This window comes from Cupressus sempervirens, chromosome 3 (assembly GCF_028749045.1).
Source record: "Cupressus sempervirens isolate cs-2001-9-10 chromosome 3, ASM2874904v1, whole genome shotgun sequence".
Lineage (NCBI taxonomy): Eukaryota > Viridiplantae > Streptophyta > Pinopsida > Cupressales > Cupressaceae > Cupressus > Cupressus sempervirens.
Genome location: NC_143120.1, coordinates 1,067,647,833 through 1,067,936,190, shown reverse-complemented (window position 1 = coordinate 1,067,936,190; position 288,358 = coordinate 1,067,647,833). Strand labels below are relative to the sequence as shown.

Sequence of the window (288,358 nt, the reverse complement as noted above, 5' to 3'; positions counted from 1 at the left end):
AGGGATATTGAATACGAATGGAGATGGGTGATTGTAGTTGATTAATTCTTATACAAGTTATTTGAATTAGATCTCCTGCCAATAGTCAATTTCTTGCCCAATGGATAAGGCATTGGTCCTATAAATCAGAAGTAAACAAGGATGAATTTTGTTGCTGCATATCAAATCATCTTACAAAATCAAAATTATTTTCAATCCTGTTCAAGAATTATAAATGCTGGTCTCAACTCATTTATATCTAATTCTTGAGTCTTAGGTAGCTGCTATTTCCAAGAATATTTGTAAATTTTAGGAGAATTATGACCAGATCTTCTAATAAGGGATGTGTATAAGTTTAAGAGCATTGAAGAATTGAAGTGAGTTGTGTATGTATGTGAGGGTAACAGAGGAGAATTAGAATGAAACTAAGATAATTTCATTTTTGAATTCTACTACACCGTGCACTTGTACAGATCCTTTCTTGTTCCTCTTTGTGCCCACCACTTAGCCCACATTATTGAGTGTCCTATACAAGAAAGTCTTATAGCAAGCAATTTACCCAAGATTCTTGGAGTTGTTCCACTATAAGATATGATGAAATCATGAACTAATTGCCTATTATTTAAGAAAATGAGAAACACTATAAGACACTTTGTAGTGCAGCAATAATAGCCAAATCACCAAAGTAGGCATGCTTTTTGGATCATATTCTCTCTCAGACACAGATGTAACATGCATTTTGGTTGCAGGTGATTTCTAGGAGCTTGGGGTTCACTATCAATTCCAACACCTTCAACTAAAATTTTTGAACAAGTCAAAAGTTGTTCCACTATAATGATTACTAGTAAACTTTATCATTGTTCAAGTCAAAAGTTTATCATTAGCGAAAATTGTAGATAATTTTGTTCATGGTCTCAAGGAAAACAAAGACTACTTGACAATAGTAAGAAACAACACAGATGACTTAGAAATAGTCTATCACAATGAAAGACATATTTTGCCCACCATAACACTAGCAATGCTCTTCTGTCTTGTTTTTGGTAACAGAGACACCCCCCAAACATCTTCAAACATGAAATGATCCATTGTCTATTAGACTGGTGTCTAATCTAGGCTAAACCTCCATCAGCAATTACCATCCAACACTACACTTGCACCAAGTTTTCCCACTCTCCTGCATTTGGTTAATATAGTACAAATAAATTATCACAACCTCATTGTCTCCCACCAATAACGATGACTACAGGTGATAGGAGAGAATCTACATTGGAAACTTCAGAATAAGTACAGTTGACTATGCCTAACCAGTCACTGGTTTGAATGCACCAGTCTATTATTCCTTACTCAACCCGCAATGAAAATTAAAAGAATGCCTGGACAAGATAACAGAAATAATAAAATTTTCTCACATTAAATATTAGTCAAAATGCATTTGATACATCATAGGAACTCACTGTTCCATGGGACAGAGACTGAATTGCAGAGAACAGGATTATTTTATTGATTATAATTTTTTCACAATGCCTTGTCTCACCACCCCAACTCTACTTCTCCCCCAAACACTCAAAAAATCCCTTCTAAATAACCAAACAACAATAAACAACCACTACTGTCTAACTATCTGACTGTTACCAGTTAGTTATAAACTGAAATTTGTTGTCTAGTTGACACAAAGTGTCAACTTCAACAACTTACAATCATATATGCCTTTAATATATTTCACTAACCTTTTCAAAGGTTTTATAACTTCACTAACCCTTCCAAAGACACCTAAAACCCTTACGAGTTGTACTAGGCCTAAAGACACCTAAAACCCTTACAAGCTTTTCTTTGCATTTTTTCTACATTTGATAATTTTCTTATAGGTGGACATGTCTATCACAAAAATCCAACATGTCTGTCCTTAGACTTCATGGCAAAAACCCTACAAACAACACAAAAAAAATAAGGACATGAACCATCCAAACATCTCTAATAGCTTGTGGATATCCCAAAGATGCATAAGTGCATGACTTGTGAAAACCAAAAAGATAAGACTAACTTGTATAACAAGTGAATAACCAAAATGATTTTATGTCCGTGTTATGTTTGACAATGACAATGATATTTGGATTCAAGTATGAGGAAATTCGTATCAATCAATTCATTAAATATCATTTGAATACAAAGAAGATTTTAAGAGATTCAAGAGCATAATTATAAGCCAAATTTGTGGAAGACCTAAATCAAACCTAAGTGAACAGACATGTGAAGGCTTATTTTGAATATGATGAGCAGATCTAAGGCAGAATTTTTATGAAGGTATATTCCAAGTTTAGAGCATTTATTGAAAAACAATATTTCAAATCTTGGTGGATTATTCATAAGCACAAGGCAGATTTGTTGAAGACCTCGAAGGAGATCTAAGGCAAATCTACCTACATTATAAACACTTTGCATTTCAAAGGTCAGTTCCTTCTATATTGCAAGATTTGAGGTTGGTGTCTCTTGCTAATTGAGTCTACACATTTTTTTGAAGTTATATACATAAATACATGTGTGTGTGTGTGTGTGTACATACACACACAATTCACCTACAAGGATTTCCATGCTAAATAGTATATGCATCTTGTCTTCTTTTGTTAGACATCAACTATGTGAATGCTTTGTACATTGCTTTTAGTTGACTAAATATATATAATAAAATATGTAGGTTTCTATGCCAAACTAACTCCAATGTGGACAAATATCTAATTATTGGAATTTAAACTAAGCAAGAACTATATGTTCAAGGAACCAAAAGATGACTGCAATGAGACTATTACAAGTGAAAAAACTTCAGTCTCATTAAAGAGAATTGGGATGTGTGTTTGAAGACTTAACAAATTTGAGCTTCATTTGGTTTCAAGAATACTATAATATTCTATACTTGACAAGGCCAACCATGTGAAGGTGGAAGCTCATCTGGCCTCACCCCCCCTCCCCCTAACATCAATCTAAAGTACCCATTATCATCTAATTACATACTTCATTCATTAGTTCATCCATTTATGAACTATAACATTCAATCAGTACAATCACATAACATTCATTAATATGATATAAAAATCATTAATACACAATACTAATCAAAACTTCATTAACACATAACAATATTCATTAACATAAAATAAAAATATGTATTAATACACATCATTCATACATAATTACTTAAAACAAAGTTCTTTCATTATCCAACAAGGTTTATTAAAGAAGATTTTTAAAACATCATTTCTTTTTTTTGTTTTTCTGAGCTCTCTTAAGAAAAGCGCTCATAGGGACATCCATATCTACTTCATTCTCCTCCTCTTCTGGCACGTGTAATGTCAAATTATGATGGCTCCTTCTCTTTGGAGGAGCAGGAGGTTGCTGCACTAAAGGGGGCTCTGTTGCAAGAACAAGTGAATGCGATAAATTGGCATACTCTTTTTCTTTTTCTAACTGTTACAAGTTTGTAATTAAGTACAAGTACAACATAAAATGCATTTTTCTTACTTGAAAATGCCACATCATGTACATTAACATTTTGATTTGCCACTGCGTCAACATGCTGAACACTTGGAACATGGTCTAGTCCTTCAGCATGATGTTCAACATTCTCTGAAATATTCAAAAAAAGGATACACGTCAAATTCCAATTGAAGATGTTAAATTGTATTCATAATTGCATAATTAATTTTCAATAGCAAATTAATACCTCCACCACTATAATGCACATCATGGCCTTCATCAGGAGTAGATTCTATGGTAGGATATGAAGGCTGCAGTAAAATGTTATGCACATTGTTATGTAGTCAATTTACGTTTAAAACTAATACCAAAAAAGAATCTTCTCAACTATTTAATTTCATTTACTTTTCATCTGACCAATTTACCTGTGAGATATCATTTGGTGCACTAGATTCTTGGGCAAGGCTTATAGATTCTTCACGTAGGCGTGCAACCACAACTTTATAGCCTTCCTTCAAGGCAAATTTTCTATCTTCATCTATGACCTCCACATTGAAATCTATGCCCTGTGGTTTTTGCTTGATAACGTCAATTTTCCATGTATGGTTTCATTAAACAAAACTGTTTGCAACATTATATTAAAAAAAAAAAACAAAATTCATTGCTCTACTTACAAGTCGAGACTGCAGATTCATATAGCCACCAGAGCCAAGTTTGTGTTGGCCAACCTTTTCTATTCTCGCTTTTGTAGCCACAGATGTGTCCTGCAATCTATGAACAATTTCAAACATCTTAGATTATATATTTACAAATATCAATAATTAGTGCATGATTAAAATGTACTTAATACTATAATGACATACCTCTTTTTGCCCTGTGCTGCTTCATTATCTCTATCTTCACATAGCCTTTTCTCCTTTGCATCTTCTATTATTTCATTCCACTCCATTGGTGGAATCATAGGAGGATGGTCGTACTTTGGGTTATCCTTAAGACCCCTTCTATATTGATCCCTCACAGTCTTTATATGCTTTGCTGCTCTTTTCAAAAGTAGGCCAGTGTCAAAAATGTTTTTCCCAAATTTCTCCTTAATGGATGCAATCAGCTGATTTTTTAATTCCCCAGCTTGTAAATTCCACCTTTTTAAAAACAAATAGATTGTTAGATCAATAACTTTAATATATTACAATAAATAGAAGAAAATAAAAATTATGTAACAATGAAATGAAACTACGTACCTTTTACGTATGGTGGGTCCAAACAGTCTCAATGTCATATGAAAAAGATGTTCAAAGAAAGCATTATTACCTACAAAAACATTAATGATTTATCAGTCCAAAATGAGTAATGTAAAAGTAAACTAAATTTACACTTTAATAAATATCAATTTTAAAGCACCTGGAAGCTTTTGTTCTCTTAATGGAAACATAGTTTTCTTATTCAGCAACAATGTCCCTTCATACAAACCAGTACTAATCACACGAACTGCTCCAAGAAATGGATCAGCTTCAGTAGTACTGCTCTCTATTGCTCTATCAACTGAGACATCATAACAATTAAATGATAATTTTAGTAGTGCTCTCTGTTGGTCTACCTCCCTGCCTATGTCCATGTCTCTCTATGTGTGGCTATATATATATATATACATATATATATATATATATGTATGTATGTATGTATGTATGTATGTATGTATGTATGTATGTATGTATGCGTGGTGTGTGTATGCAAGCTTCTGTAGACATCATTTAAGCACTAATGTGCTACTTCATTGTTCATCAACTTGTAGAAAGACATTACAAAATATAACACATTACACAATATAGCAAAAAAAGGTTTTACCAGTTCTACTAGGCATAGACGATAATGTTTGCATGGTCCTTGTTGCTGACAATGCAACAGACAATAGTGGACCGCCAACCGAAGGAGGAGTCCACACTTCATCATGAGCTGAAGAATAGAATATTGTTAGCAAAGACATTTGCAATGGATAAAGATCAAATGGGATACTAGCAAGAAACATCGACAAAAAAAAAGGTAAGTGTTATAATGTTGATCAAAACAAACAAAGTGTAACTTACACAAAGGTACTGTGAAACAACCCTGACCATGTTCAGCATGTGATGTCATAACTGGCACATATGTCTATACAAGAACACATAAAATCAGAGATCATGATCCATAAGATACTATAAAATATTAATATCTATTGAACTTCTATTACTGCTTTAGTCGAATTACTGCTTACTTTCAAAGATTGGATTCTACGGTCAAATTCTATTCTCAGTGCCTCTTTCTCCTCACTTCTGTCACCCTTGATGATAATTTGAACAAGCTCATCAGTGTATCTTTGTGTAATTTTTTGGGTGATGAATACAGGGTCAGTACTAAGGCCAATGTCATGTAGATATGACACCTGTATTTCAGATTGCATTTGATCAGCGATTGTTGTAGCTTTTTCCTATCAGTTGTGACATCAAATATTCGTATACTTTCATCAAAATAACTCCAAAGCCATAAAGAAAAGAACATAATAATAGAAAATTTGTTTCTCTATTAACATTAAAATTTACAATAATTAATGTTTACCTCTACTGAAGGTGTCTGACATGGTGCATCCATATCGCCCTGTGAAAAAAATTAGTAAGTCTTAGAAATCAGCAGCGAAATTAAAGTAATAGACTTACCAAAAAAAATATTTATAATAAAGTAGATTGTATATGTAAATCATTTGTCTTAAGTTAAAAATTTAGTGTAACTAATTTTTATATCTAAAACAATATTTGGCATGTTCTACTTAATGTTTATATGTGCACATATGGTTTGGAAAGAAATATTTGGTCATACAAGACCCCATCATAGTTGACATTGATCATACTTGAAGATTTCATTGATCATTATGATCATCATCCATGTCATCATCATCATCATCACCATCATCATCACCATCATCGTACTCGTCACTTTGATCGTCGTCGTCACCACCACCATCTTCATCACCATCATCATCCTCTTGATCACTATCATCATCATGACCATCATTTCCATGATCATCACCATCTTTGTCACCATGATCATGATCGTCATCAGCATCATCATCATCATTATCACCATTATCGTTAGCATGAGTAAAATCATCACCATCTTCTTCTTCTTCATCGCTGTGTAACTGTTGTTCCTGATAATCATTTACTTCCTCATGTGCTTCTTCAATATCTTCTTCTTCGATCATATTATACTTTACTGGCCTTCCTCTTGGGTCATGTCTAACAACAAATGACCAACCTAGTTTGTCTAGAACACCAAAGTAAAACACTTGCTCGCATTGACTTGGAAGAACATAGGGCTCATCTCCGACTAGCTCAAATGACCTTGTATTAATCATAGTAAATCCACTATCGTGTTCAGTAACAATCCTATCGGGATCATTTTGATTCAGTCGTAACCTAAACCATTTGACGAAAAATAGAACTATTTTGAATGAATTAAAGTCACACTCAAGTATATCATCCAAAATGCCATAGTATCAATTTTCAGATTATTGAGGATGTATGTCAGTTCTAGATGAAATATTGGTGACCGCGAAGACAACACTTATCCTAAAATCACATGTTTTCTTCGTTTCATCTAACTTTTTTGTGCGGAATTTATAGCCATGGTAGTACATAGCTTTGGGTTGTTTGACTTGCAATTATTCAAACATGTCAAGAATCTTCTCATTGATCTGTGAGTTGATATTAAACTTATGTCTCATGATTAGTAATCTTATGCATACCTTTGTATCTCTCAAGCCATATATTAGATCAAGTACCATTGGCGTAACATTGGGATCTCCATTACGATGAGCTTCTTTAACCAATGATGCAACACCATCCCATGTTAATGAGCGACCATTTTCTTGTAGGTGGCATCTTCGTCACAATTTTTCCATGATAGTTTTGTTGGTCTGAATTTTTGCATAATCGAATTCCTTTGTCCAAGGTATAGAAGAATTCAGATTGGGATCCACCTATGGTGAATGGGGTTTCTAGCCAGGTCATATTTTGTAGGTCTTTGAAGCAAATTTTTGTCGAAACCTTAGGTTTTGTTTTCTTTTAAATTTTTCGGCGTGAAACTAAAAATATGCAAAGATTCCCATCCTTTTCAAACTTTTTGCGCCTTGAGTCACATCTTTTCTTTTATGTTTCTGACTGCTTGATCCCTAAAAGATCTACGACAATCGCTATCTCGCTATGAAAAGATACAAGTATTTTACCCTTAGTGACATAGTGACCACCACTAAGTTGAAAAGCGGTACTGTCAAGTGGAAATACGGTGACCGAAGATTGTATTGTTTCAAAGATATTTCATCACGTTTACAACAGAGATGTCAAAACTTGAAAAGGAATTACAACATATAGGTACAAAAGGCGTCAACCAAAATCTTAGCTTTTCCAATTAGTCGCTTTGTCGCTATCAAAGAAATTGGGTACTTCGCCGTTAGCGACATGACGCCTTCACAAAAATAATGGCCGGTAGTCACTTTTAAATTTTTCAATGATCGTAAGTTTTTTTAGGCTACGTGGTGCACGTGTTGTTTTATTATGTGTCAGATGCATTAACGAGGGTAGTTATGACTTCACTCGCCTTTATCTTTTCGACCTTGAATTTTGATGAGTCACCAGAAATTGCTATGTTGCTATCAAAGAATTGGTGTCTCTCGCCATTAGTGACATAGCACCCAAACGAAAAGTAGTACTGCAGAAAATTTTCAGAGTAAGTGGGTCCCAGAAAGTACTCCATCAGATATCAATTATAAAGCTTTGGAACACACTGGCATCTAATGGGCTACACGTATACACCAGGAAAAGCAAAGACACCGAGATTTTCTATGTCGCTATCGGGAACTTGTTCTTCTCGCCGTTAGTGACATAGCGCCCGACCGAGAAATAAAAAAATATGGGCCCCAAGCAGCAGGTAATATAGCCAAGATTTCATCATGTCATCAATGATTGGGCCCATACCTTATTCACAAAATATATGAAAGACTGATCGTCAGATCTATCTCAAATCCATGATTTTTGCTATCTCGCTATGGCAATTTGCATGAAGGTTATGAATAGCAACATGGTGACAAGGGGCCCACCATATTTCTTTTGAGCAATGCATCAAATGTCATCTGCATGATCAAATCAGGATCAATGACGGGTGCTATCCCACTATGGCAAGGTGCTCACTCTTTATGTATAGCAAGATCGTGCCTAAGTGACATGTGTCCTCAGAGTTCTGTGGATCCAGTTCAGAGGCACCAACAATGAAGGAAAGGTACACATGGAAAATTTTCATTGAGTTGACTGCCAGCTTGTCAAGAGGAACATAAGTCATCTTTGCATGCATTCCTGGATCGTAGGATTTTTCATAAATCCACGGTGTAAATTTGAATATAGAAGGTGATGCCACCTTGTGCATTTATGAGAGATGAAAGCTTCGCATGTGAAGAAAAATAGAGTATAACATAGAAGATTTTCTTAATTCCACCGTACTTGAACAAAGATTCAAAGTATTTATAAGCAGAAATAGTTGTTGAGAAGACCGTGCTGGATTCGGTAAGATTGTGAAGCAGTTTGTTCGCAGAAAGATTGTAGTAACACTGAGAAGAACTAGAGTGAAATTCAAAGTAAGTAATTGCATTATAATCCTCCTACTATTTCAATTCCTTCAAGAGTTAATTAAAATGGCTCCAAAATAGAAAGCGTTTTCTAGTCAAGAGAACTATTTGGATAGGAATGTCCACGATTATTTTCTTGAACTACTCCCTTCTTCCACTGTTGAAATTGCAGAAGTTAAGAGGTTAACTTCATTAAACCCTAGGCTGAAAATAGCAGATGGGTTGTATGACAAAGGAAACTGGGTTAGGGATGCAACAACTTCACAGACTAGTCTTGTTTTTTTCAAAAAATGGTTTTCAGAGAGGAACCCTTTTGCCCCACATGCCAACATCTGGAATTTTGGTCTAGGGAAAATGGTGGTTCCCAGTGTTTTCATGGATTATGATCTTTTGGAAGCTGTAGCTAAGAATTACGACCAAGCCCTTAGGGTAGTGAGGAGAACTGATGGTGAAATCTTGATTACAATCAGTGCAAAGGAGATTAGGGAAGTTTTCAGTTTAGGGCCTGTCACTGATTATCATGTGCCCATTGATTTGAAAGGGTTAGAAAATGAGTATATGTCTAAGAGAGATGCAGTTAGGCAAGGAGTGTTGAGCGCACACATAGGTAGAATTGGAACACTACCAGCAATAACAGCATCCTCCAAGGAGCCTTTCAAAAGGGCATACTTCAATTCTAGGGCTATAGAAATATATAGGTCCTTTTGTAAAGTTTTTGGGAGAGATGAAGAAGAGTTCATGCCTGTGGATTTTATGTATATGATTACTCAGATTTCCTCTTTTGGTGTGGATATAATTTTTGATTTTGCTTCTTACTTAGCTGAGGAGATTCACATTGGACTGATTGGAATTGCTAAGGGTAAGGTGGAAAAAACTTTTGGCCATTATTCTTTGTTAATGCACATGTTCTTATTCAAGGGAGTAACATATTTTAGTAAAGAAATGGAATTAGGCAGAGAAGAGAGTGGGGAAGCATTACCAGTTCAATTGTGGAGTGTAGATATGACTTGGGATGCAGAGAATGCCAGTTTTGTTAGGTTTGATACATATTTCGCTTCAAAGCTGAGATGCCTCCTATTAAGGGACAATCCCAGAATCCCCAAAGCATTGATGAATCTCATTAGGCCTATGGACAACCCAAGTGGTTTGAAAGTTTCACATAATCGGGGAGATGTCATTCCATATTCTGTTTCTGCTGTATTTAGAATATATGGTTTTAAAGGAAGCCCTCACGTACTACCCTACCAAGTGCCTTTGAAGGTAGGAGTTACTGAGATATTGTGGCAGTTGGGAGGACTGGAGGAAGCCCTTCTATTGAAAAGACAAAAGGGGTCAATTTTTCCTACTTGCATACTGGCTCATCATTTTGTAATCACAAAAGGAGGTTGGCTTTCTCTGCACAAGATTTTGAATCCTTATAAGATGGCCACTTCCCATCCTTGTTTTTGTGATTCTGAAGGATTTTATCATTTGGCTCTGAGGCAGAGAATTAAGCTTGGTAAAATTAAGCATGAATTTTATTTTCCTGAAGACTTAATAAGGAATGAGTACTCCTTGTAGGAGCAAGAGACTAGGAAAGAAAAGTGGAAAGTCTTTTCTAAAATTTTGGATTTCATTCATTGTTTTGATCCAGATTATAGTCCTTTGGATAATGCAATTACAAATGTAGATAACATGAGAAAACTTATGAATAATTTTCCTGAAATAATAGAGGCAATGAATGAAAAGAAGCAATTCCTTATTAGGTTCTACTCGGATAAGGCTAGGGAAGTAATGGGAAGATTGGGTTTTAATCCCAATATAAGGGCAAGTCGATTAACTGTCGAAAAAAGGTCGAGATATACTATTGTTCAAAATAAAAAGAATATAGTGGACAAAGGCAAACAAATAATTGAGTCCACTAGTAGGGTTTTGGAAGAGAGGCCTACCGAGCCCTCCCCTAAGAGGAGGAAAATAATAAGAGAGGAAGATTCTCATGTTGAGGAGTATTCACCTTCACAGACCCCTTTGAGAACCAGGGAGGAGTAGCTCACTATTGAGAAAATTGAACAAATTGGATCACAAGGGGGAGTTTTTGTCACTCAAGCAGAGATCGATGAAGGGAACCCCCATGAACCTCCTGTGCCAAGCCTCGAGCTGACTGTAGCTGATTTTAAGGGAAGGGAATTGGACCCTATTTTGGAACAAGCTAGCCAGCAATTTTTGTCAGATGACAGTTTTGTAAGGTCTAGGGCTTTCCATCAATTTTCTTGGAGGGCAAACATCGACAATTTTGAGGAAAGATGTAAGAACATGAAAACAGAGCATCTAGAAATGGATGAAGCCTCCATCCAAAACCAAATAAAGGAGCAAATGATGCAAGAATTCTAGAACATTACCCCTAAGGAGGGAAGGCAAATGGTAAAAACTTCTAACATACTATTGTTGCCTAATTGGGATATTGTAGATGCATTGATTTTCAATTCTATTTCTAATAGACTGGAGTTACAAGACCCAAATAAAAAGGAATTTGCAAGGACTGCTTTTAGTGATGATCAAGCTGCTCTTGTTATGTGGTCATTAAGAAGAGGATCTAGGATTGTATCAGCACAGCCTGATGGTTCAGGACTGATAGGGAATATTATTGTGAGGAGAGTTACTGATACCTCATACGTATAGGCAGCCCACATGAATGTGGATTATTCTCAATTTTCCTTGGCTACTGCTAAAAGGGAGGAAAAGGAAATGTTTGAATTACAAAGTAAAAATGAGGCAATTGTGGATGCCTACAATAAAGAGGTAAAAAGGCAAGTTGAGCTTGAGAACAAGCTACTGGGAAAATCCACCAGGTCTAAAATAAAATACCCTCGCCCCCCTGTTGAACCTTTCAAATCTACCCCCTTCATTGAAATACCAGACACACCCCAAGGGCCACAATATTACACTGCTGAGGATTTTGAAGAAGAAAAGAGTAAACTGTGGGCCTTACATGTAGAGCTAGAATCTAAATATGAAGATAAACTAAGAACAACTCTTACATATCTAGGAGACAAGGTTGAATGGCCACTAATCCATGATCAATTGGCCAGGGTGATTAACATCTGGGAGGAGTTAAAAGCAGATGATGAGGCTCTAAAGCCTATTGTGAACAAATGGGTGAAAAGGGAGAAAGCAATAACCTTATTGTGTCTATCTATTATAAATAATTCTCATGATTAGATTGATAAAACCTTTGACATTGTTTCTGATCTTGCTAATTTTGATAGAAAAAGGATACATTTACAAAAGATAATAATAGGTTGCTTAGACAAATATAAGAGCCAAAAATTCAATTTATTTCCTTATGCCCTAGATAAGAAAAATAGTTTGAAAAGAAAAGAGGAATGGGCAAAGGAACTTGATGATTTATTCTGTTTAAGAATGAATCAAGTCATAAATGAAATAGGGCATGCACGGTGGGCCACCACAATAGAAGAAATGGTGAAAGCCAAAATATTCTTTGATTCTTTAAAACAGGAATTTGTTGATATTGATAATGAGGCTGATTATATAATAAAGAAACAGAAGGACATTTTGCAATTCAATTGGCCAGATGACACATTATTTGATAGGTGGATTGCAGAAATGCCTTCTAGTGAACAGTTTGATGTAGATGAAACTGACAGTGATGAGGTGCAAGGTAAGGAAGTCCAAATCATTGATACCATCACTACTCAAACCCAATCAGAAGAAGAAGACAAGAAAAACTCGTCACTTTCAGTTGTAGAACCAAGACCACAAGATGCCAATACAATTAAATAAAAGGAAAAGGTAGAATTTTTCCTTACCATGCAGAATGAAGGTGGTGGAAGCTTGTAGGTGGAGGTTAATGTGCCCTCGTCAGAACAAGCTTCATCGTTGGCTAATTTAGTAGTTACATATGAAGCTAAATTAGATCAATAGCCAACTCAGCAACATCAAAACATGTAACAGAAGCTGACCCACCGAAAGGAATGATTTGATTTCGATATCTTTTCTTACCCATAGTTTTGTCATTTTGTGATAGGTGTATGTAGATATTCCTTGTAAAAGACACCTGTCAGTTTCTCTTAGCCTGAAGCTTGTTGCATTTCACACTATATAAGTGAAATTCCAGGGCAAGAGAAAAGGTCCGAATTCTATTTTCTAAGTGATACACTTAGTCTGTTTTTGGTCCACCATTTTTGAGCAAAAATTTGTGATGTATTTTCTCTGTCAGATCTTGAGAATACATGAATATAGAATGATCTATGTTTCTTTCTGAAGGTCATTCTGAGTCTATTGTAAATTGTATACAATTTTCAAGGAAAATTAATACAAATTATGAACTATCCCCATATTAGTTCTTTCTGAACTTTGTCTCCTTTTGATTACTTGGTTATCTTGATGTTGTATAAGTAAAGGCTTGTGCAATTGAATGCAATTCAATTAGGTTATATATCTATTTATCATGGCTGTTAATTCAATGGATTAAGTAAAATCTTTGATGAATTTGATAAGGTTGCTACAGTAGTGGAAAGGATTTTGAATGACGATTTATGATAAGAATTGCTGATAAAATTTATTGTAAGGCAACAAATTAGATCTAGAGATTTGTAGTAGACTCTGAACCCCAATGGATTAGGCACTGATCAAATTTAATCCAGCTAAAAGAGAAATGTGTCACACATGATTGTCAAAATGTAGAATTATAATCAACTTTACTTTTATTTCCTATAGATCTTCAAAGTTGGCCTCTACTTGTTTGCATGGAATGTTTTAGCTTTAGTTAGCCATTATTGCTGAGAACATCTGCAAACCTATAGAAGATTTTTGGCCATATCTGTTATATGGGATGTGTTTAATTAAAGTATCAAGAATTGTAAATGTATTGGAGAATTTGAGATGAGAATCAGAATGAAACTAAGATAATTCTCATATAGTTTTCCCAGTCTTGTATCATCCCTGGGTATACCCACCTTGGTTTTGCAAAGCCAAAAGAGTAGAAAACCACCCTTGGTTTTATAGAAGTTTGGCCCAAATGGTGTGCACATACAATTGATAATAAGAATTGGCTAGTCTTTAGACTGTGTGAGTATTGTTATCTTGGTATTAAGCATTTTGTTTCTTAGTAGTTTTAAAACACCAACAAGTTTGTTATTCATCCAAATGGAAACCCTTGTAGGAAGACCTAATTGCAATGCAACAATTAAATGTAATGTTGAAATATAGGAGAGAGATTCTTTTGGTTGAACTAGAAGATAAATCATCTTCTAACAAAATGATAGAGACTTTTGGTGAAAGATCCAAAGTACATCAATTCAATTATAGTCTAGTAAATTTAGGTGCCATCTTCATCATAAGTTTTTGAAGATAGTCCAGTATTTGTAGGTGTCATCTTCATCAAAAAATTTCCATGATAGTCTATTAGTTTGAGGAGTCATCTCCATCACAAGTTTTCCATGGCATACTTGTAGTTAGAGGTGCATTGAAGACCTTTTATCACTACATGAGCTAGTAGTAGATGGTGATTATTCATTATCGTCATCATCATCTAACATAGAATCACATGAATATCATGTTTTATAGCCCACATGGCCTAGGTATTGAGGGTACAACTCCAAGAACTAAACACACCAGATTTTAAATTATTATCCTTATGTGTTGATGTTTAAGTTGAATGTTCTAGAGTTGAAGAGAGAAACACACTCAATTTTTTTTTCTTTTTGTTCTTTTTTTGAATATGAAACTGTTGTCTAAATGATACAATATAATTATGTATTATTAAAACAAAAATACAAGAAAAATATGATACCAACACAACTATATTTATAAAACAAAAAATTTGTCATTATTATTTCTTCTAAGCTTTTACAACTACAGCTTTTGCATATACATTTCCTTTCTTTTCTTTCATTACTATAACAAAAAGTATAATAATTGTTACAATAGACCAACATTCCAAATGATAAATCTGCATCTACACACTTTCAATAAAATGAAACAACAAGTACATTACATTCTTTTTGCAACTAGACTCTTTTTAACACTTATCATCAAAACATCACTGAGAAAAACACTTGAGCGGAGACTCTCCCATTTATATTACACAACAATGGCTGAACTTTGGCATAAAAAATAATAATGATAGTAATAGTATTCACTTCCATCTTCAATAATATCATAAAAACCTACAACAAAAATACACATGTGCCTATGGAAATATGCTCGAAGAGAAATCCCTCTCCTCGACCACCGGAGATGCAGGTGTGATTGGAGGTCGTGAATGGAACAGCTTTTGAAGTCGAGCACATCAGGAAGAATGAAAGAAAGACAATATCGAGAATTTTGAACTACTATTCTGCCCCCCCTATATTGATGCAAATGCAGGGCCCCCTTTCATAATATTCCCAGGGCTAGCAGGTGTCATTAATCAAGTGGGTGGAGAAAACCTAAAATGAAACTGGGCTCAGAGATAACCATGTGAAAATGCACAGATAACCATGTGAAAATGCTCCAAAAATGTCAAATGAAATTGAGCACGAAAAACATAATTGGGCAAATTTTTTTTGAACTTTGCAAATGTATAAGCCCTGTGTTGGTTGAAATTTCGACCAACACGGGTCTTATATGTAAAAAAATGAAATTTTTGCCTTTACATTTCGACCAGCCTAAATTTATTTAGTTGATGGTCAAAATTTTTGGTCGAAAAATGATGTTAAATGTAGTAGTGTGTTCTATCTAGATCCCCTAAGGTTAAGCTTCATTCAGGAGATAGCCTTAAATTTTTTATCAATTTCTCTTTGTATCATCAATCTCAAAACCAATCTCATTTCTTGATCTAGACATCATACTTATGATTTCTTTGAATCAAATGTGTTGCTCACACATTCATTCAAAGAGGGGCAAATGTAATACCCCAAAATTGGCACATTGTCATGTTAACCAATTCTGGTCTATTCAATCATTTCTAAGTCTTATTTTACTAGGCAATTCTGATTCTGATAATCACTATTTGACCTAAGTGTCAAATGTCGAAAACCCTAATTTGCATTAATCACACTCTTTATTTAATTCTTAAGTATCGATTTAAATTAGCTACATTAAACCTATTGATTAAATTTAATTTAATTATAAGTGTTCATACTTTAATTAAATTAAATTACTTCTTTAGCTAATGTAAAAAGGAATTAAACGTATTTAATTTAATAATGTGCTCATTTTAAGTATTATAATTATTCAATTAATTAAATTTTGTGAATTTATGAGGTCATATCATATTTTATTAAATTAAATATTCTCTCCAAATCCTTTCTTCAATTTAGAAATGGAAATTCTAAGTAAACTATCTCTTGAAATGGAATTGACTTAGTTAACTTGTTCTCACACTCAGGTGAAACTTAGTTAACTCTCTCTCACACTTAGAAGAGAATTAGTTAACTCTTCATCACCTTCAGATCTGAAACAAACTTCATCTACACAAGGAATTTTCTATTCTAACTAAATGTGGTGCCTGGCCCTAGTTTACATTTTGTTATTATTGTCAAACTCTTTTAGGCCAATTTATGCATGATTATTAGTAGCATTATCTTTTAGATTATTAGATATTTTTTCATACTCAATTGATTTTATGATGAGACTACTTGGTACTAGTTACTTTATGTATGCATGATTACACCTTGATGATGATTATTATAGTGATTTCAGTTATTTGATGATGTTAGTTAGATGGATTATTATACGTGTTTTCTTATGGATACTTACCCCATATTGCATGTGTATGGTGTGTGTGTGTGTGTGTTTTCTTTATGTATGACATTTTTGATGTGGTTAAGGAAGGGAGTCGTAGTCACCTGCTAGTCATGACATTTTTGATGTGGTTAAGGAAGGGAGTCGTAGTCACCTGCTAGTCAAGATCTACACAATGCACCACTTCCTGCCATTGCCTGTTTAGTTTAGAATATATGTGTTTGTACATGTATGGATTTTATGCAGATTGTAGGTACCAGGTATTGACTTCCCTAAATTGCGAGGATGAGTTGATGTAGGAGCATCTAAGGTCTTTTCTATTTACCCCAGTAGTCTGATGCAGGAGCATCTTGGCCATTGCATTATCCCACTAATGTTGTTACAGACATTGTCAAGTGCTAGTAAATTTTTAGTCATTGTCAAGTTGAAGTTAACCCACTTTATGTTAATAGTTGGAGTTGTGTGTTAATCCCACTTATTTTGCCAGTTTCAACTGAGTGATCCTTCAAGTGTTGAGTTGGTCGATTACAGTGTTTGCCGAGTTGCAGTGTTTGCTGAGTTGCAATGTGTGCCGAGTGTTCCTTCATGTGTTGAGTGTTCCTTCATGTGCCAAGTGTTCCTTCATGTGTTGAGTGTTCCTGTTGGTGTCAAGTTTTCCTATATGTGTCAAGCGCCAATATTAGTTTTTTGCATTTATTTCCAATTTGGATAGACTTTTCATGTATTTAATTTTTTGATGGGTATTTAATATTTGTTGAGAGCCCACTTGTGGCTTTTCTTGTTCTAGAATCGTCTATAAGTCATTTTGGAAAGTATTTAAGGGGATCTTGAGTAGAGTCTTAATCATAATTCAGGATAAGAGAAGTTTGGGTAGAGGAGTCTTAGGTGGAGCAGCTTGGAGGTAGAAGTTCTTATTTGAGTCTGGAGATCTATTCTTCTTTGAAAGATGTATTCTTTTTTGTAACATGGTCATAACCTAGAAGGTCGTATAGCTGAGCATGTTGGATGTAAAATTCTTCCTTTGAATATATGAAATATTTTCTCTCTGGAACTGAATCTCGCTCCTCTTGCTCATTTTCCACTGTGTGTTTATTTCCTAGATTCTGGATCACCTCATTTTGTGGTACATCTAAAATAGCAATGTGTCAGATGGTATTAGAGCTCAGTTGTTCCTGAGCACACAAGTAGATCACCGAAGTGTGAGGTAGTTTGTACTGTAGAACCAGAATCAGTATGCAAAGAACATTAACAAATAAAGTAAACATTCACAAACCAAAAACTAAATTCACATATATGCTTAGACAAAGGAAGAAAACAAGAAGTGCAAACCTCACAAGAAAAAGCACTCCATGCTTTCTTGATTCTGTAGATGTGTCCTTTTTCTGTGGATGTATGCTCAAGATGCTCAAAAGCTGCTTCAATGGAGATGGGTAATGGAAAATTGGTAGCTTTGTAAGCTCTCAATTTGGCATTATAAGGGTATGGTTGATGGCTTTGGTTCTCAAAATAGCATGGTAACTTTAGCTCAAAGATTGTTGATGAAATGGCTTGGGATGGGATTCAATTTATAGGCTAAGGGGTAGAGGGATGGAGGGCTTAGATGCAAGGATGGATGAAGGCTTAAGGAGGGCTAAGATGCACTCAAAGGGGAGCACATGGATTGTGCTTGTTTAGCACCAATGGGAAGGTGACACTTGTCACAAGGAGGATGAGTGTGAGAGGGTAGGGTTAAGGGTTGGTTAAGGGCATGATGAGTGGGGTTGAGTATGTAAGAGGGATGTAAGAGGAATGAGTGTGGAAGAGGGAAGAGTGTGGAAGATGGGTGTAAGAGTCATGAGTGGGCTTGTAAGAGTCTTTATGTTTTGTAAGAGCACTCATGACTTAGTGGTTGGGTTTTTTTGAGGGGAGACTTTGGTTTGGATTAGGAAAATCTTAAACTTGTTTAAGGAATGTGACAACATTAGGGGGTGGATTAGGCTTGGGTTTAGGATTAGATTAGGGATGTTAGAGATGTGCAAGTGGATGGCATTAATGAGGGTGGATGAGTTAGTGGCTAAGCTTGGTTAGTATGGGTGGATGGGGTGGATTAGGCTAAATGGGGGATTAGAGATAGGTTAGGGGTTTTTGAATTTGAGGATTTCATTTATCAAATAGATTTATTTAATAAATGGGGATTTTTGGAATTAGATAGAAGAATAGGATTTAATTGATAAATAATAGATTATTTGATTTATCAATTAGGACTATAGATGATTAATTAAATTAATCAACTAGGGGATGACAAAGGATTAATTAAATAGAAATTTAATTAATAATGCCTTTTTAGATAACTAAATAGGATTACTAAAATAGTGTAATCAAATTTAGGTGTCTACATGTACTAGGATCTTGGTTGGGCAAAATTTATCAGAGAAGGGTTTTTATTTTGGAAGTCCTAGCTAGTTGACGACTTGGTGTAGGGTTATAGATCTGCAGATTTGGCCTACACTTGCAGAGGACTTTTCATTTGATTTTTGTTTGTATGCATAAAGATGGTTCATGGAAGGAAAGATGCAAATCCAAAAATATTTGACTTGTTGAGGAAACTTGCAGCTGGAGTAGAAGCTATTGAGTTAGCACAAAATTGTGGAAGACATCTTGATGAGTATGATTCTTTTTGGATAATTTATATGAAAGGATTGATGATCTGGAAGAGTCTAATTGGAGTTGGCATCTAAGGATTAAAAAGAAGGTTTTTTGGCCGGTTAAAGATATTATGAAGAGAAGAAGATAGATCGTGGAAATACATGATGATTTTGCTGAAATGGAGGAAGTATCTTTTGGTTTTCATGAGTAGGTGGATAGATTTGACATGGAAATTGCAGAGCATCTTGTTGTGCACAATTATATTGTTGAAGAGGAGAGTTTCACTTATGTTGGTAAGGAATTGGATGTTGTTATACCAAATGATGTTAATGTTAGAATGAATGTGATTGAGGATTTATCTATTGCTATCATTACTGCTCTAGAGTTATGTGTTCATTCTGTTATGAATGATGTTGATTTGGATGTTTCTTGTGGTAAGAAGATGGATTTACTTACTGGTAATATGGTTAAGAGTTTCAGAGGTATTATTGATGTAGATTTACATGATGCTATTGTTGCTGGTATGGATCTGAACTTCTATGTTGTTGCTGAGATGTTGAAGGATACAAATGTTCTTACTAATGTGGGTTTTCATGATGTTGATTTATATGTTGCTGGAAAAATGAATGACATAGGGTTATCATTGCATGTTCCTAATATGGATTCATTTCTTGCTGATTTGGTGGAGGATTCCTATATTATGGATTTATATGCTTTTGCTATGATGGATTTGAGTTTATATATTGTTGATGATCGGGTTTGTGATTTGGATATTATTGTTGATCTGGTTTTCATGTATGAGGATGATGTTATGGATGATAAGTTACAGATGGAGCATTGTGATTTTTAGTTGAGTGAGTATGTTGATTGGTTGGATGAGATTCAGATTTTTGAATGGATGAAGCATAGATGGTTGATTTTCAAATTTGATATCTTTTCTTTGATGGAGTGGAAACCTTTTGTGAAGATGAAGTTGAGTATAGAATTTTCTTTTGGAAGTAAAATGTGGGACACATTTTTCTACTTAACTAGGGAGTTTGATGTAGGAGCATATAAGGTCTTTTCTATTTACCTCAGTAGTTTGATGCAGGAGCATCCTAGCCATCACGTTATCCTGCTAATGTTGTTACAGACATTGTCAAGTGCTAGTAAATTTTTAGTCATTGTCGAGTTGAAGTTATCCCACGTCATGTTAATAGTTGGAGTTGCATGTTATCCCATTTATTCTGCTAGTTTCAAACAAGTGATCCTTCAAGTACCGAGTTGGTTGGTTATAGTGTTCGTTGAGTTGTAGTGTGTGCTAAGTGTTTCTTCATGTGCAGAGTGTTCCTTCATGTGTCGAGTGTTCCTTCATGTGTCGAGTGTTCCTGTTGGTGCCGAGTTTTCCTGTATGTGCTGAGTGCTAGTATTAGTTTTCTGCATTTTTTCCAATTTGGGCCGACCTCATGTGTATTTAATTTTGTGATGGGTATTTAATATTTGTTGAGAGCCGACTTGTACCTTTTCTTATTCTAGAATCTTTTGTAAGCTGTTTTGGAAAGTATTTAAGGGGATCTTGGGTAGAGTCTTAATCATAATTTGGGATAAGGGAAGTTTGGGTAGAGGAGTCTTATGTGGAGAAGCTTGGAGGTAGAAGTTCGTATTTGAGTCTAGAGATTTGTTCTTCTTCAAAAGATGTATTCTTCTTTGTAATAGTCATAACCCTGAAGGTTATACAGTCTGGTGTGTTGGATGTAAACTTCGTGCTTTGAATATATGAAATATTATCTCTCTGGATCTAAATCTCACTCTTCTTTTTCATTTTTTGCTATGTATTTGTTTGCTTGATTCTAGATCACCTCATTTTGGGGTACATTCAAATTAGCATTGTATCATGAGTGTACCCTATCACAATATCTCCATGGTAAGAGAGGTGAGATAAATTCTTAAGTCCAAATCCTAACCTTTAAACCAATTGTCTTAGAAAATTAGGACAAGTATCTGAGATGATTACCCTTCTAAATGTGTTGTATGACATAAATTCATGATTATAACCCTTGAGTTGATCTTGTATGTGGTATTTTATGATGAGTTTTCATATTTTGTCTTGTAGGTTTTTGGTGATTTTTTTGTTAATTAAGTCAAATTAAAAGATTAATTAATGATTTAATTTAATGGAAAATTATTATGATAATTGTAATATTTAATTATATTTAATTAATTAAGAAATTAATTATTTTTTTTTAAAAAAGAGAAATTTTGATATAATTTTAGAGCATTGTAATATTTATTTTATTTAATAATAATATATTTAGGAGATAATTAATAAATAAATGTTAAATACTATTATTACTTAAGTTAATAAATATTTTATCAAAAAATGCTTTGAAAATAAATTAAAGAGTGAAAGAGAAATTAAATTATTAAAGATATTTTAAGTTGCATAAAGCATGCATGAATATTTGAAAAGGTTAATAAGGAGTTAAAAAGATTGTGATCAATGAGTTCCCTCATGTGATCACACAATCAGTGCCCCAATTTTAGGGAAGAACTCCATATCAGAGACGAAGAGTTCTTTTCACAAGGACCTAGAATTTTGGAGAAGGGAATTTTCAGAGAGAAGGTTTTGAGAGAAGAGATTTCTCTCACAATCTTTGGGTGATTACAAATTAGCATAAGAACTAGGTAGAGCCTTCTGTTTTATTCACCCAAAGATTTTTGTTTCTTCGAATTCTTATCTTCATCGTAATGGTTAAATTGTTTTCTAAAATTTGTTTGTGATGAATCTTTCAATATTTCCTTAGAATTTACTATATTCATATCGATTTCTTCTACATATGTGAGGATTGAAATTTAGTAGAACCCTCATTCTAAAGATTTAAAAGTTGTTAATTAAATCGGGAAGGTTTTTGAAAAGAAATAGAAATTTTAAATTGAAAATTTTATTAGTTTTTCATAATCCCTCTATCAGTGTATTGATATAATTCTTTATATATAAAAATATACATATTTATAAAATGTGATAGGGGGAGGACTGTTATAAAACAAGTTTATTTAAAAAATAAAAATAAAAATATTTAGTGGGGAGGCGGGGCCACCAAACCCCACCTCCCACCTTCCTTATCCCCATGGCCTTCAATACTGCCTGCTTACATAGACTGTGCTACTAGCCGCAATAGTAGTATTTACTATTGATGCGTGTGACAACAGACAGCCTGTAGCTGCACGGCAACAGCTATCCAAGTGGTCACATGACAACCTTTAAGAGAGACCGATGGGCCTAAAATGCCAATATCAATGCGAATTTCCTTTTTAAAATTTGTTTTAAAATTTAATTATTATTTTATTAATAATTTTTGTTAATAAGATTTTTATTAATTATTTATTTAATTAATTAATGAATTTTTAATATAGTTTTTTAAATTAGTTATTAATAATTTTATTAATAGTATTGTTAGTTATTAATTGATTAATAATTAATAATATATTAATATAGTTTATTTTATAATTATTAGTTGAATTTAATTAAATGAAGTTTAATGAAGTTTAATTATGAATTATCATAACTAAGGGGTTATTCTGAATTATCTTTCGATGCTTTCTAGTCACTTGTATAAGACTGAGGTGAAAAACTATGATTCTTTGATTTGTACCTTTATGAGCTTAGGGTAGATTATCTATATCTAATGTCGAGAAGTGGCTTGCAATGGAGGTCGGGGCCCAAAGTGGTTGCTAGGCTAACCCATTTTAGGTTGTTTAATAAGTGAAAACACTACACTAAATGAGAGTATAATGAACCTAATAAGAGTCGTTGTCTTTCCTTGCCCATGTCTTGAGTGCTAGCACAGACTAGGATGGAAGTAGAGAGGATGCTTGGCTATGACCATGCATCATTAGTATGCCTTGTTAGTACAAAAGGATACTGGTGCTGCATAGAGTCACTAGGGGGTCAAGTTAGACTACCAGGGTAACTCTAGCATTGATTTGTGCAATGACACTTGCCCATTTTCATCGTAGATTTCCTAAGTGTATTTTTTTTGCTTCTAGGTTTAGATGTTGATATATCTTGGAACCTTTGAGTTAAATTACTTTTAGGGTTTCCTTGACATAGATGTTAGTTTTAATTTTGGGATTGATATCCTGCTTGGGACTTGAGATTGTCTCCTCAGCACTATGGGAGTGGACCTTTTTTGGTTACTATGAGGTCAGGTGGTAGTGCTTTTTACTTTTACCACAAAGATCCATCTGTTGATGTCGTAGCTAGAGTTTCTTTTCTACATTTCCTTTCATTCTATCTTTGTGTATTATGGTGGAAGGTTATATCTTTATGATGGATGATTTCACTTATTGTATTATACTTTTTTTCATGAATTTGAAAGGGATGATGTAATCTATTTTTATATATGTATATTCTTTCAGCCTTACATACCTTGTAACATGTACAGTGGATGATTGTGCATTCTGAATTTTATTGCCGAGTGGCATTCAGAACAAATGTATATTATTTAAATGGACTTGGACTTGTAGTTATTCTTTTATGTGGATGTGTTAATTATTGGACTCAGTATTATTTAAATTTAAACGTGACTCAATGTCTTGGGATCCTTAGGGAATGTAATTTGTTATGTTTTCTTATGTATGATTGTATGTTATTGCCTTTGCTACTTTATGATTGTTGTGCATGTTATTCTTTTAAAAAGAATTTTTGGCAAACTTAGTAGAACTTTAGAGAACTTTAGGATTAATTCTTTTGGATCCCTTGGTGGGGCATTACATTGAATCTCATCTTCAATTTTGACTATTCATTCTAATTAATCTCAACCATTGATTGATCCTGGGATTCTATTTAAAGAGCCCTCAATTCCTCATTAAGGAGGTTGAATTGAATTTGTATTGAATTTATGCTAGAATATCAACTCATCTTTCTCATACATCCATAGCTTTAATTTCTAGTATATTAATATCATCTAGATCCTAAAATGCATTCATTTAGCATAGTATGCTCTTTTATTTCTTAGCTTAATATGCATTTCATATAGTATAATTTGCATTCTCATTTAGTCATAAATCATTCATACTAGAGGTCTAGTTGTCAGCTTCTCGTTCTGAGAGAAATGGCATAATCCTTCTAGTTAGGAGGCAACAGGTTGATTTGGCGAATCACTTCAGGTCAATGACTCAATGTTCATTCCAGGACGGTTTTGCATGTAAGGATCATGTTGAAGTGTGGATGATTATAGGCCATAATTAAGGCATACACATGCTACTCATTCTAACTCTTCTAAAGTGATGCCCTATGAAAGGCCAACCCTATTAAAGGTTACAATACACACCAACACAATACACCCTCATAGCACGGGATGCTCTATTTTTTCTCATATGATGTATGATTTTCTATTGATGCTCTATTTTCTTTTACAAGTGTAAGACCAAAAAAAGGCATAGTAAGCATATCAGAGACAACCACAAATATCAAAAAATATACAAACCTAATCCAATCCTAACATTAAAATAGTTGAAATAAGAATTCAAATACACATGAAAAACAACACAAAAACTCCCTTCAAATGTAGTTCCAATGCTCTACTTTCTTCTCCATTGAAAATGATATAATTTAGCTCTATGATTTTAACAAAAAGCACTAAATTTTTTAAGAAAAGTGATGATAATGAGAGTACTAGGAGTGTGGTTGATTTGCATTGAAAATTGAAACTAATTTATTGATTTGAGAGCCAAAAAATAGAAATGTTAGGTGCACAAAATGGAAAAATGTTATAATTTAGGAGAGAAAGTGGAAAAGTGTCATATTATGACACATTATGACAAAATGTAAGAAATTATTTTAGAATGCACAAATTAAGGGTAACCTAAAATAGAAAGATGGGGGCAACTAGGAAAAATGTGAAGGAAAATTTGTAAGAGGGTGAAGGGAAGATTTCAGAGGTGAAGCTAAAAAGTACGAGGGTGGAAACACAATTAGGAGTAAAGTGTAAGAACTAAATTTTGAATTTTGATTTCATTATTCCCTCCAAATTAAAAAGAATAAATTTTGGAATTAAGAGAGCTTGTAAAAGGTGAAAATTAGTATGATTAGAGTATTATGACCTAGGGGTATAGTATGGGTTATCTACTCATGGAAGAGAAATTACATAGTGATTGATGGAATTGATGATTATGATGCAGAGATGGCATGATTTTGATGGTTTTGAATGAAATCACAAGGCATCAATGAACTTTTCCAATTCACTTGAATATTAAAGATAAATGATTAATGATGATGTTCCAAAATAACATCACTTAGCTTTGATAATGTTACTGATTTGATTAGTTTGACGATTATGAGGCATTGATGAACTTTGACAATGCACTCAAGTTGATTTTGACAATAACGGGCATGTTTGATTGGAACAACATTGATGGACTTTGAAAATGTGATTAAATTGGTAAAATAATGAAGATTGATCAGACATAAATGAGCTTCGATAATGTCCTAGATTTATTTGATGATGTTGATGACACATAAAATTGATAAAGATGAGATTGACAAGGATTTGACAAGATTTGATCGATTTAAAAATGATTGAATTAGGCATCAATGAACTTTAACAATTTCAAGGATTAATTTTGATAAAGGTTTGATAGAATTGAAATGGCTTTGAAATGATTTAAAACTAATTAGGGCTGATTTTAAAAGGTTTGACATGATTTTGAATTGGTGTGATAAGTTCATTGAATTGGATTTGAAACATTTTGATAGGTTTTGATGACAATTTTGAACATGATCAAAGAGAGAAATGTTAATAATCAATTTGAACAATTTTCAATATCTAATCATTGACGAAAGACATAGTGTTGACATATAGTAAAGACCATATGTGTAACATAAAGAGTAACAGGAGTGCAAGAGAATGTTTCAATTGTAATACAAAAAATGTTAATACATAGAGTCACAAGCTCCAACCATTTTTTAGCCTCTACAATATGATGTAACATTTTCTACAATGGAAAATGACCATAATCATTCTAATGTCAAGCATGATCACAATAACAAAAGAGATACAATCAAAGGTTAAAAAATGAAATAAAATAATTATTCCAAAATGAAGATGCATAACCCATGTTAATTCCTTGTAACTTTAACAAGATAAGTGTTCTGATTTTTAGATTAGTCTAATCTAGATGCATAAGTTCCCTTAAGTATTGCTCACTAGAACATATTGTCCCCTCTAGACATATCAACATCTTCCTTGTGGCTTTTATAAGCCTTCTTATTTACTAGTGTGGTTAGTTAGTTACTAACCATTAGTAACTATTGGAATGGGCACCAATCTTGAGGAAACAATCATGTTTTGAAGTAGGTCGACCTAGAGAGGGACATGTCCATTCAATGAACATGCCCCTTGTGTTAGGTATAAGGGAGGGCTAGATTGTAGATTAGAAGACACACCAAAATCCATAAGTCTGCTCTTCTAGCAATCTGCCCAAATAGGATCATCTATAGGAGTGTAAACATTTGCAAAAGATCCATGACCTTAACATGGTATCAGAGACTAGTTGCAAATGTGAGAAGGAAAAAAAATTTGAGATATCCATAAAAGAATATTATAAATTGACGTAAGAAATGGAGTTCCAATCAAGTTCCAAAGTTAACGCAGGGAGAAGGAGAAAAATAGGCAAGATGGTATTGACATCTTTTGGGAAATCCCTATTTTTCCATATTCGATTGCTTGCAAATAATTTCAAATCATAGTTGGCATAATTGATTGTAAGAAAAGAAGATAAAAGAATATATACACAATATTGAGTGCCCATAAGATTGGAGATTTGCAACATCTCGACAAATTTTATCGGGCAGATAACGGGGGAGTAATCAATAATGATTATTGGAGGCTCGAGTCTACTTAAGTTAGCATTGATGTAAGAATACTATCATAATAGTGATATCTCTTTATCATATCACAATCCATTAAACACGGTGAAGAAAATAAGGAGAATGCTTGTAGATGGAAACATTTTCTTTATGGATGTAAAAATTCTATTCTAATATAAGATTTAAATTAAGTTCTAAGAGTGACTCAGGAAGACTCAGGTTGAGATATGAATAATAATAAGAAATATTTTGTTCATGAGTCCATCGATGACGATTCTCTAAAACATAGTATGATTCTTACTAATGTGAAATGTTGGGAAATTAAGTGAATGTACTTCTACCCACCATATCAAATTTGACTTCCTAATTGCTCACAGATCAATAGAATTAGATTCTTTTGTTGAACAAGTGCTTGTTCTTCTCCTTAAATAGGTATAGACCCACTAAAAATGCCCCAAGAAAGCATGGTTTTATTATGCAAAATGTTTGCAGATGTGCACATAGAATGGAGCAGTGAGAAGGGTTAGAAACCTTCATATAAATGCAAGTAGTTGGTAACTTTGGAATAGTGAGCACTTCATTATTCAATTGCATGGTTCTTCATTCCAAAGAGATGAGTTGGTATTAGTTGAAAGTTATGAGACCTGGATATATTCCCTTTATGTAAGAATATAATATGCATGCCTCTTAATGAAATTAACGTAGCTAAGATAGGAACTATATGATCCGGCTAAATAATGTTTTCCCAACAAAGATGACAATGATCATGTCTATATATATATATATATATATATATATATATATATATATATATATATATATATATATAAGGATATAAGGTGATCACAAACGCATCTTAGACAAGGCATGTCAGTAAATTAAAATTATTATCGATAAAAGAGTGAATATAATGGAGAAGGGGAAAATTTCCTTAGGTAGCAACTATTTTAAATAGAAGACCAAAATAATGCAGCAATGATACACAAACTATCACGTTGGCTATAAGAAACTTAGACCATGTTAAAGGCTATGATTAATATTCATGGAATGATTTGTAATTATGAAGCATAATTGAGAAGTTTCAAAGAATTTATCAAGGTGGATGTCCGAGTTTCACAAGTCAACTATGGAGGGGGCATTACAATGGTACAATAATGACAATGCAGTTGCAATAATAAGTATGATGAAGATTTGACAATGAGAGAATGTCATAAAGATCCCTCTGAGTGGAGTCTTACTTAGGTTCATGATCAAAGCTTAGTGTTACAACCAAGAAAGAACTATAAAATAAAGATAAGATTTCATGGTTCATATTATATATGATGAAGCTATTTGAAACACTTTGTATTAAACAAACATGCAAGAAAAGACCTTGTTTAAATTATGAGCTATAAATTAAAAAGAGAGAGCAAAATTATTCAATATGCATGTGTACCGATTGAATGCCTATTCGACTTGTAATAACATTTGGCAAAATCTAAAGTATCAATGTGCACAATGGATTTGACTTTTTTCCTACCTATAGATTTCCTTTATATAGATTTCTTAAAAATGATAATATCTCCATTATCAATATTGGTTGAAGACAAGTTTGAGATGATCATCGACAGGTGTAAAAAAAAAAAAGTAGTTTATTAAGGCACTGTATATTCTTCAAAAGTAGCATATGGGTCTTACATGAAATCATCAAAAGATTTTCAATAGTATTCTGAAAAAATATTGAATGCTATATGTCGGGCTAAACTAGCAAAGAGGAGAACCACTTTTGATATGCGAAATGGTGAGACTTGTAGGAATGGTCTCATTTAATTGACACCCATAGAAAAACCAACAAAACATAATCAGCTTAAGAGGATGATTGAAGATAAGTGGTAATGCAAATGATTAATTGACGTACTGGGTTGATTGATGAATTCCATTCTGTGATTAGTAGTTTATGGAATCATTTGTCAGTTCCTGGTAATTGCTTACATATTATTCTAGAAGAGGAGATGGCATCAAGTTAGAAAGTTTTCTTGGCACCTGTCAAGACTCAGAATCAGAGAGAGTTTGATTTTTTTTTACTCGTAGGATATGGAGACATTTGGAGAATTTATAGTGAGTAAGTCGAATGCCACTCTACTGAAAGAAAAGTCCCATTCAGAATAAGTTTGATCCACTATAAAGGGAACCTTGGTATAAGAACAAATGATTCTATCATCTTAGACAAACTTGATTATTTTGTTTGAGAGGGAGTTCATCAATGAAGATAACTCATGGATAGAATCACTAATGAGATGCACATGGATAAAGCTTACATCATGAGACTACGGATCATTAAGATCAACATTTTACTCAAGGCATTTCTGATCTTCCCTCAAGTACAAGAGGAAGTGTTAATGATTGAGGACTTAGAAAAGATGCATTCTATATAACCTTATGACTTTATATTATTAGTATTGTTTCTGTTAGAAAGGAGGGAATAAAGTGACATCATACTGTGACACTAAGATTATGGATATTAGCATGGTATGCCTTCCTGACAAAAGGAGAAACTAAATGATCTATAATTGTGAATCTTGACTCAGAGGAAGTAGACCATGCTTTATAGATTCTCGAGTAATAAAGAATTTGTAGCAGAGAATCATAAGTATCATCTTATAAGAAGGTTATATGTCAGAGAGAGTACCTAGAAGATCAAGTTGACTCCATAGGATCTAGGTTATACAAAATCAGACTGAGTGTACCATGTCAAGATGGTGTATACTCATAAAGTACAAAAGCTTTCATCAAGGTTATGATGGAAAGATAAGTATCTATTGTACTTGAGCTCTTATTTTTCCTTATGTCTATAATATCTTTCATTTGTATTTTTTATAAGAAGAGTATATGCCTTGATTTCTTTTTCTTTGAAGAATGTTCTTGTAGGAAAGAATTTTGGATTTAGAGGGAGTCTGACATCTCATCAAGGCAACCTTGAATAAGGAGCTTAGAAGATTTGATATCCAGTAGGAGTCTAGAAAATCTAAAGTGAGCAACCATATGATGGGCCTACCTTTATAAACATCATGGTGTGGAAGCATTTCTCAACAAACAGTCTTGCAACATCAATTTGCAGTAATAGAAAACAATCCTCCAACATGAATTTGTAGTGATAGAAAATGGTCTTATGGTGTTTTAAATCAGTAGAGGACTATTGGAAAATCTTGAATAGATTCAAGATTGTGTTGTGATAGAGACATTTCGATGTCTATGAATCACATCTTGGATAAAGAGAGAATTTAATTATTCTTTAGACTTTATCCTTAAGTGTTGGAAATTAGAAAGCAGGTATTCTTATCAAACCTCTCTGAGAGTGATCATCTCAAAAAGATCCAGGTATGATTGAATTGTTTTGTATTCGTATGATAATTTATATTATTGTCAGGATATTGACTATTATGGGGCTTCACCATTTGTGTTTGTTATTTAAGAGGTGAAATCTTTGAAATAATCAACACCTGTATAAAGAAATTATAAGAGGTGATGATCTCTAAAATAATGAACACTTGTATAAAGACATTATAAGAGGTGATGATCTCTGAGATAATATTCTTACCAGTAGAGAACTACTAGCAGATTTGGATGAATTTAAGATCATGTTGTGATGGAGGCATTTCTACGTCTATGAATCACAACTTCGATAAAGGAAGAATTTAATTATTCTTCGAATTTTATCTTGTGTACTGACAACTTGGATAAAGGAGGAATTTAATTATTCTCTGGATTTTATCCTATGTAAGGCATTCTAGTAATGGATTGCTAATGAATTGCTAGTAGAATCTAGATCTTGGATGAAATCAAGATCATGTTGTGATAGTGACATTTCTAAAACTCCAGACATCACAACTTGGGTAACGGGAGAATTTAATTTTTCTCTAGTGTTTATCCTGAGTATTGCATTCTATGCAATACTGTTATCACAAGCTCAGGTAATATTTCATATCACAAGCCTTGTCAAACACCTTGTGTTACAAGCCTAAGTGATTTGATAGTTTGTATTATGAATGATGCTTAATGACTTGATCACAAGCTCCAATGATAACTCATATTACAAGATTTGTAATATGATGTGCTTTTAGGTATCATTTGTATAATGATACATCATGCTTTAAATTCAGAAAGGTATAAAGTGTATACCTATGCTTAGTCACCTCTATTGATGTTGCTAGATATGTTTCTATCACTTATCTTATCAAGTTAAGAGGAAGTGTTAATTCCTTGTAACTTTGACAAGACATGTGTTCTGATTTTCAGATAAATCTGATCTGGATGCATGAGTTTCCTTAAGTATTGGTCACTAGAACATGTTGTCCCCTCTAGACAGATCAACATCTTCCTTGTGGCTTTTATAAGCCTTCTTATTTACTTGTGTGGTTAGTTAGTTACTAACCATTAGTAACTGTTGGAATGGGCACCAATCTTAAGGAAACAATCATGTTTTGAAGGAAGCCAACCTAGAGAGGGACATGTCCATTTAATGAACACGCCCCTTGAGTTAGGTATAAGGGAGGGCTAGATTGCAGATTAGAAGACACACCGAAATCCAGAAGTTTGCTCTTCTAGCAATCTGCCCAAATAGGATCATCTATAGGAGTGTAAACATTTGCAAAAGATCCATGACCTTAACAACGCGTGCGTGCACACACACACACACACACACACACAACATAATCCTCATGCTAGGATGTTATATTTTTATTGATATGACCTAATATTTTCTATTGCCCAAGCAAAGGAGCATATGATTTGAATTCCAAGTGTGATGAAGCTTCACACACACACTGTGACTACCCAATTAATGCATGATACATGATATACACAATTGATGTGGGATGTATGATATGATAGACACATGTGTTAGTACACTTGCACCATGTTAGAAATGCACATGCATGTACATTGTCTCCAAATTTAAATACTAAAGTGAATAAGCTTATCCTCTCATAAATGAATAATACCCGCTAAAGAAAATGGCTAGATAAATAAAATATTGTATTGACACAAATTTAAGAGGATGAAAAGGTATTTTCCATGTTGGCAAGCATTGAGTGATGGAAATGACTTGCTTGACGTAAGTTGGGATAACTTTGATGGTTAGTAACCCACTACATCCACAAGCTTTGTATCTCTTGTTGCTTAATTTTATCTTAATAATAGTATGTCAATGTGTTCAATTGTTTACATTTGGGGTCCACAAAAACTCTTAGGTCTTTTTGGTTCGTGGAATTTAAAAAACTTGGATTTCTACAAACCTTGGTTTAGCCAAATCAAGGTTTTGTATATCTTCATTCCAATTTTTGGGATTTTACTGAAAGCGTTTGTTTCACTCGGAAGATGTGTGTGAAGACACATTTTTATGCGTAAGCTTGGAGTTGAAGGCAAATTTCAAAAAGTAGTCAAATCTATTGTTTTTACACTCCTTAAAAAACAAAACTAGGTTTTGATTTTCAATTCCTACTTTTTTTAGGAAGTTGGAAAACCTGGTTTTGAGGCAAAATTGGAAGTCGCGTATCCTAATTCCATTTTGCAAATTTTGAAACAAATGCACAAATTTTCAAATCCGGGTTTTGAAAAAGCCAATTCTTGTCATCTTCTAGGAACCAAATGGACCCTTAACTCCTGTGGTTAGCTTCAAGTCATGATTCCATTTTGTTAGCTTTTTTTTCATAATAGACTAATGAGTTTTTACAAAACTCTCGGCCTCCCTCTCTCCCATCAAAAGCAAAAATAATGATGATCAAAGTGTTAAGATATTTATTCAACAAGGCATTCAACACTATGGTGTCCTAAAAGGGTTGAAACAATAGATTCCATCAAAACTAACTTGTTCAATTGACCTCATCTAGGTTGACACGAAATAACAATACCTTGTTTACTAGTCATATACTTTTAAACAAATCTAAATAAAAGACATGACATCACAATCCAAAAAGCATATAGCACCCAGACCTATTATCCAATTTAAACACTCAATTTTGTTGCCATCTATAAATGTTGTATCTCCTTTCCTCACTTTATATCACACCAGAGTTTAAAACTAAGTACTCTTCTTGCGAGAAGCCAAGGGACCTTCAAATTCTAAAAACTACATCGCTCCACCCCACAATTCTTCAACGGTCTTGTAGGGGCTGGTTGTGCTATTAACATAATTATCCCCACTAAATATCTTAACCTGCTTAAGCGTGGCGCCAATCTTATCATGATCATCCGAAGTCAAAGACCAATCAAATATTTGAAAGTTTGAAAATATTCTGTCTGGATTATAGCTCTTGGGCAGCACAGTCACTCCCTGTTCTATCCCCCATCTTAACATAACCTGCAAATACATGACAGTAACATGAGTTTTCAGCCCAGGTTAATAATCTCATGAAAACATCTAAAGATTCAAATATTATCTTCCCACTATTTTGCTCTAAGAGAAATTACAAAGATCAGATTCAAAGATTCAAATTACCTGGGCTCTAGTCTTCCCATACTTGTGAGAAATCTCGTGGATGACGGGGTCATCCATCACCAGATTTGAGCCCCATGGAGTATTTGGAGCTCCCAAAGGACAATATGCACTCACATGAATGTTATGCTTGCCGCAACACTCTCTCAGCTTCTTTTGCTGCCAGTGTGGATGCATCTCCATCTGCAATTCCATTCCATAGACATCAAAGAATATTTCTACACAACTTTCTAAGAAACGAAGAAATTTCAGATTTGGGAAAAGAGGGTTGTAATAATTCTTATGTATCAATTGACAAGTGCAAAGTGCACAGTTATATTAAGGGTGTTTCAGATAACAGAAAGGAAAGGTATGGTATAGACAATCTAAGAGGGACATTAAAAGTAAGTCGTTACCTGATTAACTGCAGGAGGTATCTTAGCATGGGTCAAAAGGCCTTCAATCTTGTTGGAGGAGAAGTTGCTGACCCCAATAGCTTTGGTGAGCCCCATCTCCAAGCACTGCTCCATGCCCTTCCAAGTAGACTCCATGTCTAAGGGTAAAAAGTCTTCTTCCTTTGGCTTGAACGCAAACATTGGAGCTTCTTTTCTTAGTTTGATGGGCCAGTGGATAAGGTAAAGATCAACGTAATCCAGTTCTAAATCCCTGAAGATAAGAAATAATTTGGAATAAGAAGTTCTGCAATATGAATATAACATAGGATGCTGAAATTCTAATGAGGAAATCATACTTTAGACTATTCTTAATTGCAGCTACGGGGTCGTCATGTTGGGTATTCCATAGCTTGGTGGTGACAAATACATCTTCCCTGTTAACAAGTCCATTTTGAAAAGCCGTATGCAGAGCTTTTCCTAGTGGGCGCTCTGACATGTAAAGGCTTGCTGTGTCAAAGTGTCGATAACCTACCTACAAATTTAAGTGTTGAAAGAACCAACCCAATTGCATTAAGACTCGCAAATTTCATCATAAGTTCATTGTGCTGCAAAACAAGATGTAGGTTTGAATAGAAAAGGTATCATAGCCCTATCAATGGTGAACTAAATCAAGAAAATAGGAATATAAAAGGTTCACCCACAACACAAAACAATATATCGAAGTACTTAAGATTAGTATAATGATACTTATGATTACCCTTTAAAATCATCAACAACACTGGTGAACAATGTTCTGGCAAGTGTTTCAACCTAAAGAATCTTGAGAAAATAGTTCAAAGACAAGTCAATGCTATTGGAAAAGTATATCCAACATACAATAGACAAGGAAATGGCTCTAATGCTTAAATCCAACTGTGAAATACAATTTTGCGTTATATTAACCCAAACTGCAGAGCTTAAAAAACTACACAACAGAAGTTACACATGTACTAATCTATTCTATTGATTGATTTTATAGAGAACAATTTTTAACTTAAATTGTGGGATGTGAAATATACCTGCAAAGCTGTAATGACAGCTGCCATGATCGCCTCCTCATTCTGATCCATGGAAACAGTTCCCAGCCCAATCAGTGGCATTTTGGCTCCCGTATTCAGTTGAACTGTTCTTTTGACAACTTCCATTCTGCAAGCATTCAAGAGGCGCTACCTTTAGGTTTGCATTATGTTCATCAATGACACATTGAAATGCTATATATACAACATTTTGCTACGTAGAATTGAAGGGGGTGAGAGCAGGGCATTTCTGGATGACTTATTCGCAGAGAATCTTTATTTAGTTTGATTCTTTTCCTGTCACTGCTGTCATCGATGTATATTCATTCTCACCAGAGCCATTTAAAATATTTTTTTAATTTTTAAACAAAACAGCTTTTTAACTGTCCACCCTTTTCTAAGTAAATACTATTAAATAGACATTTGATAATATTTATTAAAATTATTATAGCTGAAATGGGAAATCACTTAGGTGAAGCCGGACTCTCAAGTTATTCGTTTGACTTAGAAATAGATTATTTAATTGTTGGAGACGAATTCTTTAATGCTGTATATTGAAGCTTTCACAAGACATACTCTTTGAGTTTGGGAAGACTTTTCCGGTGATTTTGAGTAGAAATTAATGCACTAGTTTTGGGGTGAGGAAAGTGGAGGGGTCGCCATGCCTTCAGTCTGAATATTTTAGGGAAGGTGTCTATTTAGTTATGATATTTTTGAGAAACTAAAGGAAAGTCTTGGAGTCTCTGAGAAGCGTTGGCTGCCGGTTGGGCTAGGGTTTTTCTCCTAGCCTGTTCTTGGTGTTTGATCTTTACTATTTTTCTGTTCTGTTTGGATTGTTAGCTACTGGACATAATTTGTGTCGGTGTTTTTGGAGATCTTCTGCAGTCAATTTTGAATTGGGGGTTTTATTGTTTGCATGGCAGGGCCTGGGATTTTTTCTCCATTGGTGAGAACAGATGGTTCTTCTCCAACTATGCATGCAATGCGATCTAAATCGTTTTATTCAGGGGAGAGCTCCAAGCTGAAAAAAGTTAATGGTTGTCTTCCGCGTAACCATGATCGCCCTGTTCTGGTTATTCCTCCAACGGCTGTAATGGAGGACATTGATTATTGGACCAAGCATGCTTTGATATGCAAATTTCTTGGAATCCGGATTTCCCTATCTGCTCTTGAGGCATGGATCCGCCGCTCTTGGTAGGTGGAAGGCGATATGGAGATTATGTTGGCAGGGAATAGTTATTTTTTTGTTGTATTCTCTTGCATGTCTGATCGTGATCGTGTTTTTGAAGGAGGCCCTTATTTCTACAACAATGTGGGGTTATTTGTCAAACCTTGGCATTCAGGTTTTAATTCTGCTGAGGATCTCCCTTCAACAGTGCCAGTTTGGGTTCGCTTGCCTCATCTTCCCTTGGAATTTTGGCGTGAAGACATCCTTCGACAAATTGCTGCTTTGTTGGGGAAGCCAGCTGCGATCGCACATCAAACCCTCGATAAAAAGGTTATTTCTTTTGCTAGAATTTGTGTTGAAATTAATTTGATTAACCCATTACCAGATTCTTTGGAAATTTGTCTAGGGGATTCTTCTTGGGTGTAGCAGTTAGATTATGAATCCCTCCCTTTCCGTTGCCGGATTTGTCATGAGTATGGTCATTTACTGCGGCAGTGCCCCCGTAACTCGAGTTTCAAAGGAGTGGATCGGTCTACAGCTAGAAATGCTAGTGGTTTGGCAGATACTACAGGGAAAGGACAATCTCAAATGGTTAATACTACCAAGGGGATGAATCCACAAGATGCTACAGGTAAGGGTAAGGCTCCAATGCAGGATAAGGATGGATTTACCCCTGTCCGTCCTTGAGCTAAGGGACGTGGTCAAAAGAGGCCTTTGAAAGAAAGATTATCTGATTCAGGTTTTAACCGTTTTGAGGTGCTAGATAGTATGGTTCTAGAGGAGGGTATTCCTCCTCCTATCTCTTCTGATCCAGCTTGCCCAGATGAGAGATATGTTCCTAATGATGCTTGTGGGGCATCTCAAGTTGTAGTATATCAGAATTGTGAGGTTCCTGTAGCTCCTGTGATAGCGGCTCTGGTGACTCCTGCAGTGTTGGAAGATGATGATGTTTTTTTGGCTGACTTGGTTAAGGATGTGCTACCATCAGGTAAGGGCAAGGGATCTCCTCTCCCCTTGGGGTTGCTGCCTCAACCCTTTAAGCGGGCTTCTTCTTCTCCCCCTCTAAGGAGTGGGCGCAAAACAGACCAAGAGAAGATTAAACTCACAGGAGATATATTGATTGAGTCTGGTTCAGTGAAACCTTTGGATTCTCATTTTCCTAAATCTACCCAATGATGATTATTCTCTCATGGAATGTAAGGGGGTTGAATAGCATCCCTAGACAAAAGGCTATTCATAACTTGGTGGTTGATCATAGTCCTGATGTTTTTTGTATCCAAGAGACTAAGCTCTCTGTGGAGTCTATGGTCCAACATGCCTCTAGTATTTGGTCTCGTGGTCAATGCCAGTGTGTTGGGGCAACAAGCAGTGCGGGTGGTTTAGCTATATTTTGGGATCCTCAAAAAATTTCTCCTCTTGGCTGGATGTCTTCTAGCTCAGCTCTCTCTATGGTAGCTTCTGCTCTAGACTCAGGAGAGGTAATCATGGTTACTAATGTGTATGCACCTGTTGATCTTGTGGGAAAGGAGGAACTTTGGGAACATATTCAATATGTTAGAAATTGTCATCCTTATCATCCTTGGGTGTTAGCAGGGGACTTCAATTCAGTTTTAAGTTTGGAAGAGAAGCATGGTGGTTTGGCTAGATTGGGGCCTTCTTCTACTCTTCTTCGGCAACACATATCTCTTTTGCATCTCTCTGATGTTAAGCCTTCTAATGGCCTCTATACTTGGAATAATCGCAGGACTGGTGTTGCTGCTATCTCAGAATGCCTGGATAGATTTCTTGTTTCTTGCTTCTGGCTTAGTGGCACCCTTACTATCTCTTCAGAAATCCTTGATTGGAGGGGTTCAGATCATTGGCCAATCAAATTTTCCGCTATAGGGGCTTATGTTCCAAAGCATCCTCCTTTTAAGTTCCAGTTGATGTGGCTTCGTGACTCCTCTCTTCATGATTTTGTTTTTTGTTGGTGGAAAGATGGTGCCCCTGCATATGGTATTGCAATGTTCTCATTTTCTAAAAGGCTTCAATATGTTAAAAGGCAGCTCAAGATATGGAATAGGGAATGCTTCGAGAATCTTCACTTCATGAAGAGGCTTGCTCAAGAAAATCTTGATGTCATCACAAGGGAGATTAGAGATCGAGGTTTCTCGGAGGATCTTGGCCAGGCTGAATCCCTTGCTTCTAGAGCTCTAGAAGAATGGGAACTTCGAGAGAAAATTTTTTGGAAACAAAAGGCTCGAGTTGATTGGCTCCAGGAAGGTGATCGAAACACTGCCTTTTTCCATAAAACAGTGCAATCTCGCCGAAATCAGAGCACTATCTCTTCTTTGGTTAATTCTCAAGGTATCCAACTGAATTCCTTGCCAGCTTTGTTCCAAGAGGCTATTTCGTACTTCTCTACCCTCTTCTCTGAGGACTCTCCTCCTGCTGATAATGAAGAAAATATTATTTTGTCCTGTATTCCTTCCCTTATCACTCAGGAAATGAATGATTATCTCATGCGTCCTATCTCTTTGGAAGAGCTGGAGGCGGTGGACTTTGGCATGCCTAAGGGGAAGGCTCCTGGTCCTGATGGTTTTTCAGTTGAATTCTTTCAGGAATTTTGGGACATCATTAATCATGATTTTTGGAGGTGGTTAAAGAATCCTATGCTAGCAAGCAGATGCTTCGAACTTTGAACTCTACATTCTTGACTCTTATTCCTAAGAGAGAGGGTGCTAATCAATTGGAGTTTTTTAGACCAATTGCCTTATGTAATGTGGTCTACAAAGTTATTACTAAGCTGATTGCTGAGAGACTGAAAAGGTGGCTTCCCATTATTATCTCAGAAGAACAAGGTGGTTTTGTTGCTGGAAGACAAATTTTGGATGGGGTGGTTATTGCTACTAAGGCTATTCACTCTATGGCTACTTCAAGGGAGAGAGCCATGTTTCTTAAGCTGGATATGGCTAAGGCCTACGATAGAGTTAAATGGAGCTTCCTAAGGAGTATTCTTCTTTCTTTTGGATTTAGCTCTGACTGGGTGAGTTGGATTATGAGTTGTGTTACTTCTGCCTCTTTTTCTATTCTTATTAATGGTCAACCTTCACAACTATTTGGTGCTTCTAGAGGCCTCCGCCAGGGTGACCCTCTCTCCCCATATCTATTCATCATCATGGCTGAAGGCTTGGGCAGATTCATTAAGCATCAGGTGTCCCAGAATTCTATTCAAGGCTGGTGGTGGGGTAATGGCTTACCTTCTCTTTCCCATCTTCAATTTGTTGATGATTCTGCTCTTACTGGTCTTGCTAGGATCAAGGAAGCTGAAGCCTTTCAACATGCTTTGGACGTTTATTTGGCAGCTTCAGGCCAGAAAGTTAATGAGCACAAATCTTTCATTTACTTTTTTAACACTCCTGATTCTATTCAGCACAGGATTGTTGGTATCCTACGGTTTCAGATAGGTTCACTTCCTCTGACTTATCTTTGCATTCCTATTGCTGTTTCCAGGCAGCCACGTCTCTTCTGGCAAAATTTGATTACCAAGCTTCAGGATAAGGTAAATCATTGGACTCATAGATGGCTTTCTACTGCTGCCCGGGTTACTCTTCTTCAAGCTGTTATCCAAGCTCTTCCTACTTATAGAAGCATGGTTCATGTTGCACCTATTTACTTTCTCAAGGAGTTTGATGCTCTTTCTCGACAATTCCTTTGGAGTGGTAATTTGCGTAGTACTAAATGGAGCTTGGTTAATTGGGCAACTGTTTGTAGGCCTAAAAAGGAGGGTGGTCTTGGTCTTCGTTCTGCTCTATTGAGTAGACAAGCTTTGGCTGCTAAACTTTATTGGCGATGGTGCTCTGGACAACATCAACTTTGGGCTCGTATTATCACTCATAAATATTTTCATGGTGCTGATCCTTGCTCTGTTTCTACACTTCCTCTTGAAGGTCGTGGCTCAATGGTTTGGCATACTTTAAAGACAGGTGCGATGTTGGTGAAGAGGGGTCTGTTATGGATATGTAAAGGAGGTTCTCAGGCTTTGTTTTGGTCTGATGCTTGGGATCGATTCCCTTCCATTTTATCCATATACCCTCATCTTCAGCCTCTTTGTGACTCTTTTCTTGCCGCTGGATGGGATAAAGTCGCTCATTACAAGACTCCTTATCAATTGGGACCTGTTGTTGGTTATAGATGGAAGCATTCCTTTGATTGGCCTCCTGGAGGTACAGACATGGATCATCAGGAGCTTTCTCAAATTTTGACCTCTAGAGAGTGTTCCTCTTTGCTCGGTCCAGATGTATTGGCTTGGGGCGGTACCTTGTCTGGTAAATATCATGTCTCTGCTGTGTATCAGGAGATAACTAGACAATTATTTGGGGATGCTGAGGTCCCTTGGTGGAAGCAAGTCTAGAATAAAGTTTCTTGGTCCAAGTGCAATTTTTTCATGTGGCTAGTGGCTCACAACCGTTGTCTTACCTAGGATAATCTTTGTAAACGTGGATTTCAGGGCCCCTCTTATTGTGTTTTGTGTGGTAATGGAGAGGAGTCTGTCTCCCATCTGTTCTTCCATTGCTCCTATTCTACTCAGATATGGCACCTTTGGTGGAGCGCTTGGGGTTGCTCTTGTTGGCATGCTTCCTCTTTGCCTGAGTTCTGGGCTCGCTTGGGTAGTGCTCCCTCCAAGTCTTCTTCTCTCCATGCTGCTTGGATTGCTGGCCCATCTTTCATGCTTTGGCATATCTGGTTGGAGAGGAATCATCACGTACTCCAAGATGTTCGGCTTGGTGTTTTTCATCTTTGGTGGAAAATATCACATTCTCTCCAGGAAACTATTCTTGTGAAGTGTGAGCTTGATGGGGGTATGGATCCGGTTGATCTTGCTATTTGTAATCGCCTCAATTTTCATCTGCAGGATGGGGTTGCGGCTCATAGGTTTCCTTCTATGTCCAGGCAGCTTCACCATCAGAGGAAGGGTCGGGTTAACCGGGATGGGCACTAGACTCCTCCTCCCTGTGGAGTTTTGAAAATTAACACTGGTGGTTCTTCTTGTGGGAATCCTGGTCTGGCTGGTATTGGCGGAGTGGCTCGTTGTAGTTCTGGGAATGTTAAATTTTTTTTCTCAATTCATAAGGGTGATTATACTAACAATCTCATGGAAGCTCAGGCTATTTTATATGTTGTGGAATAGTGTTGCTTGTGGGGATGGAGTAAGATTATTTGTGAGTCTGATTCCCAGGTGGTGGTGAACATGCTTTCTTCGCAAGAGCTTGAGGATGTTAGTTGGCAGCTGGCCACTGTTGTTATGCAGATTCTTTTCTTCTCTTCCTCTTTTTAGTTCATTAGGTTCAAGTATATTCCGCGAGAATGGAATAGACCTACTAATTGTTTAGCCAAATGGGCTTCTAGTCATGATCCGGGTTGGAATGTTAGGGATAGGGGGCAACTATCCTTTGAGATGGTGCAAGAATTTGATGATCTTGTTGCTTAGGATCGAGCTCCTTGTTGAGCTCTCCTTGTTGTATTCCTTTCTGTCTTAATAAATTTTTACCCCTCTTTTTGCTAAAATTATCAAATATGATTTCTATTTAATATGACAAAATAAAAGATAAGTGTTCAATAAGCCATTCAACATTAAAGTGTCTTTAGGGGATTTGAACTATAATCTCTTATCAAAATTGTAGTGGCTCAATTATTTGACCCCATATCATTTGATATGAAATAGGAGTACCTTTCTCATCATCATTATATATTTTTTTAATAAAAAATCTTGCTATGTATAAAATCTTTCACATCTTTGAAGTCTGTCATCTTAATGATGGATCATAGAGCATCATAGGATAAAATTGACTTAAAAAAATTGGTAAACATTCATTTTGAAAAATATATCAGGATTGTTAGAGATTGTAAAAATCTACTCTCTCTAATTTTATTATGCTTTAGAGGTTACTTTGAACAAATAATTGAAACATTTTAAAATAAAATAGATTTAAGTCACAGAAAAAAAAAGGTCTAATACATAATAACATTATAGGGTATGTGCAAGATCATGGTGTGCCAAAAAGTGGCGATGTGAAAAACAAAGAGTTTGAAGACGCCTAAAAGCGCTTCAAAATCCGCTCTGACTTTTTTTCACCTATCCAGGAACCAAACCTGGAAGGTAAGGCCGAGCCTTATCAGATATCCGATATGATATTGGATATCCGATTTGACATCGGATATCCGATTTTAAATCGAATATCCGACATGTGACCAGATATCTGATAATTAGAGTAATAATATTATACTATTATTATTATTTAATATAATATTATTATTATTTAATATTATTATTATAATTATTATTATACTATAATATAATAATATAATTATTATTATCCAATACTATAATAATAATAATAATATTATACTATAATATAATAATAATAATATTATTATTATATTATAATCGTATAATATTATACTATAATAATAATATTATAATGTATTATATTATAATAATATAATATAATATTTAATATATTATAATATATAGTAATGTAATATAATATATAATAAAAAAGTATAATATATTATAAATTATAATAATATAATATTTTATATTATAATATATAGTAAATTAATATAATATATATAAAATATAATAAAAATATATATATAATGTAACATAATGTAATATATATTATATGTTATATGTTATATGTTATATTATATATATTATACTTATTCGGACATATCGGATATCCGATACAAAATCGGATATCCGATACCTGTGCATTGGATAAATAAAACCACAGACCCGCGGGCCCTCATTTTACGCGAATTTGGGGCCAGTATTACCTTTGTGGATTGGATATCAAATACGAGATCGGATATCAGATATTCAGGTATTTTTTTTCCCCAACTCATTTTTAACCTAAATTTAATAGATTTTAGGATGATTTTGTTTGTTTTAGTTGAATGTAGGATTTTTTTGATGAAAATGGTTAAAATTTAGATTTTTTTTTAATATATATTACGTTTTGCAATTCAATAGGAATGGCTGATCAAAATGATGACACTGAGGCAGGGAATAATATTCCTCGTAACCCACCACCAAACAATCCAGTATCCCCACAAAACCATCCACCAAATGATCCTCTACCTCCTCAAAACCCTCCTCAAATCGAGGATTTGATAAATGAAAATCTCACCGAGTTAAGAGGTTTGCATAGAACATATAATAATGTACCTGCACTGGCTCCTATGTTATCCACGTTAAACACCATAGTGGATAACATTGAAACCCTTACGAACCAACAAAATGTTGCTCTTTGTTGGCATGATGAAATGCACCAGATGTTTGATGATGGTTTGGATTATGATGAGGTCGCGACCCTCAACATAACCAAAGACGATTTGGCTAGCCTTTTTTCTAACCCAAAAATGGGTATACCAGTTGACCCAAAAAAAACTAAACTATCGATTAAATGGTGCACAAATGATGCCATACGTGCAAATTTTTGAGATTGTTGGTGGATGGTCTTTGATATCCCTCCACATGGAAATTTAGACATACCATTTTGTTTCCTTAGAAAATTATATGCAGAATTTGTGTTGAAACTTAAAGTGAACTATTAGAGCATGAAGCCCAACATGGGCTTAGGACTAGGAGCTCCTCAGGATAGACCCTCTTCCCAGTGGAAGAAACTTGGCACTTTTGTCCCCCCCCCCACCCTGATATCTCCCCCCCTCCTCGAGTGCAGCATCCAGATATTATGGCAGAGGCTAGCTCTCAGACCATCAGAGCCATTCATAGGCTGAGTAGCCTAATGATATCTCAGGCTAGGTCAGTCCTGCCTCCTTGTGTTGATGATGTTGGTGCTAGTTCATCATCGGCTAGCTCATCACACGTTTGTGTGCCTCACACTTGCATTACATGCAAGAATATTTGCCTGGGTCCCATAGGTGATCTTCCTGAGTATCATTTTGTATTAGATGAGGATACACCAGATGCACGTGCAGAGGCTACAGACCCTGATGCGAGAGAGGAGGGGAATGCAGAGGCATGGACTCCTTCGGTGTCGGTATGTGTATACATTTTTTTGTTATGACATATGCGATTTAAAGTTAATTTTTATAATAGAGTAATTTTATTTTTTAAGCCATACTGACTTTTACATGTATGTGATCTTCATTCATGTTTAGTTGATGACCGAGGAGGAGCTCAGATAGATAGACGATGCTACACTCTCGGCCATTTCATTTGGCCTTGAGACATCTACGGTACATTATGTTGTGTTCGCATTTTTTTTTTTTGATATTGTAGCATATATGGTTGCTAATCTTTCTTTTATCTTGCAGATACCACCTACCCCGGGGGGACAAAGTGTGGGGGGTGAGCCAGCATGCATTGACAAAGGAAAGGTAATTAGATGTTTTCTAATTGATTAAATATCGATGCATTCTTGTAAAATGTTTGTGGTAATCTCATTTAATTACATTCTTTATTGTATATAGGGTGTGGCTACTGGCGATGAGCCTATACAGATTCGGCATCTAGATCATCAGGGATTTACATTCGCATAGAGAGCCCCATTGTATGTATAAGTATCCTTTATTTTTTATTTTTCTTATTGATGCAGAGGAAAGTATGATTGTTGTTCCATACAATTTCTGTGATTTTTTCCTTACCAATAATGATTCATGTCTTGCATATATTCATTACAACTTAAATAGGCTTATATGCACCTATCCAACCGACCAAGTTGGTTACAAAGGTTTATTTAATCAAACAAATACCAAATTACTACTTTCCCTCCAAAACTAATATGACTTTTTGAATTTGAAATTCAAATTTCAAACTATAGTTTTTATGCATTCCCTAACTTTCTAAACTATTCCATTGACTCAAAATTGGTCATATGGATTTATTAAATGCAACTAAGTATGAAACTATCCTAAGACTACCTCATATGGCTCTTTTGGCCATTTTACATCATGTTCCCCTTAGGTCCTTACTAGGACTTTTATGACTTTTGTCTTTCAAAGTACATTGCTTATTACATAATTCCACTATTGGTTTTAATATATCCCAATTAACAATCAATGATGTCTTTGATCCTCTATCTTCATCTGGTACCAAGGCTCTCTTAGATGATTTAATAGGTGCCCCTGCACCAAACACCCCACCTTCAAAGAAACTCTTGTTCCAAGAGTTAAGGGGTACTATCTTCTTTCCTCCCATCCTTCTAGAGGGATGTTTGCAACTTTGCACTTGCAATGTATTACCCTACACACCTGCATACAAATCATTAGAAACAAAAAGCATTGGATCCTTGTTACCAGTCATGGTAACCTTACTGCCTACTGATTGTGAACAGTCATGTTTTATCCTTGACAAAGGCTGAATAACTTGTTGTCTAAGGTCATGCTGACCCTGTCTCTTATCCTCCATGGATATGTTCACTTCTTTGTTCACTCTTGTCACCAAAGGACACCATACTATTCCTATCATCACTCCTTTTGCTGTCACTGTCTGCTTGTAAGCAGAATTCTGAGTTTTGTCTTGAACAATCTCATCCTTCATAACCAAAAGAGATGGTTTAAGGGGCAGATCTGTCATATCATGTTTACTCTCCCTCTGCTCCTGCAAGTCCACAAACTCTTTCTTTTCAAAACAAATAACTCTTTCCTCATCATGACCAGTGAAAGGATTTAGCTTAAACTTCACACCATCTTTGTGTACTATATAAACATTTGATGAGCCAAAATGAATAGTGTTCCTTGAGGCTTGCCAAGGCCTTCCAAGGATTACATGGCAGCATGTCATTAGAATGACATCACATATAACTTGATCTTTATATTCTCCTATAGAGAAATCCACTATTGCTTGCTCCCTTACAACAATATTTTGTGCATCACTGACCCAAGATGCCCTATATGGTCTATCAATAGGATACTTCTTCAATCCTAGTTTATTTACCATTTCATAAGACACTAAATCATCAAAGGAGCTAGAGTCTATTATCATCTTACAAATCTTACCATGGCTCATGCAATTTGTCTTGAAAATGGATGGTTTGGTCTCCTTTTGCTGCTGCATTTGTGGTCCTCTTCTCACCATCAAAGATTCTCCTTCAAGTTCAAGGTCTGCATAATCATACTTCTTTTCTTCCTCTTCTCCTTGGGTCAAGGTGACTCTCCTCTCCTCCTTTCTGAAATCCACACCTTTCTCAGGGCACTTGTAGGATTGATTGCCTACTCCTCCACATGTGAAGCATTTACCTGTGAAAACACTATTACCTCTTCCACTTCCAAATCTTCCTCCCCTAAAACTTCCTCTTGTCTCAGATGTAATCTATTTTCCTTTATCTTTGCCTTGATTGTTTGAAGTGTCAAACTGACTTCTTACACCTCTTCCTCTCATTGTTCGACCTCCTCTCTGATTTTCTTGCCTCTCATTCTTTCTTTTCAACTTCTCCTCTGCTCAGATTGCCAACTGAAAACATTCTCCAAGTGTCTTTGGTACATTCAATCCTATTTCATCTTGAATATTGTACTTGAGTTCATTAATGTATCTAGCCACCTTCTCATCTTCATCTTCCAATCCTCCCCTAATACTTAGGGTATGGAATTGCTCAGTATAGGACATGACATCCATATCCCTCTGTTTCAAATTGTTCCTTCTTATCTTTATTTCAATTGCTAAATCAGATGGCTAGAATTGATTTCTCACCATGGTCTTCATTCTCTCCCAATCTGAAATCTTATTCAATCCCCTTTTGATGCAGAGTCTATAGCAACTACCTTCCACAAGCCAATAAATGGATATCACAATCCAACTTAGGATTCTAGGACTTCTCACAAGTCCTCTTACCCACTCTGGGTATACTCAACCTCCAAGCCAAACAAGGAAATCCCACTTCAAAAGCCTCACCAACTGTCACCAAAGATGGAGACAATCATGGACATAGTGTTCCAACCCAAAATCATCAATTTTTTTGGTTCCACCAAACTCTCAACACACCTTTGCACATCTAGGCCTACAAACCTTATAGCCTTCCAATTAGCTTCTTTGCACTTTTCTCCCTGTATCCCTTAATAGCATAGGGACTTCTCCATAGGTCCAAACACCCTTCTTGGCACTTGCTAAGAATCCAAAAGCTTTTGGGCTGATCTTGCTCCAGCACCCTCCAAACTGCTTCTTCGTACCTAGGCCTAGTTGATCAAGTTAGGCTAGGGCTTCAAGGAAGAATGGGCAAGGTGGGTTCCCAAGACCCAAAAAACTTAAGGAAATCTCTACATAGTCAATGCGTCCAACTCCATCACTCAAACTAATCAGAAGTGCCTGCAACCATGACTGTCACCAATTACCTTGCAAAAATCAGTCAAGCACATGGGCTCGCTTGACGTAGGGCCGACTTGGAAAAATAGTTACCCTTATCTCCAAGCCTCCAACCTTTGGCATTATGTTTCCTAGTCTCCTAACTTGCATATCCCTCAGTTTTAGAGGGTGCCACCACTGGGAATGCAAGTTAGGGATGCATTTGTGGAAGGGTCTAGGAAACAAGGCTTTTCAGACCACCTTCTACTAAAATGCAGATAACTTTTAAACCCCAACTCCTTTTTGAGTCAAACCAAAACCAAAAGTTTCCTAACTCACCCCTACAACTATTTCATGCACTTAGCAATCATAAAAGTTCTATACAGATCTATACCAGTGTAACAGCCAAGTGATTACTAGTAAATTTCTAGAAAATTGAAGTTTTTATTGTTTTTTCTCCAGACCACCATACACTCTGATCTTCCCCTTTAAACTGAGATCACATATGGCATATATAAAGGTCTACATGACTATTGGAACAACCATATAGGCATTCCCAACCATAAAACAAACAAACAACCACTTTTTGCTAATACTGTTTAGACTCTAAATACCCTATTCTAAGGCCTTTTGGTCCCATGGAGTCACTTGGTTTATAACCACACCAAAATTCTTGTGGGCCTTACATGTGCCTTTATTACAAAACATAAACCAACTTGTAAAATATGGACCAAACCTTTATTCCAACTTCCTAATCTACTTGAATCCTCACTTTTATGGAGTGGCAAGGTGTCCAGCAACATAGATACTTATTCCCCCCTGCCACATAGGTTAGGTGCCCTACACCACCTTTCCTCTCTCTCATTCTGAACACTAGTCCACCAAGTGAGTGTTGTTCCTCTCAGTCTTGCTTTTGCTACTTTTACCTTCTAATCTGTTGTCTTCAATATCAAAGTAGTTCTCAAGGGCCTCTATCCACCCTAACACTTCTTCACTATCCATTTTACCCTGGTATAGTGGCAAATCAATATGGTTCTTCCCACCATTACCTTGTATTTCCTTAATGATTCTCATAAATCTCCTTTCTTCAGGATCATCTGTTGTCTCATGCTCTTGCCTTGCATTACCAACCTTTTCTTCTTCATGGTTCTCTCCATGATTTCTTCCTCTAACCTCTTCTCCTCTAGGTTCTTGCCTTTCATTTTCTAAGGATTCTATCCTTGAAATAAGCTTCAACCTCTCTCTTCTCATCTATCTTTCTTCCCTCACTCTAGATGCTTCAAGTTCTCTCCTCTCTCTTTTCTCTCTTGCCAACTCTTCTCTCAATTCTTCAAGTTCTCTAGCCATTTGATTTTTAGGAGGCATTTTCACAACAAGTTTTCTTCCTTCCCAAGGGCCAACTCACTGATTCTCTTTCTTTCCTCACCAAGAAATCTCTCGACACCACTTATGTACCTTTCAACTCTGGGACACACAAGGAGGAATTAGACATGCCAAGGCTTCAACAAAGGGACCAGCACACTAAGGATTACAAAGACTCCTATGATGACGAAACCTACAACTTATCTACTCCCAAAAGACCTTGTTGATGCTTTGATACCATTTGATGTAGAGGATGGAGGATCTAACCACAAACTTTCAAATTCAAGCACAATATGGACCCAACCCCTATGTTTCAATGGTGTTCCCAAATGCACACAATGCCACCAAAGACTCCAAACTTGGATTTACATTCACCAAGTGTTCCCTCCACCTCTACACACCTTAAAAAACTTCAACCAACATTTTTCTAAGGTTTCCAAACCCACAAATATTTAGTAGATACAAAAGAGACCAGTTTTGCCCTTTACTAGGCTATTCTCTTCTTTGGATCAGCAGACCCTATTTTCTTAATTTTTCTCCCAAACTTTCCAAAACACCAAGAAAATAAAATATCTTTTCAGATACCCTTTTTTTATTTTTATAACATATCCAAAAATCAGATACCACTCCTTTGGAAAGATTGTACAAAACGGGGCAGTTTGTCTCAGAATTAGGCCTAATTAGACCACTTTTACAAAGCAAGTACCCTTCAAACTTGCAATCTGACTTAATAATTTTTCATAGTCTCTATTAATGATCTAAATCAAATAATTTTCAATATTATAGGTCTTAGTCACACTCCTAAACACCCAAACTTCAAAACCCTCCTTAAAATGGCTTAAAAACTAGGGCCTGCTTGTTCAAACCCCAAAACTCAATTCTAGAATTTCTCCTTCAGCATTCACCATGCATTTACATATTTGATATGATATTACCACTCATTCCAATATTAGAAAGCACTTACAAAACAAAGGATTCTTCAAGTTGCTCTTGAAAACCAAGCACTTTCATTCAATTTTCTAAGACAGTCCGTACAAATCTAACCCTCTAGGCCGTACAATCACAATTTATAAGTTTCAAGGGATGGTTAGTAACCACCTCCACTCAGTTTCATTTGTTAACTCTTCATAAAATTTAAATTATGGAGTTTCCCTCCAAAAAACACATAACCATTACTATTCAAATTTCTAACTATTAAACTATGCTTTTAATGGGCTTATTGAACGTTTTGACTTGTCTAATGACAAGATATGATCATGAAAACCTACATGAACCTATCAAATGACTCATCTACCATGTGAAATTCTAAAATCCTATCTCATGCCCAATTACAACTTTTTTCCACATATGAGTCCAACATTATAACTTTGTATGCTTCCATGAGCCATAATTGGTGCAAGGATTGTCCAATTGACTTCAAGAGATGCTCCATGACCTCTATAATGCCTTGGATCTTCAATGTTCCCCTGATGAGCATGGGATGCTCCTGCATCACTTATCTTCATAGATAAATTCAAAACTAATTTTCATGATATTAACAACTACTATTTTGTATCTCATAGGAGACTCCTAGTGCACATGAGGTCCGACAGGATAGTTATGTAGATTTGATGACGCGACCACTCACTCCTGAGGAGGAGCCTACAATAGTAAGTTGTAGTTTGAATTCATGATTAAATATGTTACAAATTTAGCATGCTATGAATTATAATGTTATAGTTTAAATTGTAGATTCATCTGACAAAGGTATTTGAACATATATAACTCACAATCAAAGAGGTACTAGCATTTCCAAGGGGATACGAGAGGACTCCTGACTGGCACAGGAGGTCAACGAGAGAGGTATTTATTATGAAATTTTGATAGTATTAATGTCCATTATGGAAAAGATCATTATTCATTTGAGTAATTCAATGTTAGATACGTAGAATCATATAAATTTAGTAGTCTAACTTTGGGTTTTCCTTTTTTATTTATATAGGAGGCATCCGATCCACCTAGTGCAGCGAAGAGGCTGCATTTTGATCATCCACCAGCACCCTAGGATAGTATAGTTTTCGTAGGATGCATCATGAGACATTTTGAGATGGCATATGCCACATTGTATACAGAAACATTGATATTATACACATTCTAATGGCATGATCAACCACATTTTGTATATGGATCTATGTATTTTGATATATGTTTGAGTACTTTGTGTATGGATACATGATCTTTGATATATATTTGTGTAAAATTTTGTCTATGGATGCATGTATTTTGATATATATTTTTGTCATTTATGTGCACAATGATATACGTATTAATTTAGTATCTAGTATTGTTCAATTTATCGTGGATCATGTGTCATGCCCTAAATTTTACTAGTAAAAACACAACAATTTTTTATTTTTTTTGTAGCTTATGAAGTCGCATAAGAAATTACATATTGTAAAACAAGGTTATCATTGAATAGGAGTTCAAGATTCATGTGGATAGTGTCATCTGGTTGTAACATTTTAGTCACAGGTGGTTTTCAAATAGATTGGATGACAGTCTAGTTCAAGTTAGCGTCACGAATCAAATGAGCAAGTTCAAGATACAACACTCATAAATTAGTGAGGTAATTCATATCCTAACAAGCCTTTGATACTAATATTCTATTAGGGTCTGTCGGTTGTATCATATGGACTAGGTCGTGATTCTAGAATGTAAGGGAAGGGGATCAGAATTACTTATTATCCTCATTACCAAAGTACACACATTCATTAATCATTACAATATATATTAATGTGACAATTACTATATGGTGTGGAAGTGTAGTATATCTTAATCGATTAAACACATGTATCTAGAGAATTTAGATTTAGTACTCATCACATGAGCACCCTTAGTCAAATAAGAAAATGTGCACTTATCTACCACACTATATCGGATCTAACCATTGGAAATTAGAAAAGATATGCCCCAAAGGTAGCTTCGAAGTCTACATGATGGAGAAGGGGCCACTTGCATTGATAGTATCCATCATTCAACACATTAGTTACACAACTTATGGAATAAACAATTTGTTTTATGTGCCAAATGTGTATCATGTGCCTGCATCCATATCTTACTGGTTACAGGTCCTCTCATAGATTGGACTAATACTGAGTCATTTTCTCCCTCTTTACTCTATTTAGTCATCCTTGTGCATTCTATCAACATTGCTTCCTCACCAAACTAGCACTCACTACAGTTTCCTAAACACAAAAATTACTATTTCAATACATAAATTAAACTCACTCTAACAAAAGACAATTACTAACTATCTAGCTCATCAACTACTAACTAATCTAGCTACATTTCCATGCTTTTACATTTACTATTTTAATTACTATAATTACTATACTATTACATTTACAATTTACATTATTACATCTAATTATTCACCATAAGCTCACTTTCTCACTATCAATATTATTATTATCAAAGCATGTTAAGATTCAAAGTAGTTTCATAGTACGAATTAGTAAGCACATGAAATGAGGAAATCTTAGTAAGTCTAAGGGCCAATTCAAAGTACTTAACTCAATAATAATTCACGATCTGTATTTAAACACATCCTACTACACCATCGTATTGAGTGTGTCAATTTAAATTTGTTAGATGAATTGTTTATGCAAGGATTAGGTGCAAGCGTATAAATAAGGTTTGTATATAACATAGCTTGCCATTCTGACATATATGTATTCATCATTTCATGCAACTAACATAGTAAAATGTGGTATACATGAATCATATTATCATTAATTATACATAGGGTACATGAGCTGACGAGCTACCTCTAATGACATGCCTATTGACCCTTATTATATACTAGCTAACTAATGCTTTATTCCTACACTACATTTTCAAATTGGTATTTATATTCTATCAACTTTGATATTCTACTAATATCTTCAATCGATTCCACAACATTCATTATCTAACTAACATTCCCTCAAGCCAAATATAAAATTCACTTGACATTAAATCCAACATCTACACAGGTTTGTCATGCATTCAATTCTATCTAGTAACTCTTATCTATCAATGTGCTTTATTGACTAGATAAAACTAGATTTGAGTTATTATTTTAATCCATCATCCATCCTTATCCTTGATTCTCCAATCCCATCATTCCAACAACTTACTTCATATTAACCCTATTATATGTACATCCAACTATCCTAATTTACAGTCTTTACACTAATTTAATTAAACCCTCCGTACTTAACATCATGTTCAATTATATATGCATTCTCGTAAACTTATTTATTTCATTTAATTTATTTTCCTATATTGAGCTTTTCCATTACCATATGGTTTAATTGTTACATGTTTCTAAATGAGCCCCTTGATATAAACATTACCCTTAAACTAAGCTCAAATACACTAAGTGTCATTATCCTCTATTCAAGACTTGAAATGATTAAATAATTATCTGATAAAAATAAAAACAAATCTAAAGGGTGATTCTCCTATTTATCTTAAATCCTCATCATTCCCTAACTCTTACCAAGGCCACATTTCTTCCTACACGTGATCCCCACAAGGTCCCACATGGGTCATGTGCAAAATTTTGACTAATCCAAGCCTTAGGACATCTTTTTCTCATTCCTCCAATCAACAATCCTAATGTGAACAAGTCATATTAAATGTCAACTTGACATTCTCCTAAGTACAAATCCCTTGGGATTGCTATCCCACTCCCCCTTAATTTCAAGGTGACTACCTATGCTTGGGAACACGTGACCACTGCTGTAAGAAATTTCAAGTTGACTACCTATGGTTGGGAACACATGACCACTACTACAAGGAGGGGACGACTAGTGCATAAGACAAGGATGTGACATAAACCCTTTCTCCTATGCACCCAAGTATATTAATGGGGATGAAACCCCTTTTCAAGGAGGCAAGCTCAAGGATAAAATTTTTCACATGACATGTCAGATTTAACAATACGCCTTGGGGAGTGGAGAAAACTTTTTGCATTATGATGGCTTAGGAAATGTTGGGGGCTACTCTAGAAGGGCGGTCAAGATCAATCTTGGATTTTATTTTATTTTTGAGTTAAATATTTAAATTTGTCATATTCTCTAACATGCACACTAATATGCCTTTATTTATTTAATTACTAATTCATTATTTCAGTGTTGGATGTGACTTAGAGGTCACAAGAGTGTAATGTGTAGCATTCTGTCACTTAGGAAATATATTAGTCTAGGACACTCATTAGTCTCTATATGCTATTATTATTTTTATTTTTATTGGATAGCAGTCTAGAATTTGGGAATATTCTTTAATATTTTATTGCTCTATATTAAGGAAGGGATTTATTTGCCTTTACCAGACATTTTCCAAAGAGGAAAATGCATGCCTACAGCAATGTATCTCATAGATTTTATTATGTCTTCTCTTACAACAAACTTCATTTTGTTATATCATGAAATTAATTTGATGATTTCCTTGCTTAGAATTGCATTAAGCTTGGTAATTAAAATCAATGTTATCCATGCATGTGATATGAACATAAAATTTTCCTTCCAAATTATTGAGTGCACAACAAGATTGTAAGCAATCTACTAAGTTTTAAATTTATACAATCAATGGTATCACATAACATCTATGGATTGTTATTATCAACTAGTCATTTACAATACCACAAGGAGAAAACTTTCTTTCACATTTTCAAATGATAACAATGATGTCAAATGTAACGCCCCGCCAAGGGATCCAAAAGAATTACCCTAAATTTTCACTAAGTTTGCTAAACATTTTTTATTTATTTTAAAGTAAGAATGTATAACATACACATCAAACACATAGTAGCGGAAGCAATAACATGTAATCATCGACCAATATACATTGCAAGTTATATTTCTTAAGGATCCCAAGATGTTGAGTTACTTTTAAATTTAATTAATTCTAAGTCTAACAACTATCACATACATATGAAAGAATAATCAGAAAGTCCCATGTCCATAATATACATTTGTTCCAAATGCCTCTTGGCAAATTAATTCGGAATGCTCAATCATCCACTGTACAAGTCACAGGGTATGAAAGGCTTAAAATAATATACATATGTAAAGATAAAGATACAACATCCTCAAATCCATGATACAAAGTACAGTAAAAATATATGAAACTATTCACCATACATGATACATCCATACATCCATAATGATAAAATATCTATCATAAAATCTAACCATCCATCATAATAATCCAAGAACATAGTGAAGGTAAATGCCAACCAAGAAAACTCCAGCCACGGCGACCACAGACGGATCTCAATGGTAAGAGTAAAAGCACTACCACCCGACCGCGTGGAACCTAAATGGTCCACTCCCACCGCGCTGAGGAGATAGTCTCAAGTCCCAAACAAGGTATTAAAACACAAAACACAAGTACTCTCTAAGTCTGGAAATCCTAAAAGTATACTAACTCAAGGGTTCCAACATAGATAGACATCTAGACCCAGAGGCACCACAAAGACACGTAGGAAACCTAATATGCAAGCGGGAAAGTGTCATCGCATAAGTCACGTAGAAGTTACCCGAGCAATCCCTTAGAATTCTCGGGTCCCTACTGATCCCTGCAGCCACTAGTATCCTCTCGTACTGACGAGCATACTATGGAGTGCAAGGTCGTAACCAAGCGTTCTCTCTACCCCATCCTAGTCTGTACTAGCACTCAAGGCATGGGAGAGAACATACAATTATCTTATTAGGTTCATTTTCCCTTATTTAGTGTAAATGTTTTCACTTATTAAAACAATTTACAATGGGTTACTCCAGGCAGCCTCTTAGGGCCCCGATCCCCATTGCAAGCCACTTCCCGACTCTACACATAGATAACCTACCCTAGGCTCATGAAATCATAAATCAAAGAATCATAATAAAACCACCTCAGTCCTATACAAGCAACTGAAAATACATCATAAAAGATAAGCCACAAAACTACATCAGTTCTTCATGAGCAACAGATAAGCACCAAATAATAATCATATGACCACGATAGTTCTCTATCAGCAACTGAAGGCATCAATGATAAATCACAAAATCCAATGGTTCTCCAATGAGCAACCAGAAAGTATCCCAATAGTAAATTACAATATTGATCGAAGACTCCAAAATGGTCAAGTCAAAACATGACATTGTCAAGAACATAACAAACACTTCAATCCTCTCAAGCGACCGAAAAGCAATCCAAGTATAACTGATCGAGACTCAAAAATGGTTATCAAATATAACTGATCAAGACTCGAAAACGGTTAAGTCAGGTATCTCAAATACATACATCTCAGCTTCACACAAGGAAACTGGAAAGCAATAACAAACAGTAAATACAATCATGTCATAGAGCACTTCATCACATTACCATGGTTAGGTTAAGAAAGATCGAGACCAAATCATCATAACATCACATTCACATAACCCCCGAGCCTCTGGTAACAACCTAAGACTGGTCAACTAAACAACCCCCAAACTCCCAAAGCATAGACAGAACATAGAAAACTTCATAATCTCACAGTTCATAGTAAAGTTCCAACTTTCATTTTAGTGTAAGTTTTTGAATTTAAAGGGGGTACATCTTAATCCCTATAGTTTAACCCATGTCCCATATCTAAATAGAAGTCCAATTATCCAACTTGGTTTAAATCAATTTTCTAAAATGATCTAAAGGCAAGTTATTTATTTAACTTATTGAAATAAATAAATACTTCTAATCTAATATATATATATATATATATATATATATATATATATATATATATATATATATATATATATATATATATATATATATATATATTACAATAGATCTACAATTTTCATTTAAAATAAATTCATCATTAATTTAATTAAACTAATTTTTAATTAAATTAATTATTGATTATCAACCTAAGTACTTATATTAATATCCCAGCAATTATTAGATATCAATAATTAATAAAATTATCAATAATTTTATTAATTAAAATAAACTATATTTAAATGCTTCAATATTTAAATCGATAAATAATAATAAAACTCACATTATTAAATAATAGAAAAGTAATGTTAAAATAAAATAATTATTATTTATAACATTACAAACTAATTATTAATATTGTTACTAACTACTAATTAAATTTTTATAAAACTAAACTAAACTTTTATTAAAATGATTAATTATTAATTAGAAGTTTTATTAAAATTATTAATAATTAACAAAAACTTTATTTAAAATTATTAATAACTAATATTAAAAATATATACCAATTTGCAAAGTACGATTTAAATAAATCGCAGGCTGTATGACTGCGATGCTAATGTAGACGTACTGCGACCATAGTCGCAAGTACGGCTGCAACAGCTGCCGTCGGCTCAAAAGCCGCTAACCTATGGTAAGAGGGGTAGGTTTTAATTAATTTATTTTTTATTATTTTTTTTTATAAACTTTTTTTTTTAAAAAGATTTTATTTGTATAAACAAACTCACTTTCATTTGATAATATATATATATATATATATTTTAATAAAAACTTTTAAATTAAATTAAAATCGCCTCCACTAAAAAAAATAGTTTTGTTTATTAAAAGACAACCCTTCTCATTTAAGTTCAATAATATATGTTTTATTATTACATATATTTTATAATTAATTAATTCTAAATTTTAATTATTTTTTTTTATAAACATTCACAAATATAATCTGATAGAGAAAATAATATTAACCATTCGAATTTTCAACTACAATTTTCATTTCCAAAGATTCAAACTCCTGCCAAATTTAAATTCTTTAAGTCTATTAATTAAACACAAATCCCAATTTGATCCAAATTCCCTTTTTACCTACGAACGAGGTTTTCTAAATGGTTTTCCAATCTAGATTTACAAATGAAATCGAATAGCAAAAAGGTCCAGAATGAAGAATTGACACATTCATACAATGAAATTTGAGAAGACAAGTTCTTACAATCACGAAGTAGACAGAAATATCAAATTGCATAATTCAAGCAATGATCAAAACACAAGACCCTACCTGAATCTGATGCTAACACACAAACACCCAAGAATTGTGAGAAGATTCGCCTCCAAAATTTGCGTCCAAATTCGTCTCTAAAAATGTTGTCTCCAATTCCTCCCCCAAAAATGAACCCCCCAACGTTTGTGATAAGCAAATTTTCTCCTCAAACCGGGGCACTTAATTGTGCGTTCACCCGAGAAGACTCTTTGCACAACTGAGTTAACTCCAATTAACCTTTCTTATCTTTTATTTTATTTTGCATTCATCTTTCATGCACATCCAGTTGATTTATTAAATAACTTTATTTAATATTCTACTTGACTTCTATTTTAGATTAATTTATTACTTTAATCTCATGTGCACTTCATGAAATTAAAATAACATTATTAATTTCTATTATTTAATCTTTTAATTTATTTCTCATATTTAAACTCATGCTTAGATCATGCGATCTAGAATTCTTAATAATTTAATATCTTTCAACTTTTAATTTATTTTAGAACTTTATTGATAACATATTTAATTAATTTAAATAACAATAATATTTAGCATTTATTTAAAAATGAACTCCAAATATATTATTATTAAATTAGATAAATATTATCCTGTTCTAAATTTATCTTTGAACTTTAATCTCCAAATTTAGTTCTTTTTATTTAATTAATTTCTCAATTAATTAAATATAATTAAATATTAAAATATCATAATAATTTTCTATTAAATTAAATCATTAATTAATCCTTTTAATTAAACTTAATTAATAGAAAATACATCAAGGACTCATAAAGCAACATATGAAAACCCATCATAGAAGAACACATACTAAATCAAACAAAAAGGGTTATAATCACGAAATAACATCATTTGATGCATTCAGAGGGTACTTAACTCAGATACTTGTCCTAATTATCAATTAGGACAATTGGCTAAAGGGTTTAGGATTTGGACTTAAGAGTTTATCTCCCCTCTCTTACCATTGAGATAATGCGATAGGGTACGCTCATCCTGGCAATTCAGGGAAGTCGATACCCGGTACCTGCAACCTACATAAAATTCACGCATGTACAGACACAATATTCTAAGCTAAACAGACAATGGCAGGAAGTGGTGCATCATGTAGATACCGACTAGCAGGTGACTACGACTCCCTTCCTTAACCACATCAGAAACACCATACATAAAGAAAACAAACACACACACCATACACATGCAGTATGGGGTAAGTATCCATAAGAAAGCACGTGTGATAATAAACCATATAACTAATCATCATTTGATAATTGAAAACATTGAGTAATCATCATATATGCATGAAATATAGAGTACCAGGTCATCTCATCATATAATAAATTGAGTGTACAACAACATCTAATAATCTGAAAGTAATGCTACTAAACATCAAGTATAAAACTGGCCTAAAAGAGTTTGGCAATGAAGACTGAAATGCGACTTAGGGGCAGGCACTACATCAAAGCAAATCTGTGACTCATACCAATGCTTTCATAACAATATAAACTCCAAATGACACATGCATATACAACCTTATCAATTATTTCCTCTACACGTACATTAGGTAACAATGATACAATCTCCTTCCATCACAATGGGGCAACATAAGGGACTTTTCAAAATTATAAGGAACATGAAAATTGAAAGATATGGACAATGAGTAGCATGAACATTGTCCAACATGATCGTTGAGAACATGAACAAGCTGGTGAATCCTCCTTCACAAATGAAGGCACAATGTCAAGTTTTCTCATCCAACATCAATTTGCAAGATGATCATTCCAAGCCATTTCCATTGCTCCCTTGGACACAAATCTGCATATGCAACACAACAAAATAACAAGGACCATGGGTGCTTTCCACCCAACCATAGGCCTCAAAGAGACCACCCCCATGCTAGGGAACAAGGCTCAAACTAGGATACACATACAATCTTTCAATGCATAAACATTACATTTCAAACTTGAACAATTTCCCCCCAAGCCTATTTCACAATGGCTTCATAGATGGAACCATAACCATAGGGTGAAGGTGTGTTCTAAAATGGAGACTTGCCATACCAAACCATATCTGCAATAAATAATTTTCATGCCCTCTCGGGGCTATCATAATTCAACAAATTTCATGCCCTCTCAGGGCTATCATAAATCAACAATTTAATGCCCTCTTGGGGCCTCCACATTTCCTCCTCCAAACCCGCTACCATCAGCTGTAACTCCTCAAACTTCCTTTCTACACCATACTTTCCTTATCACCCCCAAAAAGATATGAAATCTTATGGCATACAATGGAGCCCATACTCCAAGGTTCTCAATACATTTTTTGAACCCAACTTAAGCCCTTCACCCTGGACTTCTCTTCCCTTCCCACAAGGGTGAGTGTAAGTCCCACACCCATAACAATACTCAAGCACAAAACAAGAAAACAAAACCAAGTAGAAATAAAACAAGAAATTTTCAAGAGCACATCACATTTTCACAACACAATATCAACACCCATAATACAACAAGGAAATAGATGAAATCTAAACCTCATACTCACAATACTCCACACAATAAAACAAGATGCACAATGGTGTCACACTAATCTACATGGAATGAACACCATTCAAGCACTCACATGAATGCTACTCCACAATGCAATGCAATGCATACTCCATTGATAAACTTCACACTTGCATATTTGCTTAACCATGCTAAAAGAAAGAAATGGAAAAGAAGCAAGTTTGAGATACCAACCTTGGTCCAAGCTAGGGTAAGGATAGTTGTAGTAGAGCTCCTTTAATCTCCCTCCAAAACCTAACTGTCTCTAAAATTAGAGAGTGGGCAAACACCCCACTAGTTTGGCCAAGACCCTCTAATAAAGCCTTCCCACTAACTTATTTTAGCAAAAACACTAAGCCACTCCATCCTTACAAACTTGTCTCCTCTAACAGTTCATTAATAGCCCTCACAAGCTCTGAGTTATGACCCTTGAAGGATCGACCTCAAAATGCACTCAGAGCACCTTGGAGACTCCTCGGTACGTGGTGGCCGCAAATGATGGATGGCCTTCATGGCTAGAACAAGGGTGTGACTAGGGTTCACTTGCCCATCCAGAGCTAATAGCACTGACGATTCGATGCCAAGATCAGTGGTTTCAAAGTTACACTGTGGTGCACCTATGTGTAGAACAAGAATTAGTATGCAAAGAACATTAACAAATAAAGTAAACATTCGCAAACCAAAAACTAAATCCACATATATGCTTAGACAAAGAAAGAAAACAAGAAGTGCAAAACTCACAAGAAAAAGCACTCCATGCTTTCTTGATTCTGTAGATGTGTCCTTTTGCTATGGATGTATGCTCAAGATGCTCAAAAGCTGCTTCAATGGAGATGGGTAATGGCAAATTGGTAGCTTTGTGAGCTCTCAATTTGGCATTATAAGGGTATGGTTGATGGCTTTGGTTCTCAAAATAGCATGGTAACTTTAGCTCAAAGATTGTTGATGAAATGGCTTGGGATGGGATTCAATTTATAGGCTAAGGGGTAGAGGGATGGAGGGCTTAGATGCAAGGATGGATGAAGGCTTAAGGAGGGCTAAGATGCACTCCAAGGGGAGCACATGGATTGTGCTTGTTTAGCACCAATGGGAAGGTGACACTTGTCACAAGGAGGATGAGTGTGAGAGGGTAGGGTAAAGGGTTGGTTAAAGTCATGATGAGTGGGGTTGAGTATGTAAGAGGGATGTAAGAGGAATGAGTGTGGAAGAGGGAAGAGTGTGGAAGATGGGTGTAAGAGTCATGAGTGGGCTTGTAAGAGTCTTTTATGTTTTCTAAGAGCACTCATGACTTAGTGGTTGGGTTTTTTGAGGGGAGACTTTGGTTTGGATTAGGAAAGTGTTAAACTTGTTTAAGGAATGTGACAACATTAGGGGGTGGATTAGGCTTGGGTTTAGGATTAGATTAGGGATGTTAGAGATGTGCAAGTGGATGGCATTAATGAGGGTGGGTGAGTTAGTGGCTAAGCTTGGTTAGTATGGGTGGATGGGGTGGATTAGGCTAAATGGAGGTTTAGAGATAGGTTAGGGGTTTTTGAATTTGAGGATTTCATTTATCAAATAGATTTATTTAATAAATGGGGATTTTTGGAATTAGATAGGAGAAAAGGATTTAATTGATAAATAATAGATTATTTGATTTATCAATTAGGACTATAGATGATTAATTAAATTAATCAACTAGGGGGTGACAAAGGATTAATTAAATAGAAATTTAATTAATAATGTCTTTTTAGATAACTAAATAGGATTACTAAAATAGTGTAATCAAATTTAGGTGTCTACATTTTGCCCCTCTTTGACATAGTGTTGAAACAACACTATTTCAAAGAAGGTCGAATGAAGATGACATGAGGAAGATGTTTTAGCAACAAGGTTGCCCCAGTCTCAGATAAGAAGAGGAGAGACTAGACTTAGATGATGCCCCCTCAAGAAGGCGGCGGGGAGAGAAATGAGGCTCGACAACTTCTTGAAAAGTACAAGAAATTGAGACGAGCTGAGACACAGGTTGGCGAAGAGAAGGGGCTGAATTAGCTCAATAGTAAAGCAAGCTTAAAGGGAAATCAGAGGCACAATAGTAAAGAAAGCTTAAGACTTTCCAGGATTGGGGGGGGGGAGATGGAGGAGCGGAGTGCTATAAAAGGAATCCATGGTAGGGAGATGGATGATAGAATGATAAAGTTGATGCAACAGGATTTCAAAGAGTCAGACTGGCAAAAGATGGGTTTTGAAGATCCCTAGGACTAGGATTGTGGATCTCGAAAGATGAGGCTTGGTGGATTGATTTGATTGGTGGATCCCTAAGACTAGGATTGTGGATCCCTAAAGCTAAGCGTGAGGAGTGATTCAAAGAGATATTGATGCATAAGCTGGGGTAGGAGCGACAGATGTAGGATATGGATGGGGGATAATGGAGATGAAGGGAATCCATTGAAGCTTTTTGAGCGGGGGGATACTTCAAAGAGAAGTACCACCATGTAGTTGAGCACTAGATTTGCTATAGGACTGTTGGTTAATTGCCAGGGTTACCAAGAACATCAAGGCCTTTTTACCAACCATCCAGAGGACTGACGAACTGACTCAAAACAAACAAACAAGGATTGCCCCAGTATCACACATGAATCCCAGAGGAAGCAGCGTGGAAATGACACTAGGTAACCCACAAGCAAAAAAAGAAAACAAGAAAAAGACTTGATCAAGACCTTACGCTCTAATTGCTCCATTCGCAGCATACCATGATATGGAAGATCATGGAAACCTTGAGGAGGGAACAAGGAGATTGCTTGGAAAAGATATTTCAAGACCCAAAAGGGAAGATCCCAAATCAAAAGAAAGCGAAAATCCAAAAGAGGACTGTTTGCCAACGAGATGGGTAGGACGAGGTACTAACGGACCAAGATCAGACATGAGGAAAGCTATATCCTGCAAGGATCTATCAAAGAGCACCTAAGCTGATGGATCTGGATGAGTGATGCATCTGGCAAGCTGAACTAAGAAGGATAACACTTTGGTGATAGGAGATCTAGCTAAAGGATGCATCAGAATATCTGACCAAGGTGTGCGATGTGTGCAAGATGTTGACCAAGGATGAACTAACACGAAAGCCAGATAGATACAATGATACTAAGCTAAAGAGGATGTACAAGCTAACATACCAAGATATGTTACAAATGTACAAGTTTGTTCATGTTTTTTTTTTTTTTTTGTGAGATGGAAATGTTTGTGAAGGATGGGATGTCTATAATAGTTGATAGGTGGATAGGTAGATGGTTTGTGAAAAGCTTAAGGAAAATGGGATTTTGTGTGTGCATGTGATAGGATACAGGCTATGATACAAGATTATTTACAAGCTAGAATATGGTACAAGCTTTGGACAAGATTCAGATATATACAAGGTATGGTACAAGATTTACAAGGTATAATACAAGCTTTGGTACAAGATTTACAAGCTGTACAGGAGGTATTGACAAGCTCCATCAGATTTTGGATATTGGATTGGAACACCAAGGGAACAAGCAGGTGTTTTATGGGATGGTGGGTGGATGGATGAGGGATAGGATAGTGATAGATAATGGATTAGTCTTTAGCACACAAGGCGCCTGAATTACCAGGTTTTCACCAAGGTACCTATCCAAGGCACTTGAATTGCCAAGTTTTCACCATTGGACGCTTATTTCTCTTTACTATTTTTTTTTGTATTTTTTAAAAGCTGGGTATACCAAGGATCTTCAAGCATAGAACTTCTTGAGATGAATGATGTTAGTGGGATCATTCAAGAGTTCTCCTTTTGGTGTAGATAATTGATAGGCTCCAGAGCCAAAGGAGGCAATAACCACATAGGGACCAAGCCATGTAGGTTCAAACTTGCCTTTCTTTTCTCGATTTGCTTGGACTTGCATATTTTCTTTGAGGACCATGTCACCTGGATGAAAGTGTCATGGGAGCACCTTCTTGTTGAAATTCCTTTTGAGATGAGTTTGATAGACTGTGAGATGGTCATAGGCTTGTTGTCTCTTCTTGTCTAAGAGATCTAGCTGGGTGAGTCGAGCTACTCTGTATTCTTCATCTGAGATTTGCCCTCGCAAAGATATGCGTAGTGAGGGAAGTTCAACTTCTATAGGTAATACCGCTTTGGCACCATAGACTAGGGAGTATGGAGTTGTGCCTGTGGATGTACGGAAGGAAGTTCGATAGGCCCATAGAGCCGGATTTATTTGAAGGTGCCAATCACGGCCGAAATCATTGACAACTTTCTTTAGGATTTTGAGGAGGGTTTTATTAGTCGCCTCTACCTGGCTGTTACCTTGTGGGAAATATGGGCTAGAAAAGCGGTGATGGATGTGGAGGGAAGTGCATAATTCTTCCATGTTGAGATTTTCAAAGTTACCTCCGTGGTCAGTGAAGATGGTGGATGGGATGCCAAAGCGGCAAACAATGTGGTACAAGATGAACTTGGAGACTTGAACTCTTGTAGCTGAGACTAGGGGGACTGCTTCCACCCACTTAGTGAAATAGTCTGTAGTTGTTATTATCCATTTATGTCCATCAGATGAGAGAGGGGTGATAGTTCCAACTAGATCAAGGCCCCAACAATCAAAAGGCCAAGGTGGTGCAATAGGCTGTAGATCTTGTGCTAGAGCGTGCACAAGATTTGCATGCTGCTGACATGGGAGACACTTTCTGACAAAGTCACAAGAGTCTTCTTCAATGGTAGGCCAATAGTAGCCTTCTCTAAGGATTTGTCATGCTAGGACAATACCACTCATGTGGGCACTGCAAAGTCCAGAATGTACTTCTTTTAATGCCATCACGGCCTCATTTTCATCTAAACATCGAGAGAGAGTATCGTGATAACCCCGACGATATAGGGTATTGGCTATGATAACATAGCGAGATGATTTTTAGATGAGGTTCTAGCGTTGGGTACATGTGAGGTGAGGGGATATGATACCATCGTTAAGGTAAGCATGAATTTCATGGTACCAAGGGGATTGGGGACCAACCAAGATACAAACACAGTTTGAATCCTCATTCACATAGGCAGGTGTGAGGAGCTGCTCAACTAAAAACTCATACTACGTAGCTTCTTGGGGAATTTCCAAGAGCGAGCCGATAGTGGCCATGGCATCTGCTGCCTTGTTCTGCATTCGAGGCACTTGTGTAAACTGAAGCTTTGTAAAATGCTGGGTCAGCTGATCAACTAGCTCTTTGTAGGGTAATAGCTTTTCATCTTTGGTTTGATATTCATTTAAGACTTGTTTGATGATGAGCTGGGAATCACCAAAGACTTATAACTCAGTGATATTCCATTCTGCAGCTATCTTTAATCCTGCTACAAGAGCTTCATATTCTGCTATATTGTTGGTGCTAGGGAATTGTAGCTTGAAGGCTTTTGGAATGTAATCTCCTTGAGGTGTAACTAATAATATTCCTGCCCCTAATCCATGAGAGGTGTATGAGCCATCAAAATAAAGCTTCCATGGGGGTTGTTCTTCAATTAGGCAGATATGCTCATCTGGAAATTCTGTGAGCAAAGGATATGCATCTACTAGAGGTGCATCAACTAGGTGATCTGCTATAGCTTGCCCTTTGATTGCCTTTCTATCCACATACTGGATGTCAAACTCACTTAGTAGCATAACCCATTTGGCCAAACGGCCTGTAAGTGCTGTTCTGGAGAGCATATACTTGAGAGGGTCAATCTGGGAGACTAGTTGGATGGTATGACTTAGCATGTAGTGGCGAAGCTTTTGAGTTGAGAAAAAAACTACCAAACAAGCTTTTTCCACAGGAGTGTAGTTGAGTTCATAACCAACTAGGGTTCTACTAATATAGTAGATGGCTCTCTCTCTGCTATAATCATCATGTTGTACTAGAAGTGCCCCTAGAGCAGTAGGTGTTGCTGATATATACAAGATCAAGGGACGACCAGGAACTGGTGGAACCAAGATAGGGGGATTGGTGAGGTACTGCTTGAGCTGATCGAAGCTGCGCTGACATAAAAGATTCCACTTGAAGTTCTCATTCTTCTTTAGCAAGTGTGAAAATGGTGTACACTTATCTGCAAGTTGGGAGATGAAGCACCAGACAGATTGAAGTTTTCCCTGAAGAGAGTGAAGTTGTCGCAGTGTCTGGGGAGGAGGCATGTTTAAGATAGCCTTGACCTTTTTGGGGTTGATCTCTATACCTCGTTTAGAAACTATGAAGCCTAGAAGCTTGCCAGATGTGACCCCAAAGACACACTTCTTGGAATTTAGCATGAGATGATATTGGGCCAACCTATCAAAGACTTTCTCTAGGTCAGCAAGATGATCCATGAAGGTGTGAGATTTGACTAGGATATCATCCACATAATCCTCCAAAATGCTATGGATAAGATCATGGAAAATGGTTGTCATAGCTCTTTGATAGGTAGCCCCAGCATTCTTTAGGCCAAAAGGCATCATGGTGTAGCAAAAGGTTCCCCAAGGGGTAGTGAATGCTGTCTTATGTTGGTCCTCTTCTGCAATCTTGATCTGATTATACCCAAAAAATCCATCCATAAGGGACAGAATTTCATGTCCAGCTGTAAGATCTACAATCATATCTATGTTGGGCAAGGGAAAATCATTCTTTGGACAAGCTTTGTTAAGATCTCTAAAATCAGTGCAGATTCTGATGTCACCAGAAGGCTTAGTGATAGGGACCATGTTGGAGATCCATTCTGAGTAGTCGATAGGTCGGATAACCTTAGCAGCTAACATTCTTTCTAGTTCAGCTTTGACTAGTAAGGCCACCTTGGGGTGCATTTTTCTAAGCTTTTGTCTTCCGGGCTTGATCTTTGGATTGACTACAAGATGATGAACTACAAGCTTTGGATCAAGTCCTGGCATGTCCTGATATGACCATGCAAATCAGCCAATGTTCTCTCATAAAACCTCAAAGAGGAGGTCAGCTTGGTCTTGTGATAGGGATGCAGCAATGTGAACAATTCTAGGGATCTCTGAAGAACCAATGTTGACTTCTCTAGTATCCTCTATTAGAATAGAAGACACCTCTGGTTGATTATCTTGAGGAGGCAATACTAAATCCTCATGTTTTGCTTGTGTCTCTGGATTTTCTTGCTAAGGGGTTTTCTTCGCTGCCTTAGCTAGTCCCAGATTTACCTTAGTTCCAGTTTTGGGTGTATCGAAACTAGGTTGGGGATTTTCTCCAAAATACCCCTTGGGATCTAGCTTGTAGATGTAGGCAGAATCTGGCTTTGTCTTCTTATGAGGAGTTTCAGCTCCTATGAATCTTAGAAGTCAATATGTATGACACTTGGTTGGTCCCAATCTATGAGTTGTGGATGAGCAAGTGGTAGGTCAATGAGATGGATGGATAGTTCTCGGACAACAAAGTCTCCTAGGAAGATTTGGCCTGGGATATCGTCGTAGGCTCTTTTTTCAACTTCCTCAGGAATGTCTTCGATTTCAACAAGGTCGCGGTGGATGTTCGAAAAAGCATGACCGTTCTCATTGGTGCCCCCAGTTGTGGGTATGCCAAAGCCAAGACTTGACTTTATTTCCCAATCATGTGCTTCGATGGGACATTGCATGCCCCTTTCTTCTCGTCCTAGTCCACCTCCTTGATAGTTCCATTTTTTAGTGACGAGCTTATGTTGTTGGGGATACTTCTGGCCGAAGTGATCAAGGCGTGCTTGATTTCTTGGAGGTGCATCCTTATGTAGCCAATTGTTGATATCTGGAGTGAGCTCCTCATGAAGAGGGGTTTTCGAGGACACAAAGGTGGTTGGGCCAAACTGTTTGTATCGAGGAGGTGGAATCTCCTTAGCTTTGTGATATGTTGGCCGTCCATGGGTATGTGGATCAAGTGGGATTGCTCCGACAGCAAATGCATCTGATAGACTATATTCTCCACAACCTTTGTTGTTGATCTTTACAGTAGATAGGGTGGAGGCAAGGATGGTTTCTGTGTCATTAACAGTGTGGGATGAGTTGGTGATGGCTGTGCCGATGTCTATTCCAGGGCAATGGTTTGTATATGAAGCTTCAACCGCATTGCAGTAAGCAAAGGGTTCTGGATCAGCATGGATGGTTACCTCAGTTCCCTGATGCGGAAATTTGATGCACTGATGGTAGGTGGATGGAACGGCCTTCATAGCATGAATCCATGGGCGACCGAGGAGGATGTTAAATGGTAGGTTTAGATCAACAACATGGCAAATTGTCTCTTGAATGACTGGCCCAACCTTGATTGGTAGCAAAATAGTCCCTTCTGTGGTCCTTTCCAAGTTGTCATAAGCTTTGATGGTGATAACCTCACTGATCATATCTGCCTCAGTATACCCAGCTTGTTTTATGAATTTTAGGGTGCAAATGTTCAAGGCTGATCCATTATCTATCATTACTCTTTTCACGGCAAAATTAGATACCATGATGGCTATGCGAAGCGGAAGGGTGTGATCTGGCTCAACCGCAGGTATGTCAGTGGGTTTGAAAGATAGGGCACATGAGGATGAAAGGTGTCCAACAAGATTACAAAAATCAGTAGCATTGATATCAGAAGGGACACGGGATTCTATGAGAGCACTGTCAAGGATGTCTTTTTACATAGGACTAGTGCAGAGAAGGTCTAAAATGGATATTTGGGCTGGCATGTTCCCAAGGTGTTCCAAGATATTGTATCGGCTTTTTGATGGAGCTGATGGTGTTGATGAAACTGGTGGGCCTGCGATGTTAAATTGCGCTCTTCGAGTGGTGACCGCACACTCATTGTCTGGTCCTTAGATATTGATAACATTGACAAAAGGCTCTTTCTTAGATATACAACCTATAAGGCTACCATAGTCTATATAGGATGAAGTGTGGTCATTGTTCTTCCCATGCTGTTGGTTTGGCTGGCGGTTGTTGGTGTTGTTTTGGATAGGTGCTTTTCCAGGATTTTGGTTGTTGTGTGGAGGAAAAGCATTTTGATAAATCTGTAAGCCTACATTGCGATAGGTTTGGGCACCAACAGTGATTTCCTTCCGATCAATGAGGTCTTGCACATAGTCTTTCAGTTTTATACATCTGAGGATGGTGTGACCGTTTACCCTATGGAACTTGCAATACTCATTGTCCTTGTACCATGCAGCTTTGGATTGGCTTGGATCAATTTGTTGGGTAGGAGGAAATTTGATGAGGTTTTCCTTAGCCAATTTCTCAAAAATAACATCCAATGGCTCACCAAGGGGTGTATAGTTTCTAGGTGCAAGTTGGAATCTGGGCTTTTGCCCTGCAGCTACATTGATGGCATTAGCTTGATAGCTTTGGTTATTTTGTTGCTGGTAATTGATAGCTTGTTGGTTGTTTGTTTGATACGGTGGGTTAGACTGGTTTTGAGAAGGACCAACGATGTTCACATGTCTGGTGTCAGTAACCCCATCTGTTGCAACATGCTTTTTTTTGTTCCAATACCTAGACTTGTCATTAGAATGTGATTGATTTTGGTTGGCCTCTTTGTAAATCTTTACCACACCATCTTTGATGAGTCCTTGCTCAAGAATCATTCCTTTCTCTTTGATATCCTTATAGGTCTGTAAATAGTTCATGGTCATGTGGTGAGCCAAGCTGGGATGTGCATTATCAATAAACATTTTCACCACATGGCATTCTGGCAAGGTGCAAGATATGTGGGTGGTAAGGGTTTTCCATCTTTGCAGGTATTCGGCAAGGCTTTTTCCACCTTTTTGCTTGGTGTGGACAAGATCAACTATTGATAGCTCTGTTTCAACAAGATGGGCATATTGGGCTACAAATGCCTCAGATAATTCAGCAAAGTTTTTAATTGTGCCATAGGGGATTCTATAAAACCATTCAAGAGCTGGTCCAGCCAAGCTTTTGGGAAAAAGGTGCAAGAGGAAGACATCATTGTATGCCACATCCTGGAAATGCATGTAAAATTCTTTGATATGTGTGACAGGGTCTCCTTTTCCTCTAAATTTGTCAAATTTAGGTACCTCAAAGTGTTTGGGAAATGGTGTCGTGGTAATGGCTCTGTCAAATGGGTAAGGACACACATTCTCAAACTTGAATGTCTTTGGATCATTCCCTTCTTGGATGGCTTTTAGAGATGTCTTCATTTGCTCCCACTCTGAATTGATAGGTGATGGTTGGGGTGCCCCCAATGTAGGAGTGCCTTGAGGTAGGTATGTGCTGGATGGGGCCACTGAATATGGATGGCTGTGAGGGATTTGCTGATAGGGATTGTACATTGTTTGGGCAGCTGCATGGTGGATGATAGGTTGTTGAGGGGGAGGTGGCGCATATTGCTGCATGTGCTGCGAGGCTTGCTGTTGATATGGGATTTGAGGTTGGGATTGAGGAACATAAGCCGACTGTGGGATAAATGGATTGCTTTGTGGAGGTAAGGTATAAGATGGTTGTGAGGCTTGGCGAAAGGATCAGAGGGCTTGTGGGGTTTGACCAATATATGTGGGTTGTGCCCCCATTTGGGATGGTATCTACAAATAATTGGTGGTTGGCTAGGGCGGTGGATTACCTCCTAGAAGTGGCATTGAAAAGTAGTTGGTAATTGGAGGTAATGGATTAAGATGTGGTGGAGGTGGTGGGAATTGAAAGCTTGGGAATGGAACTGATGGGGTTTGATAGCTTTGTGGCTGGATTTGGAAGCTTGGTAGAGTGGTGGTGGGAGCCGGGGTCACTTGGGAGCTTGGTAGAAGATTGGCAGTAGCTTGTGGGTTTTGATAGCTTTGTGGAGTGAAGGTAGTAGCTTGTGGATTTGTGGCTAGTGGTATTGAGCTCCCAAGACTTAATGGAAATGATGGGATTGTACTTTGGGCTATGGTGAAAAAGCTGGGGGTGATGAAAGGTTGATTACTTGGCCCCATGGGTGGCATCCCTGTTGTATATTGCTGAGGTTGGCCAAAGATGCTAGCACTGATTTGGGAGATGGGTGGATTTGGAAGGCTGGGTTGGGGAGCAGCAGCAATAGTGAAGGGGGTGAACGGTGAGATGTTTTGGGTAAAGGGGGTTAGTATTTGATAGTTTATCGATAGCCCTCACGAGCTCTGAGTTATGACCCTTAGAAGATCGACCTCAAAACGCACCTAAAGAACCTTGGGGACTCCTCAGTATGGGGTGGCCACGGACGATAGAGGGTCTTTGTGGTTGGAACAAGGATGTCACTATGGTTCACCCACCCACTCGGAGCTAATGGCACTGACTTGTAGCCGTTAGGAGTTAGATTTTGAAAAGTTGTCAAGAAAGGTTGACCCCTTTGACTTGTATCATGAAAGGTTGCTTTGTGCCTTGCTTGATTGTTTGAACACTACTCCATGTGTCACTATGTTTCTTGGAAAAAAAATTGCTTTTGAACATCAAGCTTGCAATATTATCAATTATTGTCAAACTTTTTCAACCAAGTCAAAACATCAAGTGCAAATATTTGTTTGCATTTTTTGCTAAGGGGAGTTTCATAAATTGACTTTGATTTTCTATGTCTCTAGTGCTTGAACATGCTTAAAATGGCTCTTTGGTCTTAGAGCTATTGGTATTTTCTAACTTCATGGTCTATGATATGCATACTAAGAATTTATTTCACTAAATTGTTTCCTTGATCTATTGACTACACTTAAATTTGTTCACTTGTCATCTCTCTTTCTTTATCTAAATTTCTATTTGGGATTTTTTCGTACCTCTTGACTTGAGTCACTAGTGTTGTAACCTGCTTGGACAATTTGTTTGACAAGTCACTCATTCATTTCTACCTCTCTAGTTTTGACATCAAGTTATCTTGTGTCACCTTATTAGCTTCCTCTAGTCTCCTTCATGCTTTATTATCTATCTACCACTATGGTATTCAAACCTTGTGCTACCAAACCTTAACCAAATCTAGATGATCATGATATCCTCCATGCCACTAAAGAGTTTCAAGATCTATATGTTCAATACAAAGAGCTAGAAGAGACAAATAATCTTTGTTACCTTCATCTCTCTAAGCACATGATAGAAATCAATTCTAAACTTGAGAAAAGGTTAGATGAGAATATTGCATTCTTAAATTAATCTCCCTTAAGACCTTTACATACACATGGGTCATCTTCTTCAAGGTCTACATATTCTACGCCAAGACATCAAATATCTTCATCCTCTAGATCTAAAGACCTCTTTAGAGAACAAGCAAGTGATACCTCCTTTGAGCCTATGCCAAACTTTCATTATGGACCTATCTTTGACCAAGATAGTGATGAAGACATGGATGCATTCTATTCACTTAAGAAACAACAAAATTATCATGTAGAAATTTTTTAGAGAATTTTTACTCCATTGAAAGATTCTCATGATAACATCTTGCAAACACTTCTTGATAATGAATCCATCACATTACTAGACAACTCTAGACCTTATGAACCCAAAATCAAAACTCCATGGTGGAGAAATTATCATTATTGCTGTTAGAATCTGAAAAGATTAATAACCCAGAAAACTAGTGCAAAGAGTAAATATCTAAACTATGAATGCAAATGATACAAAATCAAAATAGCGTCATAAAGTTAGTCTCCAAGAGAGTAATGCAAATGCTTGAAGAAAAATAGCATTAAGAGGATGCAAAAACAAGAGATGCAAATATAAGCCAGGTAGCATGCTTATATAGGCTAGGAAGAGGGAGGAGGTGGCAACACCAACCAAGGAGGAGCAACCATCTATCGGACTAAAGATAGCAAAGTATCTTCCCAAGATAGCTAATGGATGCTCACATGTAGGAAGGTGACACCTCTCAACCATTCACCTAATAAGACATGCTTTATTAACCTAAGCGAGATTATTAAAAAGTGTAGGAAAAACCTAGCAAAAAAGAAAAAATAAAAAACTACACTAACACCCCCCATAAGCGAGGCTTAGGTGGATGTAGAAATGGGTCTCGGCAAGTCAAGCCTAATGAGGTACCCATGTACATAAGATTTCTCAAAAGAGAGAGAAAAGAGATCCCCCCACAAAAAAGTTAGGACTTCGAGTGAGAGGAAGAGGCCCCCCCAAAAGATGAAGCATCCCGCACCCCCAGCAAAGCTCGCAAATGAAGGAACTTGCTCTCAGTGAAGGGTTTGGTGAAGATATCAGAAACTTTCTCGGAAGTCAAACAATAGCGAAGTTCAATGACATGACCATGGATGAGCTCCCGGATGTAGTGCATGTGGACCTCTATGTGTTTGGTCTGTTGATGATGAACTGGATTTCATTAGATCTGAATGGCACTCTGGTTGTCATAAAATATGACTGATGGTCGTCTGATCTGGATACCAAACTCAGTGAGAAGATGTTGAATCCAAATGGCCTCAGTGGCAGCATTTATAGCCCCCCAATACTCAGCCTCAGTAGAAGATAGAGCAATAGCAGACTGCTTTTTGCTCGACCAACAAACATGACCTGACCCAAGTGAGAAGCTATACCCTAAAGTAGACTTGCGATCCTCAGAATCACCTGCCCAATCTGAATCTATGTAGCCCACCAAATCAATCTCAATACTTGCTGCGTAGTGAATCCCACAACTATGAGAATCCTGAATGTAGTGAAGGATCCGCTTGGCTGCTTTCCAGTGTAACTTATGGGTCTCCTGCATGAATCGAGAGACCATGCCTACAACATAGGAGATGTCAGGTCTCGTATGAGTTAGATAAATGAGACTCCCAACAAGTTGGTGGTACAAAGTGCCATCAACAAGTGGAGAAGAACATTGAGCCTCAAGTTTGACTCCAGAAAGGAAGGGAGTCAGAGCAGGCTTACAGTCAGCCATATGAAACCTCAAGAGTAAATCTAGAGCATACTTGGATTGTGTGATGGTGATCCCAGAAGGAGACTGAAGGATCTCAATCCCAAGAAAGTAATGCAACAAGCCCAAGTAAGTCATCAAAAAATTGTCCTGAAGGGCCACTTTGACAGCCTTAATGGTGGGTGAAGAACTTCCTGTGATCAGCAAGTCATCAACATACAAAACCAAAAATAGAACTGAATCACCCTATTGCAAAATGTACACATTAGGATTACAATGGCACCGAGTGAACCCAACTGATAGAAGGAAGGAGTCCATCTTGGCATACCAGGCCCAAGGAGCCTATTTGAGGCCATAGAGAGACTTTCGAAGATGACACACAAGTGAAGAATCCTAAAGGAAGCCTTGTGGCTGCTCCATGTAGATCTCCTCATGAAGGTCACCATGAAGAAAAGCACTCTTCACATCCATCTAATGTACTTCCCAATGATTAGCTGCAGCAATGGCAAGAACAATTCGAATGGAATTCATTCGGGCAACTGGCGCAAAAGTCTCAGAGTAGTCAATCCCAAGAACCTAGGAGAATCCTTTGGCGACCAAGCGAGCCTTGTGTTTGTCAACTAACCCATCTGTTGTAAATTTTGTCTGATAGATCCACTTACATCGAACAATTTTTCTTCCTTTAGGAAGAGGGACAAGATCCCAAGTGTGGTTCCTCATCAAGGAACTATACTCTTCCTACATAGCTGTATCCCACTCAGAAATACCAGAAGCCTCATGAAAGGACTGTGGATCTGAGGCAGTAGCAATGAAGACATGTGGAGCATCCTAAAATTGTGAACGAGTTTGCCTGGTGTCTGATGGATCCCCAACCCAATCACCTGCAGACTGCAAGGTCTGTCTAGCCCAAAGTGGGCAAGAAGATGGAGAATCTAGAGGGGAATCATTAACCTTTGAATGATGACTAGGAGAGGAAGGAGGTGAGTTCTTTGAATCACTTTCTACATCAGAAGTAGAGGTAGAAGACTGTTTAGGTGAATCTGACTCATCAGAAGATCTGTCATGTATTCCAAGTGACTCTACTGTCAAGGTAGAAGGAGTTGGAGAAGTGATAGAAAGTGAGCTTGAAGATCCCTCCTCAAACTGAACACTCCTCTCAATGAATAACTCATGTGTAGTAAGGTGGAGCAACCGATAACCTTTCACACTATCAGGATAACCTACAAATATGCAAGGTCTGCTTTGCAGATCCAAGGCCTTACGTTTCTCTGTAGGAATGTGAGCCCATTTAGGGGAGCCAAAAACTTGAAAGTGCTTAACTGATGGTTTTCGACCGCTCCAAGCTTCAAAAGGAGTAACTCCCTTCAAGGCTTAGTGAGGAACATGGTTCTGGATATAACAAGCACAGTTAATGGCTTCTACCCAATACTGTGGTGCAAGAGATCTAGAGTGAATCATACAGTTTTCCATTTCCTTCAAGGATCTATTCTTCCGTTCTGCAACACCATTTTGCTAAGGATTGTATGGAACTGAATGCTGTAAATCAATCCCCTCTGAAGTGCAAAATCTTTCAAACCGATGGTTGACATACTCACCACCATTGTCTGTGCGCAAAACCTTGATGGCTTTCCTAGATTGCTTTTCTACAAAATTTTTGAAGTCTTGAAAATGATCAAATACCTCTAACTTCTGTTTGAGAAAGTACACCCATGTATATCGAGAAAGGTCATCAATGAATGTGAGGACATATCGAGCCCTGCTGAAAGAAGGATGTTGAAATGGACCAGCCAAATCACTGTGAACTAACTCTAATATCTGTGAAGCTCTCCATGCCTTACTTTTGTCAAACTTTTCCTTAGGATGCTTACCAAGAATGCAACCTTGCCAAACACCTCCTGAGAATTGAACCGAAGGCAACCCTGTGACCATGCTTTGCTGGTTGAGCTGATGCAAATAGCAGAAGTTAAGATAGCCAAACTATTCATGCCATAATTTACTCACATCATTAGAGTGACTGAGCAAAACAGATGAAGGAGGATCAGGAACAAAGTGAGAAAACAGATAGAGCTGTGACTGATGATCTGCTCTCCCAACTGCAACTACAGAATCACTATGCAACTCACGTATCTCCACTGAATCAGGAGTGAACTCAACTCGCTTGCCTAAACCTGTGTGATTGATTTGGTATATTGATAGGAGATTAGTTGATAATAAGGGTACACAAAGAACATCATGGAATGTGCCATCCCCCACATCAACAGACCCTCTCCCACACACCTCAATAGGAGTGTCATCACCCATCAAAATAGAAGGCATAGTATATGGCTCCAAGGATGCAAGTTCTTCCTTAGATGAAGCCATGTGGTGCGAAGCACCCGAATCAAGAACCCAAGTGGATGGTGAGGAAGCAACTGCAACAAGAGCTTTGCCCTTTCCTTTCCCTTTGTTGTTTTCTTTTGCCTTGTTAGACTCTTCATTAGAACTTTGTTTGATAGACTCAGGAACACTAATATTATTCTTCTCAAGAATGTATGTCAAGTGATCAATTTGTTTTTTCAAATATTTATGTTCATCATGACCAGGTCTTTTACAATAGGCACATTTAATCTTTTCTTTCTTAGGCTTATCGCCCTTAGAGGATGAGGTATCAATAGTTGCTTTTGAAGCAATTGGTATTTGATCCTTCTTTTCCTCACTATTATTTTGTTTCTCATCCTTACTATTTTTGTTACTACTTTGTCCTTTTTGTTCTTTTGTGCCTTGGTTGGTTGCTAAGGCATGTGACTTAGAGGACTTAAGAGTGCCCATCTGGATTAGCTTGTCCTGTTCTCGAGTGAGATTGATTGGGAAATCATCTAGAGATGGCGTGGTGAATTGAGTACCAAGTGTACCCTTAGTAGCATAGAAGGTAGAGACAAACATAGAATATTCTGAACTTAGCTTAGAGAGAATACTGAGAATCAGTTGTTCATCTTTCTTTTCAATTCCACATTGTTTTAACTGCAGCCTTAGTGATTTCAATTTGGTGAAGAAATCTTGGATTGTGTTGAAATTACCTGGACTCAAACTAATTAATTCATTTTCCAACATATGACCCCTCATTGAATCTTGTGTGCCAAATAATGTTTCTAGCTTTGTCCATACTTCATTTGGTGTATCCAAAGACTCAATGTGAAATAGCAAGTCAGGAGAAACAGACAAACACAATGTTCCATATGCCTCATCACATTTGTTAAACCACTTAAGCTTGTCTTCATCTTTAGCAGGTTCAGTTTCAAGTCTCATAGTTATCCTATTTAATCCAGCTTTCCTTAAGTGAATTATCATCTGTGATTTTCACTCAAATTAATTGTATGGAGTTAGGATGGGCATATTTGTTTGATCCATGATGAAGAAATGCAAAGAAATGCTAAAAAGAAGAGAACCCAACCACGACAATGCCCCACCCCCCACCCCTTTTTACTCAATCAAAGAACACCCCCCCCCCCCCCCCCCTGCCCCCAAAGAAATATGATTTGGCACTTTATTTTAGTGCATTTACAACTACCACTAGAAAGAGATACTTAGTGGTCTTGATTTCAATGCATTACAAACCCTCATGAAGAGCATATGATAAAAGTGAAACTTGGGCACAATAATCAAGGAAACAAATAGCACCACTGTGATCTATTCAAAAAATCATGCACTTTCAAAAAAAGAATCACCTCGATACGAGGTCGTATGAGAAAGTTACGATCCTCCAAAGTTTCCAAAACGAGAACTATGCACAGTCAGGGCTAAGAATCTGCAATTTTTGAAGAATTCATTGATGAAAATCAAAAAACAACTCCACTAGTGGATAGAGCACAAAAAAATAGCCAAGTTCATAATAAGAATCATCAAAATCGGAGTCCATATGAGAAAGAACGAGACATTTGAAAACTGCATTCAAATCTGCGATTGCCAATGGAGAGGGGTATGGCTATAGCTTTGCATGCTCAATTTTGAAAATTATACAGCTTGCATGCAAAATCTAAAAGATACCCAGATGGTTTTTCAGGGCTGCGAACAAAACCCGGAAAGCATTTTTCTTGCTGATGTACAAAAGATGTTGCTGTAGTGTAAATCAGATGCCTTTAATAGTAAAAAATGGCTCCAAAAATCAAAAAATGACCCCAGCAACCAAAATATGACATGCAAATGCTGGATCAGCTTCTTAAGTCCATCAATGGCATGCTGGAACCTGCAAAACTGATTGAAAACTTCAAATATGCAAGTTGGTTGTCAGATTTGAGATTGAAACCCCAGAGAGAAACTGTTTTTGTCAAAACTTTTCTGATTCTCAGGATCATCCAAAGATGCAAGAGAAGAGCATACTTCATTTTTCAAAAAACTACAATAAAGTTCCCCCCCCCCCCGAATCTCTCAAATAGGGAAACTAAAATCTACTCTTGTACATAGAAAAGCTCTGATACCATGTTAGAATCTGAAAAGATTAATAACTCAGAAAACTAGTGCAAAGAGTAAATATCTAAACTATGAATGCAAATGATACAAAATCAAAATAGCATCATAGAGTTAGTCTCCAAGAGAGTAATGCAAATGTTGGAAGCAAAATAGCATTAAGAGGATGCAAAAACAAGAGATGCAAATACAAGCCAGGTAGCATGCTTATATAGGCTTGGAAGAGGGAGGAGGTGGCAACACCAACCAATGAGGAGCAACCATCTATCAGACTAAAGATAGCAAAGTATATTCCCAAGATAGCTAATGGATGCTCACATGTAGGAACGTGACACCTCACAACCATTCACCTAATAAGACATGTTTTATTAACCTAAGCGAGATTATTAAAAAGTGTAGAAAAAACCTAGCAAAATAGGAAAAATAAAAAACTACACTAACAATTGCCACTTCCATGGAAGAAAATTTCATAAAACTAAAGATTCCATAGTGTTGAAACATAAAATCGAAGATCTCATTTATGATGGGATTGTTGATACCTCTAATGACTCATGTGTCACAAGATCATGTTGATGAACCTATGTCAAGTGATGATTTCCTTGACACCTTCACTTCTTATAACACTAATGAACCTCCTAAAGTGTCAAAGCTTTCGAAAATGCCTCCCCTAAACAAAGAACCTAATTCTTTCCATATAGACCATGCATACCCTCAAGGGCTACAACTAAAAGAAAATCAAGCTAACCTTCACTTGTTTGCAAACCTTTTCCATGCTACTAAGACTAAAGATCCTCAACATTCATGCAATACTATGATTACTATGCCCACTTTAGCTAATCCTGCATTATTGCTTTAAGATTCTATCATGCACACCTCACATTTTCCCTTGTCCTTAGAAGGTGCTCCATATCAAGATGACTCTCAAAAGGAAAAATATATAAATAAAGATCAAGATCAAACACCTTTTCATCTCATCCAAAATTTCACCTTGCTATATCCTATGTGTTACCCACCTCCTACATATGATGAGGATACCATTTCCACTACCTCCATTGAGCTTACTAAAACTTATGGGAAAAGTGATCTTTCTATGCTATATAAAGAAAGATGTCAAGATCAAAGTGTCCCCTCATGTTCTACTTCTCCATATCCACTTCAAAACTATGCTCAAGACTCAAACACTCCTATCAAAGGTCTTTCTCCTATAAAAGGTACTCATGAGTCTATTGATGACTTTGGTCATGCTACTCACTCTAAAGATGTTGAAATCCCTAGTCACTATCCCTTTGCATTTCGTAATTCTATCCTTGGTCCTTATCCATCTAATCTAAAGTCTTCAAACCTTCTCCTACACTTTCTACTTCTAGCTCTCCAAAGTCTCTCTTGAAAGACTTTAATATTGAACATAAATCTAAGTTGACATTCAATATTCCAAAGGCTTCCACTCCATTTTCTTCCAAACATCTTTCTCAAAAGCTTACAAATATTCCACTCAATCTTCTTCTAACATTGTCCTACCAGCTCATACATCTAAACCTTGATCCATTTCCTCCATGATTCCTCCATCATTCGGAAACCCTCCAAGGTGTGTGTAAATGTTGATCTTCTCCACTTTGTCACCTACCCTTATGCAATGTTTTCAAAGCTACACTTACCTACTATCCATACTCATACAATCCTTCCAAGGAATGAACTCTTATCCTACTATCATCTCACTTCCTTCACCCTATCAACATCATTGAGCATACTTATCTATGGTCTTGGCTTATCATAACTTATCTTTCCTTTAGGAACACTATCTAACTTGAAAATAGTTGACCTATTTCTAAAAAAAATTTAAAAAATAGAAAAGAAGATAAAAAATGTACCTTGGTGAAAACCATTATCTTATCCATGAGATTCCCTATTTTACTTTCTCATTCACTCATAGCCTTCATATCCAACTTCATATCATGTCATTATGCATGTGCTATCTTGCTTATTGGCTTTAATTGCGTATCCTACATGCTATCTTCTTTCATGGATTTCATGGCTTATCCCAAATGTGCTTCATACAACTTTTCAATATGAAAGTCTTTCAAAACATTATACAATATTATGACTCTTTATGCTTTCAAATGCTATGATTGATTGCAAAATGGAAGAAATCAAGTATTCTAATTGTTCATCCATACTTTCTAGATTTTTCTTATTTGATTAGTTTGATAAAAATAGTTTTAATAATCATAATGTCAGCTTTATGTCAAATAAAGAAAAAACCAAATTTGTAATAAGATATTTGCATGCAATTATCTTTCATATAGTTATAAATGCTCTTAAAATTGTCCTTATAGCCTTGTATCACATGCAAATATGATTTGCAAGAACTTGTTCAATATCTTCCTCTTATAATTCCTTACAAAGAACCTACCAAAATACAAAAACCATATACAAAAAAAGTACACATTTTACATCATAAATTTTATAAATTCTCCCCAATACCACCCCCCTCCAACTCTTCATGATGTACCTACATTCCAATATCATAAAAAAATTAGCAACTTATTGTATTGAACAAGATAATCATCAATTCATTAAATCATTATGAAGAAAATAACATAAGAAGTATATATACCTAGTTGAGTATTCCAATAGGGTCCTCTCTCTGTTTTAGGGTCTCCAATAGGGCTTCATGATCAACATTAGCAATAGTAAAAAGTTCTTTTACTTTTTGTCTTCCTTGATGCTTCAATAACTTTACATTTGTTGCTATAATAAGATGCGAATATATGAAAATTAGTTTGTGCTTCTGATAGTCTTCGAATGCAGGAATTTCATTCCTTCTAAGCATGTATGTCCGCAACCATGTTCCAGCAACAACCACTGAACCAGTAGGATATGTGAATCCATCATCATTTGTGATTGGTTGTGCAAGTTTTTGTTTGCCTCTTACACAACGTGCTAACCAATAATCAGATTTCTCATCATTCCACTATGGTGCAACCAATGCAAAGACATTTCCTGGCTGAAGTAGATATGATAGATGGTTATGCTCAAGTGAACTTTCCATGTCATCATTTTTTATAGAAGGTATGATAGACAATGGAGTAAGATAATGTGGATCCCATGTGTCCACCCACTCACTTGACTCATAGTGATCCCAATCACACTGAAAACAAGTACGACAAAAACAAGCTAGTTGTCGTGTCCAAATGGTCCATGTACTAGAATCAGAGCTCCGAAATGAATGCATTTTTGATGAGTCTCTCACTGTAGCACAATCTGATCTATCACCTATGGACCCTTCCTCAACCAACCAAAAGAACCTATGTACCACTGAATCAAGAGTCCCCCCTTGTGATAATGCTAAACTACACCAATCAACAATGCTATGAGCATCAAGAAGCTCTGTTGTTGAAATCTTTAGTTGCTCCTTAACTAGAGCTCTCTTCACACATGCCTTTGCTTCATCATGTTCCCCTTTTCCATGGCCAGACTCAAAAAAACTCCAAAATGAGGCACCCCTCTCTCTACATGCATCTTACACAATCAATAAAACATGCAAGCATTCTTCAATTGACCTATACAGTTATCTAACCAAATGATATGTCTATCCATAGCAATTGCATGCTCATGTAAGAAATCAAAAAAAATCTCAAAACAATGTTGCACAAACTCGTGAGAGTGAGATCTATCATCACTCATAAAAAAATGATACTCTCTAATAATCTTTCGATTATCTTCCGCACTATCAGGGGCATGTCTATATGTTATGTGAACAAAAATTGCAATCTGAATGGAGTTGTAATACTGAGATTGTGTCTCATTTTGAGGTTGAAATGTGTAGTTCTTAGCAAAATCAACAACTAATATAATAGTGCCAATGGGAAAAGTCTCCTTACACGTTCTAAATTGTTGATCCAACCACTCATACCTATGACTACATCTTGCATACTTGTAAAAAATATTTGCCTTGAAATCTAAAATAAAATTAGCCACACTGATATCTTTTCCAACCAATTCACATCTAGAGCTCTCACTCCCACTCTTCAATGTGTATTTCACTATTTCATATACCCTTTTTTTTAGTATTGTCTTTCCAAGATCTTGTTCACACGCCTCATAGAAACATGTGTCAAACTTGGATAAGCCACCACATTCTGAACACTTCTCATTTAAGCAAGCATTTCTATAAAAGGAAAAACCATCAACTCTATGACATAAGAGTTGATCTAGCAAGTCTCTTGATGATTTTGGAAACCCACTAGCCCCACAATCCTCCAACATTTATTTACTATGCAAAGTAGAATGGATGGAGCGTAATAGTTCATGGTGCATAGAAAAATCAACATGATATTTGCAACAACATGTATTTCAAATTTTGAGTGGCACACAATAAAATGGCTTCAAAGATTCAAAATCCCTTTGTGATATATGAAGACTTGGATGACTCTCTCTAAATTGTTTGAACAACATAGTTTGACTTACCTCTAAATGGTGTTTAGGATGTGTTGTGCGGTCTCTGATGCCAATTCTCAACTTTAAGATGTCCTTAGCATTGGGTGATACTCGTGAAATTGTGTAATTTCTTCCTTCACATCATCGGATAGCTTCTTATCAAAACATGGAAGTCTCCCACCAAATGCCCATGTTTCATTTTGAAGAGGATCATCAATTTTCTCTCGTCAACTAAGTGCTCTTCTCAAAGTAGTATGATTTAGATTCAAATCAATACAAGTTTGTCTCATATATCTACCCTTTCTCAAATGATGACATACAAAAGAGGTTGTAATGACCCTTCGAGCAGCTCTATTATCTTTCTCTCTGCTATTTTTTCCAATGCTATTGAGAGCACTGAAAAGATTCTTCACGATAATTGCATTTCTTTCCAACTTTTTATTTACACGAATCTTCAATTTGGAAAGCATAGGTCTCATCTTTTGCATCTTTAATAAGTGCATGAAAAGCTGACATTGCTCTACCACTGTCGTGTTGCTGAAAAAAATCTGATATAGTCTTGAAGCCCATAACCGAATGGTCCTTTCTGATTTTTTCCCTCCAAACTAGTAATAATCGTTTCATCAATTTCAATTATCCATTTTGGTGTTTTAAAACCTTCATGTCAATTATAATTAGGAGATATGTAAGGTTCTTGTGCATTAGGTTCCTGTGCATTGTCATTTTCGACATGGTCAATTATGCAATTTGGATTATGACTTGGTAGCATTTCTTCTTCAAAATTTTCATTCTCCAAATTTTCAATTTCGGCATTATTGTTTTCAATAGGTACATTTTCATTCCCCAACTGTAAATATTCATTATCTAACTCTATGATTTCACCTTTGATTAATTCATCGTCAACTTGACTGATATTTAGCATACCTTGTCTTTTTCTTTGGTGTTCCATTTTGTCCCTTTCCCTATATGTCGCAGTTTCTTCATTAGATATCTTCCTTTTGCGTTTATCCTTTCGACAACTGCTGCTCCCCATTCAAATAACAAATTCGAACACCTAAGGTTATATTTTTGAATTTTTTTTTATTAGTTGGGCCCCAAAACGCGACTTTTTCCAAAACTCGTGAAAATAGAAGTCAAAAAGTGATTTTTTCGGATCTGCAGGGATAGGGAATTATTGAGAATTGGTGCCAGTAAAATCGGATATCCAATTTCTAATCGAATATCCGATCTAGGATCGGATATCCGATTTGAAATTGGATATCCGATTATGTAAAGTGAATTTTTGGCAGGAAAACTTGCTATAATTTCCCTCTTTTGCCATAATTATATTAATATTATGAAAATCATTGGAGGGAAACCGACTTTAGTTTATTACTAAACTAATAGTATAGTAGTATTAATATATAATAGTATCAATAGTATAATAGTATTAATATAAAGTATCAATAGTATTAATATATAGAAATATTAATATATAGTATTAATATAGCTATAGTATCAATATTATTATTATACCCATAATAGTATTAATCTTATTACTATAGATATAATTGTGTAAATATTTAGTGTTTATTTATATTATTATTATTATTACTATAGATATAATAATATCAATATTTAATGTTTATTTATATTATTATTATTATCATAAAATAGTATAAATAGTATATATATATCCTTTCATTTTGTAACCCATATACATACGAACGATTCGAATATGTCCCTATGGGTCCTAGGACCCCTAGGGACATATGTCGCCGTTCAATGGGTCAAAGGGGGTCATAAGTCACCCTATGACCACCTTTGACCCATATGAATGATTCGAATATGTCCCTATGGGTCCTAGGACCCCTAGTGACATATGTCGTCATTTAATGAGTCAAAGGGGGTCATAAGGCACCCTATCACCCCCTTTGACGCATATGAACGATTTGAATATGTCCTTAGGGGTCCCAGGACCCCTAGGGACATATGTCATCTTTTAATGGGTCAAAGGGGGTCATAGGTCACCTTATGACCCCCTTTGACCCATATGAACGATTCGAATATGTCCCTAGGGGTAATAGGACCCCTAAGGACATATGTCATTATTTAATTGGTCAAAGGGTGTCATAGGTCACCCTATGACCCCCTTTGACCCATATGAACAATTCAAATATGTCCCTAGGGGTCCTAGGACCCCTAGGGACATATTTCATTGTTTAATGGGTCAAAGGGGGTCATAAGTCACCCTATGACCTGATGCAGAGGGATTTAGAACCCTTTAGAAAATCAAATATAGGACTTCAGGCTTCACATGCATGAATGCAAATTTCAGCAAATGCATAGAAATTTAATGAAATGAGGGTCAACACATGAAGATGTTGCCCATTCAAATCTGCATTACAACTGGGTTTTCCTGTAACCTGATATGAGACAACAATACAGAAATAAATAAATGCATGAAATTACAGAGGATCCTCCAATGGCTGACAAAGACCATTGGAGGATCTTTAGAAAAACCCCATGCAAAGATTGCTCTCAAAACAATAGACAGATCCGGCTGATAGGAAATGAACAATAAGAAAATATTAAACTATTAAGATCTGATTTTCAGATTTCTTCCAAATTGTTGATCTAAATACAAATAGAAAAATGTATGTAGAATACTACACAATCACATCCATGCAACACTATAAACTTAAGAAAATTACAGGAAAACTCAAGAACTTCATTCTATTCACTTTCTCCCAAAAAAAATCTCTCTCCAAAATCCTTTCAAAAATCGCTCTTACAATATGCACTCTTTCTCTTTTTGAAAAACCTTCTAATGTAACTCTCAAAAATCCATCATAGCTTTCTTGTGGCGGTTACATTTTGAATGCCTACACATTGTGCTTTAGGAATATTCACCTTTTAATGTAAATCCCAAAAATCCATCATAGCTTTCTTGTGGCGGTTACATTTTGAATGCCTACACATGGTGCTTTAGGAATATTCACCTTCTAATGTAACTCCCAAAAATTCATCATAGCTTTCTTGTGGTGGTTACATTTTGAATGCCTACACATGGTGCTTTAGGAATATTCATCATTTTCTTCCTTTTGATTTTTCCCATAAACATTTTCAAAAATTAGAAACCTTTAACACACCCAAAATAATCTAAAATAAACTCATACTAAGTCCTAAGTGGATAATGTTGGGTAGGCTTATAAGAATGCCACCTAAACATTTCCACCACAAAAAAAAAAAAAAGGACATTTATTTTAAAACATAAAACTCTAAACTCACACACAAACATTTCAAATTTCAAATTTTAAACTCAAAACTTTTTGATATTTGCTTTGTGTCCTGCATTTTAGTCATATTGTAGGTTGTCTTCCTGTTGCAGACGTGCTCCTGCACCATATTTATATTATTATTATTACTACTATAGATATAATAATATCAATATTTAATGTTTATTTATATTATTATTATTATCATAAAATAGTATAAATAGTATATATATCCTTTCATTTTTTAACCCATATACATACGAACGATTCGAATATATCTCTATGGGTCCTAGGACCCCTAGGGACATATGTCGTTGTTCAATGGGTCAAAGGGGGTCATAAGTCACCCTATGACCACCTTTGACCCATATGAATGATTCGAATATATCCCTATGGGTCCTAGGACCCCTAGGGACATATGTCATCATTTAATGAGTCAAAGGGGGTCATAAGGCACCCTATCACCCCCTTTGATGCATATGAACGATTTGAATATGTCCTTAGGGGTCCTAGGACTCCTAGGGACATATGTCATCTTTTAATGGGTCAAAGGGGGTCATACGTCACCCTATGACCCCCTTTGACCCATATAAACGATTTGAATATGTCCCTAGGGGTAATAGGACCCCTAGGGACATATGTCGTCGTTTAATTGGTCAAAGGGTGTCATAGGTCACCCTATGACCCCCTTTGACCCATATGAACAATTCAAATATGTCCTTAGGGGTCCTAGGACCCCTAGGGACATATGTCATTGTTTAATGGGTCAAAGGGGGTCATAAGTCACCCTATGACCCCCTTTGACCAATTTGAAAAATTTGAATATGTTCTTAGGGGTCCTATGACCCCTAGGGACATATGTCATCGTTTAATGGGTCAAAGGGTGTCATAGGTCACCCTATGACCCCTTTTGATCGATATGAATGATTTGAATATGTCCCTAGGGCTACTAGGACCCCTAGGGACATATGTCGTCATTCAATGGGTCAAATGACCCCCTTTGACCCATATAAAAGATTCAAATATGTCCTTATGGATCCTAAGACCCCTAAGAATATATGTCATCGTTCAATGGGTCAAAAGGGGTCATAGGTCGCCCTATGACACCCTTTGACCCATATAAACGATTTGAATATGTCCCTAGGAGTCTTAGGACCCCTAGGGACATATGTCATCATTTAATGGGTCAAAGGGGGTCATAGGTCACACTATGACCCCCTTTGACCCATATGAACGATTTGAATATGTTGCTATGGGTCCTAGGACCCCTAGGGACATATGTCATCGTTTAATAGGTCAACGAAGGTCATAGGGCACCCTATCACCCCCTTTGACCCAAATGAACGATTGCAATATGTCTTTAGGAGTCCTAGGACCCCTAGGGACATATGTCATCGTTTAATGAGTCAAAGGGGGTCATAGGTCACCCTATGACCCCCTTTGACTCATATGAACGATTTGAATATGTCCTTAAGGGTCCTAGGACCCCTAGGGATATATGTCATTGTTTAATCAGTCAAAGGGTGTCATAAGTCACCCTATGACCCCTTTTGACCCATATGAACAATTCAAATATGTCCCTAGGGGTCCTAGGACCCTTAGGGACATATGTTGCCATTCAATGGGTCAAAGGGGGTCATAGGGTGACCTATGACCCCCTTTGACCCATATGGCCCATTTGAATATGTCCCTAGGGGTCTTAGGATGCCTAGGGACATATGTTGTCATTTAATGAGTCAAAGGGGGTCATAGGTCACCTTATGGCTCCCCTTGACCCATATGAATGATTTGAATATGTCTTTAGGGGTCTCATGACCCCTACGAACATATGTTGTCATTTAATGGGTCAAAGGGAGTCATAGGTCACCTTATGACCCCCTTTGACTCATACGAAAGATTCGAATATGTCCCTAGGATTCCTAGGACCCCTAAGGTCATATGTCATCATTTAATGGGTCAAAAGGAGTCATAGGTCACCCTATGACCACCTTTGACCCATATGAACGATTCGAATATGTCCTTAGGGGTACTAGAACCCCTAGGGACATATGTCATCGTTTAATGGGTCAAAAGAGGTCATAAGTAACCTTAAGACCCCATTTGGCCCATTCGAATATGTCCCTAGGGGTCCTAGGACCCCGAGGGACATATCTCATCGTTTAATGGGTCAAAGGGGGTCATAAGTCACCCTATGACCCCCTTTGACCAATTTTGAACAATTCGAATATGTCCTTAGGGTTCTTATAACCCCTAGGGACATATGTCATCATTTAATAGGTCAAAGGGAGTCATAGGTCACCCTATGACCCCCTTTGACCCATATGAACAATTCAAATATGTCCTTAGGGATTCTAAGACCCTTAGAGACATGTCGTCATTTAATGGGTCAAAGAGGGTCACAGGTCACCCTATAACCCCCTTTGACCCATATGAACGATTCGAATATGTCCTTAAGAGTCCCAGGACCCCTAGGGACATGTCGTCATTTGATGAGTCAAAGGGGGTCATAGGTCACCCTATGCCCCCTTTGACCCATATGAACGATTCGAATATGTTCTTAGGGGTTATAGGACCTCCAGAGCCATATGTCATCGTTTAATGTGTCAAAGGGGGTCATAGGTCACCCTATGACCCCCTTTGACCCATATGAATGATTCGAATATGTTCTTAAGCGTCTTAGGACCCCTAAGGATATATGTCATCGTTTAATGTGTCAAAAGGGGTCATACATCACCCTATGATCCCCTTTGACCCATATGAATGATTCTAATATCTCCCTAGGGGTCCTCGGACCCCTTGGGACATATGTTGTCATTCAATTGGTCAAAGGGGGTCATAGGTCACCCTTGACCTTTGACCCATATGAATGATTTGAATATGTCCCTAGGGGTTCTATGACCCCTAGGGAGATATGTCGTCGTTTAATGAGTCAAAGGGGGTCATAGGTCACCCCATGATGTCTTTTGACCCAAATGAACGATTTGAATATGACCCTAGGGGTCCTAGGACCCCTAGGGACATATGTCATCGTTTAATGGGTCAAAGGGTGTCACAGGTCACCCTATGACCCCCTTTGACCCATATGAATGATTCGAATATGTCCTTAGGGGTCCTAGAAGCCCTAGGGACATATGTCATCGTTTAATGGGTCAAAGGGAGTCATAGGGTGCCCTATGACTCCCTTTGACCCATTAAACGATGACATATGTCCCTAGGGGTCCCATTAAATGATGAAATATGTCCCTAGGGGTCCTAAGACCCCTAAGGACATATTTGAATCATTCATATGGGTCAAAGGGGGTCATAAGGTGATCTATGACCCCCTTTGACCCATAGGAACGATTCGAATATGTCCTTAAGGGTCCTAGGACCACTAGGGACATATATGGTCTTTTAATGGGTCAAAGGTGACCTATGACCCCCTTTGACCCATATGAATGATTCGAATATGTCCTTAGGGGTACTAGGACCCCTAGGGACATATGTCGTCGTTTAATGGGTCAAAGGGGGTCATAAGTCACCCTATGACCCCCTTTGACCCATATGGTTCATTCGAATATGACCTTAGGGGTCTTAGGACCCCTATGACCCCCTTTGACCCCCTTTGACCCATATGAACGATTTGAATATGACCCTATGAGTCCTAAGACCTCTAGGGACATATGTCATCGTTTAATGGGTCAAAGGGGGTCATAGGTCACTCTATGACCCCTTTTGACCTATATGAATGATTCGAATATGTCCCTAGGGGTCTTAAGACCCTTACAGACATATGTCATCATTTAATAGGTCAAAGGGGGTCATAAGTCACCCTATGACTTCCTTTGACCAATTTGAACAATTCAAACATGTCCTTAGGGGTTCTATGACCCCTAGGGATATATGTCATCATTTAATAGGTCAAAAGAAGTCATAGATCACCCTATGACCCCCTTTGACCTATATGAATGATTCAAATATGTCTATAGGGGTCCTAGGAGCCTTAGGAACAAATATTATAATTTAATGGGTCAAAGGGCGTGATAGGTCACCCTATGACCCTCTTTGACCCATATGAACGATTCGAATATGTCCCTAGTGGTCCTAGGACCCCTAGGGACATATGTCATCATTCAATGGGTCAAAGAGTGTCATAGGTCACCCTATGACCCCATTTGACCCATATGACTCATTCGAATATGTCCTTAAGGGACATATGTCGTCGTTCAATGGATCAAAAGGGGTCATAAGTCACCCTATGACTCTTTTTGACCCATATGAACGATTCGAATATGTTCTTAGGGGTCCCATGACCCTAAGGGACATATGTCATTGTTTAATGGGTCAAAGGGAGTCATAGGTCACCCTATGACCCCCTTTGACCCAAAGGAATGATTCGAATATGTCCCTAGGAATCCTAGAATCCCTAGAGACATATGTCTTTGTTTAATGGGTCAAAGGGGGTCATAGGTCACTCTATGACCACCTTTAACCCATATGAACGATTCGAAAATGTCCTTATGGGTACTAAAACCTCTAGGGACATATGTCATCGTTTAATGGGTCAAAGGGGGTCATAAATCACCCTAAGACCCCCTTTGACTCATATGACCTATTTAAATATGTCCCTAGGGGTCCTAGGATGCCTAAGAACATATGTCGTGATTTAATGGGTCAAAAGGGGTCATAGGTCACCCTATGACTCCCTTTGACCCATATGAACGATTCGAATATGTCCCTATGGGTCCTAGGACCCCTAGGGACATATGTCATTGTTCAATGGGTCAAAGGGGGTCATAGGTCACCCTATGACCCCCTTTGACCCATATGAACGATTTGAATATGTCCTTACGGGTCCTAGGACCCCTAGGGACATATGTCATCGTTTAATGGGTCAAAGGGGGTCATAGGGCACCCTATCACCCCCTTTGACCCATATGAACAATTTGAATATGTCCTTAGGGGTCCCAGGACCCCTAGGGACATATGTCATCGTTTAATGGGTCAAAGTGGGTCATAGGTCACCCTAGGACCCCCTTTGACCCATTAAACAGACAATTTGAATATGTCCCTAGGGGTTTTAGGACCCCTAGAGACATATTTCATTGTTTAATGGGTCAAAGGGGGTCATAGGGTGACCTATGACCCCCTTTGATCCATATGACCCATTCGAGTATGTTCTTAGGAGTTCGAAGACTCTTAGCGACATATGTCATCATTTAATACGTTAAAGAGGGTCATAGGTCACCCTATGACCCCATTTGACCCATATTACCCATTCGAATATGTCCCTAGGGGTTCTAGGACCCCTAGAGACATATGTCGTCATTTAATGGGTCAAAGAGAGTCATAGGTCACCCTATGACCCCCTTTGACCCATATTATCCATTCGAATATGTTCCTAGGGGTCCTAAGACCCCTAGGGACATATGTCATCATTTAATGGGTCAAAGGGACCTATGACCCCCTTTGACCCATATTACCCATTCGAATATGTCCCTAAGGGTCCTAGGACCCCTAGAGACATATGTCATCATTTAATGGGTCAAAGGGGATCATAGGTCACCCTATAACCCCCTTTGACCCATATGAACGATTTGAATATGTTCGTAGGGGTCTTAGGACCCCTAGGGACATATGTTGTCATTTAATGGGTTAAAAGGGGTCATAGGTCACCCTATGACCCCTTTTAACCCATGAACTATTCGAATGTCCCTATGGGTCCTAGGACCTCTAGGGACATATTTCATCGTTTAATGTGTCAAAGGGGGTCATAAGGCACACTATGACCCCCTTTGACCCATATGAACGATTCAAATATGTCCTTAGGGGTCCTAGGACCCCTAGGGACATATGTTATCGTTTAATGGGTCAAAGGGGGTCATAGGTCACCCTATGACCCTCTTTGACCCATATGGCCCATTTGAATATGTCCCTAGTGGTCCTAGGACCCCTAGGGACATATGTTATCTTTTAATGGGTCAAAGGGGGTCATAGGTCACCTTATGACTCCCTTTGACACATATGAACGATTTGAATATGTCCTTAGGGGTCCCATGACCCTTAAGGACATATGTCGACATTTAATGGGTCAAAGGGGGTCATAGGTCACCCTATGACCCATATGAACGATTCGAATGTTCTTAGGGGTCCTATGACCCCTAGGGACATGTTGTCATTTAATGGGTCAAAGGGTGTCATAGGTCACCCTATGACCCCCTTTGACCCATATGAATGATTCGAATATGTCCCTAAGAGTTATAGGACGCCCAGAGACATATGTCGTCATTTAATGGGTCAAAGGGGGTCATAGGTCACCCTATGACCCTCTTTGACCCATATGAACAATTCAAAATGTCCTTAGGGATTCTAGGACCCCTAGAGACATATGTCATCGTTTAATCGGTCAAAGAAGGTCATAGGTCACCTATGACCCCCTTAACACATATGAATGATTTGAATATGTCCCTAGGGCTCCTAAGACCCCTAAAGACATATTCAAATCGTTCATATGGGTCAAAGGGGGTCATTGGTCACCCTATGACCCCCTTTGACCCATATGACCCATTTGAATATGTTCATAGGGGTCCGAGGACCCCTAGCGACATATGTCATCGTTTAATGGTTCAAAGAGGGTTATAGGTTAGCCTATGACCCCCTTTGACCCTATTACCCATTCGAATATGTCCCTAGGGGTTCTAGGACCCCTAGAGACATATGTCATCATTTAATGGGTCAAAGAAATTCATAGGTCACCCTATGACCCCCTTTGACCCATATTACCCCTTCGAATATGTCCCTAGGGGTCCTTGGACCCCTAGGACATATGTCGTCATTTAATGGGTCAAAGGGACCTATGACCCCCTTTGACCCATATTACCCATTTGAATGTCCTTAGGGGTTCTAGGACCCCTAGAGACATATGTCATTGTTTAATGGGTCAAAGGGTGTCATAGGTCACCCTATGACCCCCTTTGACCCATATGAACAATTCAAATATGTCCCTCAGGGTCCTAGGACCCGTAGGGACATATATCATCATTTAATGGATGAAAAGGGGTCATAGGTCACCCTATGACCCCCTTTGACCCATATTAACCATTGTAATATGTCCCTAGGGCTCCTAGGACCCCTAAGGACATATTTCATCATTTAATGTGTCAAAGGCAGTCAATGGTTGACCTATGACCCCCTTTGACTCATATATATTAATAATATACATATCTATTAATAACATACATATTAATATATATATATATATATATTATGTTATTATATTTATTAAAAATATTACGTTATTATACATATTAATAACATATATATATGTGTGTGTGTATTACTTTATTATATTTAATGAAAATATTATGTTATTATATATATATATATATATATATATATTAATAACATACATATATATATATATAATACATATTATATATTTATATTTAATATATTACGTTATTATATATGTATTAATAACATACATATTAATATAATAATATATAATACGTATTATATATATATGGCACCTTTGGTGGAGTGCTTGGGGTTGCTCTTGTCGGCATGCTTCCTCTTTGCCTGAGTTCTAGGCCTGCTTGGGTAGTGCTCCCTCCAAGTCTTCTTCTCTCCATACTGCTTGGATTGCTGGCCCATCTTTCATGCTTTGGCATATCTGGTTGGAGAGGAATCGTCGCATATTCCAAGATGTTCGGCTTGGTGTTTTGCATCTTTGGTGGAAAATATCACATTCTCTTCAGGAAACTATTCTTGTGAAGTGTGAGCTTGATGGGGGTATGGATCCGGTTGATCTTGCTATTTGTAATCGCCTCAATTTTCATCTGCAGGATGGGGTTGCAGCTCATAGGTTTCCTTCTATGTCCAGGAAACTTCACCATCAGAGGAAAGGTCAGGTTAACCGGGATGGGCACTGGACTCCTCCTCCCTATGGAGTTCTGAAAATTAACACTGATGGTTCTTCCTGTGGGAATCTTGGTCTGGCTGATATTGGCGGAGTGGCTCGTTGTAGTTCTGGGGATGTTAAATTTTTTTTCTCAGTTCATAAGGGTGATTATACTAACAATCTCATGGAAGCTCGGGCTATTTTATATGCTGTGGAATAGTGTTGCTTGTGGGGATGGAGTAAGATTATTTGTGAGTCTGATTCCCAGGTGGTGGTGAACATGCTTTCTTCGCAAGAGCTTGAGGATGTTGGTTGGCAGCTAGCCACTGTTGTTAAGCAGATTCTTTTCTTCTCTTCCTCTTTTCAGTTCATTAGGTTCATGTATATTCCTCTTGAATGGAATAGAACTATTGATTGTTTAGCCAAATGGGCTTCTAGTCATGATCCGGGTTGGAATATTAGGGATAGGGGGCAACTGTCTTTTGAGATGGTGCGAGAATTTGATGATCTTGTTGCTCAGGATCGAGCTCCTTGTTGAGCTCTCCTTGTTGTATTCTATTCTGTATTAATAAATTTTTACCCCTATTTTTGCAAAAAGATTAACATAATATATTATTATATATTGCTAGATTATATCTTATATCTTTACATTATGTTTATATATATATATATATATATATATATATATATATATATATATATATATATATATATATATACGTCTTTACATAGTAATATAAATGAAATAATTTATAAATAATAAGCTATGATGTTTAAATCCAATTTTCCCTCCAAAATGGGTTGAGATTTTAAATTTTCCAATCGCAACATATCGGATATCAGATTTATAATCGGATATCCGATTTACCAAGCCTACCTGGTCAACCCAAAAGACGTGTTTGAAGAGGATTTTAGTGATACTCAGACTTCGGGTAGCCGTCTGACAATGTTATTTTGATCGAAATTGAATAAAACAAAAACGCTTTTTTAATATCACTCTCTAGATTTCATCAATATAATTTCTGTCAAATTTTGAGTTTGATAAGTATTTATTAGTTAATTATCAATGAAGATAATTGTAAAGTGTTAATTGACATACTAATTGAAAAATAGCTATAACTTTCAAACGGTAAAACATTTTTTAAATCTAAAAGTTGCGTCACATTCTATACTTCGGCTAGTATAAGAAAAAAAAATTAAATTTGGTAAAATTTTCTATTAGTTAGGGTGGTCAGACACGGGACTTTTTTTTTTCGAAAAAGTTTTGGTAGAAAATTCATATTTAATTATTTATTTAGAATAAAAATACCAAAAAATATGCGTCACATCCGAGCATGAGTCTACTTTTCATATCTATAATTATATTAAAAAAATATTATGATTTGATTTTGATTAATGTGGTCAAACATACACCTACTTTTTGTTTTCGCCCTGAAATTTTCTTAGTACTGCATTAAAATTCAAACTTTTGACCAATTAACTATTTTTTTCTCCTGATAAGGCCTAGTAGTTTAGAAACTACATTCAATTTCTTACAGATTATTTTCTTACAACTTTTTGATAAAAAGTCCATAACCACTTCAAAATTATGTGTCAAGTTGACATAAACCTAATTTGTTGATTTTTCACTGCCACTTAAGGCCATAGTTTGGTACACCATGATCCTGCACATACCCTATAACCTATTGAGAGCCACCTGCAATATAGCAGTCAATTGGCATGGCTTCCTTTGGGGAGGTCATTAGTTCAAACCTCATAGTGTCAATAAAATATAAAATAAAAACCTTTTACCTTAATTTAAACAAACACTTCTAACATATCTTTAAATTATAACAAGTCTACGAAAATAAATATTACTCAAGCGAAACCACAAACCAAAAAGCATATAGCATCACAACCTATTACCTCATTTTAGACATTAAATTTTTAAACTCTCTTTTGAACCATAATAACTTAATGGGATTGAATATTTTTGACATAAACCATAATCAAGGAAACATATTATGCATATATAAAATATTTCCTGAATCCATAAAATTTGTCATCATCTACATAACATATTACATCCTCACTTTATATCACACCAGCGCTTAAAATTGAGGACCATTTTTTAAGTAACAAATGGTGTATGTGACATTCAAATTCCAAAGATTAAATTTCCTCATCCCATAATTCTTCAACAGTCTTGTAGGGTCTGGTTGTGTTGTTAACAAAAGTATCCCACGAAATAACTTAACTTGCTTAAGCATGCCAATGTTTTCATGACCATCAAGAGTCAAAGACCAATCAAGTATGATGCAAGGGACTCCCCTTAATACCATAAACTCATAACAAAAACAAAAAAACAACAACAAATTCGAGAAACAAAATATGGACTTCTTATTAGCGCCGCAAATGCGAAATTACAGAATTCTCAATTACAATATGCTAATCCAAATGGGTGCTTTCATTACAGAAATCTGTAAGACAGTGCTACCAACTATCACCCAGAGCTGTCCTAGACAATGTTCGGGCCTTGCTTAAATAGGCAGTTTTATGTCGCTCGGAAAGGTTCTAGATGCTTAAACTTAATACCTAGGGCCAACAGACCCTAACAATACACAGAGTCGACCAAATACATCTTTGACAAATTATTTTAGAAATTTTGGTAGCCCAACTTTCGAAGGCCATAACTCACAAACTATTGCTCTGATTGGCTATTATAACCACTTTTCAAAAATGCCAGCTCTTGATCTACATGCTTGAAATGGCACTAGCACCCTTCTGATGAGTTTTTGGACCTCATCCGGACACTCTAAGGCCTCCAACGGTGAGCCTGAAGATTTTTCTACAAAAATGTTTCCACTGAAAACTTGCAATAACTTCTCTGATAATAATGCTTGAGAAATGAGATTTTTATGGTAGGCTTACAACTCTAAAATGAACCTTCTTGTAGAAAATGAGAGTAATCTAAGTTTGTATGACAAACTTACTAAAAGTAGTAAGTTCCCATAAATAGTAACCACCCTATCTACTAGTCCTTATTAAAATAGAAAAGGCTGAAAATAAAAATAAAAAATTGGGTGATGCAAGATTGCCCTTACCCTAGGATGTTCCTGCATCAAAGTATTTGAAAAATTGAAAATATTACGTCTAGATTATAGCTCTTGGGCAGCATAGTCACTCCTTGTTGTGTTTTCCATCTTAACATAACTTGAAATTACATGACAGTAACATGAGTTTCAAGCCTAAGTTTGTTATCTCAAAAAAATAGCTAGATACAAATATGATTGATAACCTGGGCTCTAGTCCTCCCATGCTTTTGGGCAGTCCCATTAAAGTTATGCTTGTTGCAATAATCTCTCAGCTTCTTTTGTTGCCATTGTGGATGCATCTCTACCTACAATAAATTCCATAGGCCTAAAATAAATCTTCACAACTTTCTAAGAAGAAATATAATATGAATGGAAATGGCATCTGATTATGCATTAAACCATGTATTCACAAACATTCAAAGAGGAATGATGATTTGAATTATCTTCTTAAAGGAAAAGTTATTGACCCCAATGGCTTTAGTAAGCCCCATCTCCAAGCACTGTTCAATACCTTGACAAGTAGACTTCATATCTAATGGCCAAAAGTCTTCTTTAGGCTTGGACCCAAACATTAGAGCTTCTTTTCTTAGTTTGATGGACTAGTGGATAAGGTACAAATCAACATGATCCAGTTGTAAATTCCTGAATATAAGAAATATAAGAAATAATTTTAAAGTTCTGCAATTTGGAGATCATATAGAAGGCTAACATTGTAATGAGGAAATCATACTTCATGCTACTCTTGATTATAGTGATAGGGTCATCGTGTGTTCCATAGTTTGGTGTGACAAGTATATCTTCCCTATTAACAAATCCATTTTAAAAAGCCGTATGCAGAGCTTCTTCTAGTGGTTGTACATGCTTGTTGTGTTGAATTGTCGATAACCTACATATAAATATAATTGTTGAAAGAAAAAAACCCAATTGCATTAATGCTCGCAAATTTCATGATTTTTACTCCAAAAGGATAGTTTAAAAGGGTAGGGGAGAAAGTTAATTTTACACCTCTAAAAATTTCAAAAGGATAGAGTAGAAAGGGTGGGGGAGAGTTAATTTTACTCTTCTCAAAAAAAATTAGATTCAAGATTCAGGTGGGTTCAAATTCATTTTGGATTCACCAATACAAATATATATGTTTTTAAAATATGTGTGCACACGCATAGAAGCAAATATACAAGATGATTTCTTGAATTACTTGATGTGCACATCAAATAAGTATTACACTAAATTAGGGTGGATTTCTTGGATGTTTTAATGTTTTAGTAGTCTATTTTAAGGTCTAAGTGTCAAATTGACTAAGGAAAATTAAAAGGTAAAAAAAATATTTTTCATGCTGAAGTCTAATTGGATCTTCTTGTGTTGCAAATTCATCTAATTTCATGAAAAAAAATGTCTGGCAGATTTTGGTCCAAATTTAACCACCTATGATAGACTAAGACTTTACAAAGAATATGATAAGGATTAGACTCTAGTCAAAACCCAACTAAAATTTGCTACCTCCAGTAACAACTTTGTAATATAGCAAAATTCTATTTGATACTTCAAATCACTTTATTGTGAACTATCTGCACACTTTATGGTAAAGTATTTGGACACTTTACAAGAAGATGGACATGTTTTCAGGATAGTGTAGCAAAATCGATGCAATTTTTTCAAAAAGGTCTTGATAAACAGTTTCCAGATCTGTGGTCTCAATTTTGATATTAGGCATCTGCACATAGTAAAACTTGGTTTTTTTTTTGGTTTGATGAGAGCTTGCCTTGGTCACGTCCTAGATTAAGGAATCAAACTTGAAATTAAGATGTAAATTACTAATAAAGGAAATGCTAGAATTTAGTAGGACTGAATATATCAAATGAAAAATATAATTAACTTACTAAATACAATTGAATTTGATATGTAATCAAGTATGCAAATGTAATAGCCTTAATTCAAAGAAACCATAGAAGTCAAAAACCTCATGAAAGGGAATGTATGTGACATGTCTTGATGAAGAATGGAAAAATATAAATGCTTTGGATGACATATATCCTCCTTAGAAGCCAAACTCCACTACCACCTTGAAAGAAGAAACTTGATGTAGGAAGAAAATATTTGATTTTGATGAATATTTTAAGTCCCATGGACACGTGTATGCTTGATCTTGGTTGCTTGTAGAATGATGACGATTGCTTGATAGATGAAAATATAATGCTCAAGCCCCCTTATATACTAGTTTTTAGAATCCAAAACAAAACAGGCCAACCCGAAAACCAAATTAAACAATTTAGAAACCCGAGACACTTATGCCCCTATAATTAAAAATGTTTAGGGATTGGAATAGGTTGACCTATTCTCGAGGAAGTCCAAAAATAGAGGCCCCCAAGGTCTTGGAAAAAGTGCAAAAAGATCTAGAAAATAATGAAGCTACAAGAAGATATAGTCAAAAAGGTGATAAAGTAGAACCTAGAGGGTCATGCCAAAAAATAAGAGATGGCCTAGAAATTTGAGCAAGATTGGGAGAAGAAAGAGAGACCAAAACCACACTAAGGAGGACTAAAAAGTCTCAAATGAAGTACTTATATTTTAAGATGGTACAGAGCATCTACAATATAATATAACATTTTCTACTAGGGAAAATGATTATATCATTTTGATTCATTTCATCTTGATGTCAAGCATTACCACAATAATAAAGGAGAGAAAATTGAAGCTTACGTAATGTAATAAAATTACTATTGGTGTAAATAAGTATTTTCTATTTACACTTTACTTAAGTTTACTTAGGTTAATGCATTAACATATTAGTTGTCATGTAGACACCTAGGAGTTCTTAGATTCATATGAGTTGTCATGTTGACAACATGGTAGTTTGCACTCCAATTGAGTACATGTTGTCTACTACATCTCTTTATGAGATACACCTTTGTATTCTTATCCTCTCATTGTCACACATACATTCATGCACAATGGAGGATAATCCACTCTTGGTGGACATGTGCTTAGTTGTGATGATTAAGTCTTTGTTGACTCCTAGTCATCCTAGTTACCTTTATATACAGGCACTTCTATAATGTATTCATTAAATTATCTACTATCCAATTATCTAATTAATCTAATCATTTGATATCCATTTTCATTTGATCATTATTTGTCTCTCTTGTGCTATCTACTGAGCTTCTTGATCTTGGTGTTGAATTATTGCCTTAGGAAAATTCTTACATGGCATCAAAGCCATAGGAGTTTCATTCTATAGCCATTGGAGAGTTTTTTTTTTTTTTTTTTTTTTTTGCAAGTCAATATTGGAGCTTGTTGGTGCAAATTAGATATTGGTATCAAGTTCAAAAGGTCAAAAAAACCACCAAATCAACTTTTGCTTCATCAAAATTGGACATCTGAGGTGAAATCTAGAGTCATTTGATTTTTGGAGGTGTGACAATGGCGATTCAGGGAAAATAATTATAATTGCAAATGTTTTTAAATATATATATATATATATATATATATATATATATATATATACGCAGGGGATTAAGGCAGCCACCAGGACCTCATCCTTGGCTGGGGCTCATTCTCCTCTTGCAGTCTCTTCCATAGTACCACCAGCAACAAGGCATTCTCGCAGTCCTCCTGGACGTGCAGAGATATCAAGGGTCAAACAGCAAGCTGTAAGTCCAGAGGATTTCTCGTCTGACTTCCACCCGAATTCTACCTTTTTGCAAAATAGTTACTCCTCTCTCGAGGACGAGGATGATATGGAAGAGTTTTCATGAACTTCCTCTCCTGGAATGTTTGAGGTCTTACAAACATCCCCAAAAAATTCTATGTTCGAGATACCCATCATAGACTTGGGAATTTAGATTTTCTTTGCCTGCAAGAAGTTAAGATTTCTGGTTTCTTGCTTTTTGCTGCATGCTGAGTCATTCTGCAGGATAGCGTCATGTTTTCCTCTCAGCATGAAGTTGGCCGAGGTGGTTTAGTTACTCTCCTATCACCTCACCTTCATTCTGCTATTATTTTGCATGGTTTTGACCCCACACACCGTATTATTTGGCTTTTGCTTTCCATCAACAATCATTCTTTTAGAGTCATTAATGTTTATGCCTCCAATGATGCTGTGGAAAGGGCACAAATGTGGGTTTGGCTTGCTGACAACCTATTGCCTGCTACTTGGGTCCTGTGTGGGGACTTCAATATGGTTGAAGTGGCCTCTGACAAAGATGGCATTCTACCTTTCCTGTTGGACAGTTGGGGAAAGACGAGCCTGGTTTTACATGCATCATAAATTGGGCCTCTTTGATCCCAATACTAGCCACCGTCATGATAATGGGGCTTGGCACACTTGGTCCAATTTTTGAGTCGGTCCTAATCGCATATTGAAATGTCTTGATCATGCTATGATCTCGGCGCAATCTTTTTTTTATTTTTCTAAAGATCGTGATCTACCTGTCATTCCCCTGACAGATGTGATGTTGTCAGACCACTATCCCATTTATTTTGGCATTTCTTGGCAAACAACTATCCCCAAAGTGGTTAAGTCTCAATTCTTCCTCAACACGTCTGTGCTATTGCATGCCTCCACTATCTCCCACATACAATGTGTCTGGAATTTGGAACCGTGCCCACATTCCCATCGAGGTTGGATTCAATGGTGGAATGATGCCATTACCAAAACAGCTCATTTTTTGTGCATCTACGGGCATCAGCTGGCAATTTTCAAAAAATGTTCTTATGAAGCCAACACCCTTGCCCTCAAAAAAGCCTTTGAAGCGCTCACCTTTAACCCTTTTGATGTGGATCTGCAACTTCAGCTTGCCAAGCTTCACCATGAAAATAAAATTGCTAATAACTATGTTGCGCAAGGAGCTCAAATCAAAGCCCATCTCCACTGGTTGGAGGTTGGCGACAAAGCCTTGACGGATTTCTTTCAGGCTCTACGAGCCTGTCATACCAATATTGGGATTAAAAAGATAAAACAGGGAACTGAGGTTCTTTCCAATCTGCCAGACATCCTGCAAGCTTTTGTTCTTCACTATGACAAGATTTTTGCTTCGCAGGGCCATTCGGTTGCTCAGGAGGAGGCTCTCAGAAAGTGTATTTCTGTTACTCCAAATCACCTCGTGGTTGAGCAACGCGCTTTCTGTGAGCAACTTCTTTCCCTCCGAGACCTTAAAGAGGCAACTTACTCCATGGCGGATGACAAATCCCCTAGGTGTGATGGATTTCCCTGTGAATTTTACAAACATCTTTGGGAGCAAATTGGTCCTGATCTGCACAAAGTCTATCTTGAAGCATACCATTCTAAAAGCTTAGGAATGATCATAAATAAAGGCAATATTAAGTTCATACCTAAAGCTAGCGATCCTGAGGACATTTGCAACTGGAGGCCCATCACCCTCCTCAATGTGTCTTATAAGATCATTGCTAAGGCATTCTCTCTCAAAATCTGCCATATGCTTCCTCTAATTGTGTGGCCTAAAAAAACTGGCTTCATCAAATCCAGGTATATTCTTGACAACATCATTGCTATCTAGGAAGGTATGGAATGGGCCCGTAAGTCCAAGCAGCAGGCTATCTTTTTAAAGATAGATTTTGCTAAAGCCTATGATCGTATTGAATGGCCTTTCATTTTGGCTATGCTTCAGGCTCTGGGTTTTGGTTCCAATTTCCTTTAGTCCATGGAGATGCTCTTTGGTGATGCTAATTCTTACATCACCATCAATAATTCACAATTTGAAGCTTTTGGACTTTTTCATTCCATCAGACAAGGTTGTTTGTTAGCTCCTGCGCTATATGTCCTTGCTGCCGAAGGCTTTGGTTATTTACTTGCTCATTCTGTGTCTTCTGGGCTAGTCCGTGGCATTTCCTTTCTTGATTCTTCCTCCCAGTTAGTCAATGGTCATTTTGCTGATGATTCTTTTCTCACTCTTCTTGAGGATGAAGAAAACATCAAAAATGCGTTAGATTGTCTTGACACTTTTTGTCAAGCCTCTGGATCTGCCATTCAATGGCATAAAACGCTCTGTTACCGACAGTCTTTTTTGCCAGCTCCACCTTGGCTCAGCCAATTCCAATGGAAATGGGTTACTCATGGAGAAATTTTATACTTTCTTGGCATTCTCTTTTCTTTCCAGGCTTCCCCTGTGGAACTTTGGAATGCTATGCTTACAAAGATTACCAAAAAGCTTGATTATTGGATCACTAAGCCGTTTTCTCTTGCTGGTAACTTCTAGATTTGTTCTAAGATTTTAGCTGCCACCCATGTGTTTTATTCTTCTTGTTGGGCTCCCTCCAAAGCTTCATATCTCAAATTAGAACATTTGATCAGGGATTTTCTTTGGGCCTCTAGTTCTGACCATCATGGTTTTCACAGAGTTGCTTGAGATTTCTGTTGTCTCCCGAGGGAATCTGGGGGTCTCGACCTACTTTCCACTCAGAAGCAGGGCCTTTTCCTCTGTGCTAAATGGATTATCAGAGCTATTTTTGGAGATGAAGCCTAGAAAATTATTGTCAAACATTGCATCTCTTCAGGCTTCCTTGCTAACATACCGGCCTGGAAGGGAATTGATTTTCAAACTCTTCTCACTATGCGAGAACCAGTGGTCATACAGGGCTCCTTCATTATAAAGAGCATCTAGAAAGACTGCGAAGCTATTAAACCTTGGCTTCATTGGGTTAGTAATGAGTTTCGCAATGGGCTTTCCTTAAATCAACAGAACATTTGGTGGTCTCCCCTATTTGCCTTCCGGGGTATTCCTCTTGCCAAGACTCAAGGTGTCAGTGCTTTGCGTTTCTATAAATGAGGCATTCGCACTACTAAGGATATTTTTTCAAGAGTCACCATGAATTTTAGGTCTTGGGAGGATATGCAAGTTCAATACTTACTTCATAAAGTGGGGATTCAGTCTGTTCGACCTTGGTGGTATGATTGGAAGTGGTTTCCTGCCACTCCATTTACTAATTATAAGCCCAATATGGGATATAGATGGCTTTTTCCCCACCTTCTGATGGTAGACACGCTTAATCAATGGTGGCATTTGATTCTTCACTTTCTCAATGGAGAAAACGGTTCGACACCATTTGGAGTGCCATTACAGAACCTAAGATTGCTCACTTTGCTTTTCTTTCCAAGGTCTTCCCCTAGGGCCTCGGCTCAAGCACATTGGGGTTCTTGACCCTAGATGCCCCTTCTGTGGCCAACCTGAGTCCTTTTTGCATATTTTTTGGTTTTGCAAACGTGCCTAGAATTATTGGCACTGGATCCACGATTTTTTCAAGCCTTTTAGGCCCGAACCTTTTTCATTGCACATGATCCTTCTAGGTGATTCCCCCAAATTTCCTCGAAATTTTTCCCAGATTTGGTATACCTTTAGGATGGAAATTTTGTTTTCTCTATGGAAAGATAGGAATGTAGTTTTATTCACTCACAGTTTTTTGGATGTTAACATTGCAATGTAGACTAAGGCATGCATTTGTAACAATGTCATTATGCAGATACAGGTGCAAGCTAATAAAGTTTCACTGGAGGTTTCCCACTTACAAGAATTGTTAAACCACTGGGACAATGCTCCTTGTACCATTGCCAAAGTGCCTCCGGAGGCCTCAGCTGATGCTTCCTCATCCTGCGGTCACCATTCTAAACGCCAGTCCTATGGCCGCCATTCTCACATGTTGTGCTTCCAAGGTCCCCGCCATCGCTCTCCCAACGGTGGTCATGGCGGTTGGAGGCGTCGCTCCGCTTCCCCACCGCGTGGTGGTGCTAGCTGGTCCCCGACTCCCCCCCTGAGCAAGCTTCTGGCTAGTCTCCGGCTCCTCCCCCTGGATGGGCGCACCCTAGCAAGTTTCCCCAGCTGGCCTTGGCAATTTCTCCTCCACGGCAAGACAAGAAGGATGCAGAGACTGCAACTACCCCAGATCCTGCAGATGCTGCTGACAGCTGGACTGTTCCTAGTCTACCTTACAATCCCACTGATGCATGGGGATTTTCGGATAAAGATGATCCTCCTCCCTCTGTCGATACTGCCTTGGCAACATGAGGATTGTTATTTTTTTTTTATGAATAGTTTATAGTTGATGGCTGCGGCCATGTTGTTTGCTCCGGCTTTGGCCGATTGAACTCATGCACAGGGCGATCCTGTATCCCTTGACCCTTTTTTGTGAATTGTAATCTTAGTAAATTTTATTAATTGAAAAGGACTATTCATAATTTAATTTATTGTGTGGGGGGGCGGGGGGGGTGGTCTTGTCTAAAATAATGTTATAAAATTTAATAAAAAATAAAAATAAAAATGTATTGTGTGAGGAGTTGGGTTTTACCCACCCCCCCACCTTACCTCCCTCTGTGTCCATAGTTTCAACTACACTAAAAGCAGAGTGGGCCGTAGGCCCATTGCGGTCAGCGACCCTTTTAAAGAAGCGTATGGCTATTAAAAAGTCGATGGGCTTTAAAAATAAACACTTCCTTTTTTTAATTAAAATTTTATTAAATTTTTTAATTATTATTTAATAATAATTATTAATAATTTTTTTAATATTTATTTTATTTTATTTAATAATATTTATTAAGAAATTTTAATTACTAAATGAATTTTATTAATAGTTTTATTATTATTCATTAATTTAATTAATAATTAATTAGATAATATTAATATGTTTATTATTAATTAATTTAGTTAAATTTAATTTATTTAAGATTAATTAATAATGGAAGGCATTCAATTAGGTTTCAAATTTATTTATTTATTATAATATTGATTTTGATAAAACGTAGATTATTTTATTTGAAAATCAACAATTGTTAATTATAATAATTTAAATATATAATTACCTTTGGAATATTTTAGAAAATTGACTTAAAATCAAATTAGGGTAATTGTACATTTTATTCAGATATAAGAAATGGGTTAAATTGTAAGGGTAATACTATGAATTTTATCTACTTAAAACTTACATCAACTAGAAACTAAAACCTTAATTCTAACTCAACCATGTGTTTTCAAAATCAAACCAAATTGTGAGACTACTTTTTTTCCTGTGTGTTGTCTATGTTTTGGGTTTGGGTGGACTAGAGTCTTGACTAGTCTTAGGATGTTCCCAGAGGCTTGGGAGTTCTGCATTTGTGAGGTTATGATGATTTGATTTCAATCTTTTATACTCAACCATGGTAATGTGTCTAGTATGCTCCACGATGTGTGTTGATCTATTGATTATTATTGCTTTCTAGTGTTCTTGTGTGATGCTAAGGTGAATGTATAACCTACTTGACTTAACCATTTTGAGTCTTCGATCAGTATTTTTGAAAATGCTTTTCAGTTGCTCATAAAGAACTGATGTGTTTTTGTGAATTATCATTTGATACTTTCTAGTCACTTGTATAGGACTAGGGTGATTTTATATGATTCTTTGATTTATACTTTTATGAGCCTAGGGTAGGTTGTCTATATGTAATGTCGGGAAGTGGCTTGCAATGGGGGTCGGGGTTAAAAGCATAACATACTATGAGCAAATCACAAACTCAATCAGCATATATTAGCACCCACTAGCCTACTATGAAAGCCAAACTAATCAAAAGAAAGAAAACATAATTAAAAACTCCCTTTTCTGTTTGTAGCTCCCATGTTCTTCTTTATTCTCCAAATTATTGTAGCTCCAATTTGACAATAGTGCACACAAAATTGAAGCAAAGAGCCTATGATAGGGATAAAGCCATGAGAATACTTGAAGTGTGATTTAATGTGAGAGCAAGAATGCAAAATGCAAAGAAGTAGAGACTCAAAGACTCAAAGATTTGGATTTTCAAAACTTAAGCATTCAAGGATTCAAGGACCCAAAATGAGAGAAAGAGTGTTCATTTTATAATCAACACTCAAAGTGAGGGCATTGGATTTGTCACCCATAGATGTGCGATGTGGCAAGAGATTCCTATGACGCATATGACAGAATATGCCAATTGTGAGATTCTATGACACATGCAAGTCAAACTTGGCTAAATGTGGAAGAGAATCTATGATGCATCATAAGACACCTCAACCCACTTAAATCCAAGAATCTATGACAAAGAAGCCAAATAGAGAGGTAATAATATTTTATTATGACAAATCTCAGCCAAGTGTCAAAGGAGAATCCAAGAGGTGTCATATCCAAGTGTCATGATGATGGAATATTTTATGGAATATTTAAATTTAAAATCCTCTTATTCCACAAAATAAGAATTAGTAGAAAATGGAATTAATGATGGAAGATGGAACTTAGGAAATTAAGAATTTCCATGGTTTGTAGATGATAAACCAATTAATTAATAAAATTAATTAATTGAGGATGATAATTAGGAAGAATAATTAGAAAGAATAGGATTAAATTATGGGTTATTTAATCCTATAGAGAAAATTAGTAGATAATTGGCCAAATTGATTAAATGAATGCGACCATATCCTTTGACAAAAATGTGACAATGATGGATATGGAATAAGATGATGAAAAGGTAGATCAAAGCCATGGTCAAATTGATTGATTGAAGTTGATAACATGACAAGGACACATGACATGAATTGGTTGATATGTAACATTTAATCGACATTGTAAATGCTACAGGATTGAAATTGATTGATAAGGTTTGATCATAATAACATCGACGGACACTGTCAATATTATTAAAATGGTTAATGATGCCATGATCCGACATTGAAAGCCTCAAGAATGTCAAAGATTGAATGACATGAATGAGAGTTTGACCTAGCACTGAGAGCCATGACAGTACTAATGTCAGATTGATAAGATTGATAAGTTGATAGGTTTCCAAGACACTGAAAGCCACAAAAATGCCTAGGAGTGGATAAATGATGATTGATTTGGGATGTTTGATATGGTTCAGGTTGATTAGTACTGATTTCAAATTGATTTCGGGTGATTCTGAGTTGATTTGGGGTGATTTCGAGTTGATATGAAATTGATGTGAAAGGGGATACAAATGACAAAATATGGTCAATCTAGCCAAAAGATCAAAGTTAGTAGAATGAGAAAATGGGACAAATTATTATGAAGAAGTGATGAAATTGTAGATGCGAACCATTTTTTAGCATCTACATTTTGCCCCTTTTTAATACAATGTGATTTAGAGCGTTGTATCAAAGAATAACTGATGACAAAGCTACAACATGCCCCAGTAGGGATGATATATATGGGTGCCCCCTTGAGAAATTTACTAAGATAAGCATATGATAAGTCAATTTATCAACAACAAGAAGACAAAACCATAGCAATTGATGAATCGCAAATCAGAGCTAAGATGTGAAAGTTATGAGGTCTAGAGTGCAAAACAGGGTCAATCAGGAGCCCGGGAGTGATTGCATGGGTTACCACTCAAGAAAAAAACAAAATGATGAAAATGATATTTCATGTTGTCTATAACAAAGATATGAATCCAACTCAACTGACAAATTGCAATTTTGAGTTAAAATGCAAAAGTTATGGGCTCCGGAGTGCAACATAGGGGCTCCGAGAGCAATTCTGGGTATCCTAGGTCCCCAACTACGCCCAAAACTCAACCAAGTGCATCATTTACAAACTTGGTAAGCCCAAGTGCACCATGATAGTACCAAGTTCATCAATGATGCACTTGGGAAGCTCAAGTGGTCTCAAAAAGTGAAAAATGTGCTCGAGAAGGCCCTGGGGGCCAAAATCAACATGATGGGGGGCAACTAGGAGCCCAAGAGTAATTGCAAGGATTAATATTCCATACAGTGAGAAAATAATGAAAATTATAGCTCATTTTTTTCACAAGGAAGATATGAGTCCAACGCAACTGACAGTTCATAAATCAGAGTTGAAACGCAAAAGTTATGGCCTCCGGAGTGCAACTTAGGGGTTTCGGGAGCAGTTCTGGATAACCTAGGTTCCCAAGTGTGCCCAAACTCTACCAAGTGCGTCAATGATGTAGTTGGCATGACCAAGTGCATCAATGATGTAGTTGGGAACCCCAACTATGCCCTAAAAGTGTAGACTGTGCCCTAAAAGGCTCCGGGGCCCAAAATCAGCCCGATTGGACTCGGAATGCCCCAAAACTTTGTGTGCATGCCAAAAATGATTGAATGATGTCATAACATGAGAGAAATCATAAAAAATGGTTGTATTTGGCCAAAGATGATGAGACAAATGTTAGACTAAGGTTGAACTAGGTGGAAAGTCATAGAAATTTGATTGACAGTGTAGGATGATGCAGGAATGCATGAATGGGAGATGAAGATGATTTGGTGAATCAGAAGACATGATTATGGTGATGGAAAATGAGATGAAGAAGAAAGATGAGATGAGGAGATGTTAGTATGATGGAAATACTTTTTCTTCTAGAAAGTGCACTATATGTCAAATGGAGCTTTATTTTGATATGGCAAAGGGAATGCAACGCATCATGGCATAAAGGGCCAAAGCGCAAATGCAAGCCTTTTGCGTAAACAAGCACGATGCAAACATAGAAGGACCTTGTCCTTCCTGGGGCATATGTACATGCCCCAAACTCTCAAAGGTACATTGTAACAGACAAAAATGGAAAAAGATGACCATGAACCATCCCGGCCACCCTCATAGATTAGTTTTATATCATCGAGTGACATAGAAACATGATCAAAGAATAACAAAGCAAAAAAAAATAAATCACTCACTAAACGACATGAGCCAATCGCTATCCTTGTCCATTATTACTTGCTTTTTATTGTGTTAGGTGTTTAGATGGTTTTTGATAGGTTGATAATGTGATAGCATTGTTTGTAGATTTAGTTGATAGGTTCGTAGTGACATGTTGGATTGATTGTGGGTCACATTGGTCAGATAGTGTGATTGTCTTGAAAGTGTAGAGCTTTGAGTTTCAATTTGCAAAGTGCAAGTGTGAACGCAAAAGGGATGGTTATCCACAGTGAATATGTGCAAGGTTTATTGCAAATTTTTGACAAGTTTTGTGATTTTTAGGGTTTTTGAGGATATTTAATGTTTTTGTGTGACTGATTTCTTCAGGTCATTTTACGATTTTTAGGGTTTATTTCAGGACATTTTATGATTTTTAGTGCTTTTTTCAGGATCATATTTGAATGTTTAGGATTTTTTCAGGATCGTATTTGAATGTTTAGGATTTTTTCAGGACATTATGTGATTTTTAGTGATTTTCTCAGGACATTTTATGATTTTTAGGGATTTTTCCAAGATCATATAAGCATAAACAAGTGTTAGCTCCAATCCATTATGCGATAGGTCTAATGGATAAAAAGAACTTAGGGATATGCCCCTAGTTCAAATTCAAACTCATGCACCATGTAGGTAATATGCCCCTAGACAAGACACAAACTATGTACAAAGGCCAATGACAGAGTGTGTGTGTAGACTGGTGATGCTTAGGCAAGGTAACAAAGGACATTAACCAGTTCATGAGCCATGATCAAGGAGCCAAGGATGTCTTGCAATATGAAGGGTATGATCAAGGAATGATGGAGGGGGAAAAGACTAGATGGAATCATGATAGATGGAGGACCGACACTGATTACACATGGTGCCTGTTTGCCAGGTTTTCACCATGGTACTTGCCCAAAGTGCCTATTTGCCAGGTTTTCACTTTTGGACAGAATTTTTCTCTTGACTCAAATTTTTGTGCCAAGACGCCTGTTTGCCAGGTTTTCATCAAGGCATCCATTTTTTTCATGACTTTTTTCACTTTTTTCTTTGCTTTTTTTTCATGACTTTTTACTATTTTTTTGATTTTTTTTCAGGACTTTTTGCAATTTTTTTGATATTTTTTCATGACTTTTAGATGGAATCAAGAATGTCACTGACAAATGTTGAGAAGATATTTGCTGTTGATGCTGGTAGCTGATGAGCTCTGAATCCATGACTGACCATAACTACATAGGATTTGTTCCGAGTCTGTAGCTAAAATCAAACCACTAGAAAGGTCTCGAGATATACCATCATGTACCATATGTAAGACAATGTTTGTCTCTTGCGAATCAAGGCATCTAAGGATAATTGGGTCAATAGAAATGTCATGTGGGATGTCACTGATGATGACATATGTAAAGGCTTGTTGGATAAAGGACTAATTTTGGTTATAGGACAAATTTGGTGGCTAGATTGGGGGATAAACAAAGGGATATAAGGGAGGGTTGGGAGGGTTGAGACCAATGACCTTTCGTATGAATGCTGATTGAGAGAGCTCCAAAAGACTTTGTGGCATGTTGAAAACTGGAACACTAATATTCATGGCATCATATTTTTCGTTTTGTATCAATGGGAGCTGCTTAGCTTTTGATTTTTTATAGTCTAGTGGCGCCTTTTGATTTTCACCAAGAGACCTATGCTTGCTATCTTTTTCTCTTTTTGCTTTGTAACTAGAAAGTGGAGTTGGCTCCCCAAAATATGCCAATGTGTTCTCTTTAGGAGAAACTGCTTCTTTATGATCTTCATTCATAATGCCTTCAAATTCTATTATAAGAGTGTCATCATTGTCGAATCGATCAAAAATTGGTGGTCCACATTGGTCCCAATCCAAAGGTTCAAGATAACTTGAGGAGATGTCATCATCAGTGTTGAATGGGCTTTGGTTGAAGGTAGATATATGGGTAACTGATTCAACTGGGTCATTGGGGTTATGCTCAGAGGCTAGGGGATTGTTGGTTTCAAGTGGGATATACTCAGATGCCTTTTCATTGTTTGAAACATCCATAGTCTTACATGTAGGTACTGTGGTACTAGGAGGACCTATTCATAATGGTTTAAATCCAAGCCCCAAACTAGGAGGTTGTCCTTCTGTAGTGATAGGTTCAATGATTCCTTGTTTCTAAGATCCAAGACCACTATAGCCATCATAGCCTTATTTCTGCATGATGGTAAACCCAAGTCCATACTTGCTAGCAGATATCAAAGTGGGTTCTCATTCTGCTTTTTCTTTCTCAATACATATGGATGTATTCTCATTGATAGAAGTATCATTCTTTGTACTGATGGGAGAAAGTGGTGATTCCTTAATGTGAGAGACTTGAGACATAAAGTACTCTCCACACCCATTGTCTTCAATCTTCATCTTTTCCTTGGATTTACTGAGCAGTATATTGGCATCAATATACTTAGAGGGATTTGTGGGTTGTGCTTCATTGTTTGTTGGGATTTGGAATGTAGTAGCATCTCTTAGATTAGCACAAAACTAGAAAGGATATGGATCACCAAGGATGGTAACCTCTATGTTGTGATAGGAAAACTTCAAACATTGATGATATGTAGAAGGGACTACTTTCATAGCATGAAGCCAAGGGCATCCTAGTATCATGTTTCAAATCATTTTGATGTCTAGGACATGGAACAATGTGTCTTCAGTAGCTGGACCAACTCTGACTGGTAATGTGATGATGCCCCTAGAGAAGCATTCACCATCATCATAAGCTTTTATTGTGATTCTTTGAGAGGGATCCACATCATCTTTAGAATAACCCAAATTTTTGACAACCTTAAGAGTACAAATGTTCAATCTTGCTCCTCCATCTATTAAGACACGTCTGACTTTGCCATTATGGATGAAGACTTCAAGATAAAGGGGATCATTATGGTTAGGTTTGTCCTTGGGAATATGTTGGCATGAAAAAGTGATATGTTGTGACACAGATAGGTTCCCAACCATGGCTTGGAACTGGGCAACATCAATGTTATCTAGGACTACTGACTCTTTAAGGGCTTGATCCAAGATCTTCTGATGTTGGGGAGATGCACACAGTAGGTCCAAAATGGATATTTGTGCAGGGATTTTTCTGAGTTGTTCAACAAGGCTATAATCAGATGAAGTAGGAGTAGTAGGTCTACTTGGAGGTGCAGGTCTAGTAGAAGCAGTAGGTCTAGATGGGGCTCCAAGTAGGGTGATCTTGCTACGGTGTGTAGTGACAGCACAACGATGGTCTTCAGCCTTCAATGTAAATATGCATATATGGAAGTCAGACTCATTAAAGCAATTGATGGTGTAGTCATATCCCGTGCGTGTGTAATTCACATTACCTTGTGATTTTGAGTTTGAACTTGAGGGTTTCTCTTTGTCATGATTACCCAAAGGATCTTTGAAAATAGTATGATCAGAGTTGGATGCTAACAGTGATGGATCAACTGTGATTACACCATCATCAATAAGGTCATGTATTGCATGTTTCAATTGGAAGCATGATGAAGTCTCGTGTCCTTTGGTGCGATGATAATCACAATACTTTTTGTCATCCCACCAATCTGCTTTAGTTAATGGTTCATCTTTGATTGGGGGTAGCTGTAGGAAGTTATTGCTCAGTAACTATTGTAATGAAGTCTCAAGTGGTATTCCCAATGGTGTGAATTTTCTATTCTTGGTTCTAGGATGTCTTTTGTCTTGTGTGGAAGTCTTAGTTTTCTATTGTTGAGGTGGTGTTTGATTAGGAGTTTGTGAATTTGTATGGTTTACACCTTTCAAAGTCAATTGAGGTTGGTTGTGCTAATCGTGCGAGCATCCACAATGCCATCATTAGTCACATTCTTATTTTTGGAGAAAAAATTTTCCTTGTCATTAGACGAGTTGGTGTTTGTGTTTTCTTTGTTTATCTTGAGGATTCCCTTACAGATAAGAGCATCTTCAATACTAGCCCCTTTTTTCATTAGTTTATAAATGGTGCTTGGACTCTTGATTTTGAGTTCATACATTAAGTCTGGGACTAAGTTTTCAATGCACAGGATTACTTGTTGTTCTTCAGGAATGTCTAATGAGCATTGACTAACTAAGCTTCTCCAACGTAGTAAGAATGTGATGAATGATTCTCCTATCTTCTGTTTAGTTGAGCACAAATCAGAAAGTGTCACCTCATTTTTAATTTTAAAGGCAAAGTGGGAGATAAACTTGTCTGCTAGCTTTGACCAAGATTTGAGATTACCAGGAAGTTTGGAGTACCATTCAAGTGCAAGCCCACCTAGAGAACGAGGGAACAATCTCATAAGGTACGTGGGCTCATCACTAAGTTTGGTACATGAAACAAAAAATTCTCAGATGTGATCAATAGGGTTTCCTTTTCCTTGGTATTTTTCAAACCTTGGAGCCTCAAAGTGTCTTGGGAATGGAGGCATATATAGACTTCTATCAAATGGGTTAGGATGTAGGTCCCTTTCTATATATAGAGCCTATTTCTTTTGGACTCCCAATGCCTCAACTTGTTTGGAAAGTTTTTTGAATTGTTGTAATAGTTCTTCATTGGGTTTTGCATGATGGTCTTTCCTTCAAGTCTTTTGTGTCTGTGAGTAGACCGTTTGCTGTGGCGAGAACTATGTCTACTTGATTCTGACATTTTTGTGTCTGATGAATTTGATGAAGTGTCGCTAGGTGGTGGAGGTATGTTGGCACCTAAAAGATAGAAAGGTCCTTGTTGTTGGGGTACTTGTTGTGGTATTTGATGTGGCACTTGTTGTGGGATTGACTGCGATTGTTGTACCATGTGTTGTGGTTGTTGTTGGGATACCTCTGTTGGTTGTATGTGAGACCATGTGCATGCTTGTTGTTGTAGAGGTTTTTGTTGAGGTTTTTGTGGCACATATTGTTGTTGTAACAAATGTTGTTGGTATGCGATTTGTTGCTCAAGGCATCTTTGGTATTCTATTTGTTGCTTGAGTTGCTCTTGTTGTTTAGCAAACATCATTTGTTGTTGTTGGAATTGCTGCTGAAATTATTGTTGATAAATTGTGTATAAGTCAAGTGGATTCACATGGGATTGCGTGTTAGGAATGTTGGATGTTTGCCCCACTTGCAGTTGTTGTCATTGTGGTTGATTTTGTTGTTGATATGTGGGATGTGTGTCAAGTGAATGTAGACTTGGTTGTGCCTTGGAAGTGTTGATTCCTTGTACCATTGTAGGTTGTTGTTGTCGTGGGGGTTGACTAAGTCCTTGATAATTGAACGTCATGTTTGTATTGTTGTTTTGGTACCTTTGCGTTTTAGATGTTCCTACTTGCGACATCATATTGACTTGACTATGAGATACATTTCTATTGGGAATGGGTGTAATGTCAATAAGAATTTTCCTTTGTGTGTCCATAGGGATGGTTGCACTTGATGTTTCACATGTTGTACTTATGAGAGGTTCTATAGTGTTTGATGTCGTAGCACTTGGTAAAGTTAGGAGCAAAGGTGTACTTTGTTGATTTGCCTCCAAAGAAGGTATGTTTGGCATTCCTAGAGCACAAGTCCCTTTAGGTGCATCTTGTTGTTGCATCATGTGACTAAAATCAAGTCTTAATGTCCTTTTGGGGTGTTTAGGGATTGGTGGTATTTCATCAAACAAGGGATTAACATTGATGTGTTCAAATGTACTTTGGAGGATTTCGATAGTTGACTCTTGATGGGACCTTATAGGTGCCATTATTGCATTTGAAAACTCCAAAGGTTGTTTCCCCTTGTCTAAGTCAAAATTTATCATGGGTTGGATGTTTTCAATTGTTGTGCTAGTTTGATTTTTGGACTTAGGACCTTCCAAGTTTGGGTTAAATTTGACAATTTCTTGGGCTGCCAAACGTTTGAAATTCTTGTGAAAACTTTTGTCTTGACATGCCCTAGCCATTTCTTCATCAGTGATGCCATAATTAGTGTTAGACTCATCACTTAGGTGTACAATACCTTGTTGTATGTTTGATGTGTTAGGTTGGCTGAATTCAAAGGAATGTGATTGTTCATCTTCAGGTGAGGTTGGTACACTTCCTCCTCCTGGTGGCATTGGCACGAATATAGGTTCAAAGTTAGGACTCCATTGAACCATCCCATGTGTGGGGGAAGTTTTTGGAGGAAATATCATGGTAGGTGCATTGTTCAAGGTTTCTTGTGCCATAGCTTGATTATAAGGATCTTGCGGATACATGTTAAGGGGTCTGCTAGTAATGGTTGTGATGCCTCGATTTGGTCTTCGTCAAAGGTTTGTTGGATTTTCTTGCTCTTTCTTTGTCTTGGATGAGGTTTTGGTTGTGCTTGTGCCTCAGAAAACAAAGGTTGATAGAGTTCTTCGGGTCTCTGAGCTGATTGTGTCCTAGTAAGTGCTAGCATGATACCTAAGAGTGCAAATGTAATGGAATTTTTGAGTGTTTTGGGTGATTTAGAGTGGTGGGTATGCAAGATGTGAGTGTGTCTTTTTCTTGGATTTTTAAGTGTTTACAAATGTTATGCAATGTGAGGAAATTCTAAATGAATTATGGTTTTGATGTGCAAAGTGAAAATGTCCTAGGGATGTTATGCAAATGCAAATGCAAGGTGATGTTTTGAAGTTTGACTAGAGGGGATGAAAATGACTCTAAGGTATGCAAAATGACAATTAGGGTTATGTTTTGGACTTGGTAATGATACTAAAGGTAGGTGTATGCAAGGTAGAATATGAAAATGATGGTTTTCTAGGATTTGTAATGATGTTTGGGACATGCAAAATGAGGGTAAATACTCAAGAAGGCAAATTGGTTGATGGACAATTTGATAGGGTTTGGAAATGAAAATGATGCTAAGGATTTTGATAAATACAATATGAAGGGGATATACCACTAGGGTAAGTAAAAATGACATTTGGGGATGCTAGGGATATGATTATGCTATGAAAAGGGTATATGGAAAGTTTTGAACTTAGGTAAAATATTTTAGAAAGTATTTTGTCTAGGAGTTTAACCTTGTGATAAAGGACTTTGGATCTTGACCAAAAATTGATAAAAGACAAAAAGATCAAATTGATAAAAGATGAAAAGGTCAAATATATCAAGACATAGATAGATTTTTACCAAAGAAAATGATAAGAAAAGAGAAAAATACTAGTCAAGATCCATTATCCGTCAACACTAGGAGATACTCTAAGACTCATACTTTGTTTAGATTTCTGACTAAATTCAAAAGGTTTTGGGGGGTTCAAAATGATGATTAGAGGACTCAAAATTGTGGTGATTCTGAGTGGATATGTGATATGGAAAATTCCTATGATGCAAAAGGGGATTTTGGGTGCAAGAAACGGTTTTGGGTCAAGTGCAGAATAGGTAGGTGTAGAGGCTTCTAGATGCAGTTTTGGGGTCCTAAAGTGCAATTCAGAGGCCCAAAATGGTCATGCAGGTACCCAAGTGCACCCTAATAGTTCCAAGTGTGCCCTAATAGTACCAACTACATCATTTATGCACTTGGAGCCAGTTTGGGCGCAGTTGGTAGTTTCTGGGCGCAGTTGGTAAGCTAGGAAGAATGTTTGCTAATTCTGAAGGGTATGGTTACCAAATTGACATGCCAGGAAGCTAAGATGCTAGTGTTGATGTTATAATGGGTTGGGAGATTCAAAATTTAGGCTATGAAATATATAATGATGTCTTAATTGAAGGTGATGAAGACTAGGTGATGTAGAATGCAGATCTGGGCAAGCTAGTGCAAGGGGAGCTAACCTGGTACCTAAGGACACTGTTGAAGCCCCAAAATGTTATCTGGAACCCAAAATTGGATCTTAGGACCACCAAGTGCACCCAAAAAGTGTATACTATGTCAATGATGCAGTTGGGGCCCAGTTGGGCGCAGTTGGTAGTTTCTGGGCGCAGTTGGTAAACTGGGTTGAAATTGAGACAATTCTGGGAGCTATTGTTTCAAGATTGATGTCACAAGGAGGTAAATAGTAGAGGACAGTGTTAGGGCCAGTATGAATGCTCAAAATTATGGTTAGGACACTCGAAATGATGGATAAAGTGGTCAAGATGATGAATAGGTATGCAAGGTGGTGAATGCAAAGTGCTGATTTTGAGATGGGAATGCAAAAACTAAGGAAAGTAAACTGAACCTAAATGGATGCAATAAGAAAGGTAATAGATACTAAATGAGAACTAAAAGGTGCAATATGAATTCTATATGATGCATGAATGATGCCTATACTAGGGTGAATGCGAGTGAAGTCTATGCAAGTGTGAGATCTACGTTTTGCCAAGCACATTTAGGAGCACAAGTCAACATGTTTTCCAAGGTTTGAGTGTGTTGAACCAAAGTTTGCAAAGTTTGATAAAGGTTGAAATATTTTGGCCATGTGTGATGTTTTGACAAATTCAAATGATATCCAAGGTGTAAATTTAAAAGTTTGGCTTTTGTCTTGATTATGTTTTACACACACGCAAGACACATTAAGACAAGAATAGCTGTTGTAAAAAGTTAACAAACACACCACAACCTAGGCTTTTAGGACTGTATCCACTGAATTCCTACTTGAAATGAATTTCAACCGCACTTATCTAGAGTGAAAAACTTAGGATCTTGGCATCACAGGCTCCCCCTTACAACGCACTCACTTCTCGAGGCTACCAAGATCTACTTCCCAAGGGGCATGACTTCCCAAGGGACTGTTGCCTCTACTAAGGATCGCGAGAATGTAGGATGTCTTCACGGGCATGGGTGACCCCTTGAGCCAGTGGATAGAAAGGATTTTGGCCACTAAAACATGGTTTTTAGTAAGGGCATTCCATTCAGCAAGTGAATGATAAACTTTTGCAAAAGGTCTCCCAGCCCCGAGAATCGAGGTTTGACGCACCACAAGGGTACTAGAGGAGAGCTATCATGCAGCAATATCACCAATGCAGCTTTCACCGTAATCAAATTTTATATAGCGGCTGGAATGTTGACTTGGCTTTGGCTCGTTACCGCTCTGAGGTCATCCCCTAGCATACCCAATATCGAGTATCTTGGTCCAAGGCAGGCCTCCTATAGAAGTTACATGATTTCTCTTACACCCAAGATCCACGAATGGCGAGGGGAGAGGATACGTCCAATGCAACTCCTAGGGATTTAACACTGTAGACATGCCAGGCAGAAAAGAAAAAGGTTCTTTTTAAGCACCAAACGAAATGTTATCTAATCTAAGAAATCCGCACACATAGTTTTGAAAGACACACAAAGTCTTCAACAACGTCCTGCAAAGAACACATTAGTAGTTTCTTATGATCATGTCTTCACCCAACGATTGCCACATGCTGCAAATAGACCATCAGTAACACAAAATCACTTAATCTATGTGCTAGAGAGTGATAGGAACTTGAAATACAGATTTTGATTGGTGCATGTGCTTACTATGAACCCAGGTGTGCTCTGATAGTGCAGATTGCTCCCCAAAAGGCTAAAATGGCTCTGAACACCCCCAAGTGTGCCCAGATAGTGCCAACTGCATCAATGACATAGTTGGTGCCCAGTTGGGCACAGTTGGTAGTTTTAGGGCGCAGTTGGGAAGTCAGGTGCAGAGTGTGGGGAAATGGTGCCTAAACAAGACCCAAAAATTGAAATTTTCAAAACTACACTCCCAAGTGCACCCAAATAGTGCGGATTGCATCAATGACATAGTTGGGGCCCAGTTGGGTGTAGTTGGTAAGTCAAAAATAGTAGAATGAGATTTTGGTGGTTTTTGGGCTCCTAAAACTGCTCCTAGGGGTCCCAAGTGTGCCTTGACAAAGCAGAGTGCACCCTAGGACAGCAAGCTAACAGAATGCATGAAACAAGAGAATATAAGCATTTTACTGGACCCCCTAATTAATCTAGGTGTGAAAAGGAAGAGTAGATAGTTGTTATACCATTCCAAGTGAGCTCCTTCCTTGCACCTACAAACACAAAACAAGAAAACCCAAGTTAGATATGCATATCCATGTCGGGTTCACCAAATGTAGGACTAGAAAATGGGTTAAAAGCATAACATACTATGAGCAAATCACAAACTCAATCAACATATATTAGCACCCACTAGCCTACCATGAAAGCCAAACTAATCAAAAGAAAGAAAACATAATTAAAAACTCCCTTTTCCGTTTGTAGCTCCCATGTTCTTCTTTCTTCTCCAAATTATTGTAGCTCCAATTTGACTATAGTGCACACAAAATTGAAGCAAAGAGCCTATGATAGGGATAAAGCCATGAGAACACTTGAAGTGTGATTTAATGTGAGAGCAAGAATGCAAAATGAAAAGAAGTAGAGACTCAAAGACTCAAAGATTTGGATTTTCAAAACTTAAGCATTCAAGGATTCAAGTACCCAAAATGAGAGAAAGAGTGTTCATTTTATAATCAACACTCAAAGTGGGGGCATTGGATTTGTCACCCATATATGTGTGATGTGGCAAGAGATTCCTATGATGCATATGACAGAATATACCAATTGTGAGATTCTATGACACATGCAAGTCAAACTTGGAAAATGTGGAAGAGAATCTATGACGCATCATAAGACACCTCAACCCACTTAAAGCCAAGAATCTATGACAAAGAAGCCAAATAGAGACATGCGTAAGAGGTAATAATATTTGATTATGACAAATCTCAGCCAAGTGTCAAAGGAGAATCCACAAGGTGTCATATCCAAGTGTCACGATGATGGAATATTTTATGGAATATTTGAATTTAAAATCCTCTTATTCCACAAAATAAGAATTAGTAGAAAATGGAATTAATGATGGAAAATGGAACTTAGGAAATTAAGAATTTCCATGGTTTGCAGATGATAAACCAATTAATTAATTGAGGATGATAATTAGGAAGAATAATTAGAAAGAATAGGATTAAATTATGGGTTATTTAATCCTATAGAGAAAATTAGTAGATAATTGGCCAAATTGATTAAATGAATGTGACCATATTCTTTGACTAAAATGTGACAATGATGGATATGGAATAAGATGATGAAAAGGTAGATCAAAGCCATGGTCAAATTGATTGATTGAATTTGATAACATGCCAAGGACACATGACATGAATTGGTTGATATGTAACATTTAACCGACATTGTAAATGCTACAGGATTGAAATTGATTGATAAGGTTTGATCATAATAACATCAACGGACACTGTCAATATTATTAAAATGGTTAATGATGCCATGATTCAACATTGAAAGCCTCAACAATGTCAAATATTGAATGACATGAATGATAGTTTGACCTAGCACTGAGAGCCATGACAGTACTAATGTCAGATTGATAAGATTGATAAGTTGATAGGTTTCCAAGGCACTGAAAGCCACAACAATGCCTAGGAGTGGATAAATGATGATTGATTTGGGATGTTTGATATGTTTCGGGTTGATTAGGACTAATTTCGAGTGATTTTGAGTTGATTTGGGGTGATTTTGAGTTGATATGAAATTGATGTGAAAGGGGATACAAATGACAAAATATGGTCAATCTAGCCAAAAGATCAAAGTTAGTAGAATGAGAAAATGGGACAAATTAGTATGAAGAAGTGATGAAATCGTAGATGCAAACCATTTTTGAGTGTCTATAGGATCCGAAAGAGATGATTTAATTCTATTATTATAAATGTATATTCTTTTAGCCTTTTCATACCCTATGACATGTTGAGTGGATGATTGAGCATTCCAAATTTTATTGCCAAGTGGCATTCAGAACAAATGTATATTATTTAAATGGGCTTTGGACTTTTATTTATTCTTTCATGTGGATGTGGTAATTGTTAGACTTAGTTTTAATTAAATTTAAATGTGATTTAATGTCTTGGGATCCTTAAGGAGTGTAATCTATTATGTATGCTTATTGATGATTGTATGTTATTACTTCCGCTACTATATGTTTGATGGTGCCAATCACATCCTTAATAGGTCTCCTCATATTGTCTTAGATGGAATGACTCCTTTTGAGGCATGGTGCAGAAGAAAGCCAGTTGTGAAACAATTTAGAGTTTTTGGTTGTCCAGCATGGGCACACATATCTTCAAGGGTATGCAAGGCACCACCACCAAGGCCTTGTACTTTCATTGGATATGAAGAAAGTGTTAAGGCATATAGACTTATGGGTCTTAAGACTCATGAGATATTCATAGAGAGGAATGTTCACTTTGAGGAAATTTCACCTAGCTTATCTTCTAATTCTCTCCACACTTCATACATTGTGGAAACTAATAGTGACAATAGTGATAGTGATTCAATAGGTTCTGATGTGTGGGATCCTTCTAACAAGCATAGGAAAAGATTACAACATTAGCAAATTCCACATGCATACATTGCTATAGTGATAGGTCCATGTAATACAGCTTAGTTGGGTACACCTTGTCTTCTGATTCCAGCATCAGGGGATGACTACTTGATAGATATTTCAGGTTTTTTTGTGGTGTCCTAAATAGCATATTTGGGAGATATTATTGATAATATACATCTTCTCTTTGATGAAGAAGATTCATTTTTAGTTGTTGCAAGGGGACACTCTAACCCTCTTGTCCATTCTCTACATGATCACTCTTACAAGCTTGATATGATTGTGGATCCTTATGTATAGCGGTTGTAGGAGGTCTCTTTATCATTTGAGGAGATAGTTGGTTCTTTTGACATGTTCTACATCCATCCTTGCTAGATCCAAACTTGTTCTTTTCAGTAGTGTTGGAAGGGGCAACCATTAGTATTGACATAGGGACAATTGATTAGTTTTCAGAGACACCATTCATCTTGAGGATTCTTTCTACAAATTGAGGAAGCATCTCATATGTACCTATGACATTATTTCTTCCTAAGGGGAGGAACATTATTCAGCAGTCATGGATCAGATTCTACATTCATCTTGGAGTAGCTATCACTAATGGGAATTCTACATTGAGGGGGGACTACCTTGTCTCCTTTCTTCTTGTTCTACTTCTTCTCTCTTATGGAGGGGACCTTTTCCTCTTCTGGGATTGTGTCCTTCTCATACTTCTATATTGTATATACATGATGTATGTTGTAATGGGGGGGTCTTAATTACTCCATCCATCCATGCATCTTGTTTTTTCATCTCTCTTTTTGGGGGAGGGTTTTTCCCATGAGATTTTCTCTCTTTCTCCACTTTATGAGAGCTTTAATTATTTTTTACATTTTGTACATGGGTGCCTAACATGGCCTAGTAGCCAAGACCCATCATGCATTTTCATCTAGCTTTTGTGAGCTTAAGTGCATTCCCCTAAGTTGCACTTAAGGAGTGGGGGGTGTTGGTGTAAATAAGTATTTACTATTTACACTTTACTTAATTTTACTTAGGTTAATGCATTAACATATTAGTTGTCATGTAGACAGCTATGAGTTTGTAGATTCATATGAGTTGTCATGTTGACAACACAACAGTTTGCACTCCAATTGAGCACATGTTGTCTACTACATCTCTTTATGAGATACACCTTTGTATTCTTATCCTCTCATTGTCACACGTACATTCATGCACAATGGAGGATAATCCACTCTTGGTGGACATGTGCTTAGTTGTGATGATATTCTCTTTGTTGACTACTAGTCATCCTAGTTGTCTTTATATATAGGCACTTCTATAATGTATTCATCAAATTATCTGATTAATCCAATAATCTAATATCTATTTTTATTTGATCATCATTTGTCTCTCTTGTACTATATGTACACTAGAAAAGGTGCACTTCTCTAAACCATTCTATCTGAGGTTCTCCATAGATTGGAAAACTCAAATGTCGACTTAGAGCTCCCTAGTCATGGAGTGCAAGGGGCATACAAATGAGCATATAAGAGCTCTCAGCTAAGCCTTAGAAATGTAGGCCATGCTATTAAACCACGAAATGGGAGATTCTTTAGACAAGAGCAAGAGTGCTAGTGTCAAAGAACTCTTGGATCATGCAATGCAAAAATGAAACTATATTATGATGAGATGTCCAATGCAAGCTATGCTAAAATGATATGGGAATGTTACAAATCCAACTATTAAGCTATGTGATCTAACTATTTGCAAAGAAACTACACTAACATGCAATATGATCTTAAGACTAATATGAAGTGGATGAAAGAATGAGACAAGAAATGAGAAGTTCTCCAAAAGCTCCAAGAAAACCTGTTAGAAAATCTGCAGCATAACAATATTCAAGAGTGTGTCCTCATATGAGAGGAGAGCCCTCTTTTTAAAGAAAATTGGATGGTTGAAATCAAAATAAAAGAAATGGTTAATCAAGGGTGGAGGATAATCCTTGCCTAATTTTTGACATTAAAATGTCCTTAGTCAAAATAAAAGGCTTCACTCATAGAAAATTATGCATTTTTATAGAAAATGAATTTGTTTTGTCAAATGGGAGGCTTCTCAACACATGGAAAATTACACTTTCATGTGTAGACAAATTATTTTGTCAAAATAGAAGGCTCTACACATGGAAAATTACACCTTCATGTGTAGACAAAATATTTTTTCAAAATATGGGGCTCATTTGTAGACAAAAAATGCATTTCTTTCATTTATGAAATAAGAAATGTGTGGATGGATTTTTGAGAATTATATTTGAAATAAAAGGGAGCAAATTCTTTTAATCAAATATGTTTTTAGAATATGATGGTCAAATTATAGGTTAAAATCAAATAAATTGATTTTACTTTATTTTTGTGATCAAACACTTGATAACATTAGCAATAAATGCTAGAAGGGGGTTTATGGTCTAGGTAACCATTTTTAGGTGATTACATTTGCCCCTCTTTGACTAATGTGTGATCAATGTGGGAACACATGTGGTCAAAGAATAGAAAAAGCTTAAAATTATTCATCCAATATGTGATCGATATGGGAACATATTAAATGAAGAAACCATGATAGCTCTAACTTCAAAGAATGAAGCCATTCTCTGACTAATGTGTGATCAATATGGGAACACATGCAGTCAAAGAATAAAGAGACTATAATAGCGATGGATGTAACAACCATTGAGTGACTAGACTAATAGTGATAGTCTAGAACACTAGTAGATAGATCAAGAGAAAATGGAGATGGTCAAGCATATGCCCCTGAAAGAGAAAATGTTGTCAAGCATAGTAATGATAGATTATGTCTACCCCCTTGAGATCGAAATGGAAATGGTAGAGAGGAAGTGCAGAAACTAGCAAGATATCAGAAAATTGAGATATAGCAAAGTCCATAATGACAAATAGGTGATTAGAACCAAAGGTTGACCATAAGGAAGTGATGGAATGCCCCAAGTTAACAAGAGTTGACCATGAATGATGAAATATGACAATGAGGTCAAATCAATCGAAAAGAATAATGTAGAGGTGAAAGCTGTGAATTGAAGTAGACATGAAGCATGGTAATGGTCAATTCATGGAGGAATGAAGATGCCCCAACAAAGATTCAAGGACCAGACCTCCAACAGTCAGCTAACTGCAGAGAAGAAGGTAGAATGTGAAAATGTGATTTTGACCTGAAAGATAACTCAAATTTTGATTTCGATCCTAACAACATATCCAGGATGGAAAAATTAGCTAGGGTCAAAAATAATAAGAGATACAAAAGGGTAGATAGTTGTGATGATAGGGTTAACCCTTTTGATGATAGAATATCAAAGAGGCGAAGCGAAAGATCAAGAGAGTGAAAAGACATGATCAAGAAGAAAGTAAAAGATGAGATGAAAGTAGTTAGCTGAGATGTTTGAAAAAAGATAAAGAGAGAGCTCTCCCCATATGAAGGAATTCAAGACTATGCAAATGAATATGCAAATTGGTTTACTAGCAAGGAGTACAAAACATTTAGACTCTAATTTCATCATCGAGCTTTTATAAGATAATATAATTAGCACTACATGAGCTATGAAGATATGAATATGACCTTATCTGGATGTCGGGATGAGGTGTAAGCATTAAGGCACAAGAAGGCGAAATGACCAGAACACCTATCCCTTTTAATTTAGCAAAGGAACATAAGAATCAAAGCATAAAGGCTAGGATACCAGAATCCAGAATGTTTCTTGCAGACAAGCACACCAGACATGTGAGAGATCCTTCTTATGCTAAGTAATCAGGAAGTTTTCTGTCTGCAATGACCCTTGCATTTGTAACCTAAGATAGAAAATTGTGAAGGATACTCGTAGTGACCCATACGTTCACTTAACAGGACAAGTATCAATATTTACTATAGCATGAAGAGTTCACTCCAACAAGCAAGGAGAAGAACCAACCTCACTAAAGTGTCCATACAAAATGAGTCGAGGAATACAAGGCCATCCAACATGAGATAGAGGCTCTTATAATAGACACCCCTTTTATATGGATTCGTCAGATCATTGGAACTAAACCATCAAGCAAAAATAAAATAAAAGATCATATCCCATAGTCTTTCCTCCTCTAGTTTTGAACATCATTGAGTGGCAAGAGACATGGGACTGAAGAAAAAAAAGCATCACATAGTCTTTGTGTATTGCAAAATAGTGTGTGATAGTATTTAACAACGTGCAATTTTTTCTTATCTTGTTGAATAAAGAAAAAGTGAGAGTTGGTTTGGACCATTAAAGGATAGTGGAAATCAAAAAATCATGTCGTATCATGAAAAGTTCAGTATCCAATGAACAAATCAAGTGAAAAGTATAATAAAAAAGGATATGTGAGACACCTGTCCATAACTACTCAAGTTAATATTGACAAATCAACGGACAACTTCACCTAATCCCATTATTACTTTGACGCATTGTAACGACAAGACGAGTGAAATGACATGTAGAGGAAACAATGTATGTGGAAGTTTTTTTATAAATGAGCAGCTACATTGAGTGAACCAATTCACAAGTCAGTAGTAGTCTTGAGAAATTGGAGTGAAGTAAAAAAAGTTTGTGAATTATTATAGTCATGGCCAGTGCTCAAGATAAAGTGCAACAAGAACCAGAGATGGTAGATACTGGAAAGGGGGGATGGATTGATGAGGGAAGTGATAGCATGGTGGATGGAATGGGGCAAAGGGGACAGAGAAGATAAAATCACAAGTGGTAAAAACCAAGAGGAGCATCATCTCATCAAATGGTTGGTAGATCCAACCCAGAAGTGGCTAGAGCAAGCCAAGTGGAGCTACCAGTCCAGGGTCCAATGAAGGAAAATGCAGAGGACCCTACCTTGCTTCAATTTTTAGCAGAGAGTGCAATGCAGCTCGTGGAGCAAGAGAAACTAGCAGAGGAAACAAGATCACCAAGCCTAGAGAGACTTAGTGATACTGCGGATGTGCATATCAGTTTCACAGATAGCGAAGTAGAGGAGAAAATGTCGATGGAGAAGCCTTCTCAAGATATGGAGCAAGGACCAGTGCTAAAGCCTATTGCATCACCATGGAGGCGGGAAAAAAACATCTTAGGGGGTATGAGCAACATTGTTGAGGAGAACACAAGTGGTGCTCTAAGGTCTTCCTTTCATCCATTTAAGGAAGCACAACCTAGTGTGGTGTTGCCACCAGTTCATGATGCAGCCAAGGAAATGGAAGTGGAGCTAAAGAAAGCACTGGTGGTAGAGATAGAGTGGGCTGATAATGCAAAAAAAAATGCAGAGTTCTTTCAAAGTTTGATTGAAAGAGCTCCAGAAGATGGAGCACAGGAGCTAGCGAAGCATGCGGAAGCAGCATTGTCAGTAGAACAAGCACAGGTAGAAACTATAGAGACATCTCTGGCAATAGAGCGGGTGGCGGTGGAATGAATTCGCAATGAGATGGTGTTGTTACAAGCTCAGGTGGAAGCATTTAGAGAAACAATGGAAAAGACTAATGCCATAGCATACCAATCACAAGATCAATTAAATGTTGCTAATACAAGGATCACCCACTTCATGAACTAGATGCATGAAGTTTAGCATGAGAGGGAATCATGGAAGATGACTTTGAATACATATAAGACAAAATGAGATATTTCTCAATAGGCAACGATAGTAGCTAGGGTAGCGAAATTGCAAGCAGACATGAATGAAGTGAGGGAGAAATCAAAGAAGGTGGCATGAGAGGCAGCGTGCTACATGGGATTGTACCATCAGGTAGTCCCTCTAGAGCACAGGAGAGGAATATACTTCTCGGATAAGATGTTTATTACTCAGATGAATACTTTGTTGAGATGTGGCCATATCCCGATTCTGATGGATACAATCTGGGAAGGTGTAAGACTGACACCAGGAGCTTCATCATCTAGGATTGCACAAATAGGAGTACCACCAACTAGAAACCAAAATGCCCCACCTCCACAAGGAGGACATTGACGAGCATTGTACTGATGTTGTGAATTTGTGTATCGTGTGGTAGGAAGTATTTGTTCAAGTGGATTGTGGTGATCTCATGTCGTAGGTGGATGTTCTTGTGATTTTATTGAAAAATGTTTTAAATATTTTGTAAGCTTTTTTATGAATATATGGATTTTTTGGAATTTTTGAAGACTATTATAAGGGTAATTTCCATAAAAGTGTGAATAATACAATCCATGGAGTAGGGAAAACCTTTACTTGTATGCGGGGAACTGAATGTCTACAAATTTGCATAACATTTGAAGAGCGGTAGTGTGTAAAGCATAATTTTGTGTGTACTAATAGCCCTTAAACATGATTACAAGGCCAACATTGGGTTGTTTCTCTAAGTGTGCACTGAGATGAACATTCTCAAGGTCTATAAAAAGGCATTTTGGGGGTCCAAAAGGACACCTGGGCCTCAAGAAAGACAAAATAGGCCCTTGAAAATGTATTTTGACCAAAAAAAGATGTTTTGGGGGCCTAAAAGGAATGCCTTGGGCCTTGAAAAAAGAAAAATAAGGTCTTGAAAAAGGTGCTTTGATCCAAAAAGGATGCCTGGGGCCTTGAAAAAGGCAAAAAAGGTCTTGAAAAAGGCACTTTGATCCAAAAAGGATGCCTGGGGCCTTGAGAAAGATGAAATAGGGCCTTGAAAAAGGTGCTTGGACCTAAAAAGGTACCTGATGGGCCTTGAAAAAGGTGCTTGGGCCTAAAAAGGCAATTGATGGGCCTTGAAAAAGGCGCTTGAGCCTAAAAAGGAAAATGATGGGCCTTGAAACAGGCGCTTGGGCCTAAAAAGGCAATGATGGGCCTTTAAAAAGGCTTGGGCCTAAAAAGACAATGATGGGCCTTGAAAAAGGTGCTTGGGCCTAAAAAGGCACTTGAGGGGTCCAAAAAGGATACTTGGGCCTTGAAAAAGGCACTAAAAGGGTAGCCAAGCTCTTACGCTTATGCCTACTTATTCTGTGCCAATAGTTGTATGAAGATGAAAGAATCCGATGGATATCGAGGCTTTCAAGATAGCATTGATATATTTGTTGAAGGTGGTTAGACTAATCATGGCTACTGCAACTTAAATAAGTCTAAAAATCCTTCTTGATTCACATTAATAATGGCTGCATGGAAGGAAGGCGACGGTCAGCTTTGCGGCATCTCTTCCACTATTCAAGTTGTGCTAGATTTTCCTAAGCCCATAATTATGTTTCAAGACATTACCATGCTTCTTCTTAATATCAATTTCTTAATATTAGAAATTGAGAGGAATTTTGGGGTGGTGTTAAATGTTTCAAGCTTTTACGACCATGTTTGGCAATTTTACCCCCTTTTGAATGTATTTGGCTTTTTGTGGATTTTTTTGATATTTTTAGGCATTTTTTGAATTTTTTTTATTTTTTTTGGTAAATTTTGATTTTTTTTGATATTTTAAGGCAATTTTTGATTTTTTTAAAAAAAATTTTGGGTCTACGAGGGTGAAACAGAGGATGTGAGTGAGATTTGGTGGAATACGGGGTAACTAGGACCACGTGAGATAGCTAAAGAGGCAATGAAGGGAGTTTATGATGCCAAGTGGGTTGATTAAGGGCTAAAATAAACATTGGAGATCATTGGCCAAAGTGGATAGCACAGATGTGCATTGATTTTCCTGCAATTCATGTCTATGGTATCTCAATACATAATCATACTCCATGTTTCCTCTAAGCCACAACATTCCTTCTCTCTAGCTACCCCTACTTCCATCCATTTCTAATGTTGAGCAACCACTGATTGGCAGAGTAGAACTTAAAAGCCAAAGTGTTTGTCAATTGGGTATTTGTGAAATTAACTCTAGATTAAATACCAACCTGACAAACTACGATAGTCTAGGCTATAAGCTTCTCAGCCCCAGATAAACAAATACTTTTGCACCAAATACGTTCGAATAATTCAACTATAAATGCTACCCCTTTCTCTTATTCCTATCTTCTATTAATTGCAATGGAAAGCCACAAAAAATCAAAATTTGTCTCAGAGACAAAAAATTAACCACTCAACTACAACCCCGTTTCAGCATTCAAGGCCTTGTGTTGTTTAGGGAAGTCCAAAAGTGCTATCTCTTGCCCCTTTTTGAATCAAATGTGGCGTTCTTACTTCTTTTGTACCATTTTTTTTTAAAAATTATTAATTTATTTTTTATACCTTTTGCAATTTTAAGGATTTTTTCAAGATCATAGATATGTACAAGATAGTTGAGTAGTAAGCCTTTAAGCATAGAACTTCTTTAAGTGTAGAAAATTGATAGGTTCTGCTAGTTCTTCACCTTCAGAAGTAGACAACTGATAAGCGCCAGACCTAAATGCTACTGTAATAATGTATGGGCCTAACCAATTAGGTTTAAACTTTCCTCTCTACTCCCTATGCTATTGATTTTTTGGATTTTCTCTAAGCACGAGGTCACCAACTTGAAACTCACATGGATGAACCTTCTTGTTATACTGAGCAGACATGTGCTTCTGATAAGCTCTCATGTGATCAAAAGCCACCTTATGGCATTCATCAAGAGTCTATAATTCATGTATCCGCATAGCTCTGTGGTCTTCATCAGTTATCAACTCATGTAAAGAGACTCGCAAGGAGGGGATCTCTACTTTTAATGGGAGAACAACCTCAGAGCCATAGACTAAAGAAAAAGGCGTGGCCCCTGTAGGAGTACGGATGGTAGTTCTATAGGCCCAAAGTGTTGGATTTATCTATAGATGCCAATCTCTCCCAAATTTATGAACTGTGCGATGCAAGATTTTCAGCAATGTTTTGTTGGAGGCCTCAGCTTGGCCATTCCCTTGGGGATAGTAAATAGAGGACCGGTGTTGTTTGATTCAAAACTTTTTGCACAACTGCCTTAGGTCCTTATTCTTGAACTACCCTCCATTGTCTATAACAATAGAGGATGGGATACCATATTGGAAAATGATGTGATTTAGTATAAACAGTGCAACATGTCTGCCTGTAGCAGTAGATAATGGTACAACTTCAACCCATTTAGTGAAATACTCTATCGCTGTGATGATGAATTTATGAACACTAGATGAGCTTGGATGAATCATTCCTACCAAGTCAAAGGCCCATTGTTGAAATGGCCAATATGTCACAGAAGGGATTAATTCTCACCCAGGAGCATGTATCAAGTTTCCATGGAGCTAACATTTCTGACAGGACTTCACATAGCGAATAGCATCAGCTTGCATGGTGGGCCAATAATAACTCGTCCTAAGCAATTTTTGGGCAAGTGCAACGCCATTAGAATGTGTCCCACAAATGCCTCCATGGACTTCGAAAAGTTCCTTTTCAGACTCTTCTAGCTCTAAACACCTAAGCAACATTCGATCTAGACCCTTTCTATACAAGTCACCAGAGACCAGAGTGTAATATGAAGCATTATGGAGGAGTTGGCATTTTTGGTTGCATGTGAGGGTTTTAGGGATAAACTGATCACACAGGTAGGAGAAGATAGCCACATAGCGAGAGGAATCATGACCTACGACAATGTAGATCACTTGGGTATCCAAGGAATCATAGGTGGGATGACGTCGTTCTTCCACCAGAAACTCAAATCATGATTCATGTTCTTGCAATTGGAGGATAGATGCTAAGGTGGCCATAGCATTGGTAGCCTTGTTTTCTGCTCTAGGAATCTGTTGGAATGTTACAAAGGTAAAATCATTCCTTAGAGCATCTATCAATTTTTTATAAGGAATCAACTTGTCATCTTTTGTCTGATATTCATTGTTCACTTGGTTCACAACAAGTTGAGAATCACCATAGATGTGTAGTTCAGTTATTTTCCATTCAAGAGCCATTTTGATCGCATTTGTTAAGGCTTCATATTTTGCCATGTTGTTTGTACAAGGGAACAAGAGTTTTTAAGATTTGGGAATCGTATATCCATGAGGGGAAACAAACAAGATACCTGCTCTAGCTTCATTTTGAGTATGACACCCATCAAAAAACATTTTCCATGTTCTCTCAGTGATGTACATGATTGAGGCATCTGGAAACTCAATTTGCATAGGTGTTGTATCTTCAAGTGGAAAGTTAGCCAATTGGTCAGCTATGGCCTGCCCTTCGATTTCCTTACGTTAGACATACTGAATGTCAAATTTAGAAAGAATCATCATCAATTTAGCAAGACGACCAGTGACTACAACTTTACTTAATAGATATTTCAAATGATCTATCTTAGCAATCAAGTGAACTATATGTGCCAACATATAATGTCAGAGTTTTTGGGAAGAAAATACTACAGCAAGGCATTCCTTCTCTATACTTGTATAGTTTATTTCATAAGCCACCAAAGTTTGACTGATATAATATATGGCTCTTTCTTTACCCATCTCATCAATTTGGGCTAGAAGTGCTCCTAGAGAAGAATCTGTAGCTGAAATATACAGAATCAAAGGTTTTCCCGAGATGGGTGGCATCAAAACTAGAGGTTGTGCCAAGTAGCCTTTGAGTTGATCTAAACTCTATTGACAGTCACTGTTCCAAATATGGGGAGATCTTTTATGTATATTTTTAGTGAAAGCTTGAGCCTTATCAGCCAATTGAGAGATAAGTCTTCTTACAAATTGTAGATGTCCTTGCAAACTTCTAAGCTGACGGATATTCTTTGGGGGAGGCATATCCATGATAGCTTGGACCTTTTTAGGATCAACCTCAATGCCTTTTGCTGAAATGATATAACCTAGAAATTTCCCAGAAGTGACACCAAAGGCACATTTTTTTTGGATTCAGCCTAAGTTGAAATTGTTCCATATGGTCCAATATTAGACTAAGGTCTCCAAGATGTGTGTCTCATTTTCTAGATTTAGCTAGTGTGTCATCAACATAATCTTCCATGTTTTTATGCATCATATCATGGAAGATGGTTTTCATTGCTCTTTGATATGTAGCACCAACATTTTTAAGCCCAAAAGTCATGACATTCCAACAAAAGGTACCCCATGCGCATGTAAAAGCTTTCTTTTCTTGGTCTGTGAGAGCTATCTTGATTTGGTTATACCCAAAAAATCCATCCATGAGAGAATACATCTCATAACCCGGAGTCATGTCCACTATCATATCGATATTTGGTAGGGGAAAGTCATCTTTGGGACATGCTTTATTGAGGTCTCTAAAATTAGTACAAACTTGGATGGATTTGTCATGCTTAGAGATAGGTACAATGTTGGAAATCCATTCTGCATAATCAATGGCTCTAATAAAGTTTGCACTTAATAGTTTTTCCAATTCTGCCTTGACTAGTAGAGCCACATGTGGATGCATTTTTCTCAACTTTTGTTTGATAGGCTTCACATCTGGAGAGATTGATAAGTGATGCATGATGAGATCTATATCAAGCCCTAGCATATCAAATTTTGTCCATGCGAAGTTGATCTTCTTGTCTTGGAAGAATTGAGCAAACTGTGTCTTTTCCTTGTTTGACAAGGATTGAGCTACATGAATAATCTTAGGACATTCTTTTGTACCCAAGTTGATAGGTTGCATAGGTTCAATGAGAACCAAAGATCTTTCTTGGAAATAGCTTGGCAGGCTACCAAGTACCTCATCCACAGGTGCCTCGGAGAGGTTTTCACCGTTAGATACATATTTGTTTTTACTTTTTTGGGGATCAGACATTGCCACAATGTGGTTTTCACCATCTGACCGCTGGTGGAAGAAGTGACGGGTTCAATGGCATTCAAGTAACAAGTGATCTCATAATCATTTTGGAAAGACCATATTTTAGGTCTTTGATTTTGGAGAGACCAATCTATGAGATCTAGGCGAATTAGCGAGAGTGAGGTGGAAACGTCGATGTGATTGATATGGAAGGAGTCATCTTTAGTGACTTGTGAAGTCAAGCCTATAGAAAATGTTGCAAAGGATTCCAGCTCAGGAATATACATAGAGGAACTAGCATAACCCATTGAGACATGTTGTGAGTCAAACTCATCCAACCCTATACTAGACCATTCAACTACACTTGGTTTGGTTGCATAGGCATGAATTACATCCACCCCTAGCTCACAAGATGCGTCCGATAAACTTTCCCACTCATACTCATGAGAATCTGTACTCTAATCCCTAGCTATGAGAAGAGCAATATTTTGTCTAATTCTTCCTCTATTCATATCCTCAATAGTAGATTCTGTTGGTTCCTATTGTTGGGAAGTGGAAGCTTCCTCATCATTATTAGTGGTCAATATTTCTTCTCCTCAAAGGAGGGAAGTGAGAGGGACAAAGTCTTCATCTTATGAAGTAGTAGCAATCATGGGAGGGTCATCATCCTCTGATTCACTAGATATGGGTAGTCTTTGACCACATGTTGGTATGTCATTTTCTAGCCCAAAGCCTAAACTAGCAGTATCTCAAGTATCACGACCTTGAGTGTGACTTAAAGGTTCAACTAGAGCATTCTTATGACCAATTAAGGACCCATGTCCTTGATAGCCCATTTTTGTCAGAAATTTATAGCCTTTGCCATATCTTTTAGGAGAAATAGGAGTAGTCATGGTAACTTCTTCGTCTTCCTCTCCTCTATAGATCTAGTCTTTAATGGCTTGTTCTTCCTTTTCTGCCTCTAGAGGTACCAATGGCTGCACAAAAGTGCCAAAAAGTGTCATAGCAGAAGTGAAAGGCTTCTTTGTGATAGTTGGTTTCTCATAAGACCGAGGAGAAATTGGAAGAGCAGCAATAGAGTCCAGAGTGTACTCACCCATACCAAGGCTCATCATTTTCAGTTTTCGTTCACACTTTGTAAAGGACGGTGCTAGTTCATGTGAAGAGTGGTTGTGTGGAACCAGTGTTTTAGCAGCATACAATGTGTTGATGGACATCGAGTCGTCACCGGGAACAACTATCTTGGTACCATTGAATAGGAACTTGATACACTGATGGTAAGTAGAGGGCACCACTTGCATGTCGTGAATCCATGGTTGCCCCAACAACAAGTTATATGCAAGAGGTATATCTAGGACTTGGAAGACAACATATTTTTCCATCGGACCAATTTGGATTGGTAGCACAATTAAACCCTTAGAAGGTTGTTCAACCTCATCATAGGCTTTTATGGTGATTTTGCATCTAGGATCAGTGGCGAATTCTAACATGCCCAATTGTTGTATCACATTGAATGAGATAATATTTAATCCTACACCATTGTTTATCAGGACTCGACGGACATGAGTATGGAAGATTTGAACTTCGACGTGGAGAACAAGGTTATGGGGATGACTACTTGATCATCTTCTTCAGAAAAGGCAAGATAGTGAGGTGAGAAGATGTGGTTCACCATAGCTTGGAATTGTTCCACATCAATGTCTATGGGAACATTGGCAGAGTGTAAAGCTTTCTCAAGGATATCCTTGTGGAGAGGTGACAACTCTAACAAATCAAAAATAAAAATTTGTGCAGGGGTCTTTTGTAGTTGATTGACAAGGTCATACATCAATGCAGAGGTAGTTGATGAACTGGTTGGCTTAGCACTTGGTTGTTTAGAAATATTGGCTCCTCTAAGGACAACTTTTGGATGGCTTCTAGTAACAACATTCAATTTATCACCATGAGATGAAGGAGTAACCCCCTCTAAGTATGATCAAGGGTTCATGTTTAGTAGAATCTTGTGTTTCAACATAACCAACACCTCTTAAGATAAGTTTTGGTCTTTCATCATTAGTACAATAGTCATCATATCTAGGCATCATCATATTGACATTCTCACAAACAGATTCAAGCATGGCGATGAGATTGTCAGTATGAGCATAAGTATAGTTGATTTTAGCATCACAATTCTTCATTCCCACATTCATGTTGGTGTTTGAACTTTCTCTTTGATTATATTTAGGTAAAGGTTCCTTGAGAGCCTTATGATCTGAGTTTTTAATGAGCCCATCCACACCAATCTTCTCATCCTCGATGAGATCTTGAATAATGTCTTTTAGTTTAAAACAATTATCGGTTGTATGGCCTTTGTTTCTATGATAGTTGCAATAATCATCATCTCTCCACAAAGGAGGTTTAATAGCGGGATCATATGCTCTAGAGTTGTCAGGTAATGTGATGATCCCACATGCAAGTAGGGTTTTGAGGATAATCTCATATGAATCTCCAAGAGGAGTCAAGACACACTTGAATTTTTTTACAAGCTTGTCCTTGTTAGAATTTTTTTTGTAGATACCCCTTGTTCCTTTGTTGCAAGTAGAGTGCTAGCCAAGTTGAAAATGGGTTCTTTAGTCTATGGAACGTCCACAACACCATCATTTACTACATACTTGTTCTTATTCCAAGATTTATTCTTATCTTTCCAATTACCATTAGATTTATCCTTGCTAATAGTAATCTCACCCTTCTTAATGGCAACATCTTCTATACAAAAAGCACTTTCAACCATATCATTAAAAGTGAGGTAGATTTGTTTTCTCAAGTCATAATGAAATTCTAGAATGAGACTAGACACAAAGATATCAATCTTCTCATGTTCAGGTAGTTGTCGTGGGTAATTTGAATATATCTTTCTCCACCTTTGTAAATAAGTAACAAAGGATGCTCTCACTTTTTGTTTCATGTTGCACAAGTCTAACATAGTTATAGGATGTGAGATATTATAGGAATAATGTTGGATAAAGCATTTCACTAGCTCATCAAAAGATTTAAGAGGAGGTGTGATCTTGGAGAACCACTCCATGGCTTGACCGTTTAAGCTTCTTGGAAATAATCACATGAGGTATGTATCATCAGTTATAAAGTCCATACTAAGTGCATAGAATTTTCTTATATGGTCATGAGGGTCTCCATTACCATCATACTTATCATTCTTCAGGATGTCGACATCTCTTGGGAATGGTATCATGTATAAATTCTTATCAAATGGAAATGCACATATCGACTCTATAGTTAAAGAGGTCTTAGGTTTCCACTATTCTTTCTTTAATTTGGACATCTGTATTTTCAAGTCTTGTATTCTTTGCATAGCCACTTCAAGGGGAGTGGGCTCCCTCTTTTGAACTAAACTTTTTACATCAAAATTAGGTGGTAGCTTGACCCCTTTGGAAGCAAGATGCATGAAGTATTGATCACCATTTTGTTCTAGTGACTTGAGCATCAATTTTTGAAGGAAATCATCTTGTTGAAACTTTATCAGATCTTCATTGATTATCTCCATGTCTATATCACTCTCATGGTGGGACTTATGAGATTCATGCCCATGTTGAGATGATTTAGAAGGTGATACAAAACCACCATGACGTGACCATGGAGTTATAGGGGGAGAATTACCCCCGTCATCCCTATGATTACTGAAAGGATTTATGTTGTCATTATTTTGAGGCTCACTAGTACTCGGCCCTCCAAAAATGTTGGCATTAAATCTCGTGGCAAAGAGAGAAGCTTGTTCCTCTATATAAGCCTTTTTCTCCCTCTCTCATTGTTGTAACCTTTCATTGTTTGCAAAAAATTTTGAGTCGTCGATTCCTTTCCTCCCTACTCATTGTGAGAGACACACTATTTTTTGACCTAAGAGTAGTGAGAGGAGTATCTAGAGTTCTGTCAAATGGGTTCATAGAGTGGTTATCCCCCTCTATGTCAAAAATAGGTTGAGAGTCAAAGTTTTTTTTGCACAAGCGTCTAGTATGAAAGGGTAACTCTATAAAGCTAAAGGAAGGGTCATTTCCTTGGTTAATCTACAACCTAGTTGTAATCGGCATGTAAAAAGCACAATGCTCAACTAATAGGACAACACGAGATCACTAGAAGTCCACACCAAGAAGAGAAAAATGTTCGTTTAATGTAGGAATTAAGCATAGCAGTGAGAATGGCATCCAAGCAAGTTACGACACTAAGGACTTGAGCCAAAGGAGTAGCAAGATAGTTGCGTAGCCAAGAAGGCAAGTGGAAAAATAAGTGAACAATTTCTCAACTTAAGTGTGTAATCTATGCATCAAGGAAGTACTTTCAGCTTAGATTGGCTTAGAAAACATTGATTATGAACTAGAGTGATAGGAAATACCCTAAGATAGCCTCTCATGGAATTTAGACCAAGTATAGTGAGAAATCAAGATGACAATTTATCAGCAAAATGTTGCAGATGACACTTTTATCAATGGAAGGGTTTACACTTAGTAGCCACACGATAGTTTTAGGTATTGCGAAAAGATATTGTAAATGGTACTTTTTCAACAGATTGTTTTATTTTTTTGTGTCGAGATGCAAAGTAACACCAGTCAGTAATCAACAAGCATTTGATTTGAAAATAGTAGGGGTAATTACATGTCTCAATCAGTTAAACAAGGGACAAAGCAACCTTGCCAACATGCAGTTGTGATATTTGAAAACAATGAAAGATTATGAATGTTATCATTTTCTTTGATGTTCAAGAACGTTTACACAGGTCATTCACAATAAAAAACACATGCCAAGTAGATCTACCTAAAGGTCACAACTCATTACTCAACAACTTAGCCCACACTAAGTGCCCTCAAGGGACACAAATGGTGAGTGTAAAATCTTGGAGAGATTCGGGCAACCCACTAGGATCAACCTTGCACCAAGAAGTTGAGCAGATAAATAGGGTAGCTACTAGCCTAGGGCATTTAGAAAGGAGTTTCATTCATAACACTCCTCTTGTCCCTGATACAGGGCCCCTCCCCTTACAGTGAGTAACCGATCTCGCGACCATAAGAGTACCTTAAGCATTCCTCCCTAGTAATCTCCTCATGGTCAAAATCCCACAAGTGATCACACTAGGTTAGACAAGTGCTACGTCTACCAAGGTTTTGTGTCTTTGATAGCCTTGAGTTTATAGTGGGTTGGAATAGCCAAGTTCGCTTGTCCCCACTTGGATCTTTCCTCTTGGTTTCCTAAGAGCAAGCCCGCTAAAGGATCTTAACTATAACAAATTGGATCCATTTTCAAGGGTCAAAATTTTTGATTTGCCTCAAGGGTGAAGAGCATACTCTCTTATCTTGATTGTTTCTCCCAAACATGCCAAAAAGATTCAATTATCCCCTTGCTTTTGAAAATTCAAAGGTGAGTCAATATTTTTTATTCACCACAATGGTGAAGAGCATACTTTCCTATCACCAAAGAACTTCAATCATAGGTTTAATATTCCTAGGAAATGAAAACAACTAGTAGAGTGTCGCACATGAAAGTGAATTAACCCTCCTCACTTAGGCTAGATTTTGAAAATGAATGCCACAATTTAAGCAAAGAACAAAAGTTTAGGCTTACCTTGTTCGAAGCTAGCAAAGGCTAGGCACATTTTTAAGTGTCTTCATCTTGTTTGTTTATTTTTTCATCTTTGACATGCGTTCTTGCAAGAAATGTTTGGCAATTTTTTTAAAAGTTTTTCTTTGGCATGCATTCCCTTTTTTTGTTGATTTGCTTTGCGCTTAACGAGCAAGCAATAAGAAAATCCCTACAAAAAAATATGGGTTAGGGCATAGTTACCAAATAAGATTCAAAACACAAATTGGTTAGTTTCCTCAAACATTCAAATTATCCCTTTTCACCAAGTGTATGCAAGGAATTGCAAGCTAATCACAAAATGATCTCTTTTTCACTCTTTGTTTTTTACTAGTCAACAAGATTTGATTTATTTCTCATGATTTTGGCTTCAAAAATAAAAGTAAAAAGAAAAGACCCTTACTAAAAATGAGAGATTTTTCTAAAAATGTAAGAATTTCAGTTGTATCTACTCATTTGCTCACGTGGGAGCCACTTTGTCAAAATAGACCATTTTTAGTAAATCGAATATTTGAACATTGATATGACACATAAATTAAAACTTCAAAGAAAAAAACCCCTCTATAATTTTCAGACCTATCCAAAAATATAGATTTTACTGAAAAATTCACTGATTTGCACCCGAAATTGCATTTTGGTGGAAAACAAAAAAATCATTCAAAATCATGAAAATCAATGTAAACAAGTCTGAATTTCGGACTAGAGTCTCCCTAGACTACCACCACCCTCCAAAAAAAAATTCAGACTTGTATGATAAACAGTTTGGAAGATATGAGTAAATCTTTCAAATTTCTATTGTTATCCTCAACCAGTCTGCATAGAGTTAGCCTTAATAACAAAATGAGAATCAAGTGAAAAATAAATTGATTAGATCTAATGAGTTGCTGTAAAAATCATAAATGAGAATGAAACTAACATTTAAATAAGAAAAATGGAGCTAGAAACTTGGTTTCTGCCCCACGGTGGGCGCCAAAAATGTACACTAAAAAGGGTGCACTTCTCTAAACTATTCTATCTGAGGTTCTCCATAGATTGGAAAACTCGAATGCTGACTTAGAGCTCCCTAGTCATGGAGTGCAATGGGCATAAAAATGAGAATATAAGAGCTCTCAGCTGAGCCTTAGAAACGTAGCCCTTGCTAGTAAACCACAAAATGGGAGATTCTTTAGACAAGAGCAAGAGTGCTAGTATCAAAGAACTCTTGGATCATGCAATGCAAAAATAAAACTATATTATGATGAGATGTGCAATGCAAGCTATGCTAAAATGAGATGGGAATGTTACAAATCCAACTATTAAGCTATGTGATCTAACTATTTGCAAAGAAACTACACTAACATGCAATATGATCTTAAGACTAATATGAAGTGGATGAAAGAATGAGACAAGAAATGAGAAGTTCTCCAAAAGCTCCAAGAAAACTTGTTAGAAAACCTGCAGCATAACAATATTCAAGAGTGTGTCCTCATATGAGGAGAGAACCCTCTTTTTAAAGAAAATTGGATGGTTGAGATCAAAAGACAAGAAATGGTTAATCAAGGGTGGAGAATAATCCTTGCCTAATTTTTGACATTAAAATGTCCTTAGTCAAAATAAAAGGCTCCACTCATAGAAAATTATGCATTTTTGTAGAAAATGATTTTGTTTTGTCAAAATGGGAGGCTTCTCAACACATGAAAAATTACACTTTCATGTGTAGACAAAATATTTTGTCAAAATAGAAGGCTCAGTGAGGGTTTCGCAGAGTATATCTTGTGTCACAATTTTGTGGGTATGGTGTCTATTCTCTTGCATGTGGATTTTAATTCCATGTTTATTTTAGATCTATTATGGGTTATGTGGAAACAATTATATTCTTTATTGCCAAGTTTCCTTTCAAGTGGTATTAGAGCTATGATTTTATTATTGTAACCCTAGATTGAATCCATGGAAATGCATGAGAGGATAAAAGAAAGGGCAAGATATATGAATGATTTATTGCAGATCTGAGAGTTTTGGATTTTTTGTTATGATGCGATGTTAAAATATTTGGGCATGTGAAATTGTTGGACAAATGGATTTTTTGGATGTTTTCATTTAAATGAGGGTTTTGGGGGGTAGCTTGCAGAAATGACTTCCTGGGTAAAAATAGACCTCACCATTGGATCTGGGTTGACATTTTCATAAATTTTGATATATAATATGCCTTAGTTTGGCCATGTTCAAAGGAAATGAAAGAGTTTTTTTGGTTTCAGCCCATTATGGCTGTCAAATTTAATCCCATCAAAATTTTTGTCACAGAAAAAATAAAAAAATGAAAAATCGCAGTGAAAATGGTAAAAAGACTGTCTTAGTAAAACGGCCATAACTTTCTCTCAGAATATCGGATTTCAGAGTTCTTATAGGCGTTGAAAAGCTAATTCAGAGCACTACAACATGGTATAGGTTTGGTTTTGTGATTTTGAGATTTTGTTAAGTTTTAAGAGCCCTAAAGTCATATGTTGTTTATTTTGAGCACAAATTAGGGCATAATTTGGGCATACGGAGTCAGATTTTGGACTTCGAGTAGTCAACGGAAAGATCTTGGAGAGCTCTACTCATTGGTTTAGATTTAGTGTAGGTTTGGCATGATTTATTTGTTGATATATTAATCTAAACAGTTTATAGATATATTTTGACTATGGTAACATTGTGAGTTTATGGCATTGGAGATTTAAGATTTGATGTCATTGTATACTCAATTCATATTTCAGTTTGGCCTCATAATTATATGGTTATCAGTGTTTGATTTGGATATGTATGATGACTTATTGGATCTACAAGTTATGCAGTGTTGTAAGCGGTCTATACTTACAGGTTGCATTTATAGCTTGGTTATGGGTTGTTTTTGCCCATTGATCTTTCATTATTGATGCTTATTCAGATTGGTGGCTTGGATTTGGGTTGTCTATGCCCTAAGTCACATGATTTGCTAATTTTTCTTCATGTAGAAGGGATGAGATGTTGTTACCTCATACAGTCATGGTGGAGGATTGTGGTTGACTATTTTACACTGACAGGTTGGACACTTTGAGAGACAGATGCTCGATTCATGGATGTGATCATAGTGTCATAGATTTTGGCATGACATGATTAGATATACAAGTACATCCTTGATATTCATTAGCTTAGATTTTTCTGATTCAGTTATGGTGGTATATCTTCTTGGTTAAGGATCATGGTTATTTCTCTTGGATTAGAGAAGTATTTGTTGGGATGGTTGATGGTTTCAGTAGGAAGTCCGAGGGGTAGTCACCTGATATGAACTTGAGAGGAGATTGTTCTTAGATGAGTCTTGGTTGGAGACTTGGGTATCTTGATGAGCATTCTCATTCCCCACTCTTGGTCTACTCGACGGTTTGTTACTTGAGAGGTATAGCCCATTATTTCTCTCAGTTGCATTATATTTATGCTTATCTTTCATGGATATGGATCTTGAGCTATGGTACATGAGTTAGTTATGGAGGGTTCATTTGAGAGATGGTTAAGCATTGGTTATCTCCATGTGCATATGTTGTTATGCTGATTGATTTTTGGGAGATGGTTTTATATTGGGCATAATCCTTGGTTTAGGAATGGTTTATGAGTTTGATCTTCTTGTGAGAGGCTTACATCCATGATTAGTTATATGGTATAGTTTGGGTTTTGTTGAGGCTTTTTTTGGGGGTTTTATGGAGGAGATCATACTTGCATAGTTTACATCTAGAGGTGTGTGTAGAAGGACATGATACATGTTATCATTTGCATGGTTTCTCTGATCTTAGTTATGTTCCTGGATGTTCGATTTTGCCTACATTGGATTTGAGATTGGTTAGAGATTGTGATCACTGGTTTATGTTCATGTGAGAGATGACATGGTTATTCTTTTATCTCTTTCCTCTGTTGGTTGTGGAGAATTTGGGAGACTATTGGAGACTTGTTATGAGAGTTGTTCTTGCAAGATATCAGTTTATGTATTGTGGATGTCCTTGATACTACATGGATTCACTTCTTTGAGATGTGTTGAGTGGATTGGTTATAGATTTGACATTATCTTTTGCAGTGGGAGCTTCTTGGTATATATGTGGCAGGTATTGCTCTTGAGGCTTGTAATTGTAGGTTGTAGATTGGATATGTCAGTGATATGAGATTCACTTTTTATACCTTCGAGGTATGGATAGTTGGATGGGTTTGGCACTTGTTGTGGGTGCTATTTCAGCTGTGGATATTTTTGACAACTACAGATACATGTGATTACCTTTGGATCAGGTTATTTGTGCCTAAAATTTCAGTTGGTACAGGATTTTATGATCTTCTAATGTGACAGGTTGGGTGGTTTTCTCTTTTGATGGCTTCTATGTATGTCCAGTGGAAGTGGCATAATAGGAGGTGAGATCATTCATGTTTGAGATGCTAGATACTTTGATTTTGTTGTGGGTACCAGGATAGAGCACTTGGTGTAGTTTGATCCATGATGGTGGATGTGCTAGGAGGGATTGTTCCCTTGTTCATTTATGTGGCTATGGATTGACCCTATGCAATGTATACAACAAGTGGGAGATTTTTGAGATAATGGGTGTCGCACACATTGCATAATATTGTTATATTTTATTATTTTATTTTATTATGTAATGTTGTGCCTAGATGGACGTGCAACATGTAAAGATTCTCATAGAATATTCTTGATGAGTTGTATTGTAACATTGTGATAATATTTCATGTAATTATTTAATATTGGGGAAAAGAATTAAATGCCCAATATTAAATGTGGGGTCAGTGGATTAGGTAGCACATGGTTTTAGCACATGGTTTATATAATACCACTTAGTGGTTTTGTGGGACTTGCTACTATATAAGCAGCCACAAGGGTAGTTGTTGTAGAGAGTAAGAGTGAGAAAGGCAAGAGTCGAGCGGGACAAGGCTTGATAGGTTAGCCAAGGGAGCATTTGTGAAGGTTGGAAGCATGGCATAGGATGTGTGGATTCATGCTTGTTCACATAGTTTTCTTAGTTGTGGCTATGGCCATGAAGGCTTCCATAGTTGTATGGCAATGGTATTTTTGTTGAATAATATATGGTGATGGATGCTTTTGGAGGCTAGGTTTTTTCCCTCAATGAGGGTTTCCCACGGTATATCTTGTGTCACAATTTTGTGGGTATGTTGTCTATTCTCTTGCATGTGGATTTTAATTCCGTATTTATTTTATATCTATTATGGGTTATGTGGAAACGGTTATATTCTTTATTGCCAAGTTTCCTTTCATAAATTTCTAAAGATAAGAAATAATTCAGAATAAGAAGTTCTGCAATATGAATATAATATATGATGCAGTGCAAGGTAGGAGAATCCCCAAAGGAGATGTATTAGGCCCCAGCTATACAACCACATAGCAGAAATACAACAGCAAGAAGCAACAATGCAAGATATGATACCAAATTACAATTCTTGATTCATAGATAGATAACTGATTACATGCAATATGCCCAGCTGTAAGGCCTTCTAGGTTAGGGCCAATTCCAAATAAAAAATTACAAAATCAGTTGATCCAACTTACAACCAATCTCAGCTAGTCCAAATACACAACTAGATAAGAACACCAAGAAGAATCCATACTTGTACCCACAGGTCCACCAAGAGATCCTCTAGTTCCTAAGTTGCAACTCTAGCTTTGCAAATTTCCATCTATCCTTCCTTCTATCCCCACTCCATAATCCAATATCCAAGTGTAAATTGTCTCACATTCGGCACTCTATCCACACATTCACAACTCCATCACAATCTTGTTGTAAACTACCTCACATTCGGTGCTCTGTCCACAGACTTAGGAAAACTCACCCTTCAGCTGCTCCCACGAATCATTCCTTCATGAATGAATTACTAGAGACTCCACCAAAACCTTTGATTATACTAATCTAAGAGACAAGTTAGCCCAAAACACAAATTAAATACAAATATATAAATTGAATGGCACAAGTCGACCTGCAACAACAATTAAATGTCTACAAATTGATATTTGAGTAAAATTGTGATATCTCCTAGCTTCGATTGAATTAGAACTCGTTCTTCAAACCATAGGTATAAATCTAGGTCATATACAACCCCTTCAATGCACAAAGGATGATTCCCCCAAAAAAAGTGTGCATCCATCCTAAAAGTCACCCACAACAGACTGTCATGCGAAACTGCTAGAAATTGATACTTTGGGAGAATTGCCATATCTCCCAACCTATAATGAATTAGGACTTTTTCTCTTGACACAAAAAGATAATCTAGGCCCTCTTTAATCCTTGAAGTGTGTAGCTTCTCATTCATTAATAAAAATTAGTTACACACTCTACAATAGCCACCTAGAAACTAAAAAAATGCAATTCCGACAGCAAGGTTCAAACAGTTCAAAATTCAACTTAATCCATCCAATCTCTATGAAATCATGAGGAAAGGTTCCCCAATGTGCCTCCAACACATCCCTAACTATAAAAAGCATATCTCCACCAAAATCCATGCTAGATGCTTATGCATCAGACTCCCTAGGTAAATAGAAAAGTGTGTCCCGCACTTTGATGCTCAAAGAAAGATCAACAACAAAATTCATCTTTACCAAAGGCTTCCACTCCAACAAGGAAAAGAAAACCAATTTGCACATCATCCATATCTACATCATTTTGTTAAACACCAGAATCTCAAACATCTGATCAACATGCTCACACCCAAGAACAAACTAAACATAATTCTTTAACAACAAACCTTCATCCACATCAACAACCAGTGAATCCATATTAGTAGCAACAAACCACACATCAGTAGAAACAAACTCCACATCAATAGCAACATGTAGATCTTCATCAACAAGTTCCAAATGCACAACACCAACAATCTCATTACTCACAACAAGATGTTTAGCAACACACAACTCATCACCAACAACAACTGGATCATCCATGACCAAGTTCTCTACAATTTTCATGTTAGACTCAGCCAACTTATCATGAAAACCAACCTCTGTCCTAGCATCAACAAGGTCAGCAACAACCTCTAGTTGTTTTGCAAGTTATGTATCAAACTTCACAAATTGATCAACAAAACCAAACTCAACCAACTTGACCTTGTCATGTCATCTTCTCTCACGAACAAGTCTCTTAACTGACCAAACAACTCTCTTCTAGATTGGTAGACTCCAACTCCACAAATATCTACATAATTCCTTCTTCAGCCCATCCTTAACTTGATCAGCCAAGCTAGCTTCAAACCGAGTAGACATCTTAGAAAAATTACTCTCCACCACATCACATATATTTGCAACCATCTCAAGGTCCAATCCTCGTGAAGCCATCTCCCAAGATCTTTGTAAACCCTCTACAATAAATCCTTCCTACACTCCTTATGACTAAACTAAATTGTTTGCAAGTCAGATCACAACCTGCCACCTTGCATGAACAATCAAGAACCACATCACAAGTCCAAGACCACGGATCTACAATCCACACTCTCTACGATCATGTATCAACAAGATCAATTTCAATCTTTGTATCCATTGATCCATCTGCAAGCCCTCTATAATTGTAAGTCAAAACCATGATCTACCACCTCACAACCAAGAGATCTAGGACTCCATAAAGAAAATACACCACTAGATCAAGATCAAATTAGATCTACTTTTTGAACCCAAATCTTAGTGCAAACTGCCTTAGCTTTGGCGATCTGTCTACACACTTAGGAACAACCTTTGCTCTAATACCACTTGATGTAGTGCAAGGTAGGAGAATCCCCAAAGGAGATGTCCTAGCCCCCAACCATACAATGACACAACAGAAACACAATAGCAAGAAGCAACAATGCAAGATTTGATACCAAATTACAATTCTTGATTCATAGATAGATAACTGATTACATGCAATATGCCTAGCTATAAGGCCTTTCAGGTTAGGGTCAATTACAAATAAAAAATTACAAAATTAGTTCTACAAGATCCAACATGATCCAACTTACAACCAATCTCAGCTAATCCAGATACACAACTAGATAAGAACACCAAGAAGAATCCATGTACCCACAGGTCCACCAAAAGATCCTCTAGTTCCTAATGTAGAAGTTGATGAAAGCCAACTTCATAGCTCGCCAAGATCACCTACACCAAGATCACCTGCATGTAAATAACCTGTCGAAGGGAAACCAAAGAAGGAAGAGGTGGAGCTTGGAAAAACTAAACGGACTAAGAGAGAAGATATTGCAAACAAAAAAAAATGTATTTCTATACAATATGCATTGAAAATGAGTTGTGAAATACAATGAGAGAGCCTGAATATAAAGGCCTCAAGGAAGCTTGTAGAACAAGTTGGAAAGTGCTAAAAGATAAGGTTGACAACCAAGCATACATCCACAAAATGTGGGTCCTTGAACAAGGTGAGGAGATAAGTATGACTTAGATATGAACAAACTCTCATGTTGTCAACAACTCCTAGACTACAACTATTAAATAAATGCATTAACCTAAGTAAACTTAAGTAAAAGAATAAATAATTAATAAATAATTATTTACTCTAACACCCCCCCTTAAGTGCAGCTTAGGGGAATGCCTTAAGCTCACAAAAATTAAGATGAAATGTAGAATGAGTCCCAACAACGAGGCCATGTTAGGTACCCATGTACAATGCAAAGAAATGCAAGCTCTGGAAATGGGGAAAGAGAGAAAACTACATGGGAAAAACCCTCCTCCAAAAAGAGGTAAGAAAATCTAGTGAATGACTGAAGAAGCCTTCAACTAGAGGAATGTCCCAGAAAACAAGAACAAGAGAAGATCATGAAGAGCATCATTGAAGCATGAAGGAGCCATAAATTCTATCATTAGAAAGAAACTAATGATCTGAAGAACCTCCATGGAAGAAGCCACAAATTGAGCATGTCTATATGGTAGATTATCCATCTCACCAAAATGCATAGATAGCTAGCCACTACAATCACCTAGTATATAGGATCAAATACTGAATACATAGCTCACATTATCAAACCATCAAACCAAGGAAGCATTAGAACAATAGAATGTAGACGGGGTGAGATGACAGGCAACTAAAAAAGTGGGCCAAAATCCTCTGTAGAAAGAACCAAGAATGATGAAAGAGTTGAATAAGTACAAACACCTATAAAGGCATGGTCATCAACTCTGCATGGGCCTAATGTCGTGGAAGGGACACTCACTTGAAAAAGGAAGAGGGCACAAAAATGGCAACAACTATCCCCCCATGGTGCTTTATAAAATAGTGCAAGTACAATTGTCTCAAAACAACGTTCCTAAACTTGAAATGCAAGAGTGGCACTTTATCTTAGTGTGTTTACATAAAGATTCCTACAAATGATAGCTACAATGATCAAAAAAGGAAAAAAGTTGATACAAAAGATAGTATAGCCCAAAACAAAAGATCCCATACAATGAGAACGATCCTCAAATCTGGAACATCCATGATATTCACCATAGACAAAATGCCAAAAATATGATAGAAAGAGCATGGGGTAGAATCTGAAGGAAATGATAGCATTTCTAAAAATATGACAAAACTAGCTTTCCAAAAATATAACGCTTTTAAAAAACGGAGATGGGACGCACAAGAAAATCTTGCTAAAGTAAAAAAATAGAATATTTGACATCAACTACAAAAATGGGCAATAAAATTGCATCAAAACCTAAAAAACCTAACCAATGTCTTTGTCTCAGAACTAGCTTTCTGGTGCTTCTTTTGAATTGGAAAAATACCTCTGTATGCTCAAGTTATGGCCAAAAAACTACAAGTAGGTCAAAAAGGACCCTAGAGAGCTTCTAGTTGTGATGATGAAGTGATGAAATCATGATGATGTTAGCAAATCATGCCATTAAAATTGACAGCCACTAGGTTGTCATAGAAAAAGGGGCCATGTGACATACATAGGAGGTTGATGTGGCAGGCTGACGTGGCAAGTGCCAACATGGCACCCATGCTAGGTGTCACCCATGGAGTGTGCCAAGTGTCTGAAAAAGTGTCCACACGAGTAGTGTGCAGAGAGTTGATGGATTGGAGATCACCGCTAGTGGCAGTGGTTGTAGGGGTAGCTGCCATCGATGTCACCGTGGCGAAGGCAATGAGCAGGCAACATCATGGTGGCCATGGAGTGGCGATCGTAGGCGGGCTGTGCCGCAGTGGCTCCATGGTGCTGCATTGGTGGAGGAGGCCACAGAGCGGTGCAGGGGTGGCATCGCGACGGCACGAGGGCGTTGTTGTGGTGGCGCTCCTTTTTTTTTTTTTTTAAATATCATCCGTACAGTCTATATGGCAGGCTTGGGCAAAAAAATTTGCCTCTTGGAGCTCCTGTCACCAAAATCGGCAAATTTTATATGAATCTTCATTGTAATGGGCCTTCTGAACTCAATGGCAGTGTCCATTTAGGTCCAAAGTGCTCTAAAAAATGTTCTTCCCCTAGATTGAAAAAAAATGCACAAACAAACTAGGGTTTGTGTCTCTAAATTGCGACTTCAAAAATCCTTCAGCCAAGAAGCAGCAAGGAGGCTCTGATACCATGTAGAAGTTGATGAAAGCCAACTTCACAGCTCACCAAGATCACCTGCATGCAAATAACTTGTTGAAGGGAAACCAAAGAAGGAAGAGATGGAGCTTGGGAAAACTAAACGGACTGAGAGAGATGATATTGCAAACAAAGAAAAATGTATTGCTATACAATATGCATTGAAAATGAGTTGTGAAATACAATAAGAGAGCCTGAATATAAAGGCCTCAAGGAAGGTTGTAGAACAAGCTGGAAAGTGCTAGAAGATAAGGTTCACAACTAAGCATACGTCCACAAAAGGTGTGATATCCTCGAGCAAGGTGAGGAGATAAGTATGATTTAGATAGGAACAAACTCCCATATTGTCAACAACTCCTAGACTACAACTATTAAATAAATGCATTAACTTAAGTAAACTTAAGTAAAAGAATAAATAATTATTTACTCTAACACCTAAGTCATAGCGCTAGCTCTTCAAATTTTCATCTATCCTTCCTTCTATCCCCACTCCATAATCAAAGATCCAAGTCTAAACTACCTCAAATTTGACGCTCTATCCACACATTCACGACTCCATCACAATCCTATTGTAAACTGCCTCACATTCGACACTCTGTCCACAAACTTAGGAAAACTCGCCCTTCAACTGCTCCCATGAATCATTCCTTCATGAATGAATTACTAAAGACTCCACCACAACCCCTACTTATACCAATCTAAGCCACAAGTCATCCCAGAACACAAATTAAATACAAATACATAAATTAAATGCCACAAGTCGGCCTCCAACAACAATTAAATTTCCAAAAATCAATATCCAAGTAAAATCATGATATCTCCTAGCTCCGATTGAATTAGAACTCATGCTTTGAACCGTAGGTAGAAATATAGGTTCTCTACAACTCCTTAAATTTGAAAAGGTTGATTCTCCAAGGAAAAGTGTGCATCCATCCTGAAAGTCACCCATAGCAGACTATTGCGCAAAACTGTCAGAAATCAATACTTTAGGAGAATTTCCATATCTCCCAACCTATAATGAATTATGAATTTCTCTCTTGATACAAGGAATTAATCTAGGCCCTCTTCAATCCCTGAAGTTTTCAGCTTCTCATTCATTAAGGAAAACTAGTTACATGCTCTGTAATAGGCACCTAGAAACCAGAAAAATGTAGTTCCAGCAACAAGGTTCAAATAGTTCAAACTTCAACTCAATCCATGCTAGATGCTCCTGCATCAATATAAAAGGCTGAAATTACATGGAAATAATACTTCAAACTAATCTTGATTGCAGTGACAGGGTCAAAATGTTGGGTATTCCATAGTTTGGTGGTGACAAATATATCTTCCCTATTAACAAGTCCATTTTGAAAAGCTGTATGCAGAGCTTTTCCCAGTGGCTACTCTGACCTATAAAGGTTTGCTGTGTCGAAATGGCAGTAACCTACCTATAAATTTAATTGTTGAAAGAAACAACCCAATTATCATAAATTTTATCATATGTTCATTGTGTTGCAAAACAAGATGTAGTTTTGAATAGAAAAGATACCATAACCCTCTCAATGGTATTACCCTTTAAAAACATCAACCACGCTAGTGAGCAAAGCTTTTGGTAAGTGTTTCAACCTAAATAATCTAAGAATTTGAATATAAGTTGAAAAAATAATTCAAGGACAAGTCAATGCTATTGCAAAAGTATATCCAACACAGAATAGACAAGGAAAAGGCTCTTCTGCTTAAATCCAACTAAATAATTATGTCCAACGCTTCTAATTATTATATCAAAGTCAATGTTACTGTAGAAGTTTATATAATTAAGATATATAAGTGAAAAAAGTTTTAATTAAGTCAATAGGCTTATTGTGGGAGGTTTGCTCCCAATTTTTAGTTTTTTGCCCGACCATTTGATAGTTTAAAACCCATTTTTTAATATTTCTAAAAATGAATTATTTTTATGATACTTTCTTTTTAAAATTGTAATTTGTCTCATTTAAAAAACTTTCCTAAATTTCAAATAGAATAAAGTTTAAGTTTATAACATATAATATAATAAAGTTATTTAAATGTAATAAGGAATAAATCATACAATTAAAATTTTGATGTAAATGCAATTTTATTTATTTTTATAATAATTATATATTTTAAAAAATTATGCTCATTTTCAATAAATATAGTTTGATTTTTATTTTATTTAGAATGAATTTGTTACATACTTCACTTATCTATATATGAGATATAAAATATGTAACTAATTTTTTGATTTTATTATTATATTTTGAGTAATTTTAAATATCAATTTTAAATATTAAAAATTAGATTTAACATTAAATATGATAGAGTTATTTAAATGTAATATGGAATAAATCATATAATTAAAATCTTAATGTGAATGTTAATTTATTTGCTTTCATAAGAAAATAATATGCTCCTTTTAATTAGTTTAATTTTGAAATTTGATATAGGCTTCAATCTTAAGTTTACAACTAACATATTATATTAATTCATTAAAGACGAGGAGTTCTGATTGATATTTTTTCCAAAATAATTTTCATAATTTCTTTTATATGTCACAACCTATCAGCTCATCTTTTACAAGTTCATTTTGTTGTTTGGCATGAAAGTAAATATTTATGTGGATATTTCGTTGACTAACATATATTTATTTTATTAAGATGCTTAATTTTGGTAGATAGTATAATCAAGGAATATATCATCTTTATCACTTATGTTCAATTAATTGAACTACAACTCTTTGATATCTATGATCAGCAAATTGAATTATAATTCTTTGATAGGTGTGATCAACTAAGAATTGAAAATACAAAATTATTCACTTACTTTTGCAACTACAGAAAAATACAAAACAAATTAATCATTGTTATTTTTAGATTACTCTGTGTATAAGTATTTGAATCAATGTTTTAGATTACATTCTATAATCCATCATCAGAATATTGAAAACAAATAAAAAATATTAATTAAAAATATCCTACACATTCTAATCCAACAGTAATCATAATATCGATCCAAAAAGAAAATCAAATAATCTAAAAAGCAAATTAATTAGCCTTCAAAAGTACCAGTCTCTCAACCTACTAAAATCAACAGTGTTTGCAAGTCAACCCAAACTGCAGAGCTTAGTTTTTCTTAAATTCTCATAGACATGACTTTTTCTTAAATTCTCTCACTCTTGCAATCCCCAGTCAGGGCAATGTTCATATTGCCCATAATTCTTGGGTGTATCCCACATCTCGCTATAAATCTAGCTCAGTCTTTGTTATGTCCATGTGATGACCAAGTATCCTTCACCTAGGAGTATTAGCCGAGCTCACTCGGTCACTGCATCAACCGAACTGTCTCAGTCCCTACCTGACTGAGTGCTCTGAGCTCACTCGATTTCCTTGTCAACCGAGTTAGGTTGGCTTAGTGTTGATCGAGTATCATGTGCAAACTCAGTCCTAGAGTTGACCGAGCTGCTCGGTCACTATAGGTGTCGAGCTAACTCACACTTCGTGTTGTCACTCAGCTTCTTGTTTTTGCCGAGTTCGGTGGCCCTTGTTGATCGATCATCTCCCGAGTTTGCAGAATGTTGAAAATTTAAAATTTTTACAATAAGAAATCTTCACAACTTTCTAAGAAGAAATTAAATATGAATGGCAATGACACATAATTCTGCACTGAACCATGTATTAGCGAAGATTCAAAGAGGAATGAAGATTTGAATTATCTAAATAACTCATTACCTGATCAACTGTAGGAGGGATCTTAGCATGGATCAATAAGTCTTCAATCTTCTTAGAGGAAAAGTTGTTGACCCCAATGGCTTTAGTAAACCCCATCTCCAAGCACTGTTTCATATCCTGACAAGTATACTTCATATCTAATGGCAAAATGTCTTCTTCTTTAGGCTTGGACCCAGATATTGGAGCTTCTTTTCTTAGTTTGATGGGCCAATGGATAAGGTACAGATCAACATAATCCAATTGTAAATTCTTGAATATAAGAAATAAGAAATGATTCGGAATGAGCAGTTCCACAATTTGGAATAAGCAGTTCTGCAATATGGAGATCATATAGAAGGCTGACATTGTAACAAGGAAATCATACTTCAAGCTACTCTTGATTGCAATGACAGGGTCGACGTGTGTTCCATAGTTTGGTGGTGACAAGTGTATCTTCTCTATTAACAAATCCATTTTGAAAAAGTTGTATACAGAGCTTCTCCAGTGGACGACTTGTACATGCTTGATGTGTCGAATTGTCGATAGCCTACCTATAAATATAATTGTTCAAAGAAACAACCCAATTGCATTAATGCTCACAAATTTCATGATTGGTACTCCAAAAGGATAGAATAGAAAGGGTAGGGGAGACAGTTAATTTACACCTCTGAAAATTCCAAAAGGATAGAGTAGAAAGGGTAGGAGAGAGTTAATTTTACACCACTCAAAATTTGTAAGTAGTCAGTTTAAATTTGTTTTAGATTCTGTTTTTAAAATAGATGTGTGCACACGCACAAAAGCAATTAAGTTCATACACAAGATGATTTCTTGTATTACTTGATGTGCACATTAGATGAGAAATATACTAAATTAGGGTGGATTTCTTGGATGTTTTGACCTTTTTAGTGGTCTATTTTAAGGTCTGAGTGTCGAATTAACTAAAGAAAATTGAAAGGTTAAAAAATATTTTTTATGCCTAAGTCTGACTGGAAAATAATGAAGTTGCAGGAAGATATGGCCAAAAAAGTAAAAAAGTAGAACCTAGAGGGTCATGCCGGAAAACAAGAGATGGCCTAGAAATTTGAGCAAGATTGGGAGAAGAAAGAGAGACCAAAACCACATTAAGGGGACTAAAAGGTCTCAAAATGAAGTACTTATATTTTAAGATGGTACATAGCGTCTACAATATAATGTAACATTTTCTACTAGGGAAAATGACCATATCATTTTGATTCATTTCATCTTGATGTCAAGCATTGTCACAATAACAAAAGAAAGAAAATTGAAGCTTACATAATGTAATAAAATAACTATTCCAAAATAGAGATGCATAACACACACAATGCATGGTCCTCATATTGGGATGCTCTATTTTTTCTCATACTACGTAAGATTTTCTATTACCCAAGAAAATGAACATATGATTTGGATGCCAAGTGTAATCAAGCTTGACACACGCACGCATGATATGAGTGCCCAATCAATGCAAGATACATGAGATATCACAATTAATGGGGGATGCATGAGATGATAGATATGTATAGTACACCATGTACATCTACCTAAGTGAAAAAGCTTATCTTATCATATATGAATAATACCCAATAAAGTAAATACCTAAATAAATAAAGTAATGTATTGACACAAACATAAGAGGATAGAAAGGTGCTTTCCATGTTGGCAAGCATTGAGTGATGGAAAGGACTTGCTTGGTGCAAGTTGGGATAATTTTGATGGTTAGTAACCTCATCCATCTACAAGCTTTATATCTCTTGTTTAATTTTACCTTAATTTAATGATAGTATGTCAATGTAATCAATTGTTTTCATTTGGGAACCACATAGATTCTTAACTTTTATGGTTGGCTTCAAGGCATGATACCATTCCACATAAATACTTAACTTTTATGGTTAGCTTCAAGACATGAGACCATTTTGTCACCTATTTGTTCATGATAGACTAATTCAATTTTTACAAAACACCCTCCCTCCTTCCTTCCCTTCCATCAAAAGAAAAATTAATGATTGTCAAAGTTTTAAAATATTTATTCAACAAGTCATTCAACACTATGGTGTCCTCAAAGGATTTGAACAATAATTTCCATCAAAATTGATTTGTTCATTTGACCTCATCTCATTTGACACAAAATATCAATACATTGTTCATCAATCATATATTTTTTAATAAAAAATCTAAATAAAAATATAGCATCATAATCTAAAAAGCTTACAGCATCCCAACTTATTACATCCTCACTTTATATCACAACAGAGTTTCTGTTCTTGGGAGAAGTTATGTGACCTTCAAATTCTAACGACTAGATCTCTCCATCCCAAAATTCTTCAACAGTCTTGTAGGAGTTGGTTGTGCTATTAACATAAATATCCCCATTAAATATCTTAACCTGCTTAACCATGCCAATCTTATCATGATCATCCAGAGTCAAAGACCAATCAAATATTTGAAAATTTGAAAATATTCTCTCTGGGTTATAGCTCTTGGGCAACACACACACTCCCTATTCTAACCCCCATCTTAACATAACCTGCAATTGCATGGCGGTAACATGAGTTTTCAGCCTAGGTTTATAATTTGAAAAAAAATATCTATAGATTCAAATATTATCTTCCCATACTTCTGCTCAATTCTTCCAATACTTGAAGAAAAAAATTCAAAGATCAGATTCAAAGATTCAAATAACCTGGGCTCTAGTCTTCCCATAATTTTGAGAAATCTCATGGATGATGGGGTCATCCATCACTAGATTTGATCCTCATGAAGTATTTGGAGCTCCCAAAGGAGACCATGCACTCACATGAATGTTATGCTTGCTGCAACACTCTCTCAAACTTCTTTTGGTGCCACATTGGATGCATCTCCACCTGCAATTCCATTCCATAGACATCAAAGAATATCTACACAACTTTCTAATATGAATGTCCTAAATTTCTGCACTCTACTATTTCTCCTCACATTCTTGCTTGCTCAATGATATTTTTTATGACCTCTCTAATTAGTTCAATATCATTAACTACCTTAATTTCTTTCCAATTCCATGATTTCTTTTCTTTTCAAAACCCCTCCTCATGACTTCAACTATTATCACAAATAAGAAAGGGAATATGGGGTTAGTTTCTTGTATACTATTGGTTGCCTAGAAGAGTCCACAAAATGTTCCTTTCACCATCATTGAACAGTTTATAGTTGAAATACAAAAACATATCATTTATAGATTACTAAAATATTTATAGGCATCTTTTGTCTTATTTTTACATGATTCCTATCTTATTTTTAGCATGATTCCTAATATAATTTTCTTTGTGATATTGCTATCAAGATTTATTTAACTGTGTGAATTTGAGTCAAACTCATTGACCCATATTTCTCTTTGCTTAAATATACAATCTCCAAGTCCTTTGGCTTTAGCTGTATAAAAACCAATTTAAAGGAAGCTCCTTTTATGTTTTATGGGAACCTACTATTTTCTCTTTAGATGGATGCTTTCACTCCTGACCTCAGACTTGGTCCCTAGTTCCTTAGCATAGGGAAACTAAGACTGCAATATTGAAGATCATTTTAAGTATTGCCAAATTCTTATGGAAATCCAAGATTGCCAATATCTCATGGAAATCCACCAAAGCCCATCATTTCTGTCACATCTTGGTCACATTCATCAAGATCTTCCTCCAAGGCTTTTTCTCTGTGTCAAATAATAAGAACAAGACACGATTTCAAATAGATGTTGCTTAATTTTCTTCAAGTAAAAGATTTGTGGACAAAATGGCTTATTTTAACTACTTTCAAATAGGAATATATGCAATAAACACATAGAAACAAGATTATGTTCTTCACAAAATAGCTTACCATAAAATACACGAGTTCCATACATACCTTCTTTCCCCTTTTCCTCTCTTTCCTTTGTCATATCGTTTCTTCTTCCTCTTGCTATTGTTTTAGTATCCTATCATCCAAATCTACAAATATTGGGTAACAAAGCTCTTCAAAAAGATTAGTGGAATTAAAGATGATGCAAATTGTATGGATTTCTCTCTCCATATTTGCCAAACTCAAAATTCTAAATAGGTAGATAGAGCTTACAACATCTTAGTTTAGAATTGCTTGCAAACACAAGCATGATATTATGAGTTCAAAATAGTAGTGAAGATTCCGAAAGTAGGTACTTGTAGTGTGGGCATTTGTGGATTATAGTCAGTGGACTGGTCAAATGCTAAGTGTAGTTGAGTGGAGACGGTGAATAATATTTGAGTTCTTTTCCCCACCATGAATTTGATTTGGCTTCCATGGGCTTTGTGGATTGGGGGTTTTGTGGGAAGTCCGAAGATGTCAGCCATTGAAAGTTGTTTCCGCTAGATTTAAGTCAAGAGAGACCTCTTTGAGCTCTTCATTGGATGCAGCTGATGTATTTTCTTGGATGCATCAGGTGATGATCTTTAGGTTTTCTACAAAGGGGAGAAGGCTATCACAGCTGTAGAGGACTGTATACTGGACAACTGAGTGGGATGGTATTAGGCTAAGTTCTCTGGACAACTAAGTGGGATGCATGATCAAAAGGCGCTTGATGGTAAAGTGAGATTAAAAAAACTACTTAATAATAGTTTGAACCCATTCTCTGGCGGTAGCCAATTTCCGGTTGCAAGCAACCCCTATTAGCTAAAATCATCTTCACCTGCAATGCAAAATTGTTGAGATTCTATTAAAAGAAATTAAAGGAGTAGAGGCGTGTTTGCTACGCTTTGATAGAGAGATTATATCAATAAGTTGATTTGATTGGAAACATCCAAAATCATGTCATTAATAAGGCATTGAATGGGAAAACTTTTGTAGGGAGGAGTCCACCTGGAGTCTAGCTGAACTGGCGAACCAAACTACCATTGATCTAAGATCTGACTAAATGGAAATGGCGTGTGATCTATGGCCTTTTCTAAAGCAAGTCTGTACTATACACGACCTGGCAACCATTTACTAATAGTTGTTTACTATTGTACATGACCTGGAAACCATTTACTATTAATAGTTGTTTACCGATGTGAGACAATTGTTTGCCAATGTGAGACCGGTAATAATCTGAAACCATGATCTAAAATTCATTTTCCGACAATTGTTTATTGGCTTGAGATCTATAGATTGTAAAACATAATAATTTTTAATAGTTATATTTTTAATAATGAAATTTATATCATTTTAACAAACATGATATTATTATTATTAAAATACTATATAATATTTTTATTAATTTAAATATTCTATATACTATAATAAATTTATTACATAAAAACTAAATTTATACACTTGGGATCCTATTCTCAACGAATACTCATTTCAATCTTCTTCTTTTTTCGCCATGGCAATGCTTGGTTATCTATTTTTGTTTTGTTTACCCTGCTAATATTCTGGTTTCTAGGTGGCTTTGTCTGAGATTTTGACATGGCATTTGTGTGGTAGATGACGAGTTATAGAAAGTGTTTTTCCAGGACTGATGGATGAGGGATCCATTAAGCAACTAATAAAATGGAGAAGAAAAAAAATTGAAATATAAAAGAGAAGTGAGAGCATGGCATAGACTTGCAGGGAGCCATTAGTTAATCAAAGGAAGTTCATGAAATGTAAGAAATTTGACTTGTAGAGTTGCACATGAATTACAAGCCCCCACGGTTCAAGTGCAGAGAAAAGTCTTTGTTTGAAGATGTCATTTTCTCCAATTTTTGTTGAGAAGTATCTCTTGCTTTAGTTTTCTTTTGCTAATTTGCAACCTCCTCTCGAATTGATCTGGGCTTTCTATGAAGGACATATTTCCATTATTTGTATATTTTTATCATCATCCCACTGCTGAAAGAGACAGAGTGAGGATTTTGAACCAAAGATGGTTACAAGATGCATGCTTTTGAGGCTAACCTTACACAGGGGTTGGGCTTAAAAGAATGGTGGTGGCAGCTTATTACCAAAGCTATAATTCATTTCATTCTTTGGGAAGTAGCTTTCAGATAAGTGCAAAGATAAGTGCAAAGAAAATGAAAATCAGAAGTTTCTGGAGGATTGTTTTAATTTCAGTTATTTTTTTAATGAGAAAATTGATAAAACTCCCAGCTAAATTGGGAGCAACCAATAAGAAAGAAATAATAGTTAAGAAAAATATTTTAAAAATTAAAATAGCTCTAACGCTAAACATTAGAAGTGTAAAAACAAATTGTTAGAAAAAATAATTAGAATTGACCAATTGAAAACATTAGTTTCCAAGAAGGACTAATAAATAACCTTTATTACTAAAAAAAATTACATCAAATCTTATTTACAAAATAGTTTCAATGAATTTACATAATAGTTTCAATGAATTAAATTACTGTATCATAGAATTTACTTCACTCTGCTGCAGCCAAAGCACTCTAGTGCTATTACCAGCTAAGAGAAGGAGCATAAAAGAATTTCTCCACAGACAACTAGAAAACATTTCAAATCAAATGGGTCAAAAAAAGTCGCATGAAATACTTATTGTGCATTTAAGCCTTGCAGATTTGTATCTCCCAATTTGTAATTCATTTTACTCACCCTGTAGCTTTTTCTGGTCTGTATCTCCTTATATGTAATAAATTGTGTTACTTATCTCGTCGTGTTGTTTTTCTACATCCCTTCATTTGTTAAAATTTGAGCACTTGAATCAATTAAAATAAGCAGGATCTGTCCGTGGAGAAACCGGTAGTGTCCAAAATGATGCATTAGATTTGAATAGGACGATCTATCTTCCGGATAATCCAGAAGATTCTGCAGTGTAGGAGAATTCCAGATTTGGAGATTCGTATGAGGGAAGACATGAGTGTTGCTTGGCAGGGGAGGAAGAACAGGGGAAACTTTCCAACTCTGTCATCCCCTCCAATGCCTTCACCACAATCGACATTGCCTGTCTGCTCATAAAATCATCCTGAACACACAACATCCCTACCCTTAACATTTTCTCTGCCTCCTCTCTTACAACATCTACTTCATATTTAAGCCTTGAATCTAACAAATATTGCAGTCTCCCTTCTTCGGCCTTCCTCTGTAATACTGAAAATAACCAGTGCCCACAAATATGTCTGCTTCTTTTTCCACTCATAATTTCAACCAACACCACACCAAAACTAAATACATCTGCTTTTTCTGAAATATGGAAGCTCAACAATTCAGGAGCCATATAACCAGGTGTTCCTCTAAGCATAGTTATCACTTCACTTTGCTCTCTGTTTGTCAGCTTTGCAAGCCCAAAATCTGAGACCTTGGCATTGAAATTTTCATCAAGAAGAATGTTTTGGGGTTTGATGTCGAAATGAATAATTCGATGTTCGCACTCTTCATGTAAGTATGCCAACCCCCATGCAATATGGAGAACTACTTTGGATCTGGTATTCCAATCCATCACAAACCGATCAGTAACATGGGGAAATATCCACTTGTCAAGAGACCCATTTGGAAGATATTCATAGACGAGCATTCGATGGAATTTTTTAGCACAGAAGCCGTTCAATCTTACCAGATTGAGATGACGAATGCTGCCTACCGTTTCTACCTCTGGCTTGAATTGTTTTGTTCCTTATCCTGCTCTATCAAGCCGCTTCACTACAATCTTTGTGCCATCGGTCAAAACCCCCTCATTAACTGTCCTGAATCCCCTACTGTCTAATTTCCTATTGAAATTGTTTGTAGCCTTTTCCAATTCCTCGAATGAGAAACGTAAAGTTACCCTAGCAGGCCACTTCTCATCCCCATCCTCAAGCTCGTCCCTTTTCTCTTCTCTTCTCCATTTTCCATATTTTAAAACTCAAAACCCTAATGAGAGAAACAACACAAACAGAGCAGCACCAACAGCAATACAGATAACTATAACTAAGTGATTGGGATGCTTGGGATTCCTCTGGAATTTGATGTAAGCAGTAGAATTGTAAAATCATAACTGAAAAAGGCAGCTTTGCAGGAACAATTCTTGAGGCAAAAGTTTTTGCATTCATCTCTTGAAACCAAACTTGGAGTAGAATCTTTCTCATAGAGATAAGCAAAATATGAAACATGATCAATCTCCAATAGCTCAAAATCTTGTATTGAGAATGTCTTCGGACACACCATAGGAGTGAGTGGAGCACAACCCAAAGTGGGTCTATAGGCATCAATGGGAGCAAAAGCATTGGCCTCTTTTGGACAGTTGCACTGACCATCTGTACAGATACCATAGTCCCCACATGCTCTAGGGTACTCACACATCTTTAACTTATTTGTAAAGTTTGACAAATAGTCAGTAAAAGATGTTCCAGTTTTGGGCTGGAAAAAATAGACCTACAAATGCCCATCTGAATCAATCTTTACTAATAGGGAATTCTTCGGTGTAGGAAGACTAAACGAACTATTATCTTCAGAATAGAAATTGAGCGACTCATTTTCCAACATTATATAAGTTGTGCTTCCATTTGAGTGATACCTAAAATACACTTGAGCGGGCGCAGGGGTTGTATACAAAGCAATCCCATCCACGTTCAAGGATCCATAGTAAAATCCTTGACTTGTATTAGTGGGAGAAATATTTGAAATAAGCATCTGCCCTACCTTCAACTTCTGGCCTCGCAGGAGCATATCAGTAGGATGGTCAAAAGACTGCGACATGGTTCCATTGGAGTTGTTCAATAGAATCAGATTCCCCATTTCTTCCATCATCATTCCTTGGAATGCCCGAGTTGATGTATCTGTAGACCAAACCAGACTTCCATCTGAGTCCTTCAACACAAGATCTCCACTGGAGGTGACTTGAAGGGTTGCATTGTCATGCAATAAATGTTGTCAATGGCGACGATCTTATCATACCCGGGGCTGGCCATATCCGTAGATAAGACTTCTCCAAAGATTTTCTCCGCCTTTCATGATTGTAGGATCACAAAATCATGCCTTTTATGATTGTTGAAAGATATGCTTCCAAAATCAAATATAAATCTTTTATCTTGGGCGTGATTCAAAATCCGGCAAATTCCAGCTAGTGTGCGACAAATTCTGAATGGTGTGAGACAAAATCCGATTGGAGTGAACTCCAAAAGGAAAGTCTATCCACTAAATATAATTGTTGAAAGAAACAACCAATTGCATTAATGCTCACAAATTTCATGATTGGTACTCCAAAAGGAAAAGGGAAGGAAAGGTGGTTTTATGGTCCACGACACTATGCCATAGTTTTTTGGTTTACATATGGTGACAATGATATGGGACTACCTCGTACTCTTTTTCGAGAGGCGCTTGGCGCTACAAACGAGGCATACATACATACCCTACCCCCCAGTGGGATTTGAAATTGTGACCTCTCTTTCAAGAGTACAAGTTCTCCACCACTAGGCCAACTCAGGATAGAATAGAAAGGGTAGGGGAGACAGTTAATTTACACTTCTGAAAATTCCAAAAGGATAGAGTAGAAAGGGTAGGGGAGAGTTAATTTTACACTTTTCAAAATTTGTAAGTTGTCGGTATAAATTTGTTTTCGATTCATCCATATAAAAATTTGTTTTTAAAATAGATGTGTGCACAAGCACAGAAGCAATTATGTTCATACATAAGATGATTTCTTGGATAACTTGATGTGCACATGAGATGAGTAATATACTAAATTAGGGTGGATTTCTTGGATGTTTTGACCTTTTTAGTGGTCTATTTTAAGGTCTGAGTGTCAAATTGACTAAAGAAAATTGAAAGGTTAAAAAATATTTTTTTTATGCCAAAGTCTGACTGGAAAATAATGAAGTTGCAGGAAGATATGGCCAAAAAGGTAATAAAGTAGAACTTAGAGGGTCATGCCGAAAAACAAGAGATGCCTAGAAATTTGAGTAAGATTGGGAGAAAAAAGAGAGACCAAAACCACACTAAGGGGACTAAAAGGTCTCAAAATGGTACATAGCGTCTACAATATAATGTAACATTTTCTACTAGGGAAAGTGACCATATCATTTTGATTCATTTGATCTTGATGTCAAGCATTGCCACAATAACAAAAGAAAGAAAATTGAAGCTTACATAATGTAATAAAATAACTATTCCAAAATAGAGATGCATAACACACACAATGCATGGTCCTCATATTGGGATGCTCTATTTTTTCTCATTCTACGTAAGATTTTCTATTGCCCAAGCAAAAGAACATACAATTTGGATGCCAAGTGTAATCAAACTTCACACACACACACACACAATATGAGTGCCCAATCAATGCAAGATACATGAGATATCGCAATTAATGGGGGATGCATGAGATGATAGATATGTACAGTACACTTACACCATGTACATCTACCTAAGTGAAAAAGTTTATCCTATCTTATATGAATAATACCCAATAAAGTAAATACCTAAATACATAAAGTAATGTATTGACACAAACATAAGAGGATAAAAAGGTGCCTTCCATGTTGGCAAGCATTGAGTGATGGAAAGGACTTGCTTGATGCAACTTGGGATAATTTTGATGGTTAGTAACCTCGTCCATCTACAAGCTTTATATCCCTTGTTTAATTTTACCTTAATTTAATGACAATATGTCAATGTAATCAATTGTTTTCATTTGGGAACCACATAAATTCTTAACTTTTATGGTTGGTTTCAAGACATGATTCCATTTTGCTACCTATTTGTTCATGATGGACTAACACAATATTTTACAAAACACCCTCCCTCCTTCCTTCCCTTCCATCAAAAGGAAAATTAATTATTGTCAAAGTGTTAAAATATTTATTCAACACTATGGTGTCCTCAAAAGATTTGAACAATAGTTTCCATCAAAATTGATTTGTTCATTTGACCTCATCTCATTTGACACGAAATATCAATACATTGTTCATCAATCGTATATTTTTTAAAAAAAATCTAAATAAAAGATATAGCATCATAATCTAAAATGGTTACAGCATCCCAACTTATTACATTCTCACTTTATATCACAGCAGAGTTTCTGTTCTTGGGAGAAGTTATGTGACCTTCCAATTCTAACAACTAAATCTCTCCATCCCAAAATTCTTCAACAGTCTTGTAGGGGCTGGTTGTGCTATTAACATACATATCCCCTTTAAATATCTTAACCTGCTTAACCATGCCAATCTTATCATGATCATCCAGAGTCAAAGACCAATCAAATATTTGAAAATTTGAAAATATTCTCTCTGGGTTATAGCTCTTGGGCAGCACGCACACTCCCTGTTCTAGCCCCCATCTTAACATAACCTGCAATTGCATGGCGGTAACATGAGTTTTCAGCCTAGGTTAATAATCTGAAGAACAATATCTATAGATTCAAATATTATCTTCCCATACTCACTACTCGAAGAAAAAAATTCAAAGATCAGATTCAAAGATTCAAATAACCTGGGCTCTGGTCTTCCCATACTTTTGAGAAATATCATGGATGATGGGGTCATCCATCACTAGATTTGATCCCCATGAAGTATTTGGAGCTCCCAAAGGAGACCATGCACTCACATGAATGTTATGCTTGCTGCAACACTCTCTCAACTTCTTTTGCTGCCACATTGGATGCATCTCCACCTGCAATTCCATTCCATAGACATCAAAGAATCTCTACACAACTTTCTAATAAGAATGTCCTATAATTGTGCACTCTACCATGTATTGGCAAAGATTCGATGGGAAATGGAGATTTCAATGATCTATCTAACATTTTATGTTTATCCATTAATCTAAGAGGGACATGGAAAGCAAGTCACTACCTGATTAACTGCAGGAGGTATCTTAGCATGGGCCAATAGGTCTTCAATCTTCTTGGAGGAAAAGTTACTAACTCCAATAGCTTTGGTGAGCCCCATCTCCATGCAGTGCACCATGCCCTTCCAAGTAGATTCCATGTCTAAGGGCAAAAGGTCTTCTTCCTTGGGCTCGGACACGGAAATTGGAAGTTCCTTTCTCATATTGATAGGCAAGTGGACAAGATAAAGATCAACGTAATCTAGTTGTAAATTCCTGAAGATTAGATATAATTTGAAATAAGTTGTTCTGCAATATGAACATAATATAAAAGGCTGACATTACGTGGGAAATCATACTTCAAACTTGTCTCGACTGCAGTGACAGGGTCAGAATGTTGGGTACTCCATAGTTTGGTGGTGACAAATATATCTTCCCTCTTAACAAGTCCATTTTGAAAAGCTGTATGCAGAGCTTTTCCCAGTGGCCACTCTGACCCGTAAACGATTGCTGTGTCGAAATGGCGATAACCTACCTACAAATTCAATTGTTGAAAGAAACAACCCAATTGTCACAAATTTCATCATAGATTCATTGTACTGTACCCAATTGTCACAAATTTCATCATAATTTCAATGTGCTGCAAAACAAGATGTAGTTTTGAGTAGAAAGACAGCATAACCCTATCAATGGTATTACCCCTTAAAAACATCATTCACACTAGTGAGCAAAGTTTTTGGTAAGTGTTTCAACCTAAAGAATCTAAGCATCTGAATATAAGTTGAAAAAATAATTCAAGGACAAGTCAATGCTATTGCAAAAGTATATCCAACATAGAATAGACAGGGAAAAGGCTCTAATGCTTAAATCCAACTGTGAAATACAATTTTGTGTTATATTAAAGCCAATTAATCAGCCTCTCAACCTACTAAAATCAACAGGGCTTCCAAGTCAAACCAAACTGCAGAGCTTAAAAAACTACAAAACAGAAGTTATACATGTACTAATCTATTGTATTGAGTGGTTTTTGAAGAGGACAATTATTAACATAAATTGTGGACCGTGAAATATACCTGCAAAGCCGTAATCACGGCTGCCCTAATCGCCTCCTCACTCTGATCAACACCAGCAGTTCCCAGACCAATCAATGGCATTTTGGTTCCCGTATTCAGTTGAACTGTTCTTTTGACAACTTCCATTCTGCACACTGCTCTGTAAGCATTCAAAAGGCGCCACCTTTAGGTTTGAATTGTGTCCATCAACGACAGATTGAAATGTTATATATAGAAATTTTAACCATGTGGAGTTGCTAGGTAGAATTAAAAAGGGGTGAGAGCAGGGGAATTCTGAATGACTTACTCGCAGAGAATTTTTGTTTAGTTTGATTCTTTTCCTGTCAGGGCTGTCATCGATATAGATATTTCCTGGCCGGCCTTCCAAACTATTCATTTGACATCCGAAATAATTTAATAATAAATAAAACAATTGTTGGAGGCGATTTCTTTAATTAAGCCGATAGGTAAGCAAATTTGTGTTGCGCTGAGAAGTTGTCTTATGCGGATAAAAACATCATACCGTCCAAATCTTTCTTTATAAAAAATACTCGTAGACATGAGTTTTTCTTAAATTCTCTCCCTCTTGCAATCCCCGGTCAAGGAAATGTTCATTTTGTCCATAATTCTTGGGTGTTCGCTATAGAAAGGACCGAATCTTTTTCTCCAACAGAGTAAATACATCGATTCTTTTGGCCCATTTTGTTTTCGCAGTGGTATAGAAGATTAAAGCTTATTTTTCGTGAATTGCATGATTCATAAGAGATATGCTTTGATCCTCAGAGGAATGAGGAGCTTATAATTCTGAGTACAATGATCTGGAAACCAGACAAAGATGAGGATCACAGTAGTCAAATTTTGAGAGAATCTAAAGATTTTCCCTACCCTAGGAGGGACAGAGCAGGCCGTCATCCTACAAAAATAAGTTGGTTCACAAGCTATTGAGCCCTAATTGACGCTACTAAAAAAAACAGAGTTTTTCCTTAGGAATATTTTAGTTAGTTTTTTAGTTTAAATGCAAATAAAGAATGTGCTGAAATTGCATATATTTAGGATTTAGTTTTATTTCTTAGCAAAGAAAACTTGCATGTGTATTTACTTGTTTTTTCTGTAAGTGTGAATTCTTTATATTCAATCTTTTGTAATCATTTTTTAGAATGGTGCTGCTACATTTGGTATCAGAACGAATGTAGATCATGGGATGTAAAGAGCGTTTATAACTTTATTATTATTTGGGCTGAGTTTTCTTTTGAAAAGATTAGAGCATGAAAATATGAGATGTTGATTTTAATCATATTGCAGAAGAGGAAATAAGTGTGTTGAAAATGATTTATGGAAAAGTTTTTAAAAAAACAGAAAAAATCATGGGTAGTATTAGAAAATGGGAAGGTTAAAGATTAAGCTTGACTAAAGGATATATTTTCCCTATAGAAGAAGGTAATTTGTTTGTGTAACAATTTCATTTATTCTAATAGGAAAAATAAAAAAAAGGTAAAGAAAGACAATGAAAGTTTGGTTTCTGCAAAAGATGTGTTGAAAGCTGAATTGATAAAGTTGGACAAGTGTAATTCAGAATTGTTAGAGAATTTTAAAATTTTTGGAAAAGAGAGATATTGAAATAAAAGAGGGGTGAAAATATATTCAAGCTGATGAAAAGAGAGATATGAATATTTATGTTGAATTGAGAATCTTGAAACAAAATTGGAATAGATTAACAAGAAAAATGTTGAATTACAGAACAATTTAAAATTATTTGATGAAGTCAAGAAGGAGAATGAAGATTTGGGTAAGAAGGTAAACATTTTGGAAAAAGATATTGAGATCTTGAAATCAAAAACCATTAGTTTGTGATGTTGCATGTGATACAAGTGATCTATGTCAATTTAATGTTAATGATGCAGTCAAAGTTTCTTAATGGAAAGATTGCACAAATTAAAATAAAAACACGTGTAGGTATAGATGGAGTTTGTCATGATGGCGATATATGTTGTTTTAAAAATAATATTGATTTTAAGATTATGTGGAAAATAGGATTTAAAGGAAGCTGATTAGGAAAATATGGGCAAGGTATGAAAGAGCCCATCCAATCTATTTGGAGGCCAAAATTTGAAGGCATTGGATTTGGTGTGAGAGAGAAATTTGATGTTGCTAGTGTTGCAGGTTCAAACAAATCAATTCAAAGTAAGGAATGTACTACATGTTCTCATTGTCATAGAGATGGACATAGAGAAGATAAATGTTAAGATTTTCATCCTTGTAGAATTTACTGACTGAAAAGTCACAGTGAAAGACTTGTTGAAATAGAGATTTTGATAATGAATCTACAAAAAATTGAAAACAGTCTTCAAATATCTACTGTCTTTTTATATTAAAAAATGTTTTGAAAGTTCATATCCTGCTTCTAGTAGGGTTGCAATGATTATCACCTGCCATGTTTCCTTTGGTTGTGAAAGCTATATCTGAAAACCAAATCTCACCATTTGCGGTCATGGACTGAACAATCTTTCAAAAATTGAACAGATTATTCAGCTTTCGATGATCACTGACCAAACAATTTCTATTAAAAAAATGTATCTAAGAATAGTGCCATTGAATCATTAAGTCTCTTATTTGAATTCATTCTGTGTGGAAAGCCGACTATTGTTTGTTTTACGTGAAGGAATATTGTTTGTTTTGCATGAAACAAAGTGGGTTGTATTCAGATGATCTCAAATCTCAAATCTATATTCTGTTCCATATAAAGGGGCACATTCATAAACACTTTTAATTCATAGTTCAATTGAAGGTGAACAAACTAACCCAAATTATGCCAGCAATAAACCCAATTGTAGAAATCAACGCACACAAAGCTCAGAAAATAATGAATACTTCTGCTAAATATTGTCATGGAATATCAAATGACTATCAAATGTTATTTGTATTGCCTTCCGATACATTCTCAGTACCTGAAGCACAAAGATGGGTGTTTATCATTAGCAATAATTAAAATTTCAAGGAAAAGCATAGTGAACAAAATAAATCTAACTACATCAATTGCTAACTCCACTGCAAGACAATGTTATCCACTAATATCACCAGTCTGCAAGAACCAGTAGGAAGCCCACTTTTTTGATGTAAACCTTCACGATTCAGTGGTCACACAAGAAAGAGCTCAAATATTGCAAAAAGTATAGAAAGTGCAAACACGGATTTTCGGAAATCTAGAACTAAATATATCATTGTTGCTAAGCGCTATCTTGTTTTTAACTTTTGTAACTTATGATTGTTTCTGCCGATATTTCTAATTTAATGTGGCAATGAAAAAAGGAGCACAACAGAGGTAGAAGTAGAAAAGTATGGAAGAAATAAGCATGGTTTGTTGTTACACAAAGGTCGAAAAGTGTGTAAGCAATACATGTGATATGTTGTTGCAGGAAGGTGGAAGAGTTAATCGTAAGCAATACACATAATATACTATGGTCAGGACAATCCAAAATGGAAGATTCAAAATTCCTCACACAGCAAGCTTTGGAGCACCAGCGGATACTGAGGATTACTTTTTTCAAAATAGATTCTCCACAGAATAACTCATTTCCATTTCTGTTTCCGTAATTACTTGTATGTTTTATAATTATCTTTTACAATTCCTATATTATTAAGATTTTCGTTATCCCTGTTTTCGTCATTACTATTTAAGATAAAAAGGCAATTCACATCTCCTCTAAGTTGTAGAAGTGCAACCCTAGCCTTCACACCAGTGCTATTCATAAAGAACCAGGGCATGAATCATTTGCAATATTTCAACTCTTAGAAACTATCGAAAAGACTAGCAAAATTAGAGACAAGCAAAATCAGTTATCATTATTCTGGTAAGATGCACAATTTATTGTTATATAATGATATATGAAGATACCACCTTTGAACAAATATTAGACGTTTAAAAAAATTAATTACAACTACACATAGATAGATATAGATAGGCATATATCATAAGTATTTAATTCTAGAAAAGTAAATAAATTTAAACAGTTTTTTTTGGTTTATTTGGTTTGACATTGGCTTGATCCTTGGACATATAGGTACAAGTGCTAGTATTATATATTGAAGCTTTCACAAGCGATATTCTTAAGGTTGGGAAGACTTTTTCGGTGATTTTGAAGTCAGAAATTGTTGCAGTAGCTTTGAGGTGAGCAAAGTTGAACCCTCCAATATTTTAGAGGAGGTTTAACTCCTTACCTAGAGAGGCCTCTTCCATTGCAATCATTTAAAGGAGTTGTGACTATTGTAATGAAGGCTTTTGCCAAAGGGTGAAAAGGAATAGCAAGATTATCAACCACAGTTGAAGGTTTTTTAAAGACAAAAAGGGATTGTTGAAAAAAAGTCATCTTTTTTTTTTTTTCAACAATATGCAAAATAGGCAAATTGGTGAGTCTGCTCTCTAGCTATGAGAGAATGTTACTCACACTAATTTGGGTTACATAAGCATAATGTCGTATGAGGTACATTTTAATTGAAAGAAGGTTCACATCAGTGTTTGGCTATCATTTCATTTTGTTTATCATTTTAGAGTGATCAAGTTCCTATCTTTTTTATAACATTTTTGTAAGGTTGTATGGGTGCTCCTACCTACACCTTTGGTACTCGTACCTACATACCCAAGTACACATATCCCAAGTACTGGGTACTTGGTGGAAAGCACAATAGCTAAAGACCTTGATTAAGATTTCTGATTTTTTTGATTTTTTTTGTGTATCAACTTTTTGTTTATCAAGCTTAATTCAATACCTATTCAGTTTGAAACTTTAATACAATATTGATTTACAATAAACTTTATCACTATTCAACTTGTAAGAAGTTTATCATTTACAATATGTCATTGTCATATGATTTATGATCGTGTTCATGTTTAAAGTCCACCTTCTCTGTTATGCATCTAAATAATTATCATATATTATTATAACAAACATATAACAAATCTGAAACTGAAAAACAATACATTGAATTTCAATCTTTATCACTAATCTTGTTTCGAGAAAAACAATTGTTGTGACTCATAATCTCAGATTTTCTATAAATATAAAAGTATAATTAAAAATAAAATTTGACATACCCAAGTGCCCCCGTCCCACATTATGAAAAATAGTCATACTCGTACCTATAGTACCCCACGTACCACACCCCAGTGCAACCTTGCATTTTTTAGAAACAAAAGTAAAGTATAAAACTATGGAATATGAATTTTATGAAACAGCATCTCATGCTTTTGATTGAAATGAAATGAAAGATTTTAATCATGTCTAGGAGGATGAAGCTACCTATGGAACCTCCTAAATAGCACACACCTCTAAATAGGGTACCAAGAGCTCTAAGCAATTTGTAACTTCTCCTTTAAATCTGCTTTTTAACAATGAATTCTGCTCACTAGGTTTGTTGCTCAATCTAGTTGTATCTCTTCAAATTAAAGTAATCAAATTTCTCTTATAAAATTTCTCTGTAACTGAAACAGATGTTATTGTATGGTAGTCCTTCTGTCTCTACTTACATTTTGCAAAATAGACATATCCAAAAAAACATATAGCACCACAACTTATTATCCCCAGTTTATACATTAAATTTTTAACACTTTCTTGGACTAAAATAACTTTACGAAATTGAATATTATTGACATAAAACATAATGAAGGAAACATATTATGCATATAAAAAACCATTTCCTGGATCCATAAAATTTGTAGCCATCTACATACATATTAGATCCTCACTTTATATCACACCAGAGCTTAAAACAGAGGACCATTTTTACAAGTAACAAATGGTATATGTGACATTCAAATTCCGAAGATCAAATTTCTCCATCCCATAATTCTTCAACAGTCTTGTAGGGGCTGGTTGTGCTATTAACAAAAGTATCCCCACGAAATAATTTAACCTGCTTAAGCTTGCCAATCTTGTCGTGATCATCGGGAGTCAAAGACCAATCAAATATTTGAAAATTTGAAAATATTCTGTCTGGATTATAGCTCTTGGGCAGCAAACTCACTCCCTGTTCTATCCCCCATCTTAACATAACCTGCAAATACATGACAGTAACATGAGTTTGAGGCCTAGGTTTCTTATCTCAAGAAAAATATCCATAGCTTCAAATATGATTGATAACCTGAGCTCTAGTCTTTCCATGCTTTTGGGCAATTTCTTGTATGACAGGACTATCCATCACCTCATTAGAACCCCACGACTTATTTGGCCCTCCTAGAGGACCCCACGCGGTCACATGAATGTTATGCTTGCTACAGTAGTCTCTCAACTTCTTTTGCTGCCATTGTGTATGCATCTCTACCTGCCATCCATTCAATAGACTTAAACTAAATCTTCACAACTTTCTAGGAAGAAATTTAATATGAATGGCAATGGCATATAATTCTGCACCGTAACATGTATTAGCAAAGATTCAAAAAGGTATAAATATTTGAATTATCTAAATAGTTTGTTAGGTTTACCCAGTGTACATTTATACTAAGGGTGTTTTAAATTACGAAAAAGGAAAGTATATACAACCTAAGAGGTGCATGACAAGAACCTCATTACCTGAACAACTGCAGGAGGGATTTTAACATGGCTCAATAAGTCTTCAATCTTCTTAGAGGAGAAGTTACTAACTCCAATGGCTTTGGTAAGCCCCATCTTCAAGCACTGCTCCATACACTGCCAAGTAGACTTCATATCTAAGGGCAAAAAGTCTTCTTCTTTAGGCTTGGACCCAGACATTGGAGCTTCTTTTCTTAGTTTGATGGGCCAGTGGATAAGGTACAGATCAACGTAATCCAGTTGTAAATTCCTGAATATAAAAGAATAATTTGGAATCAGCAGTTCTGCAAAATGAAGTTCATATAGAAGGCTGACATTTTAACAAGGAAGTCATACTTCAAGCTACTCTTGATTGCAGTGACAGGGTCGTCATGTTGGGTGTTCCATAATTTGGTGGTGACAAATATATCTTCCCTGTTAACAAGTCCATTTTCAAAAGCCGTATGCAGAGCTTCTCCCAGCGGACGCTCTGACTTGTACAAGCTTGCTGTATCGAAGTGTCGATAACCTACCTATAAATACAATTATTGAAAGAAACAACGCAATTGCATTAATGCTTACAAATTTCATCATTACTGCTCCAAAATTCAAAAGGATAGAATAGAAAGGGTAGGGGAGACAGTTCATTTTACAGCTCTCAAAATTTCAAAGTTGTCAGTTCAGATGCGGGTTCAAGATTCGGGTGAGTTCAAATTCATTTTGGATTTGTCTGTACAAATACATGTGTGCATAGGCAGCCACAAATTTTCATACATCAAATGATTTCTTAGATTACTTTATATGCACACTAGGGGTGGAATTCTTGGATTTTTGAGGCATTTTATAGTGATTTATTTTAGGACTGGAGGGTCAAATTGACTAGATCAAAAAACTTTGAAAAGTGAAAATAAAGAGTCTTTTATGCTGAAGTCTGGTCAGATCCTGCTGTTACATTTGAAATTCACTTAAATTCAGCCCGAGTCCATCTAACAGATTTTGGGCCAAATTTGATCACCTGCGGCAGACTATCAGAACCCAACCGGACTTTGTTGCCTCCAGAAACAAACTGGGTAACATAGCAAAATTCTATATGGACATTTCAAATCACTTTCAAATTGATACAACAATTTATTTAAGTTTTCTACGTATAAAATTTGATTTCAGGTTGACATTCTCAATTCTGATGTCATACCAATTTTTTCTTGTTGTATTCAAAATGATCTTATAAAAAAGTAAAGACTAACAGTTGTGCACTACATCATGTTTATAAACATGCTAATATGATATCACATAATTAATTATTTTTAAGTATTAAGAAAATCTCTTCAAAAATAAGCATTGACAGTGACCATTTTAATATTCCATTAAATTTTTTATTTTGATCAACTACTATCTGCATTATAGAAGCCTCCTCAATATAAGATCCTCTCTCCCTAGTATAACTCTCTCAACAATGAACTAGAGAAAGAAAATAGAAAAATAAATTCACCTCAAACATAAATTTGATATATCAAAATAACTGAAGTTAGAATGTGATAATTACTCTTTAAAATTATCGATCACACTACCTAACAGTGTTCCGCAAAGGGTCCCCAATCTGCAGAAGCTGAGTGTAAGTGCAAAACAACTTTTACTACTGCAATAAATGTTCAATCACACAGTCAATCCCCCATTACACAAAAATTGAGAATAAACAAGGGAAAGTCTCTAAACTCATCTGTGAAATACAATTTTGCAAAATGTTCCAAATAAATTATGTACAATGCTCCTAATTATTATATCAAAGTCAAGATATAAAAGCCAATTAATCAGCCTTCAAAAGCATCAGTCATGCTACCTACTAATTTCAATAGTGTTTCGAAGCCAACCCTCACTGTAGAACACAGAAAGATAAAAACAGAACCTAGAAATTTAGGAAACTATTCTGTTAATTGGTTTTATAGAGGGTAATTGTGAACGTTGAAACACACCTGAAGAGCTGTAATCACGGCTGCCTTAATAACCTCCTCATTTTGATCCGCAGCAATTGTCCCCAACCCGATCAATGGAATCTCGGCTCCTGTGTTCAGTTGAGCAGTTCTTTTGAAAACTTCCATTATTTCTGGGGATCACTCTGCAGTCTGCAAGCATTGAAAAGGCAGTGCCCTTAGGGTTTGCATTATGTCCACCAACAGCAGGTCAAAATGCGACACAACCATAATCACTCTGAAAAAGTATACAGCGAATTTCGCTATACAGATGCGACATATCAATGACGTAAAGTATTGGAACCCTAAGTAATTTGTCTGCAAAAGACATTTTATTTAGGCTTTTTTTTTTCCGGAGGGTCATCTGCCAGCTGGGCTCATTGACGGATAATTGTTACTCCCAATTTTGACAAGACTTTTGAGGGACGCGGCTATCCCCCATTCAAACTCTACATTGACCAATTTTCAACCAATTGAAAAAATTATAGATTTTTCCTAAACTTTCAGCATTCGATCTTTATGATCTTCATAGTTTGTAGTTGAAAACAATAAAAATTTTGGAAAAAAAATCATTACATTTTTTGGAAAGAAAATTAAAAATGATTTTGTTTTGTCTTTAGTACATTTTGGATGGAGATTAGCCTGTCCCACTTTTAAAGGGGTTCATTTTAGGCATGTGCTCTGAAAAGAAACTAGAGTCGATGATTTGTTTCTAATCACAGAGTCATTAGTCATGGCATTAATGCTACCAGTTCCATTTCAACACGCTGAGGACTCCTCACAAATGATAACATTCTAAGAGCATGTTCCCGTGCCACTGCTTAGCTTATTTTGGCTAGCAGTGGCTGCTCAACTTTTTTAGGAAATAATTGTGGAGCTAGTGGCCACATGAATATATATTTTGCCACTAAAAAATAAGTAGGAAATTTGAAATGTAAATGAACTAATTGAATAATAATTTTACAGACAAAAAAATAGAAATAAAATCTTAAAAAATAAGAGGGAAATGAGTTTGTGGAGCAATGTGGCATTTTAGACAATAAGCAGCCACTACTTATTTTTAGCCCCTCCTCTTTTCCTCTAGCTTATTTTCAGTCATTAAATAATAGCAGATCCACCAAAATAGTTAAAGATTCTAAATTATCCTTTTCAGACAATTTAAAATGTTTATGGGAACACATAACTACTTAAATTTAAGTACAAAACCCACTTAAGCAGCCACATGGGAACACAAGAAGGTAAGGTAGGGGTCCCATGAGATTTTTTCTTGGAGGCTAAAAGATTATTTAGAATCTTTTCCATCAAAATAGGAGCCCATATTTTTTAACCCTCTTAACTTAAGCGGGTGAAAATGGAGTGGCACCGGCTTAGGAAAACTTTGCGCCGCATGTCAACAAATAAAAGAAAATTTGAAAAGAAAGGAAAGTTTTTTATTTTTATTTTTAAATTTGATATTTTAAATTTAAAATCCTCCAAACTTCCTTAAGTTTGGGAATTCAAAATTTTAAGTTGGAATACATTTCATGATTCATGAGACCATTCAACTTTAAACATTCCTAAAAAATCTCAGCCATGACTACTTTATTTTTTAAGAAGTCCCCCTCCATGGGACCCCATCTTAAGCTAAAAATGACAAACAAAAGGTTTATTGTGTATAAGGGAGACGATTCACTAGTCTAACTTTGGGCACTTAGAACTCCTAATTTGTATGTCAAAATCTCCCAATTTTTCGGTGAACCTTCATGGGTGAGTGAAGAACTTAAAGCTAGCCTTTTAACTTTTCCATATTTATGGAGCTCTTTGTAGAACTCATAGGGTGTGAGGTGGTCTAAAAGTGTCATTTAAAAATGTTTTCTTGAAACCTATTATGTTCACCCCTAATCGCTGGTCACCAAAAAAATAGTACTTTTTGAACAAATGGACCAATCAACAACCAAGAAAGCTAAAAAATGATCGATTATTAGTACATTTGTGATCGGCTATTAGTACATGTGTTATCATTTTTGGGACTTTTTATGAGCGGTAATTGGGGGAATATATAATGATAGACATAGTGGTCATTGAAACATGGGCAGCTAATAGATCGTCTCCCAACACTCACAAGTTAAAAGTGTTAGAAATTTAAAGCGATCATACTTTTGAAAATTTAATTTTTTCTTTAATATGATGTTTAAGGGTGGGGTCCTATGAGGAGGCTTAAGCTTCTATTTTCATGCTAGAAGAGATTTCATTGACAAGAAAATAAATTAGAACTATAAGATTTCCATAATCTATTCGAGGAGATAACCATGTTGCCGCCAAAGCTAACTTTGAGCACCTAAAATTGCTAATCTATACGTCAAAATTTGCCCCTTTTTTTGGTGAAACTTTGTAGGTGAGTGACGAGCGTAAAGCTAACCTTTTCAATGTTTTCGCATTCACGGAGCTCTCTGTAGAACTTTTAGAGTGCGAGGTGGTCTAAAAGTGTCATTTTAAAATGTTCGTGTAGAACCCATTATGTTCACCCCCCAATAGCTACACACCAAAAAAAGTATGTTTTGAACAAATGGACCAATCATCAACCAAAAAAGCTAAAAAAATGATCAACTATTAATCCATGTGTGATTTGTTATTAGTACATGTGTCATCATTGTTGGGGGATTTTATGAGCAATAATTGGGGGTGATCTATAACAATAGTCGTAGGAGTCATTGGAACATGGGCAACTATTGGGTTGTCCCCCTAGACTGCAATTGAATTGATGCAGGAGCATCCTTGGTTGGCTTGAAATCTTGCAGGATGGTGTGGTTTGGCTTTGGAGTTTGAGAACTCGGTTGAAGAAGGAAGTGTGAGTCGGTCAATACTAAGTTGGTTTGGTATTGTGTTAATCGAGTGACTCAGTTAATGAAGGCATTCGACGATGCTTGTGAGAACTCAACACACACTTGGAGCTTGGTGAAGCTTGGTTACAGTGTTGCTCGAGTTTCTTAGTTGCTTTTGGGAGCTTGACATACTCTTTGGAGCTTGGCATGCTCTAGGAGCTCGACATTGCTTATGGTTTGGTTGATGCTCAGCTTGGTTTTCTCTGGCACTCGGCTTGGTCTTGGTTTTTGTTGATGTCAAGTTGTCTGTGAGCTGACTTTTGGCATTTAATTTATGTGTGGGTATTTAATTTGTGTTCTAGCTGACTCATGGCTTGACATATATATAATGTAAGGGATTTAATTTAATTTGTAATGAACTAGGTTGACTTGTGGCTTGGTTGGGTATAAGTATGGGGTTTTGTGGAGTCTTTAGGTATTATCATCCAGCTTGGAGAAGAGGATGAAGGGTAGATGCGAACTTTGAAGAGCTAGTAGTTGTAGCTGCAGCTTGAAAACCAGAGGATTGCTTGGTGGACCTGAGGATACAAGTGTGGATTCTTCTTGGTGTTCTCATCTAGTTGTGGTTTTGGGCTAGTTGGGATTGGGATGTAAGTTGGATCTTGTGGGATCTTGCAAAACTAATATTGTAGTTGTTGTTTGTATTTGGCCCTAACCTAGAAGGCCTTACAACCAGGCATATTCCATGTAATCAATTATTTTATGAATAAAGAGTTGTGATTTGGTATCAGATCTTGCATTTTGTTTTTGTGTTTTTGTTGTGTGGTTATTTGTTAGGGGCTAGGAAATCTCCTTTGGGGATTCTCCTGCCTTGCATTTCGTCAAGTGGTATCAGAGCGAAAGTTGTTCTTGACTGTGTTGACAAATCACCGAAGTTGAAGTAGTTTGCACCAGGATCTTCGGTTGGAGAAGGTTGATCTTGCAGAGCTGATTGATCTCCTAGATTTGTGGATCTATTTCTTAGGGTTTGAAAAAAATTGGAAGATGCCTCCAAGAAGATTGAACCCTAGGGAAATTGATGATCTTAGTGATGTTGTAGAAGAAAGGATCTCAGAGAAGATTAGAGAAGAATTCAGATCTGAGATTGCATTGATGAAGAGTGACACGATTGCTGAAATTGTGAGTGCTTTAGGTGGTATACCTAGGCATGTGGGTACTAAAGATGGCTATGAGGAGTGACCTATTGGAACTAGGGTTCATTAGTTTTTTAGACCTGGATCTCACTTGAAATTGAAGCATAAGATGGAGGTTTCTAATTTCTTAGGTACTTTGACTCTTGAAGACCTGATTGATTGAATTGGTGAATTGGAAGACTACTTTGAGCTTGAGGATATTGAGGATCCACTCAAAGTGAGGTTGGCTCAAACTAAGCTAAAAGGACATTCTGCTCTTTGGTGGAAAGAACTGCAAAGGGACAAAGAAAAAGAAGGTGAATTGAAGATCACTAGATGGAGATTGATGGTCACTAAGTTGAAGGCTAAGTTCATTCTTGTTGATTATGAACTTGAGTTGTTTAAGAAATTACAGAATTTAAAGCAGAAGGATATGACTATGAAGGATTATACCGAGGAGTTCTACAAGTTGACTATTCAGTCTGGACACAGAGAATTATCAAAGGAGAAAGTAGCTTGGTACATTAATAATTTGAGATTCAATATTTAGGATGAGGTTGGTATGTTGAATATGTCAGCCAACTGGATGGTTGTCGGTGTTTCTGTAGCTGACGAAATGATTGTCGTCAGTGTTTCTGTAGCTGACAGGGTGATTGTCATTGGTGTTTCTATATTTTGTAGCTGATGAGTAAATAATTTGTAGCAGACATAATGTTTGTGGCCGATAGACTCCTTCGGGAAGGTTCGACGGATAGTATTTATATCCCGTTTGGGATCATTGTAAATGATAATTAATCATTCATCTTATGAAGCATAATGTAATGTCTAGCATATGCGAATATAATAAAAGGAGTTTGATGTTCGTGTTCATTATCTATGTGCAATTCTTAATTAACCTATGCTTATTCGCATATGCCAGAACATTATATTATGCTTCATAAGATGAATAGATGAATGATGATTTACAATGATCCCAGATGGGATATAAATACTATCCGTCGAACCTTCCCGAAGGAGTCCGTTGGCCACAAACATTATGTCCGCTACAAACTATTTACCCGTCAGCTATAGAATACAGAAACATCGACGACAATCACCCCGTCGGCTATAGAAACACCGATGACAATCATCCCATTGGCTATAGAAACACTGACGACAATCACTCTGTCAGCTATAGAAACACCGATGACAATCACTCCGTCAGTTGACATAGTTTCTACCGAAAAGAAAAGTCGTCTCCAGATGACAATTACAAAATATCTGAGATAAATTAACAAACAAAATACATTAATAGAGTGACTACAACAAAAAAAATTCTTTTTTCACATCACTTCCACATTCATCCTGTTACTGTAGCCTCTACTAACACAATACTGCCTCCTTAATGAAGCTGACCTTGATAGCCACTCGTGTTGCTTTCTCTGCTTCCAACACTGGGTCCACTGAGCTAAGTGTCACTGTACTGCCTTCTGGATGACCCACTCCTCTCGAGCTCTCTATGCATCCACCAAGACAGCCTCTCGGCCAACACCTACTCCTAGTGCCCTGGTACACAGACACTCCATGTCTGTAGCAGCTTCAAGTCTTCTCAACTGGTCACACTTCACGACTGATATCCGCAATGACTTGGGGTCCAGGGGGCCACGCTAAGACCAAATTAGCACTCTGAAACCCACACAAAAATGCACAGAACAGACTATTCCTGACATTTTCTGTCAATTCCACACTCTTTTTGGCAACCACTGATGCTTCCTCTTCCCTTTGGCATCCTCTACTACTCATTCTGAACGATTTGAATCTGTCATCGTTTTTTTTTTTTTTTTTTAAATTTTTATTAAGCACTGACGCGTGTCACTCTAAGCCCAAATACTACCATCATGGTCGATAATCGCAGCTGCAGTTAGGCGATTACCCCGCCCTAGATCGCACATCGAGTGGTCATCTATATACGTTGGCCATGATATTCTGACGGATTGACATGAACAAGAGATTCAAAGTAGTGGGTTCTTTCAGCAAATAAGAGAAAAATATGAGTCCAACCACTTGAGGTCGATCGTGTGATCGAATCTGACTGAGTCCTTGGCACCAACAAGACTTTACATTGGTGGAACCATCATCAGAGGAGATGAGAGATCTACAAGTGTTATACAACCTGTGCCCTTTATTTTTGGCATGTACGATGAACCTGTTATTGAATGTAATATGATTGTCGAGAGGCTTGGTGACTATTCCATTTCATTTCTGTGGGCCTCCATGAGGGCATCTCTAGTATTTTCCAAAGGCAGTACAACGACACTTAGCTCAGTGGACCCAGTGTTGGAAGCATAGAAAGTACCACAGGTGGCTATCAAGGTCAGCTTCAATAAGGAGGCAATATTGTGTTAGCAGAGGCTACAGGCACGGGATGAAGGTGACAATGATATGTTAGAAGTAGATTTATCTTGTTGTAATTAGTCCGTTAATGTATTTTGTTTGTTAATTTGTCTTAGATATTTTGTTAGGCTAGTATTTTCCATCGGCTACAGAATATAGAAACACCGACGACAATCCAATCATCTAGCATAATATTTCTTCAATTGAAGATGCTTATCAATATGCTATGAAGTCAAAAGATAAGTTGAAGAGGAAAAGTCAAGGTAATGCTAGAGGGAAGGAGAAGTAGGATAACTCAGGAAAGGCTAAACTAAATGTTGAAGGTGAACCAAAACCTATTGATCAGAAGAGAAGGATAGGCAGAGATGGGTTTAGTGGCAATTGTTTCAAATGTGGTGAAAAAGACATAGATCTTTTGAATGTCCTCATAGTAGGAAATTTTTTGTGAATGAGGTTGCAGTCCAAGACAATCAACCTCAGAAAGGAGAGAGTTTTATAGCTCGAAAATTACTCATTGTTGAAAGGACTAGTTTGTTTAGGACTCATCATAAGTCTAGTGGTAAAGTCTGTAAGGTGATTGTGGATGGTGGTAGTACTAACAACCTTGTTGCTGAGGAGATGGTTCAAAAGCTTGGGTTGAAAAGAGTGAGACATCCTTATTCTTATAGGATTGGCTTGTTGCAAGGTGAGCATGCTTTAGAAGTGAGGGAGCAATATCTTGTTGATTTCTAGATTAGGCAGTATAAGGATCAAGTGTTGTGCAATACTATGGACATGAACAGTTGTCATGTGTTGCTCGGTAGACATTGGCAGTATGATTGCAGGGCTATGCATGATTGTGTCAAGAATGTGTTTACTATTGAGAAAGGTGGTAGGAAGTATTCCCTGATTCATTTACAAAATGAAGAGCTTGGTAGGAGGAACCTGAGTATTGGTAGCCAAGTTGAGTTGGAAAATTCTGAGAAGGTTGGAGATCAGTATGGAAAGAAGACCTATAGCACACCAAGGATGGATGCGAAGAAATATAAGAAGAACAAGAGAAAGAGTGTACAAGTTGAAGACTTGGAGGATATGTATGTGAAGAACCAGTTTGAGATTTATATGTTGAATCCTAGAAGATGTTTTTCCAGCTATTGAGAACATCTTTTCAAACTTGGGGTGTCTAATGCAAGAGCATCCCTGATTGGCTTGCAATCTAGTAGGATGGTGTGGTTTGGCTTTGGAGTTTGGGAACTCGGTTGAAGAAGGAAGTATGACTCAGTCGATACTAAATTGGTTTGGTATTGTGTTAATCGAGTGACTCAGTTAATGGAGGTGCTTTAGGATGCTTGTGGGAACTCGAAACATACTGGGAGATTGATGAAGCTTGGTTACAGTGTTGCCCGAGTTGCTCGGTTGCTTCTAGGAGCAAGGCATACTCTTTGGATCTCATCATGCTTTAGGAGCTCGACATTACTTATGGTTTGGCTGATACTCAGCTTGGTTTTCTTTGGCACTCAACTTAGTCTTGGTTGTCGTTGATGTCAAGTTGTCTATGAGCCGACTTTTGGCATTTAATTTATGTATGAGTATTTAATTTATGTTGTAGCCGACTTGTGGCTCAACATATATTTAATGCAAGAGATTTAATTTAATTTGTAATGAACTGGGCCGACTTGTGGCTTGGTTGGGTATAAGTAGGGGGTTTTGTGGATTCTTTATGTATTATCATATAGCTTGGAGAAGAGGATGAAGGATAGATGCAAACTTTGAAGAGCTAGTAACTTTGGCTTGAGAACTAGAGGATTGCTTAGTGGACTTAAGGGTACAAGTGTGGATTCTGCTTGGTGTTCTTATCCAGTTGTGGTTCTGGGCTAGTTGGGATTGGGATTGTAAGTTGGATCTTGTGGGATCTTACAGAATTAATATTGTAATTATTGTTTGTATTTGGCCCTAACTTGGAAGGCCTTATAGCCAGGCATATTGCATGTAATCAATTATTTTATGAATAAAGAGTTGTGATTTGGTATTAGATCTTGCATTTTTTTTGTTGTGTTTCTGCTATGTGGTTATTTGCTAGGGGCTAGGACATCTCCTTTAGGGATTCTCCTACCTTGCACCGTGTCATGAATTTCTAGATACGATTTTGTAAAGCTTTTTTTCATTGACATTTCGAATCACTCCATGTGATTTGTTCAGGATGCAATAGAGCCAAAGAGAAGAGAAATAGATTGTAGACTAAGAGACCACTCTAAAATGGAAATAAAGCGAGGGAAAGGAGAGCAAAAACCACACTCAAGTTGACAAGACCTCCAAACATACTAGATTAAAAAAGAATGAGCAACCTTTCTCTCCTCCCTCCCTTTTTTCCTTTTTAGAGTGGCCTCTTATTCTGCAATGTATCTCTCTTCTCTTTGGATCTCTTACATCATGTCAATGAATCATGCAAAGTGATTTGAAACATTGATGATTTTTTTTTTACACAGTCGTACCTTGAAATTTAATTGCAAGAAAATAAATTACTACATGAATATTTCAAATCTTCCCCAAGACCATAAAAAAATTATTAGAAATATTTATTTCTTAAATTCAAGATTTTATTTTAGGTAAGATAGAATGTTGTTTATAATTATTTATTTTTATCAAAATTTCAACTTATACTTCATAACTAATAGTATTACAAGCTTCATTGAGTTTTGGAGCTTAAATTTTTAAATAGTTCATGGGATCACAAGGTTTAAAATATTCTTAAAAAATTGTAATGCTACCTGCTGAAGTTTTTTAGGCAGCTCCACTCCATTGGGCCTAACCCAAGAGTGACCCTTCGTTAAAGGGTGAGAAAATAAAAGTTAATGTATTTTTTGGGAGTTCTCTCAATGAAGATTAATATGACCTCATTGTTTTGAAAGTTGGAATAATTGTCATGAAGAAGTAAAAACATGATTTCAATGGTAGAGCCATCTTTAGGAAAAATAAATTAACAATCATGAGCATGTTGTGCAAATCAACAAATGATGATGAAAACCAATGTAGTTGGGACTAAATTTCTTAGTGATAAGGTTGAGGTTGTTCACATAACTCATTTATTTCAGTACTTCGGCAAAGTTGTTCTAAGAGATAAAAGTCATTTATTTGCATGTAATTTTTGTTTGCATAAATTAAAAATATTTTTAGAGGAAAATTCCTAGTAGTTGGTTAGGGTAACTTCACGCATGTAGAACTCCTAAATGATAAGTTAAATTTTGATAATCTTTTCAGTGTATCTTGGTATGTGAGTTACGAACATAAAGCTAAGGTTTCAATTTTTGAGTATTCATGCATCTCTTTTAGAGATTGTCGAACACCAAATGGTAAAAAAATGACAATTTTAAAATGGCACATGATATGTGCTATGTTTTACACCAATAGTCGTCCACTAAAAAATGCTAGTACTTGTGGCCAAATGTCCTAGCAGTTTTCATGAAATGTCCCAATAATGGTACACAAATGGGGCAATGACCAACCGAAAAAGCTAAAAAATGATCTACTATTAGTACATATCTGATCGACTATTGGTACATGTGCTACATTTCTTTGGGCTCCTTTAATATTAGTAATTGGGGCTAAACATGAAAAAAAAAACATGATTATTAGACTCCCTAATGGTTAATCAGGGTTTTCACCAAATTGGGATTCTATTTTATCTTTTTTCTCCTTATTGATCCATTGGGTATCTCTTTGATGGGATATTTTATTGTAACAATTTTTTGGTTAATCAATCTATTGTACATATTTTTAAGACACCTTCAAAATGTGTTTTATTTAAAATCAATAACAATATTTTATTCATTAATATCATATGTTTTTATATAAAATCTAGCCATGTCTATTGGTGTTTATTTCTAATGTGTCACAAAATACCAAAATGCTAGTTAAAATTTTAATGCAAGAGCATCTTGGGTACTTTGGAAATCTTGCATCACCCAAAAAGATTTCCTTTTATTGTTCATGTTCGTTGTTTGAGAAATGGTCATTTCTATTTGAGTTTTCTTTTTATGGCTAGTTAGCTCCTTAATGTTGACCTATTGTGGATCATGTATCTAAGCTCATATAAACTAATTCCATCATTTGCAAGAGTTATCCTTCTCTTTGTTTGGGGCATGCTTGTTTCTTGGTAGCTTGAGTAACATGCAAGTTTGGATTTGATGAAGTTTTATTTGGCATCAAAGATTTCCATGACCTTGGGAATCTCTTCTTGGACCTCTTGTGGACCTATACTTGTCCTTGCAGAAGTCAAATTGCCCATTAAATTGTGAGTTTTTTGATTTCTCCTTTTGGGCAGAACCTATATTTTGTAATAATCTGCCCAATAGGGTGACTTATGGTCTTGGTTGCTATATAATTAGGGATGTAGGATTAGGAGAGTACAATGAAGTTAGATAGAAGGAAAATACTATGATTTGGCTTTGTAAACCTGAGTTCTTAAGCTCACAAATTGTTTTTTGAATGTATATGGTTGCAATTAGGTAGGCCTTAGCCCTAGCATGTTGAATGAAGATTATCTCATCATATATGCATTAATATGTCTATAATTTCTTATGGTTTCTCCTATATTGGTTGGCTTCCACGTATAACTCTAGCAAGGATAACTTGGGAGTAGATTTTATCCCTACCAACCTTGCGTCAAATTCTAAAGTTACAATTCCATAAGGGCCCGTTTGGTTGCAAGCATAGGAATGGAGAATAGGAATGGAATATTGGGAATAGGAATGGAAATGAGGAATGGGAATGGAAAATGGTAATCCCATTCTTGTTTGGTTCACTTGGAATTCGATTGGGAATATGTTAATCCCTCGTTTGGTTGTACACAATTGGAATTGGAATAAGATTAAATTTATTTTTTATTTTTTATTTTTTATATTCGAATTGGTTAATTTTTTTTTTTTTAATTTTATTTATTTATTTAAATTGATAAAGATATTTAATATATTAATTTTTTTTAAACAAATAGATATAATAATAATAAATGTTATACATAATAAAATACTCATGAAACTAGTAAAATTCGTTCATAATTTATATAAAAAAATATAAAAGACTTAGTACAAAACAAAATTTTCAGTACTTAGTCCTCGTTATCATAATTAAGTACAAAACAACGAAATGGTCATTTCAGTACTACAATTATAACCAACATAACCAATAGTGCAATTATAACAGTTAGAACATAATTAAGTCTGCGGTGAAACATGATTTCGGCTTTCGCCATGGACCCAATCTCTCTGGCAGTAGTCTCTCTAACCATGCACATCTTGCAACCATTCATTTCATCTTCTCTAGATTTTGATGCAGTCGATGTAGATGGGCCAACATCAACCCACTGAAAGTATCCGCAACCGTCCTCACCCTACATACGAAAACAACATTAGCTTGCCACAATAATTTTGATATCACATAAAATTAAATAAATAAATAAGTAGTGAAAACCTTTCGTTTATTTGGACAACAGATAAATTTATGTCCAGGATTATTCTCAGTGCGTGAGGTCTTCATTAAAACAGGGCCAGCACCACAAGTACATATTGGCAAAGAAGCCATCGACCTTATATTTCAAATAATGAACAAATAGCGAATTAGCAAATAAATTTCAATAGGTTGTCAATAACATTTATGAAAATAGATAGTTGTAGAATGCTAGGAACATCAACAAGACCCTTGTAACAATTACAAGATTGGACAAATGTTTTGCCTTTCCACTAATACAGAATCTAAATACTGGTTAATGTTTGAAAGATAGTTCTGACTTTTTTTTTCTTTGTTTCTGTTGTGTTTAGGGGATTCCAAGGATCATTTCGCTAGATGATAGTGCAAAAATGAACCTGATACAATGAGATGTTGTAGAAGTGGAATCTCTTTGTGGAAAGAAAACAGTTAAAACCTTATAACAAGTCCCCATACAATATTTTATATATATTAGAGAAAGAATTGAAAAATAAGCATATATAAACATTATTATAACAAAAATCATATTTTCATAAATTAATTGCTGATAAACTTGCTCTACTTAGGAAAAAAAAAAATATGCAAGCATTCTATCATAATTAACTGGTGTATCATCCAAAAGTAAAAATCCAATCAAAATAAATCAAAGAAACAATATTCCCGGTGTATATGTACATTTATATATACTATCTTAGAATTGAAATCCATGCTTACAAAATATGTCCATAGCGTGGCACAAAAGGCACAAAGCATATATCATCTTGAAGAAGCTAGAATGGCATATAATATTACAACTAAAAATCTTAAGACAGTATGGAATTAGGCTTGTATTTATAGCAGTCCTAACTGATAGAGAAAAACAACACAACAATATAATAGAAATCAGCTCTTGCTGTAGAGAAAATACCGTAGTATTTTATATATATTTTACATACCAATGAACAACATTAAGCATATGAAAATCTCCAACATTAAGCAATGAAAAACATTATATATATTTTACATACCAATGAACAGCATTAAGCATATGAAAATCTCTAACATTAAGCAATGAATAGCATTATATATATTCTACATACCAATGAACAGCATTAAGCATATGAAAATCTCCAACATTAAGCAATGAACAACATTATATATATTTTACATACCAATGAACAACATTAGGCATATGAAAATCTCCAACATTAAGCAATGAACAACATTATATATATTTTACATACCAATGAACAACATTAAGCATATGAAAAACATAGGTCCAACATGGAGACAATCTCCACATCTCCACATGGTGAGATGTTTCTCCTCATTATAGCTTCAGCTTCTAATCATATACAAACCCAAAATGTCCAATACACACAAACATACATGAAGCTCAGATCATGTCATTTTAGTGGTTCAGATTTGGTATCACTGAAAACTATGCTAGTGCCATGTTATATCAGTCATGTCTAAACATTTTCTTGTCTAATAGCTCTAATCCTTTTCTTAACTATTACTCAACATCTATTCTGTACCTATAAAAGGATTTAGGGTCCTTTCAAAACCCTTCTTATTCGATTAAAAACACATGCATATTTCTGATTGTTGCAGGTGTTCATTTTTTTTTTTGCAGTCTTCTATGGCTTTCTTCCATGATAAAAGTGTCACACTTGGAACCCTAATTGATCTGAAACCTAACCACAGTACACAGTATGCAAGAAACATTGTACATCCTGAAGATCACATGGATGTCAATGCAAGAAGACCAAGGGATGTATACAGTATACAGTACCCCAAGATACATATAAAAAATTAAGCATATATAAACTCCACTTTAACAACGAACAATATTTCAGTTGCTTACAATAGATATTCGTAGTCAGCAAAAATTTCACAAATCATAAAATGAAATGAAGAAGCTCCAAGCATGAGGTCTTCATTAAACACAATGCCAACAACAAGGATTTGCAAAATAGGATAACATGATAAATCCGATATATTTTGATTACTTCAAACAGATTGTAGGTTCATATAGTCTCAAAAATTAGGATCTCCTCAATGGTCGAGTATTTGAACACAAGTATTTCTAATGTAGATGTATAAAAAGTTTTATTACAATAAGCACAAAATTCTCCAATTAAAGTGCTGGAAAATCATATAACACCTCCAAATTTATATCTAATATATACTTCCCTCTCCTCTTCAGTCATCTCTACGAACGCCCAGGCTTTTGTAGGCTCAGAAGTAAAATAGTCATATGCCACAATTATTGTTTGTGGACTAAGTCTAGGCATGGCTTTAAGGGCAGCATATGCACTTGATATATCACGCTTTGTTTCCCTTTTATCGACGTTAACATTGTGAGCCCTACCCATTCCCTCATCTATATTATGGATACTTTCACATATGGCATCTAAACAAGTAGCCATGCTTGCCTTTCTTTTCTTTGGCCTCCTTGTTGATGGCGTAGATGGATTTTGTCTAACAGATGGAGTAGAACTATTTGTATTCTAAAAATCATCATCAAAATCTGGAGTATCATCCATAGGCATATTGAAATCTCCATCATTGTCAAGATCAACAGCCTCATCAAGTATGTGTTCTCCGATCTCCTGAGCTGTTGCAGCTACATTTCCTTCAGCCATGTCATTTCCAACAATGGTTGCTAACTCATTGAAATAGGTGAACGGTTGTCTCTTGTATACTCTAGCATTTTTGAAATCTTTTCTCTACATGATGGAAAATTGAAGGAATCAGATATGCCTTTCATTGCAATTGATAAAGCAATATACAACTTACTTTAAAAATGTCTAAAACATTACCTTCAGCAGCTCCTCCCAAACACTATCATCAGCGTCCACACATTGCATACTTTCATTCCATGCAAATCCACTCATGTTTCTCAGCTCTTTCATCATTCTATAACTTTGTTTCCATGTTTTTAATTTGTTCTTAAAGTTATCCCTTATAAGATTCAAATTCATCTCTTCATTGAACTTCTTTTCTACCGCAGTCCAAGCTGTTTTTTTAAACCCCCCTTCAGCTTTTCTTCCTAGCTGAATTTGCTCAAGGAGCAAATCTATCAGTTTTCTCTCCATCTCTTTCATCCACACAACTTTGGGGATTTTAGTGGAAGAAGCAACTGTAGTAACACGAACTTCCTCTTCCATTCTTGTTAAGAGATGAGTGAACGATATATTCAGCAATCTAATGTGAACTGCAAAACTTCATTAAAAAAATTAGTTATAAAAAATCTAATCTTTGAAATTTCTTTCAACCATAATCTTTGAAATTCCTTTCAACCATAATTTGGTAATAGAACTTCAGTTTTGAAAGAATCCCCACTATTTTTATAAGGCTGCAATGGAGATAAGCATCAAAAAACTTGTAAGCCCAAGTTGTTGTAAGCCCAAGTTGTAGAACATATAAGGCTACAATGGAGATAAGCATTAATGAGCCACAAATCACATAACATAGTTTGATAACTTTATTCATACAAGTAACAGACATACATACTAAAGCCACAAATCCATATTTGGTAACAGAACTTTAGTTGTGAAAGAATCCCCACTATTTTTATAAAGCTGTAATGGAGATAAGCATTCATGAGCTACAAATCACATACCATAGTTTGATAACTTTATTCATACAAGTAACAAACATACATACTAATGCCACAAATCCATATTCATAGAAATATTTCACTATTAAAATACACCATCAAATTGAGAGGAACCAATCACAAATTGCATCAATATAGACCAGTATTATTATTTCAGTCATTATAAAGAGCAGATCTAGATCATTGAGGGGACTGTGTGCTTTCCTAGAAGACTTCTTGCCAAAATTGAGAGGAACCAATCACACATTGCATCAATATAGCCCAGTACTAGTATTTAAATCATTATAGAGAGCAGATTTGGATCACTGAGGGGACTGTGTGATTGCCTAGAAGACTTCTTTCCAGCCGTACACCCACTAGCAGGAGCTGAAGTCACCTCTCAAGGGGAATATGCAGATTTTTCAGATTGAGTAATCAGAATTTTGTGAACTTTGCTTCAGCAACTAGCAACTAGATTATTTGTCAATATTTGGGTAAGTTTCATCTCACAGAACACTTGAAGGATTCAATTTTAGAAGAATCTACAAATTGGTGGAGGGAAAAGGAGCTTACATACATTACAAATCTAAATTGCCAAGTCTGTTATCCAAGTTTTTCTCAGCTGGGCCATACCATTCATACAGAGTTGAAAATCATAGTTTGGAGACCCATACATTAGCTGGACGTAATTTATCAATAGCAACCTACAGATCAAACCAAGAGATCAATGAAAACATGTCATTTATGACATCTCTCAACTAGCCGCACTACATCTCCAACTATATGGAGATGAGTGCAAGGAAGCATGATAGGGTTTGAAGAATTTTGTAGCAGGTCTGGTACTTTTTAGTGCTCATAATGTATAATTTTTAGCAATTGATCAGTATATTTTCAGGTTGCAAATAAATTACCAGCAATTGTGGTCGACTTACAAACCTGGTACAATTCTGTATAGATCATTTGATAGGGATCTAAGGTTTTCAATCTGATAAATTTTGCAATCAAATTTTTTTTTGATAATAATGGAGAAGTACTTGGTATATAAACTTTGTTAACTTCAGTGCACATTTGGTTATGTTTCTTTATTTGGCATATGTGAAAACCCTCTTAAACAAGCATCAAACCAAGCAATAGTGACAGACATACAAGTAACATACATACATACTAAAGCCACAAATCCATATTCATAGAAATATTTCACTATTAAAATTAATATTAGCACAACAAAAACTCACTCAAGAGTGCAATATCCATATGCTATAGAGTGTGATTCCTATTTACTACAAAGTGAAAATCAATGTTCAAGTTTTGTGGTACAACTAAGTTTGAGAGTTGTGGTCTTCCCACATCCTTCGGGCTATTTCATCTCGAAATCTCCCCCAATCATCTCTATCTCGCTGATTCATCCCATAAGTCTCAAGAATTGGCACATTTATCCCAATGCGATCATCATCCTCTTCAAATTCCTCTTCAAATGGAAGACCATCCTCCATTGTAATGAAGTTATGTAGTATTCCACATGCCAAAACAATCTTTGTTTGGGTAAATATATGATAGGATGTTACATGCCTCAAGATAGGAAAATGTTGCTTGAAAATACCAAACGTTCTCTCTATCACATTCCTAAGAGAGGAGTGTCGGTGGTTAAATAGCTCTTCAGGACTGTTGATCAGGCTCGCTCTACAAAACTCTTTTAGATGGTAATGCGTACACCTATAAGGAGCAAGGAATCCTGGTACATTTGGATAGCCGGCATCTACTAAATAGAACTTTCCTATGCATATGGGTTAAAGTCAAAATAGAGAAAAAAAAATTTGATTTATTATAATCACAATATAATAATCTCAAATATACCAGGGGGAACCACAAGCGAATCTGATCTAGAGAGAGCTGAAGCAAGCACCTGACTATCTGCAGCAGACCCTTCCCAACCAGCAAGAATGTATTGAAACTTACAATCAAATGAACAGACACCCAAAACATTTTGTGACAAATTGCCTTTTCTATCACGATAGTTTTCTTGGATGTCCACATCAACAGAAACTGGCATATGAGTTCCATCAAGTGCACCAATGCAATCCTATAATAAGAAATATTATTATCAAATACAAATTAATATAATTAAGTTTCTAGCAACAAAATACATGTCACTAGGATATTTACCTTGAAATATGGATCAAACCGATCCTTCCCAGCAATTTCTGGAGGAGTGGTCACAAGAGGGGGTAAAAGATAATCATCATGAAGTGCTAAGATAGCTGTTAAGACCTTGTGGAAATGTTGACTCACTGTCTCTCCTGAGTGACCAAAGTTATGGCCAATCTTTCGATTCCTTAGATTGTGACCAAGGGTGTGGAGGAACATCACTAGTTGTTCTTCCAATGTTATGTGTACTGTATCTTGAATGCTCCCTTTTTGTCTTAGAATTTTGGCCAAGCGGAAAAAGGCTACTCTAGTCATGCGTATTTGGTCATGGCAATCTGTGTTATTAGAATAGATAATGCGCTTATAAAAAGGACATGTAGATCTTCTTTACTTACGCCTATGTCTTCTAGCCTCTTGGGAAGATGCTACTATGACTACTGCAAGGGTGGCAAGCAAAATAGCAAGTATGCACATGATCTTCACCTTCCTCACTATGGCTCCTTGAACCTCTATATCATCAATAAGATCCATCGAATGACCTACAACAACATAAAAAAGTTACTACTTATGATTACAGGTAAGAGAAAGATGTTTTCCATAATTTTGAATTAGCTAACCATTAAAACTATTAAAATTTAAAACTTAGGTTGCAGATAATAGCAAAAATAGCAAAAGATGAAAGAGTTCAGATGCCAAAGGAAACCAACAATCAGTTTTGGGAGACTATTGTACATCAGTCTACGATCCTTAACATTTGAAAACTATTGTACATCAAAACATACTAAGGTTCCTTACAAACAAAAGTCTGAGAGATGTCTGCAAATTTAACACAAAATGTAGGATGATGAGGATTTCCAGCATACATTGATATAATTATGTTTGAATTTTTCCCCCAGTAGACTACTCACTTTATGGCACATGCTGGATAGATAGGGATTACAAAGCCACAAGATATATTATCCTTTCAAAATCCACAAGGTCCAAGTGGACATTCAACAAATTCTCAAGGTTCTACAACTACTCCCTATGGCTCTTCTATATAGCGTAGTTCACATCAGCACAACCAATAGAGATTTGAATGCTACACAAGAAGTTAAAGTCTCAGTCTCATAGCGACATTGGCAATTAAGTGTATAGTTTTTTAACTAAAGAGTCTATCCAGTGTTGAAACAACATGATAGAAAGAATTTGAGACAAAAAAATCAAATGTATTTTGCCTGTCGACAGATAGGTTACTTCATAGAAACATTGTGTACCCAAAATCATATCAAATCAAGAAAGAACATTTTTTATTTGATTTATTTTGTAGACAATTGAATGCAGTAGATAGATTGGTTTTATTAAAAAAAATTATACCATATTTTGAGACAAAAATTGCATAATATATCAAGAAAGAGTAAATAAAAGTATTAATCACAACTAGGGTTGCCTATATTAGTGGGATTTTATAAGTATGAAACCTTTCCTATTGTGACTTGTCAATTAAACTATTACTTAGATGCTCACAACAAAATGATGCATTGGATAAAATATCTAGAATTCAGTAACATCAACTCCAACTTCCTTCACAACAGGTAAAACACATTGTTCTACATACAAATGTTTCACTATAGAGACATTGTTTAACAAATTTTTTAGACCACACAGCTCTTTTAGTAATGTAAAATACTTTTCAAAGTACAGATGATTAAAAGGAAGGCTGTTTTCAGCCAATTAAGCAAGCCAAATGTTTTGAAATCTCAATGTAATGTCTACATTGTGCTTAACTCCACCAACATTTCCTTCAATGTATTATGTAACCAAACAATATTGTAAAAATTCACAACCTTCCAGTGGAAAAGATCACGTTGCTATAGTAAGTAAAATAATATTTGTGGGAAAGATGTGAATTTGACATTCACTCATGCTTACTTTACATACTTCCTTCAAAAATTACAGGTACATTGATTTTCCTAAACTATGGTTTTATTCAAAGAAAAGTTTGAATACAAAATTGATTTTCCTAAACTATCATTTATGCGAGCATACTTGATGAATATCCACTTAAATGCACTTAACTGATTAAAGTCTCTGTTCCCCATATTTAAATCAGCTTAAACTACAACCCACCCACCCAATTATCTGTGAGGATAGCAGCTTAACCAAAATTAAAATGCTGCACAATTATGTGTGAGGACCGCAGCTTAACCAAAAAGATAGGACACTTTTCTAGAAAAGTAGGCTGCCTATTGCAGGTGACGGTGCTATAAACATCTAGCCGTCACTTTGGCCTATTCTAGCTAAAATGGAATTTAAAAGATCGGAAGGAGCCAAGTTGCATGGGCTTTTGTTTGTGGAAAATGGAGTCCTCTGGTGTTTGATTTGATATGTCACACATTTCTGTCCATACAACACAAACATGTGAATGGATTTGATTTGAAGGGCACTCAACTACATCTGTTCCTAGTCATAGATTTTCAGAACCTAGTATTTTTTTGATGAACCCATAGTTGAATGCATTAGATCCAAATTCATAAAGCATGGGACAGAGATAATACATACTTGCTTTTCCAATGAGGGTGCTCTATATTTTATGCGAGCCTTATAAGACTTCAGATATCTGCATAGTGACCAAAAAAGGGTATTAATTTCTAAATTCCTAGTGTTTTCATATCAACTTTTAAACCTACGTGTATTAGCCTAACAGAATTACTGGATTTTTTGCTTCCTACACAGTTTGGCAGTGAGTGGGATGCAATAGACCCCTAGTATTGGATTTTTTTTTCGCCAAATTTTAGTAGAGAGATTTTTAAAAGTACTCAATGGACTTCAAATAAAATTGAAAAAAACAATTTAAAAAGACCTTTCTGAAGCATGCTCCCCAAGGAGTGTTGTGCATTTTAAAAATAAACACAAACTAGTGTGTAACAGAATTCTAATACTTGAAGAGCATAGAAAGACAATATTTTTCCTAAACAGATTTCTGGAAAGAATGGACATAGATTCCAAATAGCATGGACACCCAACAAGGGTTCTGCAATAAAACTTTGAAGAACAAATATAACCCAACAGTCTGTTCGAAGGACTTCTAAACAAGAAAGCAATAATTATCCCATGGAAAATAAATACTTCTAAAGCCTCTACATGAATCTTCTAAGTGAAAATGGAATCGCCTTGTTAAAAAAATTCACTAATTAACCAAGAAGCATTCTACATTGAAACCCTGAAAAGTCTCTTCAATGGACTTCAAAACCAAAATAATCACCCAAAGAATATAAACGTAAAAAATGATCACACAAGCATTCTAAATTGAACAACGAATACCACACATCAGCGTTTTCAAAGCCCGAATGAATGGTAGTGCAGGTGCTGATGAAATAGAAGGTTAAAAATAAGCACTACTCAGTTCAGAAAACTAGTAAATAGACTATAGAAACAAGAGATTTCTCTAAAATAAGGTCACACAACAAATTATTTGTTGGGTCTAATTCATAGTCTCTTTTGGTAGGCAAACATTTTTTTCAAACCATTTTGCAATGGTTGTCAAACAAATTCCATACACGACACACTTTCTGCACATACAAATCATCATCTTGCTTGAAAACAAAAGGGAAGGATTTGGGTTTATAATAGGGGAGAAGATTACCATTCCATGAAAATCACCAGCAGGGAATCCAACAAAACACAGAGAACCACTGCATCAACTATGAGCGGGAGTTTTTCTTCTCTCCAAAAAAACATTCGCGTGCAACCGTGGACCCGATAGAATATTAAATTTGGCATCATGCGCAACTACGGACCCGACCACATATTAAATTTGGCATAGTGAGATTGAGCATTGGAATGGCCTATTCCAATAACAGGTATTTTTTAGAATGGATGAAAGCTCATTTTGGAGCTAAAATAGGAATATGTTTTCCTATTCTCCATTCCAATTCCGTCAACCAAACACGAAAAAAAATTATATTCTAATTTTTAATGCCTATTCAGGTTGTATTCCTGTTGCCAAACGGGCCCTAAGATGTTTTTATGAAACATAGAAATTGTCTTTAGTAACTACACATTAAACAATGTTATAAGATAAATTCTTACACATCATAATAACACTAGCAACTTATTCCAAGCATCTTAAGATATCCAACACATACCTACTAATGCTACCTCATTGTGGGATGCTCTATTATCCGTATAAGGGGAAAATAACAAGTAAAAATAAACATAAGATGCAAGGTTTATATCGCCTTGAAGAGAATGTGATTCTACTGAGAGGAGCAATAGAGAATAGTTTAATGCAATTCTTTACTATTTCAAAATCAATATAAGAACATCAATTCCACATGATCAACCACATTAAGTATGCAACACAAGTAGAAAATATGATTTATATGGAAATCCTTACAAGACAAAACCATGACAATTGCTACCCTTCTCTACATATTAGTATGGACATTTCAACACATTCAAATTTTTTGGGTTGTATTTATTGCTACATTCAAGGAAGAAGTTGGCTCATATTTGAATTGCACAAACCTTGTAGTTGGCTTTCTTATTATAAAGAATGTCTTTGGAAGAAAGTGCTCCTATGAATGGTGAGAAGCCATCATTATAGATTTTGCATTGGTAAATGATTTATATAAATGTATTGTTGTTTTACTATATATATATGGCTTTTTTTTATATTGAAACTTTTTATTGCAAATTAATAATATATTCAATATATTATTTATTGCTTCATATTAAAGACTTCTTTGATAGCAATGAGAACATAATATTTCTAATATTTCCATATATATGACTTTTTTCTTATATCAGAATTTCTTCCTATCAATATATCTTAAATGCATTCTCTGTTATTTCATATTGAAGACTCTTTGATATCAATGATAACACAATATTCCCAACAATATCTTCCAATATAAAATGACTCATATCTTCTAAGAATATGGAGGTGACATCAAACATTGTCTCTAATAGAATGTAAGAATCATTTTAAAGAAAATGAACATAAATTTTAAAGTCAAATATAATGGAAACAACAAAAGAAAAAGACAATTAAATATTGCAAAATATAATATGATGACCATTTTGAAATAGAGAATGCAATAAATTGAAATGAGATGCTCAAGAATAAGCCATATATAGTTGTCACCTAGCTTGAGTGTCTTTTTCTTTATTATCCAATTAAGTATGTTGATGGCATATGCTAGTTAGGATTATGATGTAACCAATTGTAATCAATGTTCTTATCCAAGACATGCCTACTAATGTTGCCTCATTGTCAGATGCTCTGTGTCTTGTAGGAGGACAAAATAAAAAGTAGATACAAACATTAGACAAATTTTCCTACATAAAAATACTTCGATACTTTGTAAGACTATGGAATGGTATTAGCTTTTCTCTGATATGATATAAGATTTTCTAGTGGGCAAATGAACATATAATTTTTACATCAAAGTATGATTGCAATAACAAGAGAAAAAACAATTGAAGCTTGCAAAATTCAATATGATAGCTATTCCAAATAGATAGAATGCAATATATTGAGATTGACATTGAAATTCTAACATATTTTTGAGCTATAACAACTGTACAAGATCAAATATTGCTGAAATGAATTCACGATCCAAACTGTATATGGCATCACAACCTACACTCTAGTTTAACCATCAAGTTTTAACATATACAATTGATTTGTTGATGATCCATAAAATTGTTTTTTCCATCAATAAGTTATCTCCATAACACATTATATCCTTGCATTATATCACAAAAAAGCTTAAAACAAAGGACTATTCTCACCAGTAGCAAATGGTCTATGTGACCTTGAAGTTTTGAAGATCAAATTTGTCACCTCATATTTCTTCAACAATCTTGTAGGGGCCGATTGTGCTATTAATGAAAAAAAAATCCTACTATATAATTTAACTTGCTTAACCATGTCGATCTTATCATGATCATCTAGAGTCAAAGACCAATCAAATATTTGAAAATATTTTATCTGGATTATAGCTCATGGGAAGCACATTCACTTCCTTTTCTTTCCCCCACCTTATCATAACCTGCAAATGCATGAACTCATTACTTGATCAAGTGCAAGAGGTATCTTAGCATGACAAATGTAATTGTTGAAAGAAACGACCCAATTTCATTAATGCTTATTAAATTTTCATTACTGTTAGAAAAGGATTAGAATAGAAAGGGTAGAAGAAAGGATTTTGTAGGGAGGGTTTTAATTTTGCACTTTCTAAACTCTACTGTGGATATTTTAAATCGCTTTTGATTACTTGTTAAGTATTAAGTATTTTATTTATAGTTTTGGGTTCAAATGTTTAAATATAATGTCATATTAGTATACTTTTTGTTAAAGTGTTCAAAATGGTCAAAAAAATAGAAAAGAGCAAGGGTCATAGTTGTACTCTAGAATCATGTCTATTGATGTGCTTATTCTACCTCACATAATTGATTATTTTTTAAGAAATTTTAATACTCCACTAAAAAGCTCATTTTCAACAAATACCTCCTATGTAAAAGTCTGCTCCACTATAAAACCCTCTCTCCTTCTATGACTCATCAACAATAAACTAAATTGACAACTGTGAATAGAAAATATTCACCTACAATACTAAATAATTTATCAAAATGACTAACATTAGTAAAATGATACTTATGATTATCCTTTAAAAATCCTCAATTACACTACCTAACAATGCTTTACAAAATATCTCAATTTGCATAAGTTGAATTTATGTGAAAATAAAAGTTTCCCAATGTCATAAATGTTCTCACAATGTCAAAGCTACATTCCATAGATGAGACAAGGGAAGGCTAGTAATGTTTAAACATTTAACGCATCTATGAAATGCAATTTTGCATAATGCTCTTAGTTATTATGTCAAATTCAATAGTACTGCAACTGGTTATATGTAATGTTCCAAGGGTGTATGAACGGTGGAGTATGGAGAAAATACCATACAAAGAGACATCTTTGTTCGTAGTTTGGCAGACTGTTGTACTATGTAACTTTGGCAATGTAGATTTATGATGAATGGAGGTACGATGACTAGAGGTATGATGACTAGTGGTGCATAGTGGTATGGTAAATGGAGGAAGAAGTATTGAGAAAGGTAGTATGGTGGATAGAGGGAGGAGTACAGAAAGAGGTAGTATAATGGATGGAGGGAGGTAGTACAAAGGGAAGTAGTATGACGGATGTAGGGAGGAGTACAAAAGGAGGTAGTATGAAGGGAAGTAGCATGACAAATGGAGGGAGGAGCACAGAGGGAGGCAGTACAACGAATGGAGGGAGGAGTATGGAGGGAGGTAGTACAATGGATAGGGGGAGGAGTATGGTGCAAAAAATGGAGTGTCGTGTCCCCTTTTCAAATAATTAAAAAATAATAATCTTTGCTAAGGCAGGCAGGCCCAAGAAAGTGAAGTTTCGGAAAAAGGGGGTTAATCTTTGGAAACCGTTGGACTAATAAATGAAAATTATTATTAAAATATGTTTCATTAACCTCTCTGGGACGTGAGTTACAGTTATGCCCTCTTTTAAGGAGTTTTGGAGGCATTTTGGGCTCATTCCAGAACTTGATTTTGCTGATTTCTTTGTTATTCTTCAGAGGCTGCCAAACCTGTGGAGAAGGAGACCCAAGAACGGGAGTTTGCAGGTTTCCAGGAAGGCTAAGGATGGGAGTTTGAAGCCATTCCATGTGCATGCTCATACAGAGTTTGCCTTTGTGTTGAACAGTGTAGATTTGTGGGTTTTTGGGTGTGTTTTTTGCATGAGTTTGGTGTTTTCAGTTGAGCATTTCATATCAGTTTTGGTTGTTGCTGTATTTTAGACTTTAATCTGTTAAAATAGAGTTGAATATATGTATTGGGATGTGATTAAACTTCTGAGATAGTTTATTAGTATTTTTGTGATGTTTCTAGGCATTTTTGTGTTAATTTCGGGAGCCCGATGAGCATAGTTTTTGTCCTACATTTGTGAGCTGCTATGTAAAGGCTATATAGATCTGAAAATTTTATTTTTTAGGCTGTTATGCTGCTGAAATTTTTGTAAAAATATCCATTTTCAGATTTATTAATAATAGGTGAAGCTGTGAAGCTTTTGGCACCATTTCTGGCATACCCGATTTGGGGTTTCTTGAGAAATTTGGAGGATCTTTGTGATATTAGTTGTTTGATCTTAAAGATCTGATTAAAGGTTGGAAATATCATACAAAAATCAGAAAAGGGACATTTCAGTGGTATTAGAGCCATGATCTTGCCAACCTGAGGGTTTGTAGAAGTTTGTAGGTCAGTTTTGACAACTACCCAGATCTTGCATTTCAGTTTTTAGAACTACCCAAATCTTGCATGTCATAATTTATGGTTGCATGTTGCTTCTAATCAGCTGCATGTAAAAATTTATGGTTGCATGCTACTTCTAATCATTTTCATGTTAGTTCTTGGTGAATTTGGTGGTTGTAGAAGTTTGCACGTCAGTTTTGACAACTACCCAGATCTTGCATGTCAGTTTTGACAACTACCCAGATCTTGCATGTCAGTTTTGACAACTACCCAGATATTGCATTTTTGACAACTACCCAGATCTTGCATGTCATCATTGATGATTGCATGTTGCTTCTAATCATCTGCATGAAAAAATTTATGGTTGCATGCTACTTCTAATCATTTGCATGTTAGTTCTTGGTGTTTGAAGAAGTTATATCCTATTGGGGTTACACTCTACTTTATCCAGAATGGACAAGTATAGTACAAAGTCTCAGAGGACACGATCTTGGACAATTGATATCCAGAGTCAAAACAGTAGAAAGGATGGTTATTTAGACATTCGAGATAAACTTATGAAAATAAGCCATGACATGTCTGAACAGTTGATTGAGCACCACCGTATAATGAATGACATGTTGTCCGACCCAGCTAAGATGGATAAGTTGACTGGATTTCTATTTGGCAGATTTTCTCACAGGGCAGATGACACAATTACCAAGAACTTGCATGAAGAGTTTGAGAAACTAGCTGATAGCCAGGTAGAGGTCTCAGATTCTACTCTGCCACAGGAGGTGGTGGGAAAGGATATTACACAGATTGATAGTAATGATCAACTTGATACTTAAATTGAGACAATTGTTTACAGGTCATCAAAGGGTGATGCCACAGGTATTCAGGATGGTATAGTTACAATAGGCAGTGACTATAGTGTAGTGGGTTCAGATGATGATTATGAGGATGTTGTTGTGCAGGATGGTGAGATACCTGGTAGAGATGAGCAGACATTGAGCATTCATGATTTTGCTGAGAAAGAGTACCGGGCACAGTTAGATGCTTCACCACATGAGGTTGAGGCTGGTAGTACTTCACATGATTTGTCCAGCCAGCTGAAGGTGAACAAAGATAGTATTGTGAATTCATTATCTCATCATGAAAGGTATGTGAAGTTAGTTGGTATTGGTCATATTACTCAGGTGAGGAGTTTTCTTGAGTTACCAGTTGATTCTAGTTTACGGGTATGGACTCGATATTGTTATATTGGCATTTGGGATTCAGTTGACTGGAGATCTTTAACACTTTTTGGTAGCAGTGTTTGTTTGGGTGCTATCATGGATTTGATTAGCAGATTACATGGTGTTGTCTTTTCTTGTGCCAGTATCTTGTCTGATGTTGGTATTAGTTTTTATACACCGATGTTGGGCTTTGTTCACATATCCAGTCGACCATATTTGCTGGAATGTGTTGATGATCTTTCATATTTGGCGGCGTGTACAGATGAGTCCCAGGATCATATTGGCATTGATGACATCCAGGAGGCTATAGTGGTAAGTTTTGAAAACTTAGTTTCCTTGGGTGCAGAGGAGTTGGACAACAGTGCTAATATTTTTGATACTTCGTATGTTGATATGAGCTTTAGATTTGATTCACAAGATATGGATTGTAATACTCTAGAGACTAGTGACTTTGATTATACTCCTTTAGACAGTCCATCAGAGGAGGTTTGTAGGAGATAGTCAAGCCAATGCCATCATGTGTCTAATCAGTTGAGAGTTAGTGACCGAGACATTGCTATCACTTGCCAACATTTTGATGCTGCTCGTCAGTTGTTAGCAGTTTATGGATGGGGTTCTCCTACTAGTGATGAGCAGGAAGGAAGTTATCTTTCCTTGACAGAGATCCACTCTTTATGGGAGGCTATTTGGATTTTGAGACAGAATTATATGCAGTTGGTAGCCGATAGAGATTATCTTATGGAGTGGGGTAGTACAGCATATGATGCATTGTTGGCCAAGGAAGATGAGGTGAGTGAGCTTACTGAGCAGCTTGAGGTGACTTCTGAGATTCTTGAGAGTACACAGTTGGCTTTCAAGGAGTCACAGTTTCATTTGGCTAAGGTGACCATGGAGTTAGAGCGACTACAGTCTTTACCTGATTCTATACAGTCACAAGCTATGGTGTTTGGTGATTCGAGGATGTCCATGGCCGATATTGTCAGAGATAGTGGAGATGGGGATGCATCCATCCTTGATACTAACATTGGCATATCAGGTTCATTCCCACTAGAGTCAGGTTCACTTGAGTTGGGTGTTGTAGTAGATTGTTGTATGCCTGACATGGTGGTGGCCTCTAGTACTGATGGCACAGAGACTAGAGATGTATCAAAGATCATGTGTGATGTTGGTGAGTCAATAGTTGGCATGGTTCCTACTAGTAATACTACTCCCTTGGTGATATCTTCAGAGTTAGTAGTCAGTTCCAACATGGTTAATGATCAATTGCAGTTAGTTTCATCTAGATTACAGTCTGAGCCACTAACTGAGATTGGCACATTCTATCGGCATTACACTGTGAGTTTGATGCCTCAGGATGAGAGTTGTGATGGGCACGACATGGCGATAGGTCCTGCAGTTGATAGCTTGATAATACATGACTTAGAGCAGGAGTTTTGGAGTGATGCTTTAGCAGGTGTTATTATTGATTCTACTCCTTTGGCGATGACATCTCCTAACTTAGCTTGTGATCAGTCACAGTGGGTTGTATCACTTGTTCATGGTGAGCTGTTGACTGAGGTTGGTTTTTTTAATCAACATTATATTGCAGGTCATGTACATCAATTAGCAAATGATCCTTGTGTTGAGGAGTTGATGGCAGGAAAATTTGGTTTGGGTTCCATTTCTTGTTGTTTATCTTGTGATGGCTTTTCACCATCAGGGGTGCATGGGAGTTATGGTTATGAGACAGTGGTTGATGATCTACAGAGTTGTGTTGACTATAGGAGTTGTATAGTGTGTGGATTCTCCATACTTGGTATAGTTTCATTTGAGAGCATTCACCATTGTTGCAGAGTTGGATTGTACATTCCGTATAGGCCAGTGGGATGCGTTGATGGTATTTATGGTGTTGGCAGTTTGATTTGTCCACTTTACTTGGGTTCTAATGTTCTAAGAGTTTGTGTCTCATGGGTTTTTGAATGGGGTAGTGGTGATTTTGGAGTTTGGTTGAGCTATAATTGTCAGTTTGATTATGGATTCATCTTGGTCATATTGCAGAGGATATTGCAGGAGCCTGTGTTAATTGGTAGTAGTATAGTTCATGACTACATTTGGGATCCAGGTGGATTGATTGGTTTATTGTTCAGCCATTGTTTGAGGACAAGAAATGTTTGGGAGGGGAGGACTTGTCATGTCCCCTTTTCAAATAATTAAAAAATAATAATCTTTGCTAAGGCAGGCAGGCCCAAGAAAGTGAAGTTTCGGAAAAAGGGGGTTAATCTTTGGAAACCGTTGGACTAATAAATGAAAATTATTATTAAAATATGTTTCATTAACCTCTCTTGGACGTGAGTTACAGTTATGCCCTCTTTTAAGGGGTTTTGGAGGCATTTTGGGCTCATTCCAGAACTTGATTTTGCTGATTTCTTTGTTATTCTTCAGAGGCTGCCAAACCTGTGGAGAAGGAGACCCAAGAACGGGAGTTTGCAGGTTTCCAGGGAGACCCAAGAACGGGAGTTTGCAGGTTTCCAAGAAGGCTAAGGACGGGAGTTTGAAGCCATTCCATGTGCATGCTCATACAGAGTTTGCCTTTGTGTTGAACAGTGTAGATTTGTGGGTTTTTGGGTGTGTTTTTTGCATGAGTTTGGTGTTTTCAGTTGAGCATTTCATATCAGTTTTGGTTGCTGCTGTATTTCAGACTTTAAGCTGTTAAAATAGAGCTGAATTTATGTATTGGGACGTGATTAAACTTCTGAGATAGTTTATTAGTGTTTTTGTGGTGTTTCCGAGCATTTTTGTGTTAATTTCGGGAGCCCGATGAGCATAGTTTTTGTCCTACATTTGTGAGCTGCTGTGTAAAGGCTATATAGATCTGGAAATTTCATTTTGTAGGCTGTTATGCTGCTGAAATTTCTGTAAAAATGTCCATTTTTAGATTTATTAATAATAGGTGAAGCTGTGAAGCTTTTGGCACCATTTCTAGCATACCCGATTTGGGGTTTCTTGACAAATTTGGAGGATCTTTGTGATATTAGTTGTTTGATCTTAAAGATCTGATTAAAGGTTGGAAATATCATACAAAAATCAGAAAAGGGACATTTCATGGAGGGTGGGTTTCACAATGTGAAATATAGAAATATATTGCCAAAGAGTATTATTATTATAGAGTTTGCATCGCATTCAATGAACTTCCAATTTGGCACAATGCAAATTAGTTAGTGCATGTCTAGTAACAGTAAGCGCCAACCACTCAAGTGTCAAGTCACTTAGATGCCAAGTAGATAGTATGTGCCAAGTGATTCAAGTGTTGAGCAAACAATGCATGTTGAATCACTCCAATGCCAAGTCACAACATTGAAGTTATAGTTAGTGCCAAGCACCAAGGACTTTAGATGCCGAGTAATACAATTTTGACATAGTTTTTTGTATTGGTACAAACTACTATGTAAACCATTTTTGGGCTGACTTAAGTATCATTTTACAAGTTTTTTGATAAGGATGAATCTTAATTGTGAATCCCTATGCATGACATGCATCCAATCATAAAAAGGGAAGGTTTAAGTGACACTACGAGTGAATAACTACTGTTGATTCATACCTAACCCTAAATCACTAAGGTCTTCTCAAGGAAGATGAACCCTAAAATTTATAGACGGTGGAAAGGAATGCTAATTTGAATTGAAGAGAGTTTGCATGCGCAAATAGAGCATTAATGGTGATTAAGGTGTTATGAATTGAGTTACATTGCAGAATTAGTTAGAAGGAGAACATAGGAAAGGAAACAGAGGATAGCAGAGTTACACCGGATAAAAAAGGATCAAGTACACATCAGTTTAGAGGTGATCTAACATTAAGAAATATAGTGCTAACCATATGATTATTGCTGAGACATTTTAATAGGTGAATCAGTCATATCTCTTAACAGAGTAGTCCTAATAGGCTCTTGTAAATCCTTTAACATGGTGCTTACTTCATTGTAAGTTTAAGTCCTCTTACCAAGAACACTTTTAGTAGGGTGTTCTAAATCCTTTAATAGGGTAAGATCTAACAATATTGTAAGCCTTTAACAAGGCATACCTTTCATAGGGTAGATCATGTTTCATGATCAAACATTGTAACCTTCATTAGATACACTTTATTACTGCAGTAGTGAAGATTTGTAGGTGTCATCCCTATTGGTGTTTTTCAACTATTGAGCAACAAAATACTCAATAGCAAGACAATAAAATCACAAATAATCTAAGGATCAACTACTTCCTTTAAAAAATTATCTATGTTTTATATCTAGACTCAACTTCAATAAAATCAAGATAGATTTTCTACTCTTTAGGCTCTGCAAAACCAAGGTGGGTATACCTTAGGGATGGGAGACATTTCAACTTGATACTACATAGATATTTAGTTTATTTCTTGACATTTTACTACAAACACACACCCCTTATAACAAATTTGGTCACAATTCTTCTTAGGTTTACAAGTACTTTTGGCAATAGTAGCTAGCTAAGACTTAGAGATCAAATGCAAACAAGTGTTGACCAACATTGATATTCTTCACACAGTAAAGTAAAATTGATTTTGAATTTAAGCTTGATGCTTATTTGTGATCTTCCCATTTGCAGATTGAATCAAGCAGATTAGTGCCTCATCCATTGGGACTTAAAGTCCATTCAATTCTTATATTTAATTGATTGCATTATAATCAATACTATCAACAATTCTCATTGAAAATCATTCTTACAAACATCCTTCCTATTACCTTGGAAATCCTATCAATCTTACTGAAGTATTTACTTAATTCATTGAATTAAAAGAAATAGTGAATTGACATACAATTAGATTTAATTGCATTCAATTGAATAAGCCTTTCTCATACAACATCAACATAACCAAGTAATAAAATGGAGACAAGATTAAACCAAAATAGATATGGGGACAATTCAATTTTGTATTAATTTCCTTTGAAAATTATATACAATTGAACAAGACTCAAAATGACTCAAGATAAAACATCTAAATCCTGCCAAATTAATGTATTCTCATAAACTTGTAGAGAAAACATGTCACAAAGCATACATCAAGAAAACTAGACCGAACAAGTTTTTGTAAAGACTAAAAATATGCAATAATTCAAACCCCTTTCTCTAGCCCTAGAATCTCACTTATATAATGTGAGATGCAACAAGCTTCAGGCATAGAGAACTGATAGCTATCCTTTTGACAAAAGATATCTACATTTGTTGCTATCACAAAAAACCAAAATTTATGAGACAAATTTTTTTTATATCAAAGTATTATTCTTGGTGGGCCCATTTTCTGTTATTTCTTCAAATACTTTGAGTTCCATTATTGGCTCTTATGCTACTCTAATTCCTTAGAATATGTAGCTATCAAACTTGCTAATGATGTGTTTGATTTTGATGTTTGCAAGTTTACCTCAACTCGAGAATCTCTACCGACCTCATCATGAACTGTTAGGGTAACAATTACTTTTGAATCCTCAGCTACTACATTGTCTTCTTCTACTACCACCTCTTTTGAAGAAAAAAGTTCTTCCTTCCATTTCTTGAAAATAGTATCATCAGCCAATCAAACTTTAGGATTTCCCACTGCTTTTTTATTACAAAATTCTCAATCTTTTGGAGCATTCAGGGAAGGGTTTTCAGCTTACAGGGAAGGGTTTCGAGGGCATGAGAACGAGCAAGGATTTCAAACGTAACAGGCCTCAACAAATTGGTTCTGATCCAGTTTTCTAGGAGCCCTCTTCCATATTTTCATCCACGCCTTTTGTTTAACCAGCTCGGGATCATGATTTCAGTCAGATCTTCTCTGCTACACCAGTCATGCAGCCAGTCGATTCCAAATCAAATCCTTTTTCGCTTCAGAGATGTTCTTTCAGAGATATTAATTCAAATAAGGTTTTAAACACTTCCCATAAGTCAATCTTCAAAGGGAAAGCAATTGTTCAACCTGCAAAACTATTTTTCCTTAACCCTAGGTTTCATGATCGTCGATCGCCGATGACATCTCAATAGTGGCTGCTAAACCTGAGACCTCCTTTGAAAAGGGAAAATCATCTCATCACCGTCAGCAGCCTCAAGTTTTAAACTCTTTTCGATGGGATTATCTGTTGCCCAACAATCCTTCAACGTCTCGTTCATTTCAGCAGCCTATTATGAAGGTGCATTATAAATCTACATTTGCACAAAGGAATCATAATAGGATGACGTTCAAAAAGTAGTCTGTATTTGATATATGTCAAGGTGCCCCTCTTGGCCATTCTGTTCAAATACAAACTGTTCAGATCCAAAATGGTCTGGTTCGACAGAAGCTAGATTCCACAACAGATAGAGCCCCCCTCATACCAAATAAGATCTAGAGGAAAAAAGATCAGGGTAAGATAGATGAAAGTCATCAACAAGTTGCACATAAATCTACATTACAGGATAATACTCAAGAGCAATCCCAGAATAATGTGGATCAAAATTTGGATCAAGATCTGCACTCTTCCCAACAACAAGTGCATGTAACTTTTCCAAATCAAATGTTAGAAAATTTGGTGTCCACTCTTCAGCAGAAAGCTCTCATAGGTAAGTTTTCCTCTGATTCATTATCTTTTTTAGATATTAAAAATTGGGCTTTCAACCTTTGGTCCGGACTTATAGATATTTTTTATCATGATTTCGAATCCAATTTCTTTATTACCATCTTTAATTCGAAAGAAGAAAGAGATGCTGTAAATAGGCAAAAGGGTTGGTTTTGTCAGGGTGTGGGATTATACACCATGTTGTGGATACCAAATTTTAATCCCAAAGATATCAATATCCAATTTTTTTCATATTGGATTTCTTTTCCTTCTTTGCTGTTGGAGTACCATGATCTTGAGATATTGGAAATCATAGCTAACAAGTTGGGAATTTTTCTGAAACATGATTTGATTTCGTATGAATGCCCTCACTTGGAAGTTAGGGTGTATTTATTGAGTAGCAATCATTTCCTCAATCTATAGCTCTCATATCCAAATGTGGAAAATGGATATAATTAGTTAAGGTGCAAGATTCTTTTGTGGTTCTAAAATTCCAAGATAATCTTGGTCATTTCAGCTATATGTGCCAAACTGGTCAAGATAATGTGTTACAAGTTTGTCCAGACCATTGTTCAGATCCTAAGGCTTGTTCTATGAAAAGTTCAGTGAAGAATAGCAACATCTCTGACATAGTTATCATGCAAAAGGATTCAGATTGTCCAATAGATAACTCTATTTATGAAGAGAATACAATTGTAGTTCAAGTTATGTCAGACTCATTCCTAGTCTTCCTCCATCAATTTCTTTGGCTCTTTGCTTCTCTCAAGAGTGTGTGCTACAATAGTAAATTTCTCATGTTGGAATATGCTCCTTCTTCTCTATTGGATTCCTTTACAAGTGTGCGGTCAAATTTGCACCCACTGAAAAATCCTCAACAATGTATAGTTGCAAAGTCTTTCAGTTTGATCACCTTTTAGAACAAAAGTTTTCCACTCTCAATTTTAAAGCAGCCTATACAATGTCTTTCCATTTATCCTTCTCCTATCATATTGAATTTTATTTGTGATCAAATTTTATCTGAGATTACTACCTCTATTATTTTTGATATTGCAAAAGAAGAAGGATTGCAGGATGAGGATTATAAATCATTTGTGATTAATAATCTGCTTCAAGAATTTCAATTTTGGAACAATTTGATTCCTAGTCAAATGTTTGACAAATTGACTGTTATTAAATAGTCTGACAATCAGATAGTTCTTAACAATTTTTCTCAGGATTCTAATGTAGGAATTATCAATTCAGTGTCTGGAGATTCCATGGGATTAGAGACCAATATTTATCAACTAGTGCAGAAATCTACGATTTTGTCTCCTCTACAATCTCACTCTCAAGATTCTCCCATGCAAGATAATTTTAAATTCCAGTCTTTATCTATTTTGTAGACTCCATCTACAATAACTCCTCTTACTAAAATACCAAGGGCTAGAGGTAGACAGAAGGGCTCCAAAATTAAGAAAGAAATTGCTGCAGGTATTCAAACTACATTAGATGACAGTTTTACTATTGTTAGAAGATCGACAAGGAGAACTAGGTGTTCTCCTTGTCATCAATGAAGATCATCTCATGGAATGTCAAAGGCTTAAATGCCTCTGACAAAAGTCAAAGAATCAGACAAGTAATTGATTCTTTGTAGGAAGACATTATTTTATTACAAGAAACCAAGTTGACTCAAAATAATTTTGATAAAATCATTGCATCTTGGAAAAAATGGAAAGCATATCATATGCAAGGTTTGGGTGCTTCTGGAGGCTTAGCAATTTTTTGGAATCCTCTCACAATTAACTCTCAGCTTCTTCGACAAGAAAGTAATTGGCAATTGATCCAAATAACTGCATTTGATATTTCTTTTATCTTGATTAATGTATATGGACCTGCATCAACCTTGGAGAAAGCTTGTTTATGGGAGTCTATCACACTTTCCCTTCAATTGCAAGATTAGCAACAAGTAGTTATTAGTGGGGATTTCAATGCTCTATTAGATCAATCAGAAAAAAAATGGTGGAATTATCCCCCCATCTAAAACTCTGCAAGATTTTAATGTTTTCATGGATAATAACAATTTGATGGATGTTAAACTAGATAATGAAATTTTTACCTAAACTAATAAGAGATCTGGCTTTGCAAATATTGCTGCTTGTCTAGATAGATTTCTTTTATCTAAAGATTGGCAGCTGAGTTGTTCAGATATTTCATCAGACATCCTTACTTTACTAGGATCTGATCATTTTCCTATTTCATTAAATCTCAATTGCAACAACAATTGTTATGATCAACGCTTTCATTCTTCTTTCAAATTTGAAAGCATGTGGCTCAGACATCCAACATTTTTTACACAATATTCAACAATGGTGGAATGAAGTTCCATTAGGATGGAAAATGCATTAGTTTGCAATGAAATTGAAATATATCAAATCTTGAATTCGAATTTGGAACCAAAAAGTTTTCAAAAATGTGTTTCATCAAAAGGTCATAGTCAAAGATCAGCTTGAAGAAGTTTACAACCAGATTATCCAAGAGGGCATGAATGAAGAAACATATTCTCTTCAAAAGAATTTGTAGGAACAATGGGAGGAATTGTGTTCTAGAGAAGAGATGTACTGGAGACAAAAATCTCAAGAATTATGGCTTTAGGATGGGGATAGAAATACTAAGTTCTTTCACAATTTAGCCAAACAAAAAAGAACTAACAATACAATTTTTCATATCAAAGATGCCTTTGGCACCCTCCTGACCAATGAAAATCTTATCAGGAATGAAGGCATTAAATTTTTCAAGAATCTTCTTGCTCCTGATGTTTTCCCTTCCCCTACTACATCACAGGTTGATGAACTCCTTGATTCCATTCCAATAGTGGTTTCAGAACAGGATAATGATATTATGATGGCTCCCTTTACTATACAAGAAATTTGCAAAGTTGTCTTTTCTTTTCTGCCTGACAAAGCTCCTGGGCCAGATGGTTTTTCTGCACTATTTTATCAAATTTGTTGGAATATAATTGGTTGGGATCTATGGGCAACTGTGGAAGAATCTAGAAGGTCTAAATCCATGCTAAAATATTTTAATACCACAAATATTCTATCACTCCAAAACTGAGGGATCCCCAAACTTTTGCTAATTTTAGACCAATCTCCTTATGCAACTTATCCTATAAGATTATTACAAAAGCCATATATCTTAGGATTCAACATCTTATTCCATGTATTATTTCCCCAGAGCAAGGTGGATTTGTTCCGAGAAGGGAAACCATGGAAGGGGCTCTTGTGGCTCATGAAGTTCTTCATTCTATTAATTCAAACAAGACTTCAAGTTTTTTCATAAAATTGGACATGATAAAAGCATATGATAGAGTCTATTGGAAATTCTTACTGCAAGTACTTGCTAAATTGGGTTTTTCAAAAAATTGTTGCAAATGGATTAAGGCTTGTATTTCGAGGGCTTGGTTTTCATTGATCATTAATGGGAAGCCTGAGGGTTTCTTTCCTTCTACTCAAGGGATTCGACAAGGGGACCCTTTATCTCCAGTTTTGTTTATTATTATGGCTAAAGCTTTCAATAGGACCATCTCACATCAACACTTTCTTAACAAATGGAAAGGAGTTCTCATTTCAGGTACAAACATATCCATTACACATTCTCTTTTTGCGGATGATACTCTTTTGTTTGGCTTGTCAAATGTACAGGAAGCTCAACAGATTTTGTATACACTTGTCCTGTATTCAGCAATGTCTGGTCAGATGGTTAATGCTCAGAAATCCAATATTTACTTTTTCAATACTGTCAAATTGGTTTCTGATAAAGTTAAACAGGTCTTGGGTTTTTCAGAAGATTCCTTACCTTCAGTCTATTTGGGCATTCCTTTTTTCATGGCCTCAAACAAATCTTCATATTGGTCTTCAGTTATTCAGTGTATCCAGAATTGAATTGCATCTTGGAAAGTTAGATGGTTGTCATTGGCGGGAAGAATCTTGTTGATTAAGTCAATTTTAGCTGCTATCCCTAACTATTTTATTACTATCCTTAAGATTCCATCCAAAGTACTAGTTACAATTCAAAAATTGATCAAAGGTTTCCTCTAGTTGGGTAACTTGGATGATTCTTGAAAGATTCCACTTGTTTCTTTGCAAGATATGTCACACACTTCTAATGTTGGAGGGGCAGGAATCCATGATCTTTCATTCGAAAATGAGGTATTTGGTGGGAAATTGATTTGGCACATGTATTCTAAGTCTTAGTCCACATGGTGTAAAATTATGTAGCAAAAATATCTAGATAACAATGATCCTTCTAGAGTCTTAACGATCTCTAATCCTCCAAAAGGTTCGGTTTTTTGGGACTTTATGATAGCTTCACGCAAAATCATAGTTTACTATATTTCCTAGGAAGTCAATAATGGACTTAGTATTAATTTTTGGAATGATTCATGGAATGGTCTAATTCCCTTATCTAAAAATGGGTTTTCTTTGAATATTATTCATGTTGCGAAAACCCATTGGGGGACCCAGTTGAATCAATATGTGGAATATGTTTCTGAATTCTCAAATAAAATAGTTTGGAAAGACCCTAGTAAGTTGCCTCTTTCTTTTTAGGAAATTAACCAATTTCAAAATGTTCTAAATTCAAGATCAATCTACTTCTCTGATGTCCAAGATTGGATTTTTTTGGCTCCAGCTAAGGATGGTAAGTATTCAGTGAAAGAGGGATACCAAATTCTACAACAAAATGATTTGAATAAACCTACATCTAGAGCTTTTTCATTTTGTTGGAATTCGGCAGTTCTACCTAAAGCAAGTTGTTTCGCATGGCTGGCATTAAAACACAGGATTTTAACTAGTGACAGACTGAATAGATTGCAAATTGCTAAGCCTTTTAAATGTGTTCTTTGTAAGGAACAGGATGAAACTGTGGATCATTTGTTTGTCTCTTGCTCATTTTCTTATCATTGTTGGTGCTTTATTTTGAGCAAGCTTAAGTACTCTACTCCCTTGCCTAACAATCTCTGGGATCTATTTCAAGCCTAGCCAATTCTTTATCAAAAATCATTGTTTGCAAACTATGGAAATGTGTTCCAGCTTTGGTAGTTTGGGCTATTTGGTGGGAAATAAATAAGCGTATTTTTAGAAAAGAATCCCTTCCATTAGAAATTGTCTTAAATGGTATTGAAAGATCTATCTCGAAAGCCACTAATTCCAATTTGAAAAGAATTATATTTAATCTGATTGTGATTCATTGGGATTCACAACTTGTCTAGGAATGGAAATTATTATTTATTCATAATGGGTGAAAAATTAGTACATCACCAGCTCAGATCTTATTCAGGAAGAACAATTGGAGACCTCCATCTTTTGGTTTTTGGAAATTGAATTTTGATGGTGCTTCTAGAGGAAACCCTGGTCCTTCGGGTGTTGGGGTTTGTATTTGAGATTCTTTTGGTAAGGTTGTAGCAATTATAGTATGTCCTCTACCTATTGACACAAACAATATTACTGAGGCTCATGCTTTGTTGGCTGGGCTTTTATTAGCTAAACAAGGCTTTCTTAATAGGTTACATATTGAAGGGGATTCTTCAATTATCATTGATGCTTGTATTCATAGGCACATTATTTTCTGGAAACTAAAGTATGTTCTCAATCAAATCTGGAGACTCCTTGATGAATGTTGGGAAGTTTTCCTTTTGCATACTTATTGTGAAGGAAATAAAGTTGCATATTTTTTTTATCAAATTTGGGATGTGATGGGGTTAATGTCTCTACTTTTCATTCTCTACCTTTTATTGAGCAACATAAAGTTTAAAAAAATCTTATTCATGATGACATGGCGACAGCTGATAGTAGCAATGTTTGAGATAAGCAAGTTATCTTAAGATGTCGAGTATTTTTGTCTCATGTGCCAAGCTATGCATCATCCTTCAGGAGCTGAGCTCCTTAGTATTTTTTATTATGAGTCGAGCTCGGCCAATTTTTCAGATGCCGAGCTCTTTAGGCTACAGGTGCTGAGTTATTCTATAGTGCCAAGAGTACAGGATCCTTTCAGGTGCCAAGTACGCATTCTAATAACTGATGCCGAGTTCTTCAGGCTTAAGGTGCCGAGTTCTTCAATAGTGTCGAGTATACAAGATCCTTTTAGGTGCTGAGTTCTCTAGCTATGCCGAGTTCTTCAGTAGTGCCGAGTATACAGGATCCTTTTAGATGCCGAGTTGGCAATCTGATAACTGGTTTTGAGTTCTTTAGTTGTGCCGAGTTCTTCAGGCTTTAGGTGCCGAGTTCTTCTGTAGTGCTGATTATACATGATTCTTTTAGGTGCTGAGTACACATAAAAGTAATTAGTGCCGAGTTATTGAGTGCCAAGAAATTGAGTCTTTAATTCAAATGCCGAGTTTTTTTGAGTGTCTCTGATGCTGAGTTATGCTTATCAGATGCTAACTTACCCTATTTATAAGTTGGTGTCGTATGCAAATAATTTAATGTCGCATGCTTTTATTCAAAGCATTTACACTGACTTGACCTCCAAAGTACAATTTGCAAGATCCAAATCTTTTATTATCTGATGATTTCCAATTTTGATGTCATGTTGGTTGATTGCTTCATGTGAACAAATTTGAATATTTGAGTAATGTTTGTAGTACTATTTAAAGGCAGGATTAGGACGTCGCTGGATAGATTAAATGACAAGTTGCAATTTGATTATTTAATAAGTCTCATCGCATCATCTCAAAAAATATCTGCCAATGCTAAATTAGGCGAATTTAGTCTGTAAGCTGAGATTATGTTGAAATATGAATTCTGGGTGGGATATTGATTTTGCCTACACAACATGTCATATGCAACATCGTTTAGTCATGCCAAAAAAATTTCAAATTTGGCTACAACTGGCCTTAGATGAAGTTGTGCTTCCTAGGCATATAACAGATGAGCTGCTAAATCAAATGTTCATTTTGAACTCACCCTTGGTCAGTTTAGCCATTCAGTGCATCATTGGTAAGGAGCTTCTCTGTCCCTCGACACTTGTGTTTTTATATCCCTCCCAGGTCATATCTATTTTCCTCTCCAATGCCATGGATCTTCTACAATCTTCAGAGTTACTTCAAGCATTGGCTCGTAAGGTAATTCTGCCACATTTCTTACTGGATTATAAATTGGAGATGGCCATGCAGAAATATGATTTATGGAATGGTATGGCTTTAGTAGGTGGTTTGTTTTCACATTTTCAAATCCTGCAAAAGCATGAATATTATATTGTTCTTGAGGCGATGAAGAATTCCATAGATAACTACAATATCAATTATTTGAAACAATCTTTGCCTTTTGATCTATGGTTTTTGGGTGAGCGGGTGGTGGAAAGAATCTTGTCAGTTGGAATGGCCATGATTAATTTGTAGTCAGATCCTAATGTTTCAACCCCCACTCAGTTAAATGCATTGGCAATAATTCCACAACCATTGGAACAAAATCTTTGGGATTCAATCGGTGTGCCTAACTCTGATTTAGATTGGCTCGTACATAATTTAGTTTCATGATTTGGCTATGGTATTCTCTTTTTTGGTCTCTAGCTCTTCTATTCGTGTTCTTTCAGTTTGGCTAGAATTACAAAGCAATGGTTCATCTCGGCAATTATCTTTTTGGAGGTATCTCTTATGTTGCAACTCTAAGTGTTTTTATTGCCAAACTTATTGTATATGTATTATACAGAAGCTTAGAGTGGGTTATCCTAAGATGGGTGATAACCTTTTGTAATTGTTTGCTATTAATATATACATACATGTAAACTTTAGGGATGATGTTGGGTTTTCTTCACTGATTCTTTCCTAGTTGACCTCTTTGAATCAGATTAATAAATATTATAGTGGCTTGCCACATTTGCTTAAAAAAAAAAAAAAGTCTTTTCTAATAGTATTATAGAACAATTGTACTTTGACAAATTCTTCATTAGTCATTGCCCATAGTACATGCCCCTTTTCATTTATAACATGGTTTATTTTGTGGTATAACAACTCATCTAATTCCTTTCTCCATTCTTTGTTTTCTTTTATTTTATTAATCTTTTCAAGTGCACTAGGAAAGAGATCAAACTTCTCTACTATATACTTAGAAAAAAAAATTGTTATCCTCTTCTGGATATAAACCCATTTTTCATCAAATTGTGTCAGATTATTAACCATATCAAAAATCTTCTCTAACTGATCACATGATAATTCGATGACAAAGATACACATGGGAGTAACATCATTATCTCTTTCCTTCCATTTTTGCACAATGGGCTTCAATGTGTCTTCATCTCTCTTTATTTCATCCAACATCTCTAGGATTCCTACCAACTGATCATAAAATGCTGGCCAATTAATCTTGTCTACTAAGTACAAAATTGTTTTCTTGACCTTTTCTTCATATTGATTGTTTAGTTCAACATGCATTTCCCATAATTTATTGTTTTCTTCTTCAAATTCTTTTGCAGCGTAGAACTTAGGTCTCTATGGTGTATAAAGTAATTCAACAATGGGGTTAGATTTGAATGGCTCAACTGCAGGGCAAGGATATGCAATTCTTGGCCTGCTAGACTCTCGCACTTTCATTTTTCTAAGCTATTTGTCCATCTGGGATACTTGATTCTCCAAAAATTGTATCCTCTTTCCTCTTTCCTCATATTCCTTAAGTATTTCTTCAAACTTGGCATTGAGTTCCAAGAATCTGCTCTTTTCTTTCCTAGCTACCACACCTCAAAAAGCTAGCATTTCTTGAGCCATTCTGGTGACTTCTCTACTATCAACCTCATTTTCTCTATACACTGTGGGTGTACCAGTATGCTCAACACTTGAAATCTCTTGCATCCTGGTCTTATTTCTTTTTCAATAGACCATATAACTAGAGCTTGCTGATCATTACTAAATTTTACCCCTCTATGTGCCTGTAATATTTCTTCTTCAGTCTTATATTACACATCTTTCTCCTTTCTAATGGAATAAAAAATCATAGCATTAGCTATGTCCCATTTGGAAGAACCAAAAATCTTGATTCTGTAACCAACTATCTCCTGGCCTCAAGTGTTAGATGGGCAAAATCCTCTAAAAATTTGGCTTTCACCTCTTCCTCAATTTTAGAGTCCAATTTGTTTGGTTGCTTTGATTTTATTATTTTACATTTTTCATCAAAATTGCCTATATTTCTCCTCCACAAAAATTGTGCAAAAGCCCTAGATTTAACAAAATTTTCATCATCTATAAATTTTTGGGATGATTGTGCAATGATGGGATTGATCTCTGTACCTTTGTAATAAGCAATGATGAGGTCAAAAGATGATATAGGAGGCTCCTCAAACACTCCTCTTTCTATGTCAGCAGTGGTGACAATGATATTTGCTCCCCTCCCATTTGTCTCAATTGCTCTCTTAGAGATGTTTCATCATCTATTCTAAGTGGGGTTTGGGATGGTGAATACTCTCCTGCATGAGAAGAGGATCCCTGTTCTAACCTTTGTCTCTTAGGTGCATCGATGTCAAGTGGACTCTCTGATCTTGGCCTTTTGAAGGGAGGAATGTGCTATATGTTTTGAGCCACAATATATCCATCCCTCCTTTGTAGAGTATACTAGCCTAGAGTAACCACCATTCTGCTATTTATCCTCCTCTCCACCTCTGTAGACTTATCTAGATATGCTTTAACTATGATGTTCTTCTTCTTATTCAAAGTTTGCATTATCACAAAAAAATTATTCATTAGTGCATTCATTCTGCCCCCAATACTTCTTATCTACCAAGGGGTTATAATTGGGCTCAAAAGCATTGATAAATTCTAAAAATTTACTCAAAACTACCCACTTTTCTTTTTTGACTTCTTGTTCCTGTAATGAAAAAATATTTCTAATAACATCCTCTGGGAAATATACAGTCCGCTCAATAACCTTAGCTTTGGTTCTCTCCTTAAGGAGGTCATAAAATCCTTCTGGATCAATGTACCTATCATGAGATTGGGCCATATGATATCTATCCAAAAATAAACTTAAATTTCTCCATCCTTTCTTAATAAAAACAAAGTCATGTATGAAAGTCACAAAGGGAAGAAAGTTCCTTTATCTTTGCCCAATATATTCCTTTCCTCAATTGACACAATCTGCCATAGCAACTTTGCAATTCCTATCTTCAAAGGCACATAGAAAGGTAATACACGAGGTTTTCCAAAGAAACCATAAGCTCTAATTATAGTAGAAATAGGGTATGTGATTATATTCCCCTAATTATGACTGACCAATAGCCCCTTGGCATGGTCCTTGGGTCTAATTAGTTCTAAGAAAGGTTGTGGGATCCTTGCACTATCCCCTTTCAAAAGCAATCTAAGCCTTGAAAAGTACCTATCAAATTAGACATAGCTGACATCTATGACTTCCCAAGTCATGTCAGCTCTCCATAACTGAACTTGGAGCTTCTCTCCATCTCTTTCTAGTTTTAACTTCATTTCCTTGGAGAAAAAAGTAACTTCTTTGTAAAGACATATGTACATCAACAAAGAATACCAGCAAAAAGGCCTATTCACCTTACCTTGAGCTATGCCCACTAAACCATTGTGATTTTCCTCAGCTAGGAAAGTAGCAAAATCAAGAATTGTGCTCATCCCAAATTGCAAAGTTTGAGCCATAATGAGAACAACAGAGCCTTGGATATATTCCTCCTCATCCATCCCAAATATTTTGCAGAGAGTAAAATATAGGGCTTGTGCTCTAGGATTAAAGTATTTCTTCATTAGAGGTTCTGGTGTATTAGGTATAACTAGAGGCAATGACCCAATTTTTACAACATGTTGTTGTAGTGGCCCTATCCTCAAGTATATTCTCTGGGCATTGTATCTCAACTGAAATTTGTCCATATCAATTTTATCATGGATTTCCTAGTTGGGGTTAAGTTTGAATACCTTTGTAATCAAGGAAGGTGAAACCCTAAAGAAATTATCCCCAACATGGTTCTTCACAATTCTAGTGATGGGGTCGTACTTCTTGGCCATGTTAGATAGTAGGTCATTGTTAAAAAATACTCTAGGAACAACCAATTTGCTAATGTCAAACTCCTAAACATTACTCAATGGGGTGTCCAAGTTGCATTTTGAAAACCATTTTTTGAACAATTCTAAACCCTCTATTGAAACTTGTGCATCTCTGACCTAATTGGCTCTGTCATAGAAACCCTCACCTATAGTCAACCTATGGTTTTTAGGGATGAGTTCTCTCCCTTTTGTTAATTCATTCACAGATAGAGGTAATTTTTCAAGGAAATCATCGTGAATGGATTTTTTAAGGTAATCCATTTGGCTAGAAAATTCCTTTTAGGGAGGCATCTTAAATTCTTCTTAGCACAATTACAATTTTTTAGCTTTTCAAGAGTTTTAGACCACTTACCCACTAATTTTTGCTTCTTTTTCTCTATAAATTTTCTTTGTAAATTGCTATAAACCTTATAGGATCTTGTGCCCTAGCACTAGAAACCCTTGTGCTCTGAGAAATTTGCGATTGTGTGGCTTAGTAATGGTGAATTTGCATGTTATATCACAACATTAAAGATCACATGAAGTAGCCCTGAATGACATTAATGCTTTTAACAGTCATTTTTGTAGCATACCTCAAATTTGAATTTCATCTATCGATCACATAGCATCGGATGACCTTGTTTAAAAATAGAAATGTTGCTTTAAAGTTTTAAAGTCCTTGCCACATGTCAAGTAGGCACTTCCCTAATTTAGCTTAATACCTTGCATCTCTATGATGTGGTGAAGTGCTGATCATCAATCTTCCAAAGATCAGTGATCATGAAAAAATACTATATTTTGCACATAATGCTTTATAAAATGTGGCCCCACTAGTACACGCATGTCCCACTTGGCAGGTACATGTCATATTTCACTAATTACTACACTCCAATTCATCAAACCTTTCTAGCCTAGTATGATTCAGAAACTCCTTTAAAAATTGGTCCCACTATGCCACATGGCACATAGGTGCTTCACTACTTTACTTAAGTTCAGTCATTTTTGCAAAGCAGGTAAGCACTATCCATTGGTCTATCCAAGATCAACGGTGTTATGAAATCGTATCCTTTTGAGACCCAATTAGCAAGATCAACCAATAAAATGCTTCCTTTGTGCGCCACCATGTCCGACAACTACCACAGTACAAAATTTTCTATTACATTTGAAAGAAGTGGTCCATGACATCATCCTATGCCATGTGTCCTATTGGCACTTCCCTGCTTTGTAAAAATGTCGATCATTTTCTTATAGTGATAAAGTGTTACCCATTGATCTTGAAAATATCAATAGTATACAACTTGCGTATTTTGAATAGTGTAAAATATCCATTGTGATGTCGGTAGGGATAGGTGTCACCCAGGTGCTTCCTGTCTTTGGTTAAAATCCTTGCATCTTGGGATTGTGAGTAAGCGCCATCTGTTGGTCTCATCAATATCAATAGTGGAGAAAATTTACATCATTTAGTTAGAATCAATCACACCAACCAATGAATGCATTACACTTGTGATAATCATGTTTGACAACTGTCAGTAGCAATAATACCTTTTAGAAACTACATCACTGATATCATCATCTACTAGATGTCAACAAGGCACTTGCCCACTTTGTTTAAATATTGTTCACTTCCATCTTGTGGTAAAGTGCCATTTGTTGATCTCAAAAAGATCAACAATGGAACAATGTGCATTTTTTGAACTATATGTAACATTCCTCATGACATCATCTTGGACAGGTGTCACCATGATGCTACCCTACTTTGGTTAAAGTTCATTATATATCCATCAAGTTGTAAAGCAATCACTGTTAATCTTCCAAAGATCAACAACCAAATGAAATGTTAGTAAGAAGCAACCTCAACACTTGGCGTAACCAATGATATTGCAAGAAAATGAAAAATGCACTAACAAGTACTGACAATTTTGCAAAAGGTCTAACGAGGCACTAACAAGCTCTGATCCATTGTGGTGCATTGAAAACCCACTATCAGCAAGGGCTACGTGTCATCAGGCACTTGTCTGATTTGATTAAAAGTCATGCAACTTCCTATTGTGGGCATTAGCTCACCGTCGATCTTGGAGAGATTGACGGTTAGCCAAAATAAACCATCAAATTTTAGATGCTTCATAAAATGTTTAAGAGATATAACCATGGTTAGGGAAAGCTTTAAAAATAAAAAGGTTTAATTTGTGAGAAATAATAAAGTAATCTTTGCAAAAAAGAAAAAAAACTTTGAAAAGTCGCATCTTGTGTAATTTCTAAATAAGGGAATTATATTTAATCACCTTTTTTGAAAGCTAGTGCACACTACAAGGATTTAAAAGAACTTTAGGAATTTTGAATTAGGGTTTTTCACTATGAGGTTCAACACATGGTAAAGGGTGAAAAACTAGGGAAACAATCCCCACCCCAGTTTTACCTTCTCCTTGGAGGGTTTTTGGGTAACCAAATATCTTGTGTTATACATGTGTTGAATATTTTCATGCTATGAATATATATTCTTAATTTGGTATTTTAGTTTTATGCATAGATTGTGAGATGGATGTGTGGTGAATAGTTTTAAAGGTTGAAATTTTTTAAGTGATTATTCACCCCCCCCCCCCCCCCCTCTTAGAGTTTACTTCCCTATTGTATTTCCAACAATTAGTATCAGAGTTGAACTCTTTGAAAGTAAAGCTTTGTAGCTTTGAGGAAAGATCTTGGAGATGGAAGTCTACAAATTGGGAAAGACTATTGAGAACTAGACAATTAAGACACAACTTTCCCTACATCAACTGAATGAAGCAAGAGATGAGCTAAAGAGATCATTGAAGAGGAGGGAAATTGCAATTCAAGAGAATGACACACATTACTAAGAGACTAACACTACTGAATTATTTGCAAATGGAAACTCTAATGAATTTGATGTAACACTTGCATATTTGATGGAAAAGAATGGAACCTTATTTGAAGAGGTTAGAAATCTAAAGAGAGAATAAGAGATCCAATCACTATTGCCATGTGAAGTGACTGAGCAGAAAAAGAAAGTTGAAGAGGAAAAAATCATGATTGAAGATGACAAAAGGATTTTGACCAACAGACTAGAAGAAAAAACATCAGGGGTAACTAGGATTGCTAACATGCAATTGGAAACCTTGAGTCAAATAATGACTGCAAATCATGAACTAAATGCAAAGGATATTGAGATCACAACACTGAAGTTGCAAAATGAACAACTAAGAAATGACCTAAAAAGAGAAAATGATTTTGCTAATAGTTTCAAAAAACCTAGTGAAGCCATCAAATACTTTAAACAATTGATGAGATCCCCTTAGATCCAACAATGATACTTTTGGATTGGGATATACTAGTACTGAAGAAGGAGAATCATCTAAAAGAGGTGAAGAGAGAAGTAACAAAGGTAAGAACTCCAAACCTACTTGTCATAATTGTGTTAAGATAGGTCATACTACTAATGTTTCTAGGAGCAAGATTGCAAATTATAATCCTAAGAAGAAATTCATGGGTCACTACCATAACTGTAACAAAAAAGGACATCAGGCACATGAATGTAGAACCAATACCACAATCTCACAAAGATTTGAAGGATACCACTATAACTATCAGAAGTATAGACATAGAGCATATGAGTACAGATCCAAGCCTAAATCATCATCAAACAAGCAGACAAAGATAAGGCATAATAGAAAGTCTTATAATTGGGATTATAATACAAGGTATAGTTGTTATTACTTTCAAGAATATGGACATGTTGCTGAAAATTGCATAAGAACACATTTTAGAAGTGACTAGAGTAGATGGTTGAGTCAACCTACATGAAAATTGGTCACATAAGCATAAATTTCCCAACAAGGTCAAAGGCACCAAGCAATGAGTTCAACAAAGATAGATGTTGAGAATGTTAGAGATGAGATGAACAAGACATGGAAGAGAAAGGAAGATTGCAACACATCAAGTGTAGAAGGGATCACTTCACTCAATGGGTTAGGTGATCACACCTTCTCCAATTAAGAAATCAAGAGGTAAGTGGGACTAATATCTAAAAGGATATACTTTACATCAGTTCCAAGGATTTAGTGCTAAAAAGATTACATATGCATAAAGAAAGATGCAAAGTGTTGTTAAGAATCAAGAATAAATCTTTTAGTTTTGTTAGTTTTCATGTTGTTGCCAAGCATGAAATGTTTCACTATGGTTGTTGAGTGAAATATTAGTTGATGCCGAGCTACCAAAGTTGTTAGTGTTGATTGAACTCATAGTGGTTGCTAAGTGAAAATGAAATTTCATGGAAGTTGAGTGAGTTGAAATCTTTATTGAAACCAAGATTACAATTGTGTAAGAACTAAGCATTAATTGCAAGGTTTTGAGGTCTATATGATCGATTTCTACTCATTTGGAATTATTCAAATTTGAAGGAGAGCACAAAGAGCTAAAGATGAACCAGAGAAATTATTTTCAGCTTTTGCAAACATATTCAATAGTCACTTGACATCATCACTACAAAATCATAAAGGTATTTATCTAGTGCCTAGTTATGCAGTTTGAATTTTTGCACAACCTAGTTTTATAGTAGCCAAGGTTGTAGAGGGAGAGAAAGTTTTGAATGTGCAATTGATAAGTAATGAGATTAAACAACCTATTTTTAAAGCCATACTTGACATAGCTTATAAACAAGATACATTTTGTGTGTTGTCAATGATACCACCACATGTTTTAATGATCCAAGATGTCAGATTTTTCTATACATGTAAAGTTGGAAGAATAGGAGACATAGAAATTAGGGAGACATATGGGAAATTGTGTGAAAACTGAGCGTTGAAGGAGGAATTCAAAATTTTTGAGAAGAAAGGGTTAACCCATGCCCTAAATTTTCTCGACATCTTCAAGACAGAATGGATAAAGATTGTTTTGAGCAAAAAACATGATAATTTTATTTGGTTAGAAAATGAACTAGTGAAAATGACCAAGAAAATTGTGCATAGAGTTATAGGGTATCCAACCCTAGATCAACCAAAGACATTGAGAAGTGAACCAAAAGAGGTAATTGAAAGGATTATAGGGGCTATGTGGAATAAATGAGGGATGACAATAGATACAATCACAAATCCCTTAATTTATTTTTTAGTGAGGATAATAGCACATAAGTTCTATCAATCCAACAAGCTTAATAGTGTTCCATGTACTGTAGTAGATGTGAGATACAAAATAGTCATGAAAGATCATACTTATGATCTTGATGAGTTGCAGTTGCAATAATTGACTAAGAATTTGGGAGCCATAAGGAAGACCAAAAGTGCACAAAGAAAATTTGGATCTATTCTTGTATGTATATTCTTTTATGTGCATAATACATTTCCTACTTTTGTTAAAGTTGCATGGAAGATAAATAGGTCTATTGCAGTGCAAATAGGTGAATTCATTGAGTAACTAGGTGATAATTTTGAGTTAGTCATAACAAGCTACTTTGAAGACTTCAAGTAGTCAACAAAGAAAATACTGAAGATACGATTTTCACTAATGGAGAAACCTTTTGATGATGTTTGCTTCCTAGTTGACACTGACTTTACATATGTCTGGGCAGAAGTTCCTAGAGTTAGATGGTTAAGACCATTGGGATATGAAATCAACATTGATGAAGCCTCTACAAAAATAAAAACATTACTTGTAGAAGAAGTGGACAAAGAGCTTACAACTTTTGAGAACTATGATGTGGCCAAATAAAAAATCACAATGGACTTGAAGACTACTTTAGTCATTAGAAAGAAGAATAAGATGGTAAAGAAACTGAAAGAGAAATTTGGTGAAGGGGTAGAATAAGATGATGAAGAAGAAGAGAATGTACCTACCCAAGAACCACTTTCCATCACCTAAGGTCAATGAGAGAACCAAAAATAAGAGGAAGTAGAAATTGTAGAAGGTGCCAAGGGAGAAGAAGCCAGTGAAGCACCTACAACTACTGAACAAAAGAAAAGAAAAGTGAAAGGACCGACAGTCAACAAACCAAAGAAGATTGCAAAACCTACTTAGCCTACAATACTTAGAAATAAGGCTAGCACAAGGGCCACTACACAAAAGGCTAAGGAAGTAGCCAAGCCAAGTCAAGCTATCAAGGGTGAAGAATCTCAGAAGAGACCGAGGAGAAAATATGTTGCTCCAGTTGAATTTAATGAAGAGAAAAATGAATCTGATGACAACAACTAGTTTCAAGTGGTAAGTCACAATTCTTCTTCAAATTTAGATAATCTATGTGAGAATATTAGAAATCATGCTAATTTATTTGGATTCTCTCACATTGAGTTTGATAATCTTGGGAAGATTGAAAAGAATCAAGTTGAAGAGGCAATATATGCCATGATGGCAATATTTAAAAAGGCTCTTATTGAACTTGCCAACTCCATACCCAAGAGTTTGTATGAGAGAGTTGAGTAGAAGTGGCATTATTGTCTGGATACTGAAAAAGAAAAGAGAAACAACACTTGCCCAAGTAATGCTAGAACTAAGTAAAGGTGCAATGGAAAAAGCCATTAAGAAACATATTGGAAAATTTGCACCAATATATAGGGTATTTAGTATATTACAGAATAATATTGAGGATGTTGTACAAAAGACTACTTTGATGTGGAAATCACTATATGGTTTGACAACATCCCAAGAAATATTGTAGGCACTTGTTGAGGTAGGTGAAGAAAAAGAAGATGGTACTGAACAAGATATAGTTGAGGGAGGCACAAACATGAACATAGACACACAGGCACCAATTGAAGATGAGAAGCTAAGAAAATAGAGTGTACTAGATACACTAGTTTTGAATGCTAGTCCTTCACATGAGGTGAACAAAGAAGATGACATTGTAGAGATAAAGTATTTTTTTTATTATTCCACTTAGAACATCAATCCCCTCACAGTGGATAATTTGAAAAAGGTACTAGTGGAATCCACTACCCAGGCTAAACTTTGTGAAAATCCTATACTAGCGAGTGTTGATGAGATTGAGAAGATAGATAAGATATTTGCAGGGGAGCAAGTACATAAAAAAGTTACACCTATTGCCCCTCCTAAATTTTCTATGATATAACCTAAATTACCCCTTGTGGTATATCAAAGGAGCGAGATAGCTACTCCTACCATTAGTATAATGGCAAAATGTACTTCAATCTTAGTCACTATAGAGGAAAGTGTACATAATAAAGGTGAGACATATGGAAAGCAAAAAGATGAGATAGAAAAGAATGAAGAGACTCAAATTCAAATGTGTCAGCTAGATACTCCTACACCTACAACACATAATCAAGGTGTTACTGATATTACAAAGGTCGAGAAGGACACACCTGAAGAATCAATTTTAAAAACAAAGTCAGAGGAGCAAATAGAAATACAAACATTGGTAACATTGCCAAAATTTTCCACTCCTCCTAGTTAAGTTCTTCAGAGGCTGAGAACATAAGCCACACCATTACAATCCTCAAGGCCAAGTCCAAGTACATCCAAGGGAGCTGAAGTTACATCATTTGTTGATGTAAACCTAAATGAAGTAATTGAGTTGCCCAAATTTGATTATGCAACTATTACTATTGAACAGATGTGTATACTCCAGGAAGCCCTAGCAAAGAAGAAGCATCAAGAATTGCTTAGATAGGAGCATAGGTAGAAGAAAAATTTGATTGATACCAAAGAAATTTTTATTGATGCATTCAATCTATTGGCTCTAGAGGAAAATAAGCTAATAATTGAATAGTTGACCAGCTTAGTGGAGAAGCTAAATGACACAGACCTAGATTCTAATGTCAAATTACTTGAATGGTATGAGAGAAAGTTCCAACATCAGTTTGATGAAAAGATATCATGTGTTATTGCACTGACACAACTTGAATTAGCAACCAACATAGAAAGTGTGAAGAAGATACTAGAGAATGTTTTCTCTTTGTCTACCAAACTGAATGATACTACACTCTTCACAAGGGAAGTTAGGAGTCATATACTAAACTTGGAGAGCATTATGCACACATCTGACATAACTCTACCAAAGTCTCTAGCCCAAAGTGAGAAACACTTCAACACCCTCCTACATTCCCAAAGTCAGTTAGCAACATTACACGTAGATGAAGCTAACATTAGGGCTAAACTAATATGGATCCAGTCGACATTGACTCCACACATGGAGATACTATACAAAGAACTAGCCTATGCTTAAAATATCATGAAGCAAGACTCTCATCTTTCTACACATGAAGGCTTAGTACATCTTGATGCCAATCTGGCCATCCAAATTAAGTCATTGGAGGTAGCTTGTGATAATTTGGATGCAACTCTAAAGGTTATCCTTGAGATTCACAAACCATTTTTGGACAAACACTCTATTAGTGTATAACCCATTGACATAAGTGTTAGAAAGGGGGAGTAAGGAAAAAGGGGGAGTAATAATGAGAAAGAGTATGGGGAGATAAAGATAGAGCCGAACAAAAAGAAAATCTACTTAGCAGGAGAAAGATTTTGTACATAATATAGCATAGGACAATTAGCTTAGAAGGAGATATGATATTGAAATTTTGAGGTATGACTGATAAGTCATGTGTTGCCAAATTGTGAAATTTTGAAATTTTTTGTATAGAAGTTGAACATATACTAGTTATTTATGTTATGCTTGTACAAATAAGATCATTAATGTATGACTGAGTGTTTTTGACACTCATGTCAAAGGGGGAGATTTTTGATCTCAAATTGGTTTTGACTAATGAGTGTCTATATACTTAAGTCATCTACTTAGTTAATATCAAATGAGTAACATATGCCGAGCATAACATATAAATTAGTGCATGCTGAGTAAACAATGAGTGTTGAGCCACTCAAGTGCTGAGTCACTGAGATGTTGAGAAGATAGTATGTGTCCAGTGATTCAAGTGTCGAACAAGCAGTGTATACCAAGTCACTCCGATGTCGAGTGACAACATTGAAGTTATGGTTAGTGCCGAGCACTAGGGACTTTAGATGTCGAGTAATACAATTTTGACATAGTTGTCTGTATTGGCACAAACTACTATGCAAATCATTTTTGGGCTCACTTAAGTATTGTTTTACGATTTTTGTTGATAAGGACAAATCTTTATTGTGAATCCCTATGCATGACATGCATCCAATCAAAAAAAAGAAAGGTTTAAGCAGCAATATGGGTGAATCATTACTGTTGATTCATACCTAACCCTAAATCACCGAGGTCTTCTTAAGGAAGATGAACCCTAAAATTTATAGATGGTGGAAAGGAATGCTAAGTTGAATTGAAGAGAGTTTGCATGTGCAAATAGAGTATTCATGGTGATTAAGGCATTATGAATTGAGTTACATTGCAGAATCAATTAGAAGGAGAACATAGGAAAGGAAATAGAGGACATCAAAGGCACATCTAATCAGAAAGGATCAAGTACACATTAGTTTGGAGGTAATCTAACATCAAGCAATATAGTGCTAAACACAAGATCATTGCTGAGACATTTTTAACAAGTGAATTAGTCAAATCTCTTAATAGAGTAGTCCTAATAAGCTCTTATAAATCCTTTAACAGGGTGCTTACTTCATTGTAAGTTGAAGTCCTCTTACTAGGCACACTTTTAGTAGGGTGTTCTTAATCCTTTAACAAGGTAAGATCTAACAATCTTGTAAGCCTTTAATAGGGTAAACCTTTCATAGGGTAGATCATGTTTCATGATCAAACATTGTAACCTTCATTGGATACACTTTATTACTGTAGTAGTGAAGATTTGTGGGTGTCATCCCCACCCTAGTTTTAATTTCTCCTTGGAGGGTTTCTAGGTAACCAAATATCTTGTGTCATACATGTGTTAAATATTTTCATGCTATGAATGTATATGCTTAATTTGGAATTTTAGTTTTATGCATAGACTGTGAGATGGATGTGTGGTGAATAGTTTTAGAGGTTGAAAGTTTTTAAGTGCTAATTCACGCACACCCCCCCCCCCAGAGTTTACTTCCCTCTTGTGTTTCCAAAAAAATGTAGAAACCCCTTCGGTTGATTAGTTTTATAAGGGGAAATGATTTTAAATTATAGATAGTGAAGTACACCTAGAGAGTTGTAATTGTCTCTACCTTATTCTCCTCCTTATTCTGATCCATAGCAGTAGTCATGTTGTGAGGTTTTCACACCATTACCCGAGTGCAAATGGGGACCCCTTCTTTTTTATTTTTCTCCTATTTTCTTAGGTGTAGAGTCAGTCTGGCAAGTCTCTTTGATCAATATAGGGAGTTTAGTACAAGGCAAGTCAAGGAGAGATAGTTTGAAATCAGTCAAGTCCTTAGGCTTGAGTTTGAGAAGAATGAGTATGAGAAGGATTTAGTTTGAGGAGGATGGGTTGAGAGGATGTTAGCTTTCAATTTGACCAAGTTCAACAAATAGATGGGTCAATCCCTTTGCAAGTTCACTTTGATAGGCTTGAGAAGGCTTGGGAGAAGCACAAAATTGGTGAAGTATGGGTAGCAAGCTACATGAGAGAGACTCCTCAGAGCATGTGGAATCTATTTGTCCTCTAGGATTCAAAATCCTTTGATGCCCTTAATTTTTTTCCTCTCATGTGACTTATAATCCTGACTTACTCCAAAATTCCATCTATGTGTAAGCCCTTGAGGTGATTAATGAGAAAATTGTCACTATTTAGAGATCAAATCTTAGGGGTGAAATGGAAATCAAATTGTGAAAAGGTGAAAATAGAGCATGAAATCAAACTCAATCAAGTCTAAATTAGATTAGATTGGATATAAATTCACCTTGTAATCTAATGGGAGAGGGGTCACAATCAAAAGGGTGTGAAATCATTGTAAAATGAGTTTAAGAGGTGATGTTTTGAGACAATGTAAGAAGTCTTATGAGGTGGTAGAATCCACCTACCTCATAGGATTCCCAATCCTCTAAGATGTAGGAATCTCTATCCCTTTTATCCTGAGAAATTCAAATCTTGGGTAGATCAAATGCAAAATAAAATTAGTTCTTGATAAATAAGGACCAATTGGAGAAGAAATTGGGGGAGTTCGTAGGATAAATTTGATAATGAAAATGAAGTGGGAATCCTTAGAAGGGAGCAAAATCTGCTATCCTCTTAGGATTCCAAGCCCTAGAAGAAGTGAAAATTCTTCCTCTCCAAATCTAATCAACATAAGAAAGGAATGTAAGGCATCATTTGAAGGGGAAATTTAAGGCTAAAGTAGTGACAATCAACCTTCAAAGAATCAGTCCTAGAGGATGGTAGAATTTGGTGCCTCCTTAGGATTCAAAATCCTAGGACTCTTATGATTTCCACCCCAAGTATGGACTTGATTTGATCAAGATCAAGGAAAAATCCATCAAGGCAAGTAGGGTGATGATGGAAAGGGGTGAATTAATGGAATTTTAAGATCAAGGGGTATGAAAAGATGGACAAAGTGAAAGAAAAATCTCTTTGGAGGTGGTGGATTCTGCCATCCTCTAGAGATTGATAATGTTTTAACTCTTCTTCTCATGGCCTCCAATCTTTAGCTATGAAATGTAGGAAGTTCATAACCCTATAATAATGTGGAGACATAGTGGATGAGTTTGCAAGATAAGGAGTTTGAATTAAGAAATGTTGAAGACAATAACCAAAACTAAGTTTAAGGCAATGAGTTGGACAAAAGTGAAAGAGAAAAAAATCCTTTAGAGGTGGCAGATCCCACCACCCTCCAAGGATTTAAAATCCTCTAAGATCCCTAAATTCTTCTTGTCTCGATGATAATGAGAACATAAACCAAGTTTCCAAGCTGATAGATAAATGCTAACAAAAGATGAGAAATCAACTTGAATGATGTTGCTAAGACCAAATGCCCAAGGTGAGATTGAGTTTTACAAAATATCAAAAGGAAAAATTGTAGGGAGGCAATGTAATTTACCTACCTTCTAGTATTCCTAATCCTCCCTGACATCTCATCTCTATAATGTTCTCGTTCAGGTGGGAGGTTGGCATACTGAAATGTTGGCATGTTGGAGTATGGTGGATGGAGGGAGGAGTATAGAGGGAGTTAATATGGTGGATGGATGGAGGAGTATGGAGGGAGGTAGTACAGTAGATGGAGTGAGGAGTATGAAGGGAGGTAGTATGATAGATGGAGGGGGGACTACAGAGGAAGGTAGTATGATGGATGGAGGAAGGAGTACAGAAGGACGTAGTATGATGGATGGAGGGAGGAGTATGAAGGGTGTTGCATGGAAATAAAAAAGAGAGTACATACTTATATTGCAAATAATATTAGAACACCAGTCCATAAAAAAAATTCCAAACATGAATAGATATTGAATACATATTGTAGACACCTAAAATTGGCAAAGACCTAAAATAACACAAATTTTGATGAAAGAATACAAATTAAGGACAAAATTAGATAATGGAGGAAAACAACAGACTTTCAAATCAATGGTAACATCAAGTATTTAATCAATCAAATCACCTATCAAATCAAAAAGGATTTAAATCACTTTAAAAAGAGGAAAAACAATTCATAAATTCATTAAATGAAATTAAAAAAATGAAAACGGTAAAGACAAAAGTTGAAAAATAAATGGAATATTTAATAAATCAATAAAAGCCATTTATCCTCACAAAAGTGAAAATCCTCCTTTTTACATTTAAAAGAATTGAAAAATTCTCTTTTATCTTCACAAACTAAGTCTGTTGGATTCTTCCTCTTGGTGCCTTATGAGATATTTACAGTTTCACCATTACTCTCTAGTCAAACGTAAAATCCTGATCCTTACCCCAATCCCCTTGTAAAATCCTATAAATAGGAGGGAAATTCAAGAGCAAAAGGACCCAAGTTTTAGGCATCTGCACTATAGGCACATTTAGAGTTATCATCTCTTTTAGCATTGTTATTATAGCAAATTAATGTCATTTTGATATCATTTTAGCATTCATTTATGCAATTTAATATCATTTAGGCTTATACATGCACATGTTTCTAGCATTCTAGTGTTATTATCTTCACATAATATGCATTTTCATATAGATCTAGGATATACTTTGATAGATCTTCATTCATAGCATACTCCCATTCTAGAACTATCACTAAGATGCTGGTCTAAGAGAAATCTTAGCTGTTGTAGTTAGGGAAACATGAGATGTTCATGGAGTCTTTGTTTAACAATGATTTCTTATGTTTAGAATAGTTCATTATTACTTCGATTGCACTTTTCATTAAGGTCGCACGAATACATGATTCAACCATGAAAAAATTGGTGCCCACTGTGGGGCTTTGTTTTAAAGCCTCTCTGTTCTTTAATTTCTCTTTCTAATCTTCTATTTTTCTTCTAGATCTATGTTTTTCTCTAGTTTATTGCTTAGATTTGACTTATTTCAGGTTTTACAACATTTGGGAAGACCCATAACAACAACAACAAACTTTTGAAGACATTCCTAATCTCACAAACACTAGATCTAAGACTCCTCTGACACTTTTGAACACTATTTTAACACTCCTGCATAGTCTTTTAACATATTTAAAGTGTTTTGTAATGCATTTGAAGTGTTCTATAATGCATCTACTTTGTTTTACAATGCATTTGCTAGATTTTGTAGTGCATTCTCATGCTTAAATAGTGGATTTGACTGTTATAACACATTTACACATTTTTGTAATGCATATACCATTTTTTTGTAGCGCATCTGATCAATTTGTAAACCACCATATCTTGTTGGAATTATTAAGAATAACTGAGAGGGGGGTGAATCAGCTATCCAAGGTCCAAATGTACAATTAAAACTTTTCGCAACTTAGTGAATCCATATCCATAAAACATTTTCATCATGCATGCATCCATTAGATCATATAACCACTTAAACTTTTAGGTTACTGTTAAATCAACTTTGCAAAAATGTAAGCATGAAACATAACAGATTCAATAACATATTTGACACAATGATTTAATATGGAAACCTAATTTGGGAAAAACCACTATTAACACACTACTCATTCTCACTCTTTTGAAGTGATGTCTTGTGAAAGGCCAACCTTGTTAAAGGTTACAATGCACACTGTTAAATGTGACTTGGTTAAAGGATTTCAAACACCTTTTTAGGAGTGAGCCTTGTTAGAGGACTTTAGATCATTCACTTGGAATGTCACCTAGTTAAAGGATTTACAAATGACTGTTAGGTCAACCTTAATCCAAAGGATTTACCCTAGACTAGTACAGATTAGAAAGTAATAGTGAGCCTTAATCTAATAACAACTTACAACTCCATTTGAAAACTACAGATCTTTGTTTTAGTCCTCCATTTTTCTTGGCCTTCCCACACTTCATCTCTGATAGCTTGTTCATCCTTCAAGCATCCATACCCTTAAGCCTTCTTGCTTTTTTTTCCAATATAGTCTCTTTTCTTAGCACACTGAATGAAGCAATACCCTAGACTCCTTGTCTTCCTTAGGTTCTCGCACATGACAACCTTTGCTTCTAACCAACCATCTCTATAAATAGAGAATTAAGAAATTTTATTGTTCATCATTCATCACCCATTTTAGGGTTAGGTTAGATTAGGTAGGATTCAATGAATCTACCCATCATTTCATTTCATTCCCTCCTAGAAACTTCTCCTTCAATCTTCTTTAAATTTTCTTCAAAATGGTTCACCATGAATTTTGTGCCACCAACTCATCAAGCTTATCTTCCACATAGTTCACACAATCCAATAAATCAATCTTGTCAGTTTAGATTCATTGAATTCATGATCTTTCTCATAATAATGACACTCAACATTAATTTTCTTCTGATGCTTGGTACATACTACATTGATTGACATCCATTATCAAAATACTCAGCACGAACTCAAGTTTACTGGTGCTCGACATCAACTAAACTTTACTCAGCTTACATTAAAATTGACTTTACTTAGCTCCAACTAATTTTCTACTTAGCATACACTAAATTTTTATGGCACCTACTGTGCAGATTGTTAAACTTGGTAGACATACTTCATTTAACTTGTTCTTCTGAACTTAATTAGTGTATTCATCCTTTGCAACCTTAAGTGGTTTATCAATGCACTATAATATCACTGTCTTAATTGATCCTTGTACTCCTTTTCCACGTCATAACTCAACCTTTCCTCTAGGTCCTATTGTTACCTTATTTGATCAAATTCTCTTCTTCAATCAAACAAATTATAGTAATCAAATAATATAAGCAATTTTCTTACCAAAAAGTAGCAGGTTTGACATCAATGAAAAAGAAATGATTGAAACACATTTCCATATTTGTATCGACATATCTAACTTGCAAATCTGATTGTTGGCTATTTACAGATCTCTTCTAGGCTAACAAGAACTCACAAATCACAAAAAATTGTGAGAAGGGAATGAAGACACTCTGAAATGTGCCTAGTGTTTGCTAGTGTCAAATTAGGTAGGCCTAGACCCTTTTCAATTAAACTATGGCATTTCCAAATTTATATCCTAATTTAAGTAGAAAGTTTGGTTTCACTGGTATATTAGAAGTAGGCCTATGCTCTCAACTCACTGCATTGATCAAAATGCCAAACCTTTTGTAAGGGTCAATAGAAATCAAGGTGGGAACAAACAAATACATAGAATTAAATAGGAACCTTCTGTCTTCTATAGATAAAGGTTCATAAGTGAACAATCTTTGTCTATCTTATTTGGGAGATCAAAGTAGTAGGGATATGCTCTCACTCTTTTTGAGTGATCAAACTCCCTAACTTGCTTTCTATTTTTACTTTTCCTTCTTTTTACTAGGTAGACTATTCAACCATAGAAAGGCTACCTCTCAAGATTTTCCTTAGCAGGGCCGGTGAGAGGGATTTTCTTCCATCTTGCATTCCCAATCGAATGCAAGCCAATTGTGTTCAAAAGATAGCCTTCCTCTATTATTCTCACAAGAGATTATGCTGAACTTCCTTAGCATTGATGGGAAGTTCTCTATCACCAGAGAGGTAAATTCAAACACTATTGGTCAGACACTAAAACCCTGTAGTCACCAACTTTAGCCAGCCTTGTTAGGAAGCCATTTCTTTCATTTGCTAGGTGTGTACAAGTTTATTTCATTTTCATTTCTACTACTGTTGTGTTTGGATGTGATTTTTGTAATACATAATAATAAACTTCAGATCACAATCCTTTTGAGAAAATGCAAATACAAACTGATAAAACACAAATACTATCGTATACCTTGAAATAATGCATTCAATACTTAAAAAAACACATTTGACCATTCTGGTAACACATTTTCCTCCTATAATAGTGCATTTGACTAAAAAAGTAGTGCATTTGAAGACTTAAACAATGCATACATACTACAAAATAGTGCTTCATACACCATAAACTAGTGCATACAATCATTAAACTAGTGCATTTGCAACTTCCTGAACACATTTTAGGAAAATCTTAAAACAAAGGCTATCTACACCAGTAATATGCATAAACAGACAAGATATTTGGATACCCTTTTTCTTTCTCAACATTTTGCAAAACTAAGGAATTTTGCAATTGATTGCCACGTGTAAAGCAAGCCATGTTCCTACCTGATATCAAATCTCTTATCCAATAGTTATTGTTACTTCAACTTCACATATCAAGTTAGAAATGAATGGACACACACATCCATCCCCTACCCGAATTTGAAAAATTGAGTTTATCATCATCAACATTACCAAACACTTTTCTTTTCTAAAACATAGCATGCTATTCCCACAAACTTCAGTCTAAAAGACAATCCTTATACTGCTGAAATGTAGAAGAGTTAAAGGAGTCTCATCCATGTCTCATGCTACTACATAAAACTAGTGTCACTGTGAAATAGAAAGAGCTTAAAAGATCACCCATATAGGTAAGTTCTAGGATAGTAAAAACAACTATGAAATCTATGAGCATTGTTGAGCCTATTACACTCATTGACTACTTATCAAATACCACTACCGACGAATCACCATTGTCTAAATAGAGCTCAGAGTCCTTTTAACAAAATGGGTTTGTCTAACATATGGAATGAACGGAGTCTTCAAACTAAAATCAAGGATTTCCAACAAAATCCTAAGCTTGTCAATATGATGGACAAAATACTCAAATGCCATAAAGAATGATACCTAGTATCATTGGCATAACAAGGTGTGAAATTAGCACCCAAATTTTACATAACAAACCTTAAGTAGGGTGAAGAAGAATCACCCTTAGAAGTTGTCACACAAAAATTTCAAGATTTACAACTAGAAATGGAAAGAGTGAAAAGAGGAAAGATTCCACCTACCAAATTCATCCTTGAGAAGGTATGTTCCCTTCCATTTGAAAAAAGTGTCACCTTCACACCCTTTCCACAAAATGTGCAACTACCAAAATATGATAAGTATTTTGGCACATACGAATCTCGATATCACCTCAGACAATTCTATTCTTTAAGTATGGAATTTTTCCATGACACAACCTACCTGATGCACTTGTTTCCTAGAAGCTTAGGAGGGCAAACCATGGAGTGGTTCTCCAAGCTACCCTCCAACATTAATTCATTTGATCAATTGGCCCCAATTTTTATTGCACAATATTCATAAAATATTGAAAGAGAAGTCACTATGATTGACTTGTGCAACACAAAGCAACTCCCCGGAGAGTCCTTTAAAGTTTTCTTGTAAAGGTGGAGACACACTTTTTCTAAATACCACTGAGACATCCTAGAGAAGGAAAAAACATACATATTCATCAACAACCTCTCAAAACCTATGAACTACTGACTACAACTTCAAGGGCCCAAAGACTTCAAGACTACTTTAGAAAATTTTGCTAAGGTAGAGGAAACCCTAATAAATAATGGCATCATTAAGCTATCTAAATTTGGCAAAGGTTTTTCTAATAACTCCACACAAACACATAACTCATCTAATCGGTCAGTCGATAAACAATAATTGTGGTGAAGTAACAATAAAAACATAGTCAATGATGGGGTGGTTGAGGAAAATCATGCTAAATCACAACCTCACCCGCATCCAAACCAACAATATCCAACTATCAATAATACCAATGTAAATACTCATCAAAACCTACCCAAACAAGACAATTTTCATCTATTCTATTGACAAAACACAACAACTCCTTCAACTTCCAATCAACAAGTAGCCTATAATCAAGCTCCTCCCCTGAGAGGATACCAGTCTTCCAACATACCTAAAGAATACTCACCCATTGGGGAAACATATGAAAGAGCATTGCAAACACTCTTGGAGAATGAGCTCATTGTCCTACCGAAAGACAAGCCCTATGAACTATAGGTCTAATCTAAGTAGTGGAATTAAAAGCACTTTTGTGCCTACCACTCAAATAGGGGGCATTTGACCAACAACTTTTATGCCCTTAAAGGGGCCATACAAAAATTGATCGATGATGGAACAATCAAAGTAAACAATCTTCATAACAATGAAGACTACATGGCCTTCAAAAACCCCTACATGAGACATGAGAAGGGTGAATCCTCCAAAGAAAACCAAAACACATCTTCCAACAATAAGGTCAATTATGCCCATAATTGTGATAACACAATATAATCTCGAGGTTTGACAATGTCATAAATGTTGTCATTGTAAAAGATAAACACAAGAAGCAACCATTAAACATTATTTCCCAGGGAAAACCACTAGTTCAAACTATGCAATTACAAGTTCCACTATACCCAAATATAGTTTAGTCAACCAGTTACTGAAAACTCCCGCTCACATTTCCATCTTTGAATTGCTAAAAATATCATCAGAACATAAAGAGATCCTTACCAAAGCTTTAGTTCCAAAAAACCTTGATGTTAATAATTTTCAAAATATGGTAAGTAACCTTGTCACCCCCCATTGTGTATCCTTCTCAGCCCAAGATGACATATCTATTATACATCAACAAAACTCTCCATTACACATTGAGGTTTTCATTCACATAAATAGAGTCAAAAGAGCTTTGGTTGATGATAGAGTGGGCCTAAAAATTTGCACTCTGAGTTTGATAAAAGCCCTAGGGGACATAGAGGATGTTGTTGATCCCAAAAAGAAAATCATGATTAAAGCTTATGATGATGAGGAGAGATCCTCTAAAGGAATAGTCAATCTACCAATAAGGGTTGGTAGTATAGTAAAAGAAACTATTTCCCAAGTTATGGATTTGAAGTTAACATACAACATCTTGTTATGTAGGCCATGGATCCATGACATGCAAGCCGTCCCTTCCACCTACCACCAATGTCTGAAATTTCCTTACATGGGCCAAGAGGTGACCATACTGGGGGACCAAAACTATGCACAGTACTATAACTCCCTCATCCCTCACAACTGGGCAAAGATCAACATTCCAACAAGTGTCGTTAGTAAATCCACATCAGTAGACACCTCAACATCCATAGGTCAAGACAAAAATTTCTTATCCACATCAACTAAGGGAAAAGAGAAAGTACATTGTTCTAGTTCTTCTACTTCTTTACCATTATCATCATCATCAAAAGACTCTAAATAGTCATAGTATAAGAAGATGGATTGCTTGTTGAAAGAGTTTGATCGTAAGTGTAAGTTTCAATGAAGGGTTGTAGGAAAATATTCAATTTCATTGTTTGATCCCCTGCAATCTCCAAGATCTCATGGAAAACCATCTTCAATCACTAGACCTTATCATGAACATTTCATGAAAGAAAGTGGTGTATCTTCAAGTTCCATAGAAGAAGTGAGCAGATACAAAATATTGACATTTCTTGTCACCTCTTTGGAAAGAGTTTTGATGTAATGAAGAAGATGGGTTACATGGGTGATACTCCCTTAGGGAAAGGAAAAAGGTATCATTGAACCACTAGCAACACAATTGAAATCTAACAAATCAAAAACAAGGGTAGGGTATTTAGAACAAGAAAATGAAAAATCAATTTCTAGATCTTGTTCCAAACATGGCAATTCCTCCTCCTCCACCCTTGTGTGGGTACCCAAAGAAATGGATGTCAACAACCAAAATGAAGCTAATGCTAAGAATGTGAATCTACCCATCCCTAATTTACATCATGCAAGAGAACCGTCCATAGACACCCCTAATAATGAAGATGGTGATGATTCCACCAAGTGGGAATTTGACTCGTTATCTAAAGAATCTATATGTGATAAAGAATTTAATCTTGTTCACATTTAGACACCCAATAGTTCCACAACACAAGGACCCACTTCTCATTCAAATCTTACTTCACCACCAAGAGTCAATACACATAAGAATGGATTAGAAGATGACACAAAATAGACACGTGACATCACATCACATGAGGATGATGAACATAATGATGGGTTCTAGTTTTAGACCTTATTTCTACACTTCTTTCCAATAGAGGTTGAAGATAAGTATTATGAGCAACTCACAAGCTCTACTTTCCTAGACACTTTAGAAGAAGCACACGTTGTAGATCTAACTGATACAACGTATGAGTCATCAAACAAGGTCATGTCTTTGAACCCCACCAAGTCCCATCCATACTATGAGTCACTATCCTTAGTCCATCTCGAGCTTATTAGCTAGGACACAACCAAACTTCACAACATCCCAAATTTTGACACTGAAAAAGACATTTTCATATACCTTAATGTGGTTGAACCATCGTATTTGCAAAGAATAAGAGAAACACATATAGATGGGTATGATATCAATCATCTTAGTCATATAAGAAAGGGATGAGCACAAAAAATAACCAATGACCCAAACCACATTATGGATGGTCTTGAGAAAAAAGTTGAAACAAATAGAAATGACACATCCAATGGTGAAAACCCAACTATGGCACCCGCAGATGAGATGATAGATACCTTACTTGAACATTTAGAGGAAACATAATCTATTTTGATTGAGCCTATAGATAAAGTTAACATTGTAATAGAGCAAGAACCCAGGACAATTTATTTGGCACAATCCTTAACTATAGAGGAAAGAAGTGAATTCATTCACTTCTTCAAAGATAGGCAGATAAATTTTGCATGGTCCTACATTAAATTTTAGGGTTAGATCCAAATCTAATCTAATCCTTCACCATCTCAACATTTCTCTAGATGTTTAGCCCATTAAAATAAAACTCAGGAAAATGCATCCTCACATAACATTATTGGTTAAAATGAAATTGGAGAAATTGCTTAGTACTAACTTCAGCAGGCCATTTGCCTATGCATCATAGATATCAAATATAGTACCTATCTCAAAGAAAAATGGTAGCATACAAATCTGTATTAACTTTTGTGATGTTAATAAAGCATGTTCCAAAGATGATTTTCCACTTCTAAATATTGGCAAAATTATGGACATAATAGTAGGACATTCCATGTTCTCCCTTATGGATGGTTTTTCAGGATATAACCAAATTAGAATAGCACCAGAGGACTAAGAAAAGACAACCTTTACTTGTGTATGAGGCACGTTTTGTTGGAATGTCATTCCCTTTGGACTCAAGAATGTAGGGGCTACCTATCAGTAGGCCATGATGCAGTGCAAGGTAGAAGAAATCCAAAAGGAGATGTCCTAGCCCCCAGCAAATAACCACACAGTGGAAACACAAACAACAATTCAAGATTTGAAGCCAAGTCACAATAGTTTATTCATAGATATAACTAATTACATGCAATGTGCTAGGCTGTAAGGCCTTCCCAGTTATGGCCAAATACAAAGCAAGTAATAGTTTTGCAAGATCCCTCAAGATCCAAATCAAACCATAGCTAGTTTGGATCCATACTCTGGTAGAAACCTCCAAGATCTCAACTTGTGCTCACAAGCATCCAAGCAATCTCCTTGTTTCACAAGCCTCAGCTACTAGCCTTCTTCAAAATTCACTCTCCTAGCTCCTCCTTCTCTCCAAGATGAATGAATAATGGAAAAAGACTTCCCCACAACCTCTACTTATACCAATCTAAGCCACAAGTCAGCCAAAAACACAAATTAAATACAAATACATAAATTAAATGCCACAAGTCAGTCTACAACAATAATTAAATGCCCAAAATTGATATCTGATTAAAATTATGATATCTCCTAGCTTCGATTGAATTAGAACTCTCACTTAAAACCATATTTAGTACTTTAGACCCTCTTCAATCCCTAAAATTTTCATCCTCTAACTCATTGTGAAAAATAGTTACACGGCCTGAAACATGCACCAAATTCCTAAGTAAGGTAGAGCTCCATAGACCATGCCAAGTTCCTAGACCATGCCAAGCTCCAAAGACCATGTCAAGTCCCATAGACCATGCCAAGCTCCCAAACGATGCTAAGCTCCAAAGACCATGCCAAGTCCCATAGAGCATGTCGAGTTCCCAGACCATGCCAAGCTCCAAAGCATGCCAAGCACCAGTCCTTCTTCGACCAAATACTAGTCCAAGCACCCTCTTAAGTAACTGTCAAGCCTTCTCCCATGAACTCCAAAGTAGTCACTAAGAAAACCCAAGATGCTCCTACATTAGACTTCCTAGGTAAATAGAAAAGTGTGTGCTACACTTTGATGCCCAGAGAAAGATTAACAACCATCTTCATCTTCACCAAAGGCTTCCACTCCAATAGGGACAAGAAAATCAATTTGCACATCATCCATATCTACATCATCCTATCAAAAATTAGAATCTCAATCATCTAATCAACATGCTCACTCCTAGGAACAAATTAAACATAATGCTTCAACAAAAAAATCTCATCCACATCAATAACTAGTGGATCCACACTAGTGACAGCAAACCCCACATCAGTAGCAACATGTAGATCTCTATGAACACATACCAAACTCACAACACCAGTAATCTCATTACTCACAACAAGATGCTCTACAACATACAACTCATCACCAACAACAACTAGATCATCCAAGATCAAGTGCTCTGTAATTTCCATGTTAGACCCAACCAACTAATCATGAAAACCAACCTCTATCCCACCATCAACAAGGTTAGGAATATCCTCAGCAACAACCTCCATCTACTCTATAGGTTCTATATCAAAGTCCATAAAATAATCAACAAAACCTGTTGGGATTAAAGATAGAGTAATTGAGAGGAGGGGTGAATTAGTTACTCACAAAAATCAATCCACATATCCCTTAGATGTCTTAAAGATTTAGTTATTGCTGATACTCGATAAACATAACAAAAATGTTATAACTTGGTAAATAAACTGTTACTAATTTTCAACCATTCATGCATGTAATTAAAAATGAACAAAAAGGACACCATATTTAATGTGGAAACCCAATATGGGAAAAACCACCAAGTAACTAGTTTCCAATTTTCACTCTTTTGAAGTGAGCCTTGTTAGGAGCCAACCTTGTTAAAGGTTACAATACACATTGTTAGGTGTGACCCTATTAGAGGATTTAATCACCCTATTAGGAGTGGCCTTTCTAGAGGTCTTTAGAACAATTCAACTAAACTGTCACCTTGTTAGAGGATTTACAAAATGGCTGTTAAACCAACTCTGTTAAGAGATTTGAAATCACTGCTACAATTGTTAGAAAGTAACAATGAGTTGACCTAAACAAGATGCAACTAAATATACTGATTACAGGTCTTTGTTTTGCATCATTAGATCCTCCTTGATCAAATATGGCTTTGCTGCTCCTTAATGATCTCTGATCATCCTTCAAATTTGTATCCACAATAATCAGTCCTCATATCACATCAATTCCACTACCACACTTAGAATTCACAACTTGATCTCTTATTTATACCATTCAGATTATCAAGTTGGCTCATTTTCATGTTACATTTACCAATAATCCATACATCAGCCGGCTACAAATATTACTTTAAACAAATAGATGTTATTTCAAAAATCAATGAAATCCTTCACTATCCGACCCTTCTCAGTAAATATTGCTTCTAAAAATTTCCTGAGTTAACCGTCTTGACTTGGTTAACATTGCAACTTTTGCAAAATCCTTTGGCTATCAAGTTTACTCGGTAAGAACTAAATTCCTTCTCTATCCATGAGAGCTCGGTAAGAACTATTTCTACCATAATTTCCTTTGATGACTGAGTGAGCTCGGTAAGAACTATTTCTACCATATTTCCCTTTGATGACCTAGTGAGCTCGGTAAGAACTGAATTTCTTTGTTTAACCTTGAAAGCTCGGTAACAAATGTCTACTCGATAGACACTATAAACCTTCTTTACTAAGCTCGGTAGACTCTTTCCTTTGCCTTGCTGACCATCTGAGCGAGGTAGACTCTGTCCTTTGCTTTGCTGCCCATTTGAGCTTGGTAGACTCTGTCTGATGATTGATATGAAATTTGTGTGACATCAAAGACAACACACAATTGAACAATTGTATCCAACAAAACCAACCTCTTCCACCTCGACCTTGTTATGCCATCTTCTTTCATGAATAAGTCTCTTAACTGGCCAAACAACTCTCTTCCAGATTGGTGGACTCCAGCCCCACAAACATCTACAAAATGCCTTCCTCATCTTGTCCTTATCTCAACTAGCCAAAGTAGTTTCAAATTGAGTAACCTCCTTGTTAGTTTGATTAGCCAAAATAGCTGACCTGATTAGACATCTCAGAAAACCTCCTCTCCACCACATCACAGAGATTCACAATCATCCCAGGGTCTAATCCTCTTAGAGCCATCTACCAAGATCTTCATAAACCTTCTAAAATAAGTCCTTCCCATGCTCCTTATGATAAAACCAATTTTTTTTCAAGTCAAATCGCAACCTACCACCTTGCACGAACAATCAGGAACCACATCACAAGTCCAGGACCAAGGATCTACAATCCAAAAACTCTCTACAATCATGCATCAATGAGATCAGTCTTCCATCTTCGTATCCATCAATCCATTTACAAGCCCTCTGCAATTGCAATTCAAAACCATGATCTTCCACCTCGCAACCACAAGATCTAGGACTCTAGAAAAAAAAACCACCAAAAAATCAAGATCAACTCAAATCTACTTCTCCAACCCAAGTCCTAGTGAAAACTACCACAACATTGGAAATTTGTCTACACACTTAGGAACAACCTTCACTCTAATACCATCTAACATAGTGCAAGGTAGGAGAAACCCCAAAGGAGATGTCCTAGCCCCCAAAAAATAACCACACAATGAAAACACAAACAACAATGCAAGATTTGAAGCCAAGTCACAATAGTTTATTCATAGATATAACTGATTACATGCAATGTGGTAGGTTGTAAGGCCTTCTTGGTTACAGCCAAATACAAAGCAAGTAATAGTTTTGAAGATACCTCAAGATTCAAATCAAACCATAGCTAGTACAAATCCACACTCTGTTAGAAACCTCCAATATCTCAACTGTGCTCGCAAGCATCCACACAATCTCCTTGTTTCACAAGCCTCAGCTACTAGCCTTCTTCAAAATTTGCTCTCCTAACTCCTCTTCCTCTCCAAGATGGATGAATAATGAAAAATTACTTCCCCATAACCCCTTATTATACCAATATAAGCTAAAAGTCATCCCAAAACATAAATTAAATACAAAATAAATAAATTAAATGCCACAAGATTGCAACAACAATTGAATGCCCAAAATTGATATTTGAGTAAAATTGTGATATCTCCTAGCTCCAATTGAATTAGAAATCACAGCTCAAACTATAGTTAGTACTCTAGGCCCTCTTCAATCCCTAAAATTTGCATCCTCTAACTCATTGTAAAAAATTAGTTACACAGACTGAAATAGGCACCCAATTCCTAAGCAAGGCTGAGCTCCATAGACCATGCCAAGCAACCGAAGACCATGTCAAGTTCCCAGACCATGCCAAGCTCCAAAGACCATGCTAAGTCCCATAGACCATGCCAAGCTCTCAGACCATGCTGAGCTCCAAAGACCATGCCAAGTCCTATAGACCATACCAAGCTCCCAGACCATGCTGAGCTCCAAAGCATGTTGAGAAAAAGTCCTCCTTTGATCGAATACTAGTCCAAGCACCTGCGAAAGCAACTACCAAGCCTTCTCCCATGAACTCCAAAGTAGTCACTGAGAAAAACCAAGATGCTCCTGCATCAAACTTTCCAGGTAAATAGAAAAGCATATCCCACACTTTGATGCCCAAAGAAAGATTAACAACCATCTTTATCTTCACCAAAGGCTTCCACTCCAACAGGGACAAGAAAAATAATTTGCACATCATCCATATCTGCATCACACTATCAAAAACCATAATCTCAACCATGTAATGAACATGCTCACTCCTAGGAACAAACTAAACATAATGCTTCAACAACAAACCCTCATCCACATTAGTAACTAGTGAATCCACACTAGCAACAACAAACCCCACATCAGTAGCAACATGTAGATCTCTATCAACACATACTAAACTCACAACACCAACAATCTCATTGCTCACAAAAAAATGCTCTACAACATAAAACTCATCACCAATAGCAACTAGATCATCCATGATCAAGTGCTCTATAATTTTCATGTCAGACCCAACCAACTGATCATGAAAACCAACCTCTATCCTAGCATCAACAAGGTTAGGAATATCCTTAGCAACAACCTCCAGCCACTCTATAGATTCTGTATCAAACTCCACAAACTGATCATCAGAACCAACCTCTTCCACCTCACCATCTTTTTTTATGAACAAGTCTCTTAACCAGCTAGAAAAAGCTCTTTCGAATTGGTAGACTCCAACCCCACAAACATCTACAGAATGCCTTCATCATGTTGTCCTTATCTTGATCAACCAAAGTAGTTTCAAACTTAGTAACCTCCTTGTTAGCTCGATCAACCAAACTAGCTTCAACCTAATTAGACATCTCAAAAAACCTCCTCTCCACCACATCACGAAGATTCATAATCATCCGAGGGTCCAATCCTCTCAGATCCATCTCCCAAGATCTTCGTAAACCCTTTGCAACAAATCCTTCCCATGCTCCTTGTGATAAAACCAAATTATTTTCAAGTCAAACTGTAACCTACCACCTTGTACAAACAATCAGGAACCACATCACAAGTCCAAGACCAAGGATCTGCAATCCAAAAACTCTCTATAATCATGCTTCAACAAGATCAGTCTTCCATCTTCGCATCCATCGATCCATATGCATTTGCAAGGTAGAACCATGATCTCCCACCTTGCAACCACAAGATCTAGGAGTCTAGAAAAAAGATCCACCAAGAAATCAACATCAACTCAAATCTACTTCTTCAACCTAGGTCCTGGTGAAAATTGCCACAACTTTGGTGATCTGTCTACACACTCAGGAACAACGTTCACTCTGATACCATCTGACATGGTGCAAGGTAGGAGAAACCCCAAAGGAGATGTCCTAGCCCCCAACAAAAAAGAAAACAATGAAAATACAAACAACAATGCAAGATTTAAAGCCAAGTCACAATAGTTTATTCATATATATAACTGATTACATGCAATGTGTCAAGCTATAAGGCCTTCCCAGTTATGAAAAAATACAAAGAAAGTAATAGTTTTGCAAGATCCCTCAAGATTCAAATCAAACCCTAGCTAGTCTATATCTCAACTTGTGCTCGCAAGCATCCTATTGGCGCTCAAAATTGCAGGCCCAATTTTGAGCACCATTGAGAAAATTTAGTCCTATAAACACTTTTTGATGCCTATGTACCCAACTATACTTGAGAATCTTATGAGGTGTTTAATTCTTCTAGCACCTTTCATTTAGTATGCCTACTCATTTCATGAAGTTAAAATGCCATTTCGAGTCATTTCATGAAGTCCCATTTTGAGTAATTGTCAAATCTGCATTTTCACTTGTGTCAAATAGTGACAGGAGGGCATGTTTGCATGTGAATATCTCATACTCATAAATGTTTCATGACTCACCACTTTGGGAGTGTTTAGTGTCCATACCTGAGAGCCTATATTTTATATTTTGAGTCATTTTGAATCCCTCAAAGTTGGTCATTTATTGTTGTCATGCTGATGTGAATTGTTCAGAATTCTAAGAAGCCCTATTTGATGAGTCATAACTTTTGACCAATTGGCCAAAATGCTAAAATTCCTTTTGCGTTGCATTTTAGAGGTCAGAGACATGCTACATTTCAAATTTGAGCTTATGAAGAATTTGTTTGGTCAATTTTCAAATGCAATTTCGAATGCAATTTCTAACTTTTTAGTAGTGTCAAAAGGAGTAGATTTTTCGGAACCCTTGTTCATGATGTCATATCTCAAAATCCATGAGAAGTGAGGTTGAATGGATTGTGCCACTGTGTTATACTCTGAAAATACTTTAAGTGTGCCTATTTTCACATCTTGATGAATCCGTTTGCACACTTTCCCAAGTCAATTCCATTTGCAAAAATGCTTTACTGCCATTGTTTCAATCTACAAAATTTGAGTAGCTCACTTTGACCACTAGCCATTTGTGTCATGTTATTTTTCATGAGCCCAAATTGTAGATTTATACTCTCCTCATGATAGTGAACCAACTTCCCATTTTTTGTTTCCCCAAGTGTTAGTTTACCTAGTTTTTGAAGCCAAATTGGAAAGCATTTTATGGTTTTTTGACATGTTTGCTTGTAGATAATTCTTAGAGTGCAACTTTGACAGTCAATATCTTTTGATTGAGAATTTTTAATGAGACAAGATTCAATGAGGTAGGAGGATGAAAAAAAAAGAATTAGTGTGCCAATTTTTATAGCTCGGTTAGGTGTTTGTGTTAGTTTTTAAGGCTAGTCAAAGGACCTCCTAGCGCAAAGTTGACAATTTGCAAAAAGATGTAAAATGAGTTTCAAATTCATTTTCAGTGATCAATTTTTTTTTAATTCAATTCAAGAAGGTTGATGGATCAGTTTGACATTTCAGCTGTTTGAAAATGAATTTTTTTTTTAGATTGACCCACTTTGGGTCTTGGCTAAATTCATCAAGATTTGTGATAGCCAATTGGGAAATGAAAATATTTTTTGTAAAGAGGATCTTGTTGTAACAAATGAAATTCTTAAGAGGAACATGAAAGTAAGAAAGTATTTTGAATCCTATAATGTCCTCAAGAATTATCTTCACTTTTTTCATGGGTGAGTATCAATGTCTCTTTTATCAATAAAAAGCACACCAAAAAAGCAAAACCTATTCCCCATTCCAGTATATGCTACAACAAAAAGGGTTAAGTTAATAACCAAAAAACAAAATTTGTGATTGAATATGGAGGACAGTCAAAAATTGTGTTAAGAGTGAAGCAGGGAAGTAATCTAGCTTATGGTTCCTTGATGCCCAACCACCATCTTCAAATCTATTCCAGGGTTCTTGTTGATTATCCTAAAGTTTTAGAAGTAGAAAAGAGATTTGATTGCAAGTAGATAGCAAAGAGCTCTGTAGGAGAGGGTTTGTCACTTCTTGGGTTTATATATGGCATTGGAGATGATGAAGATGAAGGCATAACACATCAATCTATGGCTGCAAAAAAGATTCTCCTATTTATGATATTTCCTTGAGTGAAGGAAACATCAATATTTTAGAGCAAGCAAAATCATTAACATTGAAGATCTCTCAAATGATACCCATAGCATTGGACCAGATGCAACACCAAATAATGATACATTAGTCACTCCAAAGTAATCTTCCAATTTAGAGGTGTATAACAACTGACAACTGACAACTTTGATTAAGATGAGGCATAATAGTTTATCACGTCAAGTATGCTCAAATCAATAGAGTTTGGAGGTGTTTGGATTCAGCAACATATTAACCCTCTCAAAGCATCTCTAATGACCCCTGTTGAACCATCTAATTCGGAAAATGTTTTTGAAGACACACTATACCTCTTATGGTGGATATTTCCTATGGAAGCGGCAGGTTTTCGATATTGCTTGTAACAAAAAATTTCTTGGGATTAGACATATGGGATAAGTTGGTACACTGCTCATAGTTTTGGGCAAAGGAGTTGGCAATGAAAAACATACATTTCATGGTTGCCAATCCTACAGTCTCTTTTGAAAACATAATTTCTACATATCCAGGTCCATTGACATGCATCTCAATCCTATGTCTTGATCCACATTTCAAAAGAAAAAAGCACCACAAACGAATGATTCTTCAAAAAACATTCGTAGATGTGATTATCAACAACTTGGCTCCTGGGGGTCAGATATTTGTGTAATTAGATGTTCAAGAAGTGGCAGTTGCCATGCGACAATATTTTGACAGCCAATATGATTCATTACATCCAATGTATATCCATCATCATAATTTATGCAAAGATGAAGGATGGCTCTTAGAGAATCCTATGCATATAAGGACCGAAAGAGAGATCCATGCTCACTCTAAAGTGAATCATGTGTGTTGGAGTAGCTGAATTTTAAAATTATGGGTACATGCAGAGCCTCATGCTAAATGTAGAGGAGCATGTAAAAAAGAAGTTGTAGCATAATATGATTAAGAACCCAATGCATGAGTAGGGGAGCAAAAAGGGGCCAATTGTGGAGAAGTTAGCAAGTAGTGTTTAAAGAAAAAGATGTCCATGCATTCAAACAAGGAAGAAGGAAGCAAGTGCATGCAACAAAGAAACCCCATGCAAAAGATAGAGAATGGGACATCAATCATGCAAACATTTCCACAACAAATGAAAGGAGCTTCAACTTGCAAACAAAGACCCGTGCAAGAAGAATTTTCTGCAAAACAAAGGACGTCCATAGCCAAAAATGCAGTCAAAGAAGAATAGAATTTGCCTAGAATGAAAAGGAAACAAGAAGCAAAGAACGCCCATGATAGAGGGATTCACACATGCAGGCAAGAAAATGGAAAATTCACGCACCAAAGGAGATTAAAATCATGACCACACATAGAAGAAAGGAGACCACGCAGGCCATGGAAGTTGAGCAAGTAGTAAATTGAGGGCATTAGTCCAACATCACCCATTTGTAGGTTGTTTAAACAATTTAAATGCAAATTCACTCAAAGTGCACTGTGTTTTAAAAGACACATTCTTTTAAAGCCAGGGCATGCTGGGGGGGCCTGCCTGTCATGACCAGGGGTTCAAAGTCATATTTTGACTCATTGAAAGCTCACCCAAGTGTATAACCATAAACTACCTTTCAAAGGTCCTCTAGTGTTATGCTCAATGTAAGAGCGAAAGGTGAAAAATATGTCATTACAACCCTACAAGAACTAAAGCTCCCCATATGGTCGAGAAATAATTTTAAAATGCTCTTGGTGATACGAGTGCCTGTATGAGCGTAAAGGGCATTGAAATTTCAAAAGCCCGTGTGCACGTAAAAGAAAATTAGAAGGCCTTTGATGTTATGTTTCAAAGGCCAGCGTGTGAGCCTATAGGAGGGCATTGAAATTTCAAAAGCTCGAGTGCATGTAAAAGAAAATTAGAAGGCCTCTGATGTTACGTTTCAAAGGCCAGCGTGTGAGCGTAAAGGAAGCTATGAGGAGGTCTCGATGCTATGAGAAGTTCATGAGCATATAAGCGTAAAGGCATTTAAAAAGCTATTCATTCAAAGGATTAATATAGAGAATTAATTAATTAAAGATATTTCAAATGAAAGATGGACATATGACAATGGCTAATTAGAGGGAGAGTATAAAGGGAGAGTGAAAATGAATTTAAAATGAAAATTTAGAAAAGTTTTTCAAACGCATGATGAAAGATTTGAATAAATTTAAAGTTTTATATAGTTTATATTATACAATTTTTTGTAATTTTTTAATTTTAATGATCTGATGTAGTCCAGGAGCCTATTTTTTGAACTACTGATAGGGGGCAATTTTTGTCTGAAATAGGTAGTGTAGTATACCGTTGGAACTGAGAAGAAATGAGTTTTCTAGATATGAGGTCAGATTTTGCACAGTAATTCATTGGTTTAGTCTATAATTAGTTTTGTGTTTTCTGGGGCATTCTTAGTGGAATAGGCAAAATTCATTATGAAGCATCAAAATTGGATAGGAGGCAGATATAAAGGCTTTTTGAAGCCTGAATGTGAAGAAAAATGATTTCAAAGGGTTTTCTTAGCTTTTAGAAGTCATTTTAAAACTGATTTTCACTTGTACATTGAGTAAAGTTTAGGAATCAAAATCAGTCATTCTTTCTATCAAATATCTCAGATATTTTGCGCTTGTAGAGGCCAAATGATGAGGATTTGATTTTTCACTTGAGGGGAGAGATTAGAGAGATGTTTTCAGCTTCTTGGGAAAGAATTCTAAGGGGACACTTGTCATTGTTTGATCAAATTTGGGAATTCTTTCCTCCTTTATCATTATCTTTCTTTCTAATTGCTAGGGTTGGTAGTTCTCTCTATGATACCAACAAGGTTCTAGTTTTCACTGTGAAACCATGGTTGTTGTTGGTTTTGCTTCCTGACTATTGAGCCGCGGTCTAGCAGTGAAGGCCACACATCCGCTTATGTGCAGATTCTTCATTCATTTTCATGTGTTGTTTTTCTAAGATATGGAGATTGATGTTAGACCATGTGAATTATCGTGAGTTTCATTTAGTGTTACTATTTTATGTATTCAATCTTTCCATGGATGAATATAAAAGGGGATTTACATGTATTATCTAAGTTTTCTTATTTTGTCTCCTAATTCTTCATATGCCATTAGCTTTGAGATTGAGTGAATAAGGTTCATTTGATTTAATACATCTTGGATGAGTTGTGTATCATATCTATTGTTGCTTTTTATTGAAGGAGTCAAGTAAATGCTTCAATGGTCTGATAGGGTTTTTGGGTGTATGAAGGGGATATTTTGTAACAATGGAATTTGAAGATTTTTAGTTGACAAACTTAATTGTAAAACAAATAAGTTAGGTCATCTTGCTAGTTATCACTCTATGTTTCAATGGATAAGGCATTGATCACTAAATTGGATGCAAGTTGAGGTGAAAATTATTTGCACAAATCTTTTAATCAAATCATTTCAGTATTTCATGTTTTTGTAGTGGGTTGAAAAGAATTGACCCTCACTTAGCTTATGGTTTCATAGGTTATGATCTATAGCTATTTCATTCCTATGTCATTGCATAAGTGTTAGAAGATAAAATGGGTTGCATCTACTATTATTAGGTTCAAATTTATGTTTAATTGCACTGGTACCATATCTCAAAACCTAAAGGTTAACCCACCTAGGTTTGGCAGAGCCTAAAGTGAAGAAGAAGTTATGCCTTATAGTTGGCCCAAGATTGTAGTCAGGTGCATTCATCATAGGAAGTTGCTAGCCTTAGATACATTAGTATAGTTTCTTGGTCATTTTAAAAACTTTTAAATTAGGAGCCAACACATCCAAGCAATCTCCTTGTTTCACAAGCCTCAACTACTAGCCTTCTTCAAAATTTGCTCTCCTAGCTCATCCTCCTCACCAAGATGGAATTAATAATGACAAAAGACTTCCACAAAACCCCTACTTATGCCAATCTATGCCACAAGTCATCCCAAAATATAAATTAGATACAAATACATAAATTAAATGCCAAAAATTGATATCTAAGTAAAATTGTGATATCTCCTAGATCCAATTGAATTAGAACACATGCTTTGAACTATAGTTAGTACTCTAGGCCCTCTTCAATCCTTGAAATTTTCATCCTCTAAATAATTTTGGAAAATTAGTTACATATCCTAAAATATGCACCAAATTCCTAAGCAAGGTTGAGCTCCATAGACCATGTTGTGTTCTCTGACCATGCCAAGCTCCAAAGAACATGCCAAGTCACATAGACCATGCCAAGCTCCTAGACCATGTTGAGCTCTAAAGCATGCAGAGCTCTAGTCCTTCTTTGACCGAATACTAGTCCAAGCACCCTCAAAAGCAACTATCGAGGCTTCTCCCATGAACTCCAAAGCAGTCACAGAGAAAACTCAAGATGATCCTACATTAGGCCATGAACACCATTTTCCATGACATGATGCACACTTTAATCGAAGACTATGTATATGAACTTCTCATTAAATTGCATACCTAAGAGGATCATCTTCCTATCTTAGATTCAAATCATAAAGAAAATGACTCATCAAATCACAAGGCTCCCAATGTTGAACAAAACCAAGTCTACCAAAACCCTACGTTAGGTAGATCTAGAAAACAAGACTCTTGCTGAGTGGGATGGAAGAGGAATGAAGATTATCCATGTAACTGACATGGAGCTAAAATTTGGAACTCATGTGATCATCCATAAGATCTATAGCTCCAGTCATCTCAATAGTGTGTAGTGTGAGGCAATTGATTTGGCTCTCAAGGTAGTGAAGAACAACATGTCTTTTGAGCTTGCAAAGCTAATGCTTAATCAATTCAACAAGATCATGGAGAGCATTAGGTCTTCAAAGAACAATCCATGTAAGTTTGGTTCACTCTTGACTTGTTAATTCTTCTATGTGCAAAAGTTGTATGGAGAAAATGATGTACCAGTGTTATATTAGATTAATGAATATATAATAGAGATGGGTGAGAACTTTGTTAGTATCACAGACAACTATTTTGATTCATTCAAGGAAAAGATGAATATTAGATTTAGAATTCCAAAGAAACTTGTAGAAGATTACAAGGATGATGTTTGTTTCATGGTAGACTGTAAAAAAGTATATATTCAAGCTGTCATACCTAAAGTGTGTTAGAAATAGGGATTACTTAGTCGCCAACTCAATATTATTTCTTACTTTAAACCATGCATAAAAAAGCAATAAAGTATTGTTGAACAATAATAGTAATAATGCACAAAGATAACTCATAACACCATATTTTGTTAGCTAGGGAAACCCTAGCCAAGGGAAAACCACGTTGGGGATGATACCCACTAGATAATATACTGATATATAAGTTCCTTGTTAAAGGATGGACCTTGTTAGGAGTCAATGAGAAAATTCAATATAAGGAGTCCATGTTAGGAGACTTTGAATCCTTGTTAGGAGTTGTAGTATAGAGAATGCAAGATGAGCCCACTACTCAAACATGTACTTCTAATTACAAGAAGAGCTCACTACCCAAACAAGTAATCAGACTTATCTTCCTCTTTGATTGATCTTTGATCTTCAGCTTGATCTCAAATCACAAAATAGCTTGTACAAAACTTCACATACATCAGTTTTGTAGTAAGTTCGCACATCACAATATTCACACAACTTACATCACGATTTTCCTTCTTATCGCAAGATGTCCTTTGCATAAATACCATGCCTTTACACAAATTTCTATTGGGTTAGCTAAGACCATAATCCACTTTTCTAAATTAGAGTAAACATCTAGGATGCCAGCCCTAATTGGACAAGTAATTATTTTGTAAACAAAATAATCCTTTCCTTCTATTTTGCTATTATGTTTCTCTAAAACATGATTATCTCTATTCTATATAGTCCATACTGACTCCCAAGGTTATACACATCATCATTAACATGTATACCATCTCCATCTAACTTCACTAGTCATAATATGACATCAACAACAAGTTACAAACAAAACAATGCACTGTTGTAAACCAAATTCTATACTTGGACAATTTTCTAATTACCAAAAGCTAGGTCTCTTTATTTTTGAGTTTTTCTATAAGTATTTACATCATGTGTTTCCATAAATGACAAAAATTACATATCTCTATTAGCCAATTGTCAATAGGTTGGTGTGGGTTAATCCTCTAAGCTATGAGGTTAACATTGATGACACTAAGGATATCATTGAGGCACTGTTGAATGAACTTGTGGATCCCAAAGCCACATATTTGGTACTTATGAAGAAGTCAAAGCAATAATAGAACTTGAAATTAGGCTTCCTCAAGTAGTTAATAAAGCAAAGAAGAGGATAGAAAAACTGAGGCAAGCAAATTCTACTCTCCTATTGACTAAAGGAAAAGGAGATGATGTGGAAGAAGATGAAGCAGAAGAAACAAAATCTAAGAAAGAAGAGCCTATAAGGAAAAAAGGTAAGGTTATCATAACCAAACCTACTAAGTCATATACAATAGTATTTATAAGAAGGACATCAAGATCAAGGAAGAAATTGAAGTTAGGTGAGGAGGATGCTGAGGAAATTATTTTCAAAAGGCCTCCACCTACATTTCAAGAAAAATTAAAGGAAATTGAAGGAGGAGCTAGAATATAAAACTTCAAATCTCTCTTATATGAAACTAGGAATGTAGATGAGAAAAAGTAGGTTGAGGACATGATGATGTCAAAATTAGGTAAATGGAAATACTCTTCTAATCAACTTGTACAACAAATTCCCAATGAGCTTATGCAAGCAATCAAGCCAAGATGGGAAAATGCTACAAAGACTGCAAAAGGTATATTTGAACAGAATCTAAGGTAACTCATGCTAAGTCTTAGTGACAAAGAGGTGAAAGAATCCATGAAGAAAAATGAGGAAAAGCTTACTCTTAAATTTAACACATGCATGATATTGGTAAATGACATTGAACATGTGATGAAGACAACTACAACTACATGGAAGAACATTTACAAACTTCATCAACTGGGTAATTTTGTTGTTCATGTTAGTGACAAGGATGATGAAGATGAAAAGGAAGATGATGACAATAATGATGAAGAATATTGAGAAACAAAATATGTAAATCTAGATGATGAGGAGGAAGAATAGGAAGCTACAGAGGAGAATCTCCCTAAAATTCAAAGTATTGAAGAAACTGACACAGAGAAGATAGAAATAGTACTAATGGCATCATTTCCTCATTCTTTGAGCAAAGATTTAATACCATCAATCTTAGAGAATACTTCTGCCAAGTTGTTTGTGGTAACCACTACAACACCAAGCAACCAACCAATCTTTGCAACTGTTTAGTTGAGTACCATATTGACTAAAGTGATTAGCACTTCATCTACTGAGCAAAAAGTGCCTCCATCATTAGATTTGGCTATACAACAACAAGGTATTTTTATTGTCAGTGCAATAACCACTTTTATTGCTAGCCCTTCTATTTCTACTATTGTTACAATTCCAAATGTGTTAATAGAAAGTACAAGGACGGTTGAGAACAAGTCTCAATAGAGTACTAAAGTTTCAAATAAGGTTAAAGGTAAAGAAGAAGACATTTATCTAGATGATGATATAGTTATCCAAAATTAGGATATCTTTACTCTAAATTTTGATCAAATGAACATTATGGGTGAATTATTGAAAAAGAGAGCTAAGAAATAGAAGCTTAGAGAAGAGAAGAGTAGCAAAAATCAAGTGCTTGAAGATGTAAAGAACATATTTATAGATGCACTAAGTATTGGGGTTTATAGTTCACAACCTATTCTGGTTCAATTAGCAAAAGTTGTCCAAAAATTCAATGAAGATCTGAATGGACAAGACAAGTTGCTACAAAGAGAAGATAGGAAATTTGAGAACAAGGTATTGGAACAAGTGGTGGATAAAATTGCTATAAATAAATTAGAATTGTCTACTACTCTCAGTTCATTGGGAACCTCTGCAAATAATGTAACTTTATTAAATAGAAAGTTGTGTGATACATCTATCTTCAGTGAGGGAATCAAAGATAAATTATCTAAGATAGATGAAGACTTGAAGGCAAGTACACACAAGTTGTCACCTTTTCCAAGCTATAGTTCTGCTCACTATTCAAAGATCAGATATCTAACAAAATTGTAGGCAAATTTGTTAAGGGAAGAAGCTAGGATCAAGACTGCACTTGTAGACATCCAAGGCATGATTCTCCCAACCATGGATGCATTATAGAAATACATTACACATGCCAAGGCACTCATCCATGATAATAAATTCTCCATAGCTGATCAGATGATGGAGTTATCAGTAGAAGTATAGATTGCATTACAAGCAAGTGAGTGTTACAAGAAAATTGGGGGGAAAATGGCATTGATTTTGAAGGTACATTCTAATTTTTTGTCACATTTTAGGATTAACATGTAGTATACACCTTTAGAATTTATGTCAGGGGGAGAAGTAGAATATAATATGTATGCATATATGAAGAGTATTGGGAAAATTATAATATATGTGTATATATGTGATATATGTATGGGGGAGTAGCATAGTATTATACAAATACATGTACAGATAATCAGAAAGTATCTTTTACAAAAGAAATTTTGAAAAATCTCTAAAACAAAGTATGTTACTAAGTTGAAGACATAGGATTGAGATAAATAAATATTTTGGACTTGACATTTTGAGCATTAAGCTTTAGATTGACAAGTGTGTTTGTCACTAATGCCAAAAGGGGAGATTGTGCACATCAATGTCAAGTTTTTTTGTGTAGATAATTATTATTTACACTTTACTTAAGTTTAGTTAGGATAAATGCATTATTTTATTATTTCTTAGGTTAGACACCTAGGAGTTTGCATACTCATATGAGTTTTCTTGTTGACAACACATGAGTAAGAAACTCCAATTTAGTACATGGTATCTACAACGCTGGAGTTTGCATAATAACTGAGTTGTCATGTTGACAACATAGTTGCTCACACTCTTAACTAAGCACATGGTATCTACAACATAATTTTACATGACACACCTTTGTAAGCTTATCCTCTCATCATCGCACTAACTCTTGTGCTTAATGGAGGATAACCAATTCGTAGTGGACATGTTCTTAGTTGTGAGGCTTATCATACTACTAACTCCTAGGTATTCTAGAAGCATTCTAGAGGGCTTTATATATAGGCACCTCTAGTGTACTATACAATCAATTAAATATCATATTGTTATTCTGATCATACTCCGTTGGTCTATTTTGTGCTAGTTATTGTGCTGCTTGGTCTTGGGTGAATTTTTCCCTAAAGAAAATTCTTACACTATATCAGAGCCATAGGAGCACCATTTCATAGCCATTGAAGATTGGTATTGTTTCACATCTCTAAGGACACCATGATCCAGATCTAGAGTATCCACAGATATTGGGAGTGTCTAGAGCCAAAGTGGACCTCACCATTGCATCCAGAGGATCGATTTGATGAATTTTGACTATAAACTTTCCTACCATAGGCCATAGTTAAAATTGAGGTAATTTTTTTTGCAAACCAGCACCCAAAGGCCCAATTTGAAGAATTTGGTATGATCATTTCAAATCTCTGAATTTCATTTTTAGATCTACAATCAGATTAGGCTTGTGTGGATAGAAATATCACTTTAAGAAATAGGTCCTTTCTTTGCCTCGTATTGCTTTAAAATTATTGTACATTACTTAGTTCTAGATTTGTACTCCAAAAGAAGGTTGTAAACAAAAAATTAAAAGTCCACTAAGTCCATCTGACAAAGTGCCCTATTGTAAACACACTACTTATAAAGTGCCAATTCATACATTATGGGGGGTTGATTGATTATTTTTGCATTTTAGGGTGGGTTCATTATTGATCTCATGGAACCTTGTCACATATGTCAGTCTGGTTTACAACTGAAGTTAACAATGAAGAACTATCACAAATGGAGTGCTTTGATGCTTGATCATCTAAGAAGAGAGCATAAGGAAGTATTTCCTTGTTTATGTTCCAATGAACTGATCTCTTCCATTCAATAGCCACCTATTGCAAGACTTTTGGACATCATTTATTTTAGTATCACTTCTGATTTCTATAAAGTCATTGACAAGTTCTGGTATCCTTATGAAATTTGGATGGCTCTTTGGGAAGCATATGGAGATCCAACTATTCCTCCCTTTCCAAAAGACATTATATCTTTAGCCACTTTAGTTATGATACCTCCAACTCTAGATGAGATCCCACCTCCTGATGCTCTTGTTGCTTCTACTAATCTAGTTCTAGCCACATATGCTTCTAATTTAGTACAACAAGAATTACCATGTCTTCCTACTTCAACTTCATGGGATGACTTCCTTCCAGACATTGTAGGGCTATTTCCGGAGTCTCACATTGAAGATGTGGGAGACATCATTGATGACATCGATCTTCTCTTTGTTGAGGAGAACTCTTCACTCATTGCGAGGGCACACTCTGACCCTCAACCACTTGAGCTTTCTTTTGAGACTGACTTGACTGTGGCTTCTTTACAATAGTTGGAGGAAGACTCTTTCACTTATGAGGAGATATTTTAGTCTATGGAGATTGTATTCTAGTTTCCTCAGACATCATATTTTTTGAGGATTCTTCCTCCTATTTGGGGAGCATTCTGTACCACACCTATGGAACCATTTCTTCCTACAAGGAGGACCATCATTCAACTTTCATGGTGTAGCTTCTTCAATCATCAAGGAGCTTCTTTCATAGGTGTGCCTACATTATTTAAGGGAGGTGGCATTGCTTCTCTTTCTAAATTTTCCTATTTGAATGCTTTAGTGTCTTTGGAGTTTGATTCAACTTCATGCATGGACATGTTACCTTGCTTGCCACCTTATTTTGGGCATTAACCATATTGGTTCATGGAATCTTCATTCCTCAAGGACTTGTCAACATTTGACTAGACTTTAGAGGCAACATTCACTGCATACTACATCTAGATCCCTCTTTCATCTTCCTATCCATAGTGGGAAGCATAGTTGCACCTCTACATGGTGTATCTTCTTCCCCAAGGGAGAAATGTTGTTTGTTGACATTGGATTTTCTTCTGCCTTCAAGCACTCATCATTTGGAGATCCTTCACTAAGGGGGCAATTTCATTGAGGGATTCTCTATTGTATATGAATGATGTATGTCATAATGAGGGGTCTTGATTACTCCATCCATTCATGAATCTTTCTTTATTGTAATTTTCTCTCTTTTTGGGGAAGGATTTTTCCCATGAGGTTTTACCTCTTTCCCTGATTGCAAAGAGATTGCATTGAATTGTGTGTTCAACAATGCATTTGTACTTGGGTACTTAACATGGCCTAGTAGTCAGGACCCATTATGCATTTCATCATAGCTTTTGTGAGCTTAAGTGCATTCCCCTAAGTTGCACTTAAGTGGGGGGCATGTTAGCATAAATAATTATTATTTACACTTTACTTAAGTTTACTTAGGATAAATGCATTATTTTATTATTTCTTAGGTTAGATACCTAGGAGTTTGTGTACTCATATGAGTTGTCTTGTTGACAACATAGGATTAAGAAACTCCAATTTAGCACATGGTTTCTACAATTCTAGAGTTTGCATAATCAACTGAGTTGTCATGTTGACAACAAAATTGTTCACACTCTTAATTAAGCACATGGTGTCTACAACATAATTTTATATGACACACCTTTGTAGGCTTATCCTCTCATCATCACACTAACTCCTATGCTTAATGAAGGATAACTCATTCTTGGTGGACACGTGTTTAGTTGTGAGGCTTATCATACTATTAACTCCTAGGCATTCTAGAAGCATTCCAAAGGCCTTTATATATAGGCACCTCTAGTGTACTATACAATCAATTGAATATCATATTGTTATTCTAATCATACTCTGTTGGTCTATTTTGTGCTAGTTATTGTGCTTCTTAGTCTTGGGTGAATTTTTCCGTAAGAAAAATTCTTACAAAATTTTCTTACTAGTGACTCACACTTAGTCAATTGGTTAACTAGTATTGAGTTTATTTGGTAGTTTGCAGTGTTAACTGAGTGATATAGTTACTATCGAGTAATACAGTTACTACAGAGTAAAATAGTTGTTACCAAGTTCTATAATTTCTACCAAGTTTTAGAATCTACATTCAATTCACGTCGAGTAGTATCTACCAAGTTCATTAGTGATAGTGCAAACTGAGCTTCATAGTATTAACCAAATTGCACAATGTCAATCATGTTCTCTAGTGTCTACCGAGCTCACAATGTTAGTGATGTGAATCTAGTGTTGACCGAGCCAAGGAGTCTCAACCAAGTGATTCAGTTTATATTGAGCTCATAGTGTTAGTGTTGACCAAGCCATTAAGTGTCAACCAAGTGATTCAGTTTATATGTTGAGTTTCACAGTGTTCACCGAATCACACAAGTGCTGACTGAGTTCAAGCTACTTAGTAGTGATTAGTATGAACCGAGCTTCTATGTCTATTGAGAGCATGATGATGCTAAGTGTTTACAATGGTTTTCGAGTATCAAAACCTCACCAAGTTTGTCTTTAGAACCTGAGTGCCAGTAATTGGGCTGACTTTGTGATCTTATTGGAAATCTATGTTGTAGCCAACTTTAATGTATTGTGATTTGGATTAATATTTAAGTAATGACTTGTATCATATCCAAAGTAGCAAGGAATGAATATGAAGCATATATAAAGAGTAGCAATGCAAATTTATAAGAAGACTACAAATAGTATAAGGGCATCAAATATTTATCTATCATAGCAAGGTGATCTCTACATTTCAAAGGAATCTCTACTAGAAAATCAAAGTTGTAGATTGTAGATCGGCCACTAGTTTATCCTAACAAGTGTATCAGTTAAATCCTTTAATAGAGAATATTTAACAACCTTTTGCAAATGTCTTTATCGAGTGCATACTTCATTTTATGTTTTGTAAATCCTTTCACAAGGTGGACCTAACAGTCCTTATTTCTCCTTATAGGGCAGATCAGTAGAAGTGATCAATTGTAAGCCTTAACTAGCCAAATTTATACTACAGTACTAAAGCTTGTGGGTATCATCCCCACCCCAATTTTACCTTCTCTTTGGAAGGTTTCAGGGTCACCATATCTTGTGTCAAAGTGTTATGAATGTTTTACTTCTGTCATTCTTTCATGCATGCAATTAGATCAGAATATACATGAAGGATTAATTGGTGAAATAAGTTGAAGTTTTATTGGTTCTTGATTCACCCCTCCCCTCTCACGAACCTTGCCTATCTTAATATTTTGAATAAGGGGTGATGTGATCACCTGATCCATTAGATAAAGTGACCTTATCTTGTCTTGATGTTCTCCAATCTATTTCTTTCTCCATATTTTGTTCATCTAAATCTTTATCTTTTCAACATCTACCTTACCTTTTTCTTTGTTGAATATATTGCTCGATGTAGGTGACTGACTTTAAGACAACTATAGCACACAATCTCTTCATTTAACCACTTTTTGTAATTGTCTCTAAAGTGAATCCTTATGCAATTTATAGCAACATGACCATATTCTCCACGATAGTGACAACTATACCTTGTGTTGTAATCCCAATTGTAAGAATTTCCATGATGATGTACCTTTGTTTGTTCATTGATGTCCACTTAGGTTTGGATCTGTATTCATATGCTTTGTTTCCATACTTATGATAGTTGTAACAATATCCTTCAAATTTTTGAGTGTTGATGGTCTTTGTCCTGCATTCATTACTTCTTATAGTTATGGCAGTATCCCTTGTATTTATGCTTAGGGTTTTGATTTCCATGGTTGCTTCTACAAACATTTTTTGTATGACCTATTTTTCCACAATGATGACAAGTAGGTTTGATGTTCTTTCCTTTATCACTCCTTTATTCACCACTTTTAGATGATTCTCCTTCCATAGTAGTAGAATATCCCAATCCAATAGTATCACCATTTTTTCTTGGTATTTTCATTAAATTTTCAAAGTACTCGATGGCTTTAATAGGCTTATTAAACTTTTTAATGAATTCTTTCTCACTTTTCAATTCATTTTTTAGTAAGTCATTCTATGATTTCAAAGTTGCAATCTCAATGTATTTTTTGTTCAATTCTTGATTTGCAATCATTAGTTGATTTATTAAATCCATTTGAGTGTTTGTTAGTTTTTGCACATCTAATGACTTCTCCTCAATTTTGTTTTCTAGTAATATTTTTTCTTCTTCAATCATGCCTTTATCTTTGTTAACTTTCTTTTTAAGTTCAAATATCTCACACAACATTACTGATTAAGTTTCTTGTTCCCTTTTCAGATTCATGACTTCTTCATTTAGGGCTTTATTCTTTTCCATTAGATCTGTAATTGTTGCATCAAAGTCTTTGGAGTTCTTGTCCTCAAACAATCCTTTAGTGTCTTTTTCTTGATATAGCTAGTGTGTCATCTTGTTGAATGACCAGATCCTTTCTTATCTTTAATGATTGATGCAGTTCATGTCTTGCCTCCTTTAGTTGATGAAGGGAAAGTTGTATTTAAATCATTTGGTTCTCAATTATCTTTCCCAATTTTTAGATTTCCATCTTGAAGATCTTTCCTCTCAAGTTGTCAAACTTTCCTTTCTAGAGAACAAGGCTCTGATACCAATTGTTGGAAATATAAATGGGAAATTAAGTTCTGGGGGGGGTGGGGGTTGAATCAGTACTTTAAAACTTTTACCACAAAAACATTTCACCATTCATCCATCTCATAACTTATCAAATAAAGTGAAATATATCTAACCATGCATCACATCCATAGCATAATGTAAATCAACACATAACACAAGATTTTGGTTACCCAGAAACCCTCCAAGGTGAAGATAAAACTAGGTTGGGGATGACACCCATAAATCTTCACTACTGTACCAATAAGGTATAGCCAATTATGGCTACAAAGTTTTGATCATAATCTATGATCATACCCCATAAAAGGTCTTCCATGTTAAAGACTTACAAGATTATTAGGTCTTACCTTGATAAAAGGATTTAAACTCACAATTAAGTAAGCACTATGTTAGGAAATTTACAAAAGTCTATTAGGACTACTATATTAAGAGATTTACCCTGTATTACATGTCAAAATGATTTAGTACCTAATCCTTTGATTAGCACCTTCTACTAGATAAAATATCTCCTCTTTATTGGTTGTATCTTGATCCTTCTAATCTAATTTCTCTTCTTTGACCCTTCACTATTTGTGTTCTAAACTGGTTTTATTCTTAAACTTGTTTTGTATTGTTAATCCTTCACTTAAGCATCTTCTCCATCATGAATGCCTCTTTCTCTCTGAGCATTCTATCTCCTTCACATATGATACTTCTCTTTGCTTCATGATAAATCCCCTGTAGGGTTTACCTCTTTAAATAGGTATTTGGAGATGATCTTAGGTCATAATCAATGGCTCTAACTAATTATTATTATAGCCTTAAGATTCTCTTTCTCTTATTGGTTGCTTAGGTAATCTTGGGATACATGACCTGACTTGGTCCTTATCTCTTAATATCATAAATTGAAGATTATGTTGGCCAAAAATGGTTTGCATACAAGTTTGTGCTATTACAAACTTGTATGTCCAAAACTGGTTGCTTGGCATCAATGGGCTTTTGATGCTAGGTCTTAATTGTTCTCTCTAGTATCACTTAACCTTTGAATATATCAACCCATATTATTTCTTATCTCCTGAATGACTTGGCACTAACTTTTTCTTGACACATACTAACTTGTCATATCAGGTTGACACGTATTGTTTGAATGCTTGTGCCTGGCTTGCTCTATTTTCTCAGCCTAAGTAGTAGCTCGGTAGTAGTGATGACCGACTAACTCTACTAGATAATGACCAAGTTTTTTGTCACTAACTTTGTCAAAACCAAAATGAGATCAATAGTTGGCTCACTTACCCTAATAAATAAATAACTCAGTATTATCTTAGGTAGGTCTAAAACCCCCAAACTTCCTATAAGTGTGTGTGTGTGTATGTGTGTGTGTGGGCATACTGGTAATAGGAAATTTGTGTGTGTGTGTACTTCAAATATAATGGAAATATAGAATATAATATAATTACATAAACTAACTGCCATGTCCCCTTTCCAAATAATTAAAAAATAATAATCTTTGCTAAGGTAGGTAGGCCCAAGAAAGTGAAGTTTCGGAAAAAGGGGGTTAATCTTTGGAAACCGTTGGACTAATAAATGAAAATTATTATTAAAATATGTTTCATTAACCTCTCTTGGATGTAAGTTACAGTTATGCCCTCTTTTAAGGGGTTTGGAGGCATTTTGGGCTGATGGGAGAACTTGATTTTTGCTCATTCTTTGTTATTCTTCAGAGGCTGCCAAACCTGTGGAGAAGGAGACCCAAGAACGGGAGTTTGCAGGTTTCCAGGGAGACCCAAGAATGGGAGTTTGCAAGTTTCTAGGAAGGCTAAGGACGGGATTTTGAAGCCATTCCATGTGCATGCTCATACAGAGTTTTCCTTTGTGCTGAACAGTGTAGATTTGTGGGTTTTTGGGTGTGTTTTTTGCATGAGTTTGGTGTTTTCAGTTGATTATTTCATATCAGTTTTGGTTGCTGCTGTATTTAAGACTTTAAACTGTTAAAATAGAGCTGAATATATATATTGGGACGTGATTAAACTTCTGAGATAGTTTATTAGTGTTGTGTGGTGTTTTCGGGCATTTTTGTGTTAATTTCGGGAGCCCGATGAGCATAGTTTTTGTCCTACATTTGAGAACTGTTGTGTAAAGGTTATACGGATCTGGAAATGTCATTTTTTAGGCTGTTATGCTGCTGAAATTTCTGTAAAAATTTCCACTTTCAGATTTATTAATAATTGATGAAGCTATGAAGCTTTTGGCACAATTTCTGGCATACCCGATTTGGGGTTTCTTGAGAAATTTGGAGGATCTTTGTGATATTAATTGTTTGATCTTAAAGATCTGATTAAAGGTTGGAAATATCATGTAAAATCAGAAAAGGGACATTTCAGTGGTATCAAAGCCATGATCTTGCCAGCCTGAGGGTTTGTAGAAGTTTGCAGGTCAGTTTTGACAACTACCCAGATCTTGCATTTCAGTTTTGAGAACTACCCAAATCTTGCATGTCATAATTTATGATTGCATGTTGCTTCTAATCAGTTGCATGTCAAAATTTATGGTTGCATGCTACTTCTAATCATTTTCATGTTAGTTCTTGGTGAATTTGGTGGTTGTAGAAGTTTGCATTTCAGTTTTGACAAGTACCCAGATCTTGCATGTCAGTTTTGACAACTTCCCAGATCTTGCATGTCATAATTTGGTGGTTGCATGTTGCTTCTAATCAGTTGCATGTCCAAATCTATGGTTTCATGCTACTTCTAATCATTTTCATGTTAGTTCTTGGTGAATTTGGTGGTTGTAGAAGTTTGCATGTCAGTTTTGACAACTACCCAGATCTTGCATGTCATAATTTGGTGGTTGCATGTTGCTTCTAATCAGTTGCATGTCCAAATCTATGGTTGAATGCTACTTCTAATCATTTGCATGTTAGTTCTTGGTGTTTGAAGAAGTTATATCCTATTGGGGTTACACTCTACTTTATCCAGAATGGACAGGTATAGTACAGAGTCTCAGAGGGAACGATCTTGGACAATTGATAGCCAGAGTCAAAATAGTAGAAAGGATGGTTATTTAGACATTCGAGATAAACTTATGAAAATAAACCATGACATGTCTAAACAGTTGGTTGAGCACCACCATATAATGAATGACATGTTATCTGACCCAGCTAAGGTGGATAAGTTGACTGGATTTCTATTTGGCAGATTTTCTCACAGGACAGATGACACAATTCCCAAGAACTTGCATGAGGAGTTTGAGAAACTAGCTGATAGCCAGGTAGAGGTCTCAGATTCTACTCTACCACAGGAGGTGGTGGGAAAGGATATTACACAAATTGATAGTAACGGTCAACTTGATACTCAAATTGAGACAATTGTTTACAGGTTGTCAAAGGGTGATGCCACAGGTATTCAAGATGGTATAGTTACAACAGGCAGTGACTACAGTGTAGTGGGTTTAGATGATGATTATGAGGATGTTGTTGTGCAGGATGGTGAGATACCTGGTAGAGATGAGCAAACATTGAGCATTCATGAATTTGCTGAGAAAGAGTACCAGGCACAGTTAGATGCTTCATCACATGAGGTTGAGGCAGGTAGTACTTCACATGATTTATCCCGCTAGCTGAAGGTGAGTGAAGATAGTATTTTGACTTCATTATCTCATCATGATAGGTATGTGGAGTTAGTTGGTATTGGTCATATTACTCAAGTGAGGATTTTGCTTGAGTTACCAGCTGATTCTAGTTTACAGATATGGACTCAAGATTGTTATATTGGCATTTGGGATTCAGTTGACAGGAGATCTTTAAAACTTTTTGGTAGCAGTGTTTGTTTGGGTGCTATCATGGATTTGATTAGCAGATTGCATGGTGTTGTCTTTTCTTGTGCTAGCAGCTTTTCCAATGTTGGTATTAGTTTTTATACACCGATGTTGGGCTTTGTTCATATATCCAGTCGACCATACTTGCTAGAATGTGTTGATGATATTTCATATTTGGCAGTGTGTATAGATGAGTCCCAAGATCATATTGCCATTGATGAAATCCAGGAGGATGCAGTGGGAAATTTTGAAGACTTAGTTTCCTTGGGTATAGAAAAGTTGGACAGCAATGCTAATGTTTTTGATACTTCGTATGTTGATATGAGTTTTAGATTTGATTCACAGGATATGGATGGTAATACTCTAGAGACTAGTAACTTTGAGGATACTCCTTTAGACAGTGCATCAGAGGAGGTTTGTAGGAGACAGTCAAGCCAGTGCCATCATGTGTCTAATCAATTGATAGTTAGTGACCAAGACATTGCTATCACTTGCTAGCATTTCGATGCTGCTCGTCAGTTGTTAGCAGTTTATGGATGGGGTTCTCCTACTAGTGATGAGTAGGGAGGCAGTTATCTTTCCTTGACAGAGTTCCACTCTTTATGGGAGGCTATCCAGATTTTGAGATAGGATTATATGCAGTTGGTAACCGACAGAGATTATCTTATGAAGTGGGGCAGTACAACATATGATGCATTGTTGGCCAAGGAAGATGAGGTGAGTGAGCTTACTGAGCAGCTTGTGGTGACTTCTGAGATTCTTGAGAGTACACAGTTGGCTTTCAAGGAGTCACAGTTTCATTTGGCTAAGGTGACCATGGAGTTAGAGCGACTACAGTCTTCACCTGGTTCTATACAGTCACAAGCAGTGGTGTTTGGTGATCCGAGGATGTCCATGGCCGAGATTGTCAGAGACAGTGGAGATGGGGATGCATCCATTCTTGATACTAACATTGGAATATTAGGTTCATTCCCACTAGAGTTAGGTTTAGTTGAGTTGGGTGTTGTAGCAGATTGTTGTATGCCTGACATGGTGGTGGCCTCTAGTATTGATGACATAGAGACTAGAGATTTATCAAAGATCATGTGTGATGTTGGTGAGTCGGCAGTTGGCATGGTTCCTACTAGTAACACTACTCCCTTGGTGATATCTTCGGAGGTAGTAGTTAGTTCCAACATGGTTAATGATCAATTGCAGTTAGTTTCATTTGGATTACAGTCTGAGCCACTGACTGAGATTGGTGCATTCTATCGGCATTACACTGTGAGGTATGCTCATCAATTTACCTTTGATGACCATGTTGATGAGATAATGATACAGAGATGTACTTTGGTTCCTAGTGCTTATCATCAGTAATGGGACAATTTGATGCCTCAAGATGAGAGTTGTGATGGGCATGACATGGTGATAGGTTCTACAGTTGATAGCTTGATAATACATGACTTAGAGCAGGAGTTTCAGAGTGATGCTTCAGCGGGTGTTGTTATTGATTCTACTCCTTTGGCTATGAAATTTCCTGACTTAGCTGTTGATCAGTCACAGTGGGTTGTATCACTTGTTCATGGTGAGTTGTTGACTAAGGTTGGTTTTTTTTATCAACATTATATTGCAAGGTATGTACATCAGTTAGCATTTGATCCTTGTGTTGAGGAGTTGATGGCAGGAAGATTTGGTTTGGGTTCCAATTCTTGCTATTTATCTTGTGATGGCTTTTCACCATCAGGGGTGCATGGTAGTTATGGTTATGAGATAGTGGCTGGTGATTTGCAAAGTTGTGTTGATTGTAGGAGTTGTACAGTGTGTGGATTCTCCATACTTGGTACAGTTTCATTCGAGAGCATTCACCATTGTTGCAGAGTTGGATTGTGCATTCTGTATAGGCCAGTGGGATGCGTTGATGGTATTTACTGTGTTGGTAGTTTGATTTGTCCACTTTGCTTGGGTTTTGATGTTCTAAGAGTTTGTGCCTCATGGGTTTTTTATTGTGGTAGTGGTGATTTTGGAGGTTGATTGAGCTATAATTGTCAGTTTGATTATGGATTCCTCTTGGTCATATTGCAGAGGATATTGTAGGAGCCTGTGTTAATTGGTAGTAGTATAGTTCATGACTACATTTGGGATCCAGGTGGATTGATTGGTTTATTGTTCAACCATTGCTTGAGGACAAGAAATTTTTGGGAGGGGAGGACTTGTCATGTCCCCTTTCCAAATAATTAAAAAATAATAATCTTTGCTAAGGCAGGTAGGCCCAAGAAAGTGAAGTTTCAGAAAAAGGGGGTTAATCTTTGGAAACCGTTGGACTAATAAATAAAAATTATTATTAAAATATGTTTCATTAACCTCTCTTGGATGTAAGTTACAGTTATGCCCTCTTTTAAGGGGTTTGGAGGCATTTTGGGCTGATGGGAGAACTTGATTTTTGCTCATTCTTTGTTATTCTTCAGAGGCTGCCAAACCTGTGGAGAAGGAGACCCAAGAACGGGAGTTTGCAGGTTTCCAAGGAGACCCAAGAATGGGAGTTTTCAGGTTTCTAGGAAGGCTAAGGATGGGAGTTTGAAGCCATTCCATGTGCATGCTCATACAGAGTTTGCCTTTGTGCTGAAAAGTGTAGATTTGTGGGTTTTTGGGTGTGTTTTTTGCATGAGTTTGGTGTTTCCAGTTGAGCATTTCATATCAGTTTTGGTTGATGCCATATTTCAGACTTTAAGCTGTTAAAATAGAGCTGAATATATGTATTGGGACATGATTAAACTTCTGAGATAGTTTATTAGTGTTCTGTGGTGTTTTCGGGCATTTTTGTGTTAATTTCAGGAGCCCGATGAGCATAGTTTTTGTCCTACATTTGAGAACTGTTGTGTAAAGGTTATATGGATCTGGAAATGTCATTTTTTAGGATTTTATGCTGCTGAAATTTCTGTAAAAATGTCCACTTTCAGATTTATTAATAATTGGTGAAGCTGTGAAGCTTTTGGCACAATTTCTGGCATACCCGATTTGGGGTTTCTTGAGAAATTTGGAGGATCTTTGTGATATTAGTTGTTTGATCTTAAAGATCTGATTAAAGGTTGGAAATATCATGTAAAATCAGAAAAGGGACATTTCACTAACTCTCACTAACAAGATTCAAATAGCTGAACCCGAAACACCACCCCTACTATTTAATAGAATTAGGACGATATTGCAAAATAATAATTGGAAATGGAAAAAGTGTTCTAGTTTGCATACTATGTGTTTATTTTATGAAAAATGAACTATGACTTCTTAAAAGGATTTTTCTTGGTGGGCTTGTGAAGATATGGTTCTTTGTGCTATCAAGTTTTGTGTATTATGAATTAGTTTGTTGTTTATGAAGGTATAGAGCCTTTTTGTTTTCAAGAGGAAAAATGCAAAGTATCTTGTCTTTGTGAATCTTTACTATATTGATATTCTATTAAACTTATTGGTTCACTTTTTTAGACACATTCTCTATTGTTGGTAACTTTTTCCTATTACTATTTTGAAATTGCTCTAATGAGAATGAGGTGCAATTATGTTTTTCTTATGTTTCCAACCACTAAGACAAATCTACAACTCACTTTTACTCCTTTCTTAACAAATATCCCTCTTGCAACCAACCTACAAGGGCATATTCACAAACACTTAAGTTATATTTATCTTCCCACTATTCTAAGACAAGATTACTTTGCCTTCTCATCTAATATATATCTATGGTCATGAATATGTCCCTACAAGTTTATTAGTTTATAGTATATTATTCTACCCATCAATATTTATTAGTTTATATTTTGTAGTATTTTTCTTTTTCTTATGTTTCTCTCTATTAGGAAAGTGTATGAACTAGAATCCCCAAAGAAATTTGGTGAGATATTCTTTCTATTATGCCATCATTATTCATTTTAGGGTTAGGGGTTGTTATGGTAATTTGGATCACAAAAAAAATCTGGAAACTCAAGGGAATGATTTCTTGTTGTTGAGTCTTACATTTTCCTAGGTGCACTAGGTGAGTGGCTCACTGCAGGATCTGTTGGCAAAATTTTCAACTCTCCTCTTTGAAATAATCCTCCCTATGAAGCTAGTCTATTTAGGAGATTACAAATAGATGCGGTGGTAAGAAAGAATACTAAGTGATCAACCTGAATGTGGCACTAATTTTTCATGTAGATCTATGTTTTGTCTCCTATGAAGATTTATTGATCTTCTTGTTTGATTAGTGACTATTTTAGCTTCACCTCTCCCTTTATTGCCTAGTTTAGTTTATCATTTTCCTTCTTCTAATCTATCACTTCTACTATAGCTTCCTCTATAAACAACTCTTCTTTGTATATCTTCTTTCTTAGTTGTAGCAACAAATCTCTCTTTAAGTATGTATAATATATCCCCCTTTCAATGTTTGGGGATAGTTATCTATAACCATTATTATCCTAATTGATTTCAAATTTCAAATTTGAATTCCAAGCCTTCTCTATTAATGGAAGTCTTGTGAACCCTATGCCTAGGGTCTAGGCTACTAGAATTGCTAATTCTTTGTTGAATGCCAATGATAATGTGTCATCCATGTATGCTTGCATTGTTTGTATTTTCCCTTCTATCACATTAGAGGTGACTCATTGCATTGATAACTTAGATCAGCTGATATCCATTTTTGTCTTCTTGCCAATTGTGCTAGAATGTATGCTAGTTCTTCTTGGGTAGTAACTCTAGACATTTTCTTCTTGACCTGTTGTCATGCATTTTTCCAATTAGATGTTCTTGGCCATAAATGATAATACTCAATGCTTCTTCTTATTCTACATGCTAATGATGCATGTGGGGTCAACAATCTCCCCTATGGCATTGATGGAAAAACATTCTATACCACTATGCTCCCCCTTTCTTCTTTACAAAGTCCTCCCCTTTTTTCTTGTACCAATGAAAATTTTTGATAGATGGACTTAGATAAAAAAATGTTTTAGATTACCTCATCTCTGTACTTGTTTCCCTTCATGTTTCCCATTTTTGCCAAATTTGTGCTCCTATTTGTGCACGTCCCTTTTTCTTCAATATTCTCCATACTTGGTATTCTTATTTTCCTTCTTTCATATATATTTCCCCCTCTTTATGTTCTTCTCCTTCTAGCTGATATCACATGTATACTCTCCCCCATGTATATCATATTCTCCATATTCTCCCCCTTTTTTCATCAATGACAAAGGTGTGACTTCTTGTATACTCTCCATATTCTCCTTTGGTGTATTCTCCCCTTTGTTGTTACTATAGGTTGTTGAATACATCTTGATAATATCATTGGATAGTGGAAAGATGGGTGTTACATGATGCTTGCAATGTTGTGAGAGAAATTATCTCGCTCTTCCTCTCTCCCAAATGTATCTCCATTTGAATTGTGCTTGTGTGGGGGAGTTGACTGATAATAGCTTGTGCACTTACAATTTGAATTTGGATGATGCCTATCAATGGAGATAGTTTTCATTGTATTTCTATGAGCCTAAGGGATATTTTCTCATGGTCATTCTCAATATCATGTATGGGATATAGTGTCCCTTGTGTTTTGGACAGATAGTTAGCTATAGAGGTAGTGACTACATTGTAATTGTCTTTTAGATTTTGTAGCTCCTATTGAGCTTGTTGAAGCTTTTTTCTCTAGATCTAATAATTGGATGTGTGGATCAAATGACTTCTTCAGGACCACGATGTGGTATGTAAGGTTTCTTTCAACTTTCCTATGATTTCTTAGAGAGTGGTGTGATTCCTGGCTACTTGTTCTTGTAACATGCTTATCCTCATGGATTCGATCTTCTTATCAACTAGTGCCTCTACATTTCCTTGGTCATCTTTGACTTTATCAACTAGTGTGAATATTTGGTCAATGAGATTGAGGTTTGGATTATATTGCATGTTAGAATCTAGTTCCTCAATGATCTTCTTGGTTATCACCTATGTACTAGCTTGTTGTTCCTTTTTTTATTTCTACTTGTCTTTTCAATTGGTGCTTGTATTCATTAATTTCTTCTAGATCCATGTTCTAGATTTTCTCTTGCTTCTCCTTAATGAGTTCATCCATCTCATCTTTTCCTTCTATTGGTCCTGCATATTTTTCATAAAATTCTCCTTTATCTTTTGAGCTAGAAGATGATGATGACATTGAGGATGATGATGTTGTTGAGTATCTGGTTGGTCTTCTTCTCTTTCTTATTAGTTCTCCTCCTATTGTTGTGGACATGCTTGGTATTTTTCTTTTACTATCTAGTATGTGTGTCTTCCTCTCACACACCTTTTATTGTGACACTTCTAGTCTATCTGTGACCACTTGTCTCTCCTTTTGTGATTCACCTTGTTGTACTCCTTTCTTGGGTGCAGATACTATACCCTCTTCCATAAATAAGGACTTTTCCTTCAGAGGTTCCTTATCTGGAATTTAAACTATGATAGGTTACTCTTACCTTTTACCTTTGTCCTCCTCTTGTGGTAAATCAATAGAAATGGTTGTAGACTTATTCATCTCTTCAATCTTCCATTGAGTCACCTCTTCTAGAGACTTGAATTTGTCTTTTGTTGCATGTTTTTTAGTTTGTATGACTGGTGGGCCATCTATCGATTGGCCATCTTTCTTTGATTCAGACATGGTCTTTTTTGTAAATATTTTCTTGGGCACCATTGTATCCTCTTGGGTTTCTTTGATTGATTCTCATTCTTCTTCCAATGCATCTTCCTCCCTTTGAGAACTAGGAGGTCCTTGACTCCTCTCTTGTTCCTTTTTTTCTTCTTCTTTCCTTGTACTAGTTGTAGCTTCTATTTTCTTACCCCTATCTATTCCAGAATGTATTCTTCTATTCAATGATTAATTACTTGTCAGGTAGGAATCACTATCTGTTATTACCTCCTTTAGATGTTGACTTATGTTGGTTCTCATCTAGTCCCTTTGACCAGTTATAGCTATGGGTTGTGTTGAAAACCCAATGAACATATCCATGCTTTCCATAAAGCATACCTTGTCCTTGTAACTTTCCACTAGACTTGCAGCTATTCTTTCTCTCTAGTTCATTTCCTTCTAGAATTTTTTGAAGTAATCCTAGAACATGGTGTTTTCCTTTCCTTCCATATTCTTGTATAATTCTCCTATTTGAGTCATGACTGGTTGATCTTTGATCTAGTTTGTTTTTTGAGATCCAGGAAATTCTCCTCAAAGATAGAAGAAGATACAAACTAGTATGGATTTGTTTCTCAGTTTTTTGACCCCAATGATCATTTATTATTTTCCCAATATTTTCCACTATCTTCCTACGAAGATACCCACATAGATCAACCTTTGATTTGTTGTAGACTACTACACCCTTAAATTGGTGTATATAGGGTTATGAATAGTCAAATTGTGGCTATCTTAATCCTTAATTAAATCATGTTATCATTATTTTATTATTATTTAGGTAGGTAGGTCGACCTAGGATTTATATAGGGTTGTGTATATTCTTCCTAAGCATAATTAGGTATGTATAGGAGGTTGTGAGTTTTATTTCAAGATCATATTTTCAAGTGTGTTCTCATTGGAGATATTTGGAGGTTGCCCCCTCAAAGTGGCCTATTACTCTTAGTTACTATCAAGTATTTGTAGAATATTTCATATTATCTCCTCCATTATGCAAGTTATTTCATTACAAGTGGTATTAGAGTATGATCTTGGCACCATAAAGGCAAGATTTTTTCTCAACATCAGAGGCAATTTTGGGAAGAGCATAACTTTTAGATTTTAGTGAATTTTTTAAAGATTTTTAAAGGGTTTTTGAAGATCATATTAAAGAATCTATAGTCCAAATTTTAGAGGAATTGGAGTAAATTATTGCAAAATTACTATTTCTACATGATTTATTGCGATCTACATATCTCTCACATCTTGTCGAATTGGAGTATAACTTGTATTGGGTTTTTAAATACATAGTAGAGCATTCTAAATTTCAAAGCCTACAAAAATGGAAGAAAAAATAAGAAAGCTATTGTAAATTAGGAAAATTCTCTCTCGAGGCAATAAATTTGCTAATTTTTTGGATTTTTTCTAAGGGTATCTTTGCCCTAGTAAGTTACAATAAAAATGAAATTAAAAATTTAGAGAATTTACATTTCATTTGTGTGATTTATTTTTAAAATATTGGTTTCTATCATGACAAGGCGACCAATAAGAGGCAAAAATAATGCTACCACACTAGGGAAATCCTCTGATAAGGATAGTAATCCCAATGAGGAAATAAATAAGTTCAAGGAAGAGGTTAGGAGGAATATGTTTGACCTATGAGGAGATATATTAGATATACAAAGCATGTTAAGTGACTATATGAATGATCAAAGGAAGTAGTTTTCAAGAAATCAAGTTGAAACCTTCAAGTCGACTAATAATGATACAAAATTAAATACTCCTATGGGATCTAGAACGAGGTCAATTCATACATCTATATCTAATACTCCTAGTGGATACCTAAGAGGGATCATGATCATGACATGCAACTAGTTCTAGGGAGCTAGCCACCAAACATTGGGCCTTATAGGTACACACACATACAAAAAAGTGAGATAGAAAAAAATGTTGAGGAAATGCTAGAGGCATGAATTATCAAGCATAGCCAAAGTGCTTACTCCTCGCCTGTGGTGATGGTGTGAAAGAAGGATGAAACTTGGTACATGTGTCTAGATTATAGAGTGCTCAACAAGTACACCATTAAAGATAAGTTTCCTATTCTAGTTATTGATGATTTTCTAGATGAATTAAATAGAGCTATGTATTTAACAAGTTAGATCTTAGATCAGGTTATCACCAAATTTGGATTAAGGAGAAAGATATTTGTAAGATGACATTTTTAACTCATAAGGGTCATTATGAATTTTTGGTGATGTCATTTGATCTTATCAATGCACCATCTACATTCCAAAGGGTTGATCTCAAATTGGTTTTGACAAGTGAGTGTCAACACACTTAAGCCATTTACTTAGTTCATTTTGAACTAGTAATACATGCCGAGCACAACATGTAAATATTAGACCATGCTGAGTTGCAATTAGTGCCGAGTCACTCATTTGGAAAGTCACTCAAGTGAAAAGTATATAGACCATGCTAAGTGATTCAAGTGTCGAGTAAACAATGGATGCTGAGTAGTGAAGGTGTCAAGTTAGAAGTAGAAATACAATGCATGTCAAGCATCAGTGACTTCATATGCTAAGTGACATAGTTTTGATGTATATTTGTTTGGAATGGTACAAACAACTATGTAAACCATTTCTAAGCCGACTGAAGGAAAGATTTTGATCTTGTGGAGATAAGGGTGAATCTATATTTGGATTCCCTATGTTATTACATACATCCAAATAGAAAATGAGAAGGTTTAAGTGGAAAAATGGATGAATCTCAACTATAGATTCATACCTAACCCTAAGCCACCAGAGTCTTCTTTAGGAGGATGAAGCCCTAAACTCTATATAGTGTATGAAGGGTGAATGATCAAATTGAAAGAGTGAACAAGATAGTTTGCGGAGCATTCAAGGTGACTTAGAAGTAAGAGTGAATTGTAGAATTAGTAAGAGAAGAATAGAGGATATAGAGAAGGATACAACATTGATACATCAAATCATGAAGGATCAATTAGAGATTGTGTAGAGGTGATATGTTATTAGGAAAGCAAGTGCCAATCATAGGATCTATTCTAAGACATTTTAATAGGTGATTTTAGTTAAATCTCTTAACAAGTAGTCCTAAAAGTCTTATGAAATCCTTTAACAAGATGCTTACTTAATTGTAAGTTGAAGTCCTATAACCAGGCACACTTCTAATAGGGTGTTGAAATCCTTTGCCAAGATGGGACTTAATAGTCTTTGTAAGCCTTCAATAGGTTAGGCCTTTCATAGGGTAGACCATGATTTATGGTCAAATCATTGAAACCTACATTGGCTACACTTTATTACTATAGTAGTGAAGATTTTTGGGTGTTATCTCCACCCCAGTTTTACCTTCTTACTTGGAGGGTTTCTAGGTAATCATATATGGTGTTATGTGTGTGATTGATTACATGCTTACATGATTTAGATGCATATGCTTTACATGTTATTCAGTATATTAATGCATGTGATGAATGAATGGTAAAAATTTTATGGGTTCAAGTTTAAACTCCTGATTTAGCCCCCACCCCCCTTAGAAGTTTACTCTCTTCCTGCTTGTAATTCCAACAATTAAAGAGAAGCTTTGAAACTTTGAGGAAAGATATTGAAATGGAAGTCTACAAGTTGGGAAAGACTGTTGAGAACCAAGAGATTGAAATATGTCTCATATTACATCAACTGAACGAGGCAAGAGAGGAACTAAAGAAATCCTTGATGAGAAGGAAATAGATTGCTATTGTAGAGAATGACACACTATACAAAGAGATAGACACCATAAAGTTATTTGCATATGGTAACCTCAATGAATTTGATGCAATAGTTGTAGATCTAATGGAAAAGAATAGAATCCAAGCTAAGGAAATTAGAGCCTAGTTCTCTGAAAGAGAAGTTTTCTATCATTGAGGAAAGATCTTGAAATAGAAGTCTACACATTGGGAAAGACTATTGAGAACTAGAAGATTGAAATACATCTCATAATACATCAATTGAATGAAGTAAGAGAGGAACTAAATAAATCCTTGAAGAGAAGGAAAGAAATTGATATTGTAGAGAATGACACATTATACAAAGAGATAGACACCACCAAGTTATTTGCATATGGTAATTCTAATGAATTTGGTGCAACAATTGCAGATCTAATGGAAAAGAACACAATTTAAGTTGAAGAAATAAGAAATCTCAAGCTAGAACAAGAATCACAAGCTATATTGCTACATGAGGTGACTAAATAGAAGAAGAAAGCCATGATTGAAGAAGACAAAAGAATTCTAGAAAACAAATTGGAAGAGAAGTCAATAGAGTTAACCAAGATTTCCAACATGCAATTGGATACTCTAAGTCAAATGATGAATGCTAACTATGAATTGAATGTCAAGGACATTGAGATAACTATATTGAAGTTGCACAATGAACAATTGTAGAGTGACCTAAAAAGAGAAAAGGAATTTGTTGAAAGTCTCAACAAGCCAAATGAAGCCATCAAATACTTTGAGCAATTACTGAGATCCCCTAGATCCAACAAAGATACATCAACATTGGGCCACACAAGCACTGAAGAAGGAGAATCATCCAAAGTTGCTAAAGATAGGAACAATAAAGGTAAGCAATCCAAACCTACTTGTTATAATTGTGGTAAGAAAGGACATACTGCTAATATGTGTAGGAGAAAGAATACAAATTAGAATGTCAAGCCTGAGAACATGACTCATTGTCATAAGTGCAACAAGCAAGGTCATTAGACACATGAATGCAGAACCAAGACCATACATAAAAGATTTGAAGGATATTGCTACAACTATCATAAGTATGGATGTAGAGCTTTTGAATGTAGATCCAAATCCATGTAGTTATCAAACAAGCCAACAAAGGTAAGAAACAATGGAAACTTTTATAATTGGGATTATAATACAAGATATAACTATCACTATTGTCAAGAATATGGACATATTTATGAGAATTACATTATAACACACTTCAATGGTAACTACAAAGGTGGTTGAGTCAAACTATATGTTTTAACTATTTGAAGACTAGTCACATTAGTAAGCATTATCTTAGATCAAAGGCACCAAGTTGTGAATTTGATAAAGGCAAAGGCAAGGTATATGTTGAACACATCAAAGATGAGATGAACAAGACATGGAAAAAGAAATATGTTTGCAACACATCAAATGAAGAAGGGATCACTTGACCTAATGGGTCAAGTGATCACACCTCATCAAACTAGGCCATCAAGAGATATGTGGGATTGATATTCAAGTGTTATGTTATACATCAGTTCCAAAAGGAGATACTATTGAAAAGACTACATTAGCATGAATAAAGATGCAAGGTGTTGAAAATTCAAGTTAAATCTTCAAGTTTTTCATGTTTTTGCTAACCATGAAATGTTTCCTATGTATGTCGAGCTGCCAGACTATTTGGTTGACGTCGATTTTATACAGCTACCAAGTGATAAAAATATCAATAGATGCCAAGTGAACCCTAAAATTGAGTTGATGCCATGCTTATAGCTATATAAGCACTAAGCATTAAATGTAAGGTTTTCAAAGGGTATTTGATTGATTTCTACTCATTATTCATCATTTCAAATTCAAGCAAGAGAAAGTAGAGTAGATGGTGATTCAAAAACTTGTTCAAAGAATTTGTAGAGAATTTATCAATGATCTCACACCAACATACTAATTTCACAAGGTACTTATCATAAGTTGAGCTACGTAGTTTACTTTTGCATAAACCCTATTTTGATAAATGGTGTCTAGTTCAAAAAATGTACAAGAGAAAGAGCTTTTGAATGTTTGACTTGTCAGTAATGAAGTGAAAAAACATATATTTAAAGTCATTCATGATATTGCCTATAAACAGGATCCTTTTGGTGCACTATCAATGATCCTACCAAATGTGATTATGGTGCAAGATGTTACAAAGTGTTATAATTACAAAATAGTAGGTATAGGAGATATGGAAATAATAGATGCATATGATGGAATGTGTGAAAATGGTGTTTTGAAGGAGGAATACAAAATTGTTAAGAAGAAGGGTTTAACATGAGCCCTAGATTTTTTGAATATGTTTAAAATTGAGTGGATACAAATTGTTGTAAGTAGAATTCATGATGGTTTTTTATGGTTGGAAGGAGGGCCAATTAAAATTACCAAGAGAATAATTCATAGGGTTACGAGTTATCCAACTCTAGATCAACCAAAGACATTCAGAAGTGACTCCAAGGAAGTAATTGAGAAGAACACTGGAGCAGTTTGGAATAAAAGAGGTATGACTATAGATACCATCACTGATCCACTGCTAAACTTTGTTGTAAGTGTAATCTCTCATAAATTCTATCAATCTAGTAGATTGAATAGTGTACCTTGCATAGTTGTGGATGTTGGCTACAAGATTGTAAAGAAAGATCATACTTATGATCTAACTTAGCTAAAATTACAGCAACTAATGGAAAATCTTGGAGCTATTAGGAAGACCAAGAGTGCTCAATGAAAATTTGGTTCAATTCTAGTTTGCATATTATTTTATGTATAGAATACATTTCCCTCTTTTGGTACTATAGGATGGAAAACAAATAGGTCAATTGCAATACAAATCAATGAGTTCATTGAGCAGATGGGAGAAAACTTTGAAACATTTATGGCAAGTTACTTTTACTATTTTAAGAAATCAATGAATGAAAGAATGAGAATACCAATTTATTTGGTTGAGAAACACTATAATGACATATGCTTTCTTGTTGATGCTGATTACAGTTTGGTGGAAGCTGCCACACCAAGGGCTAGATGGTTAAGACCACTTGGGTATGAATTTAATGTTGATGAAGATTCAACAACCATCACAATACTCCTAGTAGAGGAAATTGATAAAAGTGCAAAGATATTTGGCAACTATGAAATGGTAAAATCAAAGATTACCATGGAGTTGAAAATTGCCTCCACACTCAAGAAGAAGGATAAGTTAGTGAAGAAACTAAAGGCCAAATTTGGAGAAGGTGCAAAGGAGGAAGAGGAAGAAGAAGAAGAAGAGGATGAAGATGAAGAATAAGGACAAGCACAAAAACCTCTTGCATTGACTCAAGGCATGGGAGAGGATAAGGAAGAGGAGGAAATAGAAGGTGTCGAGGGAGAAGAAGACAAGGAAGCACCTAATCATGTTGAGCCAAGGAAGAGAAAAGCTAAAGCATAGCCAATGGAAGAGGCAAAGAAAATTATGAAACCAAGCCTAGCCACACCTACCACTAGAGTGAGCACATGAGAAACAACACATAAAGACAAAGAAAAGATCAAGAAAACAAAGCAAGGTGGCTAAGAGTAGAAAATGCAAAGAAGAAAATATGTTGCACAACTAGATTCAGATGAAGAAAGGAAAGACTCAGATGAGAATAACTAGTTTAGAGTGGTAAGTCATAATCCTTTGTTTGATCTTGAAAATTTATGTGAAAATATCAAAACCAATGTAGATTTATCTAGATTGAAACATATTGATTTTGATAAATTGGGAAAAGAAGAGAAGAATCAAGTGCAAGACCCATTATATGCTATGAGATCTAAGTTTAAGAACACTCTACTAGAGTTTTCCAACACAATATGAAAAGGTTTATATGATATTGTTGAGTAAAATTGGCATTACTATTTGAATTTGGAGAAATAGATCAAAGAAACAACATTAGCTCAAGTGATGCTAGAGCTAACAAAGGGACAAATTACTAATACTATCAAGAGATATGCAGTTAGGTTTACACCTAAATATAGAGTCTTCAACATTCTTCAAAACAACATTGAATATGTGGTCAAGAAATCAACCCAAACATGGAAACTTATATATGGGTTGACCATTGTGAAAAAAGGAGAAGCTAACCCCTCAAAGGAAAAACTTGATGATAAAGATGATGAAAATGATGATGAAAAAGAAAGAGATGATAAGAAAGATGATATAGTTGGGGAGGAAACTAAAAAGAAAACTGATGACAAGGCAATAGCTGAACAACATAAAGAAGAATAGAGTGTGTAGGACACACAATTGCTGAGTTTCAGTCCCCCTCATGACACAAGTGCAACTACAGAGACCATTACTGTAAAGGATGTTTCTAATGCTTTAGATCAAACATAAATCCACTTACTAAAGAATATTTGAAAAATATTCTAGACCAATCTACACTCCAAGCAAAACTTTGTGAAAATCCAATTTTGGTCAGTGTAGAAGAGTTGTAAAAGGTAGTAATTGAGGTCACAAGGGAAAAGGTAAAAACACAAGAACCACCTTCTATCATCCCTTCAGTTACTAGTGTAAAAACTTCAATTCAAACAATAGTAGACACATCTACTAAAGTTGACACAAGTATTAAAGTTGAGAGGAAGCAAGTAGAAGAGAGAGACATTGTAGGACAACAAAAAATAGGACAAATAGATTCATCTATACCTAAAGCACAAGAACAAGGTGCTATTCAAGTCATAGTGATAGATCAAGGCAAGCCCAAAGAACATGCCTAAACACCTAAGGTGAAGGAATATGAAGCCATCCAAGCATTAGTAACCCTACCAACATTTGGTATTCCTTCTACATAGGTTCTTTAGAAGCCGAGCATGAAAGCCATACCATTGTAAATCTCAGTGCCAAGCCCTAGTTCATCAAAGGTTGATAAGGTAATTCACTATGGGGAAATAAGCCTTGATGAAGAAATAGTGATTCCAAAATTTGACTATGACACCATGACATTGGAACAAATAGGCATTTTACAACATGCCTTAGAAAAGAAAAAGCATCAAGAAATGCTTAGGAGAGAACCTAGGTAGAAACAAGCACTCCAAGACATTAAAGACATCTTTTTAGATGCATTTAGCCTATCAACTCCTAAAGAGACCAAGCCACTAATAGAAAAACTAACAAATATAGTGGAAAAGGTCAGTAATGAAGACCTTGATACTACTACAAAACTTTTAGAATGGTCTGAGAAGAAGTTCCAAGGAAAGGTGAATGAGAAAATATCAAGTGAAATAGCACTAACTAAAGTTGCATTGTGAAGAAGGTACTTGAGAAGATATTCTCATTATACACAAAGCTATGTGATCCTACACTCTTCACTCAAGAAACTAGGAGCCATATTTTGAGTCTAGAGAGAAACCTCAACATATCAGGTACTAAGCTACCTCAAAACCTAGCTCAAAGTGAGAAGCACTTTAGAACATTGTTTCATACAAAAAGTCAATTAGCTATATTAATAGCACATGAAGCTTTCATAAGAGCCAAATTGACATGTATACAAGCATCTCTTATCCACACATGGAGATATTGCACAAGGAACTAGGTTATGCTGAGACTCTACTGAAGAAAGACCCCAATCTTTCTACTCTAGATGGCTTAGTGCACCTTGCTGCCAAGCTTGCAATCCAAATCAAATCATTGGATGTTGCATGTGACAATTGGGATGTAACCCTCAAAATCATAATGAAAGTCCATAAATCTTTTTTGCAAAAACACACTATAAGTGTATAGCCCATTTGACATAAGTGTCAAAAAGAAGGAGATAGAAACAATGTGGGAGAATAAGGAAAGGGGGAGCCAGAAATAGAGGAAGATAATGTCTAGGGGATTATGAACAAAAAGGAGAGAGGCAAGCATACTAGAAGAGTTATATCATTGGGGTGATATACATTTTTGGAGAGTAAAGTAGTAAATAGATACAGATAACAACCAACATAGAGCATATTAGATGAAAGAGTATTAGATACAGTACACTGAAGTCAGAGAGTAGCACAAGTTTTGGATACAAAACAAACACATTAACACAAGGGGAGTTATCAATTTTGAGGTATATAGGTTATTACAAAATTTTAAAATTTTAAAATGTTGGTGTAAATATGTATTTACTATTTACACTTACTTAAGTTTAATGCATTATTTTATTATTTTTCATTATTTTATTATTTTATTTTTTGAGACACTTAGGAGTTTGCATACCTTTATGAATTGTCAGGTTGACAACATAGAAGTATGCAACTCCAATTAAACACATGGTGTCTACAACACTGGAGTTTCCATCATTCATTGAGTTGTCATGTAGAAAACATAGTTATTTGCACTCCCTTCTTATCATATGTTGTTTACAACATAAATTTGTGTGCTACACCATTGTAGATTTATCCTTTCATCATTGCACTTACTTCCATGCTTAATAGAGGATAACCCATATCTGGTGGACATGTGCTTGGTTTATGACTTATTATGATTCTAATTCTTAGGCATTCTAAATGAATCTTAGAGGCCTTTATATAGAGGTAATCCTAGTGTACTTTCATTCATATTGAATTGAATACATATTGATATTCTGATCATACTCTTTCTGGTATACAATTGTGCTTGTGTTTGAGTTCTTAGTTCTTGGGTAAATTTTGCCCTAAGGCAAATTCTTACAATTTTGTATATAAGCTAAGTCATGGATATGTTATGCTCAAAAAGATTGAAGTTGATTATGTATACTTAAGTGTTTTTGAATATGTCAAAGGGGGATATTGTTGATCTCAAATTGGTTTTGACAAGTGAGTGTTAACATGCTTAAGCCATTTACTCAGTTCATGCTGAACTAGTAATACATGTTGAGCACAACATGTAAATATTAGACCATGCCGAGTTGCAATGAGTGTCGAGTCACTCAAGTGCCAAGTAGATAGACCATGCCGAGTGATTCAAGTGCCAAGTAAATAGTGAATGTTGAGTAATGTAGGTACAAAGTCAGAAGTAAAAATATAGTACATGCCAAGCATCAATGACATGATATGTTGAGTGACATAGTGTTGACATATTTGTTTTAAATGGCACAAACAACTATGTAAACCATTTCTGAGAACACTTAAGGAAAGATTTTGATCTTTAGGAGATAAAAACAAATCTATATTTGGATTCCCTATGTAATTATATGTAGCCAATCAGAAAATGGGAGGGTTTAAGTGGAAAAAAGGATGGATCTCAGCCGTAGATTCATACCTAACCCTAAGCCACCAGAGTCTTCTTAAGGAGGATGAAGCCCTAAACTCTATATAGTGTATGAAGGGTGAATGATTGAATTGAAAGAGTGAACAAGATAGTTTGTAGAGTATTCAAGGTGACTTAAAAATAAGAGTGAATTGCAAAATCATTTAGAGAAGGATACAACATTGATACATCAAATCATGAAGGATCAATTAGAGATTGTGTAGAGGTGATCTGTTATCAGGCAAGCAAGTTCCAACTGCAAGATCTATGCTAAAACATTTAAATAAGTGATTTCAGTTAAATCTCTTAACATAGTAGTCCTAATAGGCTACATGAAATCCTTTAACAAGATGCTTACTTAATTGTAAGTTGAAGTCCTCTAACCAGGTACACTTCTAACAGGGTGTTGAAATCTTCTAACAAGGTGGAACTTAACAGTCTTTGTAAGACTTTAAAAGGGTAGGCCTTTCATAGGGTAGATCATGCTTCATGGTCAAATCATTATAACCTTCATTGGATATACTTTATTACTATAGTAGTGAAGATTTGTGGTTTTCATCCCGACCCCAATTTTACCTTCTCACTCAGAGGGTTTCTGGGCAATCATATCTAGTGTTATGTGTGTGATTGATTACATGTTTACGTGATTTAGATGCATATGATTTACATGCTATTTTATTATATTAATGCATGTGATGAATGAATGGTGAAATTTTCATGGGTTCAAGTTTAAACTCCTAATTCACCCTTGCCTTAAAAGTTTACTCTCTTCCCACTTGTAATTCCAACACAAATTTTGATCAATTCCATTTTTAAGAAGTTATTGAGAAAGTTTGTGTTAGTATTCTTTGATGATATATTGATATATATCAAGACTTGGGAAGAAGATTTGTAGCTTGTAGATCAACCATTATAATTACTCAAAGATCATCAACTCTATGCTAAACCATCCAAGTGCATTTTTAGTCTTAAGGAGGCAGAGTATTTGGGACACATAGTTTCACATAAAGGAGTAAAGCTGGACCCTAACAAAATTAAGGCTATCATGGAATGACCTATTCCAAAAACCATTAAGAAGCTAAGGGGTTTCTTGGGATTGACAAGGTACTATAGAAGATTTGTGAAGAATTATGGTCATATAGTAGCACCCCTCACCACTCTATTGAAGAAGGATTATTTTCATTGGAATGAATCCTCTAATGCAAAATTTGAGAAATTGAAGGAGGCTATGTGTACAACTCTAGTGCTTGTCACTTTGAAATTTCACCAAGGAATTTTTTGTGGAATGTGACACTTCAAGAAATGGGATACGAGCAGTTCTCATGCAAGAAGGTCAACCAATTTATTTTGAGAATCATAAATTAAAAGGTAAAAATAAACTCAAACATATTTATGAGAAAGAAATGCTAGGAATCATTCACATAGTTAAAAAATGGAGGCCTTATTTAATGGGTCAACACTTCAAGGTTAAGACAGATCATGATAGCCTAAAATAATTTTTGGAACAAAGACTATCTTCAGAGGAGAAACAAAAATGGGTCACTAAGATGTTGGGATATGACATTGAGATTGTATATAAGAAAGGGAAGGAAAATATTATGGTCGATGCACTTTATAGGAAGGAGGAAAAAGATAAAGCCTTATTGTGTTCCCTTTCAATATTACAAAAAAATTGGGTGGTAGAAGCCAAAGTAGAGTGAAAAAATGATGTTGCAACATATAATCTCATCCAACAAGTAAAAAGTGATCCTAGTAGTTTAGATAAGTTTTGTTTAAAGGGGGATATTCTTTTGTATAAAGAGTGTTTTTATCTCTACAAGAATTCCACTCTTAAACACAAGATTCTCACATAGCTACATGAGTCCCTAGTCAGTGGTCATTCAAAATTTTTGAAGACATCATCAAATCAAGTAATTTTTTTTTGGGAAGGTCTAAAAGGTGATGCTCAAAAATTTGTGGCTGAATATTTGGTTTGTCAAAGAAATAAGGGGAGGCAATTAAGACACCAAGTCTCTTGCAACCCTTATCTATTGCTAGCTAGCATTGGGAAGAGGTATCCATGGACTTCATCACAGAGCTTCCCAATCTAAAGGTCATAATTTCATCATGGTAGTAGTTGATCACTTCACTAAATATACACATACCATTGTATTATCACATCCTTTTACAACAAGTATAGTGGAAAATGTTTTCTTGGGGAATATTCAAAAGCTACATGGTACACTTAGGGTTATTATTAGTGATCGTGATCTTATACTTACTAGTCACTTTTGGAAAGATTCATTCTCATGTTTGGGAACTCAATTGGCTCATAGGTCTTCATACCATCCTTAATCAAATGGGAAAACTAAGGTGTTTAATAAATATTTGGAAGGATATCTACATTGTTTCACTTCAGAGAAACAATCTCAATAAGTAGATTGGCTACCTCTCATAGAATGGTGGTACAATACTTCTTTTCATAGCTCATCAAAAATTGGCACTTTATGGATATCATCCTCCTTCCATCACATCATCATTAAAGATGTCACCAAGTTCAAGCAGTAGAGGACTACTTTCTTCATCAACAAAAGGTACTTTTAGGACTCAAGGAGAATTTAGCTATGACACAAAATCAAATGAAATAATAGGTGGAGTAACATCATAATGAAAGAAATTTTGAATTTGGAGATTGGGTCTTCTTAAGATTGTAGCCTAATAAAAAAATCTCAATGAAGCAACAAAAAAAGAATAATAAGTTGTATTCAAGATATTATGGACCATACCAAATCATGCAAAAGATTGGTAGTCTCGCCTACAAGCTAGAGTTGTCACCAACAACAAAGATACATCCAATTTTTTATGTTTCTTGTTTGAAGAAGGTAGGTTGGAAGAATGTTCCTACTCAAATAGTACTACTAGAGATTGATGAAGAGGGAAAAATAATTTTGGAACCAAAGTGCATTCTTGAAACATGCATGAAGAAGTTGAGGAATAGAACCCTCACTCAATATCTCATCCACTGGAAGAATTTACTAGTTGAAGAGGCCACATGGGAGGATGAGGAGTTCATTGAAAATAATCCACACTTGGTTAGCATTGAGGACAATGCTTCTTTGAAGAGAGGGGGCATGTTATGCCCTTAAATTCGTGTATATAGGGTTATGACTAGTCAACTTGTGGCAATATTAATCCTTAATT

The 288,358-nt window shown here is 36.0% G+C and overlaps 3 protein-coding genes, 1 long non-coding RNA gene and 2 pseudogenes across 5 annotated transcripts; all 6 read right to left on the bottom strand.

Annotated features, from left to right (window-relative positions):
• Positions 1-33,390: 33,390 nt before the first annotated feature.
• LOC149570432 (NADPH-dependent aldo-keto reductase, chloroplastic-like) lies at positions 33,391-35,338 on the bottom strand. The gene is made up of 5 exons (XM_089823085.1): positions 35,198-35,338; positions 34,496-34,671; positions 34,161-34,410; positions 33,769-33,948; positions 33,391-33,630 (listed from the first exon to the last, which is right to left on the bottom strand). Exons 1-5 carry the CDS (start codon positions 35,321-35,323, stop codon positions 33,400-33,402), a joined length of 963 nt encoding a protein of 320 aa, XP_089679211.1. The 5' UTR covers positions 35,324-35,338; the 3' UTR covers positions 33,391-33,399.
• Positions 35,339-96,492: 61,154 nt separating this feature from the next.
• Positions 96,493-167,017, bottom strand: LOC149570429 (rhazimal reductase 1-like; annotated as a pseudogene). Its single transcript, XR_016362939.1, has 10 exons — positions 166,953-167,017; positions 166,667-166,805; positions 165,953-166,128; positions 165,620-165,869; positions 165,258-165,437; positions 154,257-154,435; positions 153,906-154,154; positions 97,603-97,720; positions 97,451-97,533; positions 96,493-96,635 (listed from the first exon to the last, which is right to left on the bottom strand). The product of XR_016362939.1 is annotated as a rhazimal reductase 1-like (transcript).
• Positions 156,420-158,819, bottom strand: LOC149570431 (uncharacterized). Its single transcript, XR_016361805.1, has 3 exons — positions 157,776-158,819; positions 157,364-157,584; positions 156,420-156,766 (listed from the first exon to the last, which is right to left on the bottom strand). It is a non-coding gene; the product is annotated as an uncharacterized LOC149570431 (long non-coding RNA).
• On the bottom strand, positions 160,364-162,701 carry LOC149570430 (G-type lectin S-receptor-like serine/threonine-protein kinase SD2-5; annotated as a pseudogene).
• A 5,249-nt stretch (positions 167,018-172,266) lies between the features above and the next one.
• Positions 172,267-175,461, bottom strand: LOC149570428 (aldo-keto reductase family 4 member C10-like). Its single transcript, XM_089823079.1, has 5 exons — positions 175,158-175,461; positions 173,545-173,720; positions 173,209-173,458; positions 172,781-172,960; positions 172,267-172,693 (listed from the first exon to the last, which is right to left on the bottom strand). Exons 1-5 carry the CDS (start codon positions 175,281-175,283, stop codon positions 172,466-172,468), a joined length of 960 nt encoding a protein of 319 aa, XP_089679205.1. The 5' UTR covers positions 175,284-175,461; the 3' UTR covers positions 172,267-172,465.
• A 13,991-nt stretch (positions 175,462-189,452) lies between these two features.
• Positions 189,453-208,313, bottom strand: LOC149570427 (uncharacterized). Its single transcript, XM_089817165.1, has 6 exons — positions 208,238-208,313; positions 193,084-193,227; positions 192,707-193,023; positions 192,398-192,623; positions 189,765-190,159; positions 189,453-189,671 (listed from the first exon to the last, which is right to left on the bottom strand). Exons 1-6 carry the CDS (start codon positions 208,311-208,313, stop codon positions 189,453-189,455), a joined length of 1,377 nt encoding a protein of 458 aa, XP_089673291.1.
• Positions 208,314-288,358: the final 80,045 nt, after the last annotated feature.

Bases quoted from the DNA above. Each gene is read 5' to 3' on its own strand.
- LOC149570432 (XM_089823085.1), bottom strand. From the start codon at position 35,323: ATGGAAGTTGTCAAAAGAACAGTTCAACTGAATACGGGAGCCAAAATG. The intron at 33,949-34,160 runs GTAACGACTTAC...ATGGAATTGCAG, and splicing joins TACCTCCTGCAGTTAATCAG to ATGGAGATGCATCCACACTG. The intron at 33,631-33,768 runs GTAATTTGAATC...ATGTATTTGCAG, and splicing joins ATGGGAAGACTAGAGCCCAG to GTTATGTTAAGATGGGGGAT.
- LOC149570428 (XM_089823079.1), bottom strand. From the start codon at position 175,283: ATGGAAGTTTTCAAAAGAACTGCTCAACTGAACACAGGAGCCGAGATT. The intron at 173,459-173,544 runs GTATGACTTCCT...TTTTATATTCAG, and splicing joins GCAATCAAGAGTAGCTTGAA to GAATTTACAACTGGATTACG. The intron at 172,961-173,208 runs GTAATGAGGTTC...AATGGATGGCAG, and splicing joins TCCCTCCTGCAGTTGTTCAG to GTAGAGATGCATACACAATG.
- LOC149570427 (XM_089817165.1), bottom strand. From the start codon at position 208,313: ATGAACGAGACGTTGAAGGATTGTTGGGCAACAGATAATCCCATCGAA. The intron at 192,624-192,706 runs GTAAATATCCTA...TTCTTATTATAG, and splicing joins GGTTTGATCCATATTTCAAG to GATTGCATTGGTGCACTTGA. The intron at 190,160-192,397 runs GTATATTTGAGA...GAAGTTTTGCAG, and splicing joins TTCGCTTGTGGTTCCCCCTG to TTCACATTAGATTGCTGAAT.